Source organism: Lithobates pipiens, unplaced genomic scaffold, assembly GCF_037356315.1.
Source record: "Lithobates pipiens isolate NorthernLeopardFrog02 unplaced genomic scaffold, aLitPip1_a1.2 Scaffold_8, whole genome shotgun sequence".
In the NCBI taxonomy this organism is placed as follows: Eukaryota; Metazoa; Chordata; class Amphibia; order Anura; family Ranidae; genus Lithobates; species Lithobates pipiens.
In genome coordinates this window covers 12,799,742-13,047,160 of record NW_027507903.1, presented here as the reverse complement: position 1 = coordinate 13,047,160, position 247,419 = coordinate 12,799,742, and the positions used below count along the sequence as shown (strand labels likewise).

At 45.0% G+C, this 247,419-nt stretch overlaps 1 protein-coding gene across 1 annotated transcript; it reads right to left on the bottom strand.

Annotated features, from left to right (window-relative positions):
• Positions 1–50,124: 50,124 nt before the first annotated feature.
• Positions 50,125–198,232, bottom strand: LOC143961838 (cartilage intermediate layer protein 1-like). Its single transcript, XM_077471170.1, has 9 exons — positions 198,204–198,232; positions 137,600–137,715; positions 104,226–104,318; positions 103,806–104,075; positions 90,153–90,338; positions 71,547–71,855; positions 62,769–62,877; positions 58,411–58,568; positions 50,125–52,649 (listed from the first exon to the last, which is right to left on the bottom strand). Exons 2-9 carry the CDS (start codon positions 137,658–137,660, stop codon positions 50,302–50,304), a joined length of 3,534 nt encoding a protein of 1,177 aa, XP_077327296.1. The 5' UTR covers positions 137,661–137,715; positions 198,204–198,232; the 3' UTR covers positions 50,125–50,301.
• Positions 198,233–247,419: the final 49,187 nt, after the last annotated feature.

Below are 247,419 nucleotides of genomic sequence, written 5' to 3'. Positions count from 1 at the left end.
TTTTAATATAAAAAATAGTGATAATAATTCAATATAAAATAATATAATACATTTTAAATTATAGTAATAATTATTGTTACTATTATTATTTAAAAAAATTGTATTTTGTTTACTTAAAGTGGTTGTATAGTCTTTTTTTGAATTTTTACCTACAGATAAGCCTATAATAAGGATTACCTGTAGGTAAAAAAAATATCTCCTAAACCTGTATGGTTTAGGAGATATTCCCCTCACAATGAGCCGCTGACTGCAGCGGCGCATGCGTACCGGGGAATGAAAGCCCGGCAGACGCCGGACCTTGCCGGAAAGAAATCTCGCACGCGCGGGAGCAACGACATTGCGGCTCCGGCAACTCACAGCGCCAGAGCCGCGATACCCGGAAGACACGCCGAGGGAACATGTCTGCTCCCTCGGCATGGACCGAGTGAGATGCCGGCGCCTCGTTCTAAGGTAAGTATTTCATAATGAGCTAGTATGCGGTGCATACTAGCTCATTATGCCTTTTCCCTTACAGGTCTGTAAAAAAAAACAAAAAAACAGCGGGTTTACTCCCGCTTTAACTTTTAATTATTTACATTATTTTTGGATTATTATTATAATTATTGTTATCATTACACTTTTAACATTTGTATTCTATTTATTTAATTTGTAGTTACTATTATCATTATTTTTATAATGTTTATCTTTTAATTATTTTATTATTATTATTATTATTCTCCTCATAATAATTATAATCTATGAATGTAAGGCTTCATGTACACGGGACGTTTTTTACAACCTCTCCTGAACGATTTAACTTGATGGATAGTAACCCACGTTTAAAACATCAGTGTTGCCGTATTTACATTCCGCGTTTAATGGCCGTTTGCGTTTAGAAGCGTTTCTAATATATTATATATTATTTATTTATATATATATATATATATATATATATATATATATATATATATATATATATATATATATATTGTTTTTTTTTTTAAATGACCCGCCTTAGCCGCGTTTGGTGTCTGAAATGTCGGAAACTTCAGCGTCTGAACCCATTTTTTTTTTACTTTAGAAGAAACGCTGTTAAACGCAACTGCCTAAAAATTTCAATAAACGAGACGGTGTACATGGTGGTCACATAGGATAACATTGGATGAATTCAGGGGGCAGTTGAAAAAAGCGTCCAACTGCCTCTAAACATACGTTTAGCAGCGTCCCGTGTACATGGGGCCTTACAGGTAAAAGCAAGTGAAAGCAATGTAAGCTTCAATGAAATGAACGCCTGAATCTGCAGCTCTTTCAGGTTGATTGTAGCAGCCATGGTGTGATGATGTGCACTGCAGCACCTGCCTGTGTTAGCCCTTATACACACGGTCGGAGATTCCGTCGGAATGTGTCCTATCGGGCCGGTTTGTCGGATAATCCGACTGTGTGTGGTCTGCATCGGACTGTTTCCGTCGGAATATCCGTCGAACCCAATTTTCCAACTTGTTGGAAATATTTTCCGACAAACTGGTTCGATCGGACATACTCCGATCATGTGTAGAGAATTCCGCTCGGACAAAGTGCCACGCATGCTCAGATCAAATTCCTACATCAAAGCTATTGGCTACTAGCCTGAACGTAGTCCCATCGTAACGAAATAACATCATCATGTTCTGAACGATCGGATTTTCGACAACTTTGTCCGACCGTGTGTATGCAACAGTTTCGGACAAAATCCGACGGACAAAATCCGACGGATTTGGTTGTCGAAATCTCCGACCGTGTGTACAAGGGGCTTAGGAAGCAGCGTGTGCTCTTCCTCCAGCAGTGTGCCCACATCCTGATAACTGATTGCCCATCTACCGCTATGGTATTGTCACCACTATAGAACACGGCTTCCCAACCCTTTCCCAGTCGGGGCGCCCCGAAACATATTTTCAGTCTCGAGGCGCCCCTGTCCAAGATTTAGTTCACGTTACTGTGTGTTTGCAACGCACGTGCAAAATCGCTCTTGTTCCTGACACACAATGATTTGCTCTTTAGGGCTGCTACTAATTGCTAATGGTACCCCAGACATTGGCAAATGTGGGGTGCTTTTGGTACCGCCTGTTGTGGAAAGTTTATGAAGATGTATTTTAATATGTATTGTCATAGTGTCTCCCAGTGTTAGTTCTCCCGCGGCCCGCTCTAAAGAGCTGACTGGGGCAGACTGACGCTGGTTGAGACCCGTTAGGTAGTGGAAAACTTCGTGGGATTGGAGAGAGGTGTTTGCAGAGTGGGGGTATGTCCGCCAGCGAAAGGACCCCTGTGCATTGCAAAGACGATCGTCTGGGGGATATGTTCACTCTGCAAGGACATTATCAGTTATTAGGGTCGCCACCTTTTCTTCAAGTCAAACCCCCAAACACTTTAGCGGCGCACAGCGATTTTTTTTTTATAGTATAAACTATACATATATTTTGCAATGAAATAACATTTCTAATCATATGAAGTTAATCACAGGAGTCCCCCTTTACATCAGAGTCCACAGAGTTCCCCTTTTGAACTCACAGAGTTCCATTACACTGTAAAGGGGGGGGGGGAACGACTTTGCAGACTCTGATGTAAGAAAGAACTCTGGGGACTCTAAGCCGGATTTTGTCCGAAACTGTTGTATACACACGATCGGACAAAGTTGTCGGAAAATCTGATCGTTCAGAATGTGATGATGTTATTTCGTTACGATGGGACTACGTTCAGGCTAGTAGCCTATAGCTTTGGTGTAGGAATTTGATCTGAGCATGCGTGCCACTTTGTCCGATCGGAATTCTCTACACATGATCGGAGTATGTCCGATCGGAGCATTTTGTCTGAAAATTTTACCAACAAGTTGGTACCAACAGTCCGATGGAGACCACACACAGTCGGAATATCCGACAAAACGGTCCGATCGGACACATTCCGTCGGAATCTCCGACCGTGTGTACAAGGGCTTACATAAGGGATGCCTCTGGGAACACTGAGAACTCTGATGTACAGAGAGGACTCTGATGTAAGGGGAAACACTGTGGCCTCTGGTGTAAAGGGGAATTCTGATGTAAGGGGTGCTCTGAGAACCCCCGATTTAGCTTAGTGTACTCACTAAGAGAGATAGAGAAGGGGGGAGACTGTAGTCACAGAAAGGGATGGATGGTGAGCTCACTCACCCCTTGGCAGTCAGCACCTCTTATCCAGATGTAGCTGAGGCTGCTGGAGTGTAGGCAGACACAGAGTTGTTGGGGCAGGAGGAATAGCAGATCAAGGCCTTTCTCCTCTCCTGTCTGTGTGTGGAGGGGGGGGGGGGGAGTAATTGTTAGTGCTGGCTTCAGGCAGTGTGAAAGAGAGTGTAAGCCCTTGTACACACGGTCGGACATTCCGACGGAAAATGTCCGATCGGACCGTGTTGTCGGATAATCCGACCGTGTGTGGGCTCCATCGGACTGTTTCTGTTGGAATATCCGACCGACAAAGTTTTAGAGCTGGGCTATAAAATTTTCCGACAACATGATCCGATTGGACTTTGTCCGATCATGTGTAGAGAATTCCGATCGGACAAAGTGTCACGCATGCTCAGATCAAATTCATAGACCAAAGCTATTGGCTACTAGCCTGAACGTAGTCCCGTTGTAACGAAATAACGTCATCACGTTACGAACGATCGGATTTTCCGACAACTTTGTTCGACCGTGTGTATGCAACAGTTTCGGACAAAGTCCGTCGGACAAAATGTCCGACCGTGTGTACAAGGGCTAAAAGACAATCTCGTCTTACACAACTGCTGGCTGCAGGGAAGCCATAGTCTGGTCTGAATAATGTGTCCGGGTTTCAGGCGGTCTGAAACCCGAACGCATGATTCCAAACCCGAACTGTCCAGGTGAATGCTGGACAGGTGGCAACTCTCCGTAAGAATGTGATAATGTCTGTTTGCTGGGGAATGGGGACCCAGAGGGGAGACATGTGTCCGTGTGTCCTGTTCGCTTTCTTAGCTAGTTGTAAACACTTTAAAAATATAAACAAAGATACTCCTCATTCTTTTGTGTAGTTGAGCAGCTTCCTGCAGTGGCTGGCTTCTTTACCACAACTCAGTCATCTGGTTAGAAAGAATGTAAACTGGTTATTGTGTCAGGGTCCCTGTGGTGGACCTTATGAAGTTCATGTTACACTGACTGCACCCACCCCATCAGCCGAGAATGTTGACAGCTGCCGAGGAAAGTACAACTCTGGTCTTGGTTGACCTCCAAACAAACCTCATATGGCAATAACCCAGACATGTGGGAACATAATGACTGTGGTCACTGCATCTTACCATCTTACTTGGAACCATTGAAAAGAGAGGTTCCTGTGGGAGCGTCCTTCACCAGACTGCTGATTCAAATTCCATCAAAGGTGAAAAAGTCGTGGAACCCGTCGTTCCTACTGGGTAACAACGTTGGCTAGAATTACAGCGGTTAGTATTATTGGTTTGAAAATTTGTCATTCTCACCACTATCCTGCCCTTTTTTTTTTTTTCCTCCTTATTACAAACTGGAGGAAGACACTCAGGCCGCGTACACACGCGGGGACTGTTCGCTCAACTTTGTTCGTCAAACAGTTTCAGCGGACAGTCCGCTCAAAATTAGCATGGACGGACTTGGCCACACACGACGAACGAACAGTCCGCTGAAACCGTGCGCGATGACGTGAACGGCACGTACGACGGGACTAGAAAACGACGTCCTATACACTGCAATGCAAACTTCGGCGTGTAAATCCTTTCTGAGCATGCGCGGAACTTAGTTTGACGAACAAGCCTACACACGAGGGGACTGTTCGCTGAAACAAAGTTTCAGCGGACAGTTTTTCGGAAATTCCGAAAAACTTTGTTCAGCAGACTGTCCGCTGAAACTGTCCGCTGAAAGCCCACACACGAGCGGACTGTCCGCCCAAACACTGTTCAGCGGACAAAGTTGAGCGAACAGTCCCCGCGTGTGTACGCGGCCTCAGGGTTTAGAATGGTGAGAAAAAAACCCCCAATGAAACAGTGAAATAGCCTATGATACTTTTACCTTCTTAGCCCTTGTACACACGGTCGGACATTCTGACGGAAAATGTCCGATCGGACCGTGTTGTCAGATAATCCGACCGTGTGTGGGCTCCATCGGACTGTTTCCGTCGGAATATCCGACCAACAAAGTTTTAGAGCTGGGCTATAAAATTTTCCCACAACATGATCCGATCGGACTTTGTCCGATCGCGTGTAGAGAATTCCGATCGGACAAAGTGCCACGCATGCTCAGATCAAATTCCTAGACCAAAGCTATTGGCTACTAGCCTGAACGTAGTCCCATCGTAACGAAATAACGTCACCACGTTCTGAACGATCGGATTGTCCGACAACTTTGTCCGACCGTGTGTATGCAACAGTTTCGGACAAAATCCGTTGGACAAAATCCAACGGATTTGGTTGTCAGAATGTCCAACCGTGTGTACAAGCGCTTAGGTGTGTGTATTTATCATGTGTACAGCTGTCTACATACACCTGCTTTCTATGTACATACACTTTCAGAAACTCCTTGGATCTGAAAAGATACTTATAAACAAAAGTTATTACTCCATCTTTCATATTTAACCTGCAAAGAATGGTAAACAATACAACATTTGTGTACATTGGTAAATTCCTCAAAACCTATAATAACCAGTGTTGGTCATCTTACTTTAAAAAAGTAATTTGTTAAGTAAGGCCGCGTACACACGGGCGGACTGTTCGCCCAACCTTGTCCGCTGAACAGTGTTTGGGCGGACAGTCCGCTCGTGTGTGGGCTTTCAGCGGACAGTTTCAGCGGACAGTTGGACAGACAAGGTTTTTCGGAAGTTCCGAAAAACTGTCCGCTGAAACCTTGTTTGAGCGAACAGTCCGCCCGTGTGTAGGCTTGTTCGACAAACTAAGTTCCGCGCATGCTCAGAAAGGATTTACACGCCGAAAGTTATAATGCAGTGTATAGGACGTCGTATTTTTCGTCCCGACGTACGGCACGTTCACGTCATCGCGCACGGTTTCAGCGGACTGTTCGTTCGTCGTGTGTGGCCATGTCCATCCATGCTAATTTTGAGCGGACTGTTTGCCGAAACTGTTGGACGGACAAAGTTGGGCGAACAGTCCGCGCGTGTGTACGCGGCCTTAGAGATTACTTCTCACAAAAAGTAATTGCATTAGTAACTCAGTTACTACATTGGAAAAGTAATTAGTAACTCAGCAAAGTAACTGACTTTTTTTTAAATATTCTCAGGGGCGGGTCTAGTATTACTGTAAGCAAGGGGCGCGTTCCCCCCTGCACGTTTATTTCCCCTCTGTACACACCTGCACGTCTGTTCCCCCCACACATATATCTGTTCCCCCTCTTTACCACATTACACATCTGTTATCCCCCCCCCACAAACATATATCTGTTTCCCCTCTGTACATCTGTCCCCCCCAAATTCACGGATCGGATCGTTCCTCGGATCAGAGTCAGATGATCCTGCTTGGGGTGCAAGCAGGGCCAGATTAAGAACATCATGGGCCTGGTACTGAGGATTTTGGTGGGGCTTTTTATAATAAATAAATAAAGATATTATGCAAACAATTTTTTGTTATAACAAATTAAATTAAATAGAGAGCGGGAGGATGAGAGAGAGAGAGAGAGAGGGGATGAGAGAGGGGTGAGGGGTAAAGGAAGGGGATAAGAGAGAGGATGCACATGAGCATGCGTGGGAGTGACATCAATGCAGCCCGGCCAAGGCAAGTGACCGAAGAACCCGGAAGGAAGACCGGGTGAAGATGGAAGCACCTGGGACCCACTGGATTTGATCACAGCGCAGCACTGGAGAGCTCAGTCTGACAGGTAAGTGTACCCTAATGTGCTAATATGCTGTGCATACTTATTATGGCATAACCTACCTCAGGGCCTCTAAAAAGTAGTAATGTTACTACCGCTTTAATATCACAGGATCCCAGGAGCCTCTTATGGGGCCCCCTACTGACCTGGTGGCCCTTGGGCAGTGCCCAAGTGCATAATTGCCAACATTTCAAAAATATTTTCAGGGACACTTTTTTTTTTACCAGTGGTATATTTAGAGTAGCTGAGATCCCCAATGTTCCTCTATACATCATAGTAATAATCACAAAATTAAATGAGTACTAATAATGGGGCAGAACAAATATGAGGAATTTCCTTTAGTTGAACTAACAAAAATGTGCCCATTCTAGAGCGGGTAACATTGAGGATATTCAATATAATTTTAAAGAATTGTTTTTGTGGGTAAGAGGCATAGGGGAGGAGTATGGATGGTACAACAGTGGGCAGTATGTACAGGAGATGAGTGTGGAGGGTATGACAGTGGGCAGTATGTACAGCAGAGGGGTGTGGAGGGTATGCCAGTGGGCAGTATGTACAGTAGAGGGGTGTGGAGGGTATGCCAGTGGGCACTTTGTACAGGAGAAGAGTGTGGAGGGTATGAGGGGGGCAGTATGTACAGGAGAGAAGTGTGGAGAGAAAGACAGTTGGCAGTATCTACAGGAGAGGAGTGTGGAAGGTATTATGGGGGGCAGTATGTACAGGAGAAAAGTGTATCACAGTGTGCAGTATGTACAGGAGAGGAGTTTGGAGGGTATGACAGTGAGCAGTATGTACAGGAGAAGAGTGTGGAGGGTATGACAGTGAGCACTATGTACAGGAGAGGAATGTGGCAGGTATGACAGCAGACACTATGTACAGGAGAGGATTGTGGGGTGGTATAACAGGGGGCACTATGTATAGGAGAGGAGTGTGGAGGGTATGACAGAAGGCACTATGTAAAGGAGAAAAGTGTATGACAGTGGCCAGTATATGTACAGGAGAGGCTTGTGGGGGGTATAACAAGGGGCACTATGTATAGGAGAGAAGTATGGAGGGTATGATAGTGAGCAGTATGTACAGGAGAGGAGTGTGGAGAGTATGACAGCGGGCACTATGTACAGGAGAGGAGTGTGGAGTTTATGACAGTGGGCACTATGTACAGGTGAGGAGGATGAAGGTTTCTGGGAAGGGAAAATATAAAGGGTTGTGCAAGGATGTTTAGGGACTGCATAGTGGTTAATATTACAACAACAACTCGGATGCCTCCTGTTTGCACCTCTGCCGGGTTAGCCCCCCCATATCCAATAAAAAAAAAAAATGTATGCAGTTTGTTAGATCAGGTTAGATCAACCTTTGTCTTGGCGTTAGATCTCACACAGAAGAAGCAATGTTAACAGTTATTTGCTGGGGGGGGGCTAACCTGTCATCAGCCCCCCACCAAACAGCCATTTTGGAAGCTATATGTTAGATCCGGCAAGATCAAGTGGTTATAACGTTAGATCTCACTAATTAGAGACTTATTAAGTGATTAATGAGGGGGGCTGGCCCCCCCCCCCCTTATCAAATTTTCTGGCCAAAAATCATTCATGCTAATAGATATTCGTTAGATCCGATAAGATTAAGTGGTTTTAATGTTAGATCTCACATTCTTTCAGAGATATTCCACATAAAAATAGAGATATTAGGTGGTACATAAGGACGGGTTAGCCCCCCACATGCAATTTTCTGTTCAAAAATCATTCAGGCTAATAGATATTCATTAGATCCGGTAATATCAAGTGGTTTTAACGTTAGATCTGTTGTTTGAAAATTTATGAAGATCTATTTTAATATGTATTGTCATAAGAGTCTCCCAGTGTTAGTGCTCCCGCAGCTCGCTCTAAAGAGCTGACTGGGGAAGACAGATGATGGCTGAGATCCATTTGGTAGTGAAAAGCTCCTTGGGGGTGTAGAGAAGTGTTTGTGGAGTTTGGACATGTCTGCCAGCTAAGGGCCCCTGTGCGATGCACAGAACGATAGTCTGGTGGGGTTGTTTTTCGCTCTGCAAAGAAATTATCGGTTTAACAAGAGTGCATTCGTGTCGCCCAAGTGTTCCTGATCAACATATTTGTGGCCCCATGAGTGTACACCTGCCGATAATCCCTCGTCAACAAGGACAGTAGAATAGTCCGGGTATGCATTGTTCTCTGGAACAATATAAAATAAGGATTCCTATCAGCGGAAATACAGGAGTCTTTTGGGTTGTTATCATCAGAGACGGAGTCCATGCAAGCACCCTGTCTCTACTCAGAAACGCCCTAAGACTCCTGTAGTCATTGTTCATTGGTTGTATTTCCTGTGTTGAAAGTCATGTCTTTATTTGGTCATGTCCTTATATGGTCATTTCCTGTGAGGTCACAAACTGTGTAGGAGGTGATTGTTTGTTGGAGACACACCCTCAAGTTTGGGACTTCCTGTTTATGTGTAAATAAAAGCAGATGCACCGCTCAGAAAAGGCAGCTGAGAACGTAAGAATGATGGTGATGTATATTTACTGGGGAACCAGGGGAGGCATGGATTTTTGGCCAGAAAATTTGATAATAGGGGACCAATCCATCCTTTTTTACCACCTAATATCTCTATTTTTATGTGGAATATCTCTGAAATTATGTGAGATCTAACGTTAAAACCACTTGATCTTACCAGATCTAATGAATATCTATTAGCCTGAATGATTTTTGGCGAGAAAATTTGATAGGGTGGGGGGGGGGGGGTTAAGCCATCCTTATGTACCACCTAATATCTCTATTTTTATGTGGAATATCTCTGAAATTATGTGAGATCTAACCTTAAAACTACTTGATCTTACCGGATCTAATGAATATCTATTAGCTTGAATGATTTTTGGCCCAAAAATTTGATAAGGGGGGCCAACACGTCCTTATGTACTACCTAACACCTCTATTTTTATGTGGAATATCTCTGAAATTACGTGAGATCTAACGTTAAAACTACTTGATCTTACCGCATCTAATGAATATCTATTAGCTTGAATGATTTTTGGCCAGATATTTGCATGTCAGGGCCAACTGTCCTTTTATACCACCTAATATCTCTATTTTTATGTGGAATATCTCTGAAATTATGTGAGATCTAACATTAAAACTACTTGATCCTACTGGATCTAACAAATATCTATTAACCTGAATGATTTTTGGCCATAAAATTTGATAAGGGGGGGCCAGCACCCCCTCATTAATCACTTAATACATCTCTAATTATGTGAGCTCTAACGTTAAAACCACTTGATCTTACCGGATCTAACAAATAGCTAACTGTTTGGTCAATTTTGTGATAAGGGGGGTTGATGACAGGTTAGCCCCCCAGCAAGTAACTGTTAATATTGCTTCTTCTGTGTGAGATCTAACGCAAACAACGGTTGATTTAACCTGATCTAACAAAGATCTAACAAATTGCATACGATTTTTTCAACAATTTTGATATGGGGGAGGGTCTAACTCGGCAGAGGTCCTTGAGATGGCAATACATGTGGGCGAGGTTCCAGGTCAGTGGACAGAGAGCGTTTGGCCAGCTGAGAGAGTCTGGGAGACCATAGCTGAGACAACTGGGAGACAGTCCAGGGGACCAGAATAAACTGCGAGTCTCAGAGGAGTGACAAAGCCTGGAGTTTCAGGAGAACCCCTTCCTGGAGGCCAGGAGTTTGCCTGTGCAGCATGGTACTGCGACCAAGGTTGTGTAAACCTTAAGGGCCAGGTGGCTTGGCATTTTTCATTTATTGTATTTCTGCTAGAGAAGAACCCCTGTGGGGGCAATCCATGTGTGTATGAACTTTAATTTTGTTATCTTTAATAAAAGTGGGCTACCACGCCCTAAAACTGAAGTTCCTGTTGGCTGTTACATCCCCCATATTACAATCAGAGGCGTAACTATAGGGGAGCAAGAGTCGCGGCTGTGATCGGGCCCTGTGCTGCAGGGGGCCCGTGCGACCCCCCTTTACACATGACTGGCGGCATCATAGGCTAGATCAGGGGTCTCAAACTTGCGGCCCTCCAGCTGTTGCAAAACTACAAGTCCCATCATGCTTTTGCCTGTGGGAGTCATGCTTGTAACTGTCAGCCTTGCAATGCTTCATGGGACTTATAGTTTTGCAACAGCTGGAGGGCCGCCAGTTTGAGATCCCTGGGCTAGATGTACCAGTGTGTGCGCATGTGTGGCTGCTGGCTGGAGGTGGGGGGTGAATAGCAGAGCTCCATGCTCAAGTACCGTACTGGCTGCTCTTTAGTTCTGCATACTCTGCATGATTTGTTTCCACAGCCAGCTCCTCTGGGTCCCCCTCTCCTGCTCCATGCAGCGCCGCTCAGTCCGGTGTCAGTCCCGCCCCCTGAGTCGGCTCACACTGCACTGCATGCTTCTCCCAGGCAAACAAACTAAGCACACAGATGCAGTGCAGCCCTGTGAGAGCTGGCTCCACGGAGGACACCACAGGCTTGTCTGCCAGCCTCCTCCCCCGTCATACACAGATGAGTGGTCTTTCTGGGAGATACAGTGATCGTCTGTGCAGCATGTTGAAGGGAGCCCTGGCCACCATGGATGAGTGCCCGGCCTGCAGCTTGGTCATGGTTAGTGAGATGATCCCCACACATACCATCACATACCCCTCTCCATCACCCCTGAGACAGGAACCCCCATCTCCCCTATGGACAGGGACCCCATCAACCTTGAGGCCGGGACCCCATCTCTCTTATGGACAGGGACCCCATCACCCCTGAGACAGGAACCCCCATTTCCCCTATGGACAGGGACCCTATCAACCCTGAGACCAAGACCCCATCTCTCTTATGGACAGGGACCCCATCACCCCTGAGACAGGGACCCCATCTCCCCTATGGACAGGGACCCCATCTCCCCTAAGGACAGGGACCCCATCTCCCCTATGGACAGGGACCCCATCTCCCCTGAGACAGAGACCCCATCTCTCTTATGGACAGGAACCTCCATCTCCCCTATGGATAGGGACCCCATCACCCCTGAGACAGGGACCCCATCTCTCTTATGGACAGGGACCCCTTCTCATCTGGGGACAGGGCCCTCTTCTCACCTGGGCACAGGGATTCCATCTCACCTGGGGGCAGGAACTCCATCTGCCCTGGGGAAAAGGACTGCATCTCTCCTGGGGACTGGGACCCCATCCTGCCTAGGGACAGGAACCCCATCTCCCCTGACAATAGGGACTCCATCTTACCTAGGGATCCCATCTTCCCTGGGAAACAGAAACCCCATCTGCAGACCATCATGACCGGCAGGGATGGCGTCAGCCATCCTAGGGTGTCAGGATAGAGGAGAGGGCAGAACACACAGAGGAAATCGGAATCCCCAGCAAATTGGGGGTATACCAGCAGGGGTCACTGGACACCGGGGGGGGGGGGTGGGTACAGCAGTACCAGCAAAGTGTGCACTCCAGCCCCTGTGTGCTCTTTCCCGGACCTTTTTGACGGCTCTGCCAGGTTCCCCCATCCTCTCTCCTGCTGGCTGCTACTGGGGATCTGTCAGGATGCAGAATGGGAAATGGGCCGGTAAATGTGTAATTTACCGGCCCTTCTTTTTGTAAATTGAGAGTCAGTGATCTGTACCGATCACTGACTCTGTCCATTCAAAAACGTGGCATATAGTAAACTGCGTTTACTATGCTTCAATTCATCAATGGGCAGGAAGCTCTGTACAGAGCTATCCCTCCCCATTCATTCTATGTAGCTGAGGCTGCAGAGAAGGATATTGGGGGCTGTGTCCTCAGTCTTCCTCTTTGTCTCAAAGGTGGAACATCATATGTCTGTTTAGACCTCTGAAATGTCACCAAAGACCCCCCCCCCCCATCAGGACTCCTAAAAAATGGTAAAAATAATAATAAAAAAACTACTGATACCAGTGGCGAAACTACAGGGCTCACAAAGGTTGTACCTGTGATCAGGCCCTGGAGTTCCACCACCTGACTCGGAGGGATGGGGTTCAGGAGGGCCTTTAATGGTTCCTTGCCCTGAAGATTCTAGTTACGCCACTGATTACAGTATATACACACAATAGTGTATATACATGGAATTCAGCTTTATAGGACTGCCACTGTTGCCATTGCGTTAAAGTGTCGCTAACAAAAAAAAACCCCACCATCCCCACCACCCCACCATCACAGCCTGTGGGTGTCTAACTCAACTAAGATTATAACTAGGATCTAAAACATACTGTGTACATAAATATGTCTCCTGATTGAAATACAATAAATGTTTTTGAAGCCAGTACTTACATCACATAAAAGGTCTTTTTTCCCCTGTTTTATGATTTTGTGGAAAATTCCAGTAATACATTGTGGTTTGCTGTACATCCGTTTAATCAATCGTAGCGGTTCCTGTTGCATGCCACTGTTTGTGAACAGGAACCAGACTTTTCAAGAACTCTGTATGTTATATTCATTACCTGCATTTATTTTGTAATGTTCAACCTGTTTTTTTTTTTTTTTTTTAAAACAAATGTGGATATTTTATGGCTGTTTCTGCACACGCAATTCTTTTTCTAAGATGGATTTCCTCACTGTGTTTCAATGGGCCTTAAAGGGATCCATATACAAAAAAACGTTGAGAACCGCTCAAAGCACTGCAAGACTTCCCCCTGTAATCCAAGAGCACAGATCAGTACTATAGTGGCTTAGGTACTATATAAAGAGGTGAAAATACAGCTTTAGGCTATGTTTCCACTATTGCGTCCCCAAAGTCGCGTGATTTTTTTTACCGCAATTTTTTGCCGTGACTTGAAGCAATGCCTGTGTATTCTTGAGGTCTGTGGACCTCAAGTCACATCAAAGTGGGACCAAAGTAGTGCAGTTACTACTTTGAAGTCGCTGCGTCTTGAAGTCGCACAGATATGAACGGTACTCATTGGAAATCATGGGGTATAACTTGTCGTGCGACTTTTCAGTACCAAATCGCATGAAAAGTCGCACTAGTGGAAACCTAGCCTTACTGTGAGCCCCTAGATATGCATCACTGACGTGTTTTGCCCCACCTATAAATGGAAGTAGACTCTGGGCTGCTGCACTCTTTCTTTATTTTAAAAAATCACATAAAAAAAACAAAGAACACAGCAGACAAAAGAGCTGACGTTTCGCACTAGCAGTAGTGCTTACTCATAGCTAATTGCTTTTGCCCTACCTACATAGAGATTAATCTATGATTAACAACTTCAGCCCCGGAAGGATTTTACCCCCTTTCCTGACCAGAGCACTTTTTGTGATACGGCACTGCGTCACTTTAACTGACAATTGCGCAGTCGTGCGATGTTGTACCCAAATAAAATTGATGTCCTTTTTTTCCCACAAATAGAACTTTTTCTGGTGGTATTGGATCACCTCTGCGGTTTTTATTTTTTGCACTATAAACAAAAAAAAAAAGAGCGTAAATTTTGAAAAAAAACACATTATTTTGTACTTTTTGCTATAATAAATATCCATAATTTTTTTTTAAAAAAAAGCAATTTTTTTTCTCAGTTTAGGCCGATATGTATTCTTCTACATATTTTTGGTAATAAAAATCGCAAAAAGCGTATATTGATTGGTTTGCGCAAAAATGGTAGCGTCTACAAAATAGGGGATAGATTTATGGCATTTTTATTATTATTTTTTTTTACTAGTAATGGCGGTGATCTGAGATTTTTATCAAGACTGCGATGTTACGGCGGACACATCGCACACTTTTGACACATTTTTGGGTCGATTGACCATTATGCAGCCATCGGCGCTATAAAAATGCACTGATTACTGTATAGATGTCAAAAATGAAAGAATAACAAAGAGGGCGCACAAGCCATGTGCATTATCCTTAAATGATATTTATTGGAAAGATAAGAAGAAAACTACTCACAAACAATAATGAAATTTCTTGCCTTATGAGTGGTCAACAAGTAGCAGCATCCAGTCACAGATGAACGAGACCTCTCAGAAAGTGTCACAGAAAACCCACAAATGTCACTGCCAGTTGACGCGTTTCGAGGGACACCTCCCTCTTCCTCAGAGCTAGATCGTGGTTCCTAGCTATTAGGAACTCATGATCTGTCACTCCTCACAGAGCAGGGATTTGTGTATTTACACACACGTCCCTGTTCTGCCTCTCGTGCCCGTGATCGCTCCGGACCGGCGGTCATCGTGACCTCCATTTGGGGTCCCAGTTTCTGCTTGGGCTGAGAGACCTCTGGCCTAGCCTCCTGAAAACATTCAGAAAAGCTCATCTGAGGATCCAGGACACAGACAACAAGTACAGAAGCTGACTGGTATTACAGATGGCAACACAGAGCACAATGGGCACCTGCCATGTGGTTTCTAGAGACTTTTCTTTGCCCTTATTCGGAGACCTTGCAGCAGTACAGCTAGGATTTTATTCCTGTTGAGGAGTTCCTGTTCGGAATCTAGTTGCCCTTCACATTCAAGAGGGGTGGTTCTCATCCTGAAGGAGCAGATTAGATTTAGAGTCCTACATTAGTTTTGTTAGAAGTTTTTGGAGTATCCCAAGGCTCACCTTCACCCTGTCCAGTTCTTTCAGCAAAATAAACTGCAAAAAAGACATGTACAGCCTGTTCTCTGACTGGAGTCACTGTGAACTACCATGTGCCTGGCTGCTGTGTGCCTATCAGGGAATGGAGCCTGGGACCAAACAGCCAGACCAGTCCCGGGTCTGTGCTACATATGCATACTTACATTGTATGCTGGTGCCAGGCTGGACCAATATAAGTATTTGATTAAGATCATACCTGGAGCCCAGCTTTAAATACCCACAGTTCAGCTAAAAAAGATAGCACGTTACACATTTTATGTGCATTGAAATTATTTACTACACTACAGTATCTCACAAAAGTGAGTACACCCCTCACATTTTTGTAAATATTTTATTATATCTTTTTATGTGACAACACTGAAGAAATTACACTTTGCTACAATGTAAAGTAGTGAGTGTACAGCTTGCTTTCCCCTCAAAATAACTCAACACACAGCCATTAGGCTGGATTCACATCTATGCATTTTTTGTGCTGTTTGCATTTTGCAGATTTGCTCTACAGAATGTGTTCCATAGAAAACAATGTTAAGCTGGCTGTAGTACAAATCTGCAAAATGCAAAAAGCACTAAAAATGCATAGGTGTGAATGCAGCCTTAATGTCTAAACCGCTGGCAACAAAAGTGAGTACACCCCTAAGTGAAAATGTCCAAATTGGGCACAAAGTGTCAATATTTTGTGTGGCCACCATTATTTTCCAGCACTGCCTTAACCCTCTTGGGCATGGAGTTCGCCAGAGCTTCGAAGGTTGCCACTGGAGTCCTCTTCCCCCCCTCCATGATGACATCACGGAGCTGGTGGATGTTAGAGGCCTTGCGCTCCTCCACCTTCCGTTTGAGGATGCCCCACAGATGCTCAATAGGGTTTAGGTCTGGAGACATGCTTGGCCAGTCCATTACCTTTACCCTCAGCTTCTTTAGCAAGGCGATGGTTGTCTTGGAGGTGTGTGTCTGGGTCGTTATCATGTTTGAATACTGCCCTGCGGCCCAGTCTCTGAAGGGAGGGGATCATGCTCTGCTTCAGTATGTCACAGTACATGTTGGCATTCATGGTTCCCTCAATGATCTGTAGCTCATCAGTGCAAAAAGCACTTATGCAGCCACAGACCATGACAATCCCACCACCATGCTTGACTGTAGACAAGACACATGTGTCTTTGTACTCCTCACCTGGTTGCTGCCACACACTGGACACCATCTGAACCAAATAAGTTTATCTTGGTCTCATCAGTCCAAAGGACATGGTTCCAGTAATCCATGTCCTTAGTTTGCTTGTCTTCAGCAAACTGTTTGTGGCCTTTCTTGTACATCATCTTTAGAAAAGGCTTCCTTCTGGGATGACAGCCATTCAGACCAATTTGATGCAGTGTGCGGCATATGGTCTGAGCACTGACAGGCTGACCCCCCACCCATTCAATCTCTGCAGCAATGCTGGCAGCACTCATAGATCTATTTCCTAAAGACAACCTCTGGATATGACGCTGAGCACGTGCACTAAACTTCTTTGGTTGACCTGTTCTGAGTGGAACCTGTTCTGTTAAACTGCTGTGTGGTCTTGGCCACTGTGCTGCAGATCAGTTTTAGGGTCCTGGCAATCTGCTTATAGCCTAGGCCATCTTTATGTAGAGCAACAATTATTTTTTTCAGATCCTCAGAGTTCTTTGCCATGAGGTGCCATGTTGAACTTCCAGTGACCAATATGACAGAGTGAGAGCGACAACACCAAATTCAACACACCTGCTCCCCATTCATACCTGAGACCTTGTAAAACTAATGGGCCACATGACACTGGGGAGGAAAAATGGCTAATTGGGCCCAATTTGGACATTTTCACTTAGGGCAAAGGTGATGGACTGGCCAATCATGTCTCCAGCCCTAAACCCTATTGAACATGTGGGACATCAGGTGGAGGAGCGCAAGGTCTCTAACATCCACCAGCTCTGTGATGTCGTCATGGAGGAGTGGAAGATCAGTGGTAACCTGTGAAGCTCTTGTTAACTCTATGCCCAAGAGGGTTAAGGCAGTGATGGAAAATAATGGCGGCCACAAAAAATATTTAATTTTGGGCCCAATGTGGACATTTTCACTTAGGAGTGTACTCACTTTTGTTGCCAGCAGTTTAGACATTAATAGTTGTGTGCTGAGTTATTTTGAGGGGACAGCAAATTGAAAATGTTATACAAGCTGTCAGCAGTGATGCCATCACACCCGCTGGGTCGCTTAATTCGGTGTATACATGATGCTTTGATGTTTATTTTAGATGTGAGTACAGTTTTAAATAAACATACTTTTAATTACTGCACCATGTGCGATCTTCTTCCTTTTACATGTGGTTCCCAGGAGTGAATTATTCTGGAATTGTGCTTAACCACTTTCAGACCGGACCATTTTGCTGGTAAATGACCAGAGGTCTTTTTACAATTTGGCACTGCGCTGCTTTAACTGGTAATTGCGCGGTCATGCAATGTTGTACCCAAACAAAATTTGCGTCCTTTTCTTCCCACAAATAGAGCTTTCTTTTGATGGTATTTGATTGCCTCTGCGATTTTTATTTTTTGCGATATAAACGTAAAAAGACCGCAAATTTTGAAAAAAAATGATATTTTCTACTTTTTGTTATTAGAAAAATCCAATAAACTCAATTTTAGTCATACATTTAGGCCAAAATGTATTCAGCCACATGTCTTTGGTAAAAAAAAAGTCAATAATTGTATATTTATTGGTTTGCGCAAAAGTTGTCACATCTACAAACTAAGGTACGTTTTCTGGAATTTACGCAGCTTTTAGTTTACGACTGCCTATCTCATTTCTTGAGGTGCTAAAATGGCAGGGCAGTACAAAACCCCCCCAAATGACCCCATTTTGGAAAGTAGACACCCTGAGGAAATTGATAAGTGGCATGTTGAGCCCATTGAATATTTTATTTTTTTGCCTCAAGCGATTGAATAATGACAAAAAATTTTTTTTTTTTTTTTTTACACAAAGTTGTCACTAAATGATATATTGCTCACACATGCTATGGGCATATGTGAAATGACACCCCAAAATAAATTCTGCTGCTTCTCCTGAGTATGGGGATACCACATATGTGGGACTTTTTGGGAGCCTAGCCGCGTACGGGGCCCCGAAAACCAAGCACCGCCTTCAGGCTTTCTAAGGGCGTAAATTTTTGATTTCACGCCTCACTACCTATTACAGTTTTGAAGGCCATAAAATGCCAAGATGGCACAAAACCCCCACAAATGACCCCATTTTAGAAAGTAGACACCCCAAGCTATTTGCTGAGAGGCATTTTGAGTCCATGGAATATTTTATATTTTGCCACAAGTTGCGGGAAAATTACAAACTTTAATTTTTTTTTATTTTTTTTTCACAAAGTTGTCACTAAATGATATATTGCTCACACATGCTATGGGCATATGTGAAATGACACCCCAAAATAAATTCTGCTGCTTCTCCTGAGTACGGGGATACCACATATGTGGGACTTTTTGGGAGCCTAGCCGCGTACGGGGCTCCGAAAGCCAAGAACCGCCTTCAGGTTTTCTAAGGGCGTAAATATTTGACTTCACTCCTCACTACCTATTACAGTTTTGAAGGCCATAAAATGCCAAGATGGCACAAAACCCCCACAAATGACCCCATTTTAGAAAGTAGACACCCCAAGCTATTTGCTGAGAGGCATGTTGAGTCCATGGAATATTTTATATTTTGCCACAAGTTGCGGGAAAATTACAAACTTTTTTTTTTTTTTTTCACAAAGTTGTCACTAAATGATATATTGCTCACGCATGCCATGGGCATATGTGAAATGACACCCCAAAATAAATTCTGCTGCTTCTCCTGAGTACGGGGATACCACATATGTGGGACTTTTTGGGAGCCTAGCCGCGTACGGGGCCCCGAAAACCAAGCACCGCCTTCAGGCTTTCTAAGGGCGTTACAGTTTTGAAGGCCATAAAATGCCAAGATGGCACAAACCCCCCCCAAATGACCCCATTTTGGAAAGTAGACACCCCTAAATTTAGGGGTACACTAGTGAGACTAGGTAATAAATGGCGGGTGCCCTGAAACTATAAAAAAAATAACTAACCAATCAGCGTCACCTGTAACAGTTATATGGTGATCACTGGTGAAAGGGTTAACTAGGGGGCAATCAGGGGGCTTTATGCGGTAGTATATGGGGGTCCCTGGCGCTATAAAAAGCTGCGGCGAACCTAAATACCTACCTGCCTAACTAGCGTCACCTGTGACACTAATACAGCGATCAGAAAAACGATCGCTTATTAGGCTGGGTTCACACTGGAGCGATGCGGGAACGCCACAAATCCGCGGCGGGTTCCCGCATCACATGCCTCCCGGCGGCAGTTCACACTGCCCTATGCGAACTGCTGGGAGTGTCAGTGAAATGTTAATGACACCCCCAGATCAGTTCGCATATCGCAGTGCGATCTGCAAACTCGGATCGCATGGTGTGAACACCCATGCGATCCGATTCTGCTGCGGACCAAAAAAAGGGTCCCGTGCGAGTTTGCGGCGGGTGCGGCGGGTGCGACACGAATTCAGCCATACTATCTGTATGGCTGAACTCGAATCGCACAGAGATCGGATGTGATTTGCAGTGCGGTGCGAATCACATCCGTTCTCATAAACCGCTGCAATGTGAACCCAGCCTTAGTGACACTGGCGACGGGGGGTGATCACGGGGTTAAACCTTTATTGGGGGGGTTAGGGGGGTACCTTAGAACTAAAGGGGGCTAACCCTAACTGCCCTAACAGTTATTACAGTCACAAATGACACCCGCCGGGTGATCAGGGGGTTAAACCTTTATTAGGTAATAAATGGCGGGTGCCCTGAAACTATAAAAAATAACTAACCAACCAGCGTCACCTGTAACAGTTATATGGTGATCACTGGTGAAAGGGTTAACTAGGGGGCAATCAGGGGGCTTTATGCGGTAGTATATGGGGGTCCCTGGCGCTATAAAAAGCTGCGGCGAACCTAAATACCTACCTGCCTAACTAGCGTCACCTGTGACACTAATACGGCGATCAGAAAAATGATCGCTTATTAGGCTGGGTTCACACTGGAGCGATGCGGAAACGCCACGAATCCGCGGCGGGTTCCCGCATCGCATGCCTCCTGGCGGCAGTTCACACTGCCCTATGCGAACTGCTGGGAGTGTCAGTGAAATGTTACTGACACCCCCAGATCAGTTCGCATATCGCAGTGCGATCTGCAAACTCGGATCGCATGGTGTGAACACCCATGCGATCCGATTCTGCTGCGGGCCAAAAAAAGGGTCCCGTGCGAATTTGCGGCGGGTGCGGCGGGTGTGGCGGGTGCGGCGAATGGCTGAACTCGAATCGCACAGAGATCGGATGTGATTTGCACTGCAGTGCGGTGCGAATCACATTCGTTCTCATAAACCGCTGCAATGTGAACCCAGCCTTAGTGACACTGGCGACGGGGGGTGATCACGGGGTTAAACCTTTATTGGGGGGGTTAGGGGGGCACATTAGAACTAAAGGGGGCTAACCCTAACTGCCCTAACAGTTATTACAGTCACAAATGACACCAATGCAAAAAAAAAAAAAAAGCAATTGGTGTCACTGTGACTGGGGGGGCAGGGGTAATTGGGGGGTGATCGGGGGGTAAAGGGGGGGTGTGAGTGTGCCTGGCATGTTCTACTGTGTAGTGTAGTGCTTGTGCAACTCACCGATGCTCTCTCCTCGGTGCCGGAACGAAAACTACCGACACGGAGGAGAGAATACATCACTTCCTCTCCTGTGTTTACATTACAGGAGAGGAAGTGATGTCACCGGACAATTTCATTCGCCGGGAGCGATCGCGAGGGGGTGGCCATGAATGAATGGCCGTCCCCTCGCCCGGGATCGCTCCCGAACAAATACCGACCGCCGCAGGCACCGGGCGGGGGCCCGATCGGGCCCCCGACCCGCGGGAGGCAAGGGACGTACATGTAAGCCCTTATGCCTGCCCGTGCCATTCTGCCGACGTACATCGGCGTGCGGCGGTCGGCAAGTGGTTAATGTGATGGCAATATAAGGAGTATGGATTAGTGATAATACTGATTGCCAAGCTGGGGAACCAGAACCGGAGTTGAGTGGGGACCCATCCATCCCTAGAGGGATTTCTTCTTAAAGTGTTCTTAGACCTTTTGTTACAGAGGTCTATGCTTCCGGTAAGAGACTTTGATATCCCCCATTTTCTTATAAACTTCTATGAACTTTTCAGACTATTTATCTATTTATTTTTTTACTGTATATGAATTTGGTATTCTATATGTATTCAACATTTATGATGGGAGTTGTATTTTGTGTAACAAAATTCAAAACAATAATATATACTGAAATGTAAAAATCTAATTTATTTGTAAATGTAGGCCAATATGTATTCTGCTACATATTTTTGGTAAAAAAAAAAAAAAAACAATAAGTGTATATTGATTGGTTTGTGCAAAAGTTATAGCGTCTACAAACTATGGGATATTTTTATGGGATTTTTATTTATTTTACACTAGTAATGGCAGCAATCAGAGACTTATAGTAGGACTTCGATATTATGGCAGACAATCGGACACTAGTCACTGTCACTGTACTAATGACACTGGCTGGGAAGGGGTTAAACATCTAGGGCCTTTAAGGGGTTAAAGTGTTTTTTGTGTTCTGTGTGAGGTGCTTTTACTAAGGGCAGAAATTCATTTTATTCTCTGCTGTGCCCATGTCAGAAGGAAGCTCTGCCTTGTTTACTCTGTTTTGTGTCTCTGCCCAAGGATTGGTGGGTGCCAGTGGACACCTAGTGCCTGGCACCCGCAGACCATCTTCTGCTGTGAGTAATCACAGCAGAAGCGGGCCACCGGTGGCGCATGTGCTCACCCCCTAGGCAGAAGTGCAAAATCATGTGTATATATGTGTATATATATAATATATATATATATATATATATATATATATATAGACTGGCTGTGGCTATCATTTGGCCTACCAAACCTACCAAGACATGGCCGTCCACCATGTTGTGGAGGCCGTTTTCTTTTTGAGGCGTGTGTTGGACCGGCTATTAGGGGAGGTTGGAGGCCGGTATGTTTTTAAGGCATGTGTTGGACCAGCTATGAGGGGTGATTGAAGGCCGATATGTTTTTGAGGCATGTGTTGGACCAGCTATTAGGGGAGATTGAAGCCCGGCATGTTTTTAAGGCATGTGTTGGACCGGCTATTAGGGGAGGTTGGAGGCCGGTATGTTTTTAAGGCATGTGTTGGACCAGCTATGAGGGGTGATTGAAGACTGATATGTTTTTGAGGTGTGTGTTGGACCAGCTATGAGGGGTGATTGAAGGCCGATATGTTTTTGAGGCGTGTTTTGGACCGGCTATGAGGGGACAAGAAGAAGGCCATTGTTGAAAGAAAGCCATAAGAAGTCCAGTTTGCAGTTTGCAAGAAGCCATGTGGGGGACACAGCAAACATGTGGAAGAAGGTGCTCTGGTCAGATAAGACCAAAATTGAACTTTTTGGCCTAAAAGCAAAACACTATGTGTGTCAGAAATCTAACACTGCACATCACCCTGAACACACCATCCCCACTGTGAAACATGGTGGTGGCAGCATCATGTTGTGGGGGATCCTTTTCTTCAGCAGAGACAGTGAAGCTGGTTAGGGTTGATGGGAAGATGGATGTAGTGAAATACAGGGCAATCATATGCCCCGTACACACGATCAGACTTTCCGGCAACAAAACCGTGGATTTTTGTTCGAAGGATGTTGGCTCCAACTTGTCTTGCATGGTCACACAAATGGTGGGCAACAATTACGAACATAGTGACGTACAAGATGTACGTGATATCTCCATTACGACTACTAGTTATATTTCCGGCTCGTACTTGGACTTTTGTCCGACAGACTTGTGTACACATGATCGGAAAGTGCGACAGCAAACATTTGTTGGTGAAAAAGTTGAGAACCTGCTAGCCAATGTTTGTTGGCGGAAAGTCCGACAACAAATGTTCGATGGAGCATACACATGGACGGACTTTCCACCAACAAGCTCACATTCAATATTTGTTGTCAGAAAATCCGATCGTGTGTACGGGCATAACAAGAAAACCTATTAGGTTTCCTGATGGCACTGCTGGACATCTTCAGATGTTAAAGAGAAGTAAGCATGATGTGTCTTTCATCTGCTGCATTAAGTTTCTTTGGCCAGCCACTGTGTCTACAGTCCCCAATGTTGCCCCTTTCTTTATGCTTCTTCAAAAGATCTTGAAAAGCACATCTTGAAGCCCCAGTCTACTGGGAGAGACCTTGCCGATGGAGTATAACTACGTTGTGGGCTCAGTCTTGCCATAGTGTATGACCTGTGACACGAACCTGTCTTCCACAACTTCACCTCAGTAGCAGAGTTTGGCTGTTGCTCACACAGTATTGGGCCTCCTACACAATGACTGTGCTTCAACCTACATATGAAATTGATGATCATTAGCTCTACTTGGTATAATTGGTTCATCATACACCTTAGGCTGGGCTCACACTGATGCAAATTAGATAAGGATTTCCCTGCATCCAATTTACATGACAGGAGACTGTGACTGGCTCTCAATGGAGCTGGTTAACACATCTCTGAGAGGGGGACGGGGGGGGGGGATGTGTGCAGTCCGAATTTCAAAAGGGTCCTGTGCATCTCCTGGTCCGTTTCAGGTGCAAATTCAGCCAAATATTGAAGCCTGATTCGCACCTGAAATGGGGAACAGACACACACTGGTCCCCCTGCTGTGAGCCACGGCCACAGCTAGTGTGAACCCAGCCTGACTCTAATGCTACGAAATCCCTCACTTTGTGCAAGTGTAATGTAGCACCCTCTACTTTAGGTATGTGCTAGAAGTAGGATTTTTGTAAGTGCAGGTAAGTTTAATCAGGCCTAGGCCTGTTTATTTTGATCTGTGTGGACTGGGAGTGGCTCAGTGTAGGCTGGTAACTCACTGCTAGTATCATCTTTCGGGTACCTTCCTTCTGCTTCTAGAGGATTCTAGAAGGAAGGAGGGAAAGAGAGGGGGTACCAGGGGTGGACTGACCATTCGGGCAATCGGGCACTGCCCGAGGGCCCCATGCCACTAAGGGGCCCCATCAGGGTTGCCAGCCTCAATAAAACCAGGGACAGTATGTAAAAATCAGTGTTTTTTTTTAAATCTCAAGATTATAGCTGCCCTGCCTCTCCAGTACCTTTTCAGTGTGTGTATGTGTATTCTGTGTGTGTACACTGTGTGTGTATATTGTGTGTCTGTGTGTATACTGTATGTGTGTATGTGTATACTGTGTGGCCCCATAATCTATTGCCTGGGGGCCCCAAAGTCTCCTAATGCCGGCGGGCCCCATAATCTCCTAATTCCCGGGGCCCCATGAGTTGTCAGTCTGCCCCTGGGTCCAGCCCAGCTGGAGAGAGTGGTCGGGTGGAAGAAGCTGGAGATGGAGCATTAGGTTGTTGGGGCCTTAGAGGATCCCCCTCCAGTCTAGGGGGATGACCTTGAGCCTGTGGGGTTCGGTGCAAGTTGGAGCCTTTCTGAGTAACAAAGGAAGGTCTGGACAGGAGGCGCAGAGAGGGACCGAGAAGGACAACAGGAGCTAGTGTTGCCGGGCAAGTCTTCAGGAGGGATCCAATGGAGTGCAGCCAGTAGGGCTGGTGAGTGACGCGCACAGTTGGGAGAGCTGGGGAGGCATGCCGGAGAGGACTAGGAGTGTGCAGTCTGAGATGTAGACATACCTCCCAACATTTTGAGATGGAAATGATAGCAAACGTATGTAGGCAGCATAGGACATGCCCCCCTGCCAAACCCTCTTAAAGGAGAATTAACCAAAAAAAAGGGTAAATTAAATCCAAAAGGGCTTTTTTTACCACTAATATTCATTTATATTGGCTTTTAACATTTACAAATGCAGCAGTTTAGAATTTGAATGAAAGGTTTAGCGCTGGGAAACACTTTTTGAAAGTTAAAAAGTGCATTTTATATACAACTATGCAGATCAGACCAAAATGAGGGACAAATTAGACATGTGCATTCGTTTTCATCCAAATGCATTTTCGTCCGAATTTCTGGTATTTTTGTTATCGTTTTAACAAACGATAACAAACGTGCAGAATCCGAAAACCAAAAGATTCGACATAAACAAATGCTTTATTTTCGTTTTCGTTTCAACAGTTCGATATAGATAGGATATTCGACATGACACTGACAATAGTGATCTGTGTCCATCGAACCTGTGGTCGAATGTGCCTAACCTTAGCTCTATTAGTTCAAGATTATTCTACATAGAGAGAAAAGATTCGACATAGAGAGAAAATATTCGACATAGAGAGAAAAGATTCGACATAGAGAGAAAAGATTCGACATTATAGAGAGAATAGCAAAAAAAGGTTGAATGTGCCTAACCTAACTCTATTAGTCCAAGATTATTCGACATAGAGAGAAAAGAGTAAACATGAAGATTCGACGAAGCAGTCGCCACGAGTGGACATTTATGGTCAAATGCTCCGCCCATAGGTTATAGAAGAATTCTAATGTTGGTTGACTAGTAATAACATTTAATAAATATAATTATTACTGGTGTCATACAACATTAGAATTCTACTATAGCTTGTAGGTGAAACATTCGACTGGAAATGTACGATTGCGGCGTCGTACAGTTTAGCTGCTCCGCCGAATCTTCTTAGAACATTTGACAGACACCATAAGCCTTCAATGACAGATTCGACCTTAATTATTTCGGATTTTTCGGACGAATGCATTTTTTAACTAAACTAAATAAATAAAAACGAATTTCGGAAGTAACTAAATAAATGTATTTTTTAGATGAAAACGAAATTCCGAAACAAAATATTTCAGTGTGCACATGTCTAGGACAAATGAGGAGGAATGAGGGACGGAGGGACATTGCTCCAAATCAGGGATAGTTCCTGGAAATCAGGGACAGTTGGGAGCTATGGATGTAGAGCCAGCAGGAGAGACTGTGAGGTCACAGGCAGTGGAGTCGGTTAGCTGTAGCCAGGAGAGCTGACAGGGCCTGAAGAGGACTGACTGGGAGCAGTAGTCCACCAAAAGGTCAGCTAGCACTAAAGACTTTCCTATTTTTGTTGCTACACTAAAGGGGCCCGGGGGTCCCTGCCTGCAAATGGCAGTTGCTAAGGCCTGACAGATTTGGAGTTGGGCCTACCATGTGCTAGCTGTACCAGGAACCAAGTACTGTACAGGAGAGAGGGACAGAGACAATCTACAAATAAGCGTTGTGGTGGAGGACACTGGAGCTCTAGAAGTGTAAATAGAGGTTCCAACTAATCATTTAATCGATTCTACTATTGACTTTGGGCATCCCATAATTTCCCTTACCCTATCCAAGTTTAAAATTCCTCAATAAAATACAAAACAAACACACGGACTGTTCATTGTCTGACTGGGAAGTGAATGCTGGGCTGGGGCAGGGTGACAGGTGGACCACAATATTGAGCAGTCCCTACAGGGGGTATCGCTACAGTAAGAATTGATGCTGGTTTGAAGCCAAAGGGTAGTCACACCAAGTATTGGATTGGATATAGATTTTTTTTTTTTTGCTTCTGTTCGTTCACTTTGCAAATGCAAATTCTGTAAATTGATAAAAAAAATAAACAATTAAAATCTATATTTTTGAAAGCATTCTTACTTTACAGCATTTCTTCACACCTGCCTAAAACTTTTGCACGGTGCTTTTTGGCACACCGTGGTTCCTACACGTTCATAGACAGCAAGGCTGCTCAGGAAAAATATATAGTGTGAACGCAGGCTTTTTATAGGCATACTGCCCATTCCTTCCAATTGTTATAAATACATCAGAGGTGGCCCTAGAGATCAATGGACGCCTCGCTGCGCTCACATTTGTAGTTGTCAGATGAGATCGGAATGAAGGTTTGTCATGTCCTGAGCACCTTAATATATCATGAGGTGACAGCATCATGACTTCATGTTTATATGGTGGCACTAACACCCCCCCAGCCTTGCTTCTCTGTTTGCTGCAATAACGACCGCAGCTATTTCAGCCTGGCATTCCGGCATTTCACATTAACCTCTGCCAGAATTTGAACCCCTCGCTTTATGGAGGGACTACAAAAACATATCCTAAAAGTACAGGGAACATTCCATGTCCATGTCATTTTTAACGAGTTTTGTTTCTAAAGAAGAGCTGCATGTAAGAATTACAAAGCACTTTATTAACCACTTAACCTCCAGAAAGGTTTTACCCCCTTTATGACCAGGCCATTTATTTTGCTATTCAGCATTGCGCTATTTTAACCACTTGCCGACTATGCTATAGCCGAATGATGGCCACAGCCAGTTGTCTAGTTCTGGGGGGCTGTTGTTGCAGGGCGTGGGCGGCGAGCTCTGTGATCCGGAGAACACTGCTGTTCACATATTGGAGGTAAAGAGCCAATCAGAGGCTCTTTACCACATGATCAGCTGTGTCCAATTGCAGCTGATCACGGATGTCAACAGAAGACGGTTATCGGTACCCCTTTCCTCATGCTGACAGCATGGGGATTGGGGAAGAGAGCCGATAGCTGGCTTCTCTAAAAGGGACATCTACACTGATAATCAGGGTAATAATTATCAGTGTAGTCCCAACAGTGCCCACCAGTACTGCCAATCAGTGCCCATCAGTACTGGCAATCAATGCCCATCAGTACTGCCAATCAGTGCCTTCTCATCAGTGTCACCTATCAGTGCCGCCTACTGTCAGGTTAGGTGGACGGCCATGTCTTGGTAGGTTTGCAGTTGTGCCATACTCTTTCCATTTTCAGATGATGGATTGTACAGTGCTCCGTGAGATGTCCAATGGATTTTTTTAAGAACCTAACCCTGCATTAAAGTGGTTGTAAACCCTTACAGACCACTTTGACCTACATGTAAGCCTAGATTAAGGCTTACCTGTAGGTCCAAGAAATTTCTCCTTAACCTACACGGTTAAGGAGATATATTCCAAAAACCGGGAACCAATGACAACGGCGCAGGCACACTGAGCGCGCCGCAAGTGAAGCCGAAGATGCCGTCAATGACGTCTCCTGCGCGCATGCCCCGGAGTGACGTCATTGCGACTCCGGCTAGTCACATCGGGTATCATGGCGGCGATTGAGGAGGTGGCTGAGGACCGCTGCGGGGGCTTCGATCTCAGGTAAGTAATTCATAATGAGCTAGTATGCTATGCATACTAGCTCATTATGCCTTTGCCTTGCAGGGTGTCATTTTTTTTTTCAGACTTTACTTCCTCTTTAAACTTCTCCACAACTTTATCCCTGACCTGTCTGGTGTGTTCCTTGGCCTTCATGATGCTGTTTGTTCGCTAAGGTTCTGTAACAAACCTCTGAGGGCTTCATAAAACAGCTGTATATATACTGAGATTAAATTACACACAGGTGGACTCTATTTACTAACTAGGTGACTTCTGAAGGCAATTGATTCCACTAGATTTTAGTTAGGGGTATGGGCGTAAAGGGGGCTGAATACAAATACACGCCAAACTTTTCACATATTTATTTGTAAAAATCTTGAAAACCATTTATCATTTTCCTTCCACTTCACAATTATGTGCCACTTTGTGTTGGTTTATCACATAAAATCCCAATAAAATACATTTACGTGTTTGGTTGTAACATGACAAAATGTAGAAGATTTCAAGGGGTGTACATACTTTTTAAAGGCACTGTATGTAAGGAAGCAAGAGCCACCATATCGAGAATTTGTGGAGCCTGTGCTCATGGGACATGTTTGCTCTAAAGATGCAATAAAAAGTTGTAAGTTTCATGCAGAACCATTATATAGAGAGGTATGCTAAAAAGTTAGATGTAATAAATCCATAAATGGGGAAGTAGCTGACCATGAAGTGTCTTCAGGTTGAAGTAATCAACACTTGTTTTGTGTCATATGGCCCAGAGGAGAGCAAATAGTGACTTTGTAGAAACAAGGGGGTGTAAAAATGCTCCTCGGTTGACTTGGATACAACTTACTACAAATTGTGTAGATCATGTTATTCTGGCCTTTAGTCCCACCTCTCTTGTGCCGAAGATCTGCCCTTGCTAGTGAGGGGATCCCCAGTGGGGTGCTCACAGTTCAAAAGTGTGGCATGGGTAAGGTTTCACGTGTCCGGAGAAGAAACTGCTATACCCCAGGCATTTATCAAGTTCCTGTGGCTGTATCTCTGTAGAAGATGGCTATGGGAATGCTGCAATGTACTGCATGTGTTCTCTAGGAGAGTAAAAGCAGGTGCAGTTAGCAAGTATGCCACTGGGTGGCTCTGTTCCAGACTGTTACAGACAGCAGTATCGTCAGGTGTTAGGCCCCTTTTAGTCAAAACCCTCCTGTAGTGATGTCAAACCTGAGTCAGGTCCCAGATATAATCTAGGTTGGGAGGAGTCCTAGTGCAGTTGTGGCATGGGAGCCAAACACCCCACATCTAGGTAGATGTAGCCAACAGTGGAGGCCCTGGACTGTGCTGGAGGCTGGGGAGAGGTAGACCTCAGCAGAGCCAGCTGTGGACTTCCTGACCCTTATGGAGGTTGGGTGCTAGGGCGTGTTGCCATAGGCCTCTTAGGCCAGGCCACGAGTTCCCTTGAGGATCCTGGGAGAGGTGTACCTATGGAGGAGGTGACTGCAGAGATTCTCTCACAGTGAGTACTAATGACCCCAGGTGGAGAGAGAATGTTAAGGGCTGCATGATGCTTTCACATGTGACTACTGCGGACTGTCCACTAAATGTTTTTGGCAATGCACTGTCAAGTTACCCCGGATAGTATGTCAGTGTGATCTGTTTATTCCATTTTCCAAGTTGGACCAGTAAAGTACAGCAACTCTATGTGTGGACATTCCTTCCTTTTTTGATATAAAAGTCAACGGCCAGTAATGTTGGGAGGAGGCCTCAGGCATGGAGTGGGGGCAAGATGACGGAATGTTAAAGCCTCAGCAGGAAGGTCACAGTTCCAGCAGGAGAGGAGCGGGCAGGGACTTGTGCTCTTGGTGCCAACACTTAGGCCGCGTACACACGCGGGGACTGTTCGCTCAACTTTGTCCGTCAAACAGTTTCAGCAAACAGTCCGCTCAAAATTAGCATGGACGGACTTGCCCACACACGACGAACGAACAGTTTGCTGAAACCGTGCGCGATGACGTGAACGGCACGTACGACGGGACGCAAAATACGACGTCCTATACATTGCATTACAACTTTCGGCGTGTAAATCCTTTCTGAGCATGCGCGGAACTTAGTTTGACGAACAAGCCTACACACGAGGGGACTGTTCGCTGAAACCAAGTTTCAGCGGACAGTTTTTCGGAAATTCCGAAAAACCTTGTTTAGCAAACTGTTCGCTGAAACTGTCCGCTGAAAGCCCACACACGGGCGGACTGTCCGCCGAAACACTGTTCAGCGGACAAAGTTGGGCGAACAGTCCCCGCGTGTGTACGCGGCCTTAGCCTTTCGCAATTGCAAGCCCCTCTTACAAACGAGTCGGTGGAAACACATCGTCTGGAAGGAGTGATGCAGTCACCTCATCCTTCGAGACCAGATAAGAGGGGAAGGCCACCAGTTTTTAAAAATCCTCCTGCTGTTATAAAGAAAAGAATGGCATAGGGTGCCAACACAAAGTGAATAACACCCAACTCCTAAACTGCATAGTGTACTCATCAAATGCAGCCACTGTGCCTATCAAATGCAGCCACTGTGCCTATCAAACGCAGCCACTGTACCCATCAATTGCAGAGTGCTGCAAACTTTAAAATGGCCTGGACAGGAAGGGAATTTAGCATGCCAGTCTTCAAGTGTTTAAAGCAGCGCTCTAGGGAAATGTAAAAAACAAGCATGGTTCACTTGTGTAATTATTTTAGAAAGGATGTGTACTTTTAGTAGTGAATATAACTATAAATTATTACAAAAATTCTGAGCACTGGGGAAGGGGGATTCACTTATCCTTTCAATGTATTAAAAAATATATCAGTATTTCTGCCTGAAATATATCTCAATATTAGGTTTACAGATATTAGACTGTACAGGCTCTATTGCATCGCATAACTTACAGTAGGAAGAGGGCACACAATGCAATGACCTCAGCAGTATAATTAATCTCATTAATAGATTATGATTACTTACCAAAATAGCTCCGCTTGGGCCGTGCGTTCCACGGAGCTGCTGACGTCACTTCCGGTTTACCACTGGCACAGGGAAACTGGAAGTGATGTCTTAACTCTGAGAAACAAAGCACCCGGCTGGGCGGAAGTTGTCCGGCGCGATGGATTGCGCCACAAGGCAATTCAAATCTCTGCAAATGAAGCGTCTCGTCTGCAATCTCGTGATTGCATAGACGTGGCGCTTTCTATAGTGCATTGTGTTCGGCATCCGAACACAGTGCACTTAAAGGATATTTTAAAGGGTTTTTAAATTTTTATTTATTTGTGTGACTGCTTTGGGGGGGGTGGGGTACCTGTGAGCCCCCTATGGACGGGCCACCACTGGTCAGCTGGCCAACCAGTGGCCTTCAAAGCTACCAAACTGGCAGCATTCAAAACTGACAAACTTGGCGCTTTGAATGCTTTTAAGTGTAAGTGCAAAGGAGGCATCTGGGGTCTTATAGGGGGGGACCTCAGATCCCTCCATAAAGCGTACCTGCCACTGCCTATTACTGTCACAAGGGATGTTTACATTCCTTCTGACAGCAATAAAATTGATAAAAAAAAATATTTTTAAAGGGACAGTGTAAAAATAAAACACATACATAAGAAAATAAAGATTTTTTTTTTAAAGTGCCCCGTCCCTCCGTGCTTACACAGCTGGAGGGGGGGGGGCTGTGTAATATGCAGGGGGGGCTGTATTATGTGCAGGGGGGCTGTGTAATCTAAAGGGGTCCAGAGGTATGGGGGTTGGGTATTGTAAAGGGGTCCAGAGGTACAGGGGCTGGGTATTGTAAAGGGGGGCAAGAGGTGTGGGGGCTGTGCAATATTATCTTCATGTATTAGCAGGTGAATGCGGCCCTCCATGCATTCACATTCATTGAATCCGGCCCTTGAGTGAAAAAGGTTGCTGACCCCTGGCATAGACTGTTCGGAAGTGACTCATACAGATAAAGGAATGAAAGGCATAAACCACACAAGGTGCTTTGGATAGAGGCAAGTACACACCATGGCAGAATTTTCATTTCACCACTGATGAAATATTTATACTGCTTATTATTATTACAAACAGTGTGTAGCAATAGTAAGGGCAAAGGGCAGGCAACATTTAAAGCTTTTTTTAGAAGATAGCCTATCCTTCTTCTTTAATCACTTGTCAACTGGAAGGTTTTACCCCTTCATGACCGGGCCATTTTTTCTATTCAGCACTGAGCTACTTTAACTGGTAATTGCGCGGTCACGCAGCGCTGTATCCAAATTAAATTTATATTATTTTTTTTTACAAAAATAGCGCTTTCTTTTGGTGGTATTTGACCACAGCTGGGGTTTTTTTTAATTTTTTGCTACAGTATATAGCAAAAAAAGACCGAAAATTTTGAAAGAAAAAATTATACTTTCTACTTTCTGTTATAAAACATTTCCAATAAATTTAAATTTCTTCATAAATACATTTTGGCCAAAATGTGTTGTGCTACGTGTCTTTGGTTAAAAAAAATAAAAAAATTGCAGTAAAGTAAATGTATATTAATTGGTTCATGTGACAGTTATAGTCTGCAAACTATGGTTATATACAGTGCATACGGAAAATAGCGCTTCACTTTTTCCACATTTTGTTATGTTACAGCCTTATTCCAAAATGGATTAAATTCATTATTTTTTAAATATATTATTGGTTCCCGCATTGCACTAATGTGAACCCAGGGTGAGTGTCATGGCAAAGGCTGTGAATATTTATGTACATGTGATTTTTGTTTTTCATTTTATTTTATTTTTTATAATTTGCAAACATTTTAAACAAACTTCTTCCACGTTGTCATTATGGGGTATTGTTTGTAGAATTTTGAAGAAAGTAATGAATTTAATCCATTTTGGAATAAGGCTGCAACATTACAAAATGTGGAAAACGTGAAGCGCTGTGAATACTTTCACAGATCAATTCTGATGTACTGAATGCCAATCTCATTTCTTGAGGCCCTAAAATGCCAGGATAGTACAAATATCCCACAGATTACCCCTTTTTGGGAAGTAGACAGCCCAAGGCATTTAGTAAGAGGCATGAAAAGTTTTTGAAATTGTAATTTTTGGCACAATTTTATGGAAAATGTAGAAATTAAATAAAAATAATGTTTCAGGGCTGGACTTACCATTGGGCTTGACTGGGCTCAAGCCCATGGGCCCCACCCAAAAGGGGGCCCCGCTGGCCCCGCCTGTTTACGTTTTAAATACCGTATCTTCTTTTAAGTTTTAAACACTAGGCAGAAAGACGGCTGCAGCGTAGACTCCAATTGCCGGGAGGACGTCCCTGGACGTTCTCCTGTTTACTTCCCCAATATGTGTCCTTTAGACATAGCCAATCACAGATCGTGCTAAATGGCCAATTATAGCGGCCATTTAGCACTTGATGCAGCATCCAATGGGAGATGATCTCATATGTAAATATATGAGATCATCTCTCATCGCCGGCTCTCCCTCCTCACACAGAGACAGCGTGTGAGGAGGGAGAGTGAACGGCTGCAGCATCAAGGTAAAAAAAAAAGAGGGGGAAAATAAAATGCTCACAATGCCATCTGTCCCCAGTGCAACCTGTCCCCAGTGCCACGTATAAGTGCCATCTGTCATCAGTGCCACGTATAAGTGCCAGGTGTCATCAGTGACATCTATTAGTGTCATCTGTCGGTGTCACATATTAGTGCCACATATTAGTGTCATCTGTCATCAGTGTCACGTATTAGTGCCATCTGTCATCAGTGCCACATATTAGTGCCACGTGTCATCAGTGCCACATATTAGTGCCATCTGTCATCAGTGTCACGTGTCATCAGTACCATGTATTAGTGCCATCTGTCATCAGTGCCACATCAGTGTCACGTGTCATTGTCCTGGTGCTCCAGGGCTTTCCAAAGTGTAATAGGTAGTCAAGAAGTTAGATGTGTAATTTATGCTCCTAGAACACGTGATGGCGCTCCCTGCATGTTGGGCCTCTCTATGTGGCCAGGCAGTGAAAAAGTCCCACACAAACGGTATCGTAATACTCAAGAGGAGTAGCAGAATGTATTTTGGGGTGTCATTTGTGGTATACACATGCCATGTGAGAGAAATAACCTATTACAATAACAATTATTGAGATTAATTTAACATTTTTAATAAACTTCAGCAATTAACATACATTTTGTAATTTTGTTTAGTTGTTTGTTCAGAATCGTGATCTCTATTTTTATTCTCAGTTTATCCTGAATTGTGTAGCTCTAATACATAGCTTGTGTATGTATCATTTTGTTCTATTTAAAGTAATGTATAGAAGGTAGGGCCCGAAAGTGACTCAAGCCCAGGGGCCCCCACCACCCTAAGTCCTGCCCTGCTGACTGGTGACAGTATGTAAAAAATAAATAAAACATTTCTAAGATTTCCTTTTCTTTTTTAAAGTGTTTTTCTTCTTTTTTTTCTTTTTTTAACATGTTCTCATCAGAGTAGTTCAGTGTCACCATAGTGACACTGAACTACTCTAGGGGATATCAGGTATTTTTTATTTTTTTTAACTATTATGGATTATAACAGTGATGATCGCTTTTATAAGCAAGAGTTTTAGCTCTTATGAATGGCTTTCACAGCTTTCTTACTATTGTGATCTGTGATTGGCTACAGCTAATCACATGGTACAGGGTGATGTGACTGGCTCAGGTACAATGTGATAGCTGTGGGCCAATTATAGCATCCCAATAGTAAGCAAAGCAGTCATAAATGGAAACCATTTATGATTGTTTTGTTTGCATTGTAATCATGTGATCGCCTATGATTGGTCATAGCAAACACTTGATACCCTGGCCACTAACAGCAGCCAGGTACCGAGTTTCATGATCTGCTGTGTCCACCGAGGGGGGCACGCCAGCCCAGTGTGCATGTGCACTGTAATGTACCAGTAGGTTTCGGTGCCTGCAGCTGTTGCCAGCTCGCAATATAATAAAAAATTTACTGTGGGCAGGCGACAAGTGGCTAAAGTGAACTCCCCTCTGGGTGATCTCTGTACATTTCAACGATTATACCAACCTTTGTTGAAGATTCCTACCTTTTGTTATTCTGAAGACATCCCTGTGTGTTTGTCTGTGCCTCTGTGCTCAGAGGGTCTAATGGGAGTGGTTTCATAATTATCAGTCAGCTGTGGCAGCTGCAGGGCGCTAATGAGGAAATCTGCTGGGCCTGCGTCTCTTTAGACGTGTTGCTATTGGAAATATCTCACCAAATATGACATTTTTGTTGCAGGGGATGCCTGAAATCGGACTTGTATCTTAGTGCAGACTTCTGGGAAAATTGGTGAGCCAATCACAAAAGCAGGAAATTATGTTTCTGGGGAGTGGTCAGTATACATTCTATGTACAGAACAACTCCATGTAGCCATATTGCATTACATTTATAGAAAATTACAGCGGCTGCCGATTGAAAAGGAAAGGTAATTTTTAATAACATTCAATTACAATATGACTTGTATCGCAATTGTGCACGCTATATTATTTTATCTTTATTTGCAATTTTTTCCCCCCATGCAAGTGGAGTTGCCCTTTAAGTGCAACAGTAAAGAGATCAGGTCACTTTCCCTGCCAGACAGGGTTGTGTTGTGTGGCAGAGATGTGCAAATCTCTGAACTGGATGGACAAAAACACTAACCCTTTGGTGGTTAACCACCTCCCGTCCATGCTATAACCGAAAGACGGCTGCAGCGCAGACCTAATTATCCGGGAGGGCGTCCATAGACATCCTCCCGTGCTCAACCGGCCTGCGCGCCCACTGCATTGTGCCCGCGGGGCGCTCTGTGATCAGCGAGTCTATGAGACTTGGTTGATCACAGATTGGAGTAAGGGGTCAATCCTGACCCCTTACTAGGGATGAGCCGAACACCCCCCGGTTCGGTTCGCACCAGAACTCTCGAACGGACCCCGTGTTCGTAACGAACGTTTGAACCCCATTGAAGTCTATGGGACTCGAACGTTCGAAATGGAAAGTGCTAATTTTAACGGCTAATATGCAAGATATTGTCCTAAAAAGGGTTTGGGGACCTGACTCCTGCCTCAGGGGACATGGGTCAATGCAAAAAAAAGTTTTAAAAATGTCCGTTTTGGCGGGAGCACTGATTTTAATGACGATTAAAGTGAAAAAAAAAAAGTGAAATATTCCTTTAAATATGGTGCCTGGGGGGTGTCTGTAGTATGCCTGTGAAGTGCCACGTGTTTCCCGTGTTTAGAACAGTCCCTGCACCAAATGACATTAAACGGAAATAACACCATTTAAAACTGCTTGCGGTTTTAATGTTATATCTGGTTCCTGCAATATGGTTGAAAATCATTCAGAAAAATGGCATGGGTAGCCCTCCCTGCCCATTACCAGCCTATTTGGGTCTTGTACGCATATTAAGGGGAACCCAGTACCCATATTAAAAAAAGGAAATGCGTGTGGCCCCCAGGCCCTATATACTCAGAACAGCAGTATACAGGCGGTGCAAACAAGACAGGGACTGTGTAGGTTTGTTGTGTTAAGTTGAATCTGTTTGTAATTTTCAACTGGTACATTTTTAAAGTGTAGCTCCAGTCAAAAAAACTATTTTTAAGCTTTTTGGAAAACATAGGGAAGGGTTATCACCCCTGTATAATTTGTTTTGTCGTCCATCTTTTTTCATCTCACTTGCTGCTGTCTGATGTTTGTAAGTTGGATGTTTAAAAGTAGGGGCCTGCCCTATATGCTCTGCAGAAATGGCGGAACAAGGTGTTGGTTTTGCCACAACATTGTAAGCCCTCAAAGTGACTCTTGGTGGGCGCTGGAGCGCCCTGCTGTGAACGAATATATCAAGAATTGTAATTACATGCCATTGTTGAACAGTGGTAGAAAATTGACCTTTGGTGGTTGTGGTGCTGGTGCCACAACACTATAAGTCCTCACCGTTACTCTGGGTGGGCACAGGAAGGGGCCCTCCTGTGAAATATTATATCAAGAATTGTAATTACATGTCCCTGTTAAACAGGGGCAGAAAAATTGGGCCTTAGGCACTGGTGCCATCACACTGCAACCTCTGCCATATACTCTAGTTTTATTGCAGGAATTAGCCCTGCTGCAAAGCATTGCATCAAAAATTGTACTTAAACGCCCCTGTTAAACAGGGGCAGAAAAATTGGGCCTTAGGCACTGGTGCTGGTGCCATCACACTGCAACCTCTGCCATATACTCTAGTTTTATTGCAGGAATTAGCCCTGCTGCAAAGCATTGCATCAAAAATTGTAATTAAACGCCCCTGTTAACCACTTGCTTACTGGGCACTTAAACCCCCCTCAGTCCCAGACCAATTTTCAGCTTTCAGCGCTGATGCACTTTGAATGACAATTGCGCGGGCATACAACACTGTACCCAAATGAAATTTTTATCATTTTTTTCCCACAAATAGAGCTTTCTTTTGGTGGTATTTAGTTACAGCTCGGAGTTTTATTTTTTGCTAAACAAACAAAAAAAGATGCAAAAAAAAAAAAAAAAAAAATCATGTTTTAATAGTTTGTTATAAAATTTTGCAAACGGGTCATTTTTCTCCTTCATTGAAGTGCGCTGATTAGGCGGCACTGATGGCTGCATTGGTGGGCACTGATGGGCTGCATTGGTGGGCACTGATGGGCTGCATTGGTGGGCACTGATAGGCTGCACTGGTGGGCACTGATAGGCATAGTTAAGGCGGCACTAATAGGCACAGATAAGGCGGCACCGATGGGCACAGATAAGGCGGCACTGATGGGCAAAGATGGGCACAGATAAGATGGCACGGATGGGTGGCACGGATAAGTGGCACAGATGGGTGGCACGGATGGGCACTGATAGGTACCACAGATAGATGGGACTGATGGGCACTGATAGGTGGCACTGATAGGTGGCTCTGATAGGTGGCACTGCTGGGCACTGATGGGCGGCACTGCTGGGCACTGATGGGCGGCACTGCTGGGCACTGATGGGCGGCACTGGGGTGCAGCACCTTTGAGGCAGATTTTGGGTGGCACTGTGGGTGGCACTGTGGGTGGCACTGTGGGCACTGCTGGGTGGCACTGTGGGCACTGCTGGGTGGCACTGACAGGGGGGCACTTACTTTATTTCAGGATGGCACTGCGGGTGGCAGGTGGGCACTGGCAGGGGGCAGGTATCCGCTTGAATTGTTGGCCGTGATCGGGACTGATGTCCCGAACACGGCCGCCGGCGATCGGCTTTTTTTTTTTCTCCTCGCGCTGTCAGCGCGAGGAGGAATACTAGCCGATTACCGGCTCCGTTTTATCACATGATCAGCTGTCATTGGCTGACAGCTGATCACGTGATAAGGGGTCGGGATCGACCCCTTACACGGATCGGTGATCAGGCGAGTCTCACGGACTCGCCGATCACAGAGCGCGCCGCGCGCGCCCCTCAGGGGGCGCGCAGGCCGCTCGTAACCGGGACGACGTCAATAGACGTAGTCCCGGCAATCTAGGTCCGCGCTAATGCCGTCATTCGGCAATAGCGCGGTACCCAAGTGGTTAAACAGGGGCAGAAAAATTGGGCTGCTGGCATCACCCAGAACCAAAAATGTTCTTCCAACATATCAGCGGAGGAGGAAGAGGATAGACAATCCACATAACAGGACAGTCACTCAGCATCAGCATAGGCAGTCTTGAAGGGATGTGATATTTCAAAAAAAATTATTTGGTTACATCAGCTTCAGGTGCTTGGTAGCTGTGGGTGATCCAAGACTGATTCATCTTGATGAAGGTCAGTCGATCAACTGATTCGGTGGACAGGCGCACCCTGTGATCGGTAACAAAGCCACCAGCAGCACTGAAGGTGCGTTCCGAAAGAACGCTGGATGCAGGACAGGCCAGTAGCTCAATTGCATACTGTGCAAGCTCTGGCCAGTGATCCATCCTCAAGACCCAGTAAGCCAGAGGATTTTCAGTGGGAAAGGTGTCCAAGTCTGACCTTGCCCCTAGGTATTCCTGCACCATGTAAATTAGACGCTGGCGATGGGTGCTGGAACCAATCATACCTTGGGGCTGCGGACTAAAAAATTGTCTGAAAGCATCAGTCAGACAGCCACCTTCTCCACCGCTCCTTCTGACCGATGCCTCAGCAACACGTTGTCCAGGACCAGGAGTTTGTGACCTCCCAGTCTCTGGGAACGCGTTGCACAGAGCTTTCTGCAAGGCCTCCCGGAGATGTCTCATCCTCTGCTCCCTCTGCGATGGCAAGATAAGGTCGGCAACCTTACCCTTGTACCGTGGATCAAGGAGAGTGGCCAGCCAGTAATGGTCCCTCTCCTTGATCCGAAGAATACGAGGATCCTTCCGCAGGCTTTGCAGGATCAGGGAGGCCATGCAGCGTAGGTTAGCTGAGGCATTCGGTCCGGAGTCCTCTGGGTCACTAAGGACAACATGATCCGCAGCTACCTCCTCCCAGCCACGTACAAGTCCTCGTGTTTCTTGGGACTGTAAATCATCCCTATAAGACTGCTGCTGCTGATGCTGAGTGCCAGCCTCCACCTCCATGCTGACACAATCATCCTCCTCCTCCTCTTCCTCCTCCTCACCCTCTTCCTGTGTGATGGGTGGCACAGCAGGAACACTGTCTGGATAAAGGGGGCCTTGAGAGGCAAGGAAGTCCTCCTCTTCCTGCCTCTGTTCTGCCTCAAGTGCCCTGTCCATTATTCCATGCAGCGTATGCTCCAAGAGGTGGACAAGAGGTACAGTGTCACTGATGCATGCACTGTCACTGCTCACCATCCTTGTGGCCTCCTCAAACGGTGACAGGACAGTGCATGCATCCCTGATCATGCCCCACTGGCGTGGTGAGAAAAAACCAAGCTCCCCTGACCCTGTCCTGGTGCCGTAGTCACACAGGTACTCATTGATGGCCCTCTGCTGCGTGTGCAGCCGCTGCAGCATGGCCAATGTTGAGTTCTATCTGGTGGGCATGTCACATATAAGGCGGTTCTTGGGCAGGTTCAACTCCTTTTGGAGCTCAGCCAGCCGAGCACAGGCATTAAATGATCGGCGGAAATGCACACAGACTTTCCTGGCCTGCTTCAGGACATCATGTAAGCCGGGGTACCTGCCCAAGAACCGCTGCACCACCAGGTTAAGGACGTGAGCTACACAGGGCACATGGGTCAGTTGTCCCTGTCGGAGGGCGGAGAGGAGGTTGGTGCCATTGTCGCAAACCACCATTCCTGGCTTAAGCTGGCGTGGCGTCAACCACCTCTCGGCCTGTCCCTGCAGAGCTGACAAAACATCCGCCCCAGTGTGGCTCCTGTCCCCCAAACAAACCAGCGCAAGCACGGCATGGCATCGTTTTGCCTGCGTACTTGCGTAGCCCCTGGAACGCCTACGGAGCACCGCTGGTTCTGAGGACAGAGCACTGGAAGAGGCCATGGAGGAAGAAGAAGAGGAGGGGGTGGAGGAGAGAGGTGTGTCACAACCAATAGTAGCATTTTGGAGGCGTGGTGGCGGAACAACCTCCAACACTACTGCACCTTGTCCTGCATCCTTCCCAGCAGCCAGAAGAGTGACCCAATGGGCCGTGAAAGACAGGTAACGTCTCTGTCCATGCCTGCTGGACCATGAGTCAGCGGTAATATGCACCTTACCGCTGACCGCCCTGTCCAGCGAGGCAAGGACATTGCCTTCCACATGCCGGTAGAGAGCCGGAATCGCCTTCCGTGAGAAAAAGTGGCGTTTGGGGACTTGCCACTGAGGAACCGCACATTGTACAAACTCACGGAAGGGGGCCGAGTCTACCAACTGAAAAGGCAGCAGTTGAAGTGCTAGCAATTTAGCCAAGCTAGCATTCAACCGCTGGGCATGTGGATGGCTGGGAGTAAATTTCTTCCGCCGGTCCAGCAGCTGGGGCAGGGACATTTGCCTGCTATAATCGGACGTGGATGTACCACTAGCAGAGTTCCCGGAAGCACTTGGCTGTGACACACCTAATTCTACACCTTCATTCCTCTCAGAGCAGGTTTCAGAGAGGACTGAAGGTCTAGTGGGGTTGGAGATGCCAGCTGATGAGGAGCAAGGAGAGGTCCGCTTTGTTCTTTGGTGTGGGTCTTTGAGGTACGCTTGCCAACGAGCTGCATGGCAGGTCAACATATGTCTGGTCAAGCATGTGGTGCCCAAGCGGCTGATGTTTTGGCCACGTGAGATACGCTTGAGACATATGTTGCAAATAGCAGCGGTGCGATCTGATGCACTCGTCTCAAAAAAGGCCCACACCAAAGAACTTTTAGAATAACGCGCAGAGGAAGCGCTCTGCGCAGGCGGAGCTCTGCGGTGTGATTCAGTCGGTGTGCTGCCCCTAAGCTGGCCCCCGGAGGGCATCCTGCCTCGTTGGACATGTGCCTCCTCCTCCTCCCTCCTTCCAGGCACCCACGTGGAGTCAGTGCCCTCATCATCCCCTCCCTCTTCATCGCTGTAGCAAACCTGGCAGTATGCTGCAGCTTGTGGAACATGACTGCCAGATTGCTGTGCTTCTTGAGCATCCTCTCTCTCTGCGCTCACGCTACTGCCTTCCTCTAGCTGAGTGTCATCATCAGAGCCCACCAAACACTGGGCATCCTCCTGGAGCATGTACCCAACACTGTGCTCAAAGAGTTCAGGAGACTCCTCAGGAGGACGTGGTGGGTCTAGGGAAGGAGTCACTGATGATGACATTGAGAGGAGGGAAGACGATGCGTTGGCAGCTGCTTTGCTACTACCCTGAGACTGGGTGAGAGAGGATGAGGAGGATGAAGAGGGCTTGGTCATCCACTCTACCAAGTCGTTGGCATGTTGCGCTTCAACATGTCCAGCTGCAGAAAAGAAGGACAAGCATGTCCCATGGCCACGTGCTGATGACAATGCACCGCGTCCACGACCAGCACTGTTGTCTCTAGACACAGAGCCTGCTTGCCCTCTTTTATCGGCTCGCGCCTGTCTGCCTCTCCTTGCTGGCCTTCCAGACATGGTAATGGCCTGAAGGGAGTTGGGTAAAACAGTAGTTGGGTAGTTTATATTGTGCTGTAGGCACACAACACCCACTAACTCCTGCAGATGCCTTTTTTATAGAACAGCAGAGTTAAAGGGGTATATACAGATGTATACTGTGCTGTGCTGGAAGCACACACAACTTCCAATAACTCCTGCAGATGACAATTGGGCCCAAATAGAGAACAGCTATGTAGGTGGATTATAGCGGTATGTACTGGGTACAGAGCACGCAGACAGCATGCACTATCTCCTGAGTGACACTACTGACTGCAAGCTCTATTATTAAAGATGGACCACTAGCTATATAGGTGAGGTGAATATCACGGTGTATACTGCGGTCAGGGCACGCAGACAATAACCAGAAAACAGCAGAGTTAAAGGGGTATATACAGATGTATACTGTGCTGTGCTGGAAGCACACACAACTTCCAATAACTCCTGCAGATGACAATTGGGCCCAAATAGAGAACAGCTATGTAGGTGGATTATAGCGGTATGTACTGGGTACAGAGCACGCACACAGCACGCACTATCTCCTGAGTGACACTGCTGACTGCAAGCTCTATTGTTAAAGATGGACCACTAGCTATATAGGTGAGGTGAATATCACGGTGTATACTGCGGTCAGGGCACGCAGACAATAACCAGAAAACAGCAGAGTTAAAGGGGTATATACAGATGTATACTGTGCTGTGCTGTGCTGGAAGCACACACAACTTCCAATAACTCCTGCAGATGACAATTGGGCCCAAATAGAGAACAGCTATGTAGGTGGATTATAGCGGTATGTACTGGGTACAGAGCACGCAGACAGCATGCACTATCTCCTGAGTGACACTACTGACTGCAAGCTCTATTATTAAAGATGGACCACTAGCTATATAGGTGAGGTGAATATCACGGTGTATACTGCGGTCAGGGCACGCAGACAATAACCAGAAAACAGCAGAGTTAAAGGGGTATATACAGATGTATACTGTGCTGTGCTGGAAGCACACACAACTTCCAATAACTCCTGCAGATGACAATTGGGCCCAAATAGAGAACAGCTATGTAGGTGGATTATAGCGGTATGTACTGGGTACAGAGCACGCAGACAGCACGCACTATCTCCTGAGTGACACTACTGACTGCAAGCTCTATTATTAAAGCTAGATCACTAGCTATATAGGTGAGGTGAATATAGTGGTGTATACTGCGGTCAGGGCACAGACAGTAACCACTACACAAGAGCAAGATAGTAAATCAGCCAAAAATGATCGGTGTGTAACTCTGTTGAAGGTACACAGAACACCCACTGCTTCAGATGCTAACTAACACACTACACGAGGCCGCCTCAAAGGCGGCCTTATATAGTGTGGGGCGTGCACTACACAGCCTGAGCTATGATTGGCCACAGGCAGGATGCCTGTGGCCAACCATGGCTCTCCTCGCTGCTGGCGCTGCGATTGGCCAAGCATGCGGGGTCACAGTGCATGCTTGGCCAATCGTGAGCCAGCAATGCATTGCGCCATCGCAGTGCATTGTGGGCCACACGAATTTTGCCGCGAACGGCCCAAACGTTCGGAATTCGGCGATCGCACGAACGACCAATGTTCGAGTCGAACTTATGTTCGACTCGAACACGAAGCTCATCCCTACCCCTTACCACTTGATCAGCCAATGATAGCTGATCATCTGACATAAACAGAGCCGGTAATCGGCTATTGTATCTCCTCACGCTGGTAGTGTGAGAAAAAAAAAGCCGATCACCGGCGGCTGTGATAGGGACATCATTCCCGATCGTGGAGAGCCTCTGCACACCAACGCCACCTACCAGTGCCCACCAGCGCCACCTACCAGTGCCCACAGTACCACCCATCAGTGACCACAGTGTCACCTATTAGTGCCCACAGTGCCATCTATAAATGTCACAATCAGTGCCTCATCACCAGTGCTGCCCATCAGTGCCACCTACCAGTGCCCATCAGTGCCACCCATCAGTGCCACTCATCAGTGCCACCCATCAGTGCTGTCTTATCAGTACCTATCAGTGTTGCCTTATCTGTGCCTATCAGTGTAGCCCATCAGTGCCCATTAGTGCAGCCCATCAGTGCCCATCAGTGCAGCCTCATCAGGGAATTTTAATGAAGGAGAAAAATGACCTGTTTGCAAAATTTTATAACAAACTATGAAACATGTTTTTTTTTTTATTTCTGTCTTTTTTGTTTGTTTATAAAAAAAATTAAAACCCAAGTGGTCATAAAATACCACCAAAACAAAAGCTCCATTTGTGGGAAAAAAATATAAACATTTCATTTGAGTACAGTGTAGCATGACCGCGCAATTGTCATTCAAAGTGTCATAGTTCTGAAAGCTAAAAATTGGTCTGGGCAGGAGGGGGGTTTAAGTGCCCAGTAACCAAATGGTTAAAACAACTGCCATATATGTATTTCATCTGTGTATTTAGCTCTACGTTTGGTATTCAGCTTTGATTGCTTTTTGATTATTCACCATCCTGTAATGACCCATCAAAAAGAACATTCAGACACAATTAAAATGAAATGAAAGTAGGAAATAAATACTTTGTTATTTACATTTTTCAAGTACAGAATTTCTGTTAAACATTTTTACTTGAATAATATTCCCCAAAGGAACAGCCATTTCAAGAGAGGAAGCCATCAAACCAGCATGCACAATTTGAACTGATGGAGAGAACACATTTCAGTCCTAGCATTTATTGAAACCATATTTCTTTTCCTTTTTTTTGCAGATTATTGGCAAATAGCCGCCAGCGTGATCCTGTCTCCAGTCCAGGGACCAGTAATTGCCTTTCTTCATTGCACATCCAGTTTGAACTCTGCTCACCTTATTTTAGGCGCTATTTTTTAATGAAAAGCAAATTTTTTAACATTTTATTTGAAAAAAGCAAAAAAAAATACTTGATATACTTCGAAAGAATGAGTAAGTCCAGAAATCAGGATGACATAGGAGGGCAAAATAAATTCGGTGAAATTGTGATATGTTCGGTGAACTGGGAACATATGTCTTTCATGACGTTAATACAGAAAACAGAGGTACATCCTCTAATGAGCTATAACCTTCACTGACATATCAAGACACAATATAAATGGATTCCATTTGGTTTTTGTTTGATCACACGGTGCAGCAATGTACAGCAACCTATAACAACCAATAAAAACTTAAAGGTGCAAAAAAAGTTGATGGTCCGCCATGGGGTCCTAAAAACCACCACTCATTGTTGAATATTTATTAAATATATATAAAGTATCCAGAGGCCTAACTAGAACCTTCAGCAACCTGGTGCAAGAAACCTTGAAGGTGGCGGCCGCACCCAAGAGCAGATTGAAAAATCATCTGGGGTGCCGACATCACGGGATCCCTGGGTTAAGTGGGAAGAGCCCCGGGCCTGGATAGAAGGCCCCGGAGCCCCGGGAGCTGTGGAAGGGCCCTGGGACCAGTGACAAGGGTCCCGGGACCCCATGTGTGCCACCGCTAATTCCAAGACTGTCCTTAAAGTGGAGCACCAGCCCCCCCACCCAAATATGAACCTTGAAGGTGGCGGCAGCACCCAAAAGCAGACTGAAAAATTGCCTGGGGTGCCGACATCATGGGATCCCTGGACAGGTAAGTGTACTAATATTAAAAGTCAGCAGCTACAGTATTTGTGGCTTCAAGACTTTTAATATTAGGACACTTACCTGTCCAGGGATCCTGTGAAGTCGGCACCCCAGGCGTTTTTTCAATCTGCTTTTGGGTGCTGCCACTACCTTCAAGGTTAATTTTTGGGTGGGGGGGCTGGAGCTCCACTTTAAAGACAATCTTGGAATTAGCGGCGGCACACATGGGGTCCTTGGGCCCTTGTCACTGGTCCTGGGTCCCTTTCCACTGGTCCCAGGGCCCTTCCACAGGTCCCTGGGCTCTGGGGCCTTCTATCCAGGTCTGGGGCATGTCCCACTTAACCCAGGGCCCTTTACTCCCTTTGTGGGTCCCTTTATTACAGTCCCACACATGTTTTGCAGCAGGCCCCTTCCTACTGTCTTGGGGCCTCCTACAGTGGTGGAACTCCAGGGCCCAGTCACAAGTGCGACCTTTGCGACCCTAGTAATTCTTCCCCTGAAAGTATCCACATGTGAAAAATTAGGACACTTGATTACATACTGTTGGATAATGGTAGCAGATTAGATACAGGGGTTTATTTATAAAATAATTTCAAGAAATATTAATCCTGTAAAACTGTGTGTGCGTTTGCTCTGTGTGAATGCTAGCAAAACTTATTTAAGCTATTTTTTCTCCAGCTCAAATTTTCTTCATTCCCGAGATTAGAGCGCATCAGGAAAATACTGCATCATAGCCACTAGATGTTGCTGATGGTCATAGTAAATGAGTATTTTTTTCCTATGGTCATCATATCTATTGACCATACAAACATAAAAGAATGATGTAGGAAAAGTTGCCCCCCCCCCCCTTTTTTTTCATATATATTTTTTATTTTTTGTCTGAGTATAGATCTTTATTTGTATGTTTGAATTCAAATACTGTTGACTGATTTACTACCTTAGCTGGAAGTCTATTTCAAGCTACTCTTTCAGTGAAATAATACTTTCTAAGATATGTTTTGATCTTTCTACCTGCTAGTTTCAGGCCATGTCCCCGTGTTCTTGATCTTGGCTTCATATTGAAAGTACTGCCCTCCTTATTCACCCCCTTGATGTATTTAAAGGTATCAATCACGTCCCCCCCTTTCCTTCAGACTTTACATGTCCCTAATTTAGCATTTTCCTGATTCATGCTGGCTTTATGAATGAAGAACATCCAACCTGGAGAGAAAATAGCCTAATAATATTCATTTTTGCTGGCATTCGAACAGAATGAAGTTACATGCAGTTTCGCAAGACGAATAACTCTCCAAATAGTATATAAATACACCCCTTAGGCCCCATTCACACTTCACCATTTGGAATCACCGGCAGAATTGGCGTGATTATTGAGTTTTGACCAAACTCGAGCCTGAACCCAAGCTCCTCACTAGTTCTGGGGCATTAAATTGGTTCTAAAGGCTAGTGGTCCTAAAGGGTTGTAAAGCCTAAAGGTGTGCCTCTCCCCCCCACCCCAGCCCCCCTAATACTTACCTGAGCCTCATATCAATCCAGCAATAAGCATATGAGAAGTGGTTCTCACAGCTCTCTCCCTCCTCATTGGCTCAATTGATCTCTTACAGCCAGTGAGGAGGAAGTGGGGGGGGGGGGCTGATGCAAGTATTGTGTGTCTTATAGTTACACAGGGTAAGGCTCATGAGCAAGCATGTACGAGTGCCCTATAGCAAGTGGCTTGCTATGGGGGTACTCGGCAAGGGGGAGGGGCCAAGAGCACTGGCATGGGACCCGAGAAGAGGAGGATCGGAGCTGTTGTGTGCAAAGCCATTACACAGAACAGGTAAAATAAAAAAAATTGTTTTTTTGTTTATTTTACCTTTACAATCACTTTAAATAAGAAAGTATTGAAGCTAATGGGTTAGCTTATAAGCCAAACAACTAGTGGAAATGGCAGCCCCAAGATCTATCTTAGGAAAGGGTACCTGTTTTTACAGTAATATACACTATATTGTCAAAAGTATTGGGATGCCTGCCTTTGCACGCACATCCCAGTCTTAGTCCGTAGGGTTCAATATTGAGTTGGCCCACCCTTTGCAGCTATAACAGCTTCAACACTTCTGGGAAGGCCGTCCACAAGGTTTAGGAGTGTGTCTATGGCAATGTTTGACCATTCTTCCAGAAGAGCATTTGTGAGTGTGCACTCATATTGGAACAGGAAGGCGCCATCTCCAAACAATTCCTACAAAGTTGGGAGTATGAAATTGTCAAAAATATCTTGGTATGCTGACACCTTAAGAATTCCCTTCACTGAAACTAAGGGGCCAACCCCTGAAAAACAACCCACACCACAATCCCCCCTCCACCAAATGATTTAGACCAGTGCACAAAGCAAGGTCCATAAAAAGACATGAATGAGCAAGTTTGGGCTAGAGGAACTTGACTGGCCTACACAGAGTCCTGACCTCAACCCGATAGAACACCTTTGGGATGAATTAGACAGAGACTGCGAGCCAAGCCTTCTCATCCACATCAGTGTCTGGCCTCACAAATTCAGTTCTGGAAGAATGGTAAAACTTTCCCATAGACACACTCCTAAACCTTGTGGACGGCCTTAACAGAAGAGTTGAAGCTGTTATAGCTGCAAATGGCAAGCCAATTCAATATTGAACCCTACGGACTTAGCCCTTGTACACACAGTCGGAGAATCTGTCGGAATGTGTCCTATCGGACCGTGTCGTCGGATAATCCGACTGTGTGTGGTATGCATCGGACTGATTCCGTCGGAATATCTGTCGGACCCAATTTTCCAACATGTTGGAAATATTTCCCGACCAACTGCTCCGATCGGACATACTCCGATCATGTGTAGAGAATTTTGATTGGACCAAGTGCCACGCATGCTCAGATCAAATTCCTACATCAAAGCTATTGGCTACTAGCCTGAATATAGTCCCATTGTAACGAAATTACGTCATCACGTTCTGAAAGATCTGATTTTTCGCCAATTTTGTCCGACCGTGTGTATGCAACAGTTTCGGACACAATCCGTCGGACTAAATCCGACGGGTTTGGTTGGCAAAATCTCTGACCGTGTGTACAGGGGCTAAGACTGGGATGCCATTAAAGTGCATGTAAAGGCAGGTGTCCCAATACTTTTGACAACATAGTGTATGTATTGGAACTGGAATTTTGCTTTAAAGCAGCATAATGAGATAATAGCTTTATAGCATAGCGCTTCCAAAACTAGGCTTCATAATGACACAATAGCCGTTCTCTCTTTTAAACTGGAATTTATAGACTACTTGTGTCTGCAGAATTCTCGTAATACTCGAACAGATCATGTAAAGATCCTCATTGGGCCATGTACAAGGAAGGATATTTTTTACATTTATCAGCCAATTCTCTGGAGGAGGAGGGGATTGCATTGTTGAAAAGTACAAACTACAGGATGACAGACGGAAGGAAGTCATTAAGTCAGACAGATATTCTATGATTTAGATCTTCACGGATGAAATACTAGAGGTGAAGAGTCTGTGTGCCATTAGTGATTTCACTCCATCAAGAAAGAAAAGTCTTTTCTGAAGTTCTCCCCTGACGGTTCTAAGTTATTACAGCTGTGACAGGTCATTATTTTATTTCCTTTTTACATGTGTTATGTTGATTCTTGTGGTTCTTGGGTGACTAAAGCCCCGTACACACTATCAGATTGTCTGCTGAGTTTTTCCTTCAGATTTACCAAAACCATATAATATGAGGTCAAGCCTTAGCAGTTTCAATGTGTATGCAATCAGGCAGGCCCTTCTACTACATGGTTTTGGTAAATCTGAAGGAAAAACTCAGCAGACAATCTGATAGTGTGTACGGGGCTTAATGGAGAAAGCCTTGAGTACAGGTATTGATAAGTGTATATATTCAGTTTATTCATTTGTAACTTTTTCCAAAACCATCTCAGCCAATGACTTTTTAAAATGGACTCATCATTTGTTAGCCATGGCCATTAACAGAACATTTTTAGCATACCAATAAAGGTAAATGGTATGCTATAAAAACTGACTTGACATTCGTTCACTATCTACTGGGTATCGCTGCGTTGTCTGGTAGCTAAGAGAGCCCTTAGTCTATTTGTTAACCTAGGTCCACTGCTTTCTCTTTGTTGTCTTCCATTTCTGCCACCCTGTCTGGCGACGCTTGCAGCTGCCAGTCCATTCCCAGTACGGAACACACTCTGCTGCCCAACATCTCTGTCCAAGCAGTTAAAAGTAAGAGCTACTCCTACATTGCTTTTCATGACCCTTGAAGTCCCATCAGAAGTGCCATCAAAGCATCTGCCAAGGGCAATCTCTTTAGCAGTTCCTGGATCCTGATCAGTGACCGTGTAGATACCATAATTGTGCCCAAGAGGGTCAAGAGGAGCTAACATTGTATACTCATTGGTGTCATTGTTGACAGCCATGGGTACGTGGTTGATAAGATATTCATGCAGCATGGTGTTAATGGCTTCTCTTCGACAACTTCCTTGTGGAACAATCTTCACAAGTGTACGGTCAACTCGATCTTGATCATACAACATGCCACTACATTTGAATTCAATGCATGCTGAAGACAGATTGGATTCCTCCATATCTCTGGTACTACGCACATCTCTAATGCCATACAGCTGACCAACTGTCTCGGGGTGCGTGCCACCCATGTTTCTAGATCTCACAATAATCTCCTGAGGACCAATAATCTTAACTTTCATGTAGCAAGCTCTATACTCCATTGGCTTTGGCCACCAAGCTAAATAGTCTGCAGTCCAGCTCATTGGGTCATCTTCATTAAAAGATACAGAATTGAAGTCATACCGGTCACCTTCAACTCTGTAGAATCGAAAATGTGCAGCATTGTAGGGTGCCTCTTCACACTCTTGAAGTTTGTCGTAAGCATAAACAGGGCCGTTACTCTCTTCAGCAGCATTGGGACTTGGCTTAGCTACATTGATGCTAAAAGCTGTCTTCTTGACCTTGGGATCATCATGATCAGTTCTTCTGTAATTCAGTTTATTCAAATAGGGCTGTGGAACACCAATAATATTTGGGTTGAATTTGGGAGAAGACTCTACTGGCTCCAGTTCTTCTCCTCCCAGTGTGGCTGTTACAAATGCAGTGTATGCATCTGGGCTTTGGTCATCACAAAATGCAGGCAAACAGGCTCCATTTGAGCCAGTTATGGCACTGTCAAAACGACCCCAAGCACGAGGATTGGAAGAGAATCCTGGTGTAGGTTCCATATTTATTAAGTTTATCACTACACCTTCTATTTGTTCACTTGGTAGAAACCTTTCGCTTCGGTATGCACGGACTTTGACATAACATCTTCTGCTTTCAGGAACATCAAGGTTAAAAAGTCTTCTCTCTCTTATTTCCATGTTGCCAACAAGGAAAGTTCTCTCCTCTCTTTTACCACGCCGAACTGCACCTTGCACGAAGTCTCCTTCTTCCTCCCAGAGCCCAGTTTCTGGGTTTAGGGACCATAACTTCATTTTCTCAAGGTGTTCCGACATTTTGACTTGTGTGGAGTCAAGGAAGACTTTAACTGCTCCTGCATTCAAAGATTCTACACCTTTCTCATCAGTAAAGTCAACAGAGAACATTCCATAAGATCTTAGTGGCATGGTATCTCCTTCCTCATTGACAAAGTTTAGGTCACTCTGTGCAGCAGGAGCAGTTGAAACATTTCGTGGATCCAAAAATGTAACGCTGGCTTTAACCTTCCCATTGTAGGGCTCCCCATTCTGTCGATAGAAAGAGTTTGGTGGAATTTCCAGTTCGGCCATCGGGTCACTGTGTTCTACATCTCCGAGTGCTATCTGATTTGTATTCATTGAGTCCAGTATCACTGGTTCTTTTCGTCTAAGAAGATGGACCTCATGAAAGACAGTGCCCCCCTTTTTATTGAATGGAAGAACTTTTGTGGTGTTAACAAATTTCTGTAGTCGGTCAACAAAAGTCAGAACCAACCTTTCTGTGTCTGCAGGAACTTGGATGGAGAATGTGCCTTTGTACCCTGTCATGCTGACTCTGGCATTTCCCATGTATATGTGCCCAAATCTCATGGGCTCCCCTGTATCAGAAGCAATTGCTCTTCCACGGACAATTATTTTGGTCTCTGTGCACTTGAGACAACCACACTCAACAGCCACTTTAACTGGAAGAACATAGCCTTGACATGAGATCTCTTTTTCTTGTGTCTTAGTGATTCCACAGCAGTAGGGTACTGCATCTTTACACCGCAGTCCATTCTCCAGATCTCCAGGACAGGAAATGGAGGGGCACTTTCCCACATTGTAATAAAAAGAATTGGTGGCGTTTTGAAAACAGTCGTGAGGAAGCCTAATGAGATGTTTCTCTGGTTTGGAATTGCAGGCATGTTCTTCATTAGCTGAAGAAAATATAACATTGAAAATAATTATAAACACTGAAATATGTTGTTGTAATAATACACTATCACCTAGTTCAATGGTCTCCAAACTGCAGCCGGGTGTGGCTCTTTGCTTGCCTTTGACCAGCCCTTGAGGCACTATTCCATTCCATCCACTGACACCAATGATGATGCACCATTCCTCCCACTGACACCAATGATGGGGCACTTATCCTCCCACAGACCCTAACGATTGGGCATTATTCCTCCCACTGACACCAATGATGGGGCACCATTCCTCCCATGGATGCCAATCATAGGGCACTATTCCTCTCATACAAACAATGAGGCACTATTCCTCCCACTAAAACCAATGAGGAGGCACTGTCTTCTTTCACTGATGCCAAGAGGTTTTCTATTCTCACTGGCCACAGTCTGGCCACCCAAAAGCTTAAAGAACAGTTAAGGCCCTTTGTTTAGAAAGTTTGGAGACCCTTGATCTAGTCAATAGTAATAGTATATAAGAGTATATAGGACCTCCCCCAAACTCATTGCTGCTGTGTAGAGCTGTATTACATTAAAGTATAACTGAAGGCAACACTTTTGTTTTAATTATTGATAAAGGGGAGATGGAATAGAACCCCTGTCAGGTTTTTATTGCTGTCTGTTCCACTGTTAGGAAGATGTAACCCCTCTATTGTCCTGGTGACTTTTATCATTGAAAGTAAAAGAATATCCCAAATTTTGAGAGCCAGCAGATGGAGCTCTAGGCTCTTTTTCACATGTTTACCTGTCTATCCTAAGCATTAATTTTTTCAGAGCAGAAACTCATCCCTTTCCTTTTCTCTCTTCCTCACCTTCCAGATTGTCCTTTATGAAGCTAAACTCAAAATGACAGAGCTTCTGCCATGCTCTTGCTTTTGCAACCCACAGTGCTCTGTAAATCATTAATCATGTGTTGCGGTGCATTCTGACTCTCTATTTGGATACTATAAATACTAAATAATAAATGTAAAATAGTTTTAAAGGCATTACATAAAAATAACCCAAACCATTACACATTCTCTTTTAAGAGAGCTCTCACCAAAGTTTGTTTTTTTTCATCCCCCAAAGGAGAAAGTGCATATAGCACTTGGTTCCGTTCTGATTGATGGCTTATTGCAGATTAGAAGCACTTCTTTACTTCCATCAATTCTAGCTGTAGCTCCACCCTAGTCTGAAGACCAATTTATGGGCTTGCTTGTGGGGGGAGGAGCACGGCGCTCCCACCCACTCTCCAAACTGACTGTTCACATACTATTATAAATGCACAACCAACGCTGCAGTGCTGTGTTATAGAGCTACCAACTGTAGCCAAACCCGAACACTTTAGTGGCTTGGAACACCTTCAGGTGCCCCAAGGAGAGTAATAATGTGGTGCACATATGGTGCTGCAGCGAAAAGTGGGTGTGGCCAAATTGGTGACATCATCTCCCTGCGCCCCCAAGTGATGCTGAACCTGGCCCCAGACAGTTGCCCGCAGCTCCCAGACAGCAACAGATTTGTGTGTGACTATCTTGGTTACTTGGGGATCCACAGCCCGGTCTGAATAATGTGTCTGGATTTCAGTCCGTCTCAAACCCATACGCATGATTCAAAACGCAGACTGTCTGGTTGAATCCCGGACAGGTGGCAACGCTATCTATGACACAGCTCCAACAGTGCTGCTTGCTTATTTATAATAGTGAAAGATCATTCAGCTCTGTGGGATCTATCTTCTGGGGTTGTGTATGTTTACAGGCAGACACACTTCAAACAGTCCTGCAGTGTTGAATGTTTTTTTTACTATTGTGAAAGAACAGACAGATCTGATAGCTCATTCATAATAGCGAAAGATCATTCAATGATGTGGGGCTGTGTGATGTTTCTTCCGGGGCTGTGCATGTTTATGTGTATGTATTGTGTGGTTGCTTGTAAACCTACAGTGAGGGAAAAAATTTTTGATCCCCTTCTTATTTTGGTACGTTTCCCCACTGACAAACAAATGATCAGTATATAATTTTAATGGTAGGTTTATTTTAACAGTGAGAGACAGGGTAACAACAAAAATATTTCCTGGGTGTCTTCTATACATATAATGAGCTGAGATTAGGAATACTTTCTTAAAGGAAGTGCTTCTAACCTCAGCTTGTTACCTGTATAAAAGAAAGACACCTGTCCACTGAAGCAATCAATCAGATTCCAATCTCTCCACCATGGTCAAGACCAAAGAGCTGTCCAAGGATGTCAGGGACAAGATTGTAGACATACAGAAGGCTGGAATGGGCTACAAGACCATCGCCAAGCAGCTTGGTGAGATGGTGACAACAGTTAGTGCGATTATTCGCAAATGGAAGAAACACAAAATTACTGTCAATCTTCCTTGGTCTGGGGCTCCATGATCTCACTTCGTGGAAATTCAGCGATCATGAGAACGGTGAGGAATCAGCCCAGAACTACATAGGAGAATTTTGTCAATGATCTCAAGGCAGCTGGGACCATAGTCACCAAGAAAACAATTGGTAATACACTACACCTTAAAATAAAAAGACGGAAATCCCACAGCGCCCGCTAGGTTCCCCTGTTTAACCACTTCAGATCCGCGCTATTGCCAAATGACGGCATTAGCGCGGACCTACATTTTCAGGACTACGTCTATTGACGTCGTCCTGGTTACGAGCGGCCTGCGCGCCCCCTGAGGGGCGCGCGCGGCGCGCTCTGTGATCGGCGAGTCCGTGAGACTCGCCTGATCACCGATCCGTGTAAGGGGTCGATCCCGACCCCTTATCACGTGATCAGCTGTCAGCCAATGACAGCTGATCATGTGATAGAACGGAGCCGGTAATCGGCTATTATTCCTCCTCGCGCTGACAGCGCGAGGAGAGAAAAAAAAAGCCGATCACCGGCGGCCGTGATCGGGACATCAGTCCCGATCACGGCCATCAATACAAGGGACCACCTGCCACCTGCCTGTGCCCACCTGCCTCCCGCAGTGCCATCCTGAAGTAAAATAAAAGAAAAAGTAAGTGCCCCCCGTCAGTGCCCCCTGTCAGTGCCCATAGTGCCCACAGTGCCACCCACAGTGCCACCCACAGTGCCACCCCACAGTGCCACCCCACAGTGCCACCCCACAGTGCCACCCACAGTGCCACCCACAGTGCCACCCAATCTGCCTCAAAGGTGCTGCACCCCAGTGCCGCCCATCAGTGCCCAGCAGTGCCGCCCATCAGTGCCCAGCAGTGCTGCCCATCAGTGCCCAGCAGTGCCACCTATCAGAGCCACCTATCAGTGCCCATCAGTCCCATCTATCTGTGGTACCTATCAGTGCCCATCCGTGCCACCCATCCGTGCCACTTATCCGTGCCACCCATCCGTGCCATCTTATCTGTGCCCATCTTTGCCCATCAGTGCCGCCTTATCTGTGCCCATCGGTGCCGCCTTATCTGTGCCTATTAGTGCCGCCTTAACTATGCCTATCAGTGCCCACCAGTGCAGCCCATCAGTGCCCACCAGTGCAGCCCATCAGTGCCCACCAATGCAGCCCATCAGTGCCCACCAATGCAGCCCATCAGTGCCCACCAATGCAGCCTATCAGTGCCGCCTAATCAGCGCACTTCAATGAAGGAGAAAAATGACCCGTTTGCAAAATTTTATAACAAACTATTAAAACATGATTTTTTTTTTTTTTTTTTTTGCATCTTTTTTTGTTTGTTTAGCAAAAAATAAAACTCCAAGCTGTAACTAAATACCACCAAAAGAAAGCTCTATTTGTGGGAAAAAAATGATAAAAATTTCATTTGGGTACAGTGTTGTATGCCCGCGCAATTGTCACTCAAAGTGCATCAGCGCTGAAAGCTGAAAATTGGTCTGGGACTGAGGGGGGTTTAAGTGCCCAGTAAGCAAGTGGTTAAGAAAGCACAGGCCTATCTGAAGTTTGCTAATTAACATCTGAATGATTCAGAGGAGAACTCGGTGAAAGTGCCGTGGTCATATGAGACCAAAATCAAGATCTTTGGCATCAACTCAACTTGCCGCGTTTGGAGGAGGAGGAATGCTGCCTATGATCCCAAGAACACCATTCCCACCATCAAATATGGAGGTGGAAATGTTATACTTTGGGGGTGTTTTTCTGCTAAGGGGACAGGACAACTTCACCGCATCAAAGCGACGACGGATGGGGCCATGTACCGTCAAATATTGGGTGAGAACCTCCTTCCCTCAGTCAGGGCATTTAAAATGGTTCATGGATGGGTATTGCAGCATGACAATGAGCCAAAACACACGGCCAAGGCAACAAAGGAGTGGCTCAAGAAGAAGCACATTCAGGTCCTGGAGTGGCCTAGCCAGTCTGCAGACCTTAATCCCATAGAAAATACATGGAGGGAGCTGAAAGTTGGAGTTACCAAACATCAGCCTCGAAACCTTAATGACTTGGAGAGGATCTGCAAAGAAGAGTGGGAAAAAATCCCTCCTGAGATGTGTGCAAACCTGGTGGCCAACTACAAGAAATGTCTGACCTCTGTGATTGCCAAGGGTTTTGCCACCAAGTACTAAGTCATGTTTTGTGAAGGGGTCAAATACTTATTTCACTGATTAAAATGCAAATCAGTTTATAACTTTTTAGAAATGCGATTTTCTGGATATTTTTGTTGTTGTTCTGTCTCTCACTATTAAAATAAACCGACCATTAGAATTATAGACCGATCATTTCTTTGTCAGTGTGCAAATGTACAAAATCAGCAGGGGATCAAATACTTTTTTTCCCTCACTGTACTCAGCCCTGGCAGATAGCTCACACAGCCCTGCAGCACTATTATGAATGAAGAGCTGCACAGCACTGCCTTTCTATTCAGAATAGTAAAAGATCACTCAGTGCTGCAATACTGTGTGATCTATCTGCTGGGGCTGTGTATGTTTGCAAGCAACTACAGATAGATCACACAGCCCCGCAGTTCTGAATGATCTTTTACTATTACATACCTCCCACATTTTTGAGATGGGAATGAGGGACACCTACTTACAAAAGTATGTAGGCATAGGACACACCCCCTTAAAGGTGAATAATTCCCCAAAAAGATTAATTAATTCCACAAGGACTTTTTTTTTACCATTACTATTCCTTTATATTGGCTTTTAAAATTTACAGATGCAACAATTTAGAAATTGGATGCAAGGTTTAGCACTGGGAAACACTTTTTGAAAGATAAAAAGTGCATTTTCTATACAACTATATAGATCAGACCAAAATGAGGGACAAATGAGGAGGAAAGAGGGACAGAGGAACTTTGTTCCAAATCAGGGACAGTCCCTCAAAATCAGGGAAAGTTGGGACCTATGCTATTATGAATAAACAGTCAGTGCTGACGGGGTTGGTGCCATGTATGGCACAGCGCTGCAGTGCTGCTTGTTTATTTACAATAGTAAAAGATCACTCAGTGTAGCGGTACTGTGTGATCTATCTGCCTGGGCTGTGTATGTTTGCAAGCACCAGCTGATAGACACAGAGCCCGCAGGGCTGAATGCTTTTTTGTGAATGGTAACGCTGGTCTCCAAAGTAGCCCTGGGTGCTAGAGACCAGCACTGTCACTCATGATTCATTCTCCTTGCTAGCAGCTTGGTCAGAAAGTGGATGATAAATTCCAATAATGCTGCTTAGCAAAGGCAGGATGGATCTGAATGGGACCAAGTGCGACATGCTCTTGGTTTCCTGAGGGATTAAATTAGTTTAAACATGTTGTAAGTTCCACCCTTTGTTTCATCTCACCAATGAGCTTGAGCTTGGCAGGACTGGATTTCACAAATCCAGCATCATTCTTGGCCTTGCAGTAGTACTCTCCAGCCTGGCTCATTTGCAGCTTCCTCAGAACAAGTTGGTTATTGGATTTATAAGTGCTTTGATCCAGCAAAGTTCCATTATGGTACCTGTAAAATAAAAAAGGTAAGAGTTGTGATATTAATATAAATTGTCTTCAGTAACATATAGAGCTGCACGATTAATCGTTAAGAATCGAGATTGCGATTCTTTCCCCCTTGTGATCTCAGCAAAGCATTTTCACGATTCTATGCAGAGTTCCCTGCTCAAGCAAACAGCTGTCAAAACCCCCCCCCCCCCCCCAAAAAAAAAAAACAGGCAGTCTGCCAAGTTTCACAACATTCCTCAGCCACTGAGCTAACTATAAACATTGTAACATTTTGTTCTTTAAAGTGGATGTAAACCCACTCTCGCTTTCTACTGTCATGGTGGTTATCTATAAGGATATACAGTGGAACCTCGGTTTGCGAGTAACGCAGTTAACGAGTGTTTCGCAAAACAAGCACTGTATTTCTAAAAATCCTAACTCGGTTTGCGAGTGTTGTCTCGCAAAACAAGCAGGATTCAGGCCAAAAGCAGTGAGGCCTGAGGTGGGGGGGGGGGGGGGGGGGGCGCCGTTCGGAAATGCACGGAAAGGAGTCTTTCCGAGGTTTGCCAAGGTCAGACAAAGTGTGCTCGGGCCTCTTCGGCCTTTTCTGAGGCTCTCCGGTGCCCCCCCCGACTCTGGCCGCATGTGGTATTGCATGCAATTGAAGTCAATGCGGAACAAATTATTTTAGTTTCCATTGAATTCAATGGGAAAACTCGCTTTGATATGCGAGTACTTTGGATTACGAGCATACCCCTGGAATTGATTATGCTCATAATCCGAGGTTCCACTGTACATGCCTACTGCATGTATCCTTATCTGTCAACTGTCCTCCCTCTGTCTTTTATGAGACCTGAAAAACTGCAGATTCTGTAAGTGGGTCTGTTGTCCGGAGCTCATGGGTGGAGTCGTAATGTCAGTAGGGGACACCTCCCCTTGTCAACATGCATTTTCTCCTGTGTATTTTTTACACTGAACTTCTGCTATGCTCACTAACATCCAGTCAAAACCCAGAAAAGTCACCACATGACTTCAGCATGCCCAATCATGCTGAGGTCTAGAGCAGCCAATCCTGAGAGAGCCGGAGAAGAAAGGAGGAGGGGATCTGAAGTACACAGAATGTCTCTCTCAGGCTCCTGCATGATATATGTAAATTATCTGTCACTCACAACAAGGGGGAAAAACTGACACCTATTTCTCTGTGTGCCAGTTTTTATCTTACTGAAAAAAGATAAGAGGGCTACTCAGAGCTGGATTAACTCTTCATGGCAAGACTGGGCACAGGTGACATGAAATCCTATACTGTACAAGGTACAAGCCTTAATTTAAAAAATGTTTTTTGGGTTTACATCCACTTTAAATCAAAGGTATGAACTTCGGTCTGTAAATGAGGGAAGTTTATCTACTAAAGACTAAACCTTTTTCTGATACTTGTTGGTTTCAAGTTAAAATCGTGATTTTTTTGCTAGAAAATTACTTAGAACCCCCAAACATTATATATATATATATAGATATATATAGATATCTATATCTATCTATCTATCTATCTATCTATCTATCTATCTATCTATCTATCTATCTATCTATATTAGCAAAGACCCTAGAGAATAAAATGGTTGTTGTTGCAATATTTTGTCACACTGTATTTGCACTTTAATGAACTAAAATGAACTAAAAAAAAATGAAACAGTAAAGTGAGCTAAATTTTTTGTATAATGTGAAAGATGATGTTACACCACGAAAATCGTGATCCTTATTCTAAGCAAAACAATCGTGATTCTCATTTTTCCCAGAATTGTATAGTACATTCCCTGCTGCAGCTCTTCTACATGTCCATGGGTTTGCTGATTGGGAACCTGCTAACAGAATAACATTAAGGCATAGTTCACCTTTTAGGCTGGGTTCACATCATCTCCGCATGCGGCTCAGAGCAGGGGCGTGGTGCGTCCTGGTTCATCATTTTAAGGTCCGCTTTCAATTTTTGACTGAATTCTGACCTGAAACGGACCAAAAGATGCACAGGACTACTGGGCAAATTTGCCCCGGAGCCACAGCTGAGATATGTGAACCGACTCCATAGAGAACCGGTCAAAATCTCCTGCTATTGCGAATTGACGTAAACGGGGCGACCCTGCCTTCCTCTGAAGTCGCGTGGCGTCAGCCCTCAGCTATATAACAGCTGTCACCGAGAAGAAGCATCACTCGGCGGAAGCCTCCCATGGAGGCGGAGCTGTTGCTGTCTTTTTTTCCCCTTTTTTTCGGTCTGTCGGGCGGCATGAGATAGATCTACATAGCGGGACATTTTTATGTATTTTTTTTTTTTATAAAGGACTTGTCTCCAAAGTGTCTCCTGTCTTTTTTACTATTTTAGACACTTTTTTTGTGAAATGGTAGGGGTACAATGTACCCATTAACAATTCACACAGGGGGAGAGGCCAGGATCTGGGGGTCCCCTTGTTAAAGGGGGCTTCTAGATTCCAATAAGCCCCCTACCCGCAGACCCCAACAACAACCGGGCAAAGGTTGTGGGGATGAGGCCCTTGTCCCCATCAACATGGGGGCAAGGTGCTTTGGGGTGACTCTAAAGCATCCCCCTATGTTGAGGGCATGTGGCCTGGTACGGTTCAGGAGGGGGAGCGCTCTCTCACCCCCCCTCTTTTATTGCGGCCTGCCAGGTTGCGTGCTCCGTTAAGGGTCTGGTATGGATTTGGGGGGACCCCATGCCATTTTTTTTTATTTGAGCACAGGGTTCCCCTTAAAAGTACACAAAGCAAGGTCCATAAAGACATGTATGACTGAGTTTTTGGTGGAGGAACTTAACTGGCCTGCACAGAGTCCTGATCTCAACCCGGTAGAACACTTATGGGATGAATTAGAATGGAGTCTGTGAGCCAGGCCTTCTCATCCAACATCAGTGCCTGACCTCACAAATGCGCTTCTAGAAGAATGGTCAAACATTCCCATAGACACACTGCTAAACCTTGTGGACAGCTATTATAACTGCAAAGGGTCGGCCAACTCAATATTGAACTCTACGGACTAAGACTGGGATGCCATTAACCACTTCAGCCCCAGAAGATTTTACCCCCTATCCTGACTAGAGCACTTTTTGCGATTTGGCACTGCGTCACTTTAACTGGTAATTGCGCAGTTGTGCGAAGTCCCAAACACAATTGACGTCCATTTCTTCCCACAAATAGAGCTTTCTTTTGGTGGTATTTGATCACCTCTGCGGTTTTTATTTTTTGTACTATAAACAAAAATAAAGCGTCAATTTTGAAAAACAAAAAACATTATTTTATACTTTTTGCTATAATAAATATCCCCCAAAAATATATATACATTTTTTTCCCCTCAGTTTAGGCCGATATGTATTCTTCTACATATTTTTGGTAAAAAAATCACGATAAACGTTTATTGATTGGTTTGCGCAAAAGTTATAGCGTCTACAAAATAGGGGATAGTTTTATGGCTTTTTTTTTATTAGTAATGGCGGCGATCTGAGATTTTTATCAGGACTGCGACATTATGGCGGACACAACGGACACTTTTGACACTATTTTGGGACCATTGTCATTTATACAGCAATCAGTGCTATAAAACTGCACTGATTACTGAGTAAATGACACTGGCAGTGAAGAGGTTAAGCACTAAGGGGCGATGAAGGGGTTAAGTGTGTCCTAGGGAGGGATTCTAACTGTGGGGGGGATGAGCTTCAAGTCACATGACATCGATCAGTGCTCCCGATGACAGGGAGCGGTGATCTCTGTCATGACACAAGCCAGAACACGGAAATGCCTTCTTTACATAGGCACTTCCCCGTTCTGAGGCTCCGTGACATGATAGCTGGGAGACCGGCGGACTCAACCGCGGGCGCAGTCACGCTGTACGCGGCGGGCACGCGCCTGCTATCTCCGGCTCTAAAAGGGGATGTACATGTACGCCCATTTGCCCACCGCTGCCATTGTGCCGACGTATATATCGGTGTGCGGCGGTCAGCAAGTGGTTAAAGTTGATGTGTGTGTAAAGGTAGGTATCCCAATACTTTTGGTAATATAGTGTAGTTAGAATTGTCTTCCAAAATCCAACCAGTAAAATCCCACATCTATTGTATTTGTATAGGTGTGTATGTTCAATGTTTAGGTCACTACTTACAGGAAATTATGAAAAGCGAAAACATTTACTGTTAAATGTATCGAAAGGTTTCTTTAACGTTACTCACCACAGGTACTGTTCTATGGCTGGTTCACCTACAGCGTTACAGCAGAAGGTCACACTTTGACCCACTCTTCTGACTTTGGTCTCTGGGTTCTCCACGATATAAGGTTTTTCTGAGAGAGGGAAAAAATGTAAAGCATGTATTTAAAAAAGAAAAAAAGAAAAAGAAAAAGAAAAACAAGAATAATAATCATACAGTACATCCAATAGGGGTTACATCAACATAGTTGAAATGCCAACAACATATCTGTATCAATAGCATTGCCCACACACTAGGGCAATCAGATTTTCACCCCTATCCAACTATAAAGTATATGTGTTCTTTTATTTTTATATATAAAACATTAACATTAAACAGCTTGTTAATAAAGAACCAGCAGCCAGTAATAGGTAAAGTATGTATAGTGGTTTTGCATTGCGGTCTAGAGTAAACAAAAAATCAGTTAAAAAATATATTTTGTGTTTTCATGGGCAATCGGCAGGTTGAGCTATAAATCATCTTTTTCTGAGAGAAGACTATAGTTTACAGAGCTCAGTAGCTCAAGATGAAATTTACACACATGAACGTGAATGAGAAAGTGTTGGTGGAGCACCAGACCCAAAGGCAAATGTAATGAAGTGTGTGGTCTCCAGTTGTAGATGTACATCGCTCTAGGGCAGTTCCTCTTACCCTGCTGTTAGCATCTTTCGCTCTGATGTCATTTGCTGTGTCCTAAATATTATTTGAATAAAGCATAGTTTTAGCATTGGAGTGCCGCTGTTCAGAGCTCTGTCATAATCCACAAGTTCCTCTTAGGCCGCGTACACACGGGCGGATTGTCTGTCCAACTTAGTCCGCTGAACCGTGTTTCAGCGGACAATCCGCTCGTGTGTGGGCTTCAGCGGACTTTTTCAGCGGACAGTCTGACAAACAAAGTCTTACGGAATTTCCGTAAGACAGTCCGTTCAAACTTGGTTTTGTCCGTCCAAACTTGGTTTCAGCGGACAGTCCGCTCGTGTGTAGGCAAGTTGGATGGACTAAGTATGGTGCATGCTCAGAAAGGGTTTACACGGCTGAAGGTTGCATTGCAGTGTATAGGACGTCGTTTTTCTAGTCCCGTCGTACATGCTGTACACGTCATCGCGCACGCTTTCAGCGGACTGTCTGCTCATCGTGTGTGGTCAAGTCCGTTCATGCAAATTTTGAACGGACTGTCTGTCGGATTGTCTGCCGAACTTAGTTGGGCAGACAATCCGCCCGTGTGTACGCGGCCTTACCCTGCTTCTCCAAAAAACCTCTATCCCACATGGAGGGTGAAAGCCCTGTATGCAAACAGATACTTAAAAGAAAAGAAGGCTGGACGGCCGCACTCCTGTGCAATTTCTTTATTCAAGTGCCGGATACGAAGGGGAACTATAGGTATCAGCTTACATGTTTCACACCAAGGTCTGGGTGCTTACTCATAGCTCAAAAAAATGGTGTCTACAGACAGGTATATATATATATATATATATATATGTACATATATATATATATATATATATATGTGTATATGTATATATATATATATATATATATATATATATGTACATATATATATATATATATATATAAATATATATAAATATATATATATATATATATATATATATATATATATATATGTATGTACATACATATATATATATATATATATATATATATATGTATGTACATACATATATATATATATATATATATATATATATATACATATACACATATATATATATATATATATATATATATATTGTGGTAGTACGGAATCTCCAATCCTGGGACCGGGTTTTGGGAACAGCCAGCAGTCTGGCTGGATGATTGCACAGGTGGGTCTTGGGCTTAAAACAAAGCCAACACCATGGTTCTGGGCTCCACCCTCCCGAGGAGTCCAGGCGTGTAAGGGAGAAGAAGTGTGCATGTCTGCACAGGTCGGTCTGTCAGAGTAGACAGAGGGTCCAAGCTTGTGGGCTGAAAGAGAAGCTGTTAAAGAGTGCTGAGGTACTGGGTGTACGGGAACTCTGTTAAAGAGCCAAGAGGGCTGCAGCAGAAGTCTGAGCAGCAGTGCTGCTAAAGAGAGCCAGGTGGCTTGGTATTTTTGGTTCTACATACATTACTGCTGTGGAAAGCTGAAACCCCTGTGTGGGCAACTATTTTGTTATCTGACTTTTCTTTCTTTAATAAAAGTGGGCCTACGAGCCCTTAAACGACATCTGGTGTGGATCCAGCTCACTGGTAAGCTCTACCTTTAAGCTAAAATAACCCCCAAATATTACAAGTGGTGGAGAACGCGGGCAGAAGACGGTGGAATCCGGGTCCTTGCTCTACAGTAAGTTCAAGTCAGGAACTATTGGCTGTGTGTGGAAGTGCAGCCAGGCAAAAGGCATTGCGTGTTGCAGGTGGTGTACCTGTGAATGAAAAGTCAAATTTTTTTTTTTCTCTTGCTATGAACTGTGTTTGTGTGCATGAGACAGCATAATCAGTGTGTGCAATGTGCAGGTGAGAAAAGCTTGCATGAAGAGAAAAGCAACTTGCTTTAAAAGAGACACTTTCATTTTGCTGGACTGTTTAAAGTTGTTCTGGAGTCTCTAAGTATGGGGCGGTCAAAGCTCTTAAAAGAAGCCAGGTTTGCTGAAATGAGAGACAGAGCTCTGTGGTTGGAGGGGTTGTTACCGCCTGAACGAGCCCCATACATACCTGATCAGAGTTTATCAAGGAGAAAAATGGCTGGGGTTGTCCCTAGCAACCCTGGTGCAATGAGTGCACAGGTGACTGCTGTTATGGAGAGTCCACCAGCATTTGAATCTGCAGTGGATTGGTGCAAGCGGCATTTAGCAGCACTGGACCAAGCTACAGAGGAAAGGAAGCCAACCCTCAGTGCAAGGGGAAAGCCGCTGGATGTCCATAACTGGAAGAGGGCTGTTGTTGCCTCTGGCAAAGCTGCTGCAGTTAAAACCACAGCTATTGTGAAAGATGTGAATGTGTCACAGCATGAGATGGGATCCAGCAGAGAGAAGCCCATGCGATATGCAAGGAGAGAGGCTGATCAAAGGCTGAGGATGAGAGTGGTTTCCCATAGCAACGCAGAGGAAGCCAGTCGGGCTGTCTCTGTACCATGGGCTATATCTAATAAGGATCGTGGAAAGCAGCTTAAGGAGGAGCCAATTTTTCATGTTGGAGAGAGCCAGCAAAGTTCTGCTGGGAGAGTGCGGTCTCCCATGGCAACCGGAGTGAAATTCATGCCTGAAAGGAGCTGCAGTAGAGGTTTGGTTCAGCGTCCCCACAAAGAGGCCTGTGCATTCCGGCCAGCTGGAAATCGCCAGGAGAGAATCGCTTTTGGAAAAAATCGTCCAGTACCATGCCTGGAATGTGGCCAGCTGGGGCATGGCATGTTTTCTTGCCCTAGGTTGTGGAATACGGCTGGAGATAATGTTGCTGAGAAAGTTTTGTCTGTAGGCCCAGATTCCGGTGAAAATATGTTTTCAGTCACCCCTAGCAACAAGAAGTTTCCTGTTGTGCCTGCAGGGGGTGCTAAACGGTGGGAGATGCCTGCTGTGGTTTCATCCCATGGCCACCAGGAGGTGTTGGCCAGTAAAAGTGCAGCAGAGGACTGGTGCATAAGACGACGTACTCAAATGAAGATGGTGACACCAACTACTGCGGTGGGTAAGACTGTCTTTAATGAAATGATGGCTGGAACTGCTGATTTCATGTATAAAAGGACTGGTTACGAGACTGTCCATGATGATGTGAGAGTGACCCCAGTTAGTGGGGCCACTGAATGTGCACTTGAGAATGACTTTTCCCTATATAGTGGGAATGCAAGGGTTAAAGTCCAAATAGAACCTGTGTTGATGTCTAAAAGTGTTGTGTCTAATGACTATCAGGCTCAAGTTGACCATGGGCTAGGACAGCCTACAAATGCTAAAAATGCTATAAGTGTTACTGTTAATGAAAAGTTTGCTGCTGTTGGGAAAACTTTTGCTCTGAAAGAACCTGGGGTTATCAAAAATGGGCCGTTGCCTGTAGCAACTGGTGGTAAGACAGCACAGTTGTCCACAGGAATCCCCAGGGAACTTCATGTATTGGAGTCAGAGGTTGCCCTGGACAACTGCGATGTCACTCTGGTGGGACAGAATGGAACTGTACCGTGTAATAGTAATGTGTTGGTGCAAACTGCTAGTACTAAAAATGTGGAGGTAAATGGTGGATTAACACAACCTGTGAAAAATGCAAACGTGTGTGAGGCTTATGAAATGCAAGCAGAGAAAGGTGGTGAATATGGTGTATTGCAACCTGTGCTACCACAGTCTGACATGATTTACAATGACTGGTGTTATGAGTCTGCAACTAAGCCAGTCTGTTCTTATGTGTCTCCTTGGGCAGATGGATCGGTGCTGAGGAGTACCGCAGAAGGGAGCGCACATACAACAGATTGGGATAGTTGGAGCAAAAATCTTATCTCCCTGATAGATAAGGCTTTTATGCACAAAGATAAGGTGGACACAGTTTCTGCTGGGCCAGCAGGAGGGGCTGCAGAACAGCCTGTACATGGGGGCACGGTGGCTGCTGCAGGAGTTAACCCTGGTGAGCAGGATGAACCAAATAAGGGCACAGCAGAGACATTGTCCGTGACCCACACAACTGAGGTTGACATGGAGTGTCAACGTGACGTCACTGGTAATGTTCTGGAGCAGTTCACTGATGCTGAGCCTGAGAAGTTGGGTATGAGTCCAGCAATTGGCAGCGCTCTGGTGGAGCACCAGGCTGTGTTTACCTCCAGCCGGAAGGAGGTTCTGTTAACCGTTGCAACTTTTCAAGTCTCAGCAAGTGAGTCTCTCTGCATCCCCAGTGTCATGAAAGTCCCCAGGAAGGACTTAGGTCTGGAGTCAAGGGCCTGGTTTATAACTGAAGCATTAAAAGAGATGCTTGAACTTTGGGATGTACAGCCAATCTATACTAGTGTGTTTCCTCCACAGTCTGATGGGCTGGTACTGCGCAGTACCACTAGGTGGAGCACTGTATGGCAGGCTGTACAGAGCAAAGCAAAACAGGACAGGAATGGTTTATTCCTAAATTTGCTACTTTTGTTAAAAGTTGCTGCTACGTATGCTGCTGGACTACGTGCAGAAGAAATATTTGAGACAGACGTTGGAGAAGTTGAAAATAAGCCTAAATTGCCTGTGGTTACACCTCCTAACAGCCAGATGGGAAGCATTTCTGCTGCTATGGTCCAGTGTGGTGCTGGTCAGTTGGTGAAGGGCGTGTATACTGCACCAGTAGAAAAACCACATGAGGTGGAAGGGCGATGTGTGGACCTGAAAGCAGCAGAGATCCTGACCAGGGCTCAAACAAAGGTGGTTAAAGAGACTGGGGTCCCCAGTCCAGTGCTTGGTCTAGGTGACAAACCTAATAAGGTCCCCGGGACAGGGGAATGGGCAAGGAGCGTGGATAAAAATACAGATGACATCAGAACGGGTCAAGTGGTAGGACAGCTGCCTGCAGAATGGGTGAACCCAGGGGAGGTAGCATCCTGTGAGGTTCCTGTGGGTGATGGCGGCCCTCTGGTATGTGTGCCCTTTGCAGACTCTGCCCTAGCAAATTTTGAAAAAAAAGGCATTGGTGATATGTGCAACATTGAGAGGTCTAATGTTGGTTTGAATATGTCTGTCAATGATGAACCAAATAATGTGTTAATGGTACATGATAATGTGGTGTCCAAAGGTACAGGTAAACCTGGTAATCAATTAGTGACTGCTGAGTCAGGTACCAGAAATAAGAGGTGGGTTTCCGTTCTAAACACTATAGAAATAGGCCCCCTACAGTCTCAGAACAGTACTGCTGAGAGAGTTTTGGGGAAACCTGGGAACCTGAAGCGTGGAGGCAGAAGGGTTGGTAGGAAGACCAACGGGAACCCATTAAGATTTCAGGAGAGGAAGTGCTTGTGGAAATGCACTCGGAAGAAAAGTTGGGAAGGTCGCATCAAAGCTCATAGCAGAGTGACAGTAAGGCTTAGAGGGAGACACCAAAGGAGGCATTGGGTGGAGTTCCCCATTAGGAGAAGCGAGGTTGGACAGGAGGGTACTTCTGTAAATGGTATCTGGCACAGAGGTGCCAAAAGTAACTTGGGTGTTCCGCCCTCTGGGTCGAAACAAAGGGGGGGGGGATATGTGGTAGTACGGAATCTCCAATCCTGGGACCGGGTTTTGGGAACAGCCAGCAGTCTGGCTGGATGATTGCACAGGTGGGTCTTGGGCTTAAAACAAAGCCAACACCATGGTTCTGGGCTCCACCCTCCCGAGGAGTCCAGGCGTGTAAGGGAGAAGAAGTGTGCATGTCTGCACAGGTCGGTCTGTCAGAGTAGACAGAGGGTCCAAGCTTGTGGGCTGAAAGAGAAGCTGTTAAAGAGTGCTGAGGTACTGGGTGTACGGGAACTCTGTTAAAGAGCCAAGAGGGCTGCAGCAGAAGTCTGAGCAGCAGTGCTGCTAAAGAGAGCCAGGTGGCTTGGTATTTTTGGTTCTACATACATTACTGCTGTGGAAAGCTGAAACCCCTGTGTGGGCAACTATTTTGTTATCTGACTTTTCTTTCTTTAATAAAAGTGGGCCTACGAGCCCTTAAACGACATCTGGTGTGGATCCAGCTCACTGGTAAGCTCTACCTTTAAGCTAAAATAACCCCCAAATATTACAATATATATATACATATACACACACACTGGTAAATAGATAATTACATGAGGTGAAGGTTATCAATTGACACCCTAACCGGCAATTCATTTTTGTAAAACCCACTTTCTAATCCAAAAAACATTTTAGAAGTTGTACATATCACAGTATAAAAAAAATAATACCTTATGCTGCGTACACACGATCGGAATTTTGTCTGGAAAAGGCTCTGATGGTTTTCCCAACGGAATTCCGATGGGATTTCGCTCAAGCTGTCTTGCCTACACACGGTCACACCAAATTTCCGACCGTCACGAACGCGGTGACGTACAACGGGACTAGTAAAAAGGAAGTTCAACACCCAGTAGCCAATAGCTTCCATCTCCTAGTTGAATCTGAGCATGCGCGAGTTTTTGCGCGTCGGAAATTGCATACACACGATCGGAATTTCCGATAGAAAGTTTTTCCGTCTGAAAAATTGAGAACTTGCTCTCAAATTTTTGCCAGGGGGAATTCGGCCAGCTAAATTCCGATGGAGCCTGCACACGGTCGCATTTTCCGATGAAAAGCTCTCATCTGTCTTTTGCTGGTCGTGTGTATGCGGCATTAGAGAAAGTAGTGGGGTTTAACAATAAAATGTCTAATCTAAATGATAAAATTCCTTTAAATTATAACATTTCTTTGATAAGAAATGTCTGTCTGTGGACACCAGTTTTTTGAACTATGAGTAAGCACCCGACCTTGGTGTGAAACATGTAAGCTGATACCTGTAGTTCCTATTCCTTCCAGTGAAGCCAACAATGGGGCATTATTACTACTCCTCACACTTACGAAAAGTGCAAGCCCATAGTTCTGGGAATCTTTCTTATCTTATTTATTTCTTATCTTATTTATTTCTTTATCTTATTTCTAATTGCTATCAGGGCCGTTTTTAAGGCAGGGAAAAAGGGGCAGCTGCCCTGGGCACTGCCATTGTTGTGGGGCCCAAAGCAGCTACCTCCTACGTGCCAACTATCCTAGTTTAAACTCCCTCATTCCTTGAGGTTTTAGTCCTGTGTTGTGTCCCAATATCTCAGTGTGAAGTCTTGTTACTAATGCTATCCAGCTCTGTCCTATTGTTGTGTACAGATGACTCACCGGCAGACCCTGTGTTTACATGTAAATTACCGGCATTCATATGTAAATAGCGGCGGCCGGCAGCATCCATATGTATTTCATGCCTCCCTGAGGTCATATACACAGTAATCTCTAGCAACCAATCAACGAGCAGAAATCATGTGCTGTAACCTCTAGCAACCAGTCAGTGAGCGGTAATGATACACTGTAATCTCTGGCAACCAATCGCAATAGCTGCCTGATCTGATTCAGTAAACTGATTTTGAGTCTAGCTGCTATTTATTGTATGTCTCAGAGCAGGTGGAGAGCAAAACTGCATGGGGGGGGCCCAAGAAAAGTTTTGCCCAGGGTCCAATCAATATTAAAGACAGCCCTGATTGCTATACCCATATAACTCCTTCTTGACTGCTCATAGATCAAAGCTGTGATGTGTGAACACATCATGACAATTATACTTGTTGCAGAAGATGACAGCAGCATTCCGGTCAGTTGTTACTGACAATGGCAGATCACGAAGCACAAGTAGAGAGACGGAGTTGCTACTTGGCCCAAAAAATAGTGTGCCGATAAAAACAGAACATTGTTTTCAAAGCTGCACTGTATTGAAAAAAATCAAGCTCTGGAATGGAGATACCACTATTTACAAAGATTTGTACGACTGATGAGGTGATATCTCTAAAAATGATCAACAAAGTAATTCATTCTACAAAGCATACTCCAGCTCGGTGGTTCTCAACCTCAGTCCCCAAGTATCCCCCAATGGGCCATGTTTTGGAAACTTCCCTTAGATAAAATAGCTCTTATCAATACCATGTCACGCAGCTGTGCAAAGTAAAGGAAAAACCTGAAAACCTGGCCCGTTGGGGTACTTGAGGACTGAGGTTGAGGACCACTGATGGAAAACTTTCAGGGCTCCATTAGTTCCCATCTGGCAACCACTGAGGGTTCATACCCAGGATATCGACAAGAGGAGCAAGCTTACCTTTCCTCTTCAATGTGATGACCATAGAGGAGGAGGTGCTGTTACTCTTGGGTATCTTCACGTTGACCACAGAATATTTTTCCATTTTCAGCTGTAGTGTGCTGTCAGGACACAATCCCACCACTCGGAACTTCCCCTGGGAGTCTGATATAGCTTTCAGTTTGGGTTTTTTAGAGATGATATAGACGTTGGCACCCGCAGCAGGAACTCCATCTGGAAGTGTTACTGTGCCGTACAATACTTGGTTTTTGCATTCACAGACACTGCAGTCAGCACTCGCTTTACCAACAGGACAGCTTATATTGCATTCTGTTCAGTACAAGAGAAATAATAAATTACACATTAGTACAGTTCACAAATATCCTGCGCTTATCCCACCCCTTCTCAATAAAAGCGATTAACTACTTACGGACCGCCCGCCGTCGTTATACGTCGTCTGTTTGATGTTAATTTTCCGGGGTTATGGCAGCAGATATCTTTTTAAACTGCGGGCGGTCCGCTTTCAGATAAAAGCGGTCTCTGCAGCGGATTCGCCACAAGATAACTTTTATCGGTGTCACGGATATTGCACCACACTCTAATAATGAATGAATGAATGAAATACTTGTATAGCGCACAATGCGAACTGAATCGCCTCTAGGCCCTTCATATCTAATGATATAATGTTCCTTTTGATCGTATGTCCCCCCTGGTTCCACATACCCCAGTAAACAGACATTACCACATTCAACAATCGAGGGCGGGAGAGGGGCCCGGTTCTTTCCCCCCTGAGGCATGGAGTCGAGTGAGGGAAAGATGGCCCCCGTTTGGCTCCATACCATTGGATGACTGAGGCGACGTCAAACGTCACTTCGGGGGCGGGAGAGGGGCCCCCTCCCCCCCCGGTGGTCTCCGCCGCTTGCCAGAGCCGTCGGTAGCGGTGGAGACGATCGGGTTCTTTCCCCCCCGAGGCATGGAGTCGAGTGAGGGAAAGATGGCCCCCGTTTGGCTCCATACCATTGGATGACTGAGGCGACGTCAAACGTCACTTCCGCCCAATGGTCTTAAAGTGCATTTGTTTTTAATTGCTTTTAAGTGTAAATGTGAAATTTGAGGTCTTTTTGACCCCAGCTCTCACATTGAAGAGGTCCTGTCATGCTTTTTGTCTATGCTTACAAGGATGCTTCCATTCCTTGTAATAGAAATAAAAGTGACCTAAATAAAAAGACAGTGTAAAATAAATAAGAAAAAAAAAAATTCAAGCGCCCCGCCCTGCCGAGCTCGCACGCAGAAGCTAAAAAAGACGTAAGTCACATCCGCATCTGAAAACAGTGTTCAAACGACACATGTGAGGTATGGCCATGATCTTTAGAGTGAGAGCAATAATTCTAGCAAAAGACCTCCTCTGTAACTCCAGACTGGTAACCTGTAGACGTTTTTAAACGTTGCCTACGGAGATTTCTAAGGGTCAAAGTTTGTCGCCATTCCACGAGCGGGTGCAATTTTTGAAGCACGACATGTTGCGTATCAGTTTACTAGGCATAACAGTATCATTCACAATATAGAAAAAAAATTGAGCTAACTTTACTGCTGTCTTATTTTTTTTATTCAAAAAAGTGTATTTTTTCCCCAAAAATTTCACTTGTAAGACCGCTACACAAATACGGTGTGACATAAAGTATTGCAATGACCGCCATTTTATTCTCTAGGGTGTCTAATGCCGCGTACACACGAGCGAATTGTCTGGCGTACTTAGTCCGACATACAATCCGGCGGATAATCCGGCGGACTTTCTACCGAACGGATTTGGCCACACACGGACACACAGAAAGTCCGGCGTTTGTTAGTGCGATGACGTACAGCACGTACGACGGGACTAGAAAAAGGAAGTTCAATAGCCAGTAGCCAATAGCTTCCTTTTTCGTACTTGCTTCTGAGCATGCGTCATTCTTAGTCCGCCGGACTAGCATACTGACGAACGTATTGTCCGCTGAAACCCAAGTCCGATGGGAAGATTGGAGTGCAAAAATACTTTCTTAGTCCGCCGGACTTCACGCTGGAAGAGTCCGCTGAAGCCCACACACGATCGAATTGTCCGCTGAAATGCGTTTCGGCGGACTAAGTACGCCGGACAATCTGATCGTGTGTAAGGCGGCATTAAAAATATATAATGTTTGGAGGTTCTAAGTAATTTTCTAGCAAAACAAATCGGATTTTATCTTGTAAACAACAAGTTTGAAAAATACGCCTGGTCCTTAAGTGGTTAATTGAGATAATTTGCAACTCTGCAAATAAAGAAAGCTGCAACCCAGTGAAGTACAAACACAAAGCTCAACATAAAATAAAGAAAAATAAACTGGAGCGTTCCCCTCATATACCAATATGTGTATCAACAATACAACAACAGTGAATACAAATCAATCATAACAGCGATTCAATATAAAAGTGTGATCCAAAAAAAAATGTAACAGTATAAACTACAAAAATAAACTCCATTAAGTTAGTGACAACTCAGAAATTTTTTTTTTCTTGTGTGCAAACCCTAAACGAAGGCTTAATTCTTAAAGTGAATATACAGTGTTAAAACGTGTCTTGGACAGGACAAGAAAGTGGTGCTTTAGAGGAAAACATCCACCACATAAAATACACGCCTCTTACTGAACAGATATGATCTAAAATGATAAAGATCTCACACGCTTGACGAAGGCTCCTTTCCCAGTTGACGCCTCTTGCGGAGAAACGTGTCGGGTGGAGCCAATTCTAACAGGTTTTCTTCTAAGATTGCCCTGTATTTGGCTCCATCCATCTTCCCATCAACTCTGACCAGCTTCCCTGTCCCTGCTGAAGAAAACCATCCCCACAACATGATGCTGCCACCACTATTTCTTGATCATACATCACGGGACACAGGAGCTTCATTACATAGTGGGTTATATAGGCACCTCTGGTGATTGGACACTGGTTGACCCTAATTAAGGAGAATTCCTCCCCTATATAACCCCTCCCATCCGGGAGGCACCTCAGTTTTTTCGCCAGTGTCTGGTCGATGGTCACGTAAAACTTAGCTCTATGCGGGTCCCGGCGAGGGCCGAAGGGCTACAACAAACCGGATCCATACCTCGGGCCGATATTTGACTCCCAAGATGGTATGGTACCCGGGCCTCGTTTGCCGAAGACACGAGGTTTTGCCTGTAAGTCCTCTCCATTGGAAGACTGGACTCTGGGACAACCAGACTTGGGGTACTGTTGACTCAGGGCGCCCGTAAGTTTCTGGCAGAGTTTTTTACAAGGCCCAGGTAGGAGGATCTTTTCGTAAGAACCCCAGATACGCCTGAAGGTTGGCTAACAATACCCGCCGTGATGGGTGAAGGCTGGAATTGGTCTGAACACAGCAATTCCTGCGGCGGCAAAACGGCCGATTTAAAAGCCCAGAGCGTCAGGGGACTGTAAGGTGAGGCACAGGAGCTGTGGGCTGTAAGCATCCGTGGGATTGGATCCAGGCAAACCCTAAGACACCTACTCGGCATCATATTGTGCAGTTAAGCTAATATTGATTTATTGTGAGACTTTAAGCACAAATAAGTGATTGCATTTTACATTAGTAACTCTGCTTTGTAGCCCAGTACTATGTCTCCTCGTAAGAGGGTTTCAGGGGCAGGTAACAAAAGCACTGGCAAATCACCGCCTAGGTCCAGGGGTTCCAAGGGTGCATGCAGGTTACCATCCCCCTCTGCAAGAGTGGAGCCTGCATCTCAAGACGAGTCAGTGCCCCTTTCAGGCTTTGCAGCCTCTCCTAATGTCGCAGCCCCGGTCTATGTCACTGAGGACTCCCTTAGGGCTTCATTGGAGAGTTTTGAAGGGAGGATAATGAATTTTATTTCTGCTTCCCTAAAAGATAGCAGAAAAAGGGGTAGATCCCCTCCCTCTGCTGAAATCCCTCTCTCAGACAGTTGCTCTGAAAATGAGGAGAGATCCCTATCTTTAGAAAGGGATCATGAGCAGTCGGATCAGTCAGAGGATGAGGAGCTAGTCCCCTCCTCCCAGGCACTCAGAAAGCAGGTGCAGTATTACACTGAATTGGTGCGTACCACGTTCAGAATGCCGCCTGCTGAAGTCGCTATATCCTCTGTCTCTTCCCTGGGAGTCAGGAAAGCCCCACAGACTGCTTGTTCCTTCCCAATTCATCCTTTAATGGCTGACTTGATGTATGAGGACTGGGGACATCCCGATAAACTGTTTACTCCTCCCAAGAGGTTTTCTATGAATTATCCCGTGGAGGAAAGTTTCACCGAGAAATGGGGGGCCCCATCTGTTGATGCGGCGATCTCTTGTGTGAATAAAAACCTAACTTGTCCTTTGGATAATGCGCAGGTATTTAAGGATCCAGCTGACAAAAGGCTGGAAACCTTGTTAAAAGCCTCCTTTTCCATGGCCGGCGCTGTGGTGCAACCTACAGTCGCAGCCGTAGGATTGTGTCAGTTCCTTAAGGAACAGGTCAAACAAATGTTTGAACTCCTCCCCAGCGAGGAAGTAGTGAAATATGCAGAGATGCCTCACATCTTATGTTTCATAATTGATGCGATTTTGGATTCTGTCCAACAAGCATCCCGTTTGTCCCTTATGTTGGTACACATGCGTAGGGCTCTATGGCTAAAAAATTGGGCCGCTGAGATGTCATGCAAAAAGCATTTGGCTGGGTTCCCATTTAAAGGGGAACGTTTGTTTGGAGAAGAACTAGATAAATTCATCCAAAATATCTCAGGAGGTAAATCTACACTCCTTCCAGTCAAGAAGAGTAAGCGTCCTTCATTCAGGCGTACTCTTTCTCCCGAAGCGTCAAGCTCTAAACAGTGGCGACGGCCTTCCCAGCCCTCCGCTGCTAGAAAGCCTCAGGGCCGAGCCCAGGGACAGAAAAAGACTTGGGGGCGGAAGCCTGCCAAGCAAACCTCCAAGACCTCCTTGTGAAGGGGCGCCCCCGCTCGGCCGAGTGGGGGGAAGGCTCCTGCAGTTTGCAGGCGCCTGGCGGGAGGAGATTCAGGACAAATGGGTGATCTCTTCGGTATCTCTGGGCTACAGGCTAGAATTTCAGAAGATTCCACCCTTTCGTTTTCTAAGGTCAAGGATCCCCAAGGATCCAATAGAGCGGAAATCGCTACTCCTGGCCTTAGATCAGTTACTATCCCAAGGTGTGATAGTAGAAGTGAGCCCGAAAGATCAGGGTTCAGGTTTTTATTCGAATCTCTTCACCGTCCCAAAACCAAACGGAAGTGTCAGACCTATCTTGGATCTGAGAGACTTGAATCGGTTTCTACACATCCAGACCTTCCGGATGCAGTCTATACGCACTGTGGTTTCCTCCCTGCAAGGGGGAGAATTCATGGCATCAATAGATATCAGAGATGCATATCTCCATGTGCCAATATTTCCCGCGCACCAGAAGTTCCTAAGGTTCGCGGTAGAGCAACGCCACTTTCAATTTGTGGCCCTGCCATTCGGCCTAGCCACGGCCCCCCGAGTCTTCACGAAGATTCTAGACCCTCTCTTAGCAACCTTAAGAGTTCAGGGCATAGCCGTCATGGCTTACCTAGACGACTTGCTTCTCGTAGAGAGAACTATAACGAGCCTAAGTCGCAGCGTCACCAAAACGCTGGAACATCTGGGCCGCCTAGGTTGGATTATAAACCTAGAAAAGTCGTCTCTGCAACCGACCACCAGGTTGGATTATCGACACCGCTCAGGGCAGGGTGTTCCTCCCAGGGCCAAAGGCCTTGGCCATTGGAGATCTGGTGCGCCTAGTTCTGGGCAGAAGATCTCCCTCTATTCGTTTATGTATGAGACTATTGGGAAAGATGGTCGCCTCATTCGAGGCCGTCCCATTTGCCCAGTTCCACTCAAGGCCCCTGCAAAGATGCATCCTTGCGATTTGGAACAGGAAGCCCCAATCCCTGGATCTTCCTATGCGTTTATCCCCCCGGGCACGCAAGAGTCTTGTTTGGTGGTTACAAACCAGAAGTTTGCTAAAGGGCAAAACATTTCTTCCCCTCTCATGGAAGATTGTCACAACGGATGCCAGCCTGACAGGCTGGGGAGCCGTATTAGAGGGAACATGCTCGCAGGGAAAATGGTCTGCGACCGAAAGTCTGTTGCCCATAAATATCCTAGAGATTCGGGCAGTTTACATGGCACTCAGAGAGTGGTCTCACAGACTGCGAGGCTTCCCGGTTCGGATTCAGTCCGACAATGCCACCGCGGTGGCTTATATCAATCACCAGGGCGGTACCAGAAGTCTGGTGGCCCAAAACGAGGTGAATCGCATACTTGTCTGGGCAGAAGAGCATGTTCCGTGCCTCTCTGCAGTCTTCATCCCAGGTGTGGAGAATTGGCAGGCGGATTATCTCAGCCGCCAGCAGTTGTGCCCAGGAGAATGGGCTCTGCACCCCGATGTGTTTCGAGACATATGTTACAAATGGGGCACTCCAGACGTGGATCTTTTTGCGTCCAGATTCAACAGGAAACTGGACAACTTTGTGTCAAGGACAAGAGATGCACTTGCTCAGGGGTCAGATGCTCTGACGGTTCCCTGGAATCAGTACAATCTGATCTATGCCTTCCCCCCGAACCCACTACTGTCACGGTTCCTGGGAAGGGTCAAGAGGGAGGCGAAGTCGGTCCTTCTAGTGGCCCCGGCTTGGCCCAGGCGACCATGGTTCGCAGAAATCATGAATCTAGCAGTGGGCAGGCCATGGACCCTCCCCCTCCGGCCGGATCTGCTCTCGCAGGGCCCAATTTACCATCCTGCTTTACGCAGTCTGAATTTGACGGTCTGGCTGCTGAGACCCACATTTTAAAAGACCGTGGTCTTTCGGGGCCAGTCCTTTCCACTCTGGTCAATGCCAGAAAGCCGGCCTCCAGGCGTATCTATTACAAGATCTGGAGGGCATATGTTTCCTGGTGTGAACCCAGGAGATGGCATCCCAGAAGGTATGTCATTAACAGAATCTTGGCCTTTCTCCAATCAGGCCTTGAATTGAATCTGGCCATAAGCACCATCAAGGTGCAGATTTCGGCCCTGTCGGTCTTTTTTCAAAGACCGCTTGCATCACATTCCCTGATACGGGCCTTTATCCAGGGGGCTATGCGGATGAGACCGCCAGTCAGACCTCCGGTATGCCCATGGGATCTGAATTTGGTTCTCTCGGCCTTAGTAGCCCAACCATTTGAACCTTTGCATCTTGCTTCGTTAGTCCTCTTGACAAAGAAGCTAGTCTTCCTAGTAGCCATATCCACGGCTAGAAGGGTATCAGAATTGGCAGCTCTTTCTTGCAAAGAGCCCTATTTAATTATCCATAAGGACCGGGTGGTTATGCGTCCCAACAGGTCCTTTCTACCTAAGGTGGTTTCAGGTTTTCATCTGAATCAAGATATAATCCTACCATCCTTTTTTCCAAATCCTCAGTCCATAGAGGAAGAATCCTTACACACTTTAGATGTGGTTAGAGCAATCAGTCTTTATCTTCAAGCAACTGCTCAGATAAGAAAAACTGACTGCTTATTTATTCTGCCAGAAGGCCCTAGAAGGGGTCAGGCAGCGTCAAAGTCCACTCTCTCGAGATGGATCAGACAGGTTATTTCTCAGGCCTATAGCTTAAAGGGGAAGATTCCTCCTTTTCAGGTGAAAGCGCACTCTACTAGGGCTATCAGTGCTTCTTGGGCAGTGCATCACCAGGCCTCCCTGGCTCAGATCTGTAAGGCTGCGACTTGGTCATCAATCCACACATTCACCAGATTCTATCAGGTGGATGTCAGAGGGCAAGAGGATATCGCCTTCGGGCGCAGTGTACTGCAGGCTGCAGTTTAGGTCCTCAGGTCCCTGGCGGTCTATGCTTATGATCTGTGTCTCCCTCCCCTCAACCTGAGCATTGCTTTGGGACATCCCACTATGTAATGAAGCTCCTGTGTCCCGTGATGTATGATCAAGAAAATGGGATTTTTATATACAGCTTACCTGTAAAATCCTTTTCTTGAGAGTACATCACGGGACACAGGGCTCCCGCCCCTCTTGGGTTTTACGTGGTTCTTATTGCTTTGCTACAAAACTGAGGTGCCTCCCGGATGGGAGGGGTTATATAGGGGAGGAATTCTCCTTAATTAGGGTCAACCAGTGTCCAATCACCAGAGGTGCCTATATAACCCACTATGTAATGAAGCTCCTGTGTCCCGTGATGTACTCTCAAGAAAAGGATTTTACAGGTAAGCTGTATATAAAAATCCCATTTTCACAGTGGGGATGATATGTTTTTCTTTTAGGCCAAAAAGTTCAATTTTGGTCCCATCTCACCAGAGCACCTTCTTCCACATGTTTGCTGTGTCCCCCACGTGGCTTTTTTTGCAAACTGCAAACAGGACTTCTTATGGCTTTCTTTCAACAATGGCTTTCTTCTTGCCACTCTTCCATAAAGGTCAGATTTGTGGAGAGCACAACTAATAGTTGTCCTGTGGACAGATTCTCCCACCTGAGCTGTGGATCTCTGCAGCTCCTCCAGAGTTACCATGGACCTCTTGGCTGCTTCTCTGGTTAATGCTAGCCTGCCGATTTAGGTGAATGGCCATGTCTTGGTAGGTTTGCAGTCGTGCCATACTTTTTCCATTTTCGGATGATGGATTGAACAGAGCTCCGTGAGATGTTCAAAGCTTGGGATATTTTTTTACAACCTAACCCTGCTTTAAACTTTTCTACAACTTTATCCCTGACCTATCTGGTGTGTTGCTTTGCCTTCATGATGCTGTTTGTTCACGAATGTTCTCTAACAAACCTATGAGGGCTTCACAGAACAGCTGTATTTATACTGAGATTAAATGACACACAGGTGGACTCTGTTTACTAATTAGGTGACTTCTGAAGGCCATTGGTTCCACACATTAAAGGCAATTGAAAACCATTTATCATTTTCCTTCCACTTCACAATTATGTGCCAGTTTATGTTAGTCTATCGCAGGCAGGGCAGGACTTAGGGTGGTGGGGGCCCCTGGGCTTGAGTCACTTTCGGCCCTATTTTCTATACATTACTGTATTTATCAGCGTATAACACGCACCCCACGTTTAGGAGGGAAGTTTAAGGAAAAAACTTAAAAAAAAAAAATGTAAAATGCACATCAATACAGTCTTATTCGTGTCCATCTGCAGCCTTGCCCATCCATCTGCAGTGTCAGTGTGGCCTTGTCATTTGCCCCAGTGTCATTGCAGTCTTGAAGTTTAAAAATGGCACCGCCAAGATACAGAGTCCTGTGCATCTCGGCGGCTCTCGGGTCCTCTTGCAGTCCCAAGCAGAACCAAGAGTAGCCGAGTGTACTCGGCTCACTATCACGCCCTATGATGGATATAACACAGGGACTGGGCGTGAGAGGAGCCGAGCTGAGCACACACGGCTATGTATCTTGGCGGGGCCCCCTATTGGGTGGTGCCCATGGGCTTGAGCCCAGTCAAGCACAATGGTAGGTCCTGCCCTGATCGCAGGGGTCTCCAAACTTTTTTTAAACGAGGGCCACATTGTAGATTTTACAAGTATTCGGGGGCCGAAAAAAATCAGTTATGTACAAATGTATGAACCATCATTCCCATCATCAGTGTCCCCATCAGAGTTGTCCCCATTATCAGTATCCCCAGCAGAGTTTTCCCCATCAGTGTCCCCAGCAGAGTTTTCCCTCATCAGTGTCCCCAGCAGAGTTTTCCCTCATCAGTGTCCCCAGCAGAGTTTTCCCTGTCAGTGTCCCCAGCAGAGTTTTCCCTCATCAGTGTCCCCAGCAGACCTTTGTCCATTATCAATGTCCCCAGCAGAATTTTGTCCATTATCAGTTTCCCCAGCAGAGTTTTCCCTGTCAGTGTCCCCAGCAGAGTTTTCCCCATCAGTGTCCCCAGCAGACCTTTGTCCATTATCAATGTCCCCAGCAGAATTTTGTCCATTATCAGTGTCCCCAGCAGATTTTTTTTCATTATCAGTGTCACCAGCAGAGTTTTCCCCATCAGTGTCGCCTACAGAATTTTGTCCATTATCAGTGTTTCCAGCAAAATTTTGTCCATTATCAGTGTCCCCAGCAGAATTTTTTCCAGTATCAGTGTCCCCAGCAGAGTTTTCCCCATTAGTGTCCCCATCATAGTTTTCCTCATCAGTGTCCCCCCACCCCCCAGAGTTTTCCCCATCAGTGTCCCCAGCAGAATTTTGTCCATTATCAGTGCCCCCAGCAGAATTTTGTCCATTATCAGTGCCCCCAGCAGAATTTTGTCCATTATCAGTGCCCCCAGCAGAATTTTGTCCATTATCAGTGTCCCCAGCAGAGTTGTCCCCATTAGTGTCCCCAGCAGAATTTTCCCCATCGGGAGGTGCAGGAGAGCTGAAGTTGGCTCAAACAGTGACAACAAGCAAGAGGCAAATGGGCATAACTCTGCAGACATAAATGTACAGGAGACTCTGCTGGGGACACTGATGGGGAAAACTCTGCTGGGGACACTGATAATGGACAAAATTCTACTGGGGACACTGATGGGGAATTTGGGATTTTATGTGATAGAACAGTCAAAATTAAAAATACAAATACAAAAAAGTTTTTTCCTCCTTATACATACACATTTAAGACCTAGTTGATATCCTATCAAAGGTAATACACTCAAAATTTCCAAAAAGGAAAACAAAAATACATATTTATATAAATATAAAATAGAGGATATCAAATATATAGTTGAAGCTTAAACGTGTTCTGGTGCTCTACATGTTTCGCGTCTAATGAATAACGCTTCTTCAGGAGCTGATAACAGTATTATTCCTTCGTAGGTGTGTCCCAGACAGGGAAACCAAGCCAAAGAAAGGGACAGAAAAGTTGACGAAGTTTCAAAAAAACATTTTTTCAAAAGAAAAAGGGGAAGGGGGGAGGAAGGGAAGAAAAATTAAAAAATAATTGATGATATAGATTTAATCGATGGGATCACTTCAACGTTGTGTTGAGCCCTAGGGCTTCAAGCATACGGTTTTGGTGAAGATTGTAGTATGTGGGTGGCCAAGAGGCGTATGATGGTAGATACTCTGGGTATCCCCTGAGCTTTAAATGTATTGATCCCTTCCAGTGAAATAGCGAAACCAAATTGCTGCTGGGTGAAGAGGGAGAAACAAGGGGGAACCACACAGGCAGTCTATTTAGCCTGTTCACCCCTATGGTGCTTATCATTTGTACGTATTATGGCCGCTGTCTATTAGCTCAGGGGATACCCAGAGTATCTACCATCATACGCCTCTTGGCCACCCACATACTACAATCTTCACCAAAACCGTATGCTTGAAGCCCTAGGGCTCAGCACAACGTTGAAGTGATCCCATCGATTAAATCTATATCATCAATTATTTTTTAATTTTTCTTCCCTTCCTCCCCCCTTCCCCTTTTTCTTTTGAAAAAATGGTTTTTTGAAACTTCGTCAACTTTTCTGTCCCTTTCTTTGGCTTGGTTTCCCTGTCTGGGACACACCTACGAAGGAATAATACTGTTATCAGCTCCTGAAGAAGCGTTATTCATTAGACGCGAAACATGTAGAGCACCAGAACACGTTTAAGCTTCAACTATATATTTGATATCCTCTATTTTATATTTATATAAATATGTATTTTTGTTTTCCTTTTTGGAAATTTTGAGTGTATTACCTTTGATAGGATATCAACTAGGTCTTAAATGTGTATGTATAAGGAGGAAAAAACTTTTTTGTATTTGTATTTTTAATTTTGACTGTTTATATTTTATACGTAATTTGCTTTGATAATAAATAGAGATAACCTCTCTTGAATATATCGGTTGTTTTTTACAACTCTCTTTATGCCTAAAAAGTCCAACTGAACCCACATTTTTCTTTTGAGGTCTTTTATATGAAGGTTCTTTTATCTATATATTTTTTCTTTTTTCTTCCCAACTCCCCATTTCCTGAAAAAGTCTATATTTGTAAAGTGATAACCAGGACGTGGCATTTGTTTAAATTTTCTTTTAGTGTATCCACAGACACCACCCTGTGATATATACACACCTCTATTCATTTAAATACTAATGACACTGAGATCTATAATTCTGGTAAGCGGCCCCTCTTCTCACTGGTGGAGGATTGTTTGGATTTTCTTTAACACAGAACATTGTGGGTGTTAACTCCATATTTTCACTTTGGAAGAATCAACACTGCTCTTTGGACATTATTTCTGGGATTTTTTTCAGTTTTTTTCTTTAATTCAATACTTTTTTTTGTTGGGTTTTTCTGTTCATTCATTACAACTAATTTGGGGGTGTGTCAGTTTATTATTAATTTTTTTTTAATACTGACTAATTTTTTTTTTTATTTTTATTTTTTTAATACTGACTAATTTTTTTTTTTTATTTTTTTTTTTTTAATACTGACAATTTATGTGATTTATATATAAGGGGTATGCAATTTATGCTAATTATATTATGGGCACTGATTTAAAAACATTTTCCTGAAAGGCTCCATGGCAGCATACGTGTGGGTAGCCCCGCCTCCACAATTACCCAATAGGACCCAACTCCCATAAATCTTTGCTCCCGGCTACTATCAGTGTTCCTTTTTTGTCCTCCCCAGTAGGACCAGATGGTTTCTTTCCTGGAAACAAAACTTCACGACGATCGATTGGCTGATTGACTGAGAATTTTTCCTCCGATAGGCCCTGACTGTTAAGCAGGGTATGGAGTGTATTTGCAGAGTAGCGCTGAAGAAAGGATTTCCTACCTGAGTGCGCACGGTCTGTATCCCGTTGCTATGGGTGACCATTATCTGCTTGGAGGTGCGGCGTGTGTGTTCCAGTCCGTTCGGCCAGGTGATTGTTGGTGGAGTGGTGAGCCTTTTGTCTATCCATGGCAGCATTGTATTTGTGTGTATTTCTCCTCTTGTTTGTCTAGCGGTCTCCTCCATGCCGTTTGCGTTCGCTTCCGCGTTCCAGCAAACCTCTCTCCTACTTCCGGGTTATGCAGGCGTTCTGCACCTGTGCAAACCCAGTGTAAGACCGAGGCTTGGTTCCCGCGCATGCGCGCGAGCGCCTCGCGTCTGACGTCGGCTATGACGTCACGGGCGCCAGATTTAAAAGGCTTTGGAAGCTGTCAGAACCCTGGGAATGTTTGCAGTGGTCGCAGCGACTTCCCGGGGCTGTCAGTGCGGCGGTTTAAGGTAAGAGCAGGTCCCCTAGGCTGGGGAAATGCTTATTTAAAAAAAAAATATTTATTTTTATTTTTCTCTTTGGTTGCAGTGTTTCTTAAACTGTGGTTTATTTTGGGATATGGACGCCTTACTGCCTCCTAGTGGCCAGCCCGCTCATGTTAGGTAGGATGCTAGCATTCATGTTTTCTATATAATGGAGAGAGTTTTTGGCATAGGTAGGATTGACTGTGTATCTTTTTCTCTCTCTGTCTGTTTTATCTTTACAGCCCTTCTGGGTCTGATCCACAGCCTATCACCTCTAGACGCAGTGGATCATCAAGATCACACCGCCATAAATCCTCCTCAAGATCTAGCCAGCATAGGTCAAGGTCTGAACAGCGTGATAAGAATTATTCTCACCCCCCTGCTGCTCACTCCAGCAAGCATACGGAAAAATCATGCTGGGGGTGCAGGATGCCTGTTCCATCAGACAAATCCTTATGCGATCATTGCTTCTCCAAAGCTGCAGATGAAAGGGATGGTGCAGACCAGCGTTTGGAGTCAATAGTAAGATGGGTTGTGAAGGAGTCTCTGCAGGAGAGGGACGCTCTACAGCTGTGTGAATCCCCGTCAGAATTATTGGCTCCTCCAACTGGAGAGAACCTATTGCAGGAGACATGGGAATCCTCTCAACCAAGTCGCCTATCTGCTCCCATCTCAGACAGTGAATCTGACTGTGAGGATCCTGGTTTAGGATTTGACTATGGACTGGTGCCTTCATTGGTCAAAGCAGTGAGAGAGGCTCTGAAGTGGGAAGACCCTATTACTTCCCCACCAAAGCAGAGAAAGTTCTTTAAACAGCTCAATAAGGAGCGACAATATTTTCCTTTCCTTTCAGAGTTGGGTGACATTATTACCGAGGAATGGAGCAAGATGGATAAAAAGGGTTCCATGCAGTCAAAAATCCTGAAGTTATACCCTTTTAAAGAAGAGGATGTGAAGCACCTGGAGTCAGCACCACTGGTGGATGCAGCGCTCATGCGTTTGGTGAGATATGTAACCCTACCCTTAGAGGATACGGTATCTTTTAAAGATCCTTTGGAAAGGCGGATCGATTCAGACCTTAAAAGGATATACCTGACTTCTGGAATGGCTTGCAAACCAGTGCTTGCAATGGCAGCGGTATCCAAGGCCATAGAATCCTAGGCTGATTCTGTAGAAGAATTCCTGAGGGGTATTTCTGTTGAGACAGCCAAAGACTCCCCTATTCAAGAAATCAGGATGGCGTCTGCCTTTTTGGGGGAGGCATCTATTGATGTCATCCGCCTGATATCTCGGGATATGTTAGCAGCAGTCTCAGCACGCCGTGCGTTATGGCTCCGTCCATGGCTGGCGGATCCAGCATCCAAACAGGCCTGGTGCCGTATTCCTTTTGAGGGGTCATCTTTGTTTGGTAACAAGCTGGATACTGCCATATCCCGGGCTACAGGTGGGAAATCTGTGTTTCTTCCCCAGGACAGACGTCTTCAACATCAAAGGCGTCCATTTCCTAGAAGACAAGGCCCTGATCGTGCCAGGGAGGCGCGGAGCTATAGACCTGGTCGAGAATTCTCAAGGTCATGGAGATCCAGGCAATCTTCTTTCAAAAATACCTCAAAAGGGGGTTCGTCCGGCAAGCAGGATTCTGCGAAATCCTTTTGAAGTTGGGCCCGCTCAAACTTGTCAGGTGGGGGCTCGTCTTCTCCACTTCAGGCATGTTTGGGCGGCCTCAATTCGGGATTTTTGGACAGTAAAAACTGTTTCCTCAGGTCACAAGTGGGGTTTTATCAGCACCCCAAGGCTAAGATTTATTCCCACAAATCTTCCAGAATCAAAAGAGAAGAAACAAGTCCTATTGACCTACGTGAACTCTTTACTGGATCAAGGCGCAGCCGTTCCCGTTCCAGAAGAAGAACGTGGAGAGGGCATGTATTCCCCTCTGTTTCTGGTTCAAAAGAAAAACGGCACATGGAGGCCGGTAATAGATTTGACCCATCTCAATTCCTTCATTCGCAAAGAGAAGTTCAAGTTGGATTCTCTGCTTACCATCCAGCAGTCAGTGTATCTGGGGGACTGGATGATATCAGTCGACTTGAAGGACGCTTACTTCCATGTTCCCGTGGCAAAGGAGTTTCAACAGTACCTCCGCTTTGCAGTAGGCAATCAACATCTTCAATTCACATGTCTTCCCTTTGGGTTAACAACGTCCCCACGGGTCTTCTCCAAAGTGCTTTTGGCAGTTGTGGCTTTTCTCAGAGTCAAAGGTGTTCGTCTCCACCACTATCTCGACGACCTTCTTCTGCTATCCCAGAACAGAGAGCAGCTCTTGGAGCACAAAGACCTAGTCATCTCCACTCTACAGGAGTTCGGGTGGCTTCTGAACTTAGAAAAGAGTCACCTAGATCCAACTCAGTCTCTTGTTTTCCTAGGGGCGCAGTTCAACACAGTGGAAGGTACTATCGCCCTTCCAGAAGAGAAGGTTGGAGTCATACGAGACAGGATTCATGCAGCCCTTGCAGCATCCCATCTCTCGGCTCTCCAATGTTTGAGGGTGATTGGCACAATGTCAGCCACCATTCCCATGGTAAAGTGGGCCCAGTGGCACACTCGTCCCTTTCAGAAGGGGTTTCTACAACAGTGGGACTTATCCAGCCAGACACAGCGCATATTCCTCACTCTAGCCATGAGGACGTCTCTTCTTTGGTGGCTGCAGGGGAAGAACCTGCGCAACCACCATTCGATCATTCCCATCTCATGGGTCACGGTTACTTCAGATGCCAGCAACCGAGGATGGGGGGCTCACTGTCTTTCGGAGGTCACTCAGGGCAGGTGGACATTTCCATCACAAAGAGTCGTCTCCAATGTTCTGGAGCTAAGAGCGGCCTTCCAGGCGCTTCGGTCATTCCACCATCTGCCAGCGAATGCCTCGGTCATGCTAAGGTTGGACAACACAACCGCGGTGGCTTACGTAAAGAAGCAAGGGGGAACTCGCAGCTGGTCCCTGTTACAGGAGATGGAGCCGATAATGAATTGGGCTCAGAAGAATTTGTCCAACCTTTCTGCAGTCTACATCCCAGGGGTGCAGAATGTTCAGGCGGACTTCCTATCGCGTGTCGAGTTGGACAACAACGAGTGGTCCCTACACGGGGAAGTATTCGATTGGCTTCTGACCTTAGGATTGTCCCTGGAAGTCGACTTGTTCGCTTCCCCGTGCAATCGGAAGCTTCCGAAATATTACTCAAGGTTCAGGGATCCTCAGGCATATGGGATAGATGCCCTCACAGAACATTGGAAGTTTCAGACAGCTTACGCCTTCCCTCCAGTTCCGGTGATCCTGCAGTTCCTTCGGAGGCTCAGGACAGAGAAGGTGGAGATTCTCGCAGTGATTCCTTTCTGGCCCAACAGACCTTGGTTCCCTCTACTGCTGCTCCTCAGTTATCAAGAGCCAGTTCCCCTGCCTCTCAGGTCAGATTTGTTATCTCAAGGCACAAGGTTACATCCATGCCCATCATGTCTGAACCTCAAGGTATGGTTTTTGAGAGGGAAAGGCTAGAAGCTCTTGGTTGCCCGGAAGAGGTCATTCCAACCCTTCTCAATTCCAGACGCGGGAGTACTAATAGGGTATATGAGCGCATATGGTCCAAGTTTTCAGCCCATATGTCCTCCAGAGAAAATTCTTGCAGTTCTCCAACAATACAAGACATACTAAGCTTTCTCCAAACAGGCCTTGATTTACCTCTAGCTATCAGTTCATTGAGAGTCCAAGTGTCGGCTATTTCAGCCTTTACGGGTATTTCCTGGGCAAACCATGCACTGGTACGACAATTCTTCAAGGGAGCTACCAGGCTCAGACCCCAAAGAAAACCAAGGTTTCCTAAATGGGACCTCCCTTTAGTGCTGGATTTTCTCTCAAACCTTGGAAAGGATTCTACAGAGCCTCTGTCCATAAGGGATCTCACTCTCAAGACCATCTTCTTGGTAGCTATAACCTCAGCCAAGAGAGTTTCTGAGATTAGGAATCTAGGTTCGGAGGAACCTTTTCTGACTTTCTTTCCAGACAGGGCAGTATTGATTCCCATGTTGGGATCGAATCCCAAAGTAACCTCGGTCTTCCATGAGAATCAGGAAATTGTGCTTCCCACTTTCAAAAACTCAGAGAGTCAGGATGTTCATCCTCTGGACGTAGGACACGCGCTTAAACAATATTTGGAAGTCACAGCTCCTTTCAGACAAACAAAATTTATTTCTGTTCTCCCTCATGGCAAGAATAAAGGATTGCGAGCTTCGGCTAGATCTATCTCTACCTGGATCGTTCAGATCATTCAGAGGGCATACAGAGCAAAGGGCTTGGCTCCTCCTGAGGCAATAACGGCTCATTCAACACGGAGTATTTCAACATCGTGGGCAGCTTCTCGCCATGTGGTTCCTGAAGTTATTTGCAGAGCAGCCTCTTGGTCTTCCATTAATACCTTTGTTTCTCATTACTGTGTAGAGCCAGCGGCTCTGTCTTCTGTTAATTTTGGTTTGCAAGTTTTGTCGGTTGACAATGCAAAATAAACTTTTGTTCTTTGCTCGACATTTTGCCCACCCGGGTGTGTTTGGCGAGTTATTTCCCACACGTATGCTGCCATGGAGCCTTTCAGGAAAACGGAAAATTTATATCAAATACTTACCGTAATTTTCCTTTCCTGATAGGCTCCATGGCAGCAGGAGTTCCCTCCCAAATGTCTGGAGTTGGCTAGTTACGGAACACTGATAGTAGCCAGGAGCAAAGATTTATGGGAGTTGGGTCCTATTGGGTAATCGTGGAGGCGGGGCTACCCACACGTATGCTGCCATGGAGCCTATCAGGAAAGGAAAATTACGGTAAGTATTTGATATAAATTTTCCGTTTTTTTTGTCACTTATATGGTGAAAAGATATTATTCACTGATATAATTCAATTATTTGTATCCCTTTTTGTCACTAATATTTTTTTCTTGTGATTATTGATGAATCTTTGTGATTAGAATAATTTTTTCTGATTAGAGTTTTTTTTAGCGCAGCTCACTTTTTTCACCTATTTACACCCCCAGATCAGTTCGCATATCGCAGTGCGATCTGCAAACTCAGACAGGAATCGGATCGCATGGTGTGAACACCCATGCGATCCGATTCTGCTGCGGACCAAAAAAAGGGTCCCGTGCGAGTTTGAGGCGGGTGCGATGCGAATTCAGCCATACTATCTGTATGGCTGAACTCGCATCGCACAGAGATCGGATGTGATTTGCACTGCAGTGCAGTGTGAATCACATCCGGTTCTCGCTGCCGCAGCGGTGTGAACCCAGCCTTATACGGAAAAAAAACGAAATATCATCATTATATAGTACATTCTTCAGCTGTTATATAAAATCTTATGTGTTCTGACTCTTGATTACCTGTACAAGGCTGTCCAGTACACCTGCGTCCCTCCTCTGTGGGGCCATTACAGTGTTCTTGCCAATGATCTTCTGCTAAGCATTTCCTTCTCCGGATCTGCATGCCCGTGCTGCCACATTTGGCTGAGCACTCACTCCATGCTGACCATTCTGACCAAGGTTCTTTTGGGAGAGAGGTTGTTAAAACTGAAACAAATGGACATGTATTGTTATAGAGATATACATTGGAATATCCATGTACCTACAATCCAAAGAGAAGGAAATAAAAGAAAGGAAAATGTGTAAATAGTTGGTGGTGTTCACTGACGCCACATGTTGGCAGAAAATGGCAACAGCTTCATCCTAGGATTTCTATAAAGAGGAACACAGAGACATTTGGGTTGATTTACTAAAAGGGCCAAGAATCATCATGCAATAAATTGTACGGGGGTAGGGGCGGACTGACCATTTGGGCACTCGGGCACTGCCCGAGGGCCCCATGCCACTAAGGGGCCCCATCAGGGTTGCCAGCCTCAATAAAACCAGGGACGGGATGTAAAAATCTGTGTTTTTTTAAAAATACCAAGATTATAGCTGCCCCGCCTCTCCAGTACCTTTTCAGTGTATGTATGTGTATTCTGTGTGTGTATTCTGTGTGTGTATACTGTGTGTGTATATTGTGTGTGTATATTGTGTGTCTGTGTGTGTATACTGTATGTGTATGTGTGTGTGTATACTGTGTGGCCCCATAATCTATTGCCTGGGGGCCCCATAATCTCCTATTGCCCAGGGGCCCCATTATCTTCTCCTATTGCCAGGGGCCCCATAAATTGTCAGTCCACCCCTGTACGGGGGGGGGTTCATCCCAAGTGTAGAACTTTTCATCAATTTCAGTCAAGCCACTAAAGCGTGACATAATCGGAACTCGTGTTCAATTCAATCATCCAATCACATGCAGGAAAAATTCACTCCTTTTAATATTCCATTGCATGTTTTTGGTTATGTGAGGTGAACACAGTTTCTAATCAGCCATTTGTTTTGTTTGCCTGCCATCTTATATTTACTTTATCTGCATTAAAAAGGAAAATTGAAGCCAGCGCCGCTAAAGCATAAGCAGAGGCAAAAACAATTAAACACACATCTGTAATACACATCAGTGAACTGCTTTAGCGTCCTTTCACACTATATTTGAAATTTTGTCAGTTTTTAAAGTCATAGTTGGGTGTAAATCGAAGGTATTGTTTAATAAAATTGGATAAAAATGTTGCTTGTAGCAATAATATATGGGATAATTTTTAATAAAAGCAGAGTTACCATTTAAAGCTGAACTCCAGGCATACAGCCAAAAACACAGCCGGGATGCATATGTGAACTGTTTTACCTGCCATGGTATTTGATTATCTGTTAAGCCAATCTTCCATTCCAGGAAGCCCCTGACATACAGCACAATCAAGCCCTGATCATCCCTGCAGAGCACTTTGTATTCATGCAATAGAGATTGGACCCACCCCCGCTGGTGTCTGTACAGTGAAGAAGGTGCTGCACACTAATGATGTAGAGGGGTGTCAGGGTGGAAATAGGTCATTTCACCTTACTGCTCCCCCCTATTTCTTTGTGTGAACTGCAGGCTCCTCTTTTACCACTAGGGGTCTCCCCCTGGAACAAGGTATATATAGAACTGGCTGGAGGTTAGAGGTTGGTTGGAGTAGTGATGGGCGTACTGCCAGAAGTGAGTTCAGTTTATCTGTTCTGGGTCCCCGTAAGAAGGTCTGGGGGCTCTCCAGTGCCAAGATGTAGAACCTCCATGTACTGGCCTTCCCCTGATGGGGGTACACTGTGGAAACCCCCCCCTCCAAGTGGGACATCATTGTTCTGCAATGGACATTGCTGTGCAGTTTATGGACTGTTGTGTTACCAGTTACGTTCCAATGAACCAAAAGAAATGGAAAAGATATGGACTTGAGTCTTCTTTATTGCTGGTTGGTGTGTGGCCTACACAACATGGAGTGAGTAAGGGCCGAGCTCAGTCGGGAAGGGGCAGGAAGAGTATGGGAGAAGCATGGATCAGGCTGCTGGGCAGCGTAGCTGCGTAGATTAGCTGACCATGTTCCTGGTACCCATATTCCTGAAGCTTTTCAGTTGGATGTGTAGCGAGACCCCAGTGGGACCCAACCAGGGATCACCCATAGCACTCAACTGTCCCTGATTTTGAGGGACTGTCCCTTATTTGGAACAAAGTCCCTCTGTCCCTCTTTCCATCCCATTTGTCCGTCATTTTGGTCTGATCTATATAGTTGTACATAAAATGCACTATTTATCTATCAAAAAGTATCTTTATTAATTTTTGCATCACCCTTTTGGCTAGATTCCAGCCCTCAAGCTCCTTGTGAGCCTTAAATGGCATTTTTCCCATGTACACTACCCATGGACGGTTTTCTCATGATTTGACCCTGAATCACAGACGAAAGATCTCCATTTGGGTGAGCGATAGATGATGGGCATTGTAGTTGACAGCTTATTTCATTGTACCATTACCATTTTAATTTTAATTTCTGTATTGTACCCTCAGTCCATGCTTTGGTTTTCATTTGTTTTGTTTTGGTTCTATGCAGTGTTACACCTAATGGCCTTTAAAATATCCCCTGATGAGCCCAGAGTGGCGAAACATGTCGGGACAATCACTCTACTGTTTTCTTTGAGTGATTACATTTGGTCATCTGATTTAAATTTTAGAATGTATCTTTGTACATGTGCACATAACCTTTACCAAACTTTTTATCATGTTTTATATGTAACAATAAAAATCTTGTAATCTTTTATACCCATTATGGATTGAAATGATTTATTTTCTCTCTCTGGCACCCATAAAGTCCCGCCAAAATTTCCCTTCTTCTACATCTATCAAAAAGTGTTTCCCAATGCTAAACCTTTTATCCAATTTCTAAATGGCTGCATTTGAAAATTCCAAATGCCAATATAAAGGAATAGAAGTGGTAAAAAAAGCACTTGTGGATTTAACTAATCATTTTTTGTTGTATAATTCTCCTTTAAAGGGGCGTGTCCTATGCCTACATACTTTTGCTAATAGGTGGCCCTCATTGCCATCTCAGAAAGTTGGGAGGAATGAAAGGCCTGTTATCCTATGTAACTTCTTATGGGAGTGTGAGTGTTTACAAAAAAAGAAGAAGGAACCCCCTATGGGACGTTAAAGTGGTTGTATACCCTAATTATTCATTTTTACCTACAGGTAAGCCTATACTAAGACCTTTAACCCTTTCATGACTAAGCCTATTTTTGGAATTTGGTGTTTACAAGTTAAAATCCATATTTTTTGCTAGGAAATTACTTGGAACCCCCAAACATTATATATATTATTTTAGCAGAGGCTCTAGAGAATAAAACGGTGATTGTTGCAATATTTTATGTCACACGGTATTTGCGCAGTGGTGTTTTAAACGCAACTTTTTGGGAAAAGGGACACTTTCATGAATAAAAAAAAAACAAAACAGTAAAATTAGCCCAATTTTTTTGCGAAATGTGAAAGATAATGTTACGCCGAGTAAATAGATACCAAACATGTCACACTTTATAATTGCGCGCACTTGTAGATTGACGACAAAGTACGGTACCTAAAAATCTCAATAGGCGACGCTTTAAAAATTTTTTACGGTTACCAGGTTAGCGTTACAGAGGAGGTCTACTGCTAGAATTATTGCTCTCGCTCTGACGATCGCGGCGATACCTCACATGTGTGACTTGAACACCGTTTACGTACGCGGGCGCGACTTCCGTATGCGTTTTCTTTGCTTCGCGAGCTCGCGGGGACGGCGGGCGCTTTGAAAATTTTTTTTTTATTTTTTTATTTATTTTATTTATTTTTAAATGACTAAATTGTTTAAAAAAAAAAAAAAAAAATTTGATCACTTTTATTGCTGTCACAAGGAATGTAAACATCCCTTGTGACAGTAATAGGTGGTGACAGGTACTCTTTATGGAGGGATCGGGGGTCTAAAAGACCCCCCACCCCTCCTTTACACTTCAATGTATTCAGATCGCCGAAAACGGCGATTCTGAATACCGGATATTTTTTTAAAACCGGCGCCATTGGCAGCCGAGTAAACGGGAAGTGACGTCATGACGTCGCTTCCGTGTTTACGATGAGGAGACTGGAACGAAGCCGATTACGGCTTCGTTCCAGTTCCTCCCCAGCAGCCAGAGCCGACGGATGTTTAATCGGTGCTCCCGATCGAGCGGGAGCACCGGTAACAGCGGCGAGAGGCGGCGGGAGGGGGGGACGTCCCCTCCCGCTCCTCCGGCATAACAGCCGAGCGGCTTTTAGCCGCATCGGTTGTTATGCCTGGATAGCCAATCGCCTGCTGTAAAAAACGGTACCGGGATGATGCCTGCAGGTGCGGGCATCATCCCGGTATACCCCCCGGAAGCCGAGTACGCAGATGTGCGTACGCTCGGCGGGAAAGGGTTAATAAGGCTTACCTGTAGGTAAAATGAATAGATATTCACTTTGCATACAGCTGCTGACGTCAGCAGCACATGCGCTGTAAATGCCTGGCTGAAGGTCCAGCAGACGCTGCCAGACCTTGCTGGGAAAAAAACTCCTGCATGCATTCGTGGGAGTGACGTCATCGAGGCTCTGGCCACTGACAGCACCAGAGCCACGAACCTGGAAGACACGCTGAGGGCAAAATGTCAGCTCCCTTGGCATGTACTGGGATTAGATACCGACGTCTTGTTCTAAGGTATTTCATAATGAGTTAGCTTTATGCCTTTGCCTTAGGCCGCGTACACACGCGGGGACTGTTCGCCCAACTTTGTTCGCTGAACAGTGTTTCGGCGGACAGTCCGCTCGTGTGTGGGCTTTCAGCGGACAGTTTCAGCGAACAGTCTGCTGAACAAAGTTTTTCGGAAATTCCGAAAAACTGTCCGCTGAAACTTTGTTTCAGCGAACAGTCCCCTCGTGTGTAGGCTTGTTCGTCAAACTAAGTTCCGCGCATGCTCAGAAAGGATTTACACGCCGAAAGTTGTATTGCAGTGTATAGGACGTCGTATTTTTCGTCCCGTCGTACGTGCCGTTCACGTCATCGAGCACGGTTTCAGCGGACTGTTCGTTCGTCGTGTGTGGGCAAGTCTGTCCATGCTAATTTTGAGCGGACTGTCCGCTGAAACTGTTTGACGGACAAAGTTGAGCGAACAGTCCCCGCGTGCGTACGCGGCCTTACAGGTTTTTAGTAGCAGGGGGAAGGGTGAGCACAGCAGCTGCATCTACAGTAGCTTAAAACAGAAGGTCCGGCGTTGGAGCACCAGAAGTATAGTGATATCTGTACTCACGGTGCTCAGTAAAAATATAAATTGTAAATGAAAGAGATAAGTGCATTAGATGGCATGCAAGGCGTTGGACAAAACTCTTAGTAAATAGTGATGGACGAACTTCCGATGGGACGTTTCGCGAACGCGGACCGCGAACGAGGCCGACCGTTCGCGAAACCGAACGTTCGCCGCGGGCCCCATTGACTTCAATAGGAGGTGAACTTCGCCAACCTTTAGGTCAAATTTGCAGCCTCAAGATAATTATTAGCTGGGCAAACATAGTCCCACCACATGGTCAATGACATAACACATGTATGAGGTGAATTTGGGATCGACAACTACAAGCATTCTTTTTTTATACGGGAAATTGTTCTGACAATTCAGGACTGTGGAGCGCATGAAGGCAATGGAGGAGAGGGAAGGTCAGTGACCAGGGTAGGCAAAGAAGAGGGTGCAGGAGATGATCACCAGCAGCGTGACATACAGCAATGACACCTGCACCGTGATAGAGGCATCTGACAACAGCACCGTGATAGAGGCATCTGACAACAGCACCGTGATAGAGGGCACTGACATCAGCAGCGTGACAAAGCATTAACACCAGCACCGTGACATACAGCATTGACAGCAACACCGTGATAGAGAGCACTGACATCAGAAGCGTGACATTAAGCACTGACATCAGCACCATGATATACAGCACTGACAGCAGCACCGTGATAGAGGGCACTGACATCAGCAGTGTGACATAAAGCATTAACACCAGCACCGTGACATACAGCATTGACAGCAACACCGTGATAGAGAGCTCTGACATCAGAAGCGTGACATTAAGCACTGACATCAGCACCGTGATATACAGCACTGACAGCAGCACCGTGATAGAGGGCACTGACATCAGAAGCGTGACATACAGCACTGACATCAGCACCGTGATATATAGCACTGACAGCAGCACCGTGATAGAGGGCACTGACATCAGAAGCGTGACATACAGCACTGACATCAGCACCGTGATATACAGCACTGACAGCAGCACCATGATAGAGGGCACTGACATCAGAAGCGTGACATACAGCACTGACATCAGCACCGTGATATACAGCACTGACAGCAGCACCGTGATAGAGGGCACTGACATCAGAAGCGTGACATACAGCACTGACATTAGCACCGTGATATACAGCACTGACAGCAGCACCGTAAGCAGCCCCAGGAGTAAGTCAGAACAGCACAGGGATGGTGTGATCCCCTCATAATAAGAACCCCCAGGAGTAAGTCAGCACAGCACAGGGATGGTGTGATCCCCTCATAATAAGAACCCCCAGGAGTAAGTCAGCACAGCACAGGGATGGTGTGATCCCCTCATAATAAGCAGGCCCAGGAGAAACTCAGCACAGCACAGGGATGGTGTGATCCCCTTATAATAAGAACCCCCAGGAGGAAGTCAGCACAGCACAGGAATGGTGTGATCCCCTCATAATAAGCAGGCCCAGGAGAAACTCAGCACAGCACAGGGATGGTGTGATCCCCTCATAATAAGAACCCCCAGGAGTAAGTCAGCACAGCACAGGGATGGTGTGATCCCCTCATAATAAGCAGGCCCAGGAGAAACTCAGCACAGCACAGGGATGGTGTGATCCCCTTATAATAAGAACCCCCAGGAGTAAGTCAGCACAGCACAGGGATGGTGTGATCCCCTTATAATAAGAACCCCCAGGAGTAAGTCAGCACAGCACAGGGATGGTGTGATCCCCTCATAATAAGAACCCCCAGGAGTAAGTCAGCACAGCACAGGGATGGTGTGATCCCCTCATAATAAGAACCCCCAGGAGTAAGTCAGCACAGCACAGGGATGGTGTGATCCCCTCATAATAAGCAGGCCCAGGAGAAACTCAGCACAGCACAGGGATGGTGTGATCCCCTTATAATAAGAACCCCCAGGAGTAAGTCAGCACAGCACAGGGATGGTGTGATCCCCTCATAATAAGCAGGCCCAGGAGAAACTCAGCACAGCACAGGGATGGTGTGATCCCCTCATAATAAGAACCCCCAGGAGTAAGTCAGCACAGCACAGGGATGGTGTGATCCCCTCATAATAAGAACCCCCAGGAGTAAGTCAGCACAGCACAGGGATGGTGTGATCCCCTCAGAAGCAGCCCTAGTAGAAATATGACACCGCTCAACCTCTTCAAAGAGGAGGGTACACTTTTGTGGACCAAGCAGGTTGTGTGTTAGTGATTAGCAGACTGTACCTCAGTCCCTATACCAATGAAGGACTGCTGCAGTATAGGGCAGCGGTCAGCAGTGGTGCACCTCAACCCTATCTATTGTGGACCGATAGCGGTCCTTACAGAACAGCAGACTGTACCGCACTCAACCCTATGTACTGTAGCACCCTAGACCAAGTTACCAGTCCTTATAGGAACTTTTGTGAACCAAGCAGGTTGTGTGTTAGTGATTAGCAGACTGTACTTCAGTCCCTATACCAATGAAGGACTGCTGCAGTATAGGGCAGCGGTCAGCAGTGGTGCACCTCAACCCTATCTATTGTGGACCGATAGCAGTCCTTACAGAACAGCAGACTGTACCACACTCAACCCTATGTACTGTAGCACCCTAGACCAAGTTACCAGTCCTTATAGGAACTTTTGTGGACCAAGCAGGTTGTGTGTTAGTGATTAGCAGACTGTACGTCAGTCCCTATACCAATGAAGGACTGCTGCAGTATAGGGCAGCAGTCAGCAGTAGTGCACCTCAACCCTATGTATTGTGGACCGATAACAGTCCTTATAGAATAGCAGACTGTACCTCACTCAACCCTATGTACTGTAGCACCCTAGACCAAGTTACCAGTCCTTATAAGAACTTTTGTGGACCAAGCAGGTTGTGTGTTAGTGATTAGCAGACTGTACGTCAGTCCCTATACCAATGAAGGACTGCTGCAGTATAGGGCAGCGGTCAGCAGTGGTGCACCTCAACCCTATCTATTGTGGACCGATATCGGTCCTTACAGAACAGCAGACTGTACCGCACTCAACCCTATGTACTGTAGCACCCTAGACCAAGTTACCAGTCCTTATAAGAACTTTTGTGGACCAAGCAGGTTGTGTGTTAGTGATTAGCAGACTGTACGTCAGTCCCTATACCAATGAAGGACTGCTGCAGTATAGGGCAGCGGTCAGCAGTGGTGCACCTCAACCCTATCTATTGTGGACCGATAGCGGTCCTTACAGAACAGCAGACTGTACCGCACTCAACCCTATGTACTGTAGCACCCTAGACCAAGTTACCAGTCCTTATAAGAACTTTTGTGGACCAAGCAGGTTGTGTGTTAGTGATTAGCAGACTGTACGTCAGTCCCTATACCAATGAAGGACTGCTGCAGTATAGGGCAGCGGTCAGCAGTGGTGCACCTCAACCCTATCTATTGTGGACCGATAGCGGTCCTTACAGAACAGCAGACTGTACCGCACTCAACCCTATGTACTGTAGCACCCTAGACCAAGTTACCAGTCCTTATAAGAACTTTTGTGGACCAAGCAGGTTGTGTGTTAGTGATTAGCAGACTGTACGTCAGTCCCTATACCAATGAAGGACTGCTGCAGTATAGGGCAGCGGTCAGCAGTGGTGCACCTCAACCCTATCTATTGTGGACCGATAGCGGTCCTTACAGAACAGCAGACTGTACCGCACTCAACCCTATGTACTGTAGCACCCTAGACCAAGTTACCAGTCCTTATAAGAACTTTTGTGGACCAAGCAGGTTGTGTGTTAGTGATTAGCAGACTGTACGTCAGTCCCTATACCAATGAAGGACTGCTGCAGTATAGGGCAGCGGTCAGCAGTGGTGCACCTCAACCCTATCTATTGTGGACCGATAGCGGTCCTTACAGAACAGCAGACTGTACCTCACTCAACCCTATGTACTGTAGCACCCTACACAGACCAAGTTACCAGTCCTGATAAAGAGCTTTGTGGAACAAGTGAGTTGTGAATGATTAGCAGACTGCAGCAGAAGGGCAGCAGTCAAGTATAATATTCTTTCTATATTTGGAAGAAAGAATATTATACGTGTACAAGCCTATTACCATACCACTGATACCAGTCCTGAAAAGAACCTTTGTGGAACTAATAGTAACAGCAAGTCTTTAAACTGACCCTCACTGCCTGACACACTGCTTCCTTCCTGTCCCTATACAAAGTGGCAAAAAAGAGGAGACTGGAACGATTAGTGGTTACTGGAATAGCTCTTTTGTGGACCTGATAGTAACAGCTAATGATGATGATGATGATGACGACTAAACTGACTCTCCCTGTAGCACACACCGTCCTTTCCTTTTCTCTAAACTGACAAAAGACACTCAGGCTGCTGCAACAATCAGTAGCACAGCAAACCTATATACACCCAACACCTATACCAGTCCTGAAAAGAACTTTTGTGTACCAAATAGCTAGCGATTTATCTCTCCCTACTCCACACAGCAACCTTTCCCTATAGTGACAGAAGAAAGAATGTAAAATGGCCACCGGATCGGGTGTATTTATAGGTTAGGGGGAATGTCCAAGTGTCCATGTGCTGTCATGTCTCAATTGGCTGTCCTGTACCCCATGATAGATGTGTCATCATAGGTCAAAGTTCTTTTACACATTAAACACGTAAGTCCGCCGGGGTGAACGACGGCAATAGGCGAGCGAACGAGCGGACCGCGAACGGCCGAAATTCGCCACGAAACGACCGCCGGGCGAACGGTTCGGCCATCACTATTAGTAATCCAGAACATTGTACAAAATGGCTACATTCCTGGATTTTAGCTATAAGGAGTAACAAAAAAGACCATTCCCCTCTGGGTCATCTATGTACATTGCAGGGATTTTAACAAACTTTGTTGCAGATTCCTACCTTTTGTTATTCTGGAGAAATAGATGTTTGTTTTTCCGTGTCCATGTGAATCTAATAATCTTCTATAATTTTCAGTCAGCTGCTGCACCTGCAGGGCTCTAATGAGGGAAATGGCAGGGTCTGTATCACTTTAGAAGTAACTTCCCTTAGACAAATGGCATTTTTGTTGCAGAGGATGCCAAAAATCTGGCTTGTATCTTAATGCAGACTTGTGGGAAAATCAGTCAGTCAATCACACAAGCAGGAAGTTACACTTTCTGGGGGGCATTCTGTATACCAGAACACCTCCAGGTTGTCATATTGCATTTCATAGAGAATTACAGAGCTGCAGTTTGAAAAGGAAAGGTAATTTTAAATAATATTAAATTACAATATGTCTTGTTTCGCTATTGTATATGCTATATTATTTTTTTCTATTTGCTAGTTATTCCCCCACAAAAGTGGAGTTACACTTTAAGATAGCAAAACCAATAAGATAACCTGACGAGTCCAGCAATAACTTTCCACTTTCCTCAACCTGCCCCTAAAGTCCTGTCTAACCCCACAGACACTCTAGTGAGGGAACTGGCTTATCAAACACCACTAGGAGGTGCTATGATGACGTGCAAAGCAGATGAGTTGCTTTTGGCCATTTTAATGTTTTTTTTATAGCACAAATATAAGTACAGTAAAACCTTGGTTTGAGAGCGTTTTGCAAGACAAGCAAAGATTTTTCATAAATTTTGAATTGATATACAAGCAATGTCTTGATATATACATAAGTAGTGTCATGTCACAACTATACTGAATATAAAACTGAAGAGAGCCGCCTCTAAGTGTAGCAATATGGTTAGATTTAATGAAGGTACAACATTTAGCAACTCATGTGGCTGATGATTAAAAGAGGCAACTCTAAGTATGCAGGCAACCGGGGTAAAGCTGTCCACATAGACCGTCCTCCACACCGCCATTGACGTGATCCCTTCCACTCTGAGCTCCTCGAGCGGTTCAAACCTCGCTTTCAGATCGCTCTACTGCAGGGTAGTCTCCTCTGTCACTATTCCAGAGTGACAGCGGTGAGAGCCGGCAATGCGGAGGATGGTCTATATCAGTGATGGCGAACCTTTTTGAGTCTGAGTGCCCAAACTGAAATAAATAAATTGGTTTTGTGTTGTAAAGTGCCAACACGGCAATTCGCGAGGGAGGGGTGCTGAGCAAAAGAGAGGGGGTGTGTGAGAGAGATGGGAGTGTGTGTAAGAGAGAGGGGGGTTGTGTGTAAGAGAGAGAGAGGGTTGTGAGATAGGGGTTTGTGAGAGAGAGAGAAAGGGGGCTGTGAGAGAGAGAGAGGACACATAGAGAAAGGTGACAGAGAGTGAGGGGGGGGGACAGATAGAGATAGGGGGAGGGGGGACAGAAAGGGAGAGGGGGGACAGAAAGGGAGAGGGGGGACAGAGGGGAAAGGGTGTGAGAGATATGGGACAGAGATAAAGGGGAGGGCACAGTGAAAGAGAGAGAGGACAGAGAGAGAGAAGGGTTACAGAGAGTGAGGGGGGACAGATAGATAGAGATAGGTGACACACATAGAGAGGGGGGACACACGGGTGGCAGAGAGAGGGGGGACACAGAGGGGGAGGAGTGTGAGAGATGCTGAGAGAGAGAGGGGGCAGAGAGAGAGATATGGGACAGAGATAAAGGGGAGGGCACAGAGAAAAAGAGAGAGGGGACACAGAGAGAGATATGGGACAGAGATAAAGGGGAGGGCACAGAGAAAGAGAGAGAGGGGGGACAGAGAGAGAGAGAGAGAGAGAGAGAGAGGGGGACAGAGAGAGAGAGAGAGAGAGAGAGAGAGAGAGAGAGGGGGGGGGGCAGAGAGAGAGGGGACACAGAGAGAGAGAGAGGGGACACAGAGAGAGGGGGAGCAGAAAGAGGGGGACACAGGGGCTGAAAAAGAGGAGAGCTGAGAGAAAGGGAGACCTCTAGCTCTGTCCTTATCTGCAATCCCTGCTCTGCCTCCCTGCCCCAGTCTTTGTCTGCAGGTATTCAGTGTATAATTGTGCCCGGTACCTGTCTCCATCCCTGTTCCATCCAGCGGCTCTCTCACAGCCTGCGCCTCTCGCCTGTCCTTATCTTCTGGGCCCACGGTCAGTCTGTTCTTCGGGCCTCACTGTTGAAGGAGGTTTGAGGAGTCCAAGCTCCAGAAGGCGCCAGGGCTGCTGCGCCCCTCTTCAGCCATACAATGAAGCAGTGAAGCTCTTCTCTCCCTCCCATGCGTGCTGTCAGGCCTATAGCCTACCACGCGGAGAATGTGGGGCCGCCCACTCATTCGTGCAGACAGTTTCCTGCACCTCACCGCTGCTTGCTTCTCTCCCTCACGTGCTCTCAGGTCTGTAGCCTTCCGCGCAGAGGCTGCGGAGCCACCCACTCACTCGTGCAGTTAATTTCCTGCCATGTTAGTTAGTTTGCTGCCATGTTCTCCCCACCGTGAACCAGGACCCTCTCGCGTGCCCACAGAGATGGCTCTGCGTGCCAGCCGTGGCACGCGTGCCATAGGTTCGCCATCACTGGTCTATATGGACAACTTTACCCGGATACCTGCATACTTAGAAGCGCCTCTTTTAATCATCAACCATGTGAGTTGCTAAATGTTGTACCTTCATTAAATGTAACCATATTACTACACTTAGAGAAGTCTCTCTTCTCTTTGATGGATTTTGCTTCTAATCCCCCTGTGGAGGCTTCCATTTGTGAATGGACATTTTATGGTTACACAACCTGGTCACATTGCTATCATCTTTTTATATGGACTATAAACTGGAAGACCCATAAATAAATGGTTGTGGAACTAATCATTTGAGTTTCAATTATTTGTTATGGGGAAGTTCGCTTTGATATACAAGTGCTTGGGATTACAAGCATAATTCTGGAACAAATTATGCTTGCAAGCCAAGGTTTTACTGTAGAAGCTAGGCTTCCCCTATTCCTATGCTAATTAACTCGTTGGACTGGTTCAATGGCTCACGACAGGTGATGCTACAGGAAGGAAAGGGAGGGGAAAAAAGGACTTGGGCAGCCACGTGCTCAAGACAAAGGAGCAGCACTAGTAGTTTGGGGACTCAAAACAGAAAGAAGCACAAAAAGCAAAACAGAAGGGTCTTGGCTCAGAGTAGTGCTACACCCTCTCCCAGCCTGAGTGCTGCTGTGCAGGGGATCACAGGAGGCTGATACCAAGACAGCTTCAGTTCCTTATGCTATATCCATATAAAAATAAAAATGTAATACTTGATTAAAAGCATGCATGGATGTTTGTATCTCCTGGAATTCAGCTTTAGTATACTGCATATAGAAATGCTAAGCCGCAAACTACTTTTTTGCTAAATGTTTTCTGTGTGACCAAAAAAAGGTGCATGAATGTGGACCTCAAGGACCAACCACTTTGTAAATAAGTGAAACAACAGAGGGGGACTCACCCACTGGGCACAGGAAACGAACGGAATAGTTAGAGCAGTTTTTGCCCTCGGGTTGCTCCTTATTGATGCACCAGAAGCCCCTGGCCAGACTGTAGTGCACCACTTCTCCTGTCTTGCCTGCTGGCACCCACTCTGTGGTCCGAGCCTCCATGCGGAGGGGCTTTTGGCAAACTCGGCTTGGGTAGTAAAATCTGATAGCATCAAGACGTTCATAGTCTCCATTGCCACCTGGGTGGTCAATGTTGAACCAAGTTGTCCACTCCTGAAACTCTGAAATTTATAGGACACGTTAGGATTAGGTGAACGGGGAAGTAATGTCCATTGACAAGGCACACACAGGAAACCAATGCTTATAGATAGAGCTAAAAGAATATTTATAATTCCCAAAACAGTGACAACACAGAAGTGATTTTTTTATACCATCTTTTTTCTTCACTAGAGGGCTGAGACCTTTCTTGCCGACGCGAATTTTTCTTGTGGAGTGATTCAGCACGCCATCGCTATTGCGAGATCCTATAAATAAAAGAGTATAAATGAAAGGAAATCAGCCCAGGTAAAAAAATAAAAATAAAAAGATTTATATCTGATTTAATTTGATAAATTAATAGATCCTTACAAAGACAGATATATACATATCTAAGTCCATTTATATTTTATATTTCTGTATCTTTCTACTGTACTACTGTATTTATATGTAGACTAATACATTTGTTAAATGTTATATGTGCCTTTAAAGTCCCACTACTTTCCTCCAATCCCCACTATGTAGGACTTATAGGATGTGGCATAAGTAAAAATACAAGTGCTCAGGGGCCCCTTAATGTACGCTAGAGCTGCATGATTAATCGTTAAAGAATCAAGATCGTAAGAGCCGGTTCACACTGCGGGCGATGCGAGGCGACACGACTCGCCACGCCTCGCTCTCGCAAGTCGCCCCCGTTCTGTACAATGGAACCGTTCTGAGAGGAGCGACTCGAGTCGCTCCGACTCAGAAAAAAGGTTCCTGTACTACTTCTGGGCGACCTCGGGACGACTTGCATTGACTTCTATACAGAAGTCATCTGCAAGTTGCCGCTGAGGTCGCGGCAGGTCGTGGCGAGGCAAGTCGGTGTCGCCTCGCCTCGCCTGCAGTGTGAACCGGCCCTAATTCTACCCCCCCCTCCCCCCCTCGCGATCTTAACAAAGCATTTTCCTGATTCGGTGCAGAGAGTTCTCTGCTCAAGCTGACAGATGTCAAAAAAAACAAAAAACAAAACAAAACAGGCAGCCTGCCAAGTTTATGACAACATCGCTTAGACAGCAATAAAGAGAAACATTGTAACACTTGGTCCTTTTAGATCAAAAGAATGAACTTCGCTCTGTAAATGAGGGAAGTTTAACCACTTAAAGACTAAACCTTTTTTCTGACACTTGTTGCTTACAAATTAAAGTATAACTAAAGCCCAAACTTTTTTATTTTTAGTTTTGGATAAAGTAGGTAGGGATTAGAACACCTGTCATTTTTTATTTCTCTCTGTGCGCCCCCCCCCCCCCCCCCATTAAGATTCATCCACTATTTGTCCTATTTACCATTATCATTGAAAGTGAAAGTAAAAGAAAATCCCAAATATTTGGGTAGTCCCCGGAAAAGTAATAGAGGGAAAATCTTCCAATGGGGACACTAGTTCTGGCAGGGGGTCCCCAAGGAATTCCCTTAATTGCAGGGAATTCTTCTCACTTCCTGTTTGACAGGAAGTGAAGTAACATCTCCTCAATGGGACACGTATGGCAAAAAATAAACTCACAGGAGTTATAACCCTCCATTACTCTATCCAAAATGAAAAAGAAAGGTTTGCCTATAGTTCTACTTTAAAAATCAGTATTTTTTGCTAAAAAAATATTTAGATCCCCAAACATGATATATATCTATCTATCTATATATCTCTATCTATCTATCTATCTATCTATCTATCTATCTATCTATCTATCTATCTATCTATCTATCTATCTATCTATCTATCTATCTATCTATCTATCTATCTATCTATCTATCTATCTATCTATATATATATTAGCAGAGACCATAGAGAAGAAAATGGTGGTTGTTGCAATATTGTATGTGTGGCAGCACGCAGGTAAAATCACCTGGTTGTATCCAGGATGGGAAATATGTATGCCCTAGATTCAGGCTTTATGCGGACTTGTACAACTAGAGGGGAGTGCTGGGAGTCCTATAGGGGAAGAGTTAATGAGCCCAGCTGAAGTAAGTGGGCTCATTAAGACCTCTACAAAAAACCCCAGCATGCTTAGGGAGATGCTCCATCCTGGAACCAGTTTTGTGTTTGTATAGACTGGGGAGTGTGACACCTGTTCTGCGTGGTGAGTTAACGCCTGTGTGGAAAACCTCTACAACAGAGACAGAGACAGGGACTGGTGCAGCACAAGGCTGCACTCTGTTGTCAGACAGGGAATCTATGTGTGTAATTAGAGGTCAAGCTGACCAGGATTTATTTTCATGTTTTTTTTTTGTTTGGCTGTTATATTGTTCACTGCATGTAGCATAAATAAACCGCACCTTTTGTTTTTTCCCACCTACAACGCTGTCTGCTGTGCCTGATTTTGTGTTGTGAACCCATCCAGGGGGTCACACACACCCGCTGCCGAGCAAACCCCTCACATATGTCACATTGTATTTGCACAGCGGTCTTTCAAATGAAATAAACTCACAGGGGTTATAACCCTCCATTACTCTATCCAAAATGTAAAAGAAAGTTTTGCCTATAGTCCTACTTTAAAAATCAGGATTTTTTTTTGCTAAAAAAAATACTTAGATCCCCCAAACATATATATATATATATATATATTAACAGAGACCCGAGAGAATAAAATAGTGGTTGTTGCAATATTTTATTTCACATTGTATTTTCACAGCGGTCTTTCAAATGTAATTTTTTTTGGAAACTCACTTTAATAAATTAATAAAAAAACTAAACAGTAAAGATAGCCCAATTTTTTGTATAATGTTAACAATAATGTTACGCCGGGAGAATTGTGAGCGAATCGTGATCTTTATTCTAAGCAAAAAAAAAAAAAATGTGATTCTCATTTTGGCCAGAATCGTGCAGCTCTAATGAACACCAGACCCAGTAATTCCAATTGACCCTTGAACCCTAAACTAGCATGCCACAACCGTTTCCATTGCATGCAGTTGCAGGATGCTTGCAGAATGGCCCCACTCACTTGAATGGGTTGTGATCGGCAGGCAGTCACTCATGATCGACGAGGGGGGGGGGTATAATGAATGACATGGCTGTGGCATGTGTACACACCCTGCTTCTGCCTCTACAGCTAAGGGCAATGGCTGGGGGGGGTGGTAAAACCAGCCACAAGGTTTTACTGCCCCCTCCCCCATCCATTAGGGTGAACGAGACCTCAGAAAGGATATTGCCGGCGGTTGATGTAATAGGTCAGTGGTAGACAACTTTGATTTTATTTTGTCTATAAGATGCTGATGTAATGGCGGGTCACTTTTCTATGTTTTGGCAATAAGTCCCCTGGCGGCGAAATGTCTCCTAATTTATTCTGATATTTACCCAGGGAGCGTATCCACTTATTACAGAGAGCCGGACAGACATAACCATTGAGGTTCAGCCAAAGTATATATGCCAGACCTGTCACTGATCAGGTTCACCGGCAATGATTTTTGTAGCCTATTCGGCCGTATACTCCTGTGCCACCAGGAAGATGGTATTTTTTTTTTTTTGCTGAGCGTGGGCTTCACCGTAAGTAAATATTTTAAGAACAATTTCACCCTGTTGAATAATTTTGAAGATGCGATTTATGTCACAGAAAGAAAAAAAAAAAGTTTGTAAAAAGTTATTTTTTACCTCTTATTTAAAGTGATACTATACAGAAAAGTGTTATTGCCATAATATGGTGTAGGCGGAGTCAGAGATGATTGACACTAGCTTTCATTTTGTTCAGGTGCATCCAAGGCTCTGTTTTTACTTTACAGGTTTTAGCAAATACATTTGATATGATTAACCACTTGCCGCCCGCCCTATAGGCAATTGACGGCTGCAAAGTGGTTTCATAATCCTGACCAGACGTCATATGATTATGAGCCGCTGCGCGCCCCCGGGGGCGCGCATCGCGGTGATCGTTGTTGCGGGGTGTCAGTCTGACACCCGGCAACTACGATCTCAGTAAAGAGTCTCCGACGGAGACTCTTTACCACGTGATCAGCCGTGTCCAATCACGGCTGATCACAGTGTAAATGGGAAGAGCCGGTGATCGGCTTTCCCTCACTCGCGTCTGTCAGACGCGAGTAGAGGAGAGCCGATCAGCTGCTCCTCTGACAGGGGGGATCTGTGCTGATCGATTATCAGCACAGCCCCCCCGAGGATGCCCACACTGGACCACCAGGGACGCCACCAGACCACCAGGGAAAAGGTAATCCTCCCTAGACCACCAGGGATGCCAGTCAGCACAATGGATGCCAATCAGTGCCCATAATGGATGCCAATCAGTGCCCACAATGGGCATCACTGATTGGCATGCATTATTGTTTGGCACTGATTGGCATCCATTACTATAGTATAACACCAATGCCACCTATAAGTGCCCACCTGTGCCGCCTATGAGTGCCCACCTGTGCCGCCTATGAGTGCCCACCCATGCCCATCTGTGCCGCCTATCCATGCCCATCTGTGCCGCCCATCTGTTCCGCCCATCCATGCCAATCTGTGCCAGCTATCAGTGCCAATTTGTGCCACCTATCAGTGTCCGTCCGTGTCGCCCATCCATGTCGCCCATCAGTGCTGCCTATCAGTGCCGCCTATCAGTGCCACATATCAGTGTCCATCAATGCCACCTCATCAGTGCCACATTGGTGCCCATCAGTGCCGCCTTATCAGTGCCCATCAGTGTAGCCCCATCAGTGCCCATCAGTGAAGGAGAAAACATACTTATTTACAAAGTTTTGAAACATATTTTTTTTCAAAATTTTCAGTATTTTTTTATTTGTAGCGCAAAAAATAAAAACCGTAGAGGTGATCAAATACCACCAAAAGAAAGCTCTATTTGTGGGAAAAAAATGATAAAAATTTCATTTGGGTACAGTGTAGCATGACCGCGCAATTGTCATTCAAAGTGCGACAGCGCTGAAAGCTCAAAATTGGTCTGGGCAGGAAGGTGTTTAAGTGCCCCCCGGTATTGAAGTGGTTAATACTGATTTATATAAAAAAAAACACATTTTGCGAGTTTCTTAACCACTTGCTTACTGGGCACTTAAACACCATTCTGCCCAGACCAATTTTCAGCTTTCGGTGCTCTCACACTTTGAATGACAGTTACTCAGTCATGCAACACTGTACCCAAATGAATTTTGTGTCCTTTTTTTCCCACAAATAGAGCTTTCTTTTGGTGGTATTTGATCACCTCTGGGGTTTTTATTTTTTGCGCTATAAATGAAAAAAGACCGAAAATTTTGAAAAAAAAACGCATATTTCTTTGTTTCTGTGACAGAATTATGCAAATTATTAATTTTTCTTCATAAATTTTGGCCACAATTTATACTGCTACATATCTTTGGTAAAAATAACCCAAATTAGTGGATATTATTTGGTCTTTGTGAAAGTTAGAGAGTCTACAAGCTGTGGTGCGAATCGCACAAAATTGATCACATCTGATGTACTGGTGGCCTATCTCGCTTCTTGTGACCCGAACAAGTCAGGAAAGTACAAATACCCCCCAAATTACCCCTTTTTGGAAAGTAGACATTCCAAGGTATTTAGTAAGAGGCATAGTGAGCTTTTTGATGTTGTCATTTTTTTCCCACAATTCTTTGCAAAATTAAGATTTTAAATTTTTTTTTTTTCTCCACAAAATTGTCATTGTAATAGGTTATTTCTCTCACGTGGCATGTGTATACCACAAATGACACCCCCCAAAAAATTCTGCTACTCCTCCTGAGTATTACAATACCACATGTGTGGGACTTTTTCACAGCCTGGCCACATAGAGAGGCCCAACATGCAGGTAGCGCCATCATGTGTTCTAGGAACATAAATTACACATCTAACTTGTTGACTATTTATTACACTTTTGAAGCACCAGGACAATGACACGTGACACTGATGACAGATGGCACTGATATGTGGCAATGATGACACTTATACGTGGCACTGATGACAGGTGGCACTGATGACAGATGGCACTGATGACAGATGGCACTAATATGTGGCACTGATGACACGTGGCACTTATACGTAGCACTGACGACACGTGGCACTTATACATGGCACTGAAGACACGTGGCACTAATACGTGCCACCGATGACAGATGGCACTAATACGTGGCACTAATACGTGCCACCGATGACAGATGCCACTAATACATGGCACCGATGACGCGTGACACTGATGACAGATGGCACTGATAAGTGGCATTGATGACACGTGACACTGACAACAGATGGCACGTGACACTGACAGGTGGCACTGATGACAAATGGCACTGATACGTGGCACTGATGACAGATGGCACTATGTGGCACTGATGACAGGTGGCACTGACGGCAGGTGGCACTGACGGCAGGTGGCACTGGGGGCAGGTAGCACTGGGGTGGATGGCACTGGGGTGGATGGCACTGGGGGCAGGTAGCACTGGGGTGGATGGCACTGGGGGCAGGTGGCACTGGAGGCAGGTGGCACTGGGGGCAGGTAGCACTGGGGTGGATGGCACTGGGGGCAGGTAGCACTGGGGTGGATGGCACTGGGGGCAGGTAGCACTGGGGTGGATGGAACTGGGGTGGATGGCACTGGGGTGGATGGCACTGGGGAAGATGGCACTGGGGCAGATGGCACTGGGGCGGATGGCACTGGGGCGGATGGCACTTTTTATTTTATTTTTTTCCTTTTTTTTTTTTTTTCCTTACTACAAGCAGAACGGCTGCCGCTGCAGCCGTTCATCTCTCCCCTCTCACACTGTCTGTGTGAGGAGGGAGAGCGGCGCTGCGAGATGATCTCATATGTTTACATATGAGATCATCTCCCATTGGACACGCCGATCACGCTGTAAACGGCCGCTGTGATTGGCCGTTTACAGCGATCTGTGTTTGCCTGTCCCCGGGGGACACGGCGAACACAGAACTTCCGCGATGCGCGCCCGCGGCGGCGCGCATTGCGGAAGTAAACATCAGGCCGTCCAGGGACGACCACCCGGACGAACGTGCCTGCTCTACGGCCGTCATTCGGCTATAGGGCGGGCGCGAGGTGGTTAATGAATGCAATCAATTAGCATACTATATCCTGACCCCATAGTAATAAGCAATAGGAAGACATGGAGGAGGGAGGGAGGGGAGTGTCATTTTCCACTGTGTATATGTCCACATGTGTGACTCTATAGTCACGTGTTCTGCACAGATAAGAAAAAGGCAGAAATTAAAGACCTTAGAAGGGAATTGAAACTGCAGGATGCTCAGTAGAGGACACCAGCTGGTCTAAACAATCTGCGCCTGCAATGGGGACACAGAGAAGACAGGAGGGGCAGCTGAAGGTAGGATCAACCAGGTATATTTCACTCTACACAAAATCAAAGCTTCATGCCGCGTACACTCGACCGGACTTTCAGGCAGAAAAGGTCAGACGGTCTTCCTCACGGACTTTCGACTGAGTTACGGAATAACTCACACACGAACGGACTAAAGTTCGTTCGACAGTCTGTTCGTTTTGAACGTGATGACGTAAGACGGGACTAGAAAAGGAAGTTCAATAGACAGTAGCCAATAGCTGCCCTTGTGTCGTATTTGGTCAGTCGGACCAGCATACAGATGAACGGTTTTCCCGATAGGAATTGAGTCAGTCAGACAGATTTGAAACATGTTCTATTTCTAGGTCCGTCTGATTTTTTTTAAAGAAAAACGATCGGACTATCCCACAAACCATCAGACTATCTGACGGAATGATTCCTTCAGACCTAGTCTGCCGGAAGGTCCGGTCGTGTGTATGCGGCATAAGTGTCTTTGTGGGTATGCACACTCTGTTATATAGAATGTAATGAGAGTTTTTCATAGTCTGGATTTAATCTTTTGCATACTTTTGAAGTATCCATTGAGTTTGTTTTTTTATGTTTAAATTGTTGCTATTGCCAGGTAGGTGTGTATTTGGCTTTTTCAAAGTGGAACTAAACTTCCAAAAGGGAGTTAGTTAGCTCCGCTTTAACACTCCCCCCTCCACAAGCAGAACTGTGGTATTTTTTTTTTGTTTCTTCCTATTTTTTTTTAAATCTTTTTGATTTAACACCCCCCCCCCCCCCCGACATAAAATTGATCAACAATATGATTATATATATCAGGAGGCAGGAAAGGGAGAGGCTAATTGGGTACTAGAAGAACCATAGAGAAGGTTACAATCAGACACTTCCTACATGAGACCCGAGAAGAAAAAATTTCTAAAAAGTATAAAAAAAAGAGAAAAAGTATAAAAAAAAGTCAAGAAAGAGAAAAAAGTTTAAAAAAAGTATCTAAAAAATATAAAAAATTTAAAGAAAGTATCAAAAAAAGATAAAAAGGATAACAGAAAAAATTAAAAGGTATAAAAAAATAAGGTAAAGGAAAAGTATCAAAAAGAGAAAACAGTATAAAAAGAATGAAACAAAGAGAAAAGAGTTTAAAAAAGTATCTAAAAAAAAATAAAAAGTATCAAAAAAGAGAAAAAAAGTTTAAAAACAGTATAAAAAAAAATAAAAAGTGTAAAATGTGCCAAAAAAGAGAAAATGTATCAAAAGAATTAAAGAAAGACAAAAGAGTTTTAAAAAAGTATATAAAAAAAGAAAAAACGTATAAGGCCTCATGTATACTGCTGCTGGTAAACGGACGTTTAGGAGCAGTTGGGCATTTTTTTCAACTACCCCTGAACTCTACTCTATGTTATCTTATCAGTACATGTACACAGGGATTGTTTATAGTCGTTTCTAAGCAGTTGCATTTAGAGGCTTTTTTTGGAACCCCCAAAAAAATGCGTTCAGAAGCTGTGTTTAGAGGCATTTCAAACGCCAAATGCGGCTAAACGCGTTTAGGCGCGTTTTTTCGCCTAGTAGTGTCTTTTTTTAAAGGGAAACAATTTTACTTAATAATTTTGAGCCTGGAAAATGCTAAAAACACACCAAAAACTAAATTATCACTGTATGCAAGCTTGATATACCATGTGATATCCCCCTCATCAGCCAATTATGCTGTACGATACACATTCTCTGGGTAATTACACAGCTGAGCATACATATTAGAAAAGTATCCTGTTGAGCCATCAATGGATGTGTCTTTGGAGCCTCAGCAAAAGCAACATCAGGAGCATTTCCTCACACATGAGGAGCATTTCCTCACACATCAGAAGCATTTCCTCACATATGAGGAGCATTTCCTCACACATGAGGAGCATTTCCTCACACATCAGAAGCATTTCCTCACATATGAGGAGCATTTCCTCACACATCAGGAGCATTTCCTCACACATCAGAAGCATTTCCTCACATATGAGGAGCATTTCCTCACACATCAGGAGCATTTCCTCACACATCAGAAGCATTTCCTCACACATGAGGAGCATTTCCTCACACATCAGGAGCATTTCCTCACATATGAGGAGCATTTCCTCACACATGAGGAGTATTTCCTCACACATCAGAAGCATTTCCTCACATATGAGGAGCATTTCCTCACACATCAGGAGCATTTCCTCACACATCAGGAGCATTTCCTCACATATGAGGAGCATTTCCTCACACATGAGGAGTATTTCCTCACACATCAGAAGCATTTCCTCACATATGAGGAGCATTTCCTCACACATCAGGAGCATTTCCTCACACATCAGAAGCATTTCCTCACACATCAGAAGCATTTCCTCACACATCAGGAGCATTTCCTCACACATCAGGAGCATTTTCTCACACATCAGAAGCATTTTCTCACACATCAGAAGCATTTCCTCACACATCGGGGGCATTTCCTCACACGTCAGGAGCATTTCCTCACATACGAGGAGCATTTCCTCACACATCAGGAGCATTTCCTCACACTTGCGCATCATGAGATCCATATTAACAAGCCAACCAAAAAAATAACAGCTAGCTACAAGCACACTGTTTTCTCAGCTGCTACTCACATTGTTCTCTCACAGAATGGCTGAAATAATAAATACTTGTTTTTAGCGTTTTTAGGAAATTGAGATATTGCTTTATGGGAGAACCTTTCTTTTGAAGCACTACAATCCATCTTACCTACCTGGAAGTACATTATTGGGTAAACCATTTTTAAATTGATATTAGGTAATCCCTAATATGCATAACACCAGATTTATTTATTCAGTGTAATCTTGTTTTTCTTTTAACAGACCACCATCTCTGAAGAAGACCCCCTCTGGGGTCGAAACGCGTTAGCTTTATGCTCTCACTGTTATCTACTCATACAGTGTAACATAGTTGTGTCTGTTATTTTACTTCCATGTGACATTATATGTACTTTATATACATGATTTTGTCTGTTATCCAAGTGTTCAGGTGAAGCTCATGTTTGTTTTTACCAATTATTATTATTAAAATACCTTTTATACTACTTCTATTGGCTTCTATTACTGTCTCTTGCTGCCTAAAAACCCCGCTTGTGGGGGAACTAGTTCTATTTGTATCTACTTGGGGTGAGCAGCACCCTCCTAGCTTCTTATAGCACTGTGTTCTTATTTGATTGCTAATCAGACTGGGTGGATAAACACCCTTTTCCTTTTCTTCTTTTCTCTTTCTTTTTCTTTTTTCTTTTCTCTTCATACGATCCCTTTCCTTTTCTCTCCCCCGAATTGAACACAGGAGGGTCAAACATGAGCTTGGCCTAGCACAATTAACATTGAGGAATTGATTTGTCCTTATATGTATATTTTTATGCAAACACTGTTATGGTAAATAAGAATATGTTTCAAGGTAATGATTGGGATCTGTTGATGTTAGGGTATGAAACAGAATTTGAGAAAAATGATCGGGTTGATACTGAGATTACTACTTTGACTTTCAAACTAATGAGAACACTTGAAAGAAAATCAGCACTATTTTGGCACATCAAATCGTTCGAAAGATATAAGAATGAAAAGATTAACCCATTGGGTCTCAGGGTCCAAATTTTTCCAAATATAGATCTAATTAGCAATGAATGTAAAACAGAATGGGAGGCCAACCTAAATGCTTGCTCTCAGCAAATGATGACTATCCTTGTCAAGGAGTACACCAGGCAGATTGAACTCCTCGACAAGGAGATTCACACCTTGGAAATGGCTTTACAACCCTATGCGTCACATACTCTAGCTCTAGAAACCCGGACCAAACTCCGGGATGACTTATCTATCTATAATAAAAATATTTTACGTAAAAAGGAATCTAAATACTGGAGGGACAAATTTGCCTTCTCAGAGGGACGAGCCTATAAATGGAGTACTAACATACAATCCAAAAAGAATGTTAATGGAAAGATACATCCTCCCAATAAGAACACGAATAAATCCAAGGACCTGTCTAAACCTAATGAACCAACTAAACAGGTGCAAAAATCACGGGGAAAGTTTAAAAGGAACCGTAGCAATAAAGATTCCCCTGAAGGTAACACTAAAAAACGCATTACCGATAATACCCCAACAGGGAGACCCGAGAACGGTCGGGATTTGCATACAGATGCACAGGAGGCATTTGCATTTGGGGAAGCTCCATGCAAATACCCCGATGACATAGGCACTTCCACATGTGACAATGGGTCACGTAGTGGGAGAGAAAGGGATGCCCCGATATTCCAAGGGGAACCTAATCGCAATATCGAGGCTATTTGTAACAATGGGATATCTAATGGACATGCTAGGGACATTGTGGCACCCAACCTAGAACCAGGTCAGAGCTCTTTAAACCCGAAACGGGGATTTCCCTCACCCCATTCAAACAAGGGAACAGGAAATTTGGACGCATTTGTCACACGGATTCAGGTGAATCACTCAGTGTGATTAATCTTTCGTCCTATGCACTATCTACGGTTGAAAGTGATGTTCTGGCACGCGGCCTGACATTTTGCCCACAGGCAAACCTAGACCCCTTTGGGGCCATTATTGACATCCAACTATTTGCACGCAGGCTCTTACTAAAAAGCCTGCATACAAAAAGCACTACTGACATCGACATTACCGACTGGTCAAGGTTTAGTATGAGGGAATTTAAGGCCCTACGGGACTTAACACTCCTATACGAAGAAAACAACACAGTGGACCTTATAGACCAAATAGACTTGGAAGCGCTACTCGAAAAGGCTGATGAATCCACACATAAAATTCAGCATAATTTCAAGAAACCCTCAGGGAAATTTCCTCCCTTGAGTTTAAATTCAAATATTGACATATTTGTTAAATTAGTAGCTAGGGACATCTGTAAATTGGCATATAGGAAATCGGATCCTGATAATCTAAATAAAGAGGAAGCTAAAGCCCTTGATATGCTGACAAAAAATGCCAACATTACAATAAAACCCTCCGATAAGGGGGGGAACGTAGTCCTAATGGATAATTCAGACTACGTACGGATGTGTCAAGATATCTTAGACAATAAAGAATGGTACAAGGTCATTCCAAATAAACTAATACAGACCTACTATGATAAATTCTATGATTTCATTGACACAGCTCTTACTAAGGGAGGCATTACAAGGGAACAACATGCCTTTGTCAGAACGAAACATCCTAGGGTACCTACCTTTTACAGCTTACCCAAGATCCACAAATGTCAATCACGACCACCCGGTCGGCCGATTGTCTCGGGGAGAGGTGGAATAGCTGAAAATCTCAGCAAAGTCATCGACTCATATTTGCAACCATTTGTCATATGTATGCCTTCGTATGTGAAGGATACGACACATTTGTTACAGACAATCGAAAATTATACCCTAACTGACAAGTCCATTTTGGTGGCCATTGATGTGGAGGCTCTATATAGCTCCATCCCACACAATTGTGGGGTTGAAGTGATATGGAACCTACTCCAAACCAGCGGTAAACATGCATGTGAGGTGAATGAATTCATCGTAAATGGTTTGAATTACATCTTACATCATAACTTTTTTCTATTTGACAATTCCCACTACCTCCAGGTGCAGGGCGTGGCCATGGGTACATGTTGTGCCCTGGCTTACGCCAACCTGTACCTGGGGGAGTGGGAAAAATCCCTCCTGGGTGATGAGGGCCTTGTCGGGTACACGCGTCACATTGCTATGTGGCGCCGGTACATCGACGATGTCCTCATCATCTGGGAGGGATCAGAGACGGTTTTATTGGAATTTGAATCTTGTATCAATACAAACAAGTACAATTTAAAATTTACCATGATGCATGGCACCCAGAGCATTACGTTCTTGGATGTCATCATAGGCCGCACCCCTGAAAATTCTATTTACACTTCACTATACCGGAAGAGTACAGCGGGCAATACGGTGCTACATGCCGACAGCTTCCATCCCATCGCCTTGAAACAGTCCATACCATATGGGCAGTACCTGCGTCTTCGCAGGAATTGCTCCAATGATAGCCTCTTCAGAGAAGAAGCCTATAAACTTCAGATTAGATTCTTAGCACGCGGGTACAGCCGCTCATGTTTGCGAAGGGCGTTTAATAAGGTGGTAACCCTATCTCGTAAGGATCTTCTGTTTTCCAAAAAGACACGCGATGACCCTATAGGCAATCTACCTAGGATCACGATGCGCTTTACCAAACAACACAACATTATCTACAACATTATTCAAAAACATTGGCCCATTCTAACCGATGATCCCAAAATTGGACGTCTTGTTGCTACACGTCCCTCTATTTCTTTCAAGAGGGCCACATCACTGCACGACAGATTAGTGCAAAGTGAGTATATGAGTGCGGAAAAGAGATCCAAACACTGTTCAGTTTTTGGCTCTTTTCCTTGCAACCATTGCTCATGCTGTAAGTACATTAGACGGGAGAAGATCTTTTGCCTACCAAATGGTGGCATCTTTCGACCCATTCATTTTGTAAACTGCCAAACACGTGGAATAGTATATCTCATGGAATGCGAATGTGGGGCATACTATGTGGGTAAAACCAAGCAGGAATTCCACCGTCGCGTATCCAAACACGTGTACAGTATGGAAATTGGCAATTATTATTTGCCAGTTGGTCGACATGTTGTAACAGTACATAACTATAAGATGCCGAAATTTACATTTGTGGCCTTAGATCGTATACACATACCGGCCCGGGGTGGGGATTGGAACAAGGTCTTATTGCAACGGGAACAGAGGTGGATACATAATTTGGGCGCCACCTCTGCCCCGGGCTTAAATGAATCGATCTCTTTTGCCCCCTTCCTCAAAGGTTTTTCCTCCGGAAGAACACAATAAAGCCTCCCTTGCTTTATAGTGGGGGCCTTACCTTTCCCCTACCCGGGCCTCTCCTTTCTTCCCTTTTTCCCTTTATCATTACATCTCAGGCTCTTTTTCTGTATCCATCAACAGAGTATTCGGGATTGTTTTGTATATGCAATGTATCCTTATACCAATAATTACCCAGAAAAACCATGTGTTTAACTGTCATGCGTTTCAATTGATGTACATTTTACTATAGTTTGCATATTTGCTCCGTTCAGGCTCTTGATAGAGACTTATATTTACATGACAATAGATGCCATTAAACTTTGAAGAGTATTATGGAATTATACAACCTGATTGGTGAATTCCACTTGGCTTTTTATGATGGTATGCCCCGACCTGCCACCTACCTCTCTTTTTCCCCCACCCTTGGATCTTCTTCCCCTTCACGAGCACAACCTCCTTTTAATTTCAATATTTTTTTTTTTTTTTTTCCCAGAAGATCCCGGGTGGGTATTTAGGGGGTATCTGGCTAGTCTCGGCTTTTTTGACATCGCTTAATATTAATTTTTATTTTATTTTATAACAACTTTTTTTCTTCCGGTGAGAATATGTCTCTCTTCCCTCGAAATCTCTAATGGTCCTTTGCCAGGTTGCGGAGGGAGGGAGGGGCTAATGTGTCTGCCCCCTGCTCTGACTCCCCGGCAAGGGCAGGAGGGGTCTTTGCCTGTATATTACGGACAGGCCTCTCCATTGGTTCCCCCTCCCCCCTTGTGGAGGGATGGTGGACGTGCATTCCCTTGCCGGTGGCATCCTCGGACACTTCCGGGCGCGTACCTCGGGCGCGTCCGCTCGTTTGGGCGAACGTGCGTGATATACACTTCGCGCGCGTCCGTTCGATCGAACGGACGTGCGCGACGTTGTGACGCCACGTTTTTGCGACGGAAGTGACGAAATTTCGGGGCCGGTTTCCGGCCTTCCAGGACGCCGGGGCGGCCACACGAGGCTGATCCTACTCAGGCAGCCAACACGTTTGGATACGCCGACTGATTGGTGGGCGTTTGCACCTGCAGCCAATCTCCAGGCTTTATATACGAACCTTCATTCATAGGAGGTGTATATTCATCCAGGAGGAAAGAAACCTGTATCCGTGGTTAGGTGAGCACCTATTTTCCCTTTGTATTTGACCTATACTTGGTGATATACTGCACCAAAACAAGCCTTTTTTTTTTTTTTTTTGGCTGTTCAATATGAGGACTGATCCAAACTAATTTGCAGATCGGACTTCAGGAAACACGTTGTAGGGGCTGCGCCAGTTACCACTTGTGGTCTGGCGCCTAAGTCGCCGTCCCTCATCTTTACTTTCTGGAACAGTCTCCCATTAGGTCCTACAATTCAGGTAATAACCTCACCACCCGCCTGGCTATTCCAATGACACTAATACACTGGTGCGGTATTTTCCTACACACCACATTCACACACCTTTTTCATATGTATATACTACTATGCACTTGACACTCTTATTGATTATGTCCCCCATCTCTGTCACCTAGTTTAGCGCATCTTGTTTTTGCACACTTTCACATGCGGTGTCTTTTTGTTTGTTTGTTGCATGACCCGCATATACTATTACTTATTCATGTTTTCACTTTCTCACCATTCCTTTACGCACTTTTTCATTTTATCTCTCTATTCAAGCGCCTACTCATACCGCTTCCACACATTCCACTTCCCATCATATTATGGATACACACCTGCACACTCACTCACCCTAGGCCATCTTTTCCCTTTTTCCCTTGTTCCCCTACTTCTTAGGCTTCTTGGACTCCCAGGCGTGGTTTCTCCTTTCCCCCCCTCCTCTTTCTCTCTATGTCTGGGCTTTAGCAAGCATGTTATGTGGACATTTAGGCAATTGGGGGTGCAGATGTGTATATGTATATGTGCACATATGCACAACCCTTGGCATACATAACAGGGATATGATACTATTATCCCCATAGTACGTATGCACTTCATGTCTCCAACACTAAATAATCCTTGCTTTCAATTATTTAATTAATTAATTTTTTGCCACTATTGGGATTTTGCTGCAGGTGTGACCCGCCATATCTTCGGTGTACCCTCACTCGTACCTACCCCCCCGGAGCTTCCCTCTCTGGGGGGCAAGGCAATAGTGTGACCTCCCGTGAGTCACGTCAGTAGGTGTACGACACTGCCTCTTCTTCCGTCTGGCACCTTGGCAATACATACGGACCAAGCACCATTCAAGATGTGTAAAGGAAATTGAGATATTGCTTTATGGGAGAACCTTTCTTTTGAAGCACTACAATCCATCTTACCTACCTGGAAGTACATTATTGGGTAAACCATTTTTAAATTGATATTAGGTAATCCCTAATATGCATAACACCGGATTTATTTATTCAGTGTAATCTTGTTTTTCTTTTAACAGACCACCATCTCTGAAGAAGACCCCCTCTGGGGTCGAAACGCGTTAGCTTTATGCTCTCACTGTTATCTACTCATACAGTGTAACATAGTTGTGTGTGTTATTTTACTTCCATGTGACATTATATGTACTTTATATACATGATTTTGTCTGTTATCCAAGTGTTCAGGTGAAGCTCATGTTTGTTTTTACCAATTATTATTATTAAAATACCTTTTATACTACTTCTATTGGCTTCTATTACTGTCTCTTGCTGCCTAAAAACCCCGCTTGTGGGGGAACTAGTTCTATTTGTATCTACTTGGGGTGAGCAGCACCCTCCTAGCTTCTTATAGCACTGTGTTCTTATTTGATTACACATCAGAAGCATTTCCTCACACATGAGGAGCATTTCCTCACACATCAGAAGCATTTCCTCACATATGAGGAGCATTTCCTCACACATCAGGAGCATTTCCTCACACATCAGGAGCATTTCCTCACATATGAGGAGCATTTCCTCACACATGAGGAGCATTTCCTCACACATGAGGAGTATTTCCTCACACATCAGAAGCATTTCCTCACATATGAGGAGCATTTCCTCACACATCAGGAGCATTTCCTCACACATCAGAAGCATTTCCTCACACATCAGGAGCATTTCCTCACACATCAGGAGCATTTCCTCACACATCAGAAGCATTTTCTCACACATCAGAAGCATTTCCTCACACATCGGGGGCATTTCCTCACACGTCAGGAGCATTTCCTCACATACGAGGAGCATTTCCTCACACATCAGGAGCATTTCCTCACACTTGCGCATCATGGATCCATATTAACAAGCCAACCAAAAAAATAACAGCTAGCTACAAGCACACTGTTTTCTCAGCTGCTACTCACATTGTTCTCTCACAGAATGGCTGAAATAATAAATACTTGTTTTTAGCGCTTTCTAATCATTTGGGAAGGTCTCCTGAGGTTATCTTTGGTAAACGCTCCTGAACGCAAACGCAGCTTTTAAAACGCTGCTAAACACACGTTTTTAAACGTGGATTACTAGCTGTGATGTTCCAGCGTTCGGGAGAGGTTGAGAAACGTCCCGTGTACATGGAGCCTAAAAAGTATATATAAAAAAAAAAGATAAAATGTTTTAAAAAGTATAAAAAAGAGAAAAAGTATCAAAAAAAGTATCAGAAAGGAGAAAAAGTATAAAAAGTATAAAAAAAAAAAGAGAAAAAGTATAAGAAAAAAAGTATAAAATGTATCAAAACAGTAAAAAGTAAAGAAAAAAGTATCAAAAACAAAAGAAAAGAATTTAAAAAAGTATAAAAAAAAAGAAGAAAACGTATAAAAAGTATCAACAAAAAGAGAAAAAAAAATTAAAAACACAGTTTAAAAAAATCTAAAATGTTTTAAAAAAGAGAAAAAGTATCAAAAGAATGAAACAAAGAGAAAAGACTTTTTAAAAAAAAAAGTATATAAAAAAGAAAACATATAAAAAGTATTAAAAAAAAGAGAAAATGTTTTAAAAAGTATCAAAAAAGAGAAAAAGTATAAAAATAACCAGAAAGGAGAAAGAATAAAAAGTATAAAAAAAGGGAAAAAGTATAAGAAAATAAAAGAAAAAAGTATAAAAAGTATCAAAACAGTAAAAAGTAAAGAAAAAAGTATCACAAACAGAAAAAGGTATAAAAAGAACCAAAAAAAAGAGAAAAGAGTTTAAAAAAGTATAAAAAATTAAGAAAAAGTATAAAAAGTATAATATAAAAAAAGAGAAAAAGTTTAAAAACAGTATATAAAAAAGAAAACATAAAAAGTATCAAAAAAAGAGAAAAAAGTTTAAAATGTTTTAAAAAAGAGAAAAAGTATCAAAAGAATGAAACAAAGAGAAAAAAGAAAATGTATAAAAAGTATAAAAAAAAGAGAAAATGTTTTAAACAGTATCAAAAAAGAGAAAAGGTATAAAAAGTATCAGAAAGGAGAAAAAGAATAGAAAGTACAAAAAAAAATAAAAAAGTATCAAAACCCCATTAGGGGTGGACAGGTAGCGTGAGACCTCTTTTGCCACCCCTTAGGATCACACGTGGTTGATCTCACGGTTTCCCTTTCCTCCCTATTTCGCACAGAATTCCCTACTACACATTAGCCATTACATGTACAGAACTTGAGCTGAATGTGTATATTTGCTGTAACTAATTACACCACTGCTGTTGTTCTCACATTGAGTAATGTAAGTCTGATTTTTTATTTTTTTCTACGAAACTTCAATAAAAACTTTAAACAAACAAAAAAAAAGTATCAAAAATAGAAAAAGGTATAAAAAGAATCAAAAAACAGAAGAGTTTAAAAAAGTATATAAAAAAGAAAAAAACGTATAAAAAGTATTAAAAAAAGAGAAAAAAGTTTAAAAACAATATATAAAAAAGAAAACGTATAAAAAGTATCAAAAAAATGAAAGAAGTTAAAAAAAATATAAAAAGTCTAAAATGTTTTAAAAAAGAGAAAAAGTATCAAAAGAATTAAACAAAGAGAAAAGTTTTGAAAAAAGTATATAAAAAAGAAAACGTGTATATATATATATATATATATATATATATATATATATATATATATATATATATATATATATATATATATATATATATAAAAAAGAAGATGTTTTAAAAAGTATCAAAAAAGAGAAAAGGTATAAAAAGTATCAGAAGGGAATAAAGATTTGAAAAAAGTATCAAAAAAGAGAAAAGTAATAAAAAGTATCAGAAGGGAATAAAAGAATAAAAAGTATATATATATATATATAAAAAATCAAAAAAAGTATATAAGAAAGATAAAAGAAAAAAGTATAAAAAGTTTCAAAACCCCATTACAGGTAGCATGAGACCTCTTTTGCCACCCCTTAGGATCACACGTGTTTGATCTCACGGTTTCCCTTTCCTCCCTATTTCACACAGAATTCCCTACTACACATTGGCCATTACATGTACAGCACTTGATTCCAATGGAATGTGTATATTTGCTGTAACTAATTACACCACTGCTGTTGTTCTCACATGTCTGTTTGATGTTTTTTTTTTCTATGAAACTTCAATAAAAACTTTAAACAAACAAACAAAAAGTATCAAAATATTAAAAAGTTAAGAAAAAAGTATCAAAAACAGAAAAAGGTATAAAATGTGTCAAAAAAGAGAAAAGAGTTTGAAAAAGTATATATAAAAAAAGAAAAAGTATAAAAAGTATCCAAAAAAAAGAGAAAAAGTTTTAAAAAATATCAAAACTGAAAAAAGTAAAAAAAAAAAGAATTGTCAAAAAGAGAAAGTATAAAAGTAGGAAATCATTTTGCAGTTTACAATATATAATATGATACATTCCCAACAGTTATAACCTTTTGTACCACCTGCCCCACCCTATTAGATTGTAAGCTCTTCTGAGCAGGGCCCTCTTAATCCTCTTGTATTTTATTGTATTGTAACTATATTGTCTCCTTTTTATATTGTAAAGCGCTGCGTAAATTGCTGGCGCTATATAAATCCTGAATAATAATAATAATAATAATAATGATGGGCTTATATTATTTAGAAGATATCTTATGGTGAGCTTACTGTGAACTAGTTTTGGGGAAATGGCGCCATGTCTTATTTATTTAAATTTTTTTGGAAAATGTTATTTAAAGAAGCCACCATGTGTCTGGAGAAGACAATTCTTCATCTATTATTTGACAGCGATGAATGTCAGGCTCCCAAAATATAACCATGGCCACTTGATCTTCTATAGATAGACCTGGTGAGAAGGTTGGGTTTTAAGTATAATAATGGCCCCGGAATTCCAGAGATGGACGGCCGTGTCAGGAATCGCACAACAGCTGCACTCCGCAGAGAAAATCTAATTCAGGAAGTGAAGGCGGCACTCATGTGATCAACTTCCTTCCCTGTTCTCTGGGGGGGGGGGTCATTGGTGACTGTGGGGTCCATTACTGCTATGGTTCAAGTGGTCTTCAACCCAAAATCACAAAATGTGATATATTGTAGCTTACCAATTTTTAGATGTGGCGGCTGTATTATGGATCATTCACATTAGCGGTTGGGAGGGGGGCAGAAAAACTTCACAGCTGAGCTGTGGTTTTACCATGCCCCAACCACTCCTCCTTTAGCTGCAACCTGGGATGTACACATGTTACAGCCGTGGTGCTTTTCTTCGTTACTGCGGCAGGAATCATACCTCCTGCTGCTTTCGCAACTGCCAGACGCAATACATGTAACCACTTAAGGACCGGAAGATTTTCTCCCTTAATGACCGGGCCATTTTTTTGCCATTCGGCACTGCACCGCTTTAACTGACAATTGCGCGGTCGTGTGACGTTGTACCCAAATAAAATTGATGTCCTCCCCCCCCCCCGCAAACAGAGCTTTCTTTTGGTGGTATTTGATCACCTCTGCAATATGAATTTGTTGCAGTAGAAACAAAGAACGACCAACAATTAAAACAAAAACAATATTTTTTACTTTCTGCTATAAAACACATCCAATAAAAAAAATCTAATTTCTTCATCAATTTAGGCCAATATGTATTCTGCTACATATTTTTGATAAACAAAAATCGCAATAAGCGTATATTAATTGGTTTGCGCAAAAGTTATAGCGTCTAAAAACTATGGGATATATATATATATATATATTGATATATTATTATTATTATTATACAGGATTTATATAGCGTCAACAGTTTACGCAGTGCTTTACAATATATATATATATATATATATATATATATATATATATATATATATATATATATATATATATATATATATATATATATATATATATATATAAAATATAAATATATATATATTTTTTTTTAAATAAAATAAATATATAAAAAAAAAATATATATATATATATATATATATATATATATATTTTTTTTTTAAATAAATAAATAAATATTTAAAAAAAATATCTATATATTAATAATACATTAATAGTAAAAAAAAAAAAAAGAGTGTGTGTATATATATATATACACACACTTTTTTTTTTTTACAATTAATGTCGTCAATCGGCGAAGAAATCGGACACCTAACTGACACTTTTGACACTTCAGGATGGAGAGTGGAGGGAGACCAAGGCACATCCATACCTCCATCTCCGCTGTAAACGAAGAAGCGACAATGATTTTGTCACTTCCAGTTTCAGATGCTCCATTTCCTGGCCGGTACAGCCAGGGGACACATCTAACCAAACCGATCTGTGATCTCCATAAAGAGTACCTGTCACCTGCCCAATGATATTATATGGGGGGGGGGGGGGGGGGGGTTATCAATCCTTTGTGATATCAATAAAGTAAAATAAATTTATAAACAAAATAAAACTAATTTAAAAACAATAAAATTTATAATAAAATGTAAAAAAAAAAAAAAGTTGCCATAACCCCGCGTTGCCCCGCACACATGCACAAAGGCATGCCCAGAGTGCGCACGTGTATGTAAACTGCGGTTGCACCACATGTCAGAGTGAGAATAATAATTCTCACACTAGACTTCCTACTTAAAGTGGTTTTAAAATCTTATAGACCACTTTAACCTACAGCTAAGCCTAGATTAAGGCTTACCTGTAGGTGCAAGAAATATCTCCCAGACCTGCACGGTCTAGGAGATATTTGCAAATCGCTGTACGGCGATTTCTTCTGCACATGCGCCAGAGTTAGGAAGGGAGCTCTGTTTCTAGCTTGGGCCATGCCGTTAAAGGCGGCTCCCACACGCATGCGTTGGGAGTGACGTCATGCGACATCACGTGACGTCCTGTGACTCCGGCCAGTCACAGAGCCGGAGTTTGCGGCCCCCGGAAGGAAGAGGGGTGAAGAATGGACGCTACTAGCGAGGAAGACGCGGACATTGCGGGCTTCTCCTGCATATAAGTGTCACATAATGGGCTAGTATGCGATGCATAGTAGCCCATTATTCTTTACCTTTGCAGGGAAACAAAGAGGAAGTAAAACCCATCAGGGTTTACTTCCTCCTTAACTCTAAACTGATGAGTTGTAAAGCCTTTTAACCACTTTCAGACCGGACCATTTTGCTGGTAAATGACCAGAGGTCTTTTTACACTTTGGCACTGCGCTGCTTTAACTGGTAATTGCGCGGTCATGCAATGTTGTACCCAAACAAAATTTGCGTCCTTTTCTTCCCACAAATAGAGCTTTCTTTTGATGGTATTTGATTGCCTCTGCGATTTTTATTTTTTGCGATATAAACGTAAAAAGACCGCAAATTTTGAAAAAAAATGATATTTTCTACTTTTTGTTATTAGAAAAATCCAATAAACTCAATTTTAGTCATACATTTAGGCCAAAATGTATTCAGCCACATGTCTTTGGTAAAAAAAAAGTCAATAATTGTATATTTATTGGTTTGCGCAAAAGTTGTCACATCTACAAACTAAGGTACGTTTTCTGGAATTTACGCAGCTTTTAGTTTACGACTGCCTATCTCATTTCTTGAGGTGCTAAAATGGCAGGGCAGTACAAAACCCCCCCAAATGACCCCATTTTGGAAAGTAGACCCCCTAAGGAAATTGATAAGAGGCATGTTGAGCCCATTGAATATTTTATTTTTTTGCCTCAAGCGATTGAATAATGACAAAAAAAAAATTTTTTTTTTTTTTTTTACACAAAGTTGTCACTAAATGATATATTGCTCACACATGCTATGGGCGTATGTGAAATGACACCCCAAAATAAATTCTGCTGCTTCTCCTGAGTACGGGGATACCACATATGTGGGACTTTTTGGGAGCCTAGCCGCGTACGGGGCCCCGAAAACCAAGCACCGCCTTCAGGCTTTCTAAGGGCGTAAATTTTTGAGTTCACTTCTCACTACCTATTACAGTTTTGAAGGCCATAAAATGCCAAGATGGCACAAAACCCCCACAAATGACCCCATTTTAGAAAGTAGACACCCCAAGCTATTTGCTGAGAGGCATGTTGAGTTCATGGAATATTTTATATTTTGCCACAAGTTGCGGGAAAATTACAAACTTTTTTTTTTTTTTTTTTTTTTTCACAAAGTTGTCACTAAATGATATATTGCTCACACATGCCATGGGCATATGTGAAATGACACCCCAAAATAAATTCTGCTGCTTCTCCTGAGTACGGGGATACCACATATGTGGGACTTTTTGGGAGCCTAGCCGCGTACGGGGCCCCGAAAACCAAGCACCGCCTTCAGGCTTTCTAAGGGCGTAAATATTTGACTTCACTCCTCACTACCTATTACAGTTTTGAAGGCCATAAAATGCCAAGATGGCACAAAACCCCCACAAATGACCCCATTTTAGAAAGTAGACACCCCAAGCTATTTGCTGAGAGGCATGTTGAGTCCATGGAATATTTTATATTTTGCCACAAGTTGCGGGAAAATTACAAACTTTTTTTTTTTTTTTTTTTTTTCACAAAGTTGTCACTAAATGATATATTGCTCACGCATGCCATGGGCATATGTGAAATGACACCCCAAAATAAATTCTGCTGCTTCTCCTGAGTACGGGGATACCACATATGTGGGACTTTTTGGGAGCCTAGCCGCGTACGGGGCCCCGAAAACCAAGCACCGCCTTCAGGCTTTCTAAGGGCGTTACAGTTTTGAAGGCCATAAAATGCCAAGATGGCACAAACCCCCCCCAAATGACCCCATTTTGGAAAGTAGACACCCCTAAATTTAGGGGTACACTAGTGAGACTAGGTAATAAATGGCGGGTGCCCTGAAACTATAAAAAAATAACTAACCAACCAGCGTCACCTGTAACAGTTATATGGTGATCACTGGTGAAAGGGTTAACTAGGGGGCAATCAGGGGGCTTTATGCGGTAGTATATGGGGGTCCCTGGCGCTATAAAAAGCTGCGGCGAACCTAAATACCTACTTGCCTAACTAGCGTCACCTGTGACACTAATACAGCGATCAGAAAAACGATCGCTTATTAGGCTGGGTTCACACTGGAGCGATGCGGGAACGCCACGAATGCGCGGCGGGTTCCCGCATCGCATGCCTCCCGGCGGCAGTTCACACTGCCCTATGCGAACTGCTGGGAGTGTCAGTGAAATGTTACTGACACCCCCAGATCAGTTCGCATATCGCAGTGCGATCTGCAAACTCGGATCGCATGGTGTGAACACCCATGCGATCCGATTCTGCTGCGGGCCAAAAAAAGGGTCCCGTGCGAATTTGCGGCGGGTGCGGCGGGTGTGGCGGGTGCGGCGAATGGCTGAACTCGAATCGCACAGAGATCGGATGTGATTTGCACTGCAGTGCGAATCACATCCGTTCTCAAACCGCTGCAATCTGAACCCAGCCTTAGTGACACTGGCGACGGGGGGTGATCACGGGGTTAAACCTTTATTGGGGGGGTTAGGGGGGTACCTTAGAACTAAAGGGGGCTAACCCTAACTGCCCTAACAGTTATTAGTCACAAATGACACCCGCCGGGTGATCAGGGGGTTAAACCTTTATTAGGTAATAAATGGCGGGTGCCCTGAAACTATAAAAAAATAACTAACCAACCAGCGTCACCTGTAACAGTTATATGGTGATCACTGGTGAAAGGGTTAACTAGGGGGCAATCAGGGGGCTTTATGCGGTAGTATATGGGGGTCCCTGGCGCTATAAAAAGCTGCGGCGAACCTAAATACCTACCTGCCTAACTAGCGTCACCTGGGACACTAATACGGCGATCAGAAAAATGATCGCTTATTAGGCTGGGTTCACACTGGAGCGATGCGGAAACGCCGCGAATCCGCGGCGGGTTCCCGCATCGCATGCCTCCCGGCGGCAGTTCACACTGCCCTATGCGAACTGCTGGGAGTGTCAGTGAAATGTTACTGACACCCCCAGATCAGTTCGCATATCGCAGTGCGATCTGCAAACTCGGATCGCATGGTGTGAACACCCATGCGATCCGATTCTGCTGCGGGCCAAAAAAAGGGTCCCGTGCGAATTTGCGGCGGGTGCGGCGGGTGTGGCGGGTGCGGCGGGTGCGGCGAATGGCTGAACTCGAATCGCACAGAGATCGGATGTGATTTGCACTGCAGTGCGGTGCGAATCACATTCGTTCTCATAAACCGCTGCAATGTGAACCCAGCCTTAGTGACACTGGCGACGGGGGGTGATCACGGGGTTAAACCTTTATTGGGGGGGTTAGGGGGGTACATTAGAACTAAAGGGGGCTAACTCTAACTGCCCTAACAGTTATTACAGTCACAAATGACACCAATGCAAAAAAAAAAAAAAAAAAAAAAAAAAATGACATTGGTGTCACTGTGACTGGGGGGCAGGGGTAATTGGGGGGGTGATCGGGGGGTAAAGGGGGGGTGTGAGTGTGCCTGGCATGTTCTACTGTGTGTGGGATGTGTTGGTGCAACTCACTGATCCGCTCTCCTCCGTGTCGGAACGAAAAATACCGACACGGAGGAGAGAATACATCACTTCCTCTCCTGTGTTTACATTACAGGAGAGGAAGTGATGTCACCGGGGATTTCTATTCGTCGGGAGCGATCGCGAGGGGGTGGCCATGAATGAATGGCCGTCCCCTCGTCCGGGATCGCTCCCGAACGAAAACCGACCGCCGCAGGCACCGGGCGGGGGCCCGATCGGGCCCCCGACCCGCGGGAGGCAAATCACGTACATGTACGTGCTTATGCCTGCCCGTGCCATTCTGCCGACGTACATCGGCGTTAGGCGGTCGGCAAGTGGTTAAAGTGTCACCTATGGAGATTTTTTGGTACCACAGCTTTTTGCATTATCATGAGCGCACGCAATTTTAAGACTTGCCATGTTTGCTATCTATTTACTCAATGCACCCTCATCTTGTATTTTTTTTTTTTTTTACCAAAAAATAGGCCTTATATTGTACGTTTTTGTGCTAAAATTATATTTATTAAATTTTTAACTGAAAATTTGCAATTAATAAACAATTGTACAAATATCATGGTGACATAAAAACAATTCAGCTATCATCTTTTTATCCTACAGAGCCTCTGCTATCAGAAAATACATCGTGTTCTGGGGGTTTATGTAAATTTATTGCCAAAAATGAAGATTTTTACATGTGTGCAAAAAAATCAAAGCAATTGTTGTAATGCCAAACTAGTTAACACCTTCCCGTCCGGCCTACAGCAGATTAACGCCCGGGCGGGTGCTTTCCCGTTCTGAACGGATGTCATATGATGTCCTTCACATCACGCTGCGTTTTCTCGGACATGGCGTATCACCGATCAGGGTAAAGAGCCGATGACGCTGCTCTTTACCATGTGATCAGCTGTGCCCAATCACAGCTGATAACATGTAAGCCAATGTCGATTATCATCATTTCTTTTCGGTAGTGCTGTCAGTGTCAGAAGAAACTAAAAGTTGATAACCGGCTTTCAAGTTACAGGGGACATTTACACTGATTATCAGTGCAGCCCTATCAGTGCAGCATATCAGTGCCCGTCAGTGCCGCCGATCACTGACGCCTATCAGTGCCTTTCAGTGCTCATCAGTGCCCATCAGTGCAGCATATCAGTGCCCCTCACTGCAACATATCACATCAGTGCCCATCAGTGCAGCATATCAGTGCCCATCAGTGCAGCATATACATGCCCATCAGTGCAGAATATCAGTGCCCATCAGTGCAGCATATCAGTGCCCATCAATGCAGCCTATCAGTGTCCATCAGTGCTCCCTATCAGTGCCCATCAGTGCAGAATATCAGTGCCTATCAGTGCAGCATATCAGCATCCATCAGTGCTGCCTATCAGTGCCCATCAGTGCAGCATATCAGTGCCCATTAGTGCTTCCAATCAATGCCGATCAGTGCAGCATATCAATGCCGCCCATCAGTGCAGCATATCAGTGACCATCAATGCAGCATATCAGTGCCCATTAGTGCTTCCAATCAGTGCCCATCAGTGCTTCCAATAAGTGCCCATCAGTGCTTCCAATAAGTGCCCATCAGTGCTTCCAATAAGTGCCCATCAGTGCAGCATATCAGTGCCCATTAGTGCTTCCAATCAGTGCCTGTCAGTGCAGCATATTAGTGCTCATCAGTGCAGCATATCAGTGCCCATCAGTGCAGCATATAAATGCCCATCAGTGCAGCATATCAGTGCCCATCAGTGCTGCCTATCAGTGCCCATTAGTGCTTCCAATCAATGCCAATCAGTGCAGCATATCAATGCCGCCCATGAGTGCAGCATATCAGTGACCATCAATGCAGCATATCAGTGCCCATTAGTGCTTCCAATCAGTGCCCATCAGTGCTTTCAATAAGTCCCCATCAGTGCAGCATATCAGTGCCCATTAGTGCTTCCAATTAGTGCCCGTCAGTGCAGCATATCAGTGCCCATCAGTGCAGCATATAAATTCCCATCAGTGCAGCATATCAGTGCCCATCAGTGCTGGCTATCAGTGCCCATTAGTGCTTCCAATCAGTGCCGATCAGTGCAGCATATCAATGCCGCCCATCAGTGCAGCATATCAGTGCCCATTAGTGCTTCCAATCAGTGCCCATCAGTGCAGCATATCAGTGAAGAAGAAAAATTACTTATTTGCAAAATTGTATAACAGAAACAAAGAAAAAAAAATTTCTTCAAAATTTTCAGTCTTTTTTCATCTGTTAAGCCAAAAAAGCAAAAAACCCAGCAGGTATTAAATACCACCAAAAGAAAGCTCTATCTGCCTCAAACAAATTCTCAAAATTTCACAGGGGTACAGTGTTGCATGACCGCGCAATTGTCATTTAAAGTGCAACAGCACAGAAAGCTGAAAATTGGCCTGGGCAGGAAGGGGGTGAAAGTGCCCGGTATTGAAGTGGTTAAAGCGGAGCTCCACCCAAAAGAGCAAGCTCCGCTTATTTTCCTCTGCTGCCACATTTGGTATCTTGGGGGGGGGGGGGGAGCAGGTACCTGGTTTTGACAGGTAACCGCTTCCACTTCCGACTGACTTTGCCACGGCGAGGTCATGCAGAAGTTTGGCTCCCGTCCCCCTTCCCCCATTCACAATACGCAGCGCTCTTTGCGCATGTGCAGTAGGGTACCGGCATTGAAGCTTCCCTGCCGGCTGCCGCTTTTTACTTACCTGAAATGGCGGCAGCAGGGTTTTGGACTTGCCTTCCACCTTAAGCTTTTAGTTAGCACTTGCTGACATTAGAAGTTCATTAACAGAAATTCAATAATGACTTGCAGAATACTTTGTTCTTTATTAAGAAACGACCTTCAGACCCCCGAGGTTTGGAGAGAGATGAATTGATGTTTCTGGAGTTGAGGGAATCCCATAACTGGGAAATACACGTCCCTTAAAATCCAGCCAAGATGAAATCAATCAATAATGATACATTATAAATGAGTTTAGAAGGTAAGTCCCTGTAGTGCACACTGCAAGGTAGAAGTACAAGAGAAGAATAAATTATTGATTCCTTCTGAATTTCCTTGAACATTTATTGTTTAGCGCTCTTCTATGTGAAGGATTGTACATTTAGTATAGATCTGTATACTGTTATGCCCCGTACACACGTTCGGACTTTCCGACGGAAAATGTGCGATCGGATCGTGTTGTCGGAAAATCCGACCGTGTGTGAGCTCCATCGGATTTTTTCTACCGGAATTTCCGACACACAAAGTTTGAGAGCCGGATCTAAAATTTTCCGACAACAAATTTCGATCGTTTAAATTCCGATCATGTGTAGACAATTCCGACGGACAAAGTGCTACGCATGCTCAGAATAAATTACGAGACTAAAGCTATTGGCTACTGGCCCGTTTATAGTCCCGCCGTACGTGCTCTACGTCACCGCGTTCAGAACGATCGGATTTTCCGACGACTTTGTGCGACCGTGTGTATGCGAGACAAGTTTGGGTCAAAATCCGTCGCAAAAAATCTGATGGATTTTGTCGACGGAAAGTCCGACCGTGTGTACAGGGCATTAGTGGTTATAGATGATTAAAGTAATTACACCTTAAAAGCAGGGGAAAATCGCGGGTGCGTGTTATACGCCGATCCCCCGCAGTTCTGAGCCTCGGCTCTTCTCGGCGGCTTTCGGCCGCCTTTGGCTCTTCTCTGAGGCTTTCGGCCGCCTTTGGCTCTTCTCTGAGGCTTTCGGCCGCCTTTGGCTCTTCTCTGAGGCTTTCGGCCGCCTTTGGCTCTTCTCTGCGGCTTTTGGCCGTTTTCGGCAGCTTTTGGCCACCTTCGGCTCTTCTAGGCGGCTTTCGGCCGCCTTTGGCCATTCTCGGCAGCTTCCACCCGCCTTCGGCCGTTCTTGGCGGCCGAATGCTGCAGAGAATGGCCGAAGGCAGCCGAAAAGAGCCGAAAGCGGGCGGAGGCTGCTGAGAACTACCGCGTGCCGCCGAGATACACAGGACATCTGACTCTGTATCTCGGCGGCGGCATTTAAAAAAAAAAAAGAGGCAAATAAAACGGACAAGGCTGCAATGGTGGAAAAGGCTGCATGACAAAGCTGCAATGGTGGACAAAGCTGCATATGACAGTGACAAGGCTGCAATGGCGGACAAGGCTGCAGATGGACAATGATAAAGCTGCATTGATGGGTATTTAAATGTAAGTTTTTTTTTCCTTAAACTTCCCTCCTAAAAGTTTTTTTCCTTAAAATTCCCTCCTAAACTTGGGGTGCGTGTTATACGCCGATAAATACGGTATATATAAAGCCAAAAACTGTTGCCTGGGTATTTTATATGATCGGAAGATTTTCCCCCCTAATGACCGGGCCATTTTTTTGGGGATTCGGCACTGCGTTGCTTTAACTGATAATTGCGCGGTCTAAACAAAAAAAAAGGAGCAACACTTTTGAAAAAAATATATATTTTATACTATTTGCTATAATAAATATCCCAAAAAATAAATAAATAAATAAAATTTCTTCATCAGTTTAGGCCGACAGATATTCTACATATTTTTGGTAAAACAAAAAAAAAAAAAAAAATCGCAATAAATGTATATTGATTGGTTTGCGCAAAAGTTACAGCGTCCACAAAATAGGGAATAGATTTATGGTATTTTTAAGGCATTTTTTATTATTATTCATTTTTTTCATTACTAGTAATGGCGGCGATCTGTGATTTTTAGTGGGACTGCAACATTGACACATTTTTGGGACCACTGACATTTACATAGCGATCAGTGCTATAAAAAATGGTCCCCTGATGAAGTCACGCATCGTGATGTAACGCGTAGGGAGTGGCTGGATATACTGAACAAACCAGGAAGTGATGTAAGAGGGGTCTAATGCTGTCTACAACAAATTGTTTGCACCATTACTGCTGTTTTTTGCTGCTTTTAATGTAATGACACATACACACGATCGGAATTCTCGTCGGAAAAAGCTCTGATGGTTTTCCCGTCGAATTCCGACAGAATTCCTTGTCCTTGTGGGATTGAGTGATGGAGATTCGATCGGTCCCAGGGAGATCGTTAAGGCGGTTTATATTCCTCATTGAGGTAAGAGCTCTGGGAGCATTAAGTTCACAGGAAGATCACATATAGAAGAATCATTCATTACAAGAATTGTTTTTCACAAGATCTGCAGGAATTTTGGCACATTGTTTAAAAAAAGGACTTGCTTTCACCGCAAATTGACCGATCGTTATCGTTATAATTTTTGTGCATTTTTTGATGGATTTTGGCACTGTTATCATTTCAGTGTATGTTATCCAATTATAGGAAGATGCGCTGATCACTATCACATTTGCAAATGCACTGTTTACGTTGTAAATGCCACTGGTAGGGAAGGGGTTAACACTAAGGGGGCGATCAAGGGGTCAAGTGTGTTCCCTGCTAGGTGTTTCTAACTGTAGGGGGATGTGACTTACTAGAGGAGGAGCCAGATCGCTGTTCCTACTTAGTAAACACACACACACACATACTCAGCTTACACACACATATCCCCGTTCTGGGTCTCGTGCCCGCGATCACGTATATGACCTCAGGCCACGCGCATCGTGTCCTCTTGCCGTGCAGCAGGTGCGTGAGATGTTTAGAGGGCCAACATACAGCTACGGCGATTCGCGGGAATGTGCCGACCTGCTGCAATATGACGGCGGCTGTTCGGCAAGTGGTTAAAGAATAACTAAAGGCAAAACATTTTTATTTTATTTCGTTTTGGATAGTGGAGAGGGATTAGACCCCCTGTCAGTTTGTATTGCTGTCTGTGTCCCCGTTATGGAGGTTCAACCTCTCTACCTGTCCTGTTTACCAATAGAGGGGAAATCTTCCAGTGGGGACACTAGTTCTGGAGACCTGGGGGGGGGTCCCCAAGGAATTCCCTTAACTCCTTCCCACCCGCACTACAGCCAAAAGATGGCTACAGCGTATGCCTAATCTGCTGGGAGGGCGTACATGGACATCCTCCCATGTTCGCGCTGCCTGAGCGCCCCCCTGAGTCCCCCAGGCTCAGCTGATCACAGATTGGTGTAAAGGGCCAATCACAGTGACCCTTTACCATGTGATCAGCTGTGTCCAATGACAGCTGACCACTGAAGTAAACACAAGCCGGTTATCGGCTTTTCTTTCCTTACGCTGACAGAATGAGGAGAGGAAAAGAGAGCCGATAACCGGCTTGAGTTAAAGGAACATCAGCACTGATCATCAGGGCATTGATTATAAGTGTCCTGATTATCTGTGCCCACCAGTGCTGTAAATCAGCGCCCACAGGTGCTGCCAATCAGTACCCACCAGTGCTGCCAATCAGTGCCTCCTCACAATCAGTGCCTCCTCATCATTGCTCATCAGTGCCACCTACCAGTGCTACCTCATCAGTGCCCATCAGTGCCACCCCATCAGTACCGCTTCATCAGTGCCGCCCCATCAGTACCGCCTTATCAGTGCCGCCCCATCAGTACCGCCTTATCAGTGCCGCCCCATCAGTGCCGCCCCATCAGTGCCGCCCCATCAGGGCCGCCCCATCAGTGCCGCCCCATCAGGGCCGCCCCATCAGGGCCGCCCCATCAGGGCCGCCCCATCAGGGCCGCCCCATCAGGGCCGCCCCATCAGGGCCGCCCCATCAGTGCCGCCCCATCAGTGCCGCCCCATCAGTGGCCATCAGTGCCACCCCATCAGTGCAGCCTATCAGTGCCCATCAGTGCAGCCTATTACTGCCCATCAGTGAGGGAGAAAAACTACCTGTTTGCAAAATTTTATAACAAACTATGAATTTTTTTTTCTACGTTTTCGGTCTTTTTTCAATTGTATAGCAAAAAACAAAACAAAAAAAAAACCAGAGTGGTGATTATATACCACCAAAATAAAGCTCTATTTGTGAGAACAAAATGATACAAATTTAGTTTGGGTACAGTGTAGCATGACCGCGCAATTGTCATTCAAAGTGCGACCGCGCTGAAAGCTGAAAACTGGCCTGGGCAAGAAGGGGGTGAAAGTGCCCGGTAGGAAAGTGGTTCATTTGCAGAGATTTTCTGTATTGTCTACGAGACAGGAAGTGAAGGGAAATCTCCCCAATGGGACCACAGATGGAAAAAAATAAAAATAAACTGGCAGGGGTTCTAACCCCTCAATTACTCTATCCAAAAATGAAGAAAAAAAAAAAGTTTTGACTATAGTTCTACTTTGAAAAGGAAATGTAATGCAGCTACCACATTCGATAATTGGTCATCTGCAATACATTTCATTTTTGTTTTTTTTTGTGTTTAATACCGCTTTAATGCAGTGCTAAAAGTCCCAAGTAAAAGCTGATGGAAACAATTAGTGTATTAATGTTGTCAAAGTTTCTACAATCAGCCATCAGGAATGAGAGAAAGTTATCATTCTGACATTTAGCCCGGCAGCTGCGGAAGAAGAGAAAACATAATTGCCCCTAATATTTCCTAGTCGACAGCAAGGAAATCTGGAATTCTGGAATTGACGTTTCTCTCTGATTTATGCAGGACGTGTGAGGGTGGTTTCCTCTGATTCAGGGGGCTTGTCCTCATCTCAGTACTAACCTTGTCCAGACACATAGGCCACCTCCAAGAACAGCAGGCAAGCGAGCAAGCCAGATTTCATCTTACTCTGGAGTTGTCCTCTCCGGGGATCACACGGATGGGAGATGTCAAAGCACCTGCCAAAACATTTTAACAACATCCTCTTAATGCTGTTCTGTAATGGAACACCGAAACACCAAAACACCAAAACACTCTACACATTACCAAATCCATGAATCCCAAATGACCAGACATCACTTTCTAATAACAGATCACTGCCAACCATTGCACTGGGACAGTTGGTTTCTGAGTCTTAGCATCCCATGTCCTTGTGTAGGGATCTGCTGCCCTCTAGTGTCAGCTTCTAATATCACACTGTAATGTAAAGTTATGTATGTCACTTCCTGACTCGGAGTCGGGGGGTTGTTGGGAAAAGATCCTGGAAAGAGGAAGGGGAGAGAGAGAAGGTCTCAGCCACATGTCCTGTCCATGCTGCTAATACCAGATCAGGAAAGAGGATTACGCAAGTATTTCATGTGGCTCTTTGCATGCCTTTATCCGGCCCTTGTGAATTCCTCCCACAGATATGAAGCACTACTCCTCCCACTGATATCGCCAGTGGGGCACTATTCTTTCCACTGACACCAATGATGGGGTCCTATTCCTCCCACTAATAACAATAACGGGGCCCTATTCCTCGCACTGATACCAATGATGGGGTACTATGTCTCCCTCTAATACCAATGACGGGGCACTATTCCTCCCATTGACACCAACAATGGGGCACTATTCCTCTCACTGATGCCAGCAACAGGGCACTATTCGTCCCACTAACATCAGTGAGAGGGTACTATTTTCTTCCACGAATATCAATCATCAGGCACTATTCCCAATGATGGGGCGCTATTCCTCCCCATGACACCAACGATGGGGCACTAGTCCTCCCCAGGGCCGCTGATAGGGCAGTACAACCAGCCCTGTTGTACCGGGCCCAGCCAGCAGGGGGAGCCAGAGCAGCTTTTAACTTCTAGCTAAAAAATAAATAAAAAAAGAAGCTAAATAACTGTATTAACCCGCACCCACTTGATTACTAAGGTATATAAGGCATATATACTCATTTCCTGGGCCCCATCAGGTTACCAGAGGGGCCCAGGAGGTGAAAGCAGAAGAGGGACTTTTTTTCCAATTCCGTGCCACATGCTGCTCTCAGTATACCTGCACAAACTAAAGTTCTCCCTGCTCACTGTATGCCTCTCCGGCAGATGGATATTACTGTAAGCCCTTGTACACACGGTCGGAGATTCTGACGGAATGTGTCCGATCGCACCGTTTTGTTGGATATTCCGACTGTGTGTGTGTCTGTTTCCGTCAGAGTATCCGACGGACCAAGTTTTCCAACTTGTTGGTAAAATTTTCAGACAAAATGCTCCGATCGGACATACTCCGATCATGTGTAGAGAATTCCGATCGGACAAAGTGCCACGCATGATCAAATTCCTACATCAAAGCTATTGGCTACTAGCCTGAACGTAGTCCCGTCGTAACAAAATAACGTCATCACGTCGGATTTTCCAACAACTTTGTCCGACCATGTGTATGCAACAGTTTGGGACAAAATCCGTCGGACAAAATCCGACGGACAGAATCCGACGGATTTGGTTGTCGGAATGTCCGACCGTGTGTACAAGGGCTTATATGGCTCCCTTTATTCAGTAAGTGCTGCATCTTGAGGGACTTATCACTGAGGCGGCTGAGACAGACAGAGCAGCAGGAGTAATCTGGACAGGCAGTGGTGCACAGGCAAGCAGTCCCCTGCACAGACACACACACTGACAGGCCACACTATTGTAGAATGTGCAGTCCCCAGACTCTGTGTGCTCATGGTTATTATCATTATGATGATCAGGGCACAGCAGGTGCTGTCTGGCTCTGTCAGTGTAACATGGCTGTGTGGTGCTGACTTTCCTGATATATGGCTGTACTGTGTGTTACAGACTATAACTCAGCACAGCCATAACAAAGTCAGCACCACACAGTCATGTTACACCGACAGAGCCATACAGCACCTGCTGTGCTCTGATCATCATAATGATAATGACCATGAGCACATAGTGAGATGCTACTTTTACACATGTGATGGGTGGAAGGGACAGTAAAAACACACAGCCAAGCTGCATTTTTACCACCCCCAAACCACTCCCCTTTCATAACCTTTTACCCAAGCTTTGCAATTGGGTCCTTTTTCATGCAGACCTGATTGAAAGCTCCATGTAGGTTTACAGCTATGAACTGACTTGTGTGCATTTAGATCCACCTTCCTCCGTGTCCATTCAGGTGGGGAAAAAAAAAAATTGGAAAAGAATATCCTTTTCTATTTTTCCAGACCTAAATGTGACAGATCAGAGGTAGCCTGATGTAAATGCACACAAGTCAGTGGTGTATGAAGACACAAACTGAATGGGCACAGATGTCAAAACACTGACACATTCAGATGCAGTTATGATGGGTGGGGCGCTGTAAATGTTCCAGCTCCTGCCTCCAGACACCCCCCCCCCCCACCCTGACAGCGTGGAGGTAGGAGCGGAACAAGGGTGGGGTTGTGGGCGGAGCCAGGTGGGTTGTGGGTGGGGTCAAGGGGGCCCCATCAGGTAGGCTGTATGGGGCCCCATGATTTCTAACAGTAGCCCTGGTCCTCCCACTGACACCTATGATGGGGCACTATTCCTCCCACTGACACCAATGAGGGGGCACTATTCGTCCCACTGACACCAATCATGGAGCACTATTCCTCACACTAACACCAATGATAGGGCACTATTCCTCCCACTGACACCAATGATGGGGCACTATTCCTCCCACTGACACCAATGATGGGGCACTATTCCTCCCACTGACACCAATGAGGGGGCACTATTCGTCCCACTGACACCAATGAGGGGGCACTATTCGTCCCACTGACACCAATCATGGAGCACTATTCCTCCCACTAACACCAATGATAGGGCACTATTCCTTCCACTGACACCAATGATGGGGCACTATTCCTTCCACTGGTCACCAATGTAAGGAGCATTCTTCTCACTGATCACCAATGTAAGGAACATTCTTCTCACTGATCACCAATGTAAGGAACATTCTTCCCACTGATCACCAATGTAAGGAACATTCTTCCCACTGATCACCAATGTAAGGAACATTCTTCCCACTGATCACCAATGTAAGGAACATTCTTCCCACTGATCACCAATGTAAGGAACATTCTTCCCACTGATCACCAATGTAAGGAACATTCTTCTCACTGATCACCGATGTAAGGAACATTCTTCCCACTGATCACCCATGTAAGAGGAATTCTTCCCACCGACCAACAATATAAAGAAAACAAAAATGTATTATAACTGCCACATTTGGCAGAACCACGTGCCAACTGCCAAACTGTAAATATACATCATTATTTTGACATTAAATACAGAGGTTATGGCTGCAGCTAGATGCTATAAACCCAGTATAATTTTTTTCCCTTAGGCACCTGGCTTTCAGATAAAGGGGAATCACTTTTAGAAGCTCACGAGATGTGCTCCCCCCCCACCTCCAATGCTTCCTGATTGTTCCTGGGCTTACGTTACAGATCGGTGAGCCTGGGAACCATCCGGCATTGGCAGTGTTTTTCTATAGAGCTGAGTGATGGCAAGATGGCCACCGCTCATCTCATTGCCCTTGGAGGACCGGAGCAACGTCATACATCACTTCTGGCTCTCGGGCCACATTTTTATTTTTTCCTTAAAGCAAAAGATATATATATATTTATGGTTGGAGCCCTCCGCTGTAAGAGATATGAAAGAACACATAAACACGTCACAAGACTAACAACATAAAATATACCTGAATTGTGCCCTTGGTCTGCTGTAAGGTAAGCCCTGGTGAGCTGGGCGGTGAGCCCTGCTCTGCTGGGCGATATGCCAAGAGAAGGCCACATACCTTAAGAAAGTAAATGGATGTTTCTGTAGAGAAACGTGTTTTAAGTGAAGTACTCTGAGAAGGGAAATGGGTGGGTGGGTACCTTGCACTGGAACCAACACAGACCGTTGTGGGTGGTCTGATTATATACCCTCCGGGCTCCTCCCATAATTACGGGCCACCATACTGGCCCTCTTATTTATGGTTGGAGCCCTCCGCTGTAAGAGATATGAAAGAACACATAAACACGTCACAAGACTAACAACATAAAATATACCTGAATTGTGCCCTTGGTCTGCTGTAAGGTAAGCCCTGGTGAGCTGGGCGGTGAGCCCTGCTCTGCTGGGCGATATGCCAAGAGAAGGCCGCAAAAGATTTGGTGTAGGGAGGTAATTATTAATTTATGTACAACAAGACACTACGGGGCAAAGTTTCTGAATGCTCAGGACATTTCCACTTGTGGATTGGAGATGTATCGCATAAAGCAGGTGGATTCCCGCCTGCCCATCTTTGATCGCGTGGACTGGGACCCCGTTTCGTGAGGCTGCTCCAATGCAAAAGAATGTCCAAGAAAATGACCAAGGTCCTGGCCTAATTTGCTCAAAAGGAACCTGACGTGACTAATGAACTAGTTGCTGCCTGGGGTACTAATCGAGAACGGTAGTAATGGGCTGTCCTGCGAGGGATGAAACATATGGGCCAAAAATTGATCTAGGATGGACACGGGGCACCAGGCTTTGAGAGTTTGGAAAGGTTTTAGGTCAACCCCTGGACCGGACTATTGTGTTTTGGACACGCTGAGGAGCAAGATGAAGTCTGATGGTGTGTGAGGTGGCGTCTATGTAACACTTTACAACTGGGATGGTGACAGTATTCACTGGGACGTAAGAAGCTGTAGAAAGCCAGGTAGATGGCTGCTTGAAGGACCAGGCTGAATTTAGCCAAAAGGGGAATGTGACAGGATGAAAGACATGTCTCGGAATATGGCGCTGGTGACGGGTAGCCGTTTGATACTGATTTGGGGTCATTGCCTGTGAATACCACACAACATGGTCTTGACCGTATGGGCGGCGAACAAGACGGTTTGTTAGGATGAAATACTGGATGTCAGCTGAGTGGGGTCTAAGGTATTGTGTGACAATGCCAACTGTGTGCGGTGGCATAATATGAAGACCAGGATGTGATGGAGAACTCTTGGTATTGCTCTGGGGTTTGAGGCTAGTAACCTGACATAGAACCTCTAGGCTGCCCGGTAGGCCTTCAGGGTGTTGTGAGATAGTGAAAGATTAATAAGGCAGGTAGCGTCGTGAAAGTGTTGTTTGAATCCGAGGTTAGCTACGACCAGTGTGGGATAAGAGACCTGGTCGGGTCGGTTCCAGGTTCCTGCAAAAAATAACGAAGCAAAGTTAACGGGTAGTGCGTCGGCCAGATTATTGCGTTTGTCTGGGATGTGGACGCATAGGACGTTAGATTGGTGCTGTGGGGATAGTGGCACCAGCCTGCACAGGAAGGCCACGATGGCCAGCTACTAGGACCTCCTTTATTTATAATACTGGCTGTAGCTTGGTTGTCTGTGGCGAACGTCACTGTTTGTCCTGCCCAGTTGTTGCACCAGACTTGAGCTGCTGCGACAATGGGGTAGAGGTCGAACAAAGAGGAGGACTAACTGAACCCAGGAATCAAGAGGATTTCTGACGGCCATGGCCCTATAAACCCAATTTGGCCAAAATTGAGGCGAGGACCTGTGGAGGCTGCGGTGACCATGACTACCTGAGATGAAGAGAGAGATGCTGAGGGAATACACATTGGCATGCCATTCCAATTTGTGAGAAATTCGACTCTCATGGGCAGATCTGCTATAGCTGGCACATCTTAATTTAAGTATTTAGTCAGGAAGAGAAACACTAAAAGATGGGAGGTAAAAGATCCCATTGAGTCTGGATGCTGCCTTGGCTGAAAATGAGCAGTGATAGTCAAAGGATGGGCACCCTGCGTACTTGTGACCTGCTGCGTGCAGATACGGGTCCAATTCTACCCTCCTGTTGGGGTTGCTCTGCCTAGCATGTCTCTGACTGTCCCCAAGGCCCGCACAAACTCTGTGACAGTGAGCTTGCGATTAAGTAAAGGGTCTCTGGTCTTCAGGATGATGGAGACATCTCCCTGCGAATATGATTTGTTCTAGGCCAAGTTGTGTACTGCTATGAGGAGGGATGCTAAGTTAACGTCGTTGTCATCCAAGATGTCCTCCTAGATGCCCTGCTAGGACAATGTGTGCAGGGAAGACGATGGTGCAGAAGTTGGGTGTATCTGTAAGTGAAGGTACGGGAATGACGGTGGTGACTGGAGCGGGTAGGGGCATGGCTGGGCGTACCTCCAGGGCTGTCACTCTGCTTGGACTTCGGGGACTGCTGCTGACAGTGTGGTTACCCAGGAGTGCAGCTGAGTAGTCGCAAAGAAGATAGACTGAAGTGGTGGTGGAAACAGTAGCCTAAAGGCTTGGTTTCCTGGCTGCAGCAGGGTAGCATTTACTCCTGCGACACCGTTCTGCTATGAGTTTATTTTTTTTTTTTTATTATTCTTTTTTTTTTTTTTTTATTGGTCCAAGCTCTTGTGAGACTGTAAACCGCCGCTTGCTGAGCCCGTAAAGGGTAATGGCAGGGCTGAGGCAAAGTCCTCACTGTCTGCCTGCGACATGGCGTCAACTAAAAGCAAGGGGGGGGGTGCGTATGTTTGAGGTAAGTTGCAAAGGTAGGAGGGGATAGTTGCGTTGGGTAGATAAGATGAAATGCGGAAGGAAACAAGAAGAATAGGACAAGGAACGACAGCCATAGTGACAGTTGGTTTGCGCTCGAGCGCTGTTGAGTGTGACTTTAGAAAACTCAAAAGAATGCGTAACAACCGAGGTGAGCCAGGAGGTGACTGGCTAGGTAACCGATAGCTCGGGTGTCAGTCTGTGCTCGGCACAGACTAATGAACCAGAGCGCCCCAGGGCGGACTGGGGTGGGTAGCTGAAGTCTGGTATACTAAGTAGGAATGTTGCGATCTGTAGTTAATTGACGTGGGTTCGGTCTACTAATGCTTGCACTGCCAGCAAGTATGGAGATTAGGCGACCTTGTCTGCGTATTGAAGGCTTGTGCTTCGAAAACAGAGTGAAGTGCACAGAAGTATGTGACAGTTGCTAACGCCTCAGGAGCAGGTCAAATTCTGTATGTGAAGTAAAAATATGTAGTGAAAGAGTGTTTAAGAGAAAGGGGGAATCCCATTGAACTACACACCTGACTTTATGCCCTAGTTGTGAAGTCGACTGCTTGGTGGTCGAGAACTGAGTTGACCGGGAGCCTGTAGTAAGGTGACATGAGAATTTCGTTTTGACGATGGGGATTGCAAAGAGCTGTTTGGGGCAAAGCTGGCCCCCTGGTGAAGATGCAAGCCCTCGACAATGGGTTTTTTTTTTTTTTGGGAGATACTGTCCAAACCTGGTGCAGGGTGGACTAACTGGTGTTCTAACTGGCCTAAAAGGGGAAAGCGACAGAGAAAACGATGAGCAGCCGTGTTGCTACTGGAGACGATGAGTGGCAGTTTGAGCCATTTGCTGAAATGCTTGCAGCGATTGCAAGGAAGTGGCTTTTTTTGAATTATAAATTGAATTATGAGGTGAGAATGAATGAATGAGGTGAACAGCTGTGTTGCTACTGGAGACGATGAGTGGCCGTATTAAGCTATTGCAGAGATGCTTGCAGCGATTGCAAGAAAGCAGCTTTATTTGAATCTATAAATTTAATTATAAGTGTGTAGGAATGAGGAGAGCAGCCGTTTTGCTACTAGAGATGAGTGGCCGTATTGAGCCATTGCATCGATGCTCGCAGCGATTGCAAGGAAGCAGCTTTATTTGAAAGGTGAAAGCAATGTTTTGCGGATTTATAAGTGTGTAGGTATGAGGTGAACAGCAGTGTTGCTACTGGAGACGATTGGCAGTTTTGAGCCAAATGCAGAAAGACTTGCAGCGATTGCAAGAACGCAGCTTTGTTGAAAGGCGAAAGAAAGGTTATAGAGGAAATGTGATTATGTAGGAATGACCGTGCGCAATACTGAGCAAATTGGTGGAGAGAATTGTGTACGATCATGTATGGATAGACTGAGAAGGTCAAATGTAAGTACTGCTGAATTCGTACAGTCGATGTGACTAGTTTGAACTGGGCTATAGCTATGGAATAGTCTGTGAAAGATTTGACTCATTTGAGTCGGTGATGCAACAGGATTCGGCTTGGTTGTTAGAGTTGCGTTTGGCAAGGACTGGAATCGTTGCGCCGACACTGCGACTAGACTCGAATCCTCCGTAGATGCGACTGAGAGGCTCGTATATGGGATCCGACCGTATCGCTGAGGATATGGCTGGGTTCGGATTGATTGAATTGTGATGGTGGTTGAAGGGGCTGGTGATTGTCAATGATCCGAAACATAGAAGCGAAGTTGCGACTAGATTCGAAACAGCCGTAGATGCGAGGTGACTACAGGGCTCGTATGACAGATCTGCCCGTGTTGCAGATGATATGGCTGGGTTTGAATCGACTAAATGGTGATGGCGGTTGAAGGGGCTTGTGACTGCCAAGGATCCGAAACATAGAAGCGAAGTTGCGACTAGATTTCAAATCGGCCGTAGATATGAGGTGACTACGGGGCTCGTATGACAGATCTGACCGTATTGCCGATGATATGGCTGGGTTCGAATCAACTAAATGGTGATGACGGTTGAAGGGGCTTGTGATTGCCGAGGATCCGAAACATAGAAGCGAAGTTGCGACTAGATTTCAAATCGGCCGTAGATGCGAGATGAGTAAGGGGCTTGAATGTCGGATTTGACTGCATCGACCGTGAAGTGATCGGCTCGAGTAAACTCGCGTTGGGTAGAAAGGATGAAATACATGAAAGATGACATAGACTTACGGTGGCGTAAGTGCGACTTTGCAAAACGAACATGATAAGGTAACTATTGGAGTTTAGAAGAGCGGTAACGACAAAGTCCTACCTGCGACAGAGTGAGAGTGTGTAGCGGTCCGAGCGTGGGACAATCGATGAAGATATACGACCGATCTCAAAGGTACAACTACGTGGACATGCAGTGAGTTGGCAGAGTCAGCCTCTGCAATACATTTGACACGAATCAGCTCAAAAATGTATGAGATGAATCTGATATAAATTGGCAGTAAGGAGTATCTGATACGAATTGGTTGTAGAGTGTATGCCATTCCTTACTGTGAAACCAAACACCTATCAACCACCCATCCCCCCAGGCTAGTCAAGTGCAGGAAAGACATCAGGTGGGTTTAATTACACCTCAATCAGCCACAGAAACCCATACAAACAATACCTGTTTATCTCAAAAAAGCATGAGAACAGTGAATTTTATAACCAGTGAAGCCTATGGCGAGTGATATTGGAGAACAACCGACAGCGACTCGGCTGTGCCGAACAATGTCGGGACATGAGTGTCAACAACTCAGAGGTAGGTTTTGCGAAAGGGCTGCAGGATAGTAAGCATGATAAGCCGCAAGTTTGCACATGACATGAAAAGATTCGGATACTACTTATCTGCGACCATGAGCGGGAACCGCCGACGAAGACCACGAATGAAGAAGCCGAAGTGCACCTACGATTGGACACACAGATAGACGACCGTGAGGGAGCTGAGAAGAGTCGGCCCCTTGATGTGCAGTACCTTGCACTGGAACCAACACAGACCGTTGTGGGTGGTCTGATTATATACCCTCCGGGCTCCTCCCATAATTACGGGCCACCATACTGGCCCTCTTATATATATATCTTTTGATTTTAAGGGTAAAGGAGAGATCTGGGGACTTTTAGCCCTCAGATCTCTCCATCAAGAGGACCTGTCATGCTGTATTGTTATCTCAGGGGATGTTTACATTCCTTGCGATTACAATAAAAGTGATCAAATTTTTTTTTTCCAAAAGGCACACTGTAAAAATGTGAAAATAAAAAAAGTGCTTGTGCACAGTAGTGAACGCGTAAGTGGGTCACACTCACATATGTAAACAGTGTTTGCACCACACACGTGAGGTACCACCACGGACATCTGAGTGAGAGCAATAATTCTAGCACTAGACCTCCTCTGGAACTCTAAACTGATAACCTGTAGAAATATTTAAAGTGTCGCCTTTGGAGATTTTTAAGTATCGTAATCTGGCACCATTCCACGAGAGTGCGCAATTTTAAAGCGGGACATGTTAGGTATCTATTTACTCACCACAACATCATCTTTTACACTATACAAAAAAATTGGAGTATATATTATGCTTTTTTTTTATGCATTAAAGTTTATTTTTGTTCCAAAAAATAATTGCATTTGAAAAACTGCTGTGCAAAAAACCATGTGACATAAAAAAATTGCGACTGCCATTTTATTTTTTAGGGTCTCGGCTAAAAAAAATAAAAAAAAATACAGATTTTTACTTGCAAACAACAAATGTCAGTAAAAGGCTGGGTCCTTAAAGCGGAAGTCCACCCTAAAGTGGACCTTTCGCTCATCGGAACCCTCCGGCGCCACAATTGGCACCTTTCAGGGGGAGGGGGGTGCAGGTACCTGTACAGTACAGGTATCTGCACCCACTTCCGGGATGGCTCTCTGCGGAAAGGGGCGTAGATTACGCCCCTTTCCGAAAGTCCCCCGCTGTCTGCTGGGAAACACACGGATCCCAGAGGCAGTGGGTCAATCCTTATTGCGCAGCCCGACTCGCGCATGCGCAGTAGGGAACCGGGAAATGAAGCCGAAAGGCTCCACTTCCTGATTCCCATACCCAAGATGGCGGCGGCAGCACCCGAGAGACGATCGAGAGATCGGCTTCGGGTGCCGACATCGTGGGCGCGCTGGACAGGTAAGTGTCGCTATTTTAAAAGTCAGCAGCTGCAGTATTTGTAGCTGCTGGTTTTTAAAAAAAAAAAAACGCGGAGTCCTGGTGGACTCCCGCTTTAAGTGGTTAAGGCTACTTTCACACTGGACAAAGATCCCACTGCTCCTAGGTGAGTAAGACCCCTTTCACATGGCGGTTGTTTTTCAGGCACTACAGCGCTAAAATAGCGCCTGCATAGTGCATGAAAAAAGCGTCTCCATTCACTCCAGTGTGAAAACCCGAGGGCGTTTTACGGGTGAATTTAACCCCTTTTCGGTCGTTAGCAGGGGGGGGGGATTAAAAAATAGCGCAGCTAAAACGACAGTAAAGTGGGGCTAAAAATAGCGCTGCTTTACCGCTGACGCCCTAGGCAGCTTGGTCTGAAAAGGGTCTTAGACAGACCATAATCTTCAGAGCATGCTGCAGCTGTGGTGCACACGCCCTGCCACTGCCAGCAGAAACTAACTGAACCAAGAAAGATGAATGGCTGCTCTCCCACACGATGCAAATGGGCTTTTTTGTTCAAACTTGATCAAAGCAACAACAAATAGGCAGGGGACAAGAAAGTTTGACACGTTTCCCACGCAATTTGTGCTTTAAAACCACCTGGAAATGCAATCATTGTAGCAATATATATGTAAATTCCAAGATAGAACACAAATGTGTCCAATTCTTATGATTGGACTTCCTGTTTCAAAGTCCCGTCATATATATAACAGACAACACAAAACAAAACTTTATTGATACAATTCAGGTGATGCAAACTCAATATACAATAACTCCAACATAAATCAATTAAAGAAATATATCCGGCATCACTCTGAAAACATAACGCAATACATAAACGTAACTAGAAACATTTGTAGGTGTTATATACTTCCACACCGGGGCGGCTGGTCCGTGAGCGGTAAAGCACCGCTTGTTTTAGCGTCACTTTACCACTGTTTAAGCGGCACGTTTCGGCCGCTAGCGGTGTACTGTTAACCCCCAAGAAGGGGATAGGAAGGGGTTAAAAGCGCCGCTTCCGAATAGTTTTTCAGGCACTTCAGAAGCAGTGCCCATTCATTTCAATAGGGAGGGGAGGTGTAGCAATCCTGTATACAGCTCTCCCAAACCGCCCCAAAGATGTTGCTGGCAGGACTTTTTTTCCCGTCCCGCAAGCGCACTGCTCCAGTGTGACAGCACTCGGGCTTCTACACTGGAGAGGCATGAGAGGCAGTTTTCAGGCCCTTTACAGGCGCTATTTTTGTGTGAAAGGGGTCTTAAGTAAGTTACATAGTAGGTGAGGTGGAAAAAAGACACAAGTCCATCAAGTCCAATGTGTGTGATTATATGTCAGTATTACATTGTATATCCCTGTATGTTGTGGTCGTTCAGGTGCTTATCTAATAGTTTTTTGAAACTATCGATGCCCCCCGCTGAGACCACCGCCTGTGGAAGGGAATTCCACATCCTTGCCGCTCTTACAGTAAAGAACCCTCTACATAGTTTAAGGTTAAACCGCTTTTCTTCTAATTTTAATGAGTGGCCACATGTCTTGTTAAACTCCCTTCCGCAAAAAAGTTTTATCCCTATTGTGGGGTCACCTGTACGGTATTTGTAAATTAAAATCGTATCCCCTCTCAAGCGTCTCTTCTCCAGAGAGAATAAGTTCAGTGCTCACAACCTTTCCTCATAACTAATATCCTCCAGACCCTTTATTAGCTTTGTTGCCCTTCTTTGTACTCGCACCATTTCCAGTATATCCTTCCTGAGGACTGGTGCCCAGAACTGGACAGTATACTCCAGGTGTGGCCAGACCAGAGTGTTGTGGAGCGGGGGAATTATCGTTTTATCTCTGGAGTTGATCCCCTTTTTAATGCCAATATTCTGTTTGCTTTGTTAGCAGCAGCTTGGCATTGCTGAGCCTATCATCTACTAGGACCCCCAGGTCCTTTTCCATCCTAGATTCCTCCAGAGGTTCTCCCCCCAGTGTATAGATTGCATTCAGATTTTTGCCACCCAAATGCATTATTTTACATTTTTCTACATTGAACCTCATTTGCCATGTAGTTGCCCATCCCATTAAAGTGGTTGTAAACCCTTTCAACCAACTTTGACCTACAGGTAAGCCTAGATTAAGGCTTACCTGTAGGTCCAAGAAATATCTCCTAAACCTATATGGTTTAGGAGATATTTACCCGAAGACAGCCACCTCTGTCTATGGCGCATGCGCCGTAGACAGCGGTGCGCAGGCGCACTGGGCAGGCCGCAGATAGCAGCGATATGTGTGTGTCAGCTCCCGTGCGCATACGCGGGAGTGACATCATCGCGGCTCCGGCAAATCACAGCGTCGGAGCCACAAGACCCGGAAGTCGCTCCGGGATCCATGGCAGAGGCGAAGCGGAAGGCGGAGGACTGCTTTGGGGGCTTCGTTCTCGGGTAAGTTATTCATAATGAGCTAGTATACTACTTACAGGGTGTGCTTTTTTTTTTTGCCTTTACTTCCTCTTTAATGTGTTCAGATCTTCTTGCAAGGTTTCCACATCCTGCAGAGAAGTTATTGCCCCGCTTAGCTTAGTGGCACCCGCAAATACAGAGATTGAACTGTTTACCCCATCCCCATCCTCCAGGTCCTTTATTAACAAATTAAACCGGATTGGTCCCAGCTAGTGATGGACGAACTTCCGACGGGACGTTTCGCGAACGCGAAATGCGAACGGACCCAAACGTTCGCGAAACCGACCGTTCGCCGCGGGCCCCATTGACTTCAATGGGAGGCGAACTTTGCAAACCTTCATGTCGAATTTGCGGCCACGTGGTAATTATTAGGGGGTAAAACGTAGTCCCACCATCTGGACAATGACATAATACATGTATGAGGTGAATTTGGGATCGATAACTACAAGCATTTTTATTTTATTTGGGAAATTGTTCTAACAATTCAGGACTATGGAGCTAATGAAGGCAATGGAGGAGAGGGAAGGTCAGGGACCAGGGTAGGCAAAGAAGAGGGTGCAGGAGATGATCACCAGCAGCGTGACATACCGGAATGACACATGCACCGTGATAGAGGCATCTGACAGCAGCACCGTAATACAGAGCACTGACAGCAGCACCGTGACATACAGCGCTGACAGCAGCACCGTGACATACAGCGCTGACAGCAGCACCGTGACATACAGCGCTGACAGCAGCACCGTGACATACAGCGCTGACAGCAGCACCGTGACATACAGCGCTGACAGCAGCACCGTGACATACAGCGCTGACAGCAGCACCGTGACATACAGCGCTGACAGCAGCACCGTGACATACAGCGCTGACAGCAGCACCGTGACATACAGCGCTGACAGCAGCACCGTGACATACAGCGCTGACAGCAGCACCGTGACATACAGCGCTGACAGCAGCACCGTGACATACAGCACTGACAGCAGCACCGTAAGCAGCCCCAGGAGGAAGTCAGCACAGCACAGGGATGGTGTGATCCCCTCATAATAAGAACCCCCAGGAGGAAGTCAGCACAGCACAGGGATAGTGTGATCCCTTCATAATAAGAACCCCCAGGAGGAAGTCAGCACAGCACAGGGATATCATAAGCAGCCCCAGTAGAAATATGACACCGCTCAACCTCTTCAAAGAGGAGGGTAGGGGCATATAGTACGGTGTGCTTTTTTGGGTCAAGGAAGTGAGCCAAATGAATTAAGAAGGTCTGTGTGCTTGATTAAAAAAATAGTTTATAGACATATACATGGTCTACTGGTCACATGTGTTGAATTCCTCCGAGATCCATGCCTCATTCATTTTTAGAAATGTGAGGTAGTTAACACTGTGGTGAGCTAGGCGAGTACGCTTATCGGTCACAATCCCCCCTGCTGCGCTGAACGTCCTTTCGGACAGGACACTGGATGAGGGGCAAGCCAACAGTTCGATTGCAAATTGGGCAAGCTCTGGCCAGAGGTCAAGCCTGCCCACCCAGTAGTCTAGGGGTTCATCACTCCTCAGAGCGTCCACATCGGCCGTTAACCCAATGTAGTCGGACACCTGACGGTCTAGGCGTTCCCTGATGCTGGATCCGGATGACACCTGTCGATGGGTCGGCTGAAAGAATGACCTCATATCCGAAGTCACCAACACATCTTCAAACCGGCCTCTTCTTGCAGGCGCTGTTGGATTGGTACCCGCAAATCCTTCTCTGGGAGTGGGAATTGCTCCTCTGCCAGCGCACGCAAAAGCAGAATGCAGCATTTCTCGAAGCAAGGCCTGGAAGTGCTGCATTCTGACAGCCCTCTGCGACGGCGGTAACATTTCCGCCATTTTGTGTTTGTACCGGGGGTCTAAGTACGTTGCCACCCAGTACTGGTCCTTGACCCTCATGCTTTTTATACGGGGGTCCCTATTAAAACACTGGAGCATGAAGGCCCCCATTTGCACTAAAGTGGAAGCGGTGTGGTGGCCTGGCTCCTGCTCATCATCCAGGATAATGTCGTCCTCTTCATTCTCCTCTCCCCATCCTCGCACAACAGGGATCCCAGAAAGGTTTAAAGCATGCTCTTCTTGCTCCTGCTCATCCGCCCCGGCACCATCCTCCTCTGACTCCTCATCAGACTCCTGTTGTTGACTTGTCTCAGATAGAGTAGCCCCCCCTGGGAATTCATCCAGCATTGCGACTTCCTCATCTTCCCGCTCCTGCTCCTCCACAGCCTGATCAATGACACGACGCAATGCACGCTCCAGAAAGAAGGCATAAGGTACCATGTCACTGATGGCGCCATGGCTGCGACTGACCAGTTTGGTGATCTCCTCAAATGGCCGCAGAAGTCTGCATGTGTCGCGCATGAGCAGCCACTGGCGCGGTGAAAAAAAACCCAGCTCCCCAGAACCGTTTCTTTCGCAGAGTTCATACAGGTAGACGTTAACTGCACGTTTCTGCTGGAGCAGCCTATCAAGCATATAGAAGGTTGAGTTCCATCGCGTCGGGCAATCGCAAATAAGACGTCTGACCGGCAGATGGTGTCGCCGCTGAATGTCAGCAAGGCGAGCCATGGCCGTGTAAGATCTTCTGAAATGGGCCGAGATTTTCCTTGCCTGCCGCAAGATGTCCTGGACCCCAGGGTATTTGACAAGGAATCGCTGCACGACCAAGTTTAAGACGTGTGCCATGCACGGCACGTGCGTGATTTTGCCCTGTTTCAATGCGCTAAGCAGATTGGCACCGTTGTCACACACCACTTTACCAACTGTCAAATTGAGCGGTGTTAGCCACTCATCTGCCTGTGAACGCAAAGCTGAAAGGAGTGCCGGGCCAGTGTGGCTCTTTGCTTCCAGGCACAACAGACGCAGCACGGCATGGCAACGTCTCACCTGGCATGTGGAATAGGTTCTGGGGAGCTTGGGCGGTGCAGTGGAAGAGACGCTAGCAGCGGAAAAGGAGGAGGCAGCTGAGGAGGAGAGGGAGGAGGATGGAGTAGGAGGAGGAGAAGAAGAGTCAGGCCTGCATGCAATCCGTGGCGGTAAAACCAAATCTACACGGGTGCCACGGGTTACATGCTTGACGGCCGTCAGAAGGTTCACCCAGTGGGCAGTAAAACTGATATACCTTCCCTGCCCGTGTTTGCTAGACCACGTGTCTGTGGTCAGATGTATCTTGGCACCGACACTGTGTGCCAGAGATACATTCACTTGCCGCTGAACATGGCCATATAGCTCTGGGATGCCCTTCTCTGAGAAATACTTCCTTCCTGGGACCTTCCATTGTGGTGTTCCAATGGCCACAAATTTGCGAAAGGCCTCCGAGTCCACCAGTTTATATGGCAGTAGTTGGCGGGCTATGAGTTCTGACAAGCCAGCCGCCAACCGTTGGGCAAGAGGGTTATCCGGCATCATCATTTTTTTACGCTCAAACATTAGGCCCACGGAAGCCTGCCTTTTTGCAGAAAAATGTGAGCTTGGCGTGATGGAAGGTGGAGTGGAGGACAATTGTGAGGAGAGAGGAGAAGGAGAAGTAGAAGACGAGGCTGGACGGTGAGAGCCTGCAGTGTGGCTTTGTGTGTTCCGTTGCTCCCACTGGGCTCGGTGATGGCTGCTCATGTGCCTTCTTAAGGCGGTCGTCCCTAGGTGAGTATTGGGCTTACCGCGACTAACGCGTTGACTGCAAAGATTGCAGATGGCAACGCTATTGTCAGCAGCGGACACGTTAAAAAAAGCCCACACTGCGGAGCCATGTGCCGGTGTCCTGGGAGCGCCAGATGTGACCGTACATGGTCGATGACTCGCTCCTGATACATTTGCAGTCTGCTTTGTCCCTGCTGTGCAATGTAAGTCATTGCTGCTTCTCCTCCCTATCTGCTGGTCCATATCTCCCTCTGAACTCCCCTCCTCTTCCTCTCTTGTGGGCACCCACGTGACATCACTAGACACGTCATCATCAACGTCACCTTCCCCACCGCTATAAGTAGAGATCTCGGAGTAGGCAGCAACACCGGGGACCAACCTCCTCCTTGGGCTGATCTGGGTACTGGCGTCAGACTGCTGAGTAGCGCTTGTTGCTACCTCCTCTTCCTGATCCAATACCAAGAGTGGCTGCGCATCAGAAATGTCCTCTTGATATGGATCGGAAAATAATTCCAGTGACTCAAGCGGAAGGTATGTGGTGGTGGTGGTGGTGGTCGTGTTGTTGGTGGTAGTGTCTTTGGGGGTGCACATAGCAGAGAGTGAAGAAGAGGGTGCAGATCGAGAGGATGAGGAGGGTGCAGAAGAGTAAGGCTGAGCGAGCCACTCAACCAAGTCTGGTGCATCCTTTAAAGTAATTGAACGCACCTTCTGCAACTTCCCACTTTGGCTCAAGCCTGTTGCTCCTGCCCTACCCCTACCACCCCTGCGGAAGGGCCTGCCTCTTCCTCTGCATGTCATTTTTTAAATGACCCTGTGACAAAACTCTTAGTCCCTATACCGCTGAAGGACTGCTGCAGTATAGGTGAGCGGTCAGCAGTGGTGCACGTCAACCCTATCTATTGTGGACCTATAGCGGTCCTTACAGAACAGCAGACTGTACCGCACTCAAGCCTATGTACCGTAGCACCCTATACCAAGTTACCAGTCCTTATAAGAACTTTTGTGGACCAAGCAGGTTGTGTATTAGTGTTTAGCAGACTGTACGTCAGTCCCTATACCGCTGAAGGACTGCTGCAGTATAGGGCAGCGGTCAGCAGTGGTGCACGTCAACCCTATCTATTGTGGACCGATAGCGGTCCTTACAGAACAGCAGACTGTACCGCACTCAAGCCTATGTACCGTAGCACCCTATACCAAGTTACCAGTCCTTATAAGAACTTTTGTGGACCAAGCAGGTTGTGTATTAGTGTTTAGCAGACTGTACGTCAGTCCCTATACCGCTGAAGGACTGCTGCAGTATAGGGCAGCGGTCAGCAGTGGTGCACGTCAACCCTATCTATTGTGGACCGATAGCGGTCCTTACAGAACAGCAGACTGTACCGCACTCAAGCCTATGTACCGTAGCACCCTATACCAAGTTACCAGTCCTTATAAGAACTTTTGTGGACCAAGCAGGTTGTGTATTAGTGTTTAGCAGACTGTACGTCAGTCCCTATACCGCTGAAGGACTGCTGCAGTATAGGGCAGCGGTCAGCAGTGGTGCACGTCAACCCTATCTATTGTGGACCGATAGCGGTCCTTACAGAACAGCAGACTGTACCGCACTCAAGCCTATGTACCGTAGCACCCTATACCAAGTTACCAGTCCTTATAAGAACTTTTGTGGAACAAGCAGGTTGTGTGTTAGTGATTAGCAGACTGTACGTCAGTCCCTATACCGCTGAAGGACTGCTGCAGTATAGGTGAGCGGTCAGCAGTGGTGCACGTCAACCCTATCTATTGTGGACCGATAGCGGTCCTTACAGAACAGCAGACTGTACCGCACTCAAGCCTATGTACCGTAGCACCCTATACCAAGTTACCAGTCCTTATAAGAACTTTTGTGGACCAAGCAGGTTGTGTATTAGTGTTTAGCAGACTGTACGTCAGTCCCTATACCGCTGAAGGACTGCTGCAGTATAGGGCAGCGGTCAGCAGTGGTGCACGTCAACCCTATCTATTGTGGACCGATAGCGGTCCTTACAGAACAGCAGACTGTACCGCACTCAAGCCTATGTACCGTAGCACCCTATACCAAGTTACCAGTCCTTATAAGAACTTTTGTGGAACAAGCAGGTTGTGTATTAGTGTTTAGCAGACTGTACGTCAGTCCCTATACCGCTGAAGGACTGCTGCAGTATAGGTGAGCGGTCAGCAGTGGTGCACGTCAACCCTATCTATTGTGGACCGATAGCGGTCCTTACAGAACAGCAGACTGTACCGCACTCAAGCCTATGTACCGTAGCACCCTATACCAAGTTACCAGTCCTTATAAGAACTTTTGTGGAACAAGCAGGTTGTGTGTTAGTGATTAGCAGACTGTACGTCAGTCCCTATACCGCTGAAGGACTGCTGCAGTATAGGTGAGCGGTCAGCAGTGGTGCACGTCAACCCTATCTATTGTGGACCGATAGCGGTCCTTACAGAACAGCAGACTGTACCGCACTCAAGCCTATGTACCGTAGCACCCTATACCAAGTTACCAGTCCTTATAAGAACTTTTGTGGAACAAGCAGGTTGTGTATTAGTGTTTAGCAGACTGTACGTCAGTCCCTATACCGCTGAAGGACTGCTGCAGTATAGGTGAGCGGTCAGCAGTGGTGCACGTCAACCCTATCTATTGTGGACCGATAGCGGTCCTTACAGAACAGCAGACTGTACCGCACTCAAGCCTATGTACCGTAGCACCCTATACCAAGTTACCAGTCCTTATAAGAACTTTTGTGGAACAAGCAGGTTGTGTATTAGTTTTTAGCAGACTGTACGTCAGTCCCTATACCGCTGAAGGACTGCTGCAGTATAGGGCAGCGGTCAGCAGTGGTGCACGTCAACCCTATCTATTGTGGACCGATAGCGGTCCTTACAGAACAGCAGACTGTACCGCACTCAAGCCTATGTACCGTAGCACCCTATACCAAGTTACCAGTCCTTATAAGAACTTTTGTGGAACAAGCAGGTTGTGTGTTAGTGATTAGCAGACTGTACGTCAGTCCCTATACCGCTGAAGGACTGCTGCAGTATAGGTGAGCGGTCAGCAGTGGTGCACGTCAACCCTATCTATTGTGGACCGATAGCGGTCCTTACAGAACAGCAGACTGTACCGCACTCAAGCCTATGTACCGTAGCACCCTATACCAAGTTACCAGTCCTTATAAGAACTTTTGTGGAACAAGCAGGTTGTGTATTAGTGTTTAGCAGACTGTACGTCAGTCCCTATACCGCTGAAGGACTGCTGCAGTATAGGTGAGCGGTCAGCAGTGGTGCACGTCAACCCTATCTATTGTGGACCGATAGCGGTCCTTACAGAACAGCAGACTGTACCGCACTCAAGCCTATGTACCGTAGCACCCTATACCAAGTTACCAGTCCTTATAAGAACTTTTGTGGAACAAGCAGGTTGTGTATTAGTTTTTAGCAGACTGTACGTCAGTCCCTATACCGCTGAAGGACTGCTGCAGTATAGGGCAGCGGTCAGCAGTGGTGCACGTCAACCCTATCTATTGTGGACCGATAGCGGTCCTTACAGAACAGCAGACTGTACCGCACTCAAGCCTATGTACCGTAGCACCCTATACCAAGTTACCAGTCCTTATAAGAACTTTTGTGGAACAAGCAGGTTGTGTGTTAGTGATTAGCAGACTGTACGTCAGTCCCTATACCGCTGAAGGACTGCTGCAGTATAGGGCAGCGGTCAGCAGTGGTGCACGTCAACCCTATCTATTGTGGACCGATAGCGGTCCTTACAGAACAGCAGACTGTACCGCACTCAAGCCTATGTACCGTAGCACCCTATACCAAGTTACCAGTCCTTATAAGAACTTTTGTGGAACAAGTGAGTTGTGAATGTTTAGCAGACTGCAGCAGAAGGGCAGCAGTCAAGTATAATATCCTTTCTATATTTGGAAGAAAGAATATTATACATGTACAAGCCTATTACTGTACCACTGATACCAGTCCTGAAAAGAACCTTTGTGGAACTAATAATAACAGCAAGTCTTTAAAATTACCCTCACTGCCTGACAACACTGCTTCCTTCCTGTCCCTATACAAATTGGCAAAAAAAGAGAACGATTAGTGGTTACTGGAACAGCTCTTTTGTGGACCTTGATAGTAACAGCTAATGATGATGATGATGATGATGATGATGAAAGACTAATCTGGCTGTCCCTGTAGCATACACCGTCCTTTCCCTTTCTCTAAACTAACAAAAGACACTCAGGCTGCTGCAAGAATCAGCAGCACAGCAAACCTATCAACACCTAACACCTATACCAGTCCTGAAAAGAACTTTTGTGTACCAAATAGCTAGTGGTTTATCTCTCCCTACTCCACACAGGAACCTGTCCCTATCTTAACAGAAGAAAGAATGTAAAATGGCCACCGGATCGGGTGTATTTATAGGTTAGGGGGAATGTACAAGTGTCCATGTGCTGTCATGTCTCAATTGGCTGTCCTGTATCACATGATAAACGTGTCACCAAAGGTTAAAGTTCTTGTATACATTAAACACGTAAGTCCGCCGCGGCGAACGACGGAAAAAGGCGTTCGAACGTGCGGACCGCGAATGTCGGAAATTCGCCGCGAAACGACCGCCGGGCGAACCGTTCGGCCATCACTAGTCCCAGCACAGAAAGTTGAAAAATAACACTTGCTAGCTGGATCACCAGGTGAAAATTAAAGTAAAAAAGACCAGAAAAAAAAAAGAAAATGAATGTGGCCACCACATCTAAGGAATGGTAAGCTGCAATATGATACATTTCTGTCTTTTGGTTTTCAGCATACAATATTCTCCCTCAATGTTTCTCTAATTAGTAACAAGCCTGTGTTCGGGACGTGATTGATATCCTGCATGCTACAAATTTATAAATCTTGTTTTCTTGCGCAACATATTTCATTATTTGTCTCTAATTGATTCTGCAGGATCCTGGAGTTTCCCGGTCTTCCCAGGGTCTTGGTGCAGATATGGAAATAAAACACCGTCTCTCTGTCCCTGGTGGATCGGGGGATTTGCTGAAATGTTTAATGTGGATGTTTTTCAGCACACAGACGTTCTCTTCTATATTAATATAGAAATATAAATCGTGTATAATAATAATATATTATTAGGTAGTTATGGGATATTCATTTCCACCCACACACTGCAGATAAAATTGTTATAGCAGTTCATATACATTTGAAATTCAACCCATACATGTGGCATTAAGAATAAATCACTTTGATCTGATAATACGTGTTTTATTTTTTTTGCCCTGATAAATGCTCCAAGACTTTTCTCACATTATTTACTCAGCAAAAAAGAAAAAAAAATCCAAATAATCTTTTTATTTATAGTGGAAACCGGTAATGTGGCTAATTTACATTCCAATACTCATTAATTACATTAATTAAATATATATTATAACATATTGTAAATCATAATTATACCAATTCTAATATAATATAACTGATATCATTTTTGTTATACAGTAATATAAATTATAATAAAGTAAAACCTTGGATTGTGAGTATAATTCGTTCCAGAAACATGCTTGCAATCCAAAGCACTTGTATATCAAAGCGAATTTCCCCATAAGAAATAATGGAGACTCAAATGATTTGTTCCACAACCATTTCTTCATAAGTCCTTCGGTTTATAGTCCACATAAAAAGATTATAGCAATGTGACCAGGTTGTGTAACCAAAAAAAATGTCCATCTACAAATGGAAGCCTCCACAAGGGGATTAGAAGCAAAATCCAGCCGGAGCTCCAGAGTATAAAAGAGAAGAGAGGCGCCTCTAAGGAATTTTGGCGCACTCTTCTTTGCAGAATGATTTTAATTCAGCCATATTGGAAGGCTTGAACAGCCTGTTTAATCCCTTGGTGCCGCCAGCCCTTTAAAGTGGTTGTAAACCCCTTACAACCACTTTATCCTACTGGTAAGCCTAGATTAAGGCTTACCTGTAGGTGCAAGAAATATCTCCCAAACCTAAAAGGTTTAGGAGATATTTTCAAGAATAGCCACACCGATGAGGCACACCCGGTGTAGGCGCACTGAGTGACTTCATCGCCGGAGCCATGATACCCTGAAGTCACTCCGGGTATCATGGCGGCGACGGAGGTGGTGACCGAGGACGGCTGCAGGGGCTTCAATCTCAGGTAAGTAATTCTTAATGAGCTAGTATGCTATGCAGAGAAAAAAGAGGAAGAGAACTGCGCAATCCCTAATATTTCTATTAGGATATGAGCCACCCTAAAAAGGATGTGCTTCTTATAACTATAAAAAGTTCAAAAACAAGTCTGATAACTCAATGTGACATGAATATTGCCTACAGCTTGTGTATTAAACATATCTATTAACCCTTGTTAACCACAAATCCCGAAACAATTAAATGATACTGGGTCTGTGGTACCAGGAGTTCAAAAAGAAAACATATATAATTAAGTCCAAAAAGACTACAAAAGTGAAACAACATAAATGTGAAAAATATTATAAAGTCTTTTTATGAGTCCATATAAAAAAAAACACCACGTGTGAGACGGAAATGGTCCAATCCAAAACCTTTAGGGGATGACATAAAACGAGACCAGGTGTACCTCCACCAAACAGATAACCCTAGCCCCTTACCAGATGCCCCAGTAAGGAGCGCTTTATAACATATCAGGTCAGAAGATAGGTAAATCTTGAACCATCCTAATGGAACATTCTATCGTGAACCAGGTTTGAGGGATACGCCAGCCTTGAATCATCCAAACCAGGGGAAAACACTTGATGGAGCAGAACTCATATGTATTTCATTGGAGAATCAATAAGAGGTCCACCATGGAAAGGAAAAGATACTCCAAATAGTGTAAAAACGTTTAATAAAACCATAAAAGTAATAGAAAAACACTTACAAACGTAAGAGAACACAGGGCATATCGTCAAAATGGGTAAGCGTCGGCCGATCACGAACTCCACATGATATCCCTTCCGGTACCTTCAATTGGGGCAAGAAAGCGTGTCACACCACCCAACGCGTTTCGTGAAAGAGTCACGTCGTCTGGGGTATGGGTGACACGCCAAGTTGCCTCCATTAAATAATGAGTGACTAGCACAAGCCACCTCCTCCGTTACAGGAGCCTAAATCACTTCTGGGATCAACCCGGAAGTGAGGCATACACGTAGTGGGTCTATAGATCAAATTCGTACAATAATTCGAGTGGATACAATAGACTTTAAAAAAGGGATGGCACTAATCGGTATAAATCCTAAAAGGAAAGCTGAATTAAAACACAAATGGGGCAGTGTTACTATCGGCCGGCGGGCCGCCTCCCTCCGTATCCACGGAGAGGAACCAAGCCTCACTTCCACGTCCAATGGCGTGCGGGGGACCAAGCCTCACTACCGGTTCCAATGGCGTGCGGGGTCAAACAACCAGGGCGGGTGGACGTGACGCGCACCATGCCGTCGCTCACCCCTCTCTGGTATACAGCCAAAACACTGCCTCCTGTATCGGCGTGATGACACGCCGTACGCAGTAGGTAGATGGACAGCGCGCGCTACCCCCAACCCGGAAGTGCGCGCGCACCATCTAATGCCAGGCCTCGCTTTTATTACAAAAATAGAGCGAAATTGAGTTAATGTCACAGAAGTGATAGCGCTCCATCTGATGCTACGCCTCACTTACATTACAAGGATAGGTTAGCAAAGGGCAGCTATGCCAGATATATCAGCCAGCCTTGAATCATCCAAACCAGGGGAAAACACTTGATGGAGCAGAACTCATATGTATTTCATTGGAGAATCAATAAGAGGTCCACCATGGAAAGGAAAAGATACTCCAAATAGTGTAAAAACGTTTAATAAAACCATAAAATCCTTGAATTTGTCTCTACTAGCACCCAGAAGAGATACACAGTAGAGCCGTTTATTACATGCTCTTCAGAGGCAGTGGTTTACCTCATCCAATGTCCCTGCGGGCTCCAGTATGTGGGGAGAACTAAGAGGGCCCTCAGGGTCCGATTGAATGAGCACATTGCCAACATTAAACGGGGCTTTGATAAACATCCTCTCTCCAGGCACTATGATGAAAAACATGGTAGAGATCCGTCCAATACTTTATATATGGGGATTGATAAATATAAACCCCATTGGAGGGGCGGTGCTTTGGTTAGAGAGATTTCACCGTTGGAAATGGCTTGGATCCATAGGCTAAAGACTTATACCCCTTTTGGTATGAACATCGATACAGATGTTAATGCATTTATTAATAATGCCTAATGGGATGCTCCTGCCTATTTGACGACATATACGTGAAAGTATTCACTATCTTCTAATCAGGCACTATAGTGACTGGCACTCCTTGGCCCCTATCCTCTCTGTGTGGTCTCTGACACATTCCCCATCTGTTACACTTGTTTTTGTATTAAAAACCTGTCTTTTTGTAAACATTTAGAGAGTTGTTTACAAATAGATAGTGTCAGCTCCCAATGTAACTTTGGGTTCTGGGGATTTAGGTAAGGTGATGGACTTTGGAGTTTTTTTGTTATAGAGTCAGCTTCCAAACATACTCTGTGGATTTAGGTAGTGTAATGGTGATCGGGGTTACTGTATCATAGCAGTTGATGCCCCCTCCTATCCCATAGTTATGGGTGTTTTTATATTCTATATTTTTTATTTTTTATTTTGGTGTTTTTTTACCGTTATTAAAACACTGTCATATAAACTTGAGGGGCTCTACTATATAGTGAGCCCAATTAAGTTTTGTTATGTACTTTCTAAATTGTTATTTGCTATTGTTATCTGTGTATATTGTGACTGTGTGGACAAGTCCCCTCCTCCATCTGTTGTCTTTTAGCTTTTTACTCAATTCGTTTTGTGCTGATTTTGTTTTTATTTTTATTTTTAATTTTATTTTTGCTCTATGCGATATATCTGGCATAGCTGCCCTTTGCTAACCTATCCTTGTAATGTAAGTGAGGCGTAGCATCAGATGGAGCGCTATCACTTCTGTGACATTAACTCAATTTCGCTCTATTTTTGTAATAAAAGCGAGGCCTGGCATTAGATGGTGCGCGTGCACTTCCGGGTTGGGGGTAGCGCGCGCTGTCCATCTACCTACTGCGTACGGCGTGTCGTCACGCCGATACAGGAGGCGGTGTTTTGGCTGTATACCAGAGAGGGGTGAGCGACGGCATGGTGCGCGTCACGTCCGCCCGCCCTGGTTGTTTGACCCCGCACGCCATTGGAAGCGGTAGTGAGGCTTGGTCCTCCGCACGCCATTGGACGTGGAAGTGAGGCTTGGTTCCTCTCCGTGGATACGGAGGGAGGCGGCCCGCCGGCCGATAGTAACACTGCCCCATTTGTGTTTTAATTCAGCTTTCCTTTTAGGATTTATACCGATTAGTGCCATCCCTTGTTTAAAGTCTATTGTATCCACTCGAATTATTGTACGAATTTGATCTATAGACCCACTACGTGTATGCCTCACTTCCGGGTTGATCCCGGAAGTGATTTAGGCTCCTGTAACGGAGGAGGTGGCTTGTGCTAGTCACTCATTATTTAATGGAGGCAACTTGGCGTGTCACCCATACCCCAGACGACGTGACTCTTTCACGAAACGCGTTGGGTGGTGTGACACGCTTTCTTGCCCCAATTGAAGGTACCGGAGGGGATATCATGTGGAGTTCATGATCGGCCGACGCTTACCCATTTTGACGATATGCCCTGTGCTCTCTTACGTTTGTAAGTGTTTTTCTATTACTTTTATGGTTTTATTAAACGTTTTTACACTATTTGGAGTATCTTTTCCTTTCCATGGTGGACCTCTTATTGATTCTCCAATGAAATACATATGAGTTCTGCTCCATCAAGTGTTTTCCCCTGGTTTGGATGATTCAAGGCTGGCGTATCCCTCAAACCTGGTTCACGATAGAATGTTCCATTAGGATGGTTCAAGATTTACCTATCTTCTGACCTGATATATTATAAAGCGCTCCTTACTGGGGCATCTGGTAAGGGGCTAGGGTTATCTGTTTGGTGGAGGTACACCTGGTCTCGTTTTATGTCATCACCTAAAGGTTTTGGATTGGACCATTTCCGTCTCACACGTGGTGTTTTTTTTTATATGGACTCATAAAAAGACTTTATAATATTTTTCACATTTATGTTGTTTCACTTTTGTAGTCTTTTTGGACTTAATTATATATGTTTTCTTTTTGAACTCCTGGTACCACAGACCCAGTATCATTTAATTGTTTCGGGATTTGTGGTTAACAAGGGTTAATAGATATGTTTAATACACAAGCTGTAGGCAATATTCATGTCACATTGAGTTATCAGACTTGTTTTTGAACTTTTTATAGTTATAAGAAGCACATCCTTTTTAGGGTGGCTCATATCCTAATAGAAATATTAGGGATTGTGCAGTTCTCTTCCTCTTTTTTCTCTGTTTACACGTATATCACTTTTGGTATATACTAGAATTGCTGCATCAACACTATTCTTTTTGTTTTTGTTTTACACTGTAGCGCAGATTTCCCCTTTTTCCTTTTTTCCTTAGTATGCTATGCACACTAGCTCATTATGCCTTTGCCTTGCAGGCTTTCTTCTTTTTTTCTCTTAGGAGGCTTTACTTCCTCTTTAAATGGTTTGCTATGCTAGAAGGCTGGGCTCACGGCAACGTGACTGCCGCGATTGGCTGTTACGACGGTCACATGACCGGAAAAGTCTTTCCATGTGCTCACTGTAGCTGGAGCAAGGTGCGCGCTCTCGGCACAGCACTGTCCGTGCTAAAGCGTGTGCAAATATGCGGCCGCTCTGTGCCAAGGCCCGGCCGCACTGAGGTTAACAGCTTGCGGACCAGCCGCCGCAGTTTCACTGTGGCAGGTTGGCTGCGCTGCGCGAAATCACGGTACAGTACGTGATCTTGCGAGGCTTGCATAGCGTGCCCACCGCAAGCTCCATGAGTTCGACTGCGCGTCCCGACGACTCAATGTCCACAGGGATACCCACGATCGTCTCACGGAGAGGAAGAACGGAGAGATGTGGATGTAAACAAGCATCTCCCCGTTCTGCCTAGTGACACTGGCCTGTAATCGGGAGCGGTGATCAGTGTTGTGTCACAGCTAGCCCCTCCCCCCCACAGTTAGAATCACTCCTTAGGACACACTTAACCCCTGCAGCGCCCCCTTCTGGTTAACCTCTTCACTGCCAGTGACATTTTTACAGTAATCAATGCAATTTTTTTTTAGCATTGATCGCTGTATTAATGCCAATGGTCCCAAAAATTTGTCAAAAGTGTCCGATATGTCCGCCATAATGTCGCAGTCAGTATAAAAAATTGCTGATCCTCGCCATTACTAGTAAAAAAAAAAAATATTAATAAAAATGCCATAAAACTATCCCTATTTTGTAGACGCTATAACTTTTGCGAAAACCAATCAATAAACGCTTATTGCGATCTTTTTTACCAAAATTATGTAGAAGAATACATATCGACCATAAACTGAGGAAAAAAATGTTTGTGGGGAAAAAAAGGAAAATTTTAGGATCCACGTCACAACTGCACAATTGTCAGTTAAACCGACGCAGTGCAGAAGCGCAAAAAGTGCTTCGGTCTTTGGCCAGCCAGATCCTCCAGGGCTGAAGTGGTTAAGATCGTGCCACAGCATCTCAATCGGATTTAACTCTGAACTTTGGACTAAGCCACACCAAAACCTTCATTTTGTTTTCTATGAGCCATTCAGAGGTAGACATGCTGGTGTGTTTGGAATTATTGTCCTGCTGCGTAACCTAAAGCCCCGTACACACGAGCGGACTTTTCAACATCCAAAGTCTGACGGAATGATTCCGGCAGACTATTCAATCGTGTGTGGGCTGCAACAGACTTTTGATTCGCAAAAGTCTGACAGACTTTAGAAATGGAACATGTTTCAAATTTTTCCACAAGAACTCTGCCGGACCCAGTTCCTACCGAGAAATTCGCTCGTGTGTATGCTATTCCGACGGACTAAAACCGACGCTAGTGCAGCTATTGGCTACTGGCTATGAACTTCCTTATTCGAGTCGAGTCGTATGTCATCACGTTCGAATCCGTCGGAGTTTGGTGTGATTGTGTGTGGCCAAGTCCGCTCATTCGGAAAGTCCGTCAGAACTCTGCCGGAACTCCGTCAGAACTCCTTCGAAAGTTTGTCGGACATAAGTCTGGTCGTGTGTACGCGGCATAAGTGTGCTTGAGCTTGAGGAAAGGAACTGATGGTCGGACATTCTGCTTCAGGCTTTTCTGGTAGAGAGCAGAATTCTTGGTTCCATCAATGGTGGCAAGCTGTCCAGCCCCAGACCATCACACTACCACCACCATGTGTGACTGTTGGTATGATGTTCTTGTTATGAAATGCTGTGTTCTTTTTATGCCAGATGTAACGGGACACACACCATCCAAAAAGTAAAACTTTTGTCTCATCAGTCCACAGAATATTTGCCCAAAAGTCTTGGGGATAATCAAGATGTTTTTTGGCAAATGTGAGACGAGCCTTTGTTTTCTTTTTTGGTCAGCAGTGCTTTTCTCCTTGGATGCCATTGTTGCCCAATCTCTTTCTTGTTGTTAAATCAAGAACACTGACCTTAAAGCAGATCTCCACCCAAAAGGGATGCTCCACTTGTTCACACCCTCCCCGTCCTCTACCCTTTTTGAGGGGGGAGGGATTGGAGCGGGTACCTGGTTTTGACAGGTGCCCACCCCAACTTCTGGATAAAATCTAGTATTTCCAACCCCTCCTCCCCCCTGCGCCTTCTGGGACACACACAGGTCCCAGAAGATGGTGGGACCATTAAGAAAGAGCAGCGTGACTCCTGCATGCGCAGCAGAAAACCAGCTGTGAAGCCTAAAGACTTAACTTCCAGTTTCCCTTAGTGAAGAAGTCGGTGCCTGCCCCTGAAGATGAAAGACAAATCGGCTCGGGGTGCTGACATTGCTGGATCCCTGGGCAGGTTAGTGTCCTTTTATTAAAAGTCAGCAGCTACAGTATTTGTTGCTGCAGACTTATTTATTTTTTTGCCCAAAAAAACTGTGCCAAGTGAGGCCTACAGTTCTTTAGATGTTGGTCTGGGTTCTTTTATCACCTCCTGGTTGAGTTGTCGTTGTGCTCTTGGAGAAATTTTGGTTGGCCGGCCACTCCTGGGAAGTTTCACCACTGTTCCAAGTTTTCTCCATTTGTGGATAATGGCTCTCACCGCGGTCCGCTGGAGTCCCAAAGCCTTAGAAATGGCTTTGTAATCCTTTCCAGACTGATACATGTTAATTACTTTCTTTCTCATCTGTTCTTGAATTTCTTTAGATCGTGGTTTGATGTGTTGCTTTTTTAGACCTTTTTTTTAGACCTTTTAGCGTGCTTCACTTTGTCAGACCGCTTCTATTGAAGTGATTTTTGGAGTGAACAGGTCTGGCAGTATTCAGGCCTGAGTGTGGCAAGTGAAATTTAACTCAGCTTTCCAAAAGATGTGGTTAATCACAATTCAGTCATGATTTGGCAAGGGGGGGGGGGGGGCGATTACCTTTTCACATAAGGCCAGGCCGGTTTGGACAACTTTTTTCCTGTAGCTGTACGTCGGCACTCTGTTATGGCAGCAGCTAGCTGGCATAACCCTGGTATTTTCAGAAACAGCAAGTGGTCCTTTTTTAATATAAAAGTGGTCTCTGCGGTGGATTCGCCGTGAGATAAGTATTATCGGGGGGGGGGGGGGGGCGGGAGAGGGATTACCCTTCTGCCGCTTACCGGAGTCGTCACTAGCGACGGAGACGATCGTGTCCTCTCCCCTGACAGTCCTGGGGCCAAGTGAGGGAAAGATGGCCTCCACCCGGCTCCATAACATTGGATGACGGAAGCGACGTCAAACGTCACTTCCGCCCAATGGTTTTAAAGGGGAATTAAAAAAAAAAAATACATTTAAAAAAAAAAAAAAAATGGCATTTAGGTCTACATGTGAAATCTGAAGTCTTTTTGACCCCAGATCTTAAATTTAAGCAGTCCTGTCATGCTTTTTTTCTGTTGCGTGGGGTGTTTACATTCCTTGTAATAGGACAAAAAGTGACCCAAATTAAATTTTTTTAAAGGACAGGACCTCCTTCCTCCTGCCGGTGACCCCTCTAGTGATACAAAGATCTATATAGAGGAATCAGGACCTCCTTCCTCCTGCCGGTGACCCCTCTAGTGATACAAAGATCTATATAGAGGAATCAGGACCTCCTTCCTCCTGCTGGTGATCCCTCTAGTGATATAAAGATCTATATAGAGGAATCAGAACCTCCTTCTAGACATGCATGGCGAAAAAATGTGTTTAGTCTAGTTTAGATTTGTTAATCTAGTTATTTAGTTTAGTTAAATTTGGTTGATTTATTCAATTGGTATTCAGGATTCATACTCAGAATTCGTTTTATGTCTGTTTTGAATTTTCTTTGAATTTACCGATTTTTTTTCAATTCCAAACATTCAAATTGATACATTTTGAATCGGCCAAATCGAAAACTTTATTTATTTATTTTTTTTCGATTTGAATGTGTCAAAGTGAACAAACAAAGGAAAAATCTTCATCAGATGATTACAGCGACTCTTTAAATCACCTTTGGCCTAGCAAAAACAACATTATTCCAAAATGGTACCCTATTAACACACACACAGTCTTTGATTTCAGAAACATGCTTACAGTTCGAATTCGACTGGAATTGGATGTAAAAATTTGATTCGAATTTCAATTCGAATTTTGGAAATTCAGATGAACTTCGCTTTGTCGTTCGGAGCATTCAGTGAACTTTGTTTATACTGTAATTTGGCTATTTGGATATATCTGAATCTCCGAAAAATGAAAAATTTGTCAGAATATTTATTTGGAACGAAACGAACTGCACGTGTCTACCTCCTTCCTCCTGCTGGTGATCCCTCTAGTGATACCTAAGGATCTGTGTAGAGGAATCAGGACCTCATCTTCCTGCTGTTGATCCCTTTTTTGATATCTAAAGATCTATCACCCCTAGTGATATAAAGATCTATACTGAAGAGTCATGACCTCCTTTTTCCTGCTGATGATCCCTTTAGTGTTACCTAAATATCTATATACAGGAATCATGACCTCATTCTTCCTGCTAGTGATCCCTCTAGTCATACCTAAACATCTATATAGAGGAATCAGGACCCCCTTCTTCCTGCTAAAGATCCATATAGCAAAAACAAAAGATCTATATAGAGGAATCAGAACCTCCATCCACCTGCTGGTGACCCCTCTAGTGATAACTGAAGATCTATATAGAAGATTCAGGACCTCTGTTCTCCAACTGGTGAGCCCTCTAGTGATAACTGAAGCTCTATATAGAAGAATAAGGATCTCTGTTCTCCAACTGGTGAGCCCTCTAGTGATAACTGAAGATCTATATAGAAGATTCGGGACCTCTGTTCTCCAACTGGTGAGCCCTCTAGTGATAACTGAAGCTCTTTATAGAAGAATCAGGACCTCTGTTCTCCAACTGGTGAGCCCTCTAGTATAACTAAAGATCTATATAAAGTAATCAGAACCTCCATTCTCCTGCTGGTGAGCCCTCTAGGGATACCTAAAGATCTACAGAATCTCCTTCTTCCTGATGGAAATCCCTCTATTGATAACTAAAGAAATATATAGAGGAATCAGGACCTCCTTCCTCCTGCTGGTGATCCTTCTAGTGATGCATCCTAGAATTCGATTCACTTTTCCCACTGCATGGCCACACTGCTCATTTTGCAATAATCTGAAATAAGTACCCCAAAATATTTTTCCTTATATGTTGCTCTAGCACTGTGAGGAAGATTGGTGGAATTGTTAACTGCCAATTTTATCTCCTCAATGAAATAACATCCAATTTTTTAATTAACCTGAAATTCTTCTTTGGGGTGGAAAGACAAACCTTAGTGTCCTTTGAGACATTACATCAGTTGCGATGTGCTTAGCCCTCAGTAACAGCCTAGTTCCTATTGACATTTCATTTTGTTTCCATCCATGTCTCACATAGCTTGGAAAGTCCATAAAGCCATCTGCTGCCTACACCCTCTTCTATATCCATTCAAAAGATATCCAAGCCAAAATTTGTCCAGAGGCTGCAAATCCAGAGGTATTTAAAAGCCATTAACGGCTGGTTCACATACCTCAACACGGCCAAGAACAACCTCCAGATATCAGAAAGAGGGCAGCTCATCTGCAGAGTTCATCAGATGGTGCGGAAAACATGCAGCAAATTTGAGAAACACATTTGGGATCTGGAATTCCTCTTGTTCAACTTTTCACAGTGATACAATATAATGCAAAAGGGAAACGATTTGCTGTGGTTTGCAGCCAAGTACATGATTGTTTTTAACATGATACATAGGAATTTTTATTGCTAGTTTTGATTGCTTAAAGTGAATATGTGGCCAGCCTATGGATGTTTGAGAATTTGCATAATATATATATATATATATATATATATATATATATATATATATATATATATACATATATATATATGTATATATATATATATATATACTCCTCATACCAAAGCTTCATAACAAGCCCTCACTGTGGGCTAGCTACATTCACTGTGGAGCAATTCATCCTCAAATTTCAGAGTAAAGGTGCTAAAGTCAAGTTCTAGTTCATTTCTTAAAGCTGAACTCCAGGGGAAGGAAAACATGCTCCTTTGTAGTGGGGCTGCCCCCCGCATGGCAAGGGCTAAATGCTTGTTTAGGTCTAGGGGGCCACAAGAAGCAGTTTAGTTACCCGATCCTGTGCTCCTGCAAGCTCCCTCCAGGCTGTAAGACTGGTCCCCACAACCTCTTCATGGCAGTCAGATGCAGTCTGATGTCATTAAGACCAGTGCAGAAACCATAACCTTGCAATGCAGATGAGGACACCAACAAGAGACAATCACTGTAGAAGCATAGGGGAGTAGAGAATAGCACTGGCTGCTGGGGAGCAAGGGATTGGGTTAAGTAATATTGCTTTTAGTGGCCCCCTGAGCCTAAATAAGAAGTTATCCTTTCAGTGGGAGGGGGCATTTTCCTTTCCTTGGAGATGGGCTTTTGCAACTCTGCCACTTCTGCTCCCTCCTCCTAGTAGTGAGTTGGCAACCTTTTAAATGTCTAATCCTAAAAAAGGGTAGGTTAGAAGGCAAGGTGGGCTAAATCTAGTGGGAAACCAACTAGAACCTGACCTCAGTTCCTAAGCTCCGAATTTTAAAGATTCATATCCTGCCCACATTTTTGTTTTCTAGTTTTGGCTGGAATGGGAAAGTTTAGAACATTTGTTTGGCTTGACTTACACCTTAATTGCTCCTCAATGCCTGCAGCTACATAGGTTAGTGATGGCCTACTTTTAAAGCTCATTTACTGCTTGTTAGAATTATGTTTTTAGTCTGGCCTTAGGTGTACTTTAACCACTTGCTGACCACGCTATAGCCGAATGACAGCTACAGTTAGGTCGTCCAGTTGTGGGAGGGCGTCTTTGGACGTCCTCCCAGAACCCCGCTCCCCTGTGCGCCCTTGGGGCATGCAACAGGTGCGCTCCGTGATTTCTGTGTCCCTCAGACACAGCTGAACACAGAGATCGAGGTAAAGGGCCAATCACAGCAGTCCTTTACCATGAGATCAGCGGTGTCCAATCACAGCTCATCACAAGTAAACAAATGCTGGTTACCGGGATTTCCTTTCCTCTGCGCTATCGCTATTTGAGGAAAGGAAAGCTGATAACCGACGATCCCGTGACAGGGGGCATTTACACTGATAATCAGGGCACTGATCATCAGTGCCCATCAGTACAGCATATCAGTTCCCATCGGTGCCACACAGGGCAGGACTTAGGGTGCTGGAGGCCCCTGGGCTTGAGTCACTTTTGGGAACTACCTTCTATACATTACCATATTTAATGGCGTATAACACAGTCCGGCGTATAACACGCACCCCAAGTTTAGGAGGGAATTTTAAGGGAAAAAACTTTTAGGAGGGAAGTTTAAGGAAAAAACTTACATTTAAATGCCCATCCATTTGCAGCCTTGTCCAGTGTCATTGCAGCCTTATCAGTGTAATTTGCAGCCTTGTCATTTGCAGCCTTGTCATTTGCAGCCTTGCCCCAGTGTCATTTGCAGCCTTGTCATTGCAGTCTTGAAGTTTAAAAATGGGTCTTCTCGCAGTCCCGAGCGGAGCCGAGAGTAGCCGAGTGTACTCGGCTTGGCTCACAGTCACGCCCAGTCCCTGTGTTAAGTCCATCATAGGGCAGGACTGGGCGTGACTGTGAGTGGAGCCGAGCTGAGTACACTCGGCTATGTATCTCGGCGGGGCCCGTGGGGGCCCCCTATTGGGCGGGGCCCATGGGCTTGATTCCAGAAAAGCCCAATGGTAAGTCGGGCCCTGGTGCCACAGCATCAGTGCTCATCAGGCAGCTTTATCAGAGCTTTATCAGTGCCCATCAGTGCAGCCTAATCAGTGAAGAAGAAAAATTACTTATCTGTAAAATTTTATAACAGAAACTAAGAAAAAGTTTTTTTTTTTTTTTTTTTACTCTTCTGTCTTTTTTTATTTGTTTATCAAAAAAAAAACATAAAAATTAGTAGTGATTAAATATCACCAAAAGAAAGCTCTAGCTGTCTTGAAAAAAATGATCAAAATATCATATGTGTACAGCTTTGCATGACCGCGCAATTGTCATTCAAAATGCGACAGAACTGAAAGCTGAAAATTTGGCAAGAAGGGGGTGGAAGTGCCCAATGCAATTGGTTAAGCTGGTATCTCAGTACTTTGACTCTGCAGTGTCCTTTACTTTTAGATTTGGTCATATTAATATTGAATATTGCTCTGGATGCATTCTACTCACTGGGCATGCCTGCGTTCTTAGGTACTACAGTAAAGCCAAGGGGACCACCACATGCATTCTGACTTTCACAAGTAATGACATAACTTTGAGAATCAAATTGCAAAAGCTGAGTAATGTGCCGCTGCCCTTGCAAAAGCCCCCTCAAGGGCATTGGAAGTGTGCTTTGTTTGTTCCTTGCTGAAATTCTCCAACACAAGGAGAATGTAATAGAACCCCTCTGTCCATGCAATAAATATACAAGAATAGGCATACAACATCACATAAATAGCTATAGTTTTGACACAGCACACAAGCACTTCAACATCAACTCTAGAGAAAACTCTTCTTCGGAGTGAACTTTGGCTGTTCGGGTGCTCGGACAAATGTCTGAACATTTACCCAATTGATGAGAGCTGAACATCGAGTATAATTGCTGTATTAAAAATGTAAAATAATGCATTTGGGTGGCAAAAATCTGAATGCAATCTATACACTGGGGGGAGAACCTCGGGGGGAATCTAGGATGGAAAAGGACCTGGGGGTCCTAGAAGATAGGCTCAGCAATGGCATGCGATGCCAACCTGCTGCTAAAAAGGCAAACAGAATATTGGCATTAAAAAGGGGATCAACTCCAGAGATAAAACGAGAATTCTCCCGCTCTACAAGACTCTGGTCCGGCTGCACCTGGAGTATACTGTCCAGTTCTGGGCACCAGTCCTCAGGAAGGATGTACTGGAAATGGAGAGACTACAAAGAAGGGTAACAAAGCTAATAAAGGGTCTGGAGGATATTAGTTATGAGGAAAGGTTGCGAGCTCTGAACTTATTCTCTCTGGAGAAGAGAAGCTTGAGAGGGGATATGATTCCAATATACAAATACTGTACTGGTGACCCCACAATAGGGAGAAAACTTTTTTGTGGAAAGGAGTTTAATAAGACACGTGGCCACTCATTAAAATGAGAAGAAAAGAGGTTTAACCTTAAACCACATAGAGGGTTCTTTACTGTAAGAGCGGCAAAGATGTGGAATTCTGTGGTCTCAGCGAAGGGCATCGATAGTTTAAAAAAAATTATTAGATAAGCACCTGAACGACCACAACATACAGGGATATATAATGTAATACTGACATATAATCACACACATAGGTTGGACTTGATGGACTTGTGTCTTTTTTCAACCTCACCTACTATGTAACTATGTAACTTCCGCTATCACACATGATGGATTCTAAGAGGGGGCCTCATGCCAAAAAAAAAAAAAATGTGTGGGGGCCCCCCCTTAAAAATTCATACAAGACCCACAGCCTTACTCGCCAAGCATGCAGCCTTACCCTAGGTTCACACTTGTTTGGCTCTGAGAGACACACGTTTTGTGTTGACATGGCAGCCAGTTCATTTGAATGGGCTGCTGTGCCTCCTGATAACGCAAGGAAAAGGTCCCTGCACTAGCGCCAATAGCGCTTTTCAAGTGCTTTTCAGGCGTTTTACAGGCGCTTCCCATTGATTTCAATGGGAAGTAGAGCTTTAGACCCCTTTCACACTGGGGCGTTTTTCAGGCGCTTTAGCTTTAAAAAAAAGAGCCTGAAAGAAGCTGCAACTGCAATCCCAATGTAAAAGCCTGAGTGCTTTCACACTGAGGCGCTGCGCTGGCAGGGCATCAAAAAAAGTCCTGCGAGCAGCTTCTTTGCAGCGCTTTTGGAGCGGTGAATACAACGCTTCTAAAATGCCCCTTCCCATGGAAATCAATAGGAAGCGCCTGAAAAACGCTTGAAAAGCGCCTGAAAAACGCTTTTGGCAGCAGCGTTTTGTGGGCGCTTTTAACCCTTTATTTGGCCACTAGCAGGGGTTAAAAGCGCCCCCAATAGCGCTCGAAAAACGCTGATAAAGCGCTGCTAGTTTAAGCTGCACTTTACGAGCATTTTTCGGGCCCTGACATTGTGAAAGGGCTATTAAAGCACTTGGGCTTTCACATTGGGATTGCAGATGAGCTTCTTTCAAGCGCTTCACAGGCACTTTTTTTAACGCTAAAGCGCCTAAAAAAACGCCTGAAAAACGCCCCAGTGTGAAAGGGGTCTTAGGAGCGATGTATTCACTGCTCCAAAAGCGCTGCAAAGAAGCTGCTTGCAGGACTTTTTTTGATGCCATGCCAGCGCAGCGCCTCAGTGTGAAAGCACTCGGGCTTTTACATTGGGATTGCAGTTGCGGCTTCTTTCAAGCTCTTTACAGGCGCTTTTTTTAAAGCTAAAGCGCCTGAAAAACGCCCCAGTGTGAAAGGGATCTTAAATGGGACTTTTTTAGTTTTTTTTTGGTTTGCAATCATCTTTGTATTCACATGCATGTATGGTTATTTTGAGTAATCACGTACTATTCATATTTGCAAGTTTGTGATCACTGTGGTATAATCCAGCATTTATAGTGTGTATTTTTCTGGTGTTTATGTCACTATTGTGGAAGATTTCACTTTAACCACTTGCTTACTGGGCACTTAAACCCCCCTCAGTCCCAGACCAATTTTCAGCTTTCAGCGCTGATGCACTTTGAATGACAATTGCGCGGGCATACAACACTGTACCCAAATGAAATTTTTATCATTTTTTTCCCACAAATAGAGCTTTCTTTTGGTGGTATTTAGTTACAGCTCGGAGTTTTATTTTTTGCTAAACAAACAAAAAAAGATGCAAAAAAAAAAAAATCATGTTTAATAGTTTGTTATAAAATTTTGCAAACTGGTCATTTTTCTCCTTCATTGAAGTGCGCTGATTAGGCGGCACTGATAGGCTGCACTGGTGGGCACTGATGGGCTGCATTGGTGGGCACTGATAGGCTGCATTGGTGGGCCCTGATAGGCTGCACTGGTGGGCACTGATAGGCATAGTTAAGGCGGCACTAATAGGCACAGATAAGGCGGCACCGATGGGCACAGATAAGGCGGCACTGATGGGCAAAGATGGGCACAGATAAGATGGCACGGATGGGTGGCACGGATGGGCACTGATAGGTACCACTGATAGATGGGACTGATGGGCACTGATAGGTGGCACTGATAGGTGGCTCTGATAGGTGGCACTGCTGGGCACTGATGGGCGGCACTGCTGGGCACTGGTAGATGACACTGATGGGCACGGATAAGTGGCACTGGGGTGCAGCACCTTTGAGGCAGATTGTGGGCACTGTGGGTGGCACTGCTGGGTGGCACTGCTGGGTGGCACTGTGGGCACTGCTGGGTGGCACTATGGGCACTGCTGGGTGGCAAAGACATTTTATTATTGTGGCACTTGGAGGGGGCAGGTGGGCACTGGCAGGGGGCAGGTGGGCACAAGCAGGCCTGGCCGTGATCGGGACTGATGTCCCAATCACGGCCGCCGGTGATCGGCTTTTTTTTTTTCTCCTCGCGCTGTCAGCGCGAGGAGGAATAATAGCCGATTACCGGCTCCGTTATATCACATGATCAGCTGTCATTGGCTGACAGCTGATCACGTGATAAGGGGTCGGGATCGACCCCTTGCACGGATCGGTGATCAGGCGAGTCTCACGGACTCGCCGATCACAGAGCGCGCCGCGCGCGCCCCTCAGGGGGCGCGCAGGCCGCTCGTGCACGGGACAACGTCAATAGACGTAGTCCCGGCAAAGGAGATCCGCGCTGTAGCCGTCATTTGGCTATAGCGCGGATCTCAAGTGGTTAAATAGTTTTTTTTTATATATTAATAGTTTATTTCACCTATTTTAGTCACTGAGCGCCCCTATCATACATTTTCAACCTCTAAGCCCTTGTACACACGGTCGGACATTCCTACGGAAAATGTCCGATCGGACTGTGCTGTCAGATAATCCGACCGTGTGTGGGCTCCATAGGACTGTTTCCGTCGGAATATCCGAACGACAAAGTTTTAGAGCTGGGCTATAAATTTTTCCGACAACATGGTCCGATGGGACTTTGTCCGATAGTTTGTAGAGAATTCCGATTGGACAAAGTGCCACGCATGCTCAGATCAAATTCCTAGACCAAAACTATTGGCTACTAGCCTGAACGTAGTCCCGTCGTAACTAAAAAACGTCATCACGTTCGGAACGACCGGATTTTCCGACAACTTTGTCCGACCGTGTGTATGCGACACCAGTTTCGGACAAAATCCGTCGGACAAAATCCAACGGATTTTGTTGATGGATTTTGCTGTGGGAATGTCCGACTGTGTGTACAAGGGCTTAGAAATCTCACTGATTCTTTTAAGGGAGCAGCTTTTTTTTTTTTTACATTTTCGTTTTCTTTATATTTATAGTTTTTTCACTAAGTATACAATTTTATAGTGGCGCGGAGTGTGTTACAGCTGTGATTTCAGCTGTTTTATCACAGTTAAGGCGTCGCAGTGCCGAATCGCAAAAAATGGCCCGGTCATTCAGCAGCTAAATCTTCCGGGGTTCAAGTGGTAACGAAATGGTGGTGTGCTTACACATGCCACATCCATTCCCGCCTCCCTTTTTGGATTTTTTAAGCTTTTGATTTTATATTCTCAGTAGTATAATGGTGTAATATACTCCAAACACGAAATGTCCTAATCCTGATGAGGAAAGCACGTACTCTGTGTGCTGGAAGAAGGCAGGGAGTGTTTTTTATGTCCAATAACTTTGCAAGGGCTTGAAATGGGAATCTTCTGCATTGCTTTTCGCCCTTGTAGAAATTAATTCTATGAGACATGAAAAGCCAATGTGCTGCTTGTTAAACGCGGCGTCTAATCATGGCCCCTTCCAAGCAGATGATTGCACGAAAAAGGTGTGTGACATCATTCTGTAAGATCTGCAGTCGTCTAACGATGTCATGACAACTCAGGTATTTATAGAAATCAGTAGCAGGAAAATGAAATGTATTTCAGATCTAAAGTGAAAGAACCCTTCCTTGTCTCTCAGCTCATATAAAACGGTAAAACTATTCATAGGCTGAGAATGTTTCCCGCTAGATCTATTCAACAGCTAAAATAGATGTCTGGATGTGTAGGTGGACGTTATGCATGCAAGTCTTTAAAGCAGCAGCATCCGCTCCATAAAGGGGTGTCGCTTCCCCGCCCCCCAATCCATAGCTCCCAACTGCCACTGATTTGGAGGGACTGTCCCTGATTTGGAGCAATGTTCCTCTGTCCCTCTTTCCTCCTCATTTGTCCCTCATTTTGCTCTGATCTATATAGATGTATATAAAATGCACTTTTTATCTTTCAAAAAGTGTTTCCCAGTTCTAAGCCTTCTGATTTCTAAATTGCTGCATTTGTAAATTTTAAAAGCCAATATAAAAGGAATAGTAGAGGTAAAAAAAAAAGCCCTGATGATGGGGACACCTGATGTAAGTGGACTCCCTGATAGGGACACCTGATGTAAGGGGACGCTCTGATTGGGACACCTGATGTAAGGGGACACTCTGATAGGGACACCTGATGTAAGGGGACGCTCTGATTGGGACACCTGATGTAAGGAGGCAGTTCAGGCAAAAATTATTTTTTGTTATGTGCAGTGTAAAAAAGCTTATGACTGATGAGGAATAATGCACTTTGAGGAATGCTGTAATATTTCTAATGTTTGCACATTTATTAAAGCGGAGGTCCACCCTAAAGTGGACCTTCCGCTCATCGGAACCCTCCCCCCCTCCGGCGCCACAATTGGCACCTTTCAGGGGGGAGGGGGGTGCAGGTACCTGTACAGTACAGGTATCTGCACCCACTTCCGGGATAGCTCTCTGCGGAAAGGGGCGTAGATTACGCCCCTTTCCGAAAGTCCCCCGCTGCCTGCTGGGAAACACACAGTTCCCAGAGGCAGCGGGTCCATCCTTATTGCGCAGCGCGACTTGCGCATGCGCAGTAGGGAACCGGGAAATGAAGCCGAAAGGCTCCACTTCCTGATTCCCATACCCAAGATGGCGGCGGCAGCACCCGAGAGACGATCGAGAGATCGGCTTCGGGTGCCGACATCGCGGGCGCGCTGGACAGGTAAGTGTCACTATTTTAAAAGTCAGCAGCTGCAGTATTTGTAGCTGCTGGCTTTAAAAAAAAAAAAAATGCGGACTCCCGGCGGACTCCCGCTTTAATTATTATTATTTAAGGTACTTTATATAGCGCCCTCAATTTACGCAGCACTTTACATATACATTGTACATTCACATCGGTCACTACCCTCAAGGAGCTTATTAATGTATGGAAGCACAGGGAGTGCCTTCTAGCCCTCTGTAGATATGAGAGCGAAGGCTCAGATCTGAAACATGCAGACTTGCAGGTTGTGGGGTTTTAAGCAGAAGAGTAGAGATTTTTAAGCAACTTTAGTGCCCATTCACAGCAGCCCATGAGCGCTATGCTCCATATAATGAGTGCGCACTGGCGTGCGTTATATAGTGGCGATGTGATTCGTCGTTACAGCATATTGCATTATTTACTTTGTTCTTTTTTATTTTTATTATAGTGTTGCTGCATATTTACATAATGCACACCACCGCACATGTATAGTATGAACCAGGCACATGGAGGACAATTGTTGTCTATGCACCCTTGCTTTGAGCCTCGATCAAAGCAGATCAATAAAGACCAGCACACCTGGTGTGAAGAAGCCATAACCCCTAAAGGAAGCCATAGGGCAGTGATGGCGAACCTTGGCACCCCAGATGTTTTGGAACTACATTTCCCATGATGCTCATGCACTTTGCAGTGTAGTGGAGCATCATGGAAAATGTAGTTCCAAAACATCTGGGGTGCCAAGGTTCGCCATCAATGCCATAGGGGTAAATGTGAGTTGCAGGTTACCCTACGACCCCCTCTGGTTCTCATCTAAAAAGCACTATAGGATATAATTGGTTAGCATAATTCTAATTTAGCCAATCACAATATCACCTATCTAGGTCAGCAGCCTTAGGGAATTTTAAAGGGCCTATAGGTGCCGAAATACAACTAAACTCCAAGCAAACTGCTAAATACACAATTGAAATGACATACCTCCCAACATTTTGAGATGGGAATGAGGGACACCTACTAGTAAATGTATGCAGGCATAGGACACACCCCCTGCCACACCCCCTTAACCACTTTCAGACCGGACCATTTTGCTGGCTTAAGACCAGACCACTTTTTGCGATTCGGCACTGCGTCGCTTTAACTGACAATTGCGCGGTCGTGCAACGTGGCTCCCAAACAAAATTGACGTCCTTTTTTTCCCACAAATAGAGCTTTCTTTTGGTGGTATTTGATCACCCCTGCTGTTTTTATTTTTTGTGCTATAAACAAAAATAGAGCGACGATTTTGAAAAAAACGCATAATTTTTTACTTTTTGTTATAATAAATATCTCCCAAAAATATAAAAAATAAAATTTTTTTCCCTCAGTTTAGGCCGATACATATTCTTCTACATATTTTTGGTAAAAAAAATCGCAATATTAATAATTATTGATTGGTTTGTGCAAAAGTTATAGCGTTTACAAAATAGGGGATAGTTTTATGGCATTTTTATTAATAGATTTTTTTTTTTACTAGTAATGGCGGCGATCAGCGATTTTTATTGTGACTGCGACATTGTGGCGGACACATCAGACATTTTTGACACATTTTTGGGACCATTGACATTTATACAGCAATCAGTGCTATACAGATGCATTGATTCCTGTGTAAATGACACTGGCAGTGAAGGGGTTAACCAGGGGGTGGCAGTGTAGGAGTTAAGTGTTCCTAGGGGCGTGTTACTAACTGTGGGGGGCTGGGCTTTGTGTTAGCAAACACTGATCTTTGCTCCAATCACATGGAGCAGAGATCAGCGTCACTTGTTGCTAGGCAGAATGGGGAGATGCTGTTTACAACGGCATCTCCCCGTTCAGCCGCCCCCATGAGACGATCGCGGGTATCCCCGCGGTGATCGAGTCCGCGGGACCCGCGACCGGACTCACGGGGGTCCCGACCAGCACGCGAGCGCGCTGCCAGTTTTAATTCCCTAAGCCAGTGGTTCCCAATGGGATTGGCCTCATCTTAAGTATACAGATGTGTTTTGGTCCCCGATCAATAAAAAGTTGTCCTGGAGTTAGAAGAAGTCCACCAAAGGGCAATAAAGTTAATAAAGGGGCTGAAGGACCTCAGTTACAAGGGACAAGTAAAACATTTTTAATGCTTTTTTTTCCCTTCATTTTTTGCCTGGTGATCCTGCCAGTAAGTCTGTTATTCTCAAACTTCCGTAGACAGACCAAACTGTCCAGCAAAAGTGCGCCTGCATGGGTTTCCTCCGCGTGCTCTGGTTTCCTCCCACACTCCAAAGACATACTGATGGGTTACATAGTTAGTCAGGTTGAAAAAAGACACAAGTCCATCTAGTTCAACCACAAAAAAATAAAAATAAATAATAATAATAATAATAATATCATACAATCCAATATTCCCAATTCTATACCCACAGTTGATCCAGAGGAAGGCAAAAAACCCCAGCAGAGCATGATCCAATTTGCTAAAGCAGGGAAAAAATTCCTTCCTGATCCCCCGAGAGGCAATCGGATTTTCCCCGGATCAACTTTACCTATAAATGTACCCAGTTATATTATGTACACTTAGGAAAGAATCCAGGTGGGACAGTGGGGTCACTTTGGACACAGAGTGAATAAAAGAAACCCCAGATATGGTTTGTGATAGCCATATTCAAGGCTGTATATACATGGTATATAGATTGGATGTAAAATGTATATGGGGGTTAAGTATCATTGCTGTGAGGAATTAAGTTGTTTTGCATTTCTATTGTTCATTTAAGTCTGTCCTTGTGTGTATTGTAAAGTGCCAGACAGACTGGCTGCCAACCCTTTGTGAAAAGATGTGTATTGGGTGGGATCGTTTGAAGCCTAGCAGACGTCAGGATGAGGTGTTGAGTCTTGGGATGTGTGGGTGGAGCTGGGCCCTTGTTCATGTTAAAGCATGTGCCTTGAATTGTGTATAAAGTTACAATGTTTCTCAATAATAAATTCATTCCTACTACAGAAGAGACAGAGTGCGTCTCGTCTTTTTGCCAGAGGGGTCGGCTCCTATAGGAAAGGGTCTTTTAGCTGTGGATATTGGTAGCGAGTGGATGTGTGTCTAGGAGAGGGAACATCGTAAACGGCGTTAACCCCCTTTATATTAGGGGTGCCGTTACATTGGTGGCAGCAGTGGGATCTTCCCTCCAGTTACTGGGACACTTCAAACCACCACAGTAAATGACCAGCTATGCAGCCTGCAGGAAAGCCACACTGAAAGACTTACTTGAGAGCCGTGGAGGGACCAGTGGGACAAAGAACAAGGCCACCTTGATCAGGGAACCAACCGAGATGGATCAGAGAGATGGTGATGCAGGACCCCGGTCAGTTGAAGACTTGTTTCAGCAACGAGTTCGACAGCGGGTGGCATTATATGGTGCTAACCCATCAGAGACCGCCATACAGAATGCCATTAGAGACATCCAGCTGCAGGATGAGTGACAGGAGAGAGAACTAGAACGGCAACATGAGCAGAGAATGGCAGAAATACGGCAATCGGAGACAACACCTAAAGATGCAGCGCCTGTCCGTAAGTTGCCCTTTCGGGCGTTCAAACTATTTAAGGAGGGAGAGGAGGAAATTTAAGCATTCCTGCAGGACTTTGAGAGACTATGTCAGATACATGAAGTACTGCCCCAAGATTGGGTCGCCTTACTGGCAAGTAATTTAACTGGCAGAGCGGCGGATGCGTATCGGGCCCTGGAGGATAAGGACGCTAAAGACTATGACTGCGTAAGAGAAGCTCTGCTAGCCCGATTTGCCATTACACCCGAAGCCAGCCGGATTAAGTTTAGAGAATCCCGGAAACAAACCCACATAACATACGTGGAGTGGGCACATCGTCTGCAGTGAGACCTTAAGGGCTGGATCCAGGGAAGCCACGCTAATACCATAGAGGACATCACCCAACTAGTACTCTTAGAACAGTTCTTTAACCACACTCCTCCGGTACTACGGGATTGGGTACGAGATAAGCAACCACGGACTGTACAGCAAGCGGCTACTTTGGCCGATGAATATCTGGACTCTCGAAGGTCAGGCGGAAGCGAGCGCTATCCACCATCTCGGCCCAGTTTATCAGCCTCTCACACAGCTTCAGCACCAACCCCAGTGGCCACTTATCCTCAGCAGCCCAGGTTCAACTCCCAGGACTATGCACAACCCATCAGGTGTTTCGGATGTAAACAGCTAGGGCACAAAAAGCCAAACTGTCCATTAAATCCAGCCATCCAGTCCCAGTCATGGAGACAACCAGCAAGGGGGAGCCTCCGCACACCCATGCCTGCGGCCCACTGCGTTGAGGAGGAAGAACATTGGGGCGTCCTGCATGAGGCTGATCCAATACAAGCAGCTAACCGGGACAACAGGCAACAACATAGGCAGACGGTCCGGGTTAATGGAACGGTAGCCAATGGCTTACGTGATAGCGGCGCTACCATGACCGTAGTAGAGAAGAACCTCATCCCAGAGAGCCAACACACCGGAGACACTGTAGCCGTAAGAGTAGCGGGAGGTGCCATCTTCCGGCTACCCGTGGCCCGTGTTCACCTGGATTGGGGGGTTGGTTCGGGACGCGTGAATGTGGGGGGTGATGAAGGACTTGCCTGCGGATGTACTACTGGGGAATGATTTGGCCCCCCTCCTTTCTGCTTACACCCCGATGGGCCCCGATGAAGTCAACCCTGTGACTACCCGTGCACAGACACGTACTGCTGGAACCGGCCCGCTTTCTGCAGAGACCCAGGTGAGACTATCCTCCCCGACACGTACCTTAGATCAGGCGCGCCTAGGCTGGGATACCCCAGAAGCATTCGGGAGGGAAACTCGGGAGGACCCGACCTTACACAAGTATAGGGCTAAGGCAGATACTCAGGAAAGGGGAATAGATGGGGAGCTGTTTGAATGGGATGGGGATAGACTGTATAAGATCCCTAAGCCATCTCAGAGAAGTAAGGCCCCTTCGCAGAAACGACAGCTGGTGGTACCTAAGAAATACCAGCTGGAGATTCTGCGAATCGGGCATGATGTGCCGCTAGCAGGACATCTAGGGTTCCGTCGCACGGCCCATAGGATCACACAGAATTTCTTCTGGCCCAACTTTAGCCAGGATGTGCGACAATACTGCAAAACGTGTGACACATGTCAACGGATAGGGAAGAGGGGGGACCACCCTAAGGCTAAACTCATGTCCATGCCTATCATTGGGGAGCCCTTTTACCGCATAGCCGTTGACATTGTGGGTCCCCTGGCCCGGCCTAGTCCATCCGGAAAGAAGTATATTCTCACCGTGGTGGACTACGCCACCTGTTACCCAGAGGCAGTAGCCTGATGTCCAACATTGAAGCAGAGACAGTAGCTGATGCCCTGGTTAAGATTTTTACCAGGGTGGGGTTCCCTAAGGAGATTCTCTCTGACCAGGGAACCCAGTTTACCGCGGTACTCACCCGGCAGTTGTGGAAGGTGTGCAATATTAAGCCCTTACTGAGCTCCCCCTACCACCCCCAGACTAATGGTCTCTGCGAACGCTTTAACGGGACCCTCAAGCAAATGCTGAGTACCTTTTCGGACTCTTGCAGAGACTGGGAGAGATTCCTGCCTCACCTGTTATTTGCGTACAGAGAGGTACCCCAGGAATCTACTGGGTTCTCGCCCTTCGAGTTGCTCTATGGGAGAAGGGTCCGCGGACCCCTCGATCTCATCAGAGGACACTGGGAGGGAGAGACAGAGCAAGAAGGGACCCCCATAGTACCCTATGTTCTGGAACTCAGGGACCGCATGGAGCAACTGTCTCTGATGGTAAGAGAGAATCTCCAGGCGGCCCAGGGAAGACAGAAGAGATGGTACGACCGGGGGGCCCGACAGCGGGTCTTCCAGGTTGGGCAGAAGGTCTTAGTGCTCAAGCCTGTGAAGACCGACAAGATGCAGGCATCTTGGCAGGGCCCGTATAAAGTAGTAGCCCAGGTATGTGATACTACCTATGTCATTGCCAGCTGTGCAGATGAAAGAATCCAGCGAACCTTTCATGTGAACATGCTGAAGGAGTATCAGGAACGGCAGGAGGATGTTGCTGCAGTATGTGCCCCTGCTGCGGACGACTCAGAAGGTCTACCCCTCCCTGACTTACTAGAGAGAGAGCCCCAGACTGACCTCATTAGCCTTGTACAGCTAGGAGACCAGTTAAGCCCCACAAAGAAGGAACAGGCTAAGCGGCTTCTGTGGGAGAAACAGGCGACGTTCTCCCAAAGACCGGGCTATACGACCCTGGCTGTACATAAGGTAGAGACCCCTGGACAAGCACCCCTCCGCCAGCCCCCCTACTGTATCCCTGAAGCAGTCCGAGAGGAAATGCAAAAAGGAGATACAGGAGATGATTCAGTTAGGAGTCATTGAGCCTTCTGACAGCCCTTGGGCCTCGCCTGTAGTCCTGGTGCCTAAGAAAGACGGGACTACCCGGTTCTGCGTGGACTACAGGCGACTCAACGAGAAGACCACCACTGATGCCTACCCGATGCCCAGGGTAGACGAACTACTAGATCGTATAGCCAGGGAACGTTATTTAACTACAATAGACCTGTGTAAAGGTTATTGGCAGATCCTCCTGGCCGAGGATGCTATCCCCAAGTCGGCATTTGTTACCCCATTTGGCCTGTACCAGTCTAAGGTCATGCCATTTGGAATGAAAAATGCCCCGGCGACCTTCCAACGTATGGTGGATAGGCTCCTCGATGGCTTCCAGGATTTTGCATGTGCATATCTGGATGACATTGCGATCTACAGTGGGTCTTGGGAGGAGCACCTGGTTCACGTAGGAGTGGTTCTGGACAAAATTCGGGCCGCAGGCCTGACCTTGAAACCAGACAAGTGCCATCTAGGGATGGCGGAGGTGCAGTACCTGGGACACCGAGTGGGGTGTGGGAACCAGAGGCCCGAGCCAGCCAAGGTAGAGGCAGTAGCTAACTGGCCCACGCCCCGTACTAAGACCCAGGTATTGGCCTTCTTGGGAACTGCAGGGTACTACCGACGTTTTGTCCCTAATTATAGTGCTATCGCCAAACCCCTGACTGACCTGACGAAAAAGAATTTACCTAGGCAAGTCCTCTGGTCTCCAGCTTGTGAATCCGCGTTTCTAGCCCTCAAGCAAGCACTTGTAAATGCCCTTGTCTTGGCTGCCCCAGTACCTAACAAACGTTTTCTTGTCCACACAGATGCTTCCATGTTTGGACTGGGGGCGGTGCTGAGCCAAGTTGGGGAGGATGGAGGAGAACACCCTGTCGCATACCTGAGTAGAAAACTATTACCCCGGGAAGTGAGCCATGCGGCAGTGGAGAAGGAGTGTTTGGCCCTGGTCTGGGCCCTTAAAAAGCTGAACCCTTACTTATACGGACAGGAATTTTCACTGGTCACCGACCACAACCCATTGGTCTGGCTTAACCGGGTCTCCGGAGATAATGGCAGGTTGCTGCGGTGGAGCTTAGCCCTACAACCTTACAACTTCACCATCAGACAGACTGGCTGCCAACCCTTTGTGAAAAAATGTGTATTGGGTGGGATCGTTTGAAGCCTAGCAGACGTCAGGATGAGGTGTTGAGTCTTGGGATGTGTGGGTGGAGCTGGGCCCTTGTTCATGTTAAAGCATGTGCCTTGAATTGTGTATAAAGTTACAATGTTTCTCAATAATAAATTCATTCCTATTACAGAAGAGACAGAGTGCGTCTCGTCTTTTTGCCAGAGGGGTCGGCTCCTATAGGAAAGGGTCGTTTAGCTGTGGATATTGGTAGCGAGTGGATGTGTGTCTAGGAGAGGGAACATCGTAAACGGCGTTAACCCCCTTTATATTAGGGGTGCCGTTACACCAGGCCTTTCTTAAAGCGGGATTGCACTGTGGGAAAAAATATTAAAATCCAGCAGCTACAAATACTGCAGCTGCTGACTTTTAATAAATAGACACTCACCTGTCCCAGGGTCCAGCGATGCTGGCAGCCGAGACCGATCGATCTCTTGGCTGCTGCCGCCACCATTCTAGGTGAGGGAATCAGGAAGTGAAGCGAAGCGGCTTCACTTCCCGGTTCCCTACTGCGCATGCGTGAGTCATGCAGCGCAATAGGAATTGTCCGCGCTGTCTCTGGGACCCGTGTGTGTCCCAGCAGACAGCGCGCAGGGACAGTAAGAGGCATAGACTCCCGTGGGAGTCTATGCCCGGAAGTGGGTGTAAATACCTGTCTTTGACAGGTATCTCCACCCCCTCCCCCCTGAAAGGTGCCAATTGTGACACCGGAGGGGGGGAGGGTTCCGATCAGCAGAAGTTCCACTTTAGGGTGGAACCCCGCTTTAAAACAATCCACTGAGCTGGCAGAACCACCTCTGCAGGGAGTCTATTCCGCATTTTCACAGCTCTTACTGTGAAGAAACCTTTCCGTATTCCTCTAGACATAAAGAGTGCCCCCTTGTCCTCAGTGTTGACCGTAAAGTGAATAGCTCGACACCAAGTTTACTATATGGACCCCTTATATATATTGTCTCCTGTATAAATTGACCCCAGTATGTATTATTGTGAGTTAGGGTGGGACCTTAGAATGGAAGCTCTTTGAGGGCAGGGAATGATAAACATGTATAAAATATACAGTATCTCGCAAAACTGAGTACACCCCTTACATTTTTGTAAATATTTTATTCTATCTTTTTATGTGACAACACTGAAGAAATGACACTTTGCTATAACATAAAGTAGTGAGTGTACAGCTTGTGATCAGAGGTGAGTAGAGGAGAGTCAATCAGCTCTTCTGATGGGGGGGGTCTGTGCTGATCGATTATGAGCGCAGCCCCCCCCCCCCCCCCGAGGATGCCCACACTGGACCACCAAGGATGCCACCAGGACCACCAGAGATGCCCACCACTAGTCACCACCAGGTATGCCACCTGTGGCCACCAGGGATGCCAATCAGTGCCCACAATGGAGGCCAATCAATGCCCACAATGAACATCACTGATTGGCAGGCATTATTGTTTGGCACTGATTGGCATCCATCAGTATCATCCATTAATGTACATCCGTGCCACCTATCAGTGCCCATCCATGCCACCTATCAGTGTCCATCAGTGCCATCTTTCAGTGCCACCTATGTGTACCCATCAGTGCCACCTATCAGTGCCCATCAGTGCCGCGTATTAGTGCCCATCATCGGTGCCCATCAGTGCCGCCTTATAAGTGCCCATCATTGCAGCCCTATCTCTGCCGGGACTTATTTACAAAGTTTTGTGACAGAAACAAAAAACGAAAAAGTTTTTTTTCAAAATTTTCAGTCTTTTTTTATTTTTTTAGCAGAAAATAAAAAACCCAGAGGTGATCAAATACCACCAAAAGAAATTTCTATTTGTGGGAACAAAATGATAAAAATTTAGTTTGGCTACAGTGTCGCATGACCGCGCAATTGTCATTTAAAAAGTGACAGCGCAGAAAGCTGAAAATTGGTCTGGGCAGGAAGGTGTATAAGTGCCCCCCCCCCCCCCCGGTATTGAAGTGGTTAAAAGAATGATGAACAAGTTGGTAGTTTAGGTGATGAAGATGCAAGCTTCCCGGGACAACTCCAATAATAATTAGATTTTTGTAATAATTTTCTCATGGGAATATAAAAACGTGAGATAATTATTATAAAAATCCTCAAGAACGTTTATTTTAAATGATAAACCAGCATCATGGTCTCCGCATGCCTTTTATGTAAAGACAAACCACAAACGTCACATGCAAGCCGAACGCCACAACTCAACCAGCACCGACCATTGTAGAAGTCAGGAAAGTGAACAAGCAGTTCTGGCTAGATGACACATATGGTAAAAACATCAATGTAAGTTTTCCAAGTTATTAAATGGGTTGTAAACCCTTGAGGTTTTTCACTGTAAAGAGGAACTGCAGTCTCCTCACATAATTTGAAATAAAAACATATTTGCCATTCTGAAGCTTCCCTCCAACCACTTTGCATATTATTCTATATATATTATGATTCTGTACTTGCCAAATATGCTGCAGAAATCTCCCCCCAATGAGTCTGGCTGCAGCCATTTTAATTGTGGGCAGCTGAAGCTGCTGCCTGTTCACTTCCTGGATTTACACAGAGGCACACCTCCAGCTCTGCAGCTTTCATTGGCCCTCTTATGAATGAATGAATGAATGAATGAATGAAATACTTGTATAGCGCACAATGCGAACTGAATGGCCTCTAGGCGCTGTGGCGAGCTTTGATCATCTGCTAAAAGAGGAAGGTCTTGAGTTTTTTCCTAAAAGCCAGGTGATTTTCTTCCAGGCGGATGTTGATTGGTAGAGCATTCCATAGCCGAGGCCCTTGGACAGCGAATCTCCGATCCCCCTTGGATTTATACCGGGCTTTGGGCACGAGGAGGAGGTTTTTGTTGGCTAATCGAAGACTGCGGTTTGGTGTGTAATGATTTATTTTCGCCATTAGGTATTGCGGAGCTTCTCTATGCACGCATTTGTGGGTGAGGCAAAGGGTCTTGAACGTGATCCAATTTTTTTACGGTTAGCCAATGTAAGCTCCTCAGTGAAGGAGAAATGGATTCCCAGGGTTTTTTTCCTGTTATCAGCCTTGCCGCCGTGTTTTGGATCAGTTGTAATCACGCAAGTTGATATTGTGGTAATCCTATGTAAAGTAGTCCAGTCTTGAATTAATGATTGTGTCTATGTCTCACCCCACCTCCCGTCCTGGCAAACTCTCAAATGAGTGATGCCACATACACACAACCGGACTTTTCGGCAGACTAGATCCGAGTTCTGAACGAACGGACTAATGCCCTGTACACACAGTGAGACTTTCAGACGGAAAATGTGCGATCGGATCGCGTTTTTCAGGAAAATCCGATCGTGTGCGGCCTCCATCCGACTTTTTCTGTCGGAATTTCCGACGCACAAAGTTTGAGATCTGGATCTAATATTTTCCGACAACAAAATCCGATCATTTCAATTCCGATCGTGTGCAGACAAAGTACCACGCATGCCCAGAATAAATTACGAGACGAAAGCTATTGGCTACTGGCCTCTTTATAGTCCCGATGTACGTGTTCTACATCACCGCGTTCTGAACAATCAGATTTTCCGACAACTTTGTGCGACCGTGTGTATGCGAGACAAGTTTGGGCCAAAATACGTTGGAAAAAATCCAGTTGATTTTGTCGTCGGAATGTCCGACCGTGTGTAGAGGGCATAAGTCTGTTCGAAAGTATGTTTGTTTTGAACGTGATGATGTAAGACAGGACTAGAAAAGGAAGTTCAATAGCCAGTAGCCAATAGCTGCCCTTGCGTCATATTTGGTCCCAGTATACAGATATTATATATATATATATATATATATATATATATATATATATATATATATAGATAGTATATATTTTCCCAATAGGAATTGAGTCTGTCGGACAGATTTGAAACATGTTCTATTTCTAGGTCCGTCTGATTTTTTTATTTTTTTTTTACGGAAAACGATCGGACTAGCCCACACACGATCGATTGTCCGACGGACTAAAGTTCGGTCGTGTGTACGCGGCATGCGAGAGAAAGCTGTGCATGATGTCATAAGCCTACGTTTTTTACCAGACAAGAAACAAGAAGTGGGCTGCATAAGGTATTTACTGTCAGGAAAAAACTATCCAAAGGAAAATTGAAAAAATGACTGAAGGTCCGCTTTAATGCATTCTATGCATTAAGGTGAAAAACCTTTTGTAGTGCAGCAGCCCCCCCGAGTCCCATTCTACTTACCTGAACCCAATATTTTCAGCGATGGGGATGAGCGCAGCAGCTCCAGCCGCTGTTTCGGGTCCTCATTGGAGATAGATTGATAGCAGCGGGAGCCAATGGCTCCCGCTGCTGTCAATCAAATCCAGTGACACGGGAGCTGGGGGGGCGGGGCTGAGTCCTGCTGTCTGTGTCAATGGACGCAGCAGCAGGACTCGGGAGCATGCCTGCACGAATGCCCCCAGGGAAAGCACCTCTCCATGGGGGCACTCAAGAAGAGGAGGAGCCAGGAGCAGCACTGGGGGACTTCAGAAGAAGAGGATCGTGGGCCACTCTGTGCAAAACCCTTGTACAGCGGAGGTAAGTAAGATATGTTTGTTATTTAACCACTTGCCGAGCGCAGCACTCCGATATACGTCAGTACAATGGCAGCAGTGGGCAAATGGCGCACCTTTATGTCCCCTTTAATTGGCGGGGTTAGTGGGTACAGAGTGACCGTGCCCGCAGGTCGTTAGACTTGATGTCCACCGGTCTTCCAGCGATCGTGACACGGAGTGGCAGAACGGGGAGATGTAAACAAGGCATTTCCCCGTTCTGCCTAGTGAGCAGTGATCGCTGTCATGTGAGTTGTAGCCCCTCCCTCCCACACTTAGAACCACTCCCTAGGACACACTTAACCCCTTCATCGCCCCCTAGTGTTTAACCCCTTCCCTACCAGTGTTTACACAGTAATCAGTGCATTGTTATAGCACTGATAGCTGTATAAATGACAATGGTCCGACAATAGTGTCCGATGTGTCCGCCATAATGTCACAGTCACGATAAAAGTTGCAGATCGCCGCCATTACTAGTAAAAAAAAATTAATAATAAAAATGCCATAAAACTATCCGCTATTTTGTAGACGCTATAACTTTTGCGCAAACCAATCTATATATATATATATATATATATATATATATATGTATATATATATATATAACTTTTTTTTTTTTACCAAAAATATGTGGAAGAATACGTATCGGCCTAAACTGAGGAAAAAACATTTTTTTTATATATTTTTTGGGGATATTTATTATAGCAAAAAGTAAAAAATATTGTGTTTTTTTCAAAATTGTCGCTCTTTTTTTGTTTATAACACAAAAAATAAAAACCGCAGAAGTGATCAAATATCACCAAAAGAAAGCTCTATTTGTGGGGGAAAAAAACACTAATTTTGTTTGGGAGCCACACCGCACGGCCACGCAATTGTCAGTTAAAGCGACGCAGTGCCGAATCACAAAAAGTGCTCTGGTCAGGAAGGGGGTAAAATCTTCCGGGGCTGAAGTGGTTAAAAAAAAAAGAAAAAAAACCCCTTCACAACACCTTTAAATTTTTTTTTTTTTTTAATATTTTTTTTTTTTATTTATTTAAGACAACCCCTTTAAATTGAACCATTCAAAAGGATTACATAAAAGCTTATCGTTCAAAGACGCCTTAAAATGTCAATACAATTCCATTTAAGACTATTGGGATTTTTGTTGCTACAAATTGTAAAAAACATTCTATTTAACTTTCCCAAAATTATTATATGTAAGGTTGAACTGTATGGACTTGTGTCTTTTTTCAACTTGACTGACTATGTAATGATTTGACATTCAATGGATGTTGATTTGATCCCACTAAACATTAGAAAATGAAATGAAAATTCAAGAAATGATTACAAAAAAAAAATTTGATCCCACTAAACATTATAAAATGGAATGAATATTCCTAAAATTATTAAAGAATAGTGATGGACGAACTTCCGACGGGACGTTTCGCGAAAGCGAAATGCGAACGGACCCAAACGTTCGCGAAACCGAACGTTCGCCGCGGGCCCCATTGACTTCAATGGGAGGCGAACTTTGCAAACCTTCATGTCGAATTTGCGGCCACGTGGTAATTATTAGGGGGTAAAACGTAGTCCCACCATCTGGACAATGACATAATACATGTATGAGGTGAATTTGGGATCGATAACTACAAGCATTTTTATTTTATTTGGGAAATTGTTCTAACAATTCAGGACTATGGAGCTAATGAAGGCAATGGAGGAGAGGGAAGGTCAGGGACCAGGGTAGGCAAAGAAGAGGGTGCAGGAGATGATCACCAGCAGCGTGACATACCGGAATGACACATGCACCGTGATAGAGGCATCTGACAGCAGCACCGTAATACAGAGCACTGACAGCAGCACCGTGACATACAGCGCTGACAGCAGCACCGTGACATACAGCGCTGACAGCAGCACCGTGACATACAGCGCTGACAGCAGCACCGTGACATACAGCGCTGACAGCAGCACCGTGACATACAGCGCTGACAGCAGCACCGTGACATACAGCGCTGACAGCAGCACCGTGACATACAGCGCTGACAGCAGCACCGTGACATACAGCACTGACAGCAGCACCGTAAGCAGCCCCAGGAGGAAGTCAGCACAGCACAGGGATGGTGTGATCCCCTCATAATAAGAACCCCCAGGAGGAAGTCAGCACAGCACAGGGATAGTGTGATCCCTTCATAATAAGAACCCCCAGGAGGAAGTCAGCACAGCACAGGGATATCATAAGCAGCCCCAGTAGAAATATGACACCGCTCAACCTCTTCAAAGAGGAGGGTAGGGGCATATAGTACGGTGTGCTTTTTTGGGTCAAGGAAGTGAGCAGACTGTACGTCAGTCCCTATACCGCTGAAGGACTGCTGCAGTATAGGGCAGCGGTCAGCAGTGGTGCACGTCAACCCTATCTATTGTGGACCTATAGCGGTCCTTACAGAACAGCAGACTGTACCGCACTCAAGCCTATGTACCGTAGCACCCTATACCAAGTTACCAGTCCTTATAAGAACTTTTGTGGACCAAGCAGGTTGTGTATTAGTGTTTAGCAGACTGTACGTCAGTCCCTATACCGCTGAAGGACTGCTGCAGTATAGGGCAGCGGTCAGCAGTGGTGCACGTCAACCCTATCTATTGTGGACCGATAGCGGTCCTTACAGAACAGCAGACTGTACCGCACTCAAGCCTATGTACCGTAGCACCCTATACCAAGTTACCAGTCCTTATAAGAACTTTTGTGGACCAAGCAGGTTGTGTATTAGTGTTTAGCAGACTGTACGTCAGTCCCTATACCGCTGAAGGACTGCTGCAGTATAGGGCAGCGGTCAGCAGTGGTGCACGTCAACCCTATCTATTGTGGACCGATAGCGGTCCTTACAGAACAGCAGACTGTACCGCACTCAAGCCTATGTACCGTAGCACCCTATACCAAGTTACCAGTCCTTATAAGAACTTTTGTGGACCAAGCAGGTTGTGTATTAGTGTTTAGCAGACTGTACGTCAGTCCCTATACCGCTGAAGGACTGCTGCAGTATAGGGCAGCGGTCAGCAGTGGTGCACGTCAACCCTATCTATTGTGGACCGATAGCGGTCCTTACAGAACAGCAGACTGTACCGCACTCAAGCCTATGTACCGTAGCACCCTATACCAAGTTACCAGTCCTTATAAGAACTTTTGTGGACCAAGCAGGTTGTGTATTAGTGTTTAGCAGACTGTACGTCAGTCCCTATACCGCTGAAGGACTGCTGCAGTATAGGGCAGCGGTCAGCAGTGGTGCACGTCAACCCTATCTATTGTGGACCGATAGCGGTCCTTACAGAACAGCAGACTGTACCGCACTCAAGCCTATGTACCGTAGCACCCTATACCAAGTTACCAGTCCTTATAAGAACTTTTGTGGAACAAGCAGGTTGTGTGTTAGTGATTAGCAGACTGTACGTCAGTCCCTATACCGCTGAAGGACTGCTGCAGTATAGGGCAGCGGTCAGCAGTGGTGCACGTCAACCCTATCTATTGTGGACCGATAGCGGTCCTTACAGAACAGCAGACTGTACCGCACTCAAGCCTATGTACCGTAGCACCCTATACCAAGTTACCAGTCCTTATAAGAACTTTTGTGGAACAAGTGAGTTGTGAATGTTTAGCAGACTGCAGCAGAAGGGCAGCAGTCAAGTATAATATCCTTTCTATATTTGGAAGAAAGAATATTATACATGTACAAGCCTATTACTGTACCACTGATACCAGTCCTGAAAAGAACCTTTGTGGAACTAATAATAACAGCAAGTCTTTAAAATTACCCTCACTGCCTGACAACACTGCTTCCTTCCTGTCCCTATACAAATTGGCAAAAAAAGAGAACGATTAGTGGTTACTGGAACAGCTCTTTTGTGGACCTTGATAGTAACAGCTAATGATGATGATGATGATGATGATGATGAAAGACTAATCTGGCTGTCCCTGTAGCATACACCGTCCTTTCCCTTTCTCTAAACTAACAAAAGACACTCAGGCTGCTGCAAGAATCAGCAGCACAGCAAACCTATCAACACCTAACACCTATACCAGTCCTGAAAAGAACTTTTGTGTACCAAATAGCTAGTGGTTTATCTCTCCCTACTCCACACAGGAACCTGTCCCTATCGTAACAGAAGAAAGAATGTAAAATGGCCACCGGATCGGGTGTATTTATAGGTTAGGGGGAATGTCCAAGTGTCCATGTGCTGTCATGTCTCAATTGGCTGTCCTGTATCACATGATAAACGTGTCACCAAAGGTTAAAGTTCTTGTATACATTAAACACGTAAGTCCGCCGCGGCGAACGACGGAAAAAGGCGTTCGAACGTGCGGACCGCGAATGTCGGAAATTCGCCGCGAAACGACCGCCGGGCGAAACGTTCGTCCATCACTATTAAAGAACAAAAAAACAAAAAAAAAAACTTATGGTTCACAGAAACCTTACAATGTTGATACAATGAAATTTCCGAGTATTGGGATCCTTAGTTTCCACAAACTGTAAAAACAATTAAATGTAACTTTTCCAAAAAATACATTTTAACCATTCAAAATTATTACTTAAATCCTTATAGTGGGCAGAAACCTTTAAATGTCAAGTACATGTAGCATGTTAAATGTCAGGTTACAAATCATACTATTGGGATCTTACATCCTACATTGTTGTGTCCATACAAAAAAAAATGCATACCAAAAAACACATGCAGAACCATCAAAGAAAGCTATGCTCTGAATGTCTGGCATTTTTGTATGTATAGCTATGTGTGAGAGCCGATATTCACACATCAAACCTTTAAAAAGGAATGTTTACAATGATACAATGATACCATTTTAAAACACTCATGCTAATTTATATTATTACAACAACAACAATAGCAACTGTTACTACTAATATGACTACTACTGCAAACAACTATAATCTATAAAAAAATAATATATATATATATATATATATATATATATATATATATATATATATATATATATATATATATATATATATATAGAAAATAATAATAATAATAATAATAATAATAATAATAATAAATAAATATATATATATATATATATATACAATATTACCATTTTAAGTACTCATCATAATTTATAATATTACAGCTACAACCATAACAACTACTACTACTACTTACTTTTATGACTACTGCTGAAAACAACTATCACCTATAAAAATTTCATCATTTCCAATGTTACCATTTTAAAACACATGCTAATTTATATAAATAAATATAAATCTATACTTTGTTTCTTTATATTGCTAATGTATAGATAAATATATATTATCTTAACTACAACAACAATTACAATTAATACCACTATTTCTACTACTGCCATGACTACTATCTATATTACTAATCTATTATATATATATATATATATATATATATATATATATATATATATAATTTATCTAGAAAATTGTAGAGTGATATAATCCTTCTATGAATGCCTCAAATGTATTCTACACCCATAAATTATTATATTTTATAAAATATTTTTTTTTTAATATTGCAAATAAATTTCAAATAGCTGTTTAATATTTCAACAGTATAGCATAAATAATCCTAGGGAATTTATTGTGAAAAGGCCTATTCCACACCTATAAATGATTTTATTTTATAAAATATATTTTTTAATATTGCAAAAAAAATTCCATGTAGTTTTTTTAATATTTCAACAGTATAGCATAAATCATCCTAAGGAATTTATTGCGAATAGCCCTATTCCACACCTATAAATGATTTTATTTTATAAAATATATTTTTTTATATTGCAAAAAAAATTCCATGTAGTTTTTTAATATTTCAACAGTATAGCATAAATAATCCTAGGGAATTTATTACGAATAGCCCTATTCCACACCTATAAATGATTTTATTTTATAAAATATATTTTTTAATATTGCAAAAAAAAAATTCCAAATAGCTTTTTAATATTTCAACAGTATAGCATAAATAATCCTAGGGAATTTATTGCGAATAGCCCTATTCCACACCTATAAATGATTTTATTTTATAAAATATATTTTTTAATATTGCAAAAAAAATTCCATGTCGTTTTTTAATATTTCAAACAGTATAGCATAAATCATCCTAGGGAATTTATTGCGAATGGCCCTATTCCATGCCCATAAATGATTTTATTTTATAAAACATATTTTTTAATAGTGCAAAAAAAAAAAATCCAAATAGATTTTTAATATTTCAACAGTATAGCATAAATCATCCTAGTGAATTTATTGCGAATAGCCCTACATCTATTGTCTTTGCAAGAAATAAATATGTTTATATGATGTATGTGCAACTACTTTTGCGCTGCTTTAATTGATAAAAAATAAATAAAATGTAAGTTGTCCGAATAAATCTGCTAAAGCTTCTGCCAACGCTATTGCATGTACACACGCTACAAAAATCTTATTATTAAAAACGCAACTGCTAATAAACAGATACATATAAAGTAAAGATCAATATAATATCCTAAATATCATAACAAACAGCAAAGTTTAAAATAATCAATGTTGATAAGGTGTTTATATAATTACTGTTACTGAATTTAGTATATTAGTTTAATATATTGTTATAAGTAAACATGGAACTACTGATTTTAGTGAATGAATTAGTAATTTTATAGCATGGGTCAGTAAGTGATTGTATTTTTCAACCAAGTATCCATCCTTACCAAAGCAGACAGTTTCCAGTAGTCGTGCAGAGCTGTGATCTCACTTCTGAGCTGTGCGGGGGTCTTTTTTATATAGCAGCTCAGCCAGCAGCCTGGGAGTGGCGAGCAGCCACAGGACACAGAAGAAACCAGATCTGAGAGAGCAAAAAAAAAAAAAACAAGAAAAAACCCCCCAAAAAAAAAACACCGCCTGTAGATGGCTCACAGCAGGGCAAAGAGCATCCATAGAAGTAACTTTGCACCTTTACAAAGCCAGCTTTAGGTGGATAAGACTTTGTATTGATGGAAACAAATAATAACTACAATATAAGGAAAATGAAAGTATATATTCATATATATATATATATATATATATATATATATATATATATATATATATATATATATATATATATATATATATATATATATATATAGATGAAAATATGCTTTCATCTATATATATATATATATATATATATATAAAATATATAATATATATAATTTTTTTTTACTGGACCTGTTGCTCCTGTGTTTCCAAGTTCTGAATGTTCCTATTTAATCCGCGATAAATACTTATTTTATGGCCTATCGGGGGGGGGGGACGTCCCCTCTTGCCTCCCGTAAGAACGATCAAGTGGCAGAACAGCCGCCATGATCCTTCTTATGGTGTAGGGAATCTCCATCTGAAAACTGCAATATCTGAATGATGCCTGTAGCTACAGGCATTCAGATATACCCGCTCGAAGTCCGTGACGTCATGTGACGGCGGGAGTGAGGCGGTTATATTGAGTACAAGGGTTGGTACAGTCACCTTGTGTACTAGCTTCTTTAATGATTGGTGCAATCACTACATACATTGCTGTTGGAAGTTTTCTGTAGTGTTCTGACTAACAATAATTAAAAGAACTGAACTATATTTACCTAGCAACAATATATAAATACAGTTTTACTTTGCAATAACAGTCCCCCTTTTGTCACACTGACAAATGGATGATGAAAAAAAAAATGTTGGCTGGCAAAGCTGGGGGCCTTGAAGAAAGCACAACAGTTCCCAGCAGACAACAGATTAACTTGTATGATGTTCATCTCTTACCAGACCCAGAGCGCCCTCTTCTGGGTCTCCGGACACATGCCCTGATTCAATAAATGTCAAGTTCATCTCAGACAGGGATAGAAGTTGCTGTGATCGCTCTCTTTCAAACACACTGAGTCAGTCCCTCCTTTCCTTCCACACAAGCAGTAGGAAGACTCTCCAGCAAAGTCTGACCTCGCCAGGTGTCCAAATTCCCACCTCACGCCCTCCCAGGGGGAAGCTTCTCGGTTTCTTTGCTTCTCTAAGTTCTCACCCGATTGTGGTCAGCTTTGGCAGTGATTCATTCAGAAACAGCAGCAGCATAGTCTATTCCCCATACACCTGCTTGCTTTAGGCCATTCGCCCCCATTTTCTCACCAGGCTGCAGACAACCCCCCCCCTTGCTCTGTTGTATCGGCCAATCACCTCTGGGATCAATTCAGACCCATCCATGATGTCTTCTCCATGCACCACTTTATAGATTGCAAAGTGATCTCCTTTAAGATGGCTGCTGCACTTCTGCATTAATGAATACTCAGTTTAACCCTGTTCAGACTACAGAAGGATAACACATGCCCATCCAGCGCACGAGTTCCACACTGATCCCACAGGCTGTCCTGTTCCTGCAATCCACCTCTCCCGCAATACACCTATCCCTGTCTGCTGGTCGGGTGAGCGGATGTGGACTAACAGTGACAGGAGCTCTTCCCGGATTTATGATTTTTATGAGCCTGACCCTTAACGACTGTCCATAAGTCATTTTAATCTCGTGTCCAAATAAACTGTTGATGTATTGCACTTAGAAGCGCCCACCTTGTTTCTCACTGTTCAAAAGAGGAGAGCTTCAACTGGTTGGAAGTGCTGCTCTAGTACTCATTTAGAATTTAAGAATTTCCGAATTTTCAATTTTTCCGAATTTCAAATTTCAGATTTTTTTAATTTCCAAATTTTCTAATTTCTGAGTTTCGAATTTACGAATTTGAAAATTTCTGAATTTCACATTTCCAAATTTCAAATTTCCGAATTTTCAAATTTCTGAATTTTCGAAGTTTCGGGATTCTAAAATCCGAAAATCTGAAAAAAAGAAAGAAAATCTGTAAAATTTGAAATAATAATTAATAATAACTAATTATTAAATTATAGGTATTGGAATTTCCTTTCAAATTTGGTTGTTTGTGATTGTAACAAATACAAATTCATCTTAAGTTATGAATTATCCAAAATAATGAATGCCGCATCTAAACAAATGGAATGGAATTGTTATTTATTATTAGATTGTTACGTTCCATTCGTTTATATGCGGCATTCGTTATTTCAGATAATTCATAACTTTGGATAAATTCGTACTCGTGATGTTCACTAACAGCCAAATTTGAAAGGAAATTCCAATACCTATAATTTAATATTTATTATTAGTTATTATTTCAAACATGAATCCAAAGAAATTGAAATAAGCAGCGCTCGTAGAATATAGTGCAACAAAATCCCTGGGGCAATTGACAAAAAAGTGGAAATTAAATAAAAACAATATTTCACAGACTGTGTGTATGCTCCTTCGGAGTTTTGCAGGCAGAATTTCCGCCCGCAAAAGATTGAGAGCAGGTTCTCTATTTTTCCGACGGAAAAAGTTCTGATCGGAAATTCTGATCGTCTGTAGCAATTCCGATGCGCAAAATTCCTACGCATGCTCGGAAACAATTCGACGCATGCTCGGAAGCACGTCATTTTCTCGGCTTGTCGTAGTGTTGTACGTCACCGTGTTCTCGACGGTTAAAAGTTCAGAGAACTTTTGTGTGACGGTGTGTATGCAAGGCAAGCTTGAGCGGAATTCCGTCGGAAAAAACATCCAAGTTTTTTCCGATGGAAAATCCACTCGTGGAAAAGTCTATTAAATTCACTGCATCACCCAGTGTCTGAATAGGTCAGGCAAAAATATCTTCTAATGCCGCATACACACCACTGGACTTTCCAGCAGACTAGGTCCGACGGTCTTCCCGACAGACTTTCCGAAAGAACGGACTTGGCCACACACGAACAGACTAAGTCTGTTCGTTTTGACTAAAAAAGGAAGTTCAATAGCCAGTAGCCAATAGCTTCCCTTACGTCAAATTTGGCCCGTCAGACCAGCATACAGACGGTTTTCCCAATAAGAATTGCTTCCGTCGGACAGATTTGAAACATGTTCTATTTCTAGGTCTGTCAGATTTTTTAAACGAAAAATTATCGGATTAGCCCACACACGATTGGATTGCCCAAGGGACTGATTCCGTCGGACCTAGTCTGCCGGAAAGTCCGGTCGTGTGTACGCGGCATTACCAGATCCAAAGACCTATCAAGGTCTATAATCGCATCTGTGAGCTTTGTAACCCCTCACATTAGGTGCAGATCATCCATATGGAACCACTGGTGAAAGCGAGCCAATGATAAAACCTCAGGGTATCCACAGAAGCCGATCTGGCAATTGGTTATACAAGAAAAGGAAAATTCATTGGCAAATTGAAAACAGGCACTTTCTTAAAATTCTACTTACAAAAGATAAGTGATCACAGGCATTAGGAATATAAATCGTCCTAACACTCTCACAAGCACGATGACGTCACCTCTATTCCTGCCCTGCCGACGTACGTTTTGTCTGAATAGACGTTTTCTGTGAGGAATTAGGGGCATTGCTTTTCAGAGGATTTTCCTTTTTCAGAGGGGCGGTAAGTGCTGCTTCAAGTAAGAACAAGCCCTTAATGTTTTCTGCTTAATTTTGATATTATGAAATTCGAACAGTTGTCAAAATTTCAGAATAGGCTGCATCCTTTGTACAGTAAGCCATGTCTACAGAGCCAGGTCATCCACGTGGCAACCCAAGGCCCAGTGGATGTTTGGGGGGGGGGGGGCAGCTAAAACCTGCATGCTCTTACAGCAAACCAAGTGGAAGACACCTTTGGTAAAAGCTGACAACTTGTTTGTTCCTCCACAAGGATGCACTTATAGGCAGTTGCTGTCCAATGGGTAATGGGGTCATACTAGTATAGACTATGCAATTGGGGCAGATTTTATGTACTTATTGATGGGATGGGGTGGAAAATTTGTGGCCTTGCCTAGGGCCTCATTCTGCCTTAATCTGTCCTTGCCAACTATTATGGCATCTCTTACCCAGTGGCGGGACATCCATACAGGGCTCCTGTCACTCTCTAATCACCATAGATAGATTCATGCATTGCATGACTATCTATGGTCGCTGCTGACACCCCCTATTCAGGTACTCGGCCCATTTTCGGAAGCCGGCATCTGAATTACACCGACGCGGGTGTTTATTATGAAGCACCTGATTAGAGCCATAGGCTCTAATAGGCGCCCAAAAATGTGAGAAGCGGGCGCGACGCTGTGCGTTTGCTTCTCACTCAGCTGTATGTTAGCAAAGCAAAGGAATTTGCTTTGTTAACATTGAACCGCCTCTCAGCCAATCAGGTTGCCGGGTCTGTGTTACCCATAACCTGAATGGCTGAAATGACAGGCACTGTCATTGGATGGTTATCAGGCGTCCAATCATAGCGAGAGGAGGAGCAGGCAGGACAAGACATCGGGGTCAGAGAAGAAATGGAGGACACCGGACACTGCTTGCCATCTGCCGCCGTCACCCGCTGGCCCCCCGAGACAAGGTAAGTGCCGGGCAGATGGCAGGCAGCACATTGGCAGCACTTGGGGCACAGTGGCAACATTTGGGGCACAGTGGCAACATTTGGGGCACAGTGGCAGCATTTGGGGCACAGTGGCAGCATTTGATGGGCAAAGTGGCTACACTGTGCGTTTGATGGGCACAGTGGCTGCGTTTAGCACAGTGTCTGCGTTTGATGGGCATAGTGAGGCTGCAATTGAGTTTTTCAGTTTGTTTGCACCCCCCCCCAAAAATTTTGAGCACCAGCCGCCACTGCTCCTACCAACGTGAAGGTCCACTAATGAAAATTTTGAATTCTGATAATATTTTGTTAGTAATATATGTAATAAAATATTCAGTATATGAATTATTTTTTATGTCAAGTATATGCTTTAATGCTGTCATACAGGGTAAACACAGTATACCAATTGAAATAGAACAGAACAGAACGTTTTAGGTAGATACATTTAGACAAGTGAATAGAGGTATCGTGAACATTATACCCAGTAACTTGACAAATACCAATGTCCCAAGTATAGAGAGAGGAAGGTTACCAGGAGGGACATTTCCGTCAGAGAAAGCATAGTGAACTATAATAAAATCGAGTCACCAAATGGAAGCGTAGGTAGAGGTCCAAGGGGCCCATACTTTGTCGTATTTCCACTGGCAACCCCTATTTATGTATGTAATCCTATACATAGGCAGAGCTGCATCTATCAGTGCCTCCCAAGAAGAGAGGGCCGGAGGGGATGGCGAGATCCATTTTAGGAGAATATCCTTTTTTTGCATAAAATAAAAGGTAAGAAATTAATACATTTGGAATGATGAGACCGCTGAGCATCCTCATGAACCCCCAACAGGGCCAACTCTGGCAAAACCAGAAGGGACAGTTGCAGGGGCGGACTGACCATTGGGCCACTTAAGCACTGCCCGAGGGCCCCGTGCCACTAGGGGGCCCCATCAGGGTTGACAGCCTCAGTAAAACCAGGGAAAGTATGTAAAAAATCTGTGTTTTTTTTACATCTGTCTCTGAAATGTCCCTTACCGACATCCTTTTGGTCTAAAAATCCCGAGATTATAGCTGCCCCACCTCTCCAGTACCTTCTCAGCCAATAGACACATGTCTGTGTATATACTGTGTGATTGTATACTGTGTGTGTTTGTGTATATTGTGTGGCCCCATAATGTCTGATTGCCTGGGGGCCCCATAATCTCCTATTGCCCGGGGGCCCCTTGAGTTGTCAGTCCGCCCCTGGACAGTTGCAACCTCAGACTAATTTTGTTGAACACCGCTGACCAATAGGACAATATTATTGGGCATTCCAAGAACATGTGAAAAAAGTTTACCCACAGGAGTTTTACATCTGGAGCAGATGGGATCTCTGTCTGAAAAAATATGATGGAGTTTCTGGGGTGTGTAATAAATTCTATGTAGGCGTTTCACCTGGATGAGCTTATCAATGGAAGAAATGACCAGTTTAGGGCCATGTTTAACGCAGCAGTCCTTCCAAGCCTCCCTATCCAACGTAGGTATGTCCCTGTGCAACACATCCCACAATCCTTCTGCCTTGGGGGAGTCGGTGCCCAGGAGTGCTCCATACAGAGTAGAGAGGGGTTTACTAAGGTCTCCCGGGGACAAAAGTTCTTCATTAGGGTCAGCCTGGAGGAGAGGCAACCGGGGGGAACTAGGCTCTAGAGGCAATCTTAGCAGTTTGGGTCAGTTCCCCGCATCCGGTGAAGACTCGTGGGGGACATTTCCTGCCCCTGCTGTATTGAATCAGTTCTTCTTCATGTGTTCTTAATGACCTGGTGGTTGGGGTCTTTGGAAGCATTTTAAAAAGCTGTGATGTTGATCATATTAGGGACCCCTCTAAGGTATGGAATCCCCGGTGGTATGCCAGTTAACAGTGGTTTAACTGGTAAGCTAAAATTGTGAGGTATCTGATGTATGTTGAGGTAGTCCCCGAGCCGGTGTGGTGAGGCTGGGGACCATGTAAGATGTTAAGCAGATACAAAGTGGATTATTGATACTTGGTGCCTCCAAAGATCGGCAAACTTATTTTTTGCTTATTGTAGTAATTATTGTACTCCAACAGTTGTGTCATGCATTTTTTACAGTTTAATTTGAGTAAAAGGGTTGGGGTTGGTTAACAGTTATGCCTCGTACACACAATCAGACTTTCCAACAACAAAACCATGGATTTGTGTTCAAAAGGTGTTGGCTCCAACTTGTCTTGCATACACACGGTCACACAAATGTCGGCCAACAATTACGAACGTAGTGCCGTACAAGACGTACGCGACACCTCCATAACAAACGCTAGTTTTACAAAACCGATCGCTTCCGGCTCGTACTCGATTCCGAGCGTGCATGGACTTTTGTGCGACGGACTTGCGAACACACAATCGGAAAGTCCGTCAACTAAAATTTGTTGGCGGAAAATTTCAGAACCTGCTAGCCAACATTTGTCAGAAAAGTCTGACAACAAATGTTCGATGGAGCATACACACGGTCAGAATTTCCGCCAACAAGCTCACATCCAACATTTGCTGTCGGAAAATCCGATCGTGTGTACGGGGCATTAGTCTTACAATGGTGAGGGTTACATCTGAGGTGCCTTAGTCATGCGTCTTTATTCGTGTATGTCTTCACATTTACATGCAGACTGAGCTGTTCTGCAAAAGTGACAGTGCTGGGCTTGGAGAAACTATCATTCTTTAAAGCAATTAAATAAAAGGTTACAGGTCCAACATGGCCAAATACGTAATGTACAGATTATTCTGACCCTGTTCTTACCTTTCCCTTTCTGATTAGTCACCTGGCATTTAAACAAATTTTACTGTATAAACTTCTGTGATTTTAATCAGAAATGGAGAGAACATTTAGGAGCAGCACTCCTAGATGTGACTTGGAATTGTTCTGTAATGTTGAAGACTTTTCCAGCTTATCCAAACCACCTCTTGAGTTCTATGGAGTATAAGGAAAATACCCCGTCATTTGTATTCAAACTGATGGCACCAACACCTTGATTCAATTACCATAGAAAGGTAGACATTATTGTCTTAGCCCCTGTACACACGGTCGGACATTCTGCCAACCAAATCCGTTGGATTTTGTCTGACGGATTTTGTCAGTCGGATCTTGTCCGAAACTGTTGCATACACACGGTCGGACTAAGTTGACGAAAAATCCGATCATTCAGAACGTGATGATGTAATTTCGTTAGGACGGGACCATGTTCAGGCTAGTAGCCAATAGCTTTGATGTAGGAATTTGATCTGAGCATGCGTGGCACTTGGTCCGATCGGAATTCTCTACACATGATCGGAGTATGTCCGATCGAACCAGTTAGTCGGAAAATATTTCCAACAAGTTGGAAAATTGGGTCCGACGGATATTCCGAGGGAATCAGTCCGATGCATACCACACACAGTCGGATTATCCGACAACACGGTCCGATAGGACACATTCCGACTGATTCTCCGACCGTGTGTACAAGGGCTAAGGTAGCCTTCGTCAACCTTCTCAACCCGAAGGAACCCCTAAAAAAAAACGCACAGGTCTCAGGAAACTCCTACTTACCACAATTCACCTGAGGGTAATAGGAAAATGTCTTATGCCTTGTACACACGATCGGACATTCCGACCACAAAATCCGTCTGATTTTCTTCCGATGGATTTTGTCCGAAACTGGTGTTGCATACACACGATCTGACAAAGTTGTCGGAAAATCCGAACGTTCGTTGCGTACGATGGGACTACGTAGAGGCTAGTAGCCAATAGCTTTGGTCTTGTATTTTGATCTGAGCATGCATGGCACTTTGTCCGTCGGAATTCTATACAAATGATCGGAAAAAAGTCTGATCGGATTTTTTTGCCGGAAAATTTTAGATCCTGCTTTCAAATTTTTTTTCCAACGAAAAAAGTCCGACACACGATCGGATTTTCCGACAATATGATCCGATCTGACCTTTTTTTCCATCGGAATTTCCAGCCGTGTGTACAGGGCATTATACATTGGTATTCAGTGGGAAGAATAAAACCCGGCTCATTTACAATTGCTTCAAAATGCAGCCTTGGACACGCTTACTTAACCCCTTGCCGACCGCCCCACGTACGTTTACTGCGGGGCGTCTGCTCCTGTGTGCAGAATCACGTACAGGTACGTGATTCTGCACTTCCGGGCCTGAGGCACGCGCTGCCAGCGACCCACTCCCGATGTGATTGGCCTCTCTCGGGGCCCGCCGGTCGTTGCTGAGAGAGGCAGAACGGGAGTCTGCCTATGTAAACAAGGCAGATCCCTGTTCTGTAACAAGGAAGACAGAACTCTTGTGTTTCTGCTAAGCAGGAACATATATCTCTGTTTTCCCACAGTTAAAGCACCTCCCCAACATCGTTAGCAAGCACTTTAGGAACACATTTAACTCTTTGATCGCCCCTGATGTTAACCTCTTCCCTGCCAATGTCATTAGTACAGCGACAGTGCATATTTTTTTGCACTGATCACAGTATTAGTGTCACTGGTCCCCAAAAAAGTGGCAAAAGTGTAATTTAGTGTCCGAAAATGTGTCTCCCGCGATGTCGCAGCCTCATTAATAGTCGCTGATCACCACCATTACTAGCAAAGAAAAAAATAATTCCATGAAAATATCCCATAGTTTGTAGACGCTATAACTTTTGCACAAACCAATCAATATACACTTATTGTGATTTTTTTTATTTTTTACTAAAAATATGTAGCAGAATACATATTGGCCTAAATTTATGAAGAAATTTAATTTTTTTACATTTTTTATTGGATGTGTTTCATAGCAGAAAGTAAAAAAAAATATTTTTTTTTCCAAATTGTCAGATTTTTTGTTTATAGTGCAAAAAAAAAACAAAAAACGCAGAGGTGATGAAATACCACCAAAAGAAAGCTCTATTTGTGGGGAAAAAAGGACATAAATTTTATTTGGGTACAGTGTCGCACAATAGTGAAATTGTCAGTTAAGGCAACGCAGTGCTGTTTTGCAAAAAATAGCCTGGTCATTAAAGGGGGTAAAGGGGGGTATTAGGGTTTTCCACCTTAATACGTTCTATGCAATAAAGTGAAAAACCTTCTTTGCTGCAGCTCTCCCCAGAGCTCCCCCTTTTTCTTAACTGAGCCCAAACCAATCCAGCGATGTGCATGAGCCCAGCGGCTACAGCCACTGTCTCGGGTCCTCCTTGGAGCGATCGATAGCAGTGGGAGCCATTGACTCCCACTGCTCTCAATCAAATCCAGTGACAAAGGAGTGAGGGGCGGTGCTGAGTCCCACTGTCTGTGTCAATAGATGCAGCAGCAGGACTCGGGAGCGAGCCTGCACAGGTGCCCTCATGAAAAGCGGCTTTCCATGGGGGTACCCAATGAAGGTGAGGAGCCAGGAGCATCGGAAGTGCACCACAGAAGAAGAAGAGTATCTGGGCTGCTCTGTGCAAAACCACAGAGCAGGTAAGTATAACATGTTTGATATTATTATTATTATTATTTTTTACAGCGAACCTTTACATTCACTTTAAAGCACTTTGAATGCTAATCAAAGCCCCTGTCACTAAATAAAATGGTTAGCTTACAGTCCTGTTGACACTGTTGCATTTTATTTTCTTTGTTGAAAAAATTATACCCCATGTTGCTTTCCTGGTGCTTCAAAGCATCTCCAAAGCCTCCATAGAAGTCCATGACAACTAGTCATGCGTACTGCCATAAAATTTGTTTGTTTTTGTTTCATTCGTTTTTGTTTTTTTTTTGTTTTTTTGGGTCATTTGTTATGATCACAATTCATAAATTCGTAAATTTGAAAATCTAAAATAATAACTAACTAATAATAAACACCTGCAGCTTTAGGGAGGCTTTTATTCAAAGTTAGCTTTGCTTTGTTTTGGAGGTATTGCAGGTCTGAGATATCCCAGGATGCACAGCGAATCGGAAAGACATTGTCAGCTGTCACTTCTGGTTCATGTGTATATATTCTGGGCAGGGCCTCTATTACCTGGTAATATAAAATATAAATATAATGTATAATATAAAAATGATGTACTTAAATCATTATTAGCAGACACTATGTCAGAAACCATGAAGTCAGACCGTGACAGAAGTACAGTTAAATCACACTTCTTTAATAATAAAAGTAAAAAGAACAAACGTAGTCAAAACATAGCCAAAGTTCAGTAACCGGCACGGACAGTCAGCCAAGCCAGAAGTCAGGGATCAATGTAGTAGAACAGCAAGCAGGATCTAGAGCCAGAAGGGATGTCCGCAAAGCAAGTCGTGAACAGGATCGCAGGAGATAGTTTCTGTGATGTTGACCAAGGTGAAGGCAGAGATCCTCTGGACTGGATGACTTAAGTATGCAGGACTAACGAGCAGGATATCATCAACAGCTGAGTAACTGTGGAGAGATAGGAGCTGGAAATTAGCCGACAGCTCAGAGAAGGAAGGGCTAAGCCCAGCCCTGACACACTAACATAACTTATAAAATACCTGCTAAATCGAATTACATACTCCTGACTCCTGTGCTCCGTACCTAGGCTCAATTCCCTCCCACTGCTAGCACAATTTTGCCATACCATTCACCACCAGACCAGCCCACCACTCCCCCCCCCCCCCTGCTCTGTCCTCATTCTAACAAGATCTAGAATTTTGAAAAATTCTCAGGTCTGGTAACCAAGGGGCATATAGTTTTATACAGGCAGGGGTTGGAGTGGTTATAAATATATATATTTTTTTTTAGAAAAGGGACAATCCTTCCAAATCCCAGTTGTCCTCCAGACTCTCTCTGTATCCTCCTGTCCTGACCTCGATCCCCTTTAACTACCTAGGAGGTAGAGTGGAGTAATGATCCTGCCAGAGGCAGAGGATCAGCAGAGCTGGGGGACCTGAGCAAGAGAAACTAGCAGATGTGGTGTGCAGCATGGGAGCAACACAGCAGGAGGTGATCAGAGACCGTAGAGAGAGGAGAATCAGAAAACCAGAGGATCGTCAGAGCTGGAGGTTACTACTAAGTGGGGGATCAGCAGACCTGAGGGTTACTAATAAATGGGGGGATCAGCAGAGCTGGGAGTTACTACTGAGTGAGGGATCATCAGAGCTGGGGGGGGGTTACTATTGGGTGGGGGATCAGCAAAGCTGATAGTACTACTGAGTGGAGCATCAGCAGAGCTGAGGGTACTACTGAGCAAGGAATCTGCTAAAAGAGGGTACTAATGAGCTGTGGATCTGCTAAATGGGGGTAATAATGAGCTGGAGTTCTACCAGGCCCCTTTAAAACAAAGAGAAAATCAACACAAACAGTGCATTTGCCAAGCTTCGTTAAAGCTTAAAAAATACATAGCAGAAGAATCCCTTTTAACTAGCTAGAAGGTAGAGTGGAGTAATGATCCTGCCAAAGGCAGAGGATCAGCAGAGCTGGGGGGACCTGAGCAAGAGAAACTAGCATATGTGGTGCGTAGCATGGGAGCAACACAGCAGGAGGTGATCAGAGACCGTAGAGAGAGGAGAATCAGAAAACCAGGGGATCGGCAGAGTTGAGGGTTACTAATGATTGAGGGATCAGCAGAGCTCGGAGTACTACTGAGTGAAGCATCAGCAGAGCTGAGGGTATTACTGAGCAGAGGATCTGCTGAATGGGGGTAATAATGGCCTGGAGTTCTACCGAGCCCCTTTTAAACAAAGAGAAAATCAACACAAGCAGCGCATTTGCCAAGCTTCATTAAAGCTTCAAAAATGCATACCAGAAGAATCACCAAAAATCACAGAGAAGCATCAAAAACACATCAAAAAAGCATGTTGTTGATGGGATAGGCACGTTAATGTGCATTAAAGTTGAAGCAAGTGTAACCGAGCCCTTAGCCCACGTACACACGGTCGGAGATTTTGCCAACCAAATCCGTCGGATTTTGCCAGTCGGATTTAGTCCGACGGATTGTGTCCGAAACTGTTGCATACACACGGTCGGGCCAAGTTGGCGAAAAATCCGATCTTTCAGAACGCGATGACGTAATTTCGTTACGATGGGACTACGTTCAGGCTAGTAGCCAATAGCTTTGATGTAGGAATTTGATCTGAGCATGCGTGGCACTTGGTCCGATGAAAATGCTCTACACATGATCAGATTAGGTCCGTCCGGCCCAGTTGGTCGGGAAATATTTCCAACATGTTGGAAAATTGGGTCGGACGGAGATTCGGACGGAATCAGTCCGATGCATACCACACACACGGTCTGATAAGACTCATTCCGACAGATTCTCCGACCATGTGTACAAGGGCTTATAGTTGTGCACAAAATGCCACCCTTACCGACAGGTAAAAAGCTCATTGGTGTCATGCCACTGGCTTTTTCAAGTCGTATTATCCGTGGGACTATGCAGGCACCATCAAATGGGAGGTCAATCAGCCACAGCTCAAGAAACTCCTAGCATCCTCTGGAGCAGCCTTTCTCAACCTTTTCAACACAGAGGAACCATTGAAATAGTTCTCCAGTCTCAGGGAACCCCTGCTAACAATTAGAAAATGAGAAATCTACAACTCATGATACATTAGTGTGATGGTCAGTGGGAAGAATGGTCCTCACACTTGTGGTCATTGGGAAGAAATACCTCCTTACATATAGCTAAAAAGATCAATGGTGTCAGTAGGAACTTATCTAAAAGGGCAGAAATGGCCCAATTCTGAAGGAACCCCTAGCAACCTCTGGAGGAACCCTAGGGTTCCACGAAACCCTGGTTGAGAATCACTGCTCTGGAGGAACCTTGGTTTGAGAATGCCTGGTCTAAAGACAGGAGGGGAAATGTGAAACTGGGGATCGCCCCAGTTCTAATTACAAAACCCCAGCCTTGGTGCCAGGTAGGCTTCATCAATGGTAACCCTTCTATCTACGTGGCTGAAGGTGTGAGTTGTGAAAACGTCAGGGTAGAGATTTCAAGACAGCATTATTTGGACAGCAGATACAGACTGATTTACTAAAGGTAAGTCCACTGTTCACTTTGCAAGGGAAGCCACCAAATCGGTAAACACTTTACAAGAAGAATCACCACATCTGAGTATGTGTGTAGACATCCTATAAATCCCTGTACCCGCATAGGTTGGGTTGGCTCCCCAAGACAAAATTGACATTCTGTATTAGACCTAAAAAGTCCTAACATCTCTTACTATCTCTGCTTAGGATTTTAGTTCCATGGACGCAACATCTGCAGGATACTTTCTTCTGGTTCTAACCCACTGAAGTTTGCCTATTCACTTCAGCTCCGGGAAGGTTTACCCCCTTCATGACCAGGTCATTTTTTGAGATACGGTACTGCGTTACTTTACCCACTTAAAGCGGAGGTCCACCCTAAAGTGGACCTTCCGCTCATTGGAATCCTCCCCCCCTCCGGCGCCACAATTGGCACCTTTCAGTGGGGAGGGGGGTGCAGGTACCTGTACAGTACAGGTATCTGCACCCACTTCCGGCGTAGATTCTGCAGAAGGTTCGCCCCTTTCCGCAGAATCTACGCCCCTTTCCGAAGGTCCCCTGCTGCCTGTTGGGAAACGCACGGATCCCAGAGACAGCTGGGACCATCTTTATTGCGCAGCGTGACTCGCGCATGCGCAGAAGGGGACCGGGAAATGAAGCCGAAAGGCTCCACTTCCTGATTCCCATACCCAAGATGGCGGTGTCGCAGCACCCGAGAGACGATCAAGAGATAAGCTTCGGGTGCCGACATCGCAGGCGCTCTGGGCGAGTAAGTGGCATTTTAAAAGTCAGCAGCTGCAGTACTCCCGCTTTAAAGTGGTGTTTCCCCCTCCAAAAAAAAATATATGAGTAAAATAAAAAAATAAAAATAATAAAATTGGATTTTTTTTTAACCCACCTCTAAATGCCTGTTGCTAGGGGGTCCCTCATAGTCTGCCTTCTTCAGTGCCCGGGCACCCAACATCACTTCCCCTTGGCGCAGTCAGTCATCTGGGACACGTGACAGGTCCCAGATGATTGCACGGCGTATCACGCGCGCGGCGCCGCTCACACGTGCGCAGTGGGTGCCCGGCTGTGAAGGCACAGCCGGGTGCCCACAGTAAGAATGCCGGGGCGCTGCCGAGCAGAGGGGGGGGACGAGCGGAGCTTCGTTCCCCCGCATCGCTGGACCCTGGGACAGGTAAGTGGCTGCAGTATTTGTAGCTGCTGACTTTTAATTTTTTTTTTTAAGGGGCACCCCACTTTAATGACCGGGCCTCTTTTTGAGATTTGTTGCTTGCAACTTAAAAACATTTTTTTTTTTTTTCTAGAACATTACTTAGAACCCCCGAAGATTATACATTTTTTTTCCCCCTAACACCCTAGAGCAGTGATGGCGAACCTTGGCACCCCAGATGTTTTGGAACTACATTTCCCATGATGCTCAACTACACTGAAGAGTGCATGAGCATCATGGGAAATGTAGTTCCAAAACATCTGGAGTGCCAAGGTTCGCCATCACTGCCCTAGAGAATAAATCGTAGGTCGTCGCAATACTTTCTGTCACACCGTATTTACGCAGCGGTCTTACAAGCTCACTTTTTTTTGGGAAAAAATAAATATTTTTTTAATTAAAAAATAAAACAAGAGCAAAGTTAGCCCAATTTTTTTTTTTTTACAATATGAAAGATAACGGCGAGTAAATTGATACCCAACATATCACACTTCAAAAGTTGCGCCCGCTCGTGGAATTGCGACAAACTTTTACCCTTAAAAATCTCCATATGTGATGTTTAAATATTTTTACAGGTTGCATGAGTTACAGAAGAAGTCTTTTGCTGGATTTATTGCTCTCGCTCTACCATTCGCGGCGATACCTCAAATGTGTGGTTTGAACACCATTTTCATATGCGGGCGCTACATACGGACTTCGACTTCTGCATGCGAGCTGGGGCGGGACGGGGTGCGTTTACAATTTTTTTATTTATTTTACCTTTTATTTTTTATTTTTCCAATGTTCTTTTAAAAAAAAAATGGTGTCACTTTTATTCCTATTACAAGAAATGTAAACATCCCTTGTAATAGAAAAAAAAAGCATGACAGGACCTCTTAAATATGAGATCTGGGGGGTCAAAAAGACCTCACATCTCATATTTACACTAAAATGCAATAATAAAAAAAACATTTTTTACTTTCTGCTACACCTGAACAACCGCAACATAGAGGGATATACAATGTAATACTATAATCACACACATAGGTTGGACTTGATGGACTTGTGTCTTTTTTCAACCTCACCTACTATGTAATTATGTAAGAACATATGCAATAAAAAAAATGTAAAACATCAAATTTCTTCATCAATTTCGGCCACTATGTATTCTGCTACATATTTGTTAGACCAATAAGTGTATATTGATTGGTTTGCACAAAATTTATAGCATCTACAAACTATGGGATATATTTTTGGATTTCTTTTTTTATTTTATTTTTTATTTTTACCAGTAATGGTCGGCGATCAGCGACTTTTTTTTCAGCGGACAAATTGGACACTTAACAGACACTTTTGACACATTTTGGGGACCAGTGACACTAAAACAGTAATCAGTGCTAAAAAAAAATATGCACTGTCACTGTACTGATGACACTGGCAGGGAAGGGGTTAACATCAAGGGCGATCAAAGGGTTACTATAGGAAGGCAGAGATCCGTGTTCCAGTTTAGCAGAAACACAGGATCACAGCCTTCCCTTGTCACAGAATGGCGATCTGCCTTGTTTACATAGGCAGATCGCCGCTCTGCTTGTGCCTCTAAAGATCTGACTCGCTGATTGGCTCCCGCTGTGTCCAATCACAGCGGGAGCGGGTCACCGGCACCGCACATGTGCGCCCCAGAAGTGCAGACTCGCGTAACAGTATGTGATTCTGCATAGAGCGGCCGCCCTGTCGCAGTAAATGTACGTGGGGCGGTTCGCATGAGGCAATAGTATATACTGTACTTCAAATTTACATTCTGCCATAGTAAATTGCTGCAATTTTATTTGTATCTAATGCCTTAGGGTTTATTTACTGAAGGCAAATAGGCTGTTCACTTTGAAAGGAAGTTGCACCTTGCAGGAGACTATTCACCAGAGCTCAGTGAATGTGATGACATTTCACTTTGCGAAGAATACTCAATTACTTGCAAGGAAAAACAGCTTTTTTGTTTGCATATAATTGGATGATGGAAGTCAGCAGAACTTTACCTCATTCAATAAACTCTGGAACAAAACTGCCTTGCAAAGTGAACAGCCTATTTGCCTTTAATAAATCAACCCCATCATGTTGAAGGCCCTCACCCCTGGTCAATGATAGTTATTCCAGTTTGATGTAGATGGCCTCTTTCACTCTTCTGCCCCGTACACACAGTCAGGGCTGGACTGGGACAAAAATTTGGCCCTGGACTTCATCATGACCGGCCCACTTTAACTTTGAGAGTCCCCACCAGCAGCCCCCTTCACATCGGAGTCCCCATCAGAAGCCCCCTTCACATCGGAGTCCCCATCAGAAGCCCCCTTCACATCGGAGTCCCCATCAGAAGCCCCCTTCACATCAGAGTCCCCATCAGAAGCCCCCTTCACATCAGAGTCCCCATCAGAAGCCCCCTTCACATCGGAGTCCCCATCAGAAGCCCCCTTCACATCGGAGTCCCCATCAGAAGCCCCCTTCACATCGGAGTCCCCATCAGAAGCCCCCTTCACATCAAAGTCCCCATCAGAAGCCCCCTTCACATCAGAGTCCCCATCAGAAGCCCCCTTCACATCGGGGTCCCCATCAGAAGCCCCCTTCACATCAGGGTCCCCATCAAAAGCCCCCTTCACATCGGGGTCCCCATCAGAAGCCCCCTTCACATCGGGGTCCCCATCAGAAGCCCCCTTCACATTGGGGTCCCCATCAGAAGCCCCCTTCACATCGGGGTCCCCATCAGAAGCCCCCTTCCCATCGGGGTCCCCATCAGTAGCCCCTTCACATCAGGGTCCCCACCAGCAGCCCCCTTCACATCGGGGTCCCGACCAGCAGCCCCCTTCACATCAGGGAGTCCCCACCAGCAGCCCCCTTCCACATTAGGGAGTCCCCACCAGCAGCCCCCTTCCACATCAGGGAGTCCCCACCAGCAGCCCCCTTCCACATCAGGGAGTCCCCACCAGCAGCCCCCTTCCACATCAGGGAGTCCCCACCAGCAGCCCCCTTCCACATCAGGGAGTCCCCACCAGCAGCCCCCTTTCACATCAGAGTCCGCACCAGCAGCCCCCTTCACATCAGAGTGTCCCCCTTCCCACATGTATTCACAGTTTTGAAGGCAGGTGTCAGGGAAAAAGTCGCAATCTCGCGAGGCACGTTCGTGTTAGCGCGCGTCGGCGCCCACGTAAACGCATAGTAGTTTCTAAACGAACGACCGACGCTACGCCTAACCGGGCGGGCATGCGCAGGGATGTTACGAGTACTCTACGTAGCCGTACGATCGCTCCGACGCGCCCACGACGTGACCCGGTCATCTCGTCTATTTAAACGTTCACCTGACAGAGCCGCATCGCTGGATTATCGTCAGCTCTCCTGTGTACCTGTGCCTGTGATCCTTGTTGACTTGACCTCCTGTGTACCGACCCGGCTTGTTTAACCTGTTCCTGTTGTTCTCCTGGCTTCGACCCTTGGCTTGTACCCGACGTTCCTTGTCTGCTTCCTGCACCCGATCTCGGCTTGGCTCAGACTCCTGCTTCCGGTCTCATCTAAATCTCCGAGGACTGACCTCCCGTGTTTGAACCTCAGCTTGGTTTGACCTCTCTACTGAACTTCCTAGCACGGTTGCCCCCGGACTTCTATTCACCAGGCCCTTGTCCTCTGCTGCTGCTACCTGGCAACCTGTGCTACTGTGGGCATTGCATCCCTGTATCACCTTCAGGGTTGTGCTGCACTCGGCCGCAAGGGGAGCCCTCTCAGCATCTCGGCCTCATCTCCCGGACGTGACAGTATAATCCAGCCATGTCAGAGGCCGACAGAGGCAACTCCCCAGAAGAAGCCATTCTACAAGAAGTTATGGCTCTTACGCCAGCTATTCAGGAACTCCAGGAAAGTTATCTTTGGCTGAAGGAACGTCTACAGCACTGTCTTGAATTGCCCACCTCTCCTGGTCAAGTACCTGCTCTAGTAGTCTCAACCGCTCCAGAACCACGAGTTCCAGCCCCAGAGCGTTTTTACGGAGACCGAAAGAAATTCCGATCCTTCAGAAACTCATGTTTCCTATACTTCACCCTGCAACCTCAGACCTTTTCCTCTGAAGTAACCAAGGTGGGGTTCACCATTTCACTGTTAAGAGACGATCCCCAGACATGGGCCCATGGCCTGCTGGAACACCGCAGCCCTTCGGTAGAAACTCTGGATCTGTTCTTCGAAGCCATGGCACGCCTATACGACGATCCTTTTCGGACGGCAACAGCTGAGGCAAACTTGTACGCCCTTCGCCAGGGCGAGCGACCCGCAGAGGACTATACAGCAGAATTCCGCATATGGAGTACTGACTCCGGTTGGAATGAAGCAGCACTCAGATATCAATATCGGATGGGGTTGTCCGAAGCTCTTAAAGACGAGCTAGCCAGATTAGAGGTTCCCTCTACCCTCGAGGATCTTATCCAACTCACCATCCAGCTAGACAGGCGTCTTCGGGAACGTCAGTCCGAACGTGCTCGGATTCCCTGTTCTTCCCAGGCTCCACCTTCGGTTCACCCAGCAATGACTGCTGTCCCGTATAACATGCCCCGTCCCGCCTTAACCTCTGAAGAAAGACTGCATCGCCGACAGGCACGCCTTTGTTTCTATTGTGGGGAATCAGGACATTTTATAGACAATTGCCCTACAAGACCAAGTAGACCTGTCCTCTGTACCCCATTTCACCTACAGGTGACAAGGTTGGCCTCCACCCACGTCACCCTTCCGGTCACTTTGATGGTAGCAGGCAAGAGGGTCCCGCTACAGGCAATACTTGACTCTGGCGCCTGTAGCTGTTTTCTGGATCTAGCCCTGGCTAAAAGTCTGGCCCTTCCACTCAACCTCAAGAAGCAGAGATTGACCGTGCACCTGGCCGATGGCTCCTTACCTAGCTCTGGCCATGTTACCAAAGAAACCATACCCATCCTAACGATCACTGATTCAGGTCATCGGGAATTCCTAAAGTTCGATGTCCTGAGTTCTCCAATGTTTCCCGTTATCCTGGGGACCCCCTGGCTGCAGGCACACAACCCCAGGATTGATTGGATCAAGAAGGAGGTGTCCTTCACGTCTGCCTATTGCCAACAACATTGCCTGGATCCCGAATCAGGTGACTTGTCCCGTTGTCTGACCATCCAACCCGTACCCAGTCCACATCCTGACATTCCAGCAGCGTACCAGGAATTCAAAGATGTCTTCGACAAGAACAAAGCCGATATTCTACCGCCACACCGTCCCTACGATTGCCCCATCGAGTTACTTCCGGGGGCCCCCATTCCATTTGGCCGGATATTTCCCCTTTCAGAAACTGAACTTGAGGCCCTGAGACAATACATTGATGAGAACTTGGCCAAGGGATTCATTCGTCCCTCTTCATCCCCCGCCGGTGCAGGCATCTTTTTCGTGGAAAAAAAAGACAAGACCTTAAGACCGTGTGTGGACTATAGGGAATTGAACAATATCACCCTAAAGAACCGTTATCCACTCCCGCTCATCCCTGAACTCTTCCAAAGATTCCACACCTCACGTATTTTCACCAAGCTTGACCTACGTGGGGCTTACAACCTTGTCCGTATCCGGGAGGGGGACGAGTGGAAGACGGCGTTCAGAACGAGATTCGGGCATTTCGAGTACCTAGTCATGCCATTCGGATTATGTAATGCTCCAGCAACATTCCAGCATTTCATCAATGATATCCTCCGGGAACATCTAGACCACTTTGTGGTCGCTTATCTTGATGACATCCTTATCTTCTCAACCTCTCTGGAACTTCACAGAGTGCATGTTAAAAAGGTACTATACATCCTTAGAACGCATGGGTTATATGTCAAGGCCGAGAAGTGCGATTTCGAGAAAGAATCTATTCAATTTCTGGGACTTATTATTACCACAGGTGGAATTGCCATGGATCCCCAAAAGGTGAAATCTATCCTGGACTGGCCCGCTCCCTCCGACAAGAAGGGGGTTCAGAGATTCATTGGGTTTGCCAACTTCTACCGAAGATTCATAAGGAACTTCTCCACTATTGTGGCACCCATCACTCAAACTACTCGTCTACACACCAAATTCCATTGGTCCCCAGCAGCGCAGTCCGCCTTTGACCAGCTCAAGACCCTCTTCACTACCGCACCAATCCTGCAGCATCCAGACCCCGCCTTGCCCTACGTGCTAGAAGTGGACGCCTCGGAGGTGGCCACAGGGGCGATTCTATCTCAGCGTCAGGGTTCCAAGGCTTTACTTCACCCCGTAGCCTTTTTCTCTCGGAAGATGAGTTCCCCAGAGAGGAACTACGATGTGGGGGACCGGGAACTTCTGGCGATTAAAACCGCTTTAGAAGAATGGAGATATCTCTTGGAAGGTGCTGCTCACCCCGTCCTCATTTTCACGGATCATAAGAACCTAGAATACCTCCGTACGGCCAAACGCCTGAGACCCCGACAGGCCCGATGGGCTTTATTCTTTTCAAGGTTTAATTTTCACCTAACCTATCGCCCAGGATCTAAGAATGGCAAAGCAGACGCTTTGTCCCGGATGTTTCCTGATACTCCGGAGGATGCTCCACCCAGTACAATCTTGTCTCCCCAAAATTTTCTACTAATACAACCGGATCTGAGGTCTTCAATAGAGCAGGCCTCTAGCCAGTGTACGGAGTCTGAAGTTTCTTCTCTAAGAAGCCAAGGAGGGCTTTTATGGCATCGAGACAAGATCTTTGTTCCCCGGCAAGCCAGGTTACTGGTATTAAAAACTTTCCACGACCACCAACTAGCAGGCCACTTTGGAGTTCGAAAAACAATTGACCTTGTACAGCGGTCCCTATGGTGGCCTACCCTAAAGACGGATTGTAAAGACTACGTTAACTCCTGTACCACCTGTCAACGTAACAAGGGATGCAACGCCAGACCCTGGGGTCTGTTAAGACCACTGCCAGTCCCGGAGAAACCATGGAAAGAAATTTCCATGGATTTCATCGTAGAGTTACCTCCCTCTGAAGGGTTTACGACTATCTTGGTAGTGGTAGACCGCCTGTCCAAGATGGCGCACTTTGTGCCATTGAAAGGAACTCCCTCTGCCTTGGATACAGCGAAGACCTTTATAAAGGAAATTGTTCGATTACACGGGGTACCTGATAGCATCGTATCAGATAGAGGGGTACAATTCACCTCTAAGTTTTGGAAGGAACTTTGTAAACTGCTCTCGATTGGAATATGCCTGTCCTCAGCCTATCACCCACAGAGCAACGGTCAAACTGAGAGGACCAACCAGACATTAGAGCAATATCTACGATGCTTCTGTTCCTTTTCCCAGGATAATTGGGCTTCCTTGTTACCTTGTGCAGAATTTGCCTACAACAACTCAGTACACGCTTCTACCAATCAATCGCCTTTCTGGGCGAATTACGGATTCCATCCCTCATTTCTGCCTAATGTCATTCCTGAATCCTCTGTCCCGGCAGTTCAAGATAGGGTAAACCTTATTCAGGCAAACTACCAAATGCTCCGAGACACCATGAAGAAGGCTCAGGAACAGTACAAGAGACAGTACGACAAGGGGAAAAGGGTTAATCCCGCCTTCAAGACAGGGGACAAGGTGTGGCTCTCAGCGATAAATCTTAAGCTGCCATGTCCATCCCGGAAATTGGGACCTAAATTTCTGGGTCCTTTTGAGATTAAACGGGAGATCAATCCTGTAGCATTTGAGCTCGTTTTACCTGAATCTTTTAAAATCCACCCTGTATTCCATGTTTCTCTGCTTAAACGTGTTACCTTCAGCCCTTTTTCAGGAAGAGAAGAAGTGCCCCCGCCTCCAGTTCAAGTTGGTGAAGAAACTGAGTACGAAGTTGAATCTATCCTTGACTGCCGCCGGAGAGGTAGGACTGTTCAGTTTTTGATCAAGTGGAGGGGGTATTCTGCTGAGGAGAACTCTTGGGAGCCTGCTAATCACGTACATGCTCCTAAACTTATACACAGTTTCCGCAGCCGGTACCCTGAAAAATGGGCTCGGTTGGGCATCCGGAGGCTGCCCCTTGGGGGGGGGCACTGTCAGGGAAAAAGTCGCAATCTCGCGAGGCACGTTCGTGTTAGCGCGCGTCGGCGCCCACGTAAACGCATAGTAGTTTCTAAACGAACGACCGACGCTACGCCTAACCGGGCAGGCATGCGCAGGGATGTTACGAGTACTCTACGTAGCCGTACGATCGCTCCGACGCGCCCACGACGTGACCCGGTCATCTCGTCTATTTAAACGTTCACCTGACAGAGCCGCATCGCTGGATTATCGTCAGCTCTCCTGTGTACCTGTGCCTGTGATCCTTGTTGACTTGACCTCCTGTGTACCGACCCGGCTTGTTTAACCTGTTCCTGTTGTTCTCCTGGCTTCGACCCTTGGCTTGTACCCGACGTTCCTTGTCTGCTTCCTGCACCCGATCTCGGCTTGGCTCAGACTCCTGCTTCCGGTCTCATCTAAATCTCCGAGGACTGACCTCCCGTGTTTGAACCTCAGCTTGGTTTGACCTCTCTACTGAACTTCCTAGCACGGTTGCCCCCGGACTTCTATTCACCAGGCCCTTGTCCTCTGCTGCTGCTACCTGGCAACCTGTGCTACTGTGGGCATTGCATCCCTGTATCACCTTCAGGGTTGTGCTGCACTCGGCCGCAAGGGGAGCCCTCTCAGCATCTCGGCCTCATCTCCCGGACGTGACAGCAGGTTTTCGTTCTTCTCTCCAGTCATGTGATAGGGGAGAGAGGAAGGAAAGTCTGTCGGCTGTCTATCTCCCCCTGCAGGCTGGAGTGAGCATAACGCTTAATGCTCTCTCCAGCAAGTGATGGAGCTGCTGCTCCTGACAGGAGTGAAATCGCGATCACCTACTGTCAGAGAGGAGTGGCTCCAGGACTGCACCTGACTGGCCCACTGAGCCATTCGGCCCACCAGGAAACTCCCGGTAGTCCCGATGGGCAGTCCATGCCTGCACGCGGTCGGATTTTCCGTCTGAAAACGTTCGATGGGAGCTTGTCAGACATGCCTGACCGTGTGTAGGCTCCATCGGACATTTTCCATCGGAATTTTCCTACACACAAAATTTGAGATCTGGATCTCAAATTTTCCGACAACAAAATCCGTTGTCGTAAATTCCGATTGTGTGTACAAAATTCCGACGCATAAAGTTCCACGCATGCTCAGAATCAAGCAGAAGAGCCGCAATGGCTATTGAACTTCATTTTTCTTGGCTCGTCATATGTGTTGTACGTCACCGCGTTCTTGACGTTCGGAATTTCCGACCAACTTTGTGTGACCGTGTGTATGCAAGACAAGTTTGAGCCAACATCCGTCAGGGAAAAAAAACATGGATTTTGTTGTTGAAAAATCCTATCGTGTGTATGAGGCATTCTTGTGAACCACTTGTCTTCTCTGGCCAAATTGTGCACCTCACTGTCCTGAAAATAATCTCTGTTTTCCTTAACCGCTTAAGGACCGCCTCACGCCGATATACGTCGGCAGAATGGCACGGCTGGGCACAATCACATACCGGTACGTTGCTCTTTAAGTGCCCAGCCGTGGGTCGCGAGCGCACCACCAGCAGCGCGCTCGCGAGCCGGTCCTGAGCTCCGTGACCGTGGCCGCAGGACCCGCGAACCCGATCGCCGCCGGTGTCCCGCGATCGGGTCACAGAGCTGAAGAACGAGGAGAGGTCTGTGTAACCAAACCTCTCCCAATGCTTCCTACTGTGGCTGTCACCGATCATCTGTTCCCTGTTATAGGGAAAGACGATCAGTGATGTCAGATGCCAAGCCACGCCCCCTAGAGTTAAAAAAAAGACACACACACTTAACCACTGCACTGCCCCCTAGTGGTTAACCCCTTCACTGCCCGTGAAATTTTTACAGTAATCAGTGCATTTTTAATTGCACTGATTGCGGTATTAATGCCAATGGTCCCAAAAATGTGTGAAAATTGTCCGTGTCCACCATAATGTCGCAGTCACAATAAAAATCGCTGATCGCCGCCATTACTAGTAAAAAAAAAAAATTATTAATAAAAATGCCATAAAACTATCCCCTATTTTGTAGACGCTATAACTTTTGCGCAAACCAATCAATAAACGCTTATTGCGATTTTTTATTTTTACCAAAAATATGTAGAAGAATACATATCGGCCTAAATTGAGGAAAATAAATGTTTTTTTATATGTTTTTGGGGGATATTTATTATAGCAAAATGTAAAAAATAATGCGTTTTTTTCAAAATTGTCGCTCTTTTTTTGTTTATTTTGCAAAAAATAAAAACCGCAGGGGTGATCAAATACCACCAAAAGAAAGCTCTATTTGTGGGAAAAATAACGCCAATTTTGTTTCGGAGCCACGTCGCACGACCGCGCAATTGTCAGTTAAAGCGATGCAGTGCCGAAAAGGGCTTGATCCTTTAGCGGCGATTTGTGAATGGGACGTGCTAGGAAACACACAGTTCCCAGAACACAGCGGCGCCCCGTTACCCATAAGACAAAGCGAGGAGGATAGAAGACCGAAGATCACCGTGGAGTAGGAAGAGGCAGATTAGGAAGACTGCCTAGCAACAGGGGTTTCTGGTAAGGTAGAAAAAAATAATTTTCAATTTTTTTTTCTTTTTTTAAGAATATTAATGCTGTTTTTTTGTTTTGTTTTTTTAGGGTGGCCCTCCACTTTAAGGTGTAGGAAAACTACTCAGTCCTGACCAGTAGAATTTGCCCTCCTATGTTGGACCATCTGTGTCTTTGGGAGGTTGCCACCTCTTTCCAATGTACAGGTGCCTGCATATCTCAGTACACTGTACTGCATATACCAAGTGTATCGCCCTCCTAGTCAGCTTGTAGGCAGGTCTGCTGTCTCCACTGCAGGTGGCGCTCAACCGCAGAGGCAATGCAGAGGGAGAGGAAGTAATGGCCAACAGGGTTCCTCTCCAGTCTCCTGAGTCAACGTGGCAGCGCGTTGCCAATGTTTGGACATTATCCTCTTTGTTATAAGTAACTATATTTGGGCTTTGCTTCTAGATGGGGTGATGTTGTTTAAAGTGGAGTTCCACCAAAAAATTTTTTTTTAAGTCAGCAGCTACAAATACTGCAGCTGATGACTTCTAAAATAAGGACATTTACCTGTCCAGGGTGCCCCCGATGTCCTCACCCGAAGCCGATCTGTCCCTCGGCTCCGGGTGCAGGCATCGGCATCTTCAGTAAGGGAATCAGTAAGTGAAGCCTTGCAGCTTCACAGCCTGGTTCCCTACTGCGCATGAGTGAGTCGCGCTGCTCATTCTGAGTGGTCCCTGCTGTCTTCCGGGACCTGTGTGTCTCCCAGAACACAGCGTGGGGGGACGGAGGAGGGACCAGACATGGCGTAGATCGATGTGGATTCTGCGGCGATCTTTCGCCGGATGTGGGAGCAAATACCTGGATTAGACAGGTATCTGCTCCCCCCTGAAAGGTGCCAAATGTGACACCGGAGGGGGCGGGAGGACCGAAAAGTAGAAGTTCAGTTTTTGGGTGGAACTCCACTTTAAGAGAACATTTGACAGTACAGTGTTTAAGGTGTTTGCATGAATCTATCCATGGCTGCCGCTGCCACACCCTATTCAGGCACCAGCTCCCTTTTCAGTGTTGCCGGGCGCCTGAATTACAGTGGCGGGGGGTGGTTTTGAAGCACCTGATTAGAGCCATAGGCTCTAATGGGTGTCAAAAAAGGTGACCTGCGAGAGCCATGTTGGGCCCTCGCAGGTCACTCAGCTGTGTAAGAAAAGCAAATAAATATTCGCTTTCCTAACACTAAACCACCTGATTGCGTCACCTGATTGCCTGAAAGGACAGGTGCTGTGATTGGACGCCAGGCATCACATCATAGCAGAGGACGGGTGGAGAGAATGGAAGAAGACACTGAGGAGCTGTTCCATGAGACAGGTAAGTGCAGCCGGCGGGCCGGCGGGGGGCACACTGGCAGCATTTGGTATGGCACAGTGGCTGAGTTTGATGGGGCACAGTGGGAGCAATTGATGAGCAAGGCGTCAGAAATTGATGGGCACAGTGGGAGCAACTGGTGGGCACAGTGGTGCCAATTGATGGCACAGTGGCTGCACAATTAATTAATGGGCAATTGATGGGCACAGTGGCTGCATTTTATGGAATACAGTAGTTGCATTTGATGACACAGTGGTGGCAATTGATGGGCACAGTGGCTGCATTTGATGGCACTGTGGCTGCGTTTGATGGGCACAGTGGCAGCAATTGATGGACACAGTGGTTGCATTTCATGGGGCACAGTGGCTGCATTTGATGGCACAGTGGCTGTGTTTGATGAGCACAGTGGCGGCAATTGATGGGCACAGTGGCTGCGTTTGATGGGCACAGTGGCAGCAATTGATGGGCACAGTGGTTGCATTTCATGGGGCACAGTGGCTGCATTTGATGGCACAGTGGCGGCAATTGATGGGCACAGTGGCTGCGTTTGATGGGCACAGTGGCAGCAATTGATGGACACCGTGGTTGCATTTCATGGGGCACAGTGGCTGCATTTGATGGCACAGTGGCTGTGTTTGATGAGCACAGTGGCGGCAATTGATAAGCACAGTGGCTGCATTTGATGGGCACAGTGGCTGCGTTTGATGGGCACAGTGGCTGCGTTTGATGGGCACAGTGGCTGCATTTGATGAGCACAGTGGCTGCATTTGATGGGCACAGTGGCTGCATTTGATGAGCACAGTGGCTGCATTTGATGGGCACAGTGGCTGCATTTGATGAGCACAGTGGCTGCATTTGATGGGCACAGTGGCTGCGTTTGATGAGCACAGTGGCTGCGTTTGATGGGCACAGTGGCTGCGTTTGATGGGCACAGCGGCTGCGTTTGAAAGCACAGTGGCTGCGTTTGATGGGCACAGTTGCTGTGTTTGATGAGCACAGTGGCTGTGTTTGATGGTACAGTGAGGCTGCAATTGATAGGGCTTTTTTTTTTTATTTCAGTTTGTTTGCACCCCCCCAAAACATGTGGGGTGGGGTGCGTCCTAAAAACATGAAAATAAAAGTCAGCAGCTACAAATACTGCAGCTGCGGACTTTTAATAATTGGACACTTACCTGTCCCAGGGTCCAGCGATGCAGGGGAATGAAGCCCCCCCCTCATTCCCCGCTCCGCTTGCGGCGCCTTCATTCTTACTGTGGGCACCCGGCTGTGCCTTAACAGCTGGGCACCCACTGCGCATGCGCGAGCAGAGCAGGGCGCCGTGATACGCCGCACAGTCATCTGGGACACGTGACAGGTCCCAGATGATTGTGCGGCGCCGAGGGGAAGTGATGTCACCAGCCCGGGCAATGAAGAAGGCAGACTACGAGGGACCCCCTAGCAACAGGTATTTAGAGGTGAGTAAAAAAATAATTTTTTCCAATTATTTTTATTTCTTTTTTTTAAGAATTTTAAACTATTTTTTATTTTTTGGTGGCAATGATTTTGCAAACAATAGACAAAACAATACAAATGTATCTAATTATTTTAAATGCTGAGTTTGAACACAATGGTAATCCAATATCTCTGGGGGAGGGGGGATTTTCATTTGGAAGTCTATCTTAAATTAACACGAAACATTTTGAATACAGAGGAGTTCATCACAGGCCGGATTAGTAATCAGAAAATGAATCAGAATTTCCTCACTGCATGCAAATTAAATACTGACATAACGTTGTGAAATTACAATTTATGGCCATGACCTCTGAACTTGAAAGCTAATTTCATTCAGAAATGAAAATCATGTGTATTTAGGTTATCTGAAGCTAAAGTGGACCTTTTTCTTAACCACTTGACCTCGGGAAGATTTACTCCCCTTCATGACCAGCCCATTTTTTGCGATACGGAACTGCGTTAATTTAACTGACAATTGTGCGTTCGTGTGACTCTGTACCCAAATAAAATTGACGTCCTTTTTTTCCCCCCCACAAATAGATCTTTCTTTTAGTTGTATTTGATCACCCCTGCGTTTTTTTTTTTTTATTTGTTTTTTTTTTTTGAGCTATAAACACAAAAAGATCATTTTGAACAAAACACAATTTCTTTGACTTTTTGCTTTAAAACATATCTCATAAAATAATTGAAAAAAAAATATCTAATTTCTTCATGAATTTAGGCAAATATGTATTCTGCTACATCTTTTTGGTAAAAAAAAAAAAAAAATCCCAATAAGCGTATATTGATTGGTTTGCGCAAAAGGTATAGCGTCTACACACTTTGGGATATTTTTATAAAATTTTAAATATTGACCCCGGACATTGCTCTCCCCACTTTGTGGGAGGCCCACAAGGCGGTCATCCGTGGAAAGTGCATGGCTCTGTCTTCTGCTTTAAAGAAGGACGCAGAGGCCGCTAGATTGCGAACGGAAAAGGAGCTGGGGCAGCTGGAAAGGAATATGCAGGCTTCTCCGTCACTGCGACTCCTCCGGAAGATCACTAAGCTTCGCACGGTGCTTAAGGATCTGGCGCTCCGCCGGGTAGAAAAGGCTATGCTGCGGGTTAGGCAGACGTACTACGACAGGGGCAACAAGGCGCACTCACTCTTGGCGAGGAAACTTAAAGATAAAACCCTCCTCTCTACCCCACATCAGATTAAAACTAAAAACAACACAGTAGTTTCTCACCCTAAGGAGATAGCAGACACATTTGCGAAATTTTATGAGGAGCTGTACAACAGCGACGACATACCCAGTGCTCCCCTGTCGGCGGAGCTTTCCCAGCGAATGCACCAATATTTGACAGACAGTGGGATCCCCCGCATTCGAGACCTGGATATGGCCTCTCTGAATATGCCCATTACGGAGGAGGAAATAGAACTGACCGTCAAGTCACTACCGGCTCATAAATCCCCGGGTCCGGACGGTTTACCCTACGAATACTATAAAACGTTTCTGCCCCTTCTGCTCCCTTACTTGGGCAGATTGTTCAATGCGTTTCTGTTACATACCCCGGTCCCTTCCGATATGCAACGCTCCTTCCTCACCCTGATACCGAAGCCCGATAAGGACCCCATTCTCTGCGCCAATTATAGGCCCATTGCACTCCTGAATGCAGATCTTAAGATCTTTATGAAACTCCTTTCCCTCCGGCTCAATAGGGTCCTACCCTCCCTCATCCATAAAGATCAGGTGGGATTTGTCCCTCTTCGCCAAGCCGGCGACAACACTAGAAAGGTCATAGATTTAGTCGACGTGGCGAATAGGGGGGGCATCCCGTCTTTGCTTCTGAGTTTGGATGCGGAAAAGGCATTTGATAGACTGGGGTGGCCCTTCCTGTTCGCCACGTTGCAGCACATGGGGATGAAGGGACCGTTCCTGCGGGCAATACGCCACCTTTATTCCAACCCGTCCTCCCAGGTTAAGACCCCCTTCGCTACCTCCTCGGCGTTTTCGGTCTCCAATGGCACGCGCCAGGGCTGTCCCCTGTCGCCTTTATTACTTGCTATCTGCGTGGAACCCCTGGCGGCGTCCATCCGGCGGAACCCGAACATCAGGGGCGTCCCGGTTCGGGGCAGGGAATTTAAGGTGTCGTTGTTTGCGGATGATGTCATCCTCACCCTGACCCAGCCTAGGATATCCCTGCCTAACTTACATAAGGAGTTGGACCGCTACAGCGCCCTATCGGGCTATAAAATTAATGCTTCCAAATCGGAAGCCCTCCCGGTAAATATGCCGTCCCCGGAGGTCAAACATCTCCGAGCCACTTTTCCATACCACTGGAAAACTGATTCCCTGAAATACTTGGGGATTCATATCACCCCGACCTTCGACTCTCTGTATCAGGCAAACTTCCCGCCCCTATATGGCGTCATTAGGCAATTGCTTTCCCAATGGCGGAAGCACCAGATCTCCCTCTTTGGTAGGATAGCTTCGGTGAAAATGACGATCCTCCCGAAACTCCTCTACCTTTTCCAGACCCTTCCTATCCCAGTACCATATCACCACCTGAGAAAATTACAGGCGGACCTGCTAGATTTTACATGGAACTACAAACGTCATAGAATCCCCCGCTCGGTAATGACAGCCTCTCGCTCAGCCGGGGGACTGGCGTTTCCGGACCTGGTAAAGTATTTCCAAGCAGCTCAGCTCCGGGCAGTGACCTCCTGGTTCACCCAGAGGTCGTACAACAGATGGACGGAAATTGAGAAGCTCTGGTTGGCTCCAGTGCACCCTAATAGTATACTATGGAGCGCCCCAGCACTAACCCCCCGGACCCAACTGCTAGGATCTATGTCCTACCTACAGGGCCTATGGCGCAAGCTTTCTAAGATATATGTCCTGGCTTCGGACAAATCGCTCCTGACGTCCTTCCTGTACCACCCTAAGATGCCAGACAGCCTGACGTATGCGATGTCCCACCCGTGGTCTTCCCGGAATCTCTTTCACCTGGGGACCTTAGTGGACCCCAGATCGCGGAGAATGTTGTCTTATGCAGACCTTCAGTCCAAATTTGACCTCCCGAGACAGAGCTTCTACAGCTATCTGCAGATACGACACTTTGCCCAGACCATATCCTCTGATTTGCGCTTCTCCCCTCCCTCCGCTTTTGAGACCATAATCCTTGAGGGCACGGCCCAAAGGGGATTGATGTCGGCTATATATAAAATCCTTAATGCACCCCCGCTAGCTCCGGTAGGTAAACATGCCTACATGCTCAAGTGGGAGGAACAGCTGGGGGAGGAGATAACGGAGGGGCAATGGCAGACGATATGGTCCCAGGCCTCGAAAAGCTCTCTATGCACGCTCTATAGGGAGAACGCGTACAAAATTTTATTTTTCTGGTACATGACCCCGGACGTCCTTCACGCCATTTACCCTACCACCTCTGACAGATGCTGGCGGTGCTTGACCCACAAAGGCACGCTGTTCCACATCTTCTGGCAGTGTCCCCTAGTGGTCCCCTTCTGGGAAGGGGTCCGGCGCCTCTTGGCTGATCTCTTGGATCGGCGGGTGGACCTGGATCCTAAGACCTTCTTGTTGGGCATCCCTCTCCCTACATTGACGAAGTCCCGCAAGAAATTATCACGGCATATCCTGACTGCGGCGAGATGCCTAATAGCCCTACACTGGAAAAAGGTGCTGCCCCCCGCTCTGGGAGCACTCCATGCTAGAGTTCAAGACGTGGAGTTGATGGAGAGGATGACCGCCAGGATACAGGACAGGCTCGAGGCCCACGATGTGGTCTGGAGTCCATGGAACTCCCGGGAGATCCAGCTGTGAAAAAGAAGTAGAGACCACGCACGGTGACTATACCCCCTGCCTTTCCCTACCCCTCCTCCCCCACGCCCTCCTCCCCCCTCTCTCGTTACTTTTTAGCCTTTGCTAAACTCTCTTTCTTTCTTCTTATCCCTCTTATCTCCTATACTTCTCACCTCTGCTCTCGTTCTTCTTCTCTCTCTATTGCTTAGTACCCCTATTTCTTTTTGCCAGCCTCTCTCTCCTTTTCTATCATGGCTGGTGCATGTACGTGCTTTGTTGTTCCTTTAGCACACTACTTTGTGGATGCTGTGTGTCATGAGAGAGTGATACTGTAAGAAGAGGTCCATGACTTGATGCGTGGCTACTCCACTGGACCCTATGGTGGGTAAAGCCATTCTTTATTTCTCAGGGTCGGCCCGGCTGTTCGCGGGGGGCCCCCCCGGGCTGGCATTTGCCGGCCCTGGGGGGCCTACTGGGATGGGCCAAGAGGTGGATGGTCCCTGCGGCCTACTCTTTTCTGTTCTAGCTGTTTTATTCTGATGTAGTAATGCATGACGTGTAATGCACTTTTTGAAAATAAATAATAAAAATTTAAATATTAATATTTACTACTAATGGTTGCGATCATGGACTTATAGCGGGACTGCGATATTGCGGTGGACATTCTGACACTAATTGCGCGTACACACGACCGGACTTTCCAGCAGACTAGGTCTGAAGGGATTAGTCCGTCGGACAATCCAATCGTGTGTGGGCTAGTCCGATCGATTTTCGGGGAAAAAAAAATCAGACGGACCTAGAAATAGAACATTTTTCAAATCTATCCGACGGACTCAATTCCGACGGACTAAAATTGGGAAAACCGTTCATCTGTACGCTGGTCCGACGGACCAAATACGACACAAGGGAAGCTATTGGCTACTGGCTATTGAACTTCCTTGTTTAGTCCCGTCTTACATCATCACGTTCAAAATGAACAGACTTTTGAACGGACTTAGTCCGTTCGGAAAGTCCATAGGAACTCCGCCGAAAGTCCGTCGGGAAGAACATCGGACCTAGTCTGCCAGAAAGTCCGGTCATGTATACGCGGCATAACTGACGCTTTTTTGGGGACCAGTGACACTAATCCAGTGATCAGTGCGAAAAATATGCACTGTCACTGTGCTAATGACACTGGCTGTGAAGGGGTTAGCATCAGGGGGCGATCATAGGGTTAAATGTGTGCCTAGCCAGTGTTTTACTATACTGTGGGAGCTGCTTTTACTATGGGAAGAAATTGAATTTATTCCCTGCTTTGCAGGGATACAAATTTAGAATATCATGCAAAAGTTCATTTATTTCACTAATGCAGCTTAAAGCTGGATTCACTCCTATGCATTTTTAGTGCTCTTTGCATTTTGCAGATTTGCACAACAGAACGTGTTCCATAGGAAACCATGTTAAAGTGGTTGTAAACCCTTATCTAGGCTTACCTGTAGGTCCAAGAAATATCTCCTAAACCTACACGGTTTAGGAGATATTTGCCGAAAGACAGGCACGGTCAACGGCGACATGCCGAGAGTGGCGGCTCCCGTGCGCATGCGCGGGAGTGACGTCATCGCGGCTTCACCGAATGACAGCGGCGGAGCGGCGAGACCCACTGAGAAGATGGATGCACCGTACTACAGGGGACAGCGGTGACTTCGCTGGCTCCTGTGTCAGGTAAGTGACACATAATGGACTACTATGCGATGCATAGTAGTCCATTATGCTTTACCTTTGCAAGGAATCAAAGAGGAAGTAAACTCATCAGGGTTTACTTCCTCTTTAACCACTTCAATACAGGGCACTTTCGCCCCCTTCCTTCCCAGCCCAATTTTCAGCTTTCAGCGCTCTAGCGCTTTCAGTGACAATTGCGCAGTCATGCTACACTGTACCCAAATGAAATTTTTATCATTTTGTTCGCACAAATAGGGCTTTATTTTGATGGTATTTATTCACGACTCCGTTTTTTATTTTTTGCGATATAAGCGCAAAAAAGCGGAAATTTGGAAAAAAAACAACATTTTCTTTTTTCTATTTTAAAAGAAATCCAATAAAATCAAATTTTGTCATAAATTTAAGCCAAAATGTTTTCTGCTACATGTTTTTGGTAAAAAAAATTCCGTTAAGTGTATAATAATTGGTTTGTGTGATCACGGACATATGTACGCAAATGATCATGTACATATGTGTGCAGGTGATCACGTACATATGTGTGCAGATAATCATTGGGACATGTGATTTTAGTGGGGCATATGTGGGGGACATGTTTTTATTATTAGGGACATGTGTTTTTATTATTTGGGGACATGTATGTTTTGGGGACATGTGTGGGGACATTGTGTTTATACTGTGTGGTGTGTTTACTGTGTGGTGATTTGTGTGTACACTAGACTGGTGATCAGTGAGTAAAAAGCTGTAAAAAACAGCTCATACTCACTGATCATCAGCCGGCTGCAGCGATCTGCTCTCCTCTCCTCAGCGATGACTTCTGTGTGAGGAGAGGAGGAGCCGATTGCCTAGCAACCGGCTGTTTGTTTACATCACATGACGGCCGTGATTGGACACGGCCGTCATGTGATCAGGAGGGCCAATCACAGAGCCCTCCTGCCGATCTGAGATGCGCCGTGTCCGGGTGACACGGGCGCATCGGGATCGCGCCTCTGCGCGGGCACGCGCGCGCGCGATCCCGCTCCTTCTGATGGACGTTCCTGAACGTCCTATCAGGAGTAGACGGCTCCCACCCGGCCGTATATGTGCATTGGCCGGGTGGGAAGTGGTTAAATGGACTGTAGTGCAAATCTGCAAAATGCAAAAAGCACTAAAAATGCATAGGTGTGAATCCAGCCTAAAGGTCAAACTAATATATGAGATAGACTCATTACATGCAAAGCAAGATAGTTCAAGCCGTGATTTGTCATAATTGTGATGATTATGGCTTTCAGCTCATGAAAACCCAAAATCCACAATCTCAGAAAATTAGAATATCGTGAAAAATTGCAATATTCTAGGCTCAAAGTTTCCCACTCTAATCAGCTAATTAAGCCATAACACCTGCAAAGGGTTTCTGAGTCTTTAAATGGTCTCTCAGTCTGGTTTGGTAGGAATCACAATCATGGGAAAGACTGCTGACCTGACAGCTGTGCAGAAAACCATCATTGACACCCTCCATAAGGAGGGAAAGCCTTAAAAGGTAATTGAAAAAGAAGTTGGATGTTCTCAAAGTGCTGTATCAAAGCACATTAATAGAAAATTATGTGGAAAGGAAAAGTGTGGAAGAAAAAGGTGCACAAGCAGCAGGGATGACCACAGCCTGGAGAGGAGTGTCAGGAAAAGGCCATTCAAAAGTGTTGAGGACTTTCACAAGGAGTGGACTGAGGCTGGAGTCGGTGCATCAAGAGCCACCACACACAGACGGATCCTGGACATGGGCTTCAAATATCATATTCCTCTTGCCAAGCCACTCCTGAACAACAAACCACATCAGAAGCGTCTTACCTGGGCTAAATAAAAACAGACCTGGTCTGTTGCTCAGTGGTCCAAAGTCCTCTGTTCTTGTGAGAGCAAATTTTGCATCTCATTTGGAAACCAAGGACCCAGAGTATGGCGGAGGAATGGAGAAGCGCACACTGTAAGATGCTGGAAGTCCAGTGTGAGGTTCCCACAGTCTGTGTTGATTTGGGGAGCCATGTCATCTGCTGGTATTTGTCCACTGTGTTCATTAAGTCCAGAATCAACGCAGCCGTCTACCAGGTGATTTTGGAGCACTTCGTGCCTCCTTCCACAGACGAGCTCTATGGGGATGCTGACTTCATTTTCCAGCAGGACTTGGCACCTGCCCACACTGCCAAAAGCACCAAAACCTGGTTCAATGACCGTGGGATTACTGTGCTTGATTGGCCAGCAAACTCACCTGACCTGAACCCCCATAGAGAATCTGTGGGGCATTGCCAGGAGAAAGATGAGAGACATGAGACCGAACAATGCGGAAGAGCTGAAGGCCGCTATTGAAGCATCCTGGTCCTTCCATAACACCTCAGCAGTGCCACAGGCTGATAGCTTCCATGCCACGCCGCATTGAGGCAGTAATCCTTGCTTTATTGATTGCATGTAATAGTCAAATTTTCTGAGATTGTGGCTTGAACTATCTTGCTTTGCATGTAATGAGTCTATCTCATATATTTCACCTTTTAAGTTGCATTAGTGATGTAGCGCCGGCTCCTGAAGAGCACGCACTATATGGTTTTTGAAATGTAATGTTACCCTTAAACCGCAGTTGGGTTTGGGTTTGATTACTCTAAATTTTGACCTCAGCATCACCCTGACTGGACTGAAGGGTGTTCTGCCTGGCCATAGGGGGCGCTGTCACTTCTGGCAGGTATGGAAACACAGTCTAGTTGGGTGCTTTAGGGTTACTTTTTCACGGAACCAGCCCAGTGGGAGTGTCACTCTTGCTGTGCCTTCTGAGAGGGGGTACTTAAAGAGGAGGGCCGGTTTAAAAAAAATAAAATTTAAAAGTCAGCAGCTGCAAACACTGTAGCTGCTGACTTCTAATAAGCACACTTACCTGTCCAGGGTGCCTGCGATGTCGGCCGCCCGAGGCTGACCCGTCCCTTGATCTCGGGTCCCGCCACCGCCATTTTGGCTAAGGGAAACCGGCAGTGGAGCCTTGCGGCTTCACTGCCCGTTTCCTACTGCGCTTTGTGAATGGGGCGTGCTGTGTTTTGGGACACACAGTTCCCATTACCCAGAAGACGCTGCACGGAGGAGAGAAGACAGAAGATCTCCGCGGAGGAGGAAGAGGCAGATTAGGATGATGTGCCTAGCACCAGACATTTCTGGTAAGTAAAAAAAAATAATTTTTTTTTTTTTTTTCTGATTTTTTTTCTAATTTTTAATGTATTTTTTTTTTTCAGGGTGGCCCTCCACTTTAAGATGCGGATGTCACGTGTTTTGGGGTTCCGGTCCAGAAGTATGTTCTGATTGCATGGTCCTGGTCCTCTTGACCAGCCCCCAGGACTTTCATGGCATGGGGTGCGGATCCACCCGACTTTACGTCTCGGGGCTGGCTAGCCCGAGGAGGGGAAACTGAAAGAAGGATTCGGAGGTGATCCAGTGCCGTCTCGGTTAGTGGAGAGGCCCAGCAACTCTGAAGTTATCCAGGGGAGGACTCTTCGGGAGAAGGCCGCGCAAGGGTTGGCTTCTCAATAAGAGCCTGGACAAGCTGAAGGACCCAAGTGAATCCTATTTCATGTGGACCAGCTGCAAGATACTGGTACCACACGAGTGTTCTACATGTTTCAAGTTTCCTTTATATGTTCTATAACAAAGTCAGTGGCAGAGAATTGTTCCTGACTCAAACACCCTGTTGGCTGCTAGGCCTGGTGAGAGAAGGACTATCCAATTAGGGTAAGGATCCCGGTGTGAATGGCTATTCTCTGGATTTATTCAAAGTAAGAGAGTTATTCTTCATTCTGACTTTGATACTAAGAGTACCTGCACTTTTCACCTAAACCCTCTGATCCTATACAGAGAGACTGTTTGTTTAAAGAGGAAGTAAACCCTGATGGGTTTACTTCCTCTTTCATTCCCTGCAAAGGTAAAGCATAATGGACTACTATGCATCGCATAGTAGCCCATTATGTGTCACTTACCTGACACAGGAGCCAGCGAAGTCACCGCTGTCCCCTGTAGTCCGCCGCATCCATCTTGCTGGTGGCGTCTCGCAGCTCCGCCGCTGTCATTCGGCGAAGCATGCGCACGGGAGTCGACACGCGCGGCAGCTCCATTCTTGGAAATGCCGCGCTCAGTGCGCCTGCGCGCCGCTGTCTACGGCGCATGCGCCATAGACAGCGGTGCCCGTTTTCGGGCAAATATCTCCTAAACCATATAGGTTTAGGAGATATTGCTTGGACCTACAGGTAAGCCTTAATCTAGGCTTACCTGTAGGTCAAAGTGGTTTGTAAGGGTTTACAACCACTTTAACTACTTTTTGCAAATAAAAATCCCTTCAAGCGGATCTGTCGTCAGTCTCTGCAGTTTTTGTGCCATCTACCTTGGGAAACCCCTAGACACATACGAGGTGAAGAAACGGTAAGCCCAATAAAATCAGCCGCTCCTTCGGGGGTCAGTGCTACAGTGAGATAAATGAACTTTTGCACGATATTCTAATTTTTCGAGTATCACCTGTATAATGTTTTGGGGGTTCTAAGTAATTTTCTAACAAAAAAAACAACATATTTTAACTTGCAAACAACGTGTTTGAAAGATAGGTCTGGTCCTTAAGTGGTTAAGAACGATATGGTTCCTTCTCGAAAATGGCTCCACGCAGTTCACCAGCAGGTCATAGGCAGCATATAAAAAAGACCAGCCTCCAATAGTGCAGTACCTGGGTTAAAATTCTCAATAAACCGCACAGACTCCTCTTCATAAAATGCATTCACATTTATTTGATATAAAATAAGCATGTATTAAAAGTCCAGCATATTCTCACGTAATACAGTAATGACTCTCGCCGCCAGGCTCAACATCTACGCGTTACGCCACTAATGCATGTGGCTTCATCTGGAGGAAAGACCTTTTTTTTTTGTTGTAGAGGACCAGAAAATATTTCTCACAGGAGATAACACTACCTGGATTTAAAAAAAAAAAATGTCAAGATTAGCCAGTATTCCATTTTTTGAGGAATCATTGGAAATTTGGTACTTTATTATGCATCCTTGAAGGGCGACAGTTGACCACCAATTTTTTTTTTTTTTAACATACAGGCAGCTGTTAGCAGTATAAATGCATCAGAGGTTTACTGTACGCCTCTTCATGTTTTGATTAATAAAATATGGATTTTTAACTGAGCCCATTTCCAAGGCCACGCCATCTTACTTTCTTTACAAGCATTTACTTCCCTTGTAACACATAGGGTTGCTCAACCAAGGTTTGAATTGAATGTTTGTGTCGAGTCCCTACGTAGGTGTTGAAGTTGTACAGAACGGCTCTCAGCATGGCTCTGCCTTGAAGACTTTGTTTTCATTGGTTACAGACACCCTATGCATCATATCACAAACATTGACAACATTTGGCAAGCCTTCCTTAATATTCCAAAAAAAAAGAACTGTATGCCTTTCATTAGGGACATAAACTGACATATCCGTCAAGACGCTCTTCAGGCACAGATTTTTGTTGGACAGGTGCAGCTACATCTCTATGTACTAAACACTGGGCACTGTGTGAGATCTTGTCATTTTTCGGGACACCTGTTTTCCAGTCTTGAGCTTGCTACCATAGATCTCCCAAAATAGACTGAAAGTTAGAGGTGGACAGAAAAATGTATGCTACTATGTACTGTATATAGCAGGGATATGCAATTAGCGGACCAGCTGTTGCAAAACTACAATTCCCATCATGCTTCTGCCTCTGGCTGTCACGCTTGTGGCTGTCAGAGTCTTCCTATGCCTCATGGTACTTGTAGTTCTGCAACAGCTGGAGGTCCGCTAATTGCATATCCCTGGTATATAGAACAGAATGTATAATGAAAAATTGTGATTTAATTCAATTATAATACAATGAAAAACCGGATTAGCAACATTGGTTACTAGATATCTAGTTGGATTACAACATTTAAAGAATTAAAGGTATGGATACTTTTACATTTTTACATTGTATTTCTCTAGCTTGGTCCAATATAACTACAGTAAAGCCTTGGATTGCGAGCATAATTCATTCCGGGAACATGCTTGTAATTCAAAGCACTTGTATATCAAAACGAATTTCTCCACTCAAATGATTCGTTCCATTTATTCATAAGTCCTTCATTTATAGTCCATACAAAAAGATTAGAGCAATGTGACCAGGTTGTGTATCCATAAAATGTCCATCCACAAATGGAAGCCTCCACAAGGGGATTAGAAGCAAAATTCAGCATGAGCTACAGAGTATAAAAGAGAAGAGAGGCGCCTCTAAGTGTATCAATATGGTTACATTTAATGAAGGTACAACATTTATCAACTCACATGGTTGATGATTAAAAGAGGCACATCTAAGTATGAAGGCATCCGGGGTAAAGCTGTCTACATAGACCATCCCCCACACACCGCCAGCTCTTACCGCTCTCAGTCTGCAATCGTGACCGGGAAGACTACCCTGCAGTAGAGCGAGGCCTGAACCGCTCGTGGAGCGCAGCGTGGAAAGGATGACAACGATGGTGGTGCGGAGGATGGTCTATGTGGACAACTTTACCTCGGATGCCTGCATACTTAGATGTGCCTGTTTTTTTTTTTTTAAATTGGTTTTTATTGAAGAAAATTTTACATACGAAAATGAGTACAACAAATACAAAGATCACATAAAGTAATTTGAGAGCTTCCAAACAATTGTGACTGATATTACTTATTATAGTAAGCATATAAGCGTAGTAAAGAGTAGACAATGAAGAAAAAGATAATAGTCTTACTCTTATAGAGTTGAAAGCACGAGAGGAAGAGGGAAAGATCAGAGGGTGAATACACTGAGTGTGCCTTCATACAGACAATAAGAGATATTAAGAGAAAAGGGAAATGGAAAAGTAGAGGGGAAGAATGGGAGAAAAAGAAAGGAAAAGAGGTAATGAAAAGAGGTGAGAGAATCGGAGACAACAACCTGGTGGAGGGACACTGAGAAGAGAAGTGCTGACTATTACCCTAGAATACAGCAATAAGTTAAAATTGCGTACTTTTATTCGTAACCAATAATAAGTAAAGACATCTATTCACTCATTGAACTGTTTTAGACCAGTCAACCCAGACTTTCCATTGGTCGTCAAAGCCTTTTCGGTTCCCCCTCCTGCCAGCAAGTAATGATTCGTAAATGTAGTTTTGTCTGGTGATGCTAAGCACCTCTGACAAGTTGGGGGTTCTGTTGGATTTCCAATTTCTGGTAATCAATAATCTAGCCGCTAATAGGATGTGTGTGACAACAGATCGGCAGCAAGGGGGAAAGTGTTCGATACCCAGGTTCAGAACTGCTAACTCAGGATTCAATGTCAGAGTGTCAGAATCCCTGTAATACTTGAAATACAGCGGAATACACTGCCCCAGAAACTGGAGAGGTGCCTACAAAACCAGAACATATGCGAAATGTTGCCTATCTCTCCACAACCTCTCCAGCATAAGGGGGAGTTGGCTGGTGAGAACTTTGCCATGAGGTACGGTGTCAGGTACCATCTTAAGGCTATTTTTTGAGCAAGCTCCCAGTGATTCACGCATCTGGATGCTTTATAAATCGTTTGAAATGCCTTCTGCCACTCACACGGAGCAAAACTCTTGTTGAAGTCTGATGACCATTTAATGTAGGGTCGTGAGTTAGTGAACAGAAGTTTGTTTTGAAAGGCGGAGTAAAAAAGGGATATTCCTTTAGTAGGGGGAGGGCATTTCGTGTAGAATTGCCACAAATTGGTTAGTATAGGAATGTGGGGGTAACCTAATGTTTTGAGGAGATGCGAAGTTTGTAGAAACCGGTAAAGATCTGTAGAGAGCAGGCCAAATTCTTCTCTAAGTGACTCAAATGACTTAGGGGAATTATCCCGATATAGGTCCTCAATGTGAGAAATGCCTCTTGTCTTCCATGTCGAGTAGTCTGTGTTAGGGATCATATGAGGTAGTATCTCTATAGGGACAGGGAGTTCTGTGACTTCAGAGGATGTAGTAGATAATCTTTGCAAATCTCTCCAAGCAAGTAAAGAAGCCTGAAGTGTAGGAGCAAGCTGGTGTAAGGGAGATGTGCCTGTTTTAATCCTCAACCATGTGAGTTTCTAAATGTTGTACCTTCATTAAATGTAACCATGTTGCTACACTTAGAGGCGCCTCTCTTATCTTTTATACTCAGTTGTGATGCTACTTGTATAACAAAACAACGCTTGTATATCAAGTCAAAATGTATTTAAAAATTTAGCTTGCCTTGCAAAACGCTCTCAAACCAAGTTACTCGCAAACCAAGGTTTTATTGTATGCTTATATCATGCCTGTGGGATCCCCATGGAAGCTGGAAACTGAACAACACACTTATGCTTCAACACTCCTCCACTGATCTCCACTATCTTCTGGGTCCTGTGCCAAGGGGCTGCCCTGGTGTATTGTGAACACAGGAAGTTGGGAACTCACACACATGCATTCCTCAATGAATGCAAAGCATTCTCTGATTGGACAAGGTGGAGAGGTGGGACGTTGATATCTCACTCTCTACCTCGTCCAATCAAAGAATACTTTGCATTCATTAAGGAAATATAAAGCATTCTCTGAATGACACCAGTGTCCCGCATCCAACCTCCAGAGTTCACAATGCAGCAGGGCAGCCACTCGGCATGGGAATCGGAAGCTAGTGGAGATCACCAGAGTAGGGGTTCTACTCAATGAAATGATCCCACAGGTATGGTATATACTGTACATAATTAGATTAGCCCAAACTGAATGTAACTATATATCTAAAAAATATTCATACCTGGAATTTAGTGTTAAAGTATATTTAAACACTACCACTAAACATCTCATAGAATTTGAAAAGGAACATCCCCACCTTCAAGAAAGGATCTCATTACTGTATTGGGGAAGTCCAATCTTTGGAGCTTTTATAGGCCAAACTAGGCTACACCCTAGAACTCTATGATACACTATGGAAACCCTGAAACCTCATTAGTCAAGATCTTACTGTGTTTTACTAAGTCTTGATTTTTCCTGACGGCTCCATGTCAGCACAGCTGGGTATAGGCTCTGCCCCCCCATGCCTCCAGGACGTAACTCATAAATTTGAGCCCACCTACAGCCTCTGCATTCTGTAACTAGTCCTACCAGGCTGGGTGGGATCTGTGCTGCCATGGGGCTCGTCAGGAAAGGAAAATTACAGTAAGTATTTGAATTCAATTTTCAGTTTTTGAGCCCTCCCTATTGCCGGACACCTCCTTCCCTCCTCCTTTCTTCTTTCTAATGCCGCGTACACATGATCGAAATTCCGGCCAGAAAAAGACAGATGAGAGCTTTTCATCAGAAAATGCGACCGTGTGTATGCTCCATCGAAATTTTAGTTGTCCGAATTTCCGCAAGCCAAAAATTGATAGCATGTTCTCAATTTTTCAGACGGAAAAACGTTCTATCGGAAATTCTGATCGTGTGTATGCAATTCCGACATGCCAGAAATCACGCATTCTCAGATTCAACTACGAGACAGAAGCTATTGGCTACTGGCTATTGAACTTCCTTTTTCTAGTCCTGTCGTACGTGTTGTACGTCACTGCGTTCTAAACGATCGGAATTTGGTGTGACCGTGTGTAGGCAAGACAGCTTGAGCGGAATTCCGTCGGATTTCCATCAGGAAAAACCATCAGAGCTTTTTCCAACGAGAATTCCGATCGTGTGTACGCAGCATAACTCTTACCTTTCCCTCTTACCCTCTATACATTTCCTGCCCTACCTAATCCTTAATCCTTGCGCTTTTTGCTGCAATGTAATTCTACTGAAAAAAAAGAATATGTGCTTTTTTGGAGCAAAGTTTCAGGAACAAAATTCATGGAAGGAAGTTTCCTCTTACTCGTTCCATTCTGGTCTACCATGGCTATTATACTCTTTGTAGTGTTGGACTTGCTCTTCTCCTTCTGGTAATCATGTAAAAATATTTATACCAGACACTCCTTTCTCAGTGCAGTTCAGTAATGTTGAGCTACTGAACTCCGTACCCAGCCACTTTGCCTGGCACACACACAGACAAATGGTCAAACTTTTTGTTGTGGGTTGTTGGAGACTGGCGTGAATTTTGAAAGACAAATTTTATATCAGGTCCAACTTGCTTGCGATTGACATCACACAGCACCGGCGCGGGTTCCATAGTTGCTATTGAAACCAATAGGGACTATAAAATCCCCCCACTGCTACCCAATGTCATTGACAGCTAGCAGGACCTGATGTGGAACTAGTCTCTCAGTGTTCCCTATCAGACTCCATCAACCTCACAGTATCAGCTCCGCCGTGGAGTTTTGTTTTGGGGTGGGCGGTACCTTATGGGGAACTCTGAGCGTAGTTCCCCAACAGGGACATAAACTGACATATCCGTCAAGACGCTCTTCAGGCACAGGTGCAGCTACATTTCTATGTACTAAACACTGGGCACTGTGTGAGATCTTGTCATTTTTCGGGACACCTGTTTTTCAGTCTTGAGCTTGCTACCATAGATCTCCCAAAATAGACTGAAAGTTAGAGGTGGACAGAAACATGTATGCTACTATGTACTGTATATAGCAGGGATATGCAATTAGCGGACCAGCTGTTGCAAAACTACAAGTCCCATCATGCCTCTGCCTCTGGCTGTCATGCTTGTGGCTCTCAGAGTCTTCCTATGCCTCATGGGAATTGTAGTTCTGCAACAGCTGGAGGTCGGCTAATTGCATATCCCCGTTCTAAAGGCTTTAAATGGTGTTTGTTGGAAGACCTCAATCTGTGGATAGGAATGTTTAAAAGGGGCCAATGCTTTTTGATGACTCTAAACACTTGCTTGCTGTAACTATGAAATTGCATCAGAAACAGTAGTCATCTCATCTGTGGTCTATGTCTCACTGAAGCCATGCCCATCTCCTCCTGTTCTATCTTCTTTATTTCTTGTGAGATAATATAGTTTCCTTTCCTCTTTCCTGAAATTTAGAGCACATCTCTTTCATTCTTTTATTCCACACTATTTCATTGCTAACTATTCTCCTGATCCGTAACAATTGACTTCTTATAATGGAACGAAAAACATGAGGGGGATGAAAGCTGTCATACACTAATAGTTGGTTCCTGTCTGTAGGCTTAATGTACAAATCGGATTCCAACCAATTATTATTAAAGTAAATCCTAGTATCCAAAAATGGAACCGATTTACCCCCAATATTGATTTTAAATTGAATCTGATGAGAAAAATCATCTAGCATCACATCAAAGGTAAGTAGCGATTCAATGTTGCCCCGCCATAGAGCGAAAACGTCAGCTATATAGCGCCACCAGGTAAATATTGAATAATCTTTGAATATAATGATTTATTCAAAGATCATTGCGCCACCTGGTGGTGCTATATAGATGATATTTTCGCTATATGGCAGGGCAACATTGAAAGCCATTTAACCACTTGCTTACTGGGCACTTAAACACCCTTCGTGCCCAGACCAATTTTCAGCTTTCGGTGCTCTCACAATTTGAATGACAATTACTCAGTCATGCAACACTGTACCCAAATGATTTTTTTTGTCCTTTTTTTCCCACAAATAGAGCTTTCTTTTGGTGGTATTTGATCACCTCTGGGGTTATTTTTTGCGCTATAAATGAAAAAAGACCGAAAATTTTGAAAAAAAAACGCATATTTCTTTGTTTCTGTGACAGAATTATGCAAATTATTAATTTTTCTTCATAAATTTTGGCCACAATTTATACTGCTACATGTCTTTGGTAAAAATAACCCAAATTAGTGGATATTATTTGGTCTTTGTGAAAGTTAGAGAGTCTACAAGCTGTGGTGCGAATCGCACAAAATTGATCACATCTGATGTACTGGTGGCCTATCTCGCTTCTTGTAACTCGAACAAGTCAGGAAAGTACAAATACCCCCAAATTACCCCTTTTTGGAAAGTAGACATTCCAAGGTATTTAGTAAGAGGCATGGTGAGCTTTTTGATGTTGTCATTTTTTTCCCACAATTCTTTGCAAAATTAAGATTTTTCATATTTTTTTTTTCTCCACAAAATTGTCATTGTAATAGGTTATTTCTCTCACGTGGTATGTGTATACCACAAATGACACCCCCAAAAAAGTTCTGCTACTCCTCCTGAGTATTACAATACCACATGTGTGGGACTTTTTCACAGCCTGGCCACATAGAGAGGCCCAACATGCAGGGAGCGCCATCATGTGTTCTAGGAACATAAATTACACATCTAACTTGTTGACTATTTATTACACTTTTGAAGCACCAGGACAATGACACGTGACACTGATGACAGATGGCACTGATACGTGGCAATGATGACACTTATACGTGGCACTGATGACACGTGGCACTGATGACAAATGGCACTAATATGTGGCACTGATGACAGATGGCACTAATATGTGGCACTGATGACACGTGGCACTTATACGTGGCACTGATGACACATGGCACTAATACGTGGCACTGAAGACACGTGGCACTAATACGTGGCACTGATGACAGATGGCACTAATACGTGGCACTAATACGTGCTACCGATGACAGATGGCACTAATACATTGCACCGATGACGCGTGACACTGATGACAGATGGCACTGATAAGTGGCATTGATGACACGTGACACTGACAACAGATGGCACGTGACACTGACAGGTGGCACTGATGACAAATGGCACTGATACGTGGCACTGATGACAGATGGCACTAATACGTGGCACTGATGACAGATGGCACTATGTGGCACTGATGACACGTGGCACTGATGACAGATGGCACTTATACGTTGCACTGATGACAGGTGGCACGGGGGACAAATGGCACTGACAACAGGTGGCACTGGGGGCAGGTGGCAATGGGGGCAGGTAGCACTGGGGGCAGGTAGCACTGGGGTGGATGGCACTGGGGGCAGGTAGCACTGGGGTGGATGGCACTGGGGTGGATGGCACTGGGGCGGATGGCACTGGGGCGGATGGCACTGCTGGGGGAGGATGGCACTGCTGGGGGAGGATGGCACTGCTGGGGGAGGATTGCACTGCTGGGGGAGGATGGCACTTTTTTTTTTTTACTTTTTTTTTTTTCAACTGCAGCCGTTCATCTCTCCCCTCTCACACTGTCTGTGTGAGGAGGGAGAGTGGCGCTGAGAGATGATCTCATATGTTTACATATGAGATCATCTCCCATTGGACACGCTGTAAACGGCCGCTGTGATTGGCCGTTTACAGCGATCTGTGTTTGCCTGTCCCCGGGGGACACGGCGAACACAGAACTTCCGCGATGCGCGCCCGCGGCGGCGCGCATTGCGGAAGTAAACATTAGGAAGTCCAGGGACGGCTTCCCGGACGAACGCGCCTGCTCTACGGTCGTCATTCGGCTATAGGGCGGGCGCGAGGTGTTTAAAGCCTTTAGAAGGAATAAAATGTTGCGAGACGCACTGGTGAGATCAGAATATAGATCAAGAGAACATGTATCTAAAACCACATTTCTTGGCAAGAAAAGGAAAGGACGCTTTCCCTGCTTGAATTGCATTCAGTGTAAACTCATTTTAAAAGTTGACCATTATGTCCATCCTCAAAATGGGGATAAGGTTCCGATGAAAGGATTTTTTACATGCCAATCCTCCTATGTGATCTATATTCTGACCTGTCCGCGCAAATTACTCTATGTCGGTGAGACTACTCAGAAGATAAAAGATCGAATCGCACACCATAAGTGTTCTACAGCTTAGTTTCCCTACGTGTACTGCAACAACGTCGGTGACAAAGACTTTGTTCCTGAGTAAAGCACCTTGTTGGCTGCTAGGCCTTGTGAGAGAGGGACTGTCCAACCTGAGTGATCATCCAGCTGTGAATGGCTATTCTCTGGATGCAGTCAAAGTAAGCAAGTTCTTTAGCATTTTTTGGACTTTGACATTGAGAGAACCTGAACTTCCTTTTCCAACCTTCTGATCCCAAGTTAAAAGACTGTTCAATGGTTTGAGTTTTGCAAATAAAATCCATTCAAGTGGATCTATTGTCAGTCTCAAATTACTGGGCCATCTACCACGGGAGATCCCCTAGACGTGCAACAAGGAGAACGGAAGGTAACGGTAAGCCCAAAAATAACCAGCAGCTCCTTCGGGGGTTAGTGCTACAGTTGTATCCATCTCTTTCTCACCTATTTGGCTTATTTAGGCATTTATTGCCTGTATACCTCTTTCTGACACAATGTTGCAGTCTAATAATTACTTTTGTGTCAGAACCATTTTGGTGGTAATAGGTAGGAAACAAGTATAAACTGAACATAGGGTTAATTCTCTCCATGTGCTTTCCATTGGAACATACATGTGGGATAACATCCACTTGTGTTAAAACTCTGTATAAAAGAGGGGAGGTGTTTGTAGAATGCTCACACAAAGCCACACAGCCTGAGGAAGAGCAGGGATGCTCGCAACTGTATACAGTAGCTGTTATTGATGTATATCAGGGATATGCGATTAGTGGACCTCTAGCTGTTGCAAAACTACAAGTCCCATCATGCCTCTGCCTCTGGGTGTCATGCTTGAGGCTGTCAGAGTCTTGCTATGCCTCATGGGACTTGTAGTTCTGCAAAAGCTGGAGGTCCGCTAATTGCATATCCCTGATGTCTGATATCTTTCATTCTTCGAGCCATTATACCTTTGTGCAAATAGTAAGTGCTGAAATGTACATAATTGGTAATAGACCCATGTTGTGGAGATTTGTTCTTGGAAATCTTGTCGCATAACCCTGATGAATACCACACTAAAAGGAATGATATGTTCTCCACTACTCACTCTGCTCTAGATAATGACCTTTCTGTTCTGTACCCCACATGGCTTGGCTACTGTACAGAGTTCCGTGCATTCAATACTCAGAATGGCTCCACTCTGCACTGTGCTGTATGGTCTGTTCTCTGACACCTCCACTACAATTATACAATGCACATTGGATATGCCACACCACTCCTTTATACTGTACTTTTTATACAGAACACCACCACTCCACTCCGTTTCTGCTGCTGTATATTTTATACTGCACAGCCACTCCACTCAGTATACCTAACTAGATATTTTGCACTTCACTTTGCTCCATTCTGCATATTGTGCATTATATACTCCTCATCCTGTACATTGTGCTGCACATCATTTACTGCTAACCACTACACTTTACTGTACACTGAACTTTACTGTATATATTTTAAAGCTCTATAATTTAACTCTGTTGCATGCTATACTGTATACTCCAAATTACTCCACCCTGTGCCCCATCCATCTAGACTAGTGGAGAGAAACTGTCAGTGTCACTGGAGGATGGGACGTGTGTGTCGCTCGTGTTGGTCTGATGAGGTCACAGTGAGTCGCACTTGGGTGTAATCATCATCTGTGCAGATGCATATGTTGTCAGA

Excerpts from the sequence above, each read along its gene's own strand:
- LOC143961838 (XM_077471170.1), bottom strand. The coding sequence starts at position 137,660 with ATGAAATCTGGCTTGCTCGCTTGCCTGCTGTTCTTGGAGGTGGCCTAT. Across the intron at positions 104,076-104,225 it reads TCTAGTGAAGAAAAAAGATG|AGTTTCAGGAGTGGACAACT; the intron begins GTATAAAAAAAT and ends TATAAATTTCAG. Across the intron at positions 52,650-58,410 it reads TGCCAAGCTCAAGCTCATTG|CTAATGAAGAACATGCCTGC; the intron begins GTGAGATGAAAC and ends TATTTTCTTCAG.